General features: G+C 45.1%; 4 protein-coding genes, 1 long non-coding RNA gene, 1 other non-coding gene and 1 pseudogene across 11 annotated transcripts; 3 read left to right on the top strand and 4 right to left on the bottom strand.

Moving 5' to 3' along the window:
• Positions 1–9,597: 9,597 nt before the first annotated feature.
• Positions 9,598–25,247, bottom strand: MYH16 (myosin heavy chain 16). Its single transcript, XM_089895686.1, has 14 exons — positions 24,747–25,247; positions 23,752–23,869; positions 22,353–22,480; positions 21,781–21,977; positions 20,110–20,242; positions 18,850–19,066; positions 17,562–17,698; positions 17,366–17,469; positions 15,165–15,357; positions 13,803–14,006; positions 12,722–12,847; positions 11,645–11,815; positions 10,910–11,110; positions 9,598–9,868 (listed from the first exon to the last, which is right to left on the bottom strand). The coding sequence occupies exons 1-14, from the start codon at positions 25,137–25,139 to the stop codon at positions 9,668–9,670; spliced, it is 2,523 nt and encodes an 840-aa protein (XP_089751812.1). The 5' UTR covers positions 25,140–25,247; the 3' UTR covers positions 9,598–9,667.
• An 8,369-nt stretch (positions 25,248–33,616) lies between these two features.
• LOC111181914 (myosin-16) lies at positions 33,617–62,161 on the bottom strand. Its single transcript, XM_089895467.1, has 22 exons — positions 61,952–62,161; positions 59,427–59,570; positions 56,704–56,860; positions 56,075–56,102; positions 55,641–55,737; positions 54,686–54,778; positions 53,679–53,742; positions 53,210–53,308; positions 52,002–52,105; positions 51,056–51,194; positions 49,914–50,182; positions 48,151–48,321; positions 46,396–46,635; positions 44,618–44,744; positions 43,773–43,831; positions 42,769–42,856; positions 42,268–42,385; positions 40,963–41,083; positions 37,555–37,691; positions 36,130–36,211; positions 33,823–34,000; positions 33,617–33,627 (listed from the first exon to the last, which is right to left on the bottom strand). The coding sequence occupies exons 1-22, from the start codon at positions 62,159–62,161 to the stop codon at positions 33,617–33,619; spliced, it is 2,736 nt and encodes a 911-aa protein (XP_089751593.1).
• A 23,944-nt stretch (positions 62,162–86,105) lies between these two features.
• Positions 86,106–119,231, top strand: KPNA7 (karyopherin subunit alpha 7). Its single transcript, XM_022588638.2, has 10 exons — positions 86,106–86,237; positions 88,346–88,471; positions 101,886–101,968; positions 102,398–102,666; positions 104,107–104,189; positions 106,458–106,721; positions 108,518–108,751; positions 110,270–110,452; positions 114,200–114,346; positions 118,969–119,231. Exons 1-10 carry the CDS (start codon positions 86,172–86,174, stop codon positions 119,095–119,097), a joined length of 1,584 nt encoding a protein of 527 aa, XP_022444346.2. The 5' UTR covers positions 86,106–86,171; the 3' UTR covers positions 119,098–119,231.
• LOC115803800 (U2 spliceosomal RNA) lies at positions 100,127–100,318 on the bottom strand. The gene has a single exon (XR_004024592.2). It is a non-coding gene; the product is annotated as a U2 spliceosomal RNA (small nuclear RNA).
• Positions 119,232–136,411: 17,180 nt separating the features above from the next.
• SMURF1 (SMAD specific E3 ubiquitin protein ligase 1) lies at positions 136,412–238,513 on the top strand. 5 transcript variants are annotated; one of them, XR_016387747.1, is made up of 19 exons: positions 136,412–136,520; positions 210,216–210,254; positions 211,412–211,520; positions 213,175–213,308; positions 213,468–213,533; positions 214,780–214,855; positions 216,344–216,585; positions 217,297–217,381; positions 219,011–219,157; positions 220,187–220,385; positions 221,811–221,914; positions 227,675–227,789; positions 228,919–229,097; positions 230,049–230,186; positions 230,913–231,033; positions 231,984–232,185; positions 233,633–233,717; positions 234,736–234,908; positions 235,226–235,315. XR_016387747.1 is itself a non-coding variant. In XM_022587771.3 (18 exons), the coding sequence occupies exons 1-18, from the start codon at positions 136,466–136,468 to the stop codon at positions 235,323–235,325; spliced, it is 2,187 nt and encodes a 728-aa protein (XP_022443479.1). In that variant the 5' UTR covers positions 136,412–136,465; the 3' UTR covers positions 235,326–238,513. The 5 variants fall into 5 exon arrangements, 4 of the variants coding, with proteins under 4 accessions (XP_022443479.1, XP_022443477.1, XP_022443481.1 ...); XM_022587771.3 differs by lacking the exon at positions 234,736–234,908 and having other exon boundaries at positions 233,642–233,717; positions 235,226–238,513; XM_022587769.3 differs by lacking the exon at positions 234,736–234,908 and having other exon boundaries at positions 235,226–238,513.
• Positions 136,418–208,290, top strand: LOC149747374 (KANTR integral membrane protein pseudogene; annotated as a pseudogene). The gene is made up of 2 exons (XR_016387748.1): positions 136,418–136,520; positions 156,722–208,290. The product of XR_016387748.1 is annotated as a KANTR integral membrane protein pseudogene (transcript).
• Positions 205,588–218,755, bottom strand: LOC111181912 (uncharacterized). Its single transcript, XR_002646633.3, has 3 exons — positions 218,356–218,755; positions 216,286–217,955; positions 205,588–215,429 (listed from the first exon to the last, which is right to left on the bottom strand). It is a non-coding gene; the product is annotated as an uncharacterized LOC111181912 (long non-coding RNA).
• Positions 238,514–244,396: the final 5,883 nt, after the last annotated feature.

The raw sequence follows: 244,396 nt of genomic DNA, 5'->3' as shown, positions 1-244,396 counted from the left end.
GGCTCACGGGCCCAGCTGCTCCGCGGCATGTGGGATCCTCCCGGACCGGGGCACAAACCCGTGTCCCCTGTATCGGCAGGCGGACTCTCAACCACTGCGCCACCAGGGAAGCCCAGAAGCTTGGAGTCTTAACCACTGGACTGCCAGGGAAGTCCTGTGGATTGATTTTTTTTTTTTTTTTTTTTTTTTTGTGGTACGCGGGCCTCTCACTGTTGTGGCCTCTCCTGCTGCGGAGCACAGGCTCCGGACGCACAGGCTCAGCGGCCATGGCTCACGGGCCCAGCCGCTCCACAGCATGTGAAATCTTCCTGGACCGGGGCACAAACCCGTGTCCCCTGCATCGGCAGGCGGACTCTCAACCACTGTGCCACCAGGGAAGCCCGGATTGATTATTTTTTATATTCCATTTTCAAGGACTAATTCAGAGCTGTGCTGGAGCCAGCTCAGACTGGCTCAGGAGAGCCAAGAATGCCCGTCTCCTCCCAACTCCATGTTCAGTAACCTCTTGGTGGCTTGACATCGGCCGTGGTAGAGCATTTATACCATAGAAAGTAACAAAGGCTTCAGATCATGGCTTTTATCCTACAGAGAGCTGGTTGCTAAATGTTTACCAGCAACCAATGATTAGTACTTTCTCTTCCTGGATAATGCAAGGATCTTAGAATACCTTAGCTCCTTTGTTATCCTTCTCCATAGTTATATGCTATTCTTGTCATGCATTTTAATTCTGTAGTAAATATCATGTGTTTGCCATTTTCTGAAGTTCCTGTGGGATTGTTGCTATTACTAACATGTTGTTTTGACTGGTTCTTGTCCTCTCATACGCTTGGTTACCAATGTTGTGTCTAACATTTTATTTTTAAAATTGTGTAGGAATAATTTGAGACCTAAAATGATTTTATCTTTGCCCAGATAAGGTTTTCATTTTCATCTTGCCATGTACCCAAAGATGTCAACAGTCTGGAATCACCTTTATCTAATTTTAGGATTTGAGATTTTCTGGACCACCCAGATGACTCAAAGCTGGGCTCCAGTCCTTGGGAAGAACGTTCATCTTCTAATTCACCGTTATTCCTCGAATCCCAACCCAAAACACAGGTGTGGTGGTTAATTTTATTTGTCAACTTGACTGAGCCCTAAGATGCCCAGATATTTGGTCAAACATTATTCTGGATGTTTCTGTGAGGGAGTTTTTTGGATGAGGTTGACATTTAAATTGGTAGACTGAAAACAGATTGCCCTCCATAATGTGGATGTTGCTCACCCAATCAGTTGAAGACCTGAATAGAACAAAAGGCTGACCTCCCCCAAGTAAAAGATAATTCCTCCTGCGTGACAGGAGGAATTGAACTGGAACATTGGATCTTTCTGGTTCTACAGCAGCTTCTGGCCTTCCGCCTTGAACCAGGACATTGGCTCTGCAGATTTTTTACTTGCTGGCCTTCATAATCATGTGAGTCAGTTCCTTATGATAAATCTCTTTACATCTATCTACCTATATATCTTTCTGACTCTGTATCTGTCTTTCTCTCTGTCTGTCTGTCTGTCTGTCTCTCTCTCTCCTGTTGGTTCCATTTCTCTGGAGAACTCTAAGTAATACAACTTAGAGTTGTATTACTCTCCTCATCCTTGGAGGGCCCTGGACTCTGACTTTTGTCTTTGTGGTCATGATAGGCTGTCAAAAGTACTGCTTAGACTCTCAACCACTTGTACTGGAATTAGCAGATAGCCCTCTGGGTAAAGCAGTCCTAAAATGCTGAACTCACTCTCTGGTGTTTCTCTTGGATATTGACCTGGTAATTACTACCTTATTAGTTCTCTTTTAATTTTGAGTAGATGTTTTGTGTATTTTGTCCACTTGTTTAATTATCGTTAGTGAGAGAGTTGTCTGTCACCCTAGTCCTCCATTACCAGAATCATTTGGTAAGTAACCATTTAAAAAAATATATCCTGTTATTTTTATTTTGCTAAACCCTATTGCATTAATGATATGTCTTTTACACATTATTACATTGTTTGCTTTGTGGTACATGTCTGTTGTAGGTTAAAGGGAATATTTAATTCTCATCAAATATAGTATAGTGCATGTCATCATGTACTGCTCACAAGTGTAATCACTATGGAGTTCATTAAGTGTTAAATAAATAGGTAATTAGTGTTTAAAATGTTTATATTATGCAGAAATGTTTGGAGAATTGTTTTATAGGTGTTCAGGAGGGTTTTAGTGATATTTAGAGAAATCGGTTGGAATTTTTGGACAGATGGTGAATGCATTCTTATTTTCTCACTTAAAATAGTGTGATATAGACTCCTTTGATCTTAGAATTGTTTTGGGGAATGGATTAACCTGGGATGGCTATATTTCTGTTGTAGCATATAGTGTGCCTCTGATTTTGTGTGCTTATCACATATATATTTGTGGCTGCTTCTCATATCATACTCCCAAATGAAGATGTTGGCAAAAGTTGAGCAATTTCATAGATGGAGGGAAGTTAACCAGTTGTGGCAACTGTCTTGACAGACGGAAGGGTAGAGCAGTGTGGAAAGGTAGAGACCGGGATCCTTCACATTGCACTAATTCTGGAACCTGTGACTGCAGGGCTTGGTGTGAAAGATCATTAGATGTCACTATTGCTTGCACCACTGTTGGCTCATGTGCCACTACCTGCCACCAAGCACACTCTCAGCGGGTTCTCCCCACTCCTACCTTCCACTCCCACAGGCTCTCCCTCCCCTTTATGCCTACTACGCATCCTTAGGCACCAGCAAAGACACGATTTCCTCTACCTTCCAGGACTCTCCTGTTGCATCCTGTACCTACCCCCACAGTAACCTTTCTAATTGCCAAACCTAATTTTCATAATACAGGTTCCCCCTTGGTCAAAATATCTGGTTACTGTTTTGCTGTCTTTATTTAAAAGTTGGTTTTTTAAATGTCTGTAGAAAAAAGTGTTACGGAATCACTGCTGCAAAGTCTCAGGATACATTTTTCATTAGCCTAAGCCAGGGTTCAGGGTTCAGAGGAGAGAACAGTCCCTTATAATAGCCAGCAAGCTCCCTTCCAGTCTTGTGGTTTTACCATAACTCAGGGTTGGCCTTTTCACAACAGATCTCCAGCCTCAGTTCCTGGTGGCTTGTGGGTAGGAGGGCCCGGGGTCTTTGTGATTTCTGGAAATACCCAAAGTTGTGCTCCTTGGGGATGACCCAGAACCTGCTGGGTTCCCTACAAGGACCCAGTAGTGGTTCACATGTGAAAGGAGGAGGAAGATAATTGGTGTATGTACCTTAAAATGTACCTGGGGTTTGCTTTAATCAGGTGTGGGAAGATACACAGACATAGAAATGATTGTCATGAAGGAAGAAGTTTATACACTCATAGACCCAGAAGTAGGAAGCATGGCATGACGTGCCACTCAGGGCCACGTGGGGAAGCATCAGGGTTGGTCAGGAGTAGAAGGAGCAAGGGGGAAAGCATGGGCACGAGCTTTCATTGTGGTTTCCATGGGAAGGAATGGGCGATGCAGGGTGAGCAGGGTTAGGATTGGCTAATTTCAGCAGGCTGTGGGACAGAGGGGCAGTCCCTCGTCTGCTACCTGGTCCTGGGATAATTAGGGCAGGGGAATATTGCCTCCCAGAGTATAAGAACTGGATAGAGGAGGTGGTTCAGAGTTTGGGCTCCAGATTGGTTAGTCTGTGTATGAGAGCTGTTTGCTATCCCTAAGAATTGGCAGCCCTGGGAGAGGCAGTGTCTCCTCAGATGCCAGACCTTCAAGAATATAGAAAATAAGAAAATATACTTAATACAATCAGTGATACAAAATTTAGCAGCCTTGAAAGCTATCCCAAAACATTTAGCAAAACCATCTAAATAGTCTTTGCTCCATTTACTCTACAGAACATGGTGCCAGTGCCCTGATTTCAATCATCGTGGATGCCAATTATATATTATTATTTTGTAAGGCCATATAGATTATACCCTTTTAGGCCTTTAAGCCATTCTGAAATTTCATGTCCTTAGGCAAAAAACAGCATATGTGGCGAGGTGAAGTCCGTTTTCTTATAAACACTGAGTCAGAAACCTCACCTCATCTCCTGCCACAAAGAATTATTTCTGTCTCTGCATTAACTGAATGGTCTTGGGCAAGCCACTGAGCCTGTCTACTTCTGGGCCCCCACCCTCCCTGGCAAAGCCAGGAGCTGCTCTGAAATTCTCTGAGTGTGGGGGGACCAAAAGTGGACTGTCCTCCAGGAAACAATGATGAGGTCTTTCAACCTCATGGAATGCTCCTGGCATCTCTCCAGGAAGAGGCTCGCTGCCATCAGCTACTAGACTGACAGCCCAGCAGAGCCTCCCCCAGGAGGTCAAGTGTCGGAGTCCTACAGAATGCTAGAAGAAACTTGGCGAGTGTCTCAGTGCCATGCATAATGGGCTCCATGCCAAGTTATCTTGTTTAAACTTCACATTCCTACGAGGCAGATGCTCTTATTATTCCTCATTTAATAGTTGAGGAAACAGGAGATAAGATAGGTTAAGTTGCCCAAGGTCACACTGCTGGGAAAGTGGAACCCATATCTGACTTCAGAGCATAAGAATTAGACTTATTTTATGTAATTACTGAGGTGAAGACTAGATTGAAGTAAGGGCAAAATAGAGGAGACATATTTCGACTCAATACTGGGTGGGACTTTTGAACCATGATTGTCAGCCAGAACTGCAATGGGCTGCCTTTTTTTCACTGGAAGAGTTCAAGTTGGATTACCATTTTTTTCAGGGATGCTGTGGAAGGGAATCCCAAACTGGCTGAAAGTTGGACTAGACACCCTCCAAATGTCCCTTTGAGCCCTAAAAATTCTAATATAATTCTAAGATTGTGTGATTTGGTGTCTCCCAGGAAATTCACATACAGCAGTTGGAGACCCCACCACCGGAGGGCAGCGTCTTCACATTTGGTGCATTTGCACAGAAGGACGCAAACCCCGTTCCCTCCGAGGTGCCTAGAGAGTGTGAAGATTAGAACCATCATGGGGGTGATGTGGGCCCGTGTGAAGACGGAGAGGGATCCACCACCAGCATATTAATATCCCTTCTTCTACCAGCCTGAACAATGATTTCTGTCTGCTAGTGCATTGGAGAGGTCAGGGTGCTGAAATTCAAAGGGAAGACCCCATTTCCATGAAGCTGGGGAGGAGGGGCGTTCTGAGGGCTGCTCCCTCTGCCCCTGCACCCCAAAGACTAGGACAGTGAGGAGAGAAACAGGGTCGAGGAGTGTCAGAAGGTGACAAAGAAATCCTGTCACACTTGGGAAGATGGAAGGACCCAGGAAGGGAAGAGCAACTTGGAGGGACCGTGAGACCTGCCTTCCATTCAGTTGGTTCTGTAGGGTCCTGGGTGTCAAAACCAGGGTTGACAAGTGGATTCCACCAGGGGGCAGGGCTCAGCCTGATTTAAGGAAGCTCTCTGTGCAATGTCAGGAAGCACTGACATTCACTCCAAACGTATTTACCGTATTTACTGTGTTCTCCCTTCAGGCTGGGTGCTATCTTATTGCTGAGAAACAGCAGTGAATAAAACACACAAGATACACTTTGCCTGCCCTCACAGAGCTGACCTACCTGTGTCTGAGCATCCAGGGAGATGCTGAGGCGTGGCGTGGGGGGCCTTTGGGTCGTTAGCCTGGATGGATCTTAACATCCTTTTAGGGGGTCCTGTAACTATCTCAGCTTTACGAAACCTAGTTTGTCTTCATATCTCTGATACACCCTTTCACAATTTGCAAAGAACCTCACCATGACTACATAGGTTTCATGGTTTCCAATAGACACAAGCCTGTGAATGAGGTCACGGACACAACAGACCTCTGATATACTATAAAATTGCCTTTGGATTAGGAAGTCTCAGAAAAAATTCTTCACTTAAAAACAATCTCGGTCTATTTTTCAAGTTTCTTTTATTTAAGATGCATGGGGACAAGGTATTAAAATTGTCCACACGAGGAATTACTTCTAGAGAACAGCCAAGTCCCACAGATATTACATATTCCGTCCTTGACATGAACATGTAGAATCTCAACTAAATCAGACCCACTCTTACTGTTATCCAAGTGCTTGACAGGTTGATGCCATCTCGGAGAAGCCATGCTAATTTAAATTCCTGTAATGGCTGGGTATTTACATCCCCAAGCCCATCTCCCCCACAGCTATCTTTATTCTTTTGCACCTATCTCTTTCTGGCTTGTACTTTCCTTTGCATAGTAAACATTCTCAGGATAGACCCAGTTTTCCATTTTCATATATTTTTCCTCTCAGTGGTCTGCTGTTGTGATCTGTGTCACCCTGGAAGAAAAAAGAGAGAGAGGGTGAGAAGACCCTTATGGACCAGAGCTGGAAATTCTGACATCTTTGACCCCTTCTTGCTAGAAAGACAGTGCCCTCAGGTTCCTGGGCTGCTTCTGCACAGGTTTCCTTCCTTGTAATGGACACCACTGGGCCATACCTGGCTCATTCTCTGCTAGGTTGTGAGGGTTTAGGGACACCTTCTTTGGGCCTGGCATGCCCAGGTAGGCCTGAACTCTAGTCGGGCCATTGAGAGGGCCAGAGTGCGATGCCCTGGGATGCAATGCTCACCGTGCACTTGTCTGCAATGTCTCATGAGGGGCCAAGAGGCTTCTTTTGCCAACTTGATGTGTCTTCCCAAGAAAGAAAAGCTACTACTCATCACATCCCACAAATGGATTTTAAAAATTAGCAAGATTTCCTTATGGAGATTATGGAACACTTGCTCCCAGCAGGGCCCTTTACACCCACCCCCCACGCCTGTCCCACCAGCTTTGTCTCCCACCCTGTCCAGCACTCTGACCTCATCCTGAGCCCCTCTTCTCCAGTCATGCTGTACCCTTGTGCGCATCCCACCTCTGCACTTTTGCATGTGTTGGGCCTTCTATCTGGAATTCCCTTCTTTCCCTCTCTACCTGGTGAGGGATCCATTTTATTTATTCTTTTTAATTTCGATTCTATTATTTTTACTTTTCATTTTTGTTTATTTTAATTACTATCTGAGATGAATACTTTTATGAAATACACTGACCATGCACTTGGATGTCATGGCAGCATCCAATTGCTCTTGAAATTTCTAAACGCTTCCTCTCAGTTTCTGCAATGGGGACCACCCACTGAGTGGCGCTGCTCTAGACTCTCATACGGGTCATGTCCTCCATGGAGCTGCTCCCTAGCCACCTCAGGTTGAACCAGTCGTTCCTCCCCTGGAATCCCCTCCTGTGAGAAGCAAACACTGCAGAACAGTCGCTCACAGCCTTGTGGTGATTGCTGTGTGCGTCTGCCTCTCCACTGGATTCTGAGCTCCACGAGGGAGGATGTTGTTTCTTATTCATCGCTGTATCCCAGAGTACAGGCCTATTCCATATTCAGAGCTTGGTCAGTATTTGTGATTGAAGATAATGCCACTTTGGAAAACTAAATTCCTGTGGGATTTTGGCTTAGTGCTAACCCATGTACTAGTTTGCTTGCAATATCTCATGGCCACAATGGCATATCTGTGACTGATAAGGGGAAAATGGGGTAAAAGAGTGAGGACGGACCAGGACACAGAGAGCAGACCCCAGGGCCTCTGCCTCTGGGCACTGTTGGCAGGACTGTAACCCAATGACATGAAGACAGAGCAGTTGGACCAGGGCCAGCAGACCCCAGGAATAAACAGTCACCAAGCTGGAGCAGGGGATCTGCTTTACAAGGTGCCTAATCCTGGAGGCTAAGACTTAGCAGGCAGAAGGAGCTGAAATGCCTCCCGAGTCTGGGTGGTGCAGGAGGCCTCAGGAGTAACCCCCACCAAGAGGGGAGCTCAAAAGAAGGGACCCCTTTGAGGGTTTTGCCCTGCAGGGAGGGGGTTACATGTTAATTGTAGGACTCATCCAGAGGCAAGCCTCTGGTTTCCTTAACTTCCTGAGCTAACCATTATTTAAGAATTAGAGAATTAAAAAGAAGATTCTGTGTCCTATTTTTTGCTCCCTCCCTAAGCAAATGGTGAGAAAAGGCTCAGCTTGAATTCAGAGGTCAATGGGGTTATCCCTTCTGGCTAAAACCCAAACTGACCCGGTCCTGAGAGATAGAGAGCTGTGAGTGGGGGACCTTACCCACACCAAGGGCTGACTCAACTGGATGCTTGAACATGAGGCCAGAAAAAAATTCCCAGAATCCGTGGAGGTTGGACACCAGCACGTGGCACTGAGACTCCAAACCCCTGCCCCTCCCAACCTAAACCAAGTCCTTGATCATGAGTTGTCCCGGTTCATCCTAATCAGACAGTAACCGTGTCACTCTCCACAGCAATTAAGATCAAGGACAGCCTGCCTTTCCGCAGCACAGCGCTTGCGTGACCGTGGGCGTCGCTGAGCTTCCCGAGCTCATTTTCCTTACTGGCAAACGCAGATACTTATGCCTGCCTCACGGTATAAGTTAGAGTGAAAAACATTTACCACATGTGTGGCTCTTGTGGAAGCAGAAGAAACCTGCATTCCCTGGCTCCTGTTTCTGTAAGGGGAGATTTCTGCTGCAGCACTGGTTCTCAAACTTGCCCATATGTCTGAATCACCTGGAGGGCTGGTTAAACCTCAAATGCAGGGCCCACCCCCAGAGCTTCTGCTTCAGTAGGTCTGGCGTGGAGCCCAAGAATTCGCATTTCTAACAACTTCCCAGGTGATGCTGAGGTGGCTGCTGGTCCAAAGGACCACATTTTGGGAACCACTGCTCTAGAATAATGTTCTTTGCTTCTCACCTTTCCCTTGCTCCTCTCATGGGAAGAGGAGTGGTTTATCCTGTGCTTGGAAGAAGGAACCAGGAAGGCGGGGATGAACCCCATCTGGTCTCCTTTTGGATCTACCTGCAGGGTCGATGAGCTCTGGTCATTCCTGCCCTTGGAGTAGGGGCTGCTCCCCAGGCAGCAGGGCTGTGGTTGTTCAGTTCTGCAGGTACTTTTAATTCTGGGGTGAAGTACAAGGATGCTCATGGTGGACACCCATGAATTCTCAATCTAGAATTGTATCATAATAAAACTAGCATTGTGACTCTTATGTAATTGTCTCCTGTATTTCTTCTCAATTGGTTCTGGATTAAGGAAAATAATAAAAGACTATTAAAAAAATTTCCCCTAAAATCCCACCGGTGCTCAGTGCTCAAGAAATGGTAGTTGTGATGATGATTTCCTTGATATTAGAAACCTGAATTCAGCCAGCATTGATGAAATCCTCAGGGATGATACTGTGGGGGATATGAAAGATGAATACACACCACCTATAAACTTGCAAATGTCCCTACAGTTCTCCAGTGAAAACAAGCATGTACTGAGCACCTATCTGCCAGGCCTAGTGTGAAGGGGCAGCAGACGTGGAACCTGCCTCCCAAGAGCTTCCACTCAGATGGGGGGAGCATCACGACCACCAGCACCTGTGACACAAGTGGACGGCATCACACCTGAGAGTGCTGAGGGGGTGTTGCAGCTGAAGGGACAGGGGAGGCTTTGGGATCCCCATTGCATAAGGTCGGGGCATGGCAGACAGGAAGCAGAGAAGTTGGAAAGAGCAAAGCAAGAGCAGGGGAGGTGAACTTGGAGCATAGAGTCCACACCTACTGGCTGTGAGCTGGGACACGTGGCACCTCACTCCTCAGCAAGGGTTTTGGAGGTGCCTGTCTTGGACACCTGGATGATCTCCACAGAGGTGATGCCTTTGCCAGCCACGCGGTGTCTGGTGCGCAGCTTGTTCAGGGCGGTCTCTGCCATGCCGGCCCGCTCCTCGGCGTCATCCAGCTCATGTACCGTCTTCCTATAGCGAGCCAAGGTCTGGTTGGCCTGCTCCTCCTGTGACAAAGGTACAGTGGAAAATGGGGCATAAACCTGGCTTGTTCTGGCTAAACGTGCATTGTTTTCAGTTCTACATGGACATCTTAAAGAGTCCAGTCGTTCTGTAAGGCTTATTAGGAAACACAGCAGTCCTGGGTCGGGGCATCCCCCAGGTCACCACGGACACCCACCTTCAACACTTTTAGCTGATTGTTTTTGGCTTTGACGTCCATATTTCTAAATAAAATGTGCTCTGTTGCGGCTTCTATAATGTGTGGTTTTAGGCATTAGCTATTGGTACCCCACCACGGGAGATGTGGATTTGGTGCTTTCTTGAGCCCCTGTCACACATTTCCCACCCCCTCATCTTCCCAAGAGAGTAATAGTGTCATTTTGGTTAGAACCGTATTTCCTGTAAGCCTGGCCTTTATTGAGCGTTTTGGGAACAGTGTTAGGTGCGTGGGTGGATGATGGAGTCAACGTGGTGGTCCCAGAACTGGCGGCAAATGACAGCAGAGTCAAATATCTACATCCTGGGTGGGGGATGATGGTGGCGGCAGGTGGGCGTGCGGTCTAGGGTTGAGACTTGAAGCTGCCATTTGCTAACCATGTGACTTTGACTGAAATAACATAAGTACCCTACTCTGGGCTGTTTCCTCACCTGTGAAATAGATTAAGAGTATCAGCCTTCCTGCCTTGTGTCAAGGGGATCAAAAAAGGGAAGGTCCTGGTGTTTAACCTTCTGACCAGGAGGGAGAGGCCACAAGGGGCAGTGGAAGCAGGACGGAGGCACCCAAGACCTTCCCTGGCTTTAGATCCCTCCGAAGTAGGTGTTTCAGTTAGCACGGGTGTTCTCGGGATATTTTCATTTTTTACACGTTCTTATCTCCAGTGTGTCATGTCTAGTCCACTCCCTGTGTGATAGCGAGGATGAAGTGCTGTGGACAAGAAGCCATCTTTTGGCCAAGACTTGAGTCCTCTCCTGTGGTTCATTCTAACCAAGGCTGGAAACCTGGGCTGGGAAGGGGGGAGAATTGGGGCCACGTGGCGGGTACTCACCGCCTCCTCGATCTGCCGCTTGTAGACCTTCAGCTTGTTCTGCAGCTTCTCCACCAGCTCCTGCATGCGCTGGTTGGTCTTGTGGTCCTCCTCCGTCTGGAAGACCAGGTCTTTGAGGCGCCGCTCATTCTTCCGCAGCGTCTTGACCGTTTCCACATGCTGTTTCTGCTCCCCGTCCAGCTCCGTCTCCAGTTCTTTGATCTGGGGGAGGAGGAGAGGAATGCGGCTGGGGGAACGCAGGTTTTTGAACTTCAGAGCTCAGTGGCCTTGGGCAGGGGTGTTGAGGTGTCCACTTCCTGCCCAGAGGTGAGCCCTGCCCAGGAGGGTTGGGTGGGCTCAGCCTTTCACCAGCAGGTGGTCAGATGCCTTGAGCCTCAAGTTTCCTCCTCTGGAAAATGGGGGAGGCAGGGGTGGGACAAGGTGACCGACCCCCTGGGCCCTTCCAGCTCTGACATTCCATGAGGTGAAGATGGAGGCTCGTTTTAAGTAAGTAATAAGAGAGGAGTAATGTTGGAAACAGAGACTGGGAACAGAGACAGAGGAAGAATGTGGGGAACCACTCTGCTTGGGGGCTAAGGACACTCTGTGGGGAAGGTGACAGGGAGAGGAGGAGGAGAGGAGACCGTTGTAGAAATAGATTAGAGGCCCAGCTCCTCATCAGATGCTTGGCACTTTTGGGGGGGAAAAGACCCCCTTCCCATCTCCTTTTTCCCTCTGGTTCAGTGCCGCCCTCACCCTGGCTTCCAGCTTCATGATTGTGCGTTTCCCTCCCTTGAGAGCCAGCTGCTCAGCCTCCTCCATCTTGGCCTGCAAGTCCTTGATGGTGACCTCGTAGTTCTTCTTGATTTTCTCCAGGTGCATGCAGTGGTCCTGCTCTTGCCGGAGTTCCTCGGCCATGCGGGCAGCCTGGGGTGGGGGGGCGGGTGGAAGCACTGGAGCTGGAGCTGGGCTCCCATCCAGGCTCCTAGTGCCTTTGAGAGACGAGGGACCTTGTCTCCCAGCCTCTGGGACACCAAGCGGTGGACAAGAGGACCCTGGCTGACATGCTGCTGGGGTGTGGTAGAGGGGGTGCCCCACGCTCCCACATCCCTCCGAGTGACGGGAGGAGGCAGGCGCCTGTGCTCAGACCCAGGCCACCCAATCCCATGGACCCGCCAGCCGGCGCTCTCCAGCCAGACTCTGCTGTCTCCTCCATGAGGGGCACAGCACAGACAGCGGGAAAAACACAGGTCTGAGTAGAAAGTCCAAGGTCTGCACCCAGCCCCAGTCATTTAACCCACTTGTTCTTGTGTAAAATATTCATGGCGGGCTTACAGCGTGCCGGGTACCAGTCTATGATCTCAGAACACAGCACCAAATAAGACCAACAATGTTCCTGAGCTCCTGGCATTTCAGTCAAGCCTAAGGAGCTTGACGATAAAATCTGTATTTCCTCATCTTTAAAGTGGGGCACGTAGCATCCACCACTGAGCACCCAAAGGGATACTAGGGTGAAAACACTTGAAGGCCTCCCTTGCTGACCTCCAGCCCTGAACCCCTGGGCACGGCACCCATCTTCCTTTCACTAACCCTCCCCTTAAGGCTGGTTCAAGGCTCCTCTCCTTGCCAAAATACCTGCCCAGATGAGCCCACTTCAACGGCTCCTTTGGTCTGTGTCCCCAGGCCTCATGCTCTAATCTCTTGGCTTTTCAGAAACCAAAGGAGGCGGCCTTCCCTGCCTAGGGTGGCCTGGTCGCCGGCAGGGGGCCTGGCTGGGGTGGGGGTAGGGTGCCCAGGCCCCGCCCGGCTGCAGCAGGCCGTGCACGCACTTACGTCTGTCATGGCTTTCTTGGCCCTCTCGTCGACCGAGCGGAACTCACTGATGAGCTCCTCATGCTCGTTGGAGATGCGCTGGACATCAGACTCCAGCTTACGCTTGACCACGAGGAGGCTTTGGTTCTGGAGGAGGAAACGAAGACATTGCCATGAGCCCAGAGTCTGCACAGCCCTTCCTGTGTCCAGGAAAAGCCACCCTCTCCCAGACCCCCAACAAGAAATGGCCCTGGGCCCCCTGCTTGGGGTGAAGGTCTCTATCCTGCATTCTTCTCTGTTTTAGATTAGAATTTGCATCACACGGAGCCTGGGAAGAACATCATTTAGGCCTGGGGTGGGTGGTATCTCTAGTACAATCCTGAACTTGGAGCTGGGAAGACCAGGTTCAAGCCCTAGTGCTTCTGCCTGTGTGTCTCCTTTTTACCCCTGGGATTGGTCTTTTTATCTCTAAAGTGGGGTTGTAATCCCTATATGTCCCATGTACATTTTTTTCTTTCGGTGAATTCGCATGAGATGGTGAGTAAGGATGAAGCCGTGCTGGTAAAGGACTGCATTGTGAGCGGCAGGAAGCACCTGCATCACCGCTGGGGTCCCTGGTGTTGACCATGGGTGAGCCACTCAACTCTCGGCCACAGTTTTTCATTTGTACCACGAATGTCGGACTTTGGAATATTCTAGATCCCTTCCAGTTCTGAAGTTCTATCTTCAGTACACTGGGCGGGGTGGGGGGATGGGGGGTGGTAACGTTGTCCTTAAAATTGGCTAAATCATCAGAATTTCATGAGGAGTTTCTAAAAGTTAAATTCCCGTGGGTCCCACTACAGACTCACTGGATCAGAATCTCCAGGGGGGAGTCGTGGGAGTCTGTCTTGAAAAGCTCTGCACTGAAAAATGGTTAAGATGGTACGTTTTATGTTATGGGTTTTTTTGTTTTCTAACCACAACAGAAAGAAAGCTCCGCAGGTGCATTCTGAGGATCTGACGAGTGGGCCTTTGAGGGGAGCCCATGAGGTTTGGGCGCCGCCCTGGCCTCACCCCAGCGCCCCGAGTGGGAGTCCACATGGCCGGTAGCTGCCCCCACCTGGACGTTGAGCTCGTTGTGCCGCTCGGTGACCTCCACCACCTCCTGCTCCAGCAGCTTGCGGGAGCGCTCGCTGCCCTCCAGGGCCGAGCGCACCTCATCCATCTCCGTCTGCAGCAGGCTCAGGCGCCGTTCCTGCAGGTTGTACTGTTCCCGCAGCTCCTCGTGCTGCCGGGCGTCTTCGTCCATCTGGATCTGCAGGTCCTGGCGGATGAGAGACCCTGGCCTGAGCCCTTCTCCCACGGCCAGGGGTTGCCCAGGCCTGAGGGTGCTATGACCTTCCTGGACCAGGCTCAGCGGGGAGCTGGGGTGAAGGTGGGGAGGTGCAGGCCACAGGGGAAGAGAGTGCAAAGTGCAGCCCTGCCCTGGGGAGTTCAGGGTCTGGTTGATGCAGGGCCCAGGTGTCTGGAGGATCTGTCCAGCCTGATCAGCATGAGGTCAAGGATTTCCTGATGACGAGGACCTGGTGTTTCCAGCAGGGTCTTCTCAAGGAGGCCTTCCTCAGTGACCTTTGACAATTACACCCTGCCCTGGCTAATTCCCGTCTCCCTTCTCCTGTCTTTCTTGTTCTTTCTCCATAGCACTTCTCACAATTTTTTTTTTTTTTTGCTGTACGCGGGCCTCTCACTGTTGTGGCCTCTCCCATTGCGGAGCACAGGCTCTGGACGCGCAGGCTTAGCGGCCATGGCTCACGGGCCTAGCTGCTCCGCGGCATGTGGGATCTTCCCGGACCGGGGCACGAACCCGTGTCCCCTGCATCGGCAGGCGGACTCTCAACCACTGCGCCACCAGGGAAGCCCTCTCACCAGTTTTAATACTACAGTTTTATTTATTTGTTGCTTATTATTTGTCTGCAGGGAAGTTTGTTTGTTTTATCCATTCTTGTACCCCTAGCACCTAATACAGTGCCTGGCCAGGGCAGGGCTCCAGTAAACACATGTTGAATGCGTGGGTCCAGCTATGCATGTGCTACAGACCAGGCTGATGACAGCAAGTGATAAAGCAGGCCTTCAACTCTATTTAAGATGAGTGGTCGGTATATGGGTGTTTGTTATGTTCTTTATTTTTCTGTGTCTGTAATCATTTCTAATAAGTCAAAAATGATTTTAAAAAGCAAGACAGGCCCAAATTCCTGATTCCCTCCTTCCCCCTTTCCAGTGGTCCAGGATACGGATCTTGGTAGTTGGGGTCTCTCATTTATACAGTCCCCAAGTCTCCTGCTCCCTAGACTGCCAGCCACCCCACGTTCTCGCTCTCGTGCCTTTATCCTGGCTGGACAGGCATGTCATTAGCTCCCAGTGAGCCTGCAGGCTCGGGGATGGCTGGCTTTGTGATTAGTTCTTCCTGCTTCCAGATTGCTACCTTGATTTGCTGTTGCAGCCTTTTCAGCGTCTTCACAAGTTCGCTGTTGTTCTTGTTGGCGTGGTCCAGCTGGATTTCCATCTCATTCAGGTCTGTCTCCATCTTCTTCTTGAGCCGAAGTGCCTCTGCCCGGCCCTTGGCCTCCGCCTCCAGGCTGGCCTGCAAGGATTCGATGGCCCTCTGGTGGTTCTTCCTGCAAGTCCAAGCAGAGAAGGCCTTGGCGTACTGGGTCCACTGTTCAGGATGTGCTAAACCTCTCTAGATAAGAAATCTCAGCAATAATGTGGATACGGCTACCATGCTGTGAGATTAAACTGTATCTCCTCTTAAAGTCTTTAAGTGGGGGAGCATCATCCTTTGGGAAAAGGAATGGAAGGTCGATGTTTACCATGTGTCTTTGTGATCTCAATTCATTTAATATGCAAAACAGCCTGGCAAGGAAACTGAGGCTCCAACATGATGAAAAACACGCCAAAGATCACCCTTTAGTCCACAATGGAGTCAATTCAAGGCCAGATGCTAAGGTCTCCGCTGTTTGTTTTCATTATAAAATGTGAGCTTTGGCTATACAGGTCAGAATCTCTCTTTTCAAAGCAACAGTTAAGTGACCAAAGAAAAAACAGATAAATTGGACTTCATCAAAATTTAAGACTTTTGTGCTTCAAAGGATATTATCAATAAAGTGAAAAGACAACCCACAGAATGGGAGAAAATATTTGCAAATCATATATCTGATAAGAGTCTAGTATCCAGAATAAATAAAGAACTCTTAAAATCAACAATAAAAAGATAAATAACCCAGTTTTTGGGAAAGAACTTGAATGGGCATTTCTCCAAATCAGACATATAGCTGGTCAATAAGCACATAAAAGATGCTCAGCATCATTAGCCATCATGGAAATGCAATTCACGTCCACCAGGATGGCTATAATCAAATGGCTACTCTAAGTACTTCATATAAATGGAATCATACAGTATTTGTCTTCTTGTGACTGGCTTATTTCACTTAGCATAATGTCCTCAAGTTTCATTCATGTTATAGCATGTGTCAGAATCTCCTTCCTTTTTAAGGCTGAATAATATTCCACTGTATGGATGGACCACATTTTGTGTATCCATTCATCACTGGGCATTTTGGTTGCTTCCCCATTTTTGCTATTATGAATAATGCTGCAGTGAACTTGGGTGCACAGATATCTCTTTGAGACCCTGATTTTAATTCTTCTGGGTATATACTCAGAAGTGGAATTGCTGGATCATATGGTAATTCTATTTAAAAAAATTTGAGGAATCTCCATACTGTTTTCCACAGCAGCTGTACCATTATATTACATTCCCACCAACAGTGTACAAGGGTTCCAGTTTCTCCACATCCTTGCCAACACTTGTTATTTTCTGTTTTTTGGATAGTAGCTATCCTAATGGAAGAGAGGTGGTATCTTGTAGTTTTGATTTGTATTTCCCTAATGACTAACGATACTGAGCATCTTTCCATGTACTTGTTGGCCATTTGTATATCTTCTTTGGAGAAATGTCTATTTGAGTCCTTTACCCATTTTTTTAAAAAAAAAATTTTATTGAAGTACCGTTGATTTACAGTGTGTTAATTCTGCTGTACAGGAAAGTGATTCAGTAATACATATATATACATTCTTTTTCATGTTCTTTTCCATTATGGTTTATTACAGGATATTGACTATAGTTCCCTGTGCTATACAGTAGGACCTTGTTTATCCATTCTGTATGTTTGCATCTGCTAATATCAAACTCTCAATCCATCTCTCCCCCACCTCCCCTCCCCCTTGGCAACCACAAGTCTGTTATCTACGTCTCTGAGTCTATTTCTGTTTTGTAAATAAGTTCATTTGTATATTTCAGATTCCACATGTAAGTGATATCATGTGGTATTTGTCTTTCTCCTTCTGATTTACTTCACTACCCATTTTTGAATTGGGTTATTATCTCATGGGGTTTTGTGATGAATCACTAAAGTACTATATTTCTAAGTGCACACCAGAGAGTGCCATATTAGTATGAGGTACCATCATTATTACCATTTCACAGATGAGGAAACAGGTTCAGAGAGGCTCACCTAAATTGCCCAAGCTCACACATGACTGGTATGTGGCAGAGACCCAGGTTTCTGGACTCTGCTCCATCATGCTACCTAGACTCAGTCTCCTGTCCCATCAGCCTCATACCTCGTAGCTTCAAATTCCTCTTCTTTCTCGTGGATTCTCCGGTCAATATCAGCTTTCACCTGAGCCAGTTCCAGCTGAATTCGAATCACCTTGCTCTCTTCAACCTGCCAGGAATATAAACATCAGTCTTCCTGGCCCAGCAGGTGTGTGGTCCCTGGCCAAGGTCCAGCCCCCAATGTGATGACCACATGGTTACCTCCAGGGAAGACTCAGCTTCCTCCAGGGCCACCTGGAGTTCTTCCTTCTCAATCTCCAACTTTTTCTTCATTTTCTGCAGCTCATGTATACTCCGTCCTCCCTCACCCAGCTGATCAATCAGTTCCTTTATCTCCTCTGAGAAAGGAATATTCTTGTTAACAAGAAGCAATATTCTTGTTAACAAGAAGAATATTTTGTTAACAAGAAGCATGAGGACTATCGGCTTCCCGGGGTAATGGCATGTGACACAATTATTCCTCTATCTTTTCTCACCTGCACCAGGAGCTGATAGGGGGTGGTAGGCAGGGACCCTCAGCAGCACCTGATCATAACCCCCCCTCCTCTTTTCCTTTCTCTCCTAGTCCAGTCAACCTATATCTGGTTCAGCTCTTCCTCCCCAATCTTTAACTTGTATTTACTTTATGCCCAAGTCCTTCAGTACTTACACTTCTGAAATTAAGAAAGCAGAGGCCTCAAACAGTTGACTCTCAAGATTATCTCCTGTAAGCAGAGAGCTCCTCTGGGAGTGACTCATAGGACCTTGGGCAGCTTTGGGGACAATCAAGGACCATCTTTTTCTACCCTCCATTGCAGTGATGCTACATCAACTCCCCCGCCCCCACCAGGACTCAAATACAACCCTGGGGAGGAAGCAGGGTGGGGCAGCCCAGATTGAGGAAACCCTGCATTGGCTGAGTTTTCATTTCTGCTGCTCAGCAGAACAGGGACCCCAAAACAGTTCTTCAAAAATGGAAAAAAGTGACATCTCTTGAACACTGAGTTTGTGTTTAGGAAAACCACAGAAACAAATAATACAAATTTCATGTGGCAAGATTAGATAACCAACACTTTTCAAGCAATATCCAACAGAATGAAATTTCAGCCTGAGACTCCTATATGTAAGAAACACATATGCATACACATATTATTTACATACGGTAGATGGAAGGGCTCAATATCTAAAATCTCCTGAGCCCTTATTTGACTAGCTACTCTACCGAGCGAAGACTTAAGACATTTTTATCTTATTTCATTATCGCAACAGCCTTACACGGAAGGCAGTATTATTTCCCCATTTTACAGATGAGGCACAGAAGAACTAGGTAACTCACCTGCCTGAAGTTATACTGCTGAATGCCCACATGCTTTGACCAAGTGCTTGCCAGCCAGTCAGCAAACACTGATTGTGCTCCTACTATGCGCTGGGTGCTCAGACCCATGACGGGAGGGGGGGGTCCGGCTGTGTCCTTGTCCCTGCAGGCCTGTCCACCTGCCCCCAGACTCACCCTGCAGGGTCTTGTTCTCCTTCTTCACCGACTCCAGGTGCTCCAGGCACTCCTCGTAGACGGTCTTGATCTTGAAGCTCTCGGTCATGTACATGCGGCACTCCTTCTGGGAGGTGTCCACCTCCACCTGCAGCTCCTCGCACTTCTGCTGCCACTCAGCCAGCATCTTGTCAAAGACCCGCTGCTTCTTGTCCAGGGCTGCGGCCGCGGCGTTGGCCTGGGGCGAGCAGGGGATGGTGTCAGGGGTCTGCCTTTCCTGTGCCTTTCCCCTCCTTCTGCCCCCTCCCTTCCTTCCCTCTACCTCTCCAGTAACTCTGGTGACCCCAGACTTCTTCGAATGGGGATAGAATTCAACATTTGTGGCACAAGCACAGAATAGGGAGTCCAGAAATAATTATGTTTGGGTTCCAAAACATCTACTACTAGACATGTGACCTTGGGCCGCCCACCTTATCTTCCCAGGTGAGGGTTTTCTCAGGCGTAAAAGGAGGGATCTGGGCCACAACAGCCTTCCCAGATTTATGACGTTCGCCTAACTCCCCATAACGTATTTCTCTATGACATACTAATATATATCATTGCCCAACTCAGAGATGGGTGGGTATTATTTTTCTTGTGCATCAAAGCTCATTATTCTTAGATATTATTCTCATAGTCCTTCCATCTTTTTCATAACTCCCCGCAACTGTGTATTTGCTGCTGCACGATATTAGACGTTGTAAATTTCTGCTTAATTTCTTCTTTTTTTTTTCTGCTTAACTTCTTAATTTGGAGGGAGCAAAAACCTTGCGGTTTTAGGACTTTTTCCCCCCAAAGCCTCTCACATGGCTATGACCTTATCTGGACCAAGACTGGGTTGGTGTGTGCCAGTGGAAATCTTATTTAATTTTGCTAAAGACTGGCGAATCAGTCTGAACTAGGGATGCAAACGGGAATATTTAGCCACACAAAGTGTGTGGAACATGGTTTGCAGAAGAGGAAGGGGAACAGGGGCAATAGCTTCCTGGACTTCCTGGGACTGAGTTTTATCCTTGTCACGGACCTATTTAAATAGTGGCTGGTTGAGTTAAGATCTCAGAATCATGAGCATGCTGACACACGTTCAAGCAGTGGACAGTGGGCCTGACTGCAAACCCTGTCCTCCACCCTCTTGGGCCACCTGTTCCTTCTTGCTAACCCAACATGTGACAGTCTCATCCAGCTTCCCGTGGGCTGTTGGACCCAGCAAATGGTCAGCCTTGGAGCATTTGGCCCTCTGACCTTCTCCAAGTCGATGGTGAGGTCCTCAACTTCTGCCTGGAGTCTCTGTTTGTTTTTCTCGAGGGAGGCGGCTCGGGCCTGGGCGGCTTCAGCCGTCTCTTCTGCCTCCTGGAGCCTGGCGGCCAGTTTTCTCCTGTGGATGAGAGCAAGAGAGGCCATCAAGGAAACATAGGCACCCACGGGCAGGGGAGCCCAGCATGGCGCTGAGCTCTGGTGTCACAATGGAAAAGATGCAGATAAAAACGGGTGTTTGGCACAGAGCAACCAGTGTCCAGTCATCCATGCCACAAATATTCATTGTTTCTACTCAGTGCCAAGTCCTATTCTAGGCATTAGGGAAACAGCAGTGAATAAAACAGACTAAGATCCCTGCCCTCAAAACTTCTGTTCTAGGGGCTTCCCTGGTGGCGCAGTGGTTAAGAATCCGCCTGCCAACTCAGGGGACACGGGTTCGAGCCCTGGTCTAGGAAGATCCCACATGCCGTGGAGCAACTAAGTCCATGTGCTGCTACTACTGAGCCTGTGCTCCTCAACAAGAGAAGCCACCGCAATGAAGACTGAACCCAGCCTAAAATAAATAAACCCAGCCTAAAATAAATAAATAATTAATTATATATAAAAAAAAAACTTCTGTTCTAGAGGGGGGACAGAATACACAACAAAGTGACATAAGCACTATGGGAAAATAAAGCAGGGAGGGGACACATGTGCAAAGGCCAGGACCCTGTGGGTGTCTGGGGAAGAGGTTCCAGGCAGAGAGAGGGGAGGGTTTGAAATTGAGGTTTGGCTCGGAGTGAGAGCCTGGGGTGGGACCAGGCAGCCCCTGTAGCTCTCAATAGAAAATATTAGAAAAGGGCTGGAGGGCAGGAGGTGGAGCTGCAGGAAGGCAGGTGTAGGCTCAGCGAATAAAGAGTGCCAGATAAAGATTGATGTCAGCTGGAAGGCACTGCGCTTATGCTGTCACCACAAATTCCAGTGGATGGAAGGCACCAGTGGCAGGCTGAGGTTCCCTCCCCGCCTGGCACCAGGGGCTCACACGCAGGCCTTCCCTGGGTGCCCTGGCCCACGGGCACCCACGCCAGCCTCTTGTGCAAGAGGGCAGCTCTGAGCCACGTTCATGTGTCCACTCTTGTTTCCTCAGGCCCGTCAAGCAGAGCGTTTGTGTCTCTAGTTTGTGAAGGAAGAAAGCTCAAAGGACTTGAGGGCATTCGCCACAGAGCTGGGGAACTGGCCGAGGGGGGACCTCTGCCACGGAGCGTGGCCCGTGTCCTCTCAGCATCACCGAGGGGCCTCACCCCAGTCCCACCAGGCCCATGGAAGCTCCCTGAGCACTTCAGAGGCAGAGAAGCCCTGCCTGGAGGCAGATCCCGCCCCCCCACCATCCTGACTTCCCTGCAGGGAGCCTGAGCATTTCTGGGCAGAAGATGTAGGTAAGAGAGCCCTTGAAGAGGGAAGCTGAAAGCAGTGGAGCATGCAGTGCGTGACCTGGTGAGGGCACGAAGTGGGCTCCCTGTCCTGACACTCGTCCCCCCTTTAAGAGGAGCCCCTGAACTGCCCTCTCCTGGGTGTGGCCCTGGCGTCAGCTGTGGCTGTGGTGCTCAGACCTCCACCTTGCACCCACCCGCCAACCCGCTGGCCTCCCTGGCCCTTCTGGCGCAGGGTGACGCTCACTTGGTCTCCTCCAGCTCCTCGGTCCCCTGGATGGCGTCCGTCTCATACTTGGTCCTCCAGGTGGTCACCTCGGTGTTGAGTTTGGACACAAGGCGCTGCAGCTCCGACTTGCCTCCCTGCTCCTCCTCCAGCTGCTCCTTCAGCAGGTCCAGGTCGTGCTTGGTGTTGGCAAGACTCACCACGGCCGTGCTGCGGGACTGCGGTGACCAGACCAGCCTGTCAGGGCCCCCCAGCCTCTGTGGCACCCAGGGCCATCACTTAGAGATACACGACGTTGGATCAACAGTACAGCGGGGTAAAGGCAGGGCGGGGGGCGGCGGGGGGAGACACAGGAGTCTACAACCCAAACCACCAGGGTTTAACTTTCCTTGATTTCTTCCAATTACTATCCACAAGGATACGTAATTCCGTTAATTTCATTTAGTCGCACATATAGCGTACTCTGGTTTTGTTGTTAACTCTTTTACTTGCAGTGGAATCAAATATTTTTCATGTTCCTTCTACATCTTCATAACATATGACTTTCTTCAAGGAGGCAGCTCTGTCACCCCCTACCTCACCCCAAAACCAACCTTGGACTCTTCATCCAGCTGCCTCTTGTAATCGTCCACCTGTGATGTCAGGGACGTCTTTATCCTCAGGATCTGATTAAGCCGGCTCTGGGATTCTTCATATTCCCGGCTCAGTTCACTGTTTTCAGCTGGGCGAGAAGGGAACGGGAGAAGCGTTGGGTGGAGAACTAGCTCCCCTGCCAGATCCTAAGCCTTGCTCCCAAAGTGCCCATCAGTATAGTGTCTTGGCCAGCTGAGCTGGAATGGGGAGCAGGGCGACCACCATATCAGCTGCCCAAATCTAGTGGGCCCAGGAGGGGAGCAAGTGCCCAAGGGTAGTCACCATCCAGGTGATTTGCATGGGATAAGCGGCTTCAGATAGCGAAGCCCCTGGCAGGAGATACAGCAAAGAAGTTTGGAGAAAACAGTCGGGCGGAGAGTGTTTACTTTGGAAAAAAAATGCATTTGTCACGGTCCCAGAACCTACACTCCTGTCATTTGTAGACTGCTCTCCGGAGCCAGAGGCCAGGAGAAGGTGCATGAGCCAGAGAACCAGCAAGGGTTCCCAGTTCTGCCCTGTATCTTTGGTTTTGTGACCATGGGCAAGTCACTTCACCTCACTGAGTTTCACTCTTCTTATCCATCAAATGGGGATATTGATTTTAAAAAGTATTCAGAATGTGGAAAGTAAGGCCAAAGGAGGTTCTCTGGTGTCAAACGAGAGTGTTGTCTAACTGGTGCGCCTCAGGAGCGTTAACTTCTCGAAGGACATGCACCTTTGCTTGACTTAACTGTTGACCCTTTTTAGAGCCCAGACTCTGCGAAGTCAGACGTTAACTTGCATATTGATGAGTTGCAAATTATTTTTGACCTAGAGATGCAGAGAATTTCTTCTGGTAGAAAAAACCCCAAGTCAAACCTAGAGGTTGCAGTATTATTGCCGCATAGGACATGAACCAGTTTTGCATCTAACTCAGCAGAGTTACTGAAACATTCCTTTCCCGACTGGCTGTGTAAATCTCGGCCCCCTCAGGTGCTTTTCAAAGGCAGTTTTCCCATTTTTCTGGTTCCCTCATTAGCGACACGTGTTCGCTTTACGTTAGTAGGCAGGTCATGTTTGAAAACGTTTGAAAATTGTGTTTTGTCGGTATTACTGCTCCTCCTGCTGATCTCACGGGGTGGCTGAGAGAACTGATAGGAAAACGTTTTGGACAGTGTTCCCTGTTTTACACTGTAAAGATGTTACTTGGAGCACTCAGTGGGAGGAAGAAAATCTTCTCGTCTAGTCACAGGGGATGTGGATTTTCCAAGGTCAAGGAAGCTCTGGGAGGGCACCCAGGTACTCTTTCAGTTTCCTTGAGGATCCCCACTCCTTTCCATGCACTGTTCCTTAGGAAGCTGTGGGGAGGGGAGAGCTCACCTTGGAGGCGGGTCCTGATGGCGTTGATTTCCGCCTGGTTCCGCTCCAGCTCAGCCACCTTGGCATTGGCCTCTGATAAGTTATCTTCCAGCTTTCGAACGTGGGCCTCGGCATTCATCTGCTCAGGGAGAACGAACCCAGTGGGGAAATGGGGAGGACCAGGCCAGGCCCTCCCTGCTTCCCAGCTGCGCTGCCCTAGTGCAGCCTCCCAGGCCACCTACCTCATCCTTCTAGAACATCCCTGTCTCAGAAACCTCCAGTGGCTCACCATTTTCTATCAACGTAAGCCCAGAGCCTTTGGGTTGGCACACAGCCCCTCACTTCTGGGCCCCTGCTGACCTCACTCGATAGGAAAATGCCGGGAGCCAGTTAATTTAAGGAAAAATACCAGCATTAGAGCAGGCCTCTGCAGATAAAACAGGAACTACGAAGATGCCTCGTGAGTGTCTGAAGTTTGGAGACACTAGTTGGCTGGGACCTGGACCCCCAAAGCATCATCCCTGCTCACCTTTGGAGCACCACCCGCCACTTCCCTTGTGTCACAAGAAGACTCTTCCTGTGGCAGGGGCTGGATAAATGCATGTTGAGTGGCTTACTTTAATTGTACTTAATTTTCTTTCTTGCCACATATCACTTTTTCATCGTGGCGATGATTGTTTCTCCTACTAAGTCTCCAACTCCTGGAGGATATAGTCATACTAATGTCATGATGATCCTAATAGCTCACATTTATTGAGCTTTTCTTACGTGCCAGGAACTGTCGTAGCCCTAACAACAGCACTATGAGGTGGGGATTATCATTATTCCCCATTTTACAGATGGGGAAACCGAGGCACGGTTAGGTTGTGCACCTTGGCCGAGGTTATACACACAGCCAGTGGGGTCTGTGACAGGTCCATCTTGGTTCCCTTCACAGCATCTAGAATGGACCTCGGGCCTGTCGGGGGACTCAGGGGATATTATTCGTGAAGGCTCTGCGGGGTGTCCCCCCTCACCTTGGACTTCTGTATGGTCTCCACGCTGGCGTTGAGGTCGTCGATCTCGGCCTTCATGACCTGCTTGTCCTTCTCCAGCTTGGACTTGACCCTCTGCAGGTTCTCCACGTGCTCGGTCAGCTCGGCCATGGAGTCTGTGTGCTTCTTGCGCAGTGTGGAGGCCGCTGCCTCGCTCTGCAGGGCCGCCTCCTCCAGCTCCCGCCGCAGCTTCAGCAGCTCGGCCTCCCGCTTGCGGTTCTGCTCGATCTGGGGCGGAGCAGAAGAAGGGCTTGCGGGCTGGCCGGTGCTGGCCTCCCTGGGGCATTCAGTCCAAATCCCACCTGCATCCACTGAACCGAGGAGCCCCAGAAGAAAGTGGACTGAACCAGCCCCCTCTTGCCTATTCTTTATCATTGATTGGTTTCTCCTCAAGGGAGCCCTGGGAATTCAGCAGGAACTAACTGGTCCTTATCCCCCTGCTCATCGTCCAGCATTTGTTTCTCCATGCAGGCAGGCAGGCAGGAATCGGGGTTCCTGGACACCCCGAGGATGGTACCTGAGCAGATGTGGCTCCCCCAGCCTCTTCCAGCCTGTCACTGAGGTCTTCGAGGTCTCGGGACAGGTCACTGCGTTGTTTCTCCACCTGGGGGGAGATGGGATGACACTGACCTTGGCCGTCCAAGAACCCCTGTTTCTCTGATAAGGATTGTGATCACCACGTGGCGTCTGTGAGGCCAGGGGCCTGCGCTTGGGGAGCTCTGCACTCTGCCCGTCACTCCCCCACACTCAGCAGAGGATGCTGTCTGTCCTCTTCCCTGCACTGGGGGGGCCTTAGTGCCCATCCTGCCACCCAGCCCAGCTGGGCTGAAGCTGGGGTTAGGTGTGTTACGATCCATCTCCCTACAGGATCCCTCCACTCCTGGCTCTTCCTTTCACACCTTTGTACCTGTGCACATAAGTGCTATTTGATTCCCTTTGCCTAGAAACTCCTCCCGCCTCAGCCTGTTGAATGCAGTCTTCCAGTCCCCAGGCTAACATTGCCCACTCTCCTTGGACCGCACAACAAAGAGCATCTGTGCCTCTTACGTTGTCATTAATGGGCACATGTAGCACAGTGCCTGGCACACAGTAGGTGCTCAAGAAACAACAAGTCCTTTCCAACCGGAACCCCATCCTCCTCCCTACTGGTTTCTCAACAGGAGTTTCTGCTCGTTGTTGGATTGTGGCTTCACTGGGTCCTTTGCCTCAGGAAAGGAGGGAGGAAGCGTAGACGCATCTCACTTACCTTGGCTCTCATTGCCCTCTCAGCCTCCAGCTCTTCCTCCAGTTCCTCGATTCGGGCCTAGCAGGCAAAAGGGCAGACAGAGCGGGGCATTTATCTCTCCTGGGTGAAGTTAGAGACCCACCTACTGGCCTTTTAGAATGAAAATGATGGAAGGCAGCTAAGTGTATGCGGGACGCTGTCAAAAGCAGAGGGAAGCGGGCCACAGAGAGTGTGTGCAATGGTCCTGAGGCAGGAGGGAGGCTGGGGTGTGTGAGACCCCGCAAGGGGCCAGAGGGGCTGAACGGAATGGTGGGGGAACGGTGGGTGACAAGCCAGGGAGGGAGCAGGGGCTATTGTGGAGGGCCCTGTGGCCACTGTGGGGACTTGGAATTTATCCCAGCATGAGGTGGACATCAGTCAGTCTCTGAGGACTCTGCGGCAGCAGCAGATCAGCTGATGTGAGCAAAGGTGCAGGCCAGTGCATTTCAAAAGAGGATCTGGCTCTCCTCCATCCCGCACAGACAGACCTGGTGTTCCTTTAGTTTCCGCTGCAGCGTGGAATTCAGAGACTGCTCATCCTCATATTTAGAGTTGACAGAATTGATTTCCATATCTCTCCTGCAAGAGAAGGTTTGACCTCCTGAGGAAAAGCTCTGAGGCTAGACCAGCAAGCTGGCACGGGAATGGAGCTGGGGCTGCCGGGGGAGACCTTGACCCTGCTGAGACACACTCAGCCCTGACCCCTGGCCTTCTCACCCTACAGATGAGTCGCCCTACAGAGCCCCAGGATTTGCTCCACTGGTTTTTCACTCACTCATTCATTCACTTGTGCATTTATTAATTTGCCTTCAATTTGTTGAGTCCCTCCTGGTGCCAGACATTGTCTGGGGCTCCAGGGACACATCAGTGAACAAAACGGACAGAAGTCACTGCTCTGGTGCAGCTTACAGTCTGGGGGCTCCAGAATCACACAGATGCTTGGCCTTTTTAGGGAAAACGTTCCTCCAAAATCTTTCTGCAAAAGGCTGTCTCCTGATGTGAGTTCCACGTGTCAAGAGCCACGTGTGAGAGGTAAGATGCCAGAGACCAAGCAGGTGGGGAGGATGGGCAGGGTCACCCGCACCTTCTGGGTGTGCCTCCCAAGAAATGTGCTGAGATGCAGATTTAGCTGCACACGCCCTCTTGGCAGCCTGTGGTACTTTAGAATTGCCCTAGCAAAATGTACTTCAAAGATGCGTTGTCCAGGGGACTTCCCTGGTGGCACAGTGGATGAGACTCTGTGCTTCCAATGCAGGCGGCCTGGGTTTGATCCCTGCTGGGGGAACTAGGTCCCACATGCATGCTGCAACTAAGAGTTTGCATACCACAACTAAGGAGACCATGTGCCACAACTAAGGAGCCCACCTGTCACAACTAAGACCCGGCACAACCATATAATTAAATAAATAAATAAATAAATATTTTTTAAAAAGATGCATTGTCCAAATTCTGCCCCCTAAAAGCTTTCCTTACCTGCCTCCTTATCTCCATCCCTTCAGCCTCTTACTCAGTTCCGGTTTATGCTTGGACTATTGCAGTAGTTGTCTTCCTGCTTTCTCCACCCCACATGTGCTCCATGTTATTACCAGGGTGATATTGCTAACATATCCCCTCAACTCTTTGTGATCTTTGAGAGCCCAATTTTCAGGTTTCTGCAAAGACTCCCTGACCTCTGGGGTGGGTGCATTGCTTAGTACCTGTGTCCTTCCCAGCGCCCAGCAGGCCCTGTGTGAGGCTGGGAACTCCCTGAGAACAGGGAAGCACCTGCTCCTCCCTCCCTAATCCTCCGAGCTGAGCACAGTGCCTGGTACAAAGCAGGTTCAGGGGACATGCACTGATACACATGAAGCCCTCAGCAGAGTGCCTGGCGCCGGGTGCCATCCAGGAAGTGCTAGATATTGCTAACACTGCTACGGGCAAAATGAAAGACTGCGTACTTTTTCACCACCTCCTCGAGATCTAGCTTGGACCGCTCCATCTCATTGAGATTGTCAATGGTCATCTTCAAGTCACTCTCAGCTTTCCGGCGAGCTTTTTCCACTTCCGCCCGGATTTTCTTTTCCTGTTCCCAGTTATCCTCCAGCTGCGGAGACAAAAAATACAAAAGAAAGTAGGGTGTGTGTGTGTGGGGAGGGTTGTCTGAGGCCAGAATGCAATAAAGAACCAGACTGGGCCTGGTTTCTTAGCTGTGGCATCAGAAAGGGCCTCACTTCCCAGTTTCCCAAAATGTATCTGAGGTCCCTGTGACCTGGGACAGACCTGACCGTCGAGCTATAGAATCAGACCCAACGACGGGGCATTACCTCATGGATCTGGGTGCTAAGCTTGCTGTTGTTCTTGGTCAGATGGTTCACCTTGTCCTCCTCGGCTTGCAGGTCATCAAGGGTTTTCTGGAAGGAAAGATACACGTGTGTGTCCTGTGAGGCAGGCGGGAGCAGCTGAACAGATCTGGTTCTCTGCCATCACTTCCGAGCTGAGTTGATGATGTCAGGGATCAGTTACAGAGCGCCTGCTCCTGGGTGGTGGGTGAGGCCACGGTACACTGATCACCCGTCAGCCACAGGTGGGCCCCTAGGGGTCTTTTGGGGGCTCTGGTTCTCCACGGGGCATATAGGAAATTTGGGGTGTGTGGTGCTTTTGGTTGTCACAATGATTGGGGGCCTCACTGGTACTTTGTGGGTGCTTCCAGGGACGCTGGACATCTGGCCTTGCTCTGGATAATGGGTGCCATGAAGAATAATTCTGCATTTCACACACTTGCTATCCCATTCACGTAAGTAAACAACTATTTATACTTTTCTGAACCTAGAACCTAGTACCTCTTCGCACATAACTCAACATTTTTTTCATTTAGTATACACTACAATTTTAAAGAATGATCTACCATGGAAACTAAGAGAAGATTTACTTCTTGTTGTTAAAATCGCCCTGAGAATTATTCACTGTTTTGTAAAATTGCATCACTGGTAGCAACCGCACTTGGCTACCTGAGTCACCAACACGCCCTCGGGTGCCCGTCTACAGCCGTCAAAGACGGGCTTGGGCAGGCAGCCCTCCTAGATCTGCCTGAGCTTTTACACTTTGACAGCCCCATTATTTATTATAAATTACTTTCATTCATTTCTCCTTTTATATGGAAGGGCACTCTCGATTTTTCTGAAGTTATATATTAGTTACATTATTATAGTTTTCAATTCAGGATAGTAAGAGGGCGTTCCAAAATACAGTTGATCTTCATTATCCGTGAATTATCTATTTGCCGGTTTACCTACTCGCTAAAATTTATTTGTAATCCCCAAATCAATACTCATGGTGCTTTCGTGGTCATTCGTGGACATGCGAAGCGGGGCATGTTCCCAGCTGAGGTCGGATAAATGATGCTCCGTCTCCTTGGTTCATCTCAGACTGCAAACACGTGTGCTTTTCCCAGTCTATGTAATGCCACGTTTTCTACATGTCAGTGCTCTTTGTTGGTGATTTCACTGCTTACATTGGCACGAAGCACAGTTCTGCAGTGCTGTCTGGCGTTCCTGACGCAAGAAGGCTGTGATGTGCCTTGCAGAGAAAATCTATGTGTTGGATGAGCTTCATTCAGGCCTGAGATACAGGGGCTGTTGACTGTGAGTTCAATGTCAAGGTATCAACAATATGTACTGGGGCTTCCCTGGTGGCGCAGTGGTTGAGAGTCCGCCTGCCGATACAGGGGACACAGGTTCGTGCCCCAGTCCGGGAAGATCCCACATGCCGCGGAGTGGCTGGGCCCGTGAGCCATGGCCCCTGAGCCTGCGCGTCCAAAGCCTATGCTCCGCAATGGGAGAGGCCACAGCAGTGAGAGGCCCGTGTACCGCAAAAAAAACAAAACAAAAAAACCCAAAGAAACAATATGTACTAAATAAGGTGTTTTTCAACAGAAATACACATAAAACAAGATAATGTATTGATCACCATCATATGTATGATGTATTGATGAGTTGATGAAAATGCTGTGACTAGAGGCTCGCAGGAAGATAACCCTGTATTTCCCCGAGAGCAAAGGTTCAGTATTTGCTAATTCAATGACTCTATAGAACATCACTACCCCGAATAATGAGAACTGAGCATATTTGCTATAACAGGGGGTTCTGGGTTTGATACGATGGTGAGTCACAGTCTAAGAGGAGGTGTTTCCAGAGACGACAGAGAAATGTGCTCGGGGGACATATTGTAGATTCATGATGTCAGCAAACACAGGGATGAGGGTCCATTGTCTAGTTCTGGGCTTCAATTTGCTCCTGGCACCTGTGTCTAGGCTAGGAGGTGTTCCACGCCATGGTCAGCACTGGTGGGTGGTCAGAGTTGGCTCCACACTCAGGAGCAACTGGAACAGTTGGGTGGGCTCCCCATGACCTCAGGAACTCACGCCTGTTGTTGCCACAACGAATCAGGGTTCCCTGGTGCTTTAGAGCTCACAGGGCACTTCCATACGCCCACTTCATCCTTATGACTCTGGGAGCATCCCTCCCAGTGTGCCTGGACCATTCTGAGGCATGCCTGCTGTCCCCTTTCACTCTGAAACCTGTCCTAGTTTGGGTGATAAATGATATGTTCACCCCACTTAACAAACCTGGAAGGAAGGTAGCAAGTGACTGTGTCCACTTCACTGATGAGGGCATTGTGATGTAGGGAGACACTGTGACTTCCCCAAGGGCCCCAGCTGATGGGCGGCAAAGCCGGGATTCGAATGAGGGTCTCCTGTCTCCGAGCTCCATTTGCTTCGCCAAGAGGAGAAGTGGCTGGTGCCTACCTGGTGCAGCTCCTCCAGGGCCCTCTTCTCCTTCTGGAGCTTGGCGATAGAGTCTTCTCGAAGCGAGAGGTCCCCAGTCAGGGTGCGGACCTTGTGATCCAGGGCCTGGAGATGGGGCGGCAGGGGAGAAGCTGGACTTTAAGGCTGGGAACACGCTCAGGGGGAGAAGGGGAGGAGAGTACTTGCCCCGAGAGAGGGTTCTCAGCTTGGCTGTTCCCCAGAGCCACCTGGGAGCCTAAGAGATACCGATGCCCAGGGTACAGCCCAGCCAACCAAGTCAGAATCTTGGGGGTGAGGGGGCAGAGAGAACACTGTCAGGCCTTGGCTACTCAGAGCCTGGTCCTTGGACGGCAGCCGTGCCTTCGCTGGCGACTGTGTTGGAAATATAGCCCCTGGGCCCCGCAGGACCTGCTGGCCCAGAGCCTGCGTCTTATTGAGGTCCCTGTGGTTCGAGTGCACATCAAAGCTGCAGATGCCCCGGCTTAGGCAGCATCCACCTCCCCCTGCTCGGGGACCCCACCCACTGTGAGATAGGAAGGGGGCCTGGGACCAAGGGCGAGCCAGACGGTACCAGGAGTCAGGGAGCCACTTGGAAGGCAGCAGCTGCTTCTTTGGGCAGAAATCCAACAGCTAAAGGTGACCCCACCTTACAATATGGTTGCTTCCTCTGGGAAGGGGGAGGGGTGGACATGGTGCTGCAGAAGGATGTTCTGTGAGGGGCTCCAGGGATGCTGAGGCTGAGTGGGCAGAAGGCCAGGCAGACGCCCAGGAATCCCAGGCACGAGGAGAACCAGCCAGGCCTGGGCGTCCCCACGAGGGGAACAGCTCTCAGCCCCCTGAGTCAGCTGCTCTGTCCAAACAATGGACATGTGCTCCGTCTGCTCTATCCGACATTGTAGCACTTGCTGCGAGCGGCTACTGAGCCCTCCATGTGCGGCCAGGTTGACCGAGGAACGACATTTGAAATTGTACTGAATTAAGTTAAAATAGCTGCATGTGGCTGGTGGCTCGGGTCCCGGGCAGCATAGCTGTATGGGCTCTGGGTGTGGCCCCTGCAGGGCAGCGGGCTGGGGGTTCCCTGGCCCTGGGAGGAGCAGGGTCTGGCCCAGGGGCCTCCCCACCTGCTTCTCCTTCTCCATCTTGGCCAGCGTGGTCTCCAGGCCCTCCAGGTCCCGCTTGAGGTCACTGAGCTCTCCCTCCAGCTTGCGCTTGGTGGCGCTCAGCGAGGCCGATGTGCCCTCCTCCTCCTCCAGCCTCTCCCGCATGTCAGAGATCTGGCTCTCCAGCTCCATCTTAGTCTTCATCATCTGGGTCAGGCGCTCCTCCACATCTATCAGGTTCTCTTGTTCCTGGTGGAAGAAAGAGAGTATTGGTCAAGGGCAGGGGCCGGGCACCTGCAGGGGAACGTGCTGATGGATAGGCCTCGGGCTGATGGGCCCCCAACAAACGTGTCCTGGGGGCTGGACAGGGGCTGGCTATCTCTGAGCTTCTTGGTGACGAAGGCTCGTCCAGGAGTGTGGTCCCCAGACCAGCAGCAGCAGCATCACCTGTGAGCCGGTTAGAATGCAAAATCTCAGGCCCCACCTGTGACCTGTTCATCTGAATCTGCTTTTTAACGAGATCCCAGGTGATCAGATTCACCTTAAGGCGTTAGCAGTAGCCTAGGAGAAGCCCGGGCCACTCAGGCAGGACACCTCTGTCCGTTCAGGCTCTGCCATCTCATCCACTGATCCCATGTGGGCCTGTGCTTGCATCTGCCAACGTGGAGGGGCATGTCTACCCAAATAACTCCCAGCATTGATTTAGCACTTCTGTGTTAACAAACCATTTCCTGTCCCTGGTTTCTCCTTATAACAACACTGAGAAGCAAGCCAGACAGGTGTCATCTATAAGCTAGGGTTCAGAGATGAGGGAACCAATATGCAGAGGGGGTGGAGTTGTCAAAAGTCACACAGGCAGTAAGTGGCAGAGGAGGGACAAGCGGGGTGTCCACTGGGGTCTCCCTGAGATGGGGTCAGTGGTGAAAGGCAACAACTGGCCATGGAGTCAGAAGACCAGACCAGCTAGATGACTTTCGGTTCGTGGCATAAATTTACTGAAATTCAATTCTCTGCAAAATAAGGGAAATGATCATCGTGAGGCATAAAGGGATGGAGCACATGTGGCACTTCTATAAACGGAAGATTCTTTTATCCTTGCATTCACACTCGGCCTCAGCCTCCCCAAACATAAAATGAGGGTCCTAGCCTGAGCAACTTCTCAGGGGGGGTGGAGGGGATGGGAGAAAAGATGTCAGAGACAGCTTGGGGAAAATGGATAGCTAATGCAAGTGGCTGACACTCTCTCGGCTGAGGAGACATGGCTGTGACAGAGCAGGAATGACCAAGATGGGACTGGACCCCTCCCAGTTGTGGGTCTTCTACTGACCGGCTTGCAACCTTGATCAAATCTCTAAAGGTCGGTCAAGTGGAGTTTCCTACCCTGAAGATACACATGAAAACCGGGCGTCTTATGAGGTGGTTGTGAAGCTCGAATCAGAGAAGGAAGGACCCTTGTAAACCAGAAGGGTCACGGCAGTGAACCTGCTCATCGTATTGGGAGTCAGGCTCCCCACAGAAACTAGGTCATATGTTCTCCCCTCTGTGTTTGCACTTGATGGGCGAGGAAAAGGAAGCAGAGAAAAGAGGGCAAGTTCCCTAGGTCCCCAGGGAGCCAGGCTCACCCCAGAGGTGCTCCTCCCACCATCTCGTGGCCCCCATGTCTGGACGATCCCCCAGGCCCAGCATGTACTGTATGTGTGTGTCCTCAGCCTGCTGCTGTGGGCGAACAGGAATTTGATGGAGACTTTTTGGTAGTTGGGTCCAGGATGACATGGCAATGAAAGAAAGAGAAGGCTGGGAATTCCCCAGCGTCTGGAAGAACACAGCTTCTTAGAAGGCCACTCTCCCTCCTTCTGTGGGTCTGACTCTTGCCAAGGCCCCCAGCTCCTGCCGCTGCCCCCAGGGCCCCACATACTGCCTGCAGCTGGATGGTGAGGTCATTCTTCTCCTGGCTGAGCGTGGCCATCTTCTCCTCCAGATCCTTGATCTTGTCTAGCAGCTCCTGCGTCTTGGCCATGGCGTTCCTCAGCTCCTCCTCCTTGGCCTTCATCTCTTCCTCTTGCCGAGCCACATTCAGGAGTGGCTTGACCTGGGTGGCGAGCAACACTGCAGAGTGTTAGGGAGATGGGCTTTGCCAGGGGGCTAGGTGGTGGGCTGCTTTGCCTTCAGCCAGGAATAGTCGCTCCTCTTCTGCACCCACAGCACGTGTCTGGACCTCTCTGTGCATTTGGCACTTCTCATCCTGCAAGAGTGCCTGGGTCCATTGGGTCCTCTGCCCTGCTAGACCACGAGCCCTGCCCTCTGCCCCTCCCCATCTCCCTCCTGCCCTCCGTGTCTCTACAGCACCAAGCAGAGCGGGCAGGACAGGCCCTCGGGATATTTCCTGATCTATGGATACATTATTCGGGAGCGCAAACACCATGGATTGGGGAGAAGGAATCGCCTCTCTTTGAAGATGACAGATGAACCTGTCATCGCCAGCCTGGTCTGTGGGGATCTGGGATACTGCAGTGCAAAATTTGCATAAAAAGGTGATAGTGGGCTTCCCTGGTGGCGCAGTGGTTGAGAGTCCGCCTGCCGATGCAGGGGACACGGATTCGTGCCCCGGTCCGGGAGGATCCCACATGCTGTGGAGCGGCTGGGCCTGTGAGCCATGGCCACTGAGCCTGCGCGTCTGGAGCCTGTGCTCCGCAACGGGAGAGGCCACAACAGTGAGAGGCCCGCGAACCGCCAAAAAAAAAGGTGATAGTAAGTATCACTTGCAACTGTGTTACACTTTTTATCCAGTGAAAGCCTCCCCCAAGGTGTTTTTTTCCATTGATTCAGCTTATCTGACTTAGTTAAATAAGATTAGAGCTCACTTAACACGCTAAGAGTAAAGGATTTTAACTTAATTTTATGTTTTTACTTATTGGAACAGGATCTTGCTCCGCTATGTTTAATTGGTGAAGTTTTACTTTCTGGTAAAGAGCAGAGAAGTTTCTAGGCTCTGTCTCCTTGTCATCTGTGGTCACTTATGTCTGGCTTGGAAGGAATCTTAAAGGCCGTTGGTCTGAGGCTTCCCAAAGGGTAATACATACACTGAGGGGGCAGGTGAGATGGATTCAACCTTTGCACGGAAACCTTTTGATTTTCATTGTTACATGGTTACTTTAAAAATAATTTTGAAAAGTAATAGTTTAATACATGATTTTGAAAAATAATAATTTTTAAAAATGAAAAGAACTCGTGAAATCCACAGTTTTATGCATAACGTTTGCTTAGGATGAGACAGGTAAGGATGTGAAGTTTCCTTTTAAAATAAAAATTTCGAAATAAAAAAGTGAGTTGATGTAAAGAAAGAAGGTCAGTCATAGAACAGGTGGGGAAAGTGCCATACTGACTAAATTTGAGAAATTTTTGTTTAGATCCCTCTGCCGTCTCAGGCCCTCCAGTGGGCCGGCCTGTGCATGGGTACCGCTGGGGATGCAGAACTTACTATCCCTCCCTTTCAATTTGTGGTCAGCATGGATTGTTAGAAAGTTCTTCCCTATGGGGAGGGGAGAGAAGCTTCTGCTTGAGTTGTCGGGGGCTCAGGGCCCCCTAAGATGACCTGGAGCCTGTGCCAACCCTCCACGTAGCTGCCCTGAACACCCCGTCCCTCAAGACAACACTGCCCTCCGACCCCCTGAATGCGGCAGCCCTGCCCCCGGGTCCAGTGCCGTGCTTCCTTGTAACAGGGACCCCAGGTGGGACGCCATACCCCAGCGCCACTGGAGCCTCATGCAGTAGGTTGGTTCGTGGCCTCCTGCATTTGCTGAGGGTGGACTGGTTACTTGGGCGCCTGCAGCCTCCCCTCCTGGCTGACTCACTCATCCCCACTGCTGCCTCAGAACAGCCTGGGAAAGGAGAGGTCGGATCCCATGATTTCCTAAAGTCCAGGACTTCACTGAAGGAGTTGAGATGCTTTGACATGCCCAAGGGTGAGGCACTGCGCACCAAGCCCACTTTTGTGGGGAGGGGGCTCTCTGCATCCTAAGTGGGTTTTATTTTGAGAGATGAGTTGAAAGGTGGGAAGACACACTATTGTTTTTCTCAGGGAGGATTCAGCTCCCTCCTGGAAGGAGGCTACAGTCTTCCTCCAAGGTGCCCTCATTTTCAGACTGTCCCTGCAGCATCCCGCGGCCTCCCATCCCCAGGAGGCCCCTCCGCCCAGGACTGCGGCCCCTCAGTCCTCACCTTGTTGTAGAGCTTCCACCAGCCCCAGAAACGCAGCTCCAGAAACTTGCGTGTGTTCCGCTGGATGACCTTCAGGCCAATTCTGCAAAGAAAAAAAAAAAAAGAAGGGAAGAATCCAGCGTTGCATGGGTTAAAATGAAGGCATGGGGGTTGGGGGGGGGACGGGAGACTGGCCTCCCCGATGGAACCAGCTCCTCCCGGACAGCTCAGGGTTGAGCTCATTTCTTCCTGCATTTCCCTCCTTCTACTCCCTCACCGGAAATCATCCGTTAGTCTCCAAATCCCATCAGTCTGCGGTCTCTGGAATCAGCCCTCCTTGTCCCTGACAGCTTCCTTCAACTGTCATTTACTGAGGATCTTCTGTGCACTGAGTCCCACCACTCAGCCCCTAACTGGTGTCCCTGCCTTTGGCCGGGGTTAAAAGGGCCCTGCTGGTGGATATCAGGACTTCATTACTGTTATTATTTATTCATTACTGCTACTATTACTAATACTATGACCACAAGAGCCAGAGTCAACCACAGGGCAGCCAGGGCAGCCAGAGCTATTTTCTAATGACCATTTTAGGGAGATGGCTGAGAAGCACAATTCTGAGGGCAGCGATTTGGGACAAGGATTTCTGGCTTCTAATCCTGACTCTTTCTGCATGGACCTGGCCCAGTATCTTAACCCCTCTGATCTCAGTTTCCACATATGTAAAATGGGGGTGCTGATCCTACCACATCCCTCTCACAGCATCTTCGTATGGATCACGTAAGGGGAAGGCTGTGAAAGTGACTGTAAAGAGAAGGGTTTATATTAGGTGGTCCCTGTTAGGAGTTGAATTGTGTCCCCTCTGAAAAGATACGCTGAAGTCCTAACCCCCAGAACCTGTGAATGTGATCTTATTTGGAAATAAGAGTCTTTGCAGATGGAATTAACTTAGTTTAAGATGAGGTCATATTGGAGTAGTGGGGGGCCCCTAACCCAAGATGACTGGTGTCCTTATAAAAAAAAGGAAGACCATGTGAAGACAGACACAGAAGAAGACCTTGTGAGGACAGAGGCAGAGATTGGAGAGATGCAGCCACAAGCCAAGGAGTGCCTGGGGCTACCAGGACTGGAAGAGGCAAGACAGGCTTCTCCTCTCGAGGCTTTGGAGGGAGCTTGCCTGCCAACACCTTAATTTCAGACTCCTGGCCTCCAGAATCATGGGAAAATAAATTTCTATTTTAAGGCACCTGGTTTGTAGTACTTTGCTAATGGCAGCCCCAGGAAACCAACACAGGCCCCAAAGAGGGTTCTTTGGGACAACAAAGACATTGGCACCCTCCCTATCTCACTGCCCAGTGTCACTGGTGGAGCTGAGCACTGTGTGTGTGGAGGGGTCCCTGGTCATTCCATGTGGATGGTGTGGCTTCAGTGGGCCTGCCCCACTGGTGCTACCTTCGTTCCAGCATCTTCTTGAACTCAACCCTCATGAGGAAACCCCGGAGCCGACACTGAAGCATTGTCATGATCTTGGCCAGACGCTCGTCCCGCATGTCCTCGAGCTTGGCCAGGACGCCTGCTCGGAAGAACACCTGGGGAAAGACACATGGATGTGAGAATAGCCCCTCTGTCACCAAAGCAGCTGCTTAGCAGGGAGTTCGCAATGAAAGAACAAGAAGTGCCGATGGGTCCTTCGGAGTTCAGAGACCCTGGGAAACAGCTGACCCTGGCCTGGACATCTGCACGGCAGGGCATGCCAGCCTCAGCATCTATTTCCTCTTGCTCTTGGACACTCCTGTGGGCTCTAGTCCTGGCCTTGCAGTTACTAGCTGGGTCACCTTGGACATGCCTCCTCACATCTTAGGGCCTCAGTGCCTCATCTGTGAAATGGGGTTGTTGATCCCTCCCTTAGAGGGTTGCTATAAAAATTAAATGAGATAACAGAGAAAGTACTTCTGCAAACTGTGAAGCTCTGAGTAAAATGTGATAGATCGTTTGGATCTTCACTGCTACCTATGGTGACTGCCTGGCAGCAGGGTGCCAACGGGCCTTCCTTTTTACCACTATGCAAAGCAGCCTTGGGACAGTCATGGTCCCACGGGATATGGGAGTGGGAAGAGGGGATAGTGATTCAGCAGGGGGAGTTGACCTTCTAGAAGGGGGACAGAGTTTTCCCAGTGGTGCACAATTTCAGGCATCCGGCTCTGTTCTATGAGTGGGACTCGTCCCCAGGAAAAGAAGAACAGCTTTGCAATGCATGTTAGAAAGGGCCAGAAACACCCAACCTCAGGGCAATGCGAATTAAGGTCACAAGATACCACTCCCCCTCCCCCGCAACCTGCAACACTGAAGACTTCTGATAAAACAAGTGTTGGCAAGTATGTGAATCAATGAGGGGGTGGGTGGTGAGTAAGTACAGTTTTGGAAATTGGTTGTCACTCCCTCAGTGTGTATCTCAACCCTGGCTGCACATCACCCCCACCTGGAGGGCTTTGGAAAGATGCCGTTGCCTGGGCACAGGTGACTTCAGTTTCTGGGGTGGGGAGCTCAGGCATCGGTGTTCCAACCTCTCTGCCCCCACCCGCAGTCTAGGTGATTCTCATGTACAGCCAAAGTTGAAAACTTCGTTCTAGAGAAATTCTTGCATAGGGCCATGTGTGAGGATGTTGATAGCAGCATTGTTGGTAACAGAAAAAAAGGAGCAATCCAATTTCCAAGGACAGGAGACGGGACAGGTGTGGCATGGCCATCAGAAGTCCTATGATATGGCTGTGACCATGAACAAACGTCACATACCAGCCAACAAGGATGAATCTTAGAAACATGATTAAGTGACAAAAGCATGTCAGATAAGAGTATATCAAGTGTGATACTTTCATGAAGCTCAAAACCAGGCAAACCTTGGGCCATGTGCATATGTGATAAAACTGTTTTTGAAAAGGCAAGGGTACAGTTAACATTCAGGACAAAGATTATTCCTTGGGGTGGGGAGGAAGGAGAGGAAAGAGATGTAAAGATGAAGTTCTGGGTTTTTAAGTGGGCTTATGGGTGATCGCTTTATCAGTGTGTTTTATAATGCACCATATTTTTATAGGCTTCTAATAGGACATGATAGAAACTTCTGGAAGTATAGAAGGAATCAGGAGACCCACACCTGGCCTCAACCTGCTTTGGATGTGCTAGGGCACCTTGGTTAAGTCACTCTCCTTTGGGGGAACGTGGTCTCGTCTCCTGTCCAGTGGGAGTGCAGGACCCCAAGTCCTTTCAGCGCTGGGAATCTCTGATTCTACACGTGGGGGCAGGGATTAGAGTTCCCAGATGAATATAAAGATGTGGATGCTTGGATACTGACAGGGAAAGGATGGAAAGGGATGCTTCTTCCCTCTGCCCTCTCCCCACCAATCGTAGGGTAGAGACATTGGGCTTGATATTTCCAGATTAATTGTGGTTGAGGTTTGGTCTTTGAGGAGCAGTGAGGCAAGCATGTGGCTGGTGGGGAAGGCCCACGTGAGCCAAAGCCAGGGATGGGGACACAGTGTACAGGCGGAGTCATTCTGTTCTCTGTTCTGCTCCTGCCGCCAGAGCCTGCCTGGCACCGGGGAGCAGAGCAGTCCCCAGCAGCCCCAGGCCTTTACCTGGACCTGAGGTGCCCCATGCAACCCTTGAACAACAGCAAGATCAGTCTGTCTGCCCAGGGGTAGCTGTGTCAGATACAAGTCACATGACTTCCCTGATCCCATGACAAGGAGCCTGAGGCCTGCCCTGTCCTGCCTAGTTCTGTGAAATTGGGCATGTCACATCTATGTCTTCTCCAGGCTTTCTTAAGTTTCCCACCCATCAAAGGTGGGGTGGGGGAAGGAGCTGGTCTCTGAGGTTCTCTCCAGCTCAGGTATTCAGTGATTCTGTGACAAAGCCTGAGAGTTCCCATAAGTCAATTTATCTCCACACAGCATGTCTCAGTGGTGCAGGAGGCCAAAGCTAATGGTTCTGGCAGGTTTGAAGGCAGTATTATAATCCTGCTAACACCAATGGCTACAAAGCAAGCTGTAGGGAGCTAGGGACTCTTTCTGTTCTGTCCACCTGCATATCCCTAAGCCTAGAACTGTGCCTGGCACGCAGGAGGCACTCCGTACGTGTTGGATGTACATGCAGCTGGGAGCTTCCCTGGGCGTTGTGCCACACCAGGCCCACGGAGAAGCTGGGCCTGCCTATGCCCCCCACGAGACCAGGACGGTCAAGTGACCCACTCCATGCTGCACGGCAGCAGGCTCCGAGCCTGAGGCAAAGCCAGGGCCCCTCTTGCATCACCCTGACTGTCACGTTGGGGTGCAGTCTGGTTGGGCAGGTGTCGATGGGCACCTCCCACCATCAGCCTGGCCCTTACAATCCTGACAGGACTCTGCGGGGCCAGGAAGTGGGACAGACATGGGCCCCATGAGTCAGGATCAGGCGGCCGCTCGGTCTGAGTCAACCCTGACTCGCCTGCCAACTCAGGGCTGGGACTCGTGGTGTGGGTGGGCTGGGATTAGGGCGCTTCACCCCCAGACCTCGCCCACACACGTACCGTGGTGCCCCGGTCCAGTCCAGGACCTTGATTCCGATCGGCTGCTTTTATTCTGAGAAATCTGTGGCCCATGCAGTCCTAATATTCTCCTGTTTATTGAGTACCTCTCTGTCTGAGCTGGGTTCTCACGCATGCTACTCCCAATCCTGTGAGATTGGCTTTACCAGCCCTGATTTTTTCAGAAGAGGGCACAGAGGCTCTCAGCAGCTGAGGGGCTTGACCACCTGGTCTACGGCTGAGCTGGAATTCACACCCTGACACCCACCTTCTTGGGACAAGCCTGAGTGGGAAGACCCTACCTTGGTGTGTCCGATTTTGTATTCATTCACATCCAAGGCGATGCTCCCGAGCAGCAGCTCTGAGGCCTTCTTGTTGTCCACGAACCCCTGAGAAATCACGCTGGGGTTCAGCACTTGGTACCTGTCGGGAGAGGCGATGGCAGTCCCCATCATCCCCAAGTTGGCAGCCCAGGAAGTCCACCCTCAGTTATCATCGACCTGTGAGGTGGCCTTCAAATCAGGGATTAGACTTGTTTCGCAGAGGCCCATGGCAGGCAGAGGGAGGGGACTGACAGGAGACGCTGGGGAGTAGATGTCGGTGTGGGTTGGAAGTTCAGCGGGGAGATGGGCTTAGAAATGAAGGCACCAAAATCTTTCCTTCTTCATCTTTTCCTCCAGACATGGGAGAACTGCTTCTTTTCCTGACCTGCCAGTAGCTCCCCTAGTCCTTCCCCAGCTAGGAACTTCAGAGGGCTTGGACAAGATGACCTCTAGTGACCCTTCTTGCTCCATCAATCTGTGGTCCTATGTTCTAGCAATTAGGGAAGGGGTCGAAGCAAATTAACCTCTCAGGTGGAGGTCTCAGTTTGGGTTCCTCCAGAATCAGACCTTGAGACCAGGATTCAAGTGCAAGTAGTTTATCTGAGAGGTGGCAGAGTTGGGGAGTGGGTCAGGGAGGCCAGCAAAAGGCATGTTATCAAGCCAGTTATCAGAACAGGTAACTGGGGCTTCAGGCTGCTGGGGGACCCTTGTGTGCTGGGAACAGCTCCCCCTGGCTCACAAGCGCCTGTGTGCATCTCTCCCCAACCCTGCATTCAGTGATGTCATATTGGTAGCTTGAAGTCAGCCGTGGTGGGAGTATTTATACCATGGAAATCGGAAGATATTACAAATTAGGGCTTCTTTTTTTTTTAAAAAAAATTTAACTTGGAGGACCCATTGTTAAACATTTACCAACACACAGCTGTCTGAGAGCCAGTATAGAACATGCCTCAGAGTTAGCCCATCATCAGGGTGAGGGAGCTGAAGCATTTATATGCCAAGTGTCCTTAGTCATTGGTCGAGGGCTGCTCCTGGGGAGGCATTAATTCCTGATACTTTCAGCCTGCCAAGTAGCAAAGCAGGCTCTAGCAGCCAGAGAGAGCCCTCGGGCAAAGAAATGCAGGTGCTGGCTATTCAGAGTTGGGCCATTGTGTACTGAAGTAGACAGTGAGATAGTGTCCATCACTGTACCCATAGTGTCTGCTCCAATGGGACTACACTTATCAAGAGTCAACCCCTGGAGACCGAGAACTGTACTCAAGGTATCGGGAAGACATCACTCACCTCTGTTTGAACTCTGGGTACTGCAGCCTGTTTGGGAAGCCCTTCCTGCAAATACGGATGCCTTCCAGGACTCCATTGCAAGCCAGCTGGTGCATGATCAGGTGGGCGTCCACCACACCTGCCAAGAGGGAGGGCGCAGGGTGGGGAGTCACTACCCTAGGGTACCCTAGGCCACTCCTTGCCACTCAAGGAGGCTGAACTGAATATCCAGCTCTTCAACCCTAATCTCCTCCAGTCACTGCCCAGGGTGTCCCAGGTCCCCCACAATTCAGCCAAGGCCCAAAGGCTCTCCTGAGTGTGACTTCTGCCTAGGTGGGCACCACTCTGCTTTACAAAGTAGCTAGAACATGCTGTTTGGATGATTCACTGTTGGAGGTTCTTTCAATGCCCCGTTTTACCCCAGTCATTCCTGGTGATTAAAAAGTGGACTTAATTTGGAGTGACCCCCAACTTCACACATCCCAAGGACTTCCAGCTGGGAGACATGTCCCCATGATGTACCTGATTGCTTGAACTCATTGGGGACAATACAGCGGACAAAATGGGGGGAGGTGCTGTGGAGGGTGGCCATCAGCTTGTTCAACTGCTCCTGGGGGTAGAGGGAAAGAAAGAGTGAAGCTCGGTGTTGGTGTTGCAGGACACCCATGCTCAGGAGAGGTATTTGTTTAGAGTTTAATTAATTTAATTACAATTACAATTCAGTGCTTTGGTCACACCAGCCACTTTTCAGGTACTCACTAACCACATGTGGCTAGTGGCTGTCGTACTGGACAGCATATTGGACAGTGGCTGCCATATTGAACAGAAGAGAACATTTCCATCATCGCAGAAAGTTCTGTCAGATAGTGATGCTCTCAAAGGTCCAGTAACTTGCCCAAAGTGACATGTTTTACAGAAAGAGGGACCCTCTGAGTTCAGTGCTGGCTCATCGTAGAATCTTGCTACTAGAAGGAACCGTAGTGCCTGTGTGGACAAATCCCTCACCATTTTTAACTTCCCTACTAGATGATCCCTCCTCTTGCACTTGGATACGTCCAATGAGGTGGCCCACTCTGCCTCAGGACAGCTGGATCCTTGGGAAGTATTGAAATCATTCTTTGTGCAACATCTCACCATTGGCTACATTTCTGCCCTTGGAATATGTTGCCAGTAGTGCCCAAACTTTGTGGAAGTTGTGCCCAGCCCAGAAGACCTGCCAGCACAAGATCTTAGGCACTGATATTTCCACTTGTTATGTTGGGCACGTCCCATCATCCTCTGGGTTTCAACCTGAAACAACGCAGTTAGACTGGACCATCTTTAAGGGTTTTTTCTGCCCTATGGTCCTGTGGTTCTGCGCTCTCTTCAGAAGGAAACGGACCCCTGAAATGAAAGAGGCAACCATAGGCATAGAAATGAAATCATTTTGTCCTGAGCCATGAGGTGGCAGCCAGACCACTACACCATTGCAAGGGATGGTTGGGGGCAGTGGTCACAAGGTGGCCTGTGGGGCAGCCCCTACTTACCCTGTAGAAGTTGGAGACGGTCATGAAGGAGGACCCTCGTTTCTGCTTCTTGCTTCCAGCTGAGGAAGAGAGATAAGCATGTTTCACATCAGTACCCAGCACGGGGGCAGGCAGCCCCATTCAGTGCTCTGTGTCAAGGACGTGCATTCTCTGGTTTTGAAAGGACTTGTCTGGGGACTAGATGAGGTGGGACCCCCACACCAGGAAAACGAGATCTACCAGGGAGAGGGTGAACGGGCTGACTGTGGCATAACAGTCACAAGGCGTGCTGTGCTTCCTGGAGGGTCTGTAGCCCTTTGCGATTTAGGGCTGGCCCAAAGCAACACACTGCTGTCATTGCCTGGGGAGGAGGAAGAACCCACACCATCTGGAGGAATTGCATGCTGGTGGTGCACACATCTCTGAGCCCAAGGAAATTTGCCGTTCTTGTCCCTCTAAGTGGCGGCCCTGTTGGGTGTTCTCCTATGGGTCACAGGACCTCTACTGGGTAGGAGGCAGAACTGAGCTTGACATTTAGCTCAGACAGGAGAGCAGGGAGCAGAAAATAAGCACAGAGCTTTTGGGCATCAACTTTTCCAAAGCAATATCGCTCCACCTAGACATGGTATGGGCCCAGTGATCAATTTGGTTGATGGAAGAAGCTCCCAGGATGCATCTGTACCTCTTTATTGCAGTAGCATCCATAGCTGATCTCAAGCAACTTGTCATTCATTCATTCATTCATTCGTTCATTCATTCATTCAACAAGAGTCAAATATGAGAGTTTTTGTTTTCTTTTTTTTCTACTTCGGGCCGCTAAAGGGTATCGGCACAGAGAGACTGGACACACGAGGGGTCAGCCATACTTGGAGCCTCCTCTTCTTTGAAGAGAAGGGCTAGGAGCCCCAGGCTTGATTTCTGGAACAAGCCCACCACTGTTTCATTCAGGGGGTCTTTGTTCTTCTCCAGCCAGCCCGTGATGTTGTAACCCACCTGGAAGGGGGCAAATGCCAGTGGTTACATTTCAGGCCCAGATTCCACCTTTCAGGTCCCACAGCCAGAACCTCGACCTACATCTCTGTCTACTCTGGGTTCCCAGGACCAACCTTCAGCCCCATATCCTGAGACTTCAGTTCCTGTCCTGATGACTTGCCTGGAGTCCCGGGATGTCCATGAACCCCCATCTCTTGGGCATTTGCAGTTCGCCTGTCTAGGGCACCCTGTCTCTGAGCTTACCCACACACCAGGACTCCCCAGCTACTCTTTGCCAGGTGTGACCTTCTTTTACATGTCTTGCTTTGCTGGCCACACTGAGCCTCCCTGACCCCTGGGTCGTCTTCTACCCAGGTTGGCTGATCTTATTCCTGGCTCAGTGATTGACCTTGACCAGTGGCATCCCAAGCAACATGAAGAACTCCCTACAAGGGCATCTGTTCTCTCCTTGCTGAGAAGCACACATCCCCCCGCCATTGCCTGGTGGGAGTTGGGCTCCATCCATCCAAACTGGGGGCTTCCTGTGTCCAAGTAATTGGACATCCACTAATTTCTGGTTCCCATTTTGCCATGTAGCCCCAGCTGGAGAGGCAAAGAGGAAGGTGCCTTTCAGATCCTTCCGTTGAGCACGGAGAGCCTAGGGACACAGATGAGAAGACAAAACCTTTGGGCTTTCCTTCTCCTATGTGGTGTATGACATTCATAACCTCTGGGCCTCATCTTAGAGCCTTCTTGGAAGTGCATAGGCCCCATTTGACTTTGGATGTCCCATTGCTACAAACACCGAGCCCTTCTCATTTCATCGTGGAGGGTGGGGTGGAACACTGCAATTCGGTCCCAAGCCCGTTTGCTCTGGGTAGCGGCACAGTCCATTTGGCCAGTAGTTGGCATTATCATGGTTGTTGAGATCATAAAAGCCCCGATGCCCAGTCCAACAGCAGCTTTCCTGACAGCTCTGTCCTAAGCCTGCCATTTCCCTGCAGCGAAACCCAGAGAGGCTCAACAAACTCCTTGGTAACAGGAGGCATTGGCATTGATGGCAACACTGATTGTTTCCCCCATCAATTATTCAAATAAACCTGAGTCCTGGCTGTACTTAATTTCCCTCTTCCCCAAGGACTAGGTTTGTCATGAGTGAAAAAGCCACTCCGTAAATGTCACCTTGTTAGTTTGGTGGCCACGTGCTGTCAGAGGGATGAATGAGTCAACTGGGGAATAATTGATGGACTCATGGACTTTTTTTCCTTCTTTTTGCAAGTTTTGTCTGGTTTTTTTTTTTTTTTGGCCTTGCTGCGTGGCATGTGGGATCTTAGGTCCCCCAACCAGGGATTGAACCCATGCACCCTGCAGTAGAAGCATGGAGTCCTAACCACTGGACCGCCAGGGAATTCCCTGCAGACATCGCCATTTCTGACCAAGATCGAAGTTCAGCCGTCAAATGAAGGGCCATAGACAATGGCATGGCCCTGGCGGGTCTGAGGGCATGAACTGCTGGGCATCCTTGGCTAGATTGCTTTGGAACTCCTCGAGGGAGAAGTGAGGAGGAAGTACAAGCCAGAGGTCTTTTCGATCAACTGATCACCCTGTTCGATGGTGGCTGCGTTAGGGGGAGGGAGGAGGCCTCAGCGAGGGTGTGGCAGGACAGACCTACATTTGTGGGAGCTGGAGGCACCAGGCAGGTGGACACAGAGGGTGCCGAGGAGGTACTCACGGTGCCTGCATAGTGGACAAGCTCGAAGTGGGCCTCGGGCCCCTTGCCCTTGCTCCCCTTCGGCTTGAGGAAGTTGCTGGACTTGCCCAGGTGGTTGTCGTACAGGGCTGCCTTGAATGTGGCGTCGGTGGCCTTGGGGAAGACACACTGTTCCTCCAAGATGGAGAAGATGCCCATGGGCTAGAAGGGAAGAGGAGTGGATGGCATTGGAGGGGGCCGATGGGGTGACTCTGGTGCTGGCCTGGGGCTGGTGGGAGGGGTGCCCCAGACCCCACATGGCCGGCCAGGAGGCAGAACTCTGGGCAGTGACCTCTGGGAATGGTCTAGTCTTCCATGGCCTTTGAATGCCACGACCTTTTAGACTTGAAAGAGGCTAGAATTCATCAGGTCCAAGAGAAGGGAAGACTGACGTCTCTGAGGGGGCTACATAGCTCCCCAAATGCTAATCCCACCCAGATAGTGGTGCCAGGCAGGCTTGGCTCTCAGAAAAATGGTGACATCATCAATGACACCTGTTTTCTCTTCTAAAGCAGACTCCTGGAAGAAAGCAACGCTTGATCCCAAAGCTCCAGCATGAGGGCATTTCAGGCTATGTGACAGCTGGACAGGCAGGTATTTGTAGGTATTGCGGGACAGGCAGTCCACTGCCTGTTTTGGAGACTTTTCCAAGGAGGTAAGCCTGGCCCCTATTGAAGACCCCTGACTGCCTGGATGATAGCTTCTCTATGACGGGCCTGAGGGTGAACCTCGGAGACAAGGTATGTTCTTTCTTTATTTTTTAACTTTTTACTTTGAAATAATTTCAGGCTTGCAAAAATGGTGCAAAGCATTCCTGTATATCCTTCATCCAACTTCTCCAAATGTTACCATAACCTCTGTACATAATGATGAAAACTACGAAATCAAACTAAGAAATCAAAGTCTGTTCGGACTTTGTTCAAATTTTGTCATCTGTCTTGTTAATGTCCTTTTTCTATCCCTTTTCTGCATTTAATCAAACAGTATACATTATTTTTTCTTTTCTTTTAAATTTTTTTAAAAGATTTATTTCATTGAAGTGTAGTTGATTTACAATTTTGTGTTGATTTCTGCTGTCCAGCAAAGTGATTCAGTTATACATATATATATATACACATTCTTTTTCCTATTCTTTTCCATTATGGTTTATCACAAGATATTGAAGATAGTTCTCTGTGTTATACAGTAGGACCTTGTTGTTTATCCATTATATATATAATAATTTGCATTTGCTAATCCTATATATTCCTGAATGAGGCCATTTGTTAAAACATTCCCTATGGTGTGATTACAGGGGAGGCTATTAGATGGCCTTGGTTAAAACCCAACTCTGCCACTCATAGGATGGATGACCTTGGATAGGTGACTTCCTTTTTCTGTGCCTCAATGTGAAATGTTTATAATAAATTCTGTGAAATGGTTATAATAAATTCCTCCCCACCATTGGTAGCTTGTGATGATCCAATGAGTGAAGGCATAAAACAGCCGAACTAACAGTGGCCATTGCAGTGACTGTTGTACCCATTTTGCAGAGAGGAAGCTTGAGGTCAGATAAACTGAGGTCATCTGCCATGTTGCTGACTCCCCCGAAACCACAGGCCCCAGTGAAATCCCTTCCTGAGATGTGCCCCAGAGTCCCGACCTCGCTCCAAGCCCCTCCTTTGAGAAGCGTGGTACCTTTTCCAGGAGGTCGATGCAGGCCTGCAGGTCAAGGCCAAAGTCGATGAAGACCCAGTCGATGCCCTCCTTCTTATACTCCTCCTGCTCCAGCACGAACATGTGGTGGTTGAAGAACTGCTGCAACTTCTCATTGGTGAAATTAATGCACAGCTGTTCGAAGCTGTTGAACTGTGGCAGGAAGACAGAAAGAGGCGCATTAGCCCGGATGCAGACAGTCTCTCCCCGGATTGAGAGCTGGTCCACAAGCAGAGCTAAAGCTTGCTGAGGGCCGACCAGTGTCTGGCATTTCCCCGGATGCACCCACCACTCGGTCAGTGCTCCCATCGGCCCTGCAAGAAGCCCTTCTCAGCTACCCTCCCCTGCAAAGGCACAGAGCCCGGGCCACCCAATGCTGTTGCCAGTACCCAAAACTCAGACTCTGGCCCCATGTGGTTAATGAACATCATTTTATTTCTAGAGATGGATCATTTGAGATGCTTTATGGGTTTGACCTCCTGTGTGCCTTTAGACAGTTCTCTCTCTCTCTGGTTTTTCTCATCCTCATCTGGAGGATGAAGCTGTTTGAGGGGTTTATAATCCTTTTTATTTTTTTTAAACCAGAGACTGCTTTCTCTGAATGAAACCCCCTGCTGAAGCCCCATATGAAAAACAGGTCAAAGGAGAGGTGCCATTGTCATCACAGAGCAACCTGCATGGAGCAAGTACGTGTGTCAGACCCTGGCTAAGCTGCATCTGCTCAAAACCCTTACAAGGCAAGAATGATGAGTGTCCTCATCAGAGATGGGGACACAGAGGCACACAGCTTGGAAGTGGAGGAGCTGGGATTCCAGCCCCATTTGTCTATTGCACCTGCCCTGCTGTTGACACAGGTGTCATCCTTACTCCCTGGCCTCACCCTGCTGGCCATCAGCGGCTGCCCAGGAGTCCAGGCGGCGTGGTTTGGAAACTCTCTCTAAGGTTCTTTCCACCTACGGAATTAAATGATTCTACTATAGACAGCAGCCACATTAGCCTTTTAGAGCCTGAGAGAAATTGGGCTAAACTATTTTTTTTTTAACCCATCTGTGGCTAGTAGAAATCTTAGAATAATAGGACAGTGGAGCTGAAATGGACCTTAGAGGTCATCTCTTCCAGACTGCTCATTTTAGAGTTGAGACAACTGAGGCTCAGAGAGGGATCACCACTGTCCGAAGGCCACACAGCTAGTTGGTGGCCAGCCCGAGTCCAGAACTAGGTCTCCCGACTCCTAATCATGCTGCCTCCAATTACAAAGGTAAAATCTTCCTGACCCACGGCACTCGTCTTATGATGAGACCTGAGCCTCATTTTTGTGGGCAAGAGGTGGGAGCCACCAGTAGTGTGCTGATAAATCAGCTCTCCCTCTCAAAAAAAAAAGCCTGATTTGTAGTGTTGGCTGATCTCCATGGTGTAAGTACACCTCGGACATGTGTCAACAGGATGGCAACTGGTCACAGAGTTCTTGAAAATTCACCAGTCAGTTCTGGTGAGCCAGTACAGGCTGGATCCAGCCAGCACGGCGCTCATTCTATCTGTTATGTTCTCCCCGTTCTTTGTGACTTGGCACCGTACAAATGAAGATGGAACTTTCCGGAGGCCAGAAGCCAGAAGCCAGAGAGCCAGGAGCAGACTGAGATCGGCCGGCCCCAGGTCCAAGGAAACAAGAGAACCTTGGTGAAAAGTCACTTATCAAAGGAGGGTGGCCACCCCAAAGCAGAGACGGAATGCGAGGCCAGACACACCTCAAAGATCTCGAAGCCGGCAATGTCCAGCACCCCGATGAAGAACTGCCTTTGCATCTTGGTGTCCAAGGTCTTGTTGATCCTGACCACCAGCCACTTGAACATCTTGTCATAGATGGCCTTGCCCAGGGCCCCGATGGAGTTCTGGCACTGTTCCATGTTCTGGCCCTTCTGCACAAACTCGTTGCCTACTTTGACCCGGGGCCTGGTGATGCCCTTCTGGAGCTCCCCAGAATTGAGACCCATGAGATGGGCGACTTTGTCGGCCACTGAGTAGGGACGGAAGAAGCAGGTGAGTGAAAGAAAGATGGTGCCCTGCCCCAGAGAACCCCAGCACTGTCTATCGTGTTTAGAGAAGGGGTTGGGGGGAGGGGGAGGAGACCCCCATGTTGCCAACAAGAAAACAGAGATCTGAAGCTGTGCCATAGATATACCGTGGAATACTATGCAGCCATAAAAAGAACAAAATTTTGGCATCTGCAGCAACATGGCTGGACTTGGTGATCATTATGGTAGGTACAATAAGTCAGACAGATAAGGACACATACTGTATGATATCACTTATATGTGGAATCTAAAAAATACAACAAACTAGTGAATATCACCAAAAAGAAGCAGACTCACAGATATAGAGAACAAACTGGTGGCTACCAGTGGGGAGAGGGAAGCGGGGGAGGGGAAATATAGGGGTAGGGGAGTAAGAGGTACAAACTATTAGGTATAAAATAAGCTACAAGGGTATATTGTACAACACAGGGAGTATAGCCAATATTTTATAATAACTATAAATGGAGTATAACCTGTCAAAATTGTGAAGCACTATATTGTACACCTGTCACTTATATACTATTATACATCAACTATACATCAATTAAAACAATTTAAGAATGAGGGAAAAAAAAAGAAAACAGAGGTCTGATACGGTTTCCACGCTTGCTCAAGGTGAAGGGGCAAAGCAATATAGAAGCCAAAATTATGTCTCCGACTCTGTCATGCCTTCCCAAGGATCTTGATGTCTGGATATCAAAGGAACATTCTCGGTTTACAGCGTGTCTCTGAAATGTGCAGGAAGCCCTAGAGAGCCCCGAGCCCCTACCCCCGCCGGCTGCTTCCTCCCTGCATGGCCTCCGCCCCACACCTACCCTCCGTGGTGTCCACTTCAGCCTGCTCCTCTCTGGGCTTCTGCTTGAACTTCATGTTGCCAAAGTGCATGATGCCCCCAGTCAGCTTATACACGCCGATCTTCTCCTCGGAGCTGAAGCCCAGCACATCAAAGGCTACCTGCAAGGCCACAGGGAGAAGAAAGCCAAGAAACTCCTGGCTCCCTGTTCCACAGAGTGGAGGCCACCATGGGGTGGCACCTATGGGCTGCTGCGGCACGCTGTGGACTCTGGAGGTCAGACACACCCTGACCAGAGAGAGAGAGGACTGTTTTCCTCCAAGGAGTCCAGACCAGATGCTCCATGAGATAGTCGTTGTATTTATTTAACCTCTCTGGCCTCAGTTTAGTCTTCTGCAAAATGGGTGGTGGTAGGTGATCATTAGGATAAACCAAAGTGATGTGTAAATGTTTAGTCCTGTGCTTGACACATAATAATAACCAGGAAGTAGTGTTATTCTTCCCATCATTATTACTGTTTAGGCTCCTAGCTAGGTACCAGGAGAAGGGGAAGGCAAAGGTGCATCAGGAATCAATTCGGCTGTCAGGGAGGAGGGAGTACACAATATTCCTAACAGAATTCTCAGGTGCTCCATGTCACAAAGAAGGAGAGAGAGGGTGCCGTGGGAACTGGTGGGACTAGAGGGTCACATCTAGCTGGGCTGGGGAGGAGGAAAAGTCACTTGGAGTAGTTGGCCCCCTTAAGTCCCTATCGCATTCCAGTTCAACTCTGCAAAGAGAAGCTGCTTGCTACGACAGCCTTGGGAAAAATGCCAGCTGCAAACCCCAGAAATCTCCATGGGAGAATCCAGGCTGCTGCCTGGTGGCTCTGAGTGTCCCCCCCGATCCCCGACCCACCCAGTACTGGTGGCAGTGCCTGCAGGGCCCCAAAGTTTCCCTGTCTTTCCCCAGCCACGCTGAGTACTCACGTCTGTGACCTGCAGCTCCTCCCCGTCGTCCATGTTATCCACCATGGTGACACCCTGGCTCACCCAGAAGTACTCCTTAGGGTTGGGGACCAGCAGCAGACTCTCTGCCAAGAGCAGGAAAGCAGGTTAGCAGCTTGGTGACACGTGGTTTTCTTCTTCATTTTTAACCCATATCTCTACATGCCTCCCATGTGCCAGGCATGGTGGTGTCATCATGGGGGTTACAGGGCTGAATACGACGTGGTCCCTGCCCTCTGGGATCACCCAGAGTCAGGAGGGACTTGAACAGGGCATATGAAGAACTTTAGAGTGGCAAGAGGGTCTCTGGAACTTGGTTGTGCCCTTTGTCGCTTGGCCCAGTACCTGGCACCTAGTAGGCAACCAGTAGATATTTTTGGAATAAATGAGTGCGTATCTTTCTCCTTTCTCTGTCCTGTAAAGAGCAGGTCGCACTCAAAGGCAGAAGGTAACAGGACAATTGCAGCAGGCAATAATAATCACTTGCATATAATATGCATGGGATGTTGTCACCTTTACAAAGAAATATGCTCACTTCTATTTTTCTTCAAATACGTGCCCCTCTTGGTCTATGTTTGTTTTTTCACTCTTGGAAGAGACATGGATGCAAGAAATGGGTGGGGGATGATACTCAATGCCTTAGTTTCTGGCTAGGTTAGGAGGTGTGTATGTGGAAGATTGAGTCTTCATCCCTCTCTGGACCTTAGATTCTGAGCAGGTCTGCCATGGACAGTTGAGCAGGTTGTTGCTTGCACAAGGGCATCAAGCTGAGGGGGTGAGTGCAGTGTGCTTGCCAAGCTGTGCACTCAGTGGGCTACGTCCACTCAGAGGGGAGCCTGTTACATGCAGTCGTCCTGGGCTGACATTCCTGCTGCTGTCCGAGCAAGACGTGGGGGGTCTAAAGCCCTATATCCCAGGTCCATGTCTCAGCCATGAGTTGCAGGCATCTCAAGGCCCCATCTGTGAAATGGGCCAACAATAGTGTGAAGCCTGATAGTCTGTTGTGAAGATGGATGTGAGTAGAACTTTGAGACACTTCCCTGTAACCTCTTCACATAACTCTAAACTAAAGGGATTCATGTAGAACTGCAGGTATGACACCAAACCTTCCATACATGGGAATTCTTTCGTTATTGAAAACAGAGGAAAAGCGAGTTAAGGGACAGTCAGACAGACATAAAGATCTTTACCGACAAGCTCAGGCTTCTTGTTAGAGAGAATCTGGTAGAAAATGTGGTAGCCCCTCTCAGCTGCTTGCTGTGAGATGACACGAGATTTCTCTAAGAGATCTGGAAAAGAATAAGACATGCCCATGAGTTCAGCCCATTCTCCTGGAGTTCAGGGCTCCATGAAAAGCAGGGCTCCCCTCCCCATAAAGCCCAGTGCCATGGCCAGTCATGGGTCCACTCTTCTTCTGCCCCAGGCCCACGGCCTGGGCTGGGGCTGGCTCCTGATGGGGGGGAATCCGGGGGCAGGGCCGGCCTCCTGGGTGTGGCAGGCTGTGTTCAGAAGGACCCCACATTTGAGTCCCTCTGCTGCTGTTTTGAAATTCTTAACACTTTTTGAACAAGGAGCCCCGCGTTTTCATTGTGTGCTGTACCCCACGCATTGTGTAGCTGGTCCCAGCCCCAAGAACCCTCCAAAAGCAGCCTGACTCACAGCTCTCGATGTCAGCTCCGGCCAGCTTGCCTGTAGTTCCGAAGTGGATCCGGATGAACTTTCCCTGAGCAGGGAGGAGAGGGGAGGGTTGTGAGGGAGCTCTAGACCAACCTGCGACCCGGGTTTGGCCGCCCCGCCCCCCGAATTCTAAGGGCACTGCAGGAAGGTAACTGAGCCAGAGGCGGCTGTATGTGGAGTTGTGGGTTTCCCACTCGGATGGGCAGAGAAGGAGGGTGTTGGAGCTAAATCTAGGGTCTGGGGATAGCCTGCGGCTTTGGGACCTTGTGGGGCAGACGAGTGCCCCACAGGAGGGGCTGGGGCCCTTTGGAATTCGGCTTTGAGGCAGGAGTGGTGGGAATTTGACCAGCCACATATGGGGGTGCTGTACCACGTCTCCTTATGGAGAGACACCACATCCCTCTCCCTGACCTTTGGCAGAACCAAGGACAAACTCTCCTGGAAATAGGACTCTCTGTATCTCCATCACCTTTTGCCCTCACCTCTACTCACCTGCCCCCACCTCCTCCCTGCCCAGCCCTGTTTCCCCAGGCAGTGAGAGGCCCCAGCTGGAGATGGGGGTTCAGCAGGGAAAGGCGGGGCACTACAGAGCTCCTTCTATGACCCCAGCTCCCACCAGACCAGCTTCAGAATCCACCAGTGCCCTGGGGACAGCGCCTCTCCTACATCCTGCCAGCCATGGTCCCCCTGGTCAGGGGCGGGACGTTGTCAGCTTCCAGCCACTGCAAATCTCTGGCTCTCCTGTTTTAATTTCTCAGCCCCTCCATCACTGTGTACCCACATCTCTGCATTCAAGCACCTGGATTTCAATACTGAACTGGACTCTAGTTGATATAGACCCTGACGGATAAAAATCTCTGGGAAGGAGATGCCATGACTTGACTCATCCCATTGGTGAGTTTCAATCAGCCCTGATTTCCTTCTTTGGAATGGGGTGATAATGCCTGTCCTGCCACCCCCAGGGCCACCACTGCCGCTGTCACACTTACGAAACGGGAGGAGTTGTTGTTTCTGGTGGTCTTGGCGTTCCCGAATGCCTCCAGCACAGGGTTTGCCTGGATGATTTGATCCTCCAGGGACCCCTGACCCAGAGAGAAACACAAGGTGGGGTGGCCTGTCGGCTGCTGCGTGGGGACCCAGGGCTTTCACATGACAGTGGTGTATGTGCCAGGAACCCAGGAGGGGCACAGCCTTGGGGAGGCAGGGAGAGCGGGACTAGAGGGGACCTGGGAGGAGGGCCACCGCCTAAGTAAGGACTATCACCCTGCAGACCCTGACATTGGAGGGCCACTGCCAGATGAGAGGTTTTGACTCTTAGCTGCTATTTCTTCCTTTTGCTCTTGGTGGAGAGATTCCTATGTGAACCTGAAAACCCTTCCCTGGGCATCCCTGGTCTTCCACCGAAGTCTTCCTTTCCTCTTTGTCAGCTTTTTTTTTTTTTTTTTTTTTTGCGGTACGCAGGCCTCTCCCGTTGCGGAGCACAGGCTCCGGACGCGCAGGCTCAGCGGCCGTGGCTCACGGGCCCAGCCTCTCCGCGGCATGTGGGATCTTCCCGGACCGGGGCACGAACCCGTGTCCCCTGCATTGGCAGGCAGACTCGTAACCACTGCGCCACCAGGAAAGTCCCTTTTGTCAGCTTTTTACAGCTGCTGCTGGCCCAGCTAGTGCTCCCTGCGCTCTGGGGCTGCCAGGGCCTGCAGAAGCAGCTTAACCAGGAGCTGGCATTCCCCTTTCTACCCCCGCTAAGCACAAGGGGCTCTAGCATTGGCACTTCTGGGGGCAAACGTGGCCTGGGGTATCAGAGTCCATCCAGTGGGTCAGATCTGGGACTGCAGCCACCTTCTCCCTATGGGTCCCCACCCAAGTCGCTTCCCTCTAAGCCTTCGTCTCCTCATCTGTAAAGCGGCCCTAACCCAGAGAGCAGCTGTGCCCAGTCGGCCCTACCTTCCCATCCGAGGACTGTTTGCCAGTTCCTCCGATGTTGGCAAAGTACTGGATGACCTTCTTCGTGTTCTCAGTCTTGCCTGCACCAGATTCTCCGCTGCAGGTGGAAAACGAGAGCAGACGAGTGAAGGACAAAGAGGAGATTGCCCGCGGAGAAGTAACACGATGAAAGGTACGGGCTGGGCATCATCACATCTCACCCATCAGGGACAGACAGGGTAGGGCAGAAGGGGACTTGGGGACATGGAGGCCCCCACCCCCCCACACTCGGTTTAGCGGATGTAGCCTTAGTCGTCCCCGCTAAGCCCACTCGCTCTCTGCCTGCAGATTTCCATACAAAGTCCCGCCAATTAATTCTAAGAAGGCTTACTGACATGTGTAAGACACAAACCTAATTATTTATCTATAGACTGAGAGGCAGGAGGGACACTTACGTGATTAGCATAGACTGATTTTCACGCTCTGTAGGGAGGGAACCGTCAACAGGACAATGTCATTAGAAAACACTTAGAAACTCGACATTTGGCATCACCCTAACCACACCGTCTGCATCTCCCTGCATCCCACCCGGCTTGGAGAATGGCTGCAGTGGCCCACAGACACCGAAGACCTAGGATCCCATGGGGTCTGAGGCTACATGCCTGCCTCTGCAGCCCACATCCTTGCAGAACGGGCCAAAAATTTACCAGCCACTCTGTTTCTATAAGCACCGTACCATGAAGCTGCCTAGTCGTAAGCAACATAAAGAGAAATAGTAATAAAAATCACGTTGTACTGTATGGTGAAGATTGCACAGGGAATGGTTAAGGGTTGACTTGAGTTCTGGACATTATTTAGCTTGGCATCCCATGTTTTTGTGATGCTTAAATGAGATGGGGTGTGAGGTAGGGCAGATACTTAGCAAGTGCATTCACCGAGCAATATTTAAAAAAATCTTCAACGGGTGATGAGGGGTCAGGGTTGGGATTGGGTAGCACATGGGTCTAATACACCTGGAGCCCCAATGGCAAAGGGACTTTTCTTGCCCTGCCATGACAGCCCCAGCGGACCCCATTGCACGCACCCATGAGCATGTCGTGGTAGGCGACGTCTGAAATGGAGAAGAGGTGGGGCGGCATCTCCGTACGCTTCTTGCCTCTGTACATGTTGGCCACGCGGGCCCCATAGATGGGCAGCCACCGGTAGGGGTTGACTGTCACGCAGAACAAGCCTGAGTAGGTCTGGCGGGAGAGAAGGAAGATGGTTAGCTGGCCCTCCCTCCTGATGCCCTCTTCCCTCCGTATCCTGGCGCATCACAGAGCATCCTGGCTGGATCATCCTGTCAACCTAGAGAAGTACAGTGATGTTCTCTCTGGGGGCAAAACCTATGTCTGAGTCTTTATTCAGTAAACAAAACCAGCCTTCTCTTTAATATATACCTCTTTCATTTTCTTTTGGCTTAATTATCTGAATCCATAACATAGTCATTTGTATGGATAAATACGCAGCAAAAAGTCCCCCAGCTGCTCAGTGACCGCCCCCTCCTCCCACAGGGAAGCTCTGTGTTGGTTTCTAATACCGCTTTCCACGGTTTTTGATGCATGTATACAAACAAATCCAGAGACACGTTCGTATCCCCTCACCTTGTTTTTAAAACAAGCAATAGTATTCTATGATACTGATTTATTTTTATTTTTTTAATTAAAAAGTTTTTTGAAGTATAGTTAATTTACAATGTTGTGTTAATTTATGCTGTACAGCAAAGTGATTCAGTTATACATATATATATATTCTTTTTCATATTCTTTTCCATTATGGTTTACCACAGGATATTGAATATAGTTCCCTGTGCTATACAGTAGGACCTTGTTGTTTATCCATCCTATGTATATTAATTTGCATCTGCTCATCCCAAACTCCCAATCCTTCCCTCCCCTCCCCCTCTCCCCCTTGGCAACCACAAGTCTGTTCTGTTTGTGAATCTGTTTCTGTTCCATAGGTATGTTCATTTGTGTCGTATTTTAGGTTCCACATATAAGTGATATATGATACTGTTTTATATCTTGCTTTTTCCACTTACTATATGGGGGAGATTTTCCATGAGAGTTCATGGAGTCCTTACTATGTGGACACAATCCAACTGGTGGACAACTGGGTTTGATCTACTCTTAAGAAGAGACACCACCTTCTCTTTTCACCCCATGGCAATTTTTAAAGGAAATCATCCCAGTTTTTAAAAATCAGAGAAACCAATGAGGTAGTGAAAGAAATTATTTGAGGGCAGGAAATGGCCAAATCCATGGGTCCCAAACTTCTCCTGCTGGACACTCACATTGACCTCTGGTGCCCCCTCTTTTCACGTAAACTTTAAAACTTTCCATTTTGGTCCAAGTGGGGATACCCGCCCCCAGTTTCTCCTCAGCAGAGCTGCAATATATTGCATTTTTAAAGGGAACCTTATTAAATAGAAAGTGATCCAAAGAAAGGGGAGCAAAGAGAAGAAGAAGAGAACCCACGTAAAGACTTGAGAGGCTGATGCACTGTGTCTCATCCCGGGACCCAGCCACTGAGTCACTCTTTCCCTCCAGCCCTGTCTGCAGGGTGGGGTGGGGCAGATAGTGGACCAGAAGCTAGTTCTGTCCCTGTTTGGGTCAGAACGTAAAGGAGAGGTCCCCCGCCACCCTTGCAGGAGGGACACGAGAAGGCAGCAGTCGGGACCTTGGAGCTGTCCTGCCTGTCCCAGTTTTTCAATCAGTGGTTCAACTGAGGTGTTTGGATTTAAGAGGAGACTCCTGCCCTGGTTCCTCAGGCCACACTCCACAGAGCCTGCAGCCCCTTAGCCCAAAGACATGATGTGGCCACCCACAGGAGCAAGGGGTCAGCTGCACGGGGGCCCTGAGTAAGCACCAGCCCTGAGCTTGGCCATTGAGCCCACACGGACATTCTCAGCCAAAGCTCCAGGCTCAGCCAGGGGCAGATGTGGCTCTTACCAGGCTGAGGTTCAGTGACGCCCCACTAGCCTCCAGGGCTCCAGTGCAGTCCTCCAGCACTGCATGGGGCTATGGTGCTGCTGAGGGTCTGAATCTGGAACTAAAGTAGTATTGAGGAGGACAAGGCGGGGAAGCATGTGGCAGTCCTCTTGGCTGTCACCAAAACGCAGAAGAGGAAATCCCCAGCAGCCTCTAACCTTGAAGTCAGGCTCCAGCTCACCTAGTCCTACCGGATAGCCTCTTTCCTTTTTAGTAAAGACATCTAGAGAGGCAAACACCAAAACTTCCTTATATCCCATTTTAAGTTTAGCCACCAGCACCTTCGGGAAGTCTTAGAATTTCCAGGATTGTCAGGGAGACTGATGGTAACCCGCTTTGCTTATCCTAGCACAGGGCTCAGTGTTCGTTGAATGAATGAATGGTTGGATGGAATTGGCTAGAAGGAAAGGAGAAAGGAGGGATGGAGGAAGGAAGGAAAGGAGAGATGATTGGATGGACGGAGGGTGGATGGACAGACAGGGAAGGACCTCTACTGAGGCCACATGAAGTCACTAGGGGGAAAATGATGTTTTGATTGGAGAGTTTGCAGGGGTGGGGTCAGGAGGAAGACTTCTGGATGACAGCCTCAGCAAAGGGTGTGTCAGCTGCCCATGGGGATCGTACCATCACTGAGATGCCAAAGCCTTGGGGTGGAAATTCTAACACGTCAAAAGCGTGGTCCCTCTGCCCTTGTCCCGGACATATGTGTATGGGTTGCTGGGGAGGGCAGAAGATCTGCAGCCTCCCCTTCCTCCCCACGCCCAGCCCTGGCACTCACATAGATCCTCATGCTGATGTAGCGTTGACGTAGGTTGTCCAGGACGCTGGCCTCGTTCAGGAAGGTCATGTTGGCCATGTCACTGACTTGGTAGAATTTGGGTGGGTTCATCTGCTGGATATCATCCTTCTTCATGGTGAGCGTCTGGGGGGTCAAGACACAGCAGCACATGCATTAAGACATAGTACTGTCACAGCCACAGTGGCATCGGGCACAGGGTACTACCCACTCTCTGGTGTCCTGCAAAAAGCTGGAATCAGTGAGTCCACCTCCTGGTCCAGCTATGTCTCATTGACTTGGGATGGGGAAGAACTTCCAAGGCCATATGAGCCCTAACTGCCTCCCCTCTGAAGTAGGGATGACAGTGGCTTCCTTGGCTGGTTGCTGGGAGGACTATATGAACTTAAGTGGCATCAAGTAAAAAGACCTTGAAGTTCCTCCCCTACATTCAGAGCACCTCCAACCTGTGTTTCTCTTCCAGCCAAGTCCATTCTGGTAGCTGATCAGAACTTGCTCACTGATCCCAGGGACCCTTTGCAGAGATATGACTCTTGGCTCTCTGCCTTGAGAATTAGTAGTGGTTTCTAAATAGCAATGAACTTTCCCATTAAAAATAAAAAGACATTCCCCTGCTCCCACCAAACCACCTTGAAGTATAAAATTGAAAGCAAGCAAGCAAGCAAACAAGACCAAAAAAAAAGACAACAATGATGGGCAGTAGATGTTTTAAGGTGAAAATAATATAGCATTAAGAGTCTGGAGCTCCTGTGCACAAGCAGGCAAATCCCATCCCCGCTCTGCACCCCAATTTTTCCTCTGTAAATGAAAACTCATGCCAGCTCTTAAATGGCAGTGTCTGGGTCCGAAGCTCAAGACATGTGATCCAGAAAACAAATATCTTTCAGCTGCCTGAAGCCTGAGATGTGAGACTTAAACACCTACTGGGATTTCTGGGACTTTTAATAATTTATGAGTCCAACAGGCAGATAATTTGAAATCTTGACAGTTCTGGAAAATCCACCCAGTAATGGTCACCACACCCCTAGTAAGTCAGGCTAGGTTTCATTCAGAGTCCATTTCTGGTAGTTGCTGATCTCTGGTCCTCGCCACAGGCAAACTCTTCTCTTACAGCCCCAGCAGAGAAATGGAAGCCTGTGCCTTTATTGCAGGAGCCACACGAGCTGGTCTTTTCTGTCCCAAACCCGGCTGGATGGCCTGTCTACCGCAGATGCTCACAGAAGTTGTGTTGTCCTTAAATTGCACCCAAACTGGGGCCTCTGGGGCTCCACTCTCATCATCCATCATTCCTGGCAACACTGCAGTGCCCTGCCTTTCTGAAAAGGATGTTTCTCCTGAGAGTTAAGCTTGACTTTCATGTTCAAACCCACTTTACCACAGCTATAGCCTCATCTTTCTGTGGCCACTCCCCTCAAAGGGAGGGGAGGCACACAGTAAAGCTTAGACGTTGCAAGTTCTGATCATGGAATGTCTCTGTTCTTTTATTTGTGAAATTAACCAAGGATTGACTTCACACTCCCCGGATGCAGCCCAACCATGGAAGATAAGGTGGGGCAGTAGAGGGGTCATGGGCACTGACATGGGCAAGCTTTGAATCTGAGTTCATCACTTTCTGTCTTTGTGACTGTAGGCAAATTACCTAAAATCTCTTTGATCCTCTGCAAAATAGGGTCCATACATCCTACTATATCAAGTTATTGAAAGCGTTAAGCAAAAGGTCTAGCGCCTCCCCAGGAGTCTGCCCTAGGGGAGGGGTTTCATGAACCAAAATTTCTATCCACTCTCTCAAGTCACGCCTTGTAGCTGAACACTGTGGACCAGCAGAGAGTGGTGTGCTAGTAAACCAGCTGCATGGGAAAAAAAAGAAAAAACCCCTGATTTGTACCATTTGTCAGTTCCACCATGGCTGACATCAGGCCGCCAAAGGTTTAACAACCAGTTGCAAAGCCCCCGAATGTTTATGTTAGATCCTTACAAGCCAGGGCAAGCCAGCCCCAGCACACCACCTCAATACAGCAAAGGGCTTGGTGCCACCATCTGTAGCTCATGACGCTGGAGAGCTCACTCAGGTTGGCCAGGGTGTCCCGGGGCCCTGTCTCGCATTCCTCATGCCATCACGGGCACATAGCGCCACTCCTGATGGGTGGGATGTTCCTTCTCATTCTTAGAAAATAGATTCCCCATGAAAGGGGAATTAAAGATAAGATAATTTGGGGCTTTAAAGATAAGTAACTCTCCTGATAATCTGTCTCACACATGCACTGTTTTAGAGCATACAAAGTACTTTCCTGTCCTATCATGTTGGACTCTCTGTTGTAAGAGAGCCAAAGCTCAGAGAGGGAAAGTGTCCTGCTTAGGGCCCCACAGCTTGAGTGTCATTGAGTCTGAACTTGAACCCAGCACAGGGGACTCGGAGGCATCTGCTCTTTTTGCCACCTTGCCTCTTGAGCCCGGGTGTCCACCACTCGTAAAGCTCAATTTCATCCTGGGGATTATTCCCCTCCCACCTGGTTGGTGATCGTCTTCACGGTGACCTGGTCGCCCTGTTCGGACTGGATCTCCCCAGAAATGAAGCCCTCCTTCTCATCCTTGACCCAGCAAGACCTCTTAATGTCATAGGGCTTGTTCATGGCTTCTATTCTCTCCTTTTCGGAAGGTGTCAGGAAGGGCATTGGGTCCACGTCATCCCCACATTCGCCTCTGGATGCACTGGGCATTGTGGCTTGGCTGAGGGAGGAGCAAGAAGGAACCACGGGCGGGAACCAGGACTTCCCTGGGTGCTGGAGGAGAAAGAGAGGATAGTTTGCCAAGACTGTTGTATGGCCTGGGGCAAATGCCTGGGAGAGACATGGGGCTGCTTCTCTCATGTCACTTTGAATGTCTTGCTGCTATTAGATCTTAGTAACCAAGAATAAGAAAGAAGCTGATAACTCCTCAGAGTTGTGTACCCCTAGCCACCACAAAACACTTCTGCATCTGTGGTCCCATATGCCCGTCACACTAAGGCTGTGAGGCAGGGATCAGGGAGTCCATTTTATGGAGGAGAAGACGAAGGCCAAGAGAGGTTAAAGCATGCACTTTTAACCATGAGCTGGAACGAGAAAAGAATTACCACTTGGTTTTCATTTTCCCTTAAGGTCTGAGCAGAGGCCACAAGCCACCGTAGTACCAGCACTGCTGTGGCTTGTCCCCAACAGAAATCACAGCTATTCTCCTTTCATTGTAGCAGGCATCTCCAAATATGACTTACCCTCGTCTCAACTTTGACGTGATGGTCTTATGAGACCCTCGGTTAGAAGTTGTTATTTAAATCTACTAACAAAAAAGTACACTTTTAATTGCTATATCACAAACTGATTTTGTAATATTTTGATAACTGGATTTTAATACCATTGGTTTCCTTTGTGACCCTACGTAGTTTATTTTATGCATTTAAAAACTCTAATCTGAGCAGAGGTCCACAGGCTTTACCAGATGCTAAGCGAGTCCCTGGTACAGAATAATTGCCCCCGGTTCAATGGTTACCTCTCTTAAGATGAGGCCAGCCTGGGGTCAAGGCTGGACCTCTTGGTTTCCAAATGCAGACAAACTAGGAAGGAGGAGGACTGGGGACTTTCAGTAGCAAAGAGAGAAGTCAGGGGCGTCGCAGTTTGTCTTGGGGGTGAAGAAACTTCTTGGAGGTTTGGGGAGGATGTGGTTCTGAGCCCCATTGTCAGCAGTGCTGTTCTCAAGCCAAGGGTACAGCCTCCACCTTTAAGTAACCCAGCTGGGGATGGAGCGTCTCACGACCTATACCTATACCTATACCTATACCAAGGTATCCTCTGGGGAGCTCCAGTGTTTCCTGCCAGGGGTCCTGGTGTTTCCAAAAGAGGCTGAGCCAGGACAGGCAAGCGATGGAGGCAAAACCAGACACTTTCTCCTCTTCTCATCTCGCTGTGGGGTCCAGCTTAGAGTTCTGATTGGAGCCTGGGTTCCCCAACCCCAAAGCTGGTCCATTTTGCAGAAAATAAGAATGAGAGAAGGGGTATGGGTGGGGTGGGGGGGGTAGGGGTCCTGTGCCTTCATGGGCCACTGACCTTTTTGTCCATCTGGTGATGTCTGTGGTCTCACTGGACAAAATTATAAATTCAGGTAATAAACTGTATAAGATCACCAAGGAAACAAATGACATTGAAATGTAATTAACACAATATTAAACATGCATGATACAGCACTAGGTGTGCTTCCTAACGGCAGGTCTAATAACCACTTTAGTTTTGAAGCAACCGTGAGAATTAACAATCTTTTGACCTCTCTGCAACAATTGTAATATGATATGAAAATATCAGTGACTTCCGTTGCTGACAGTCACAGGTATTGCTAATACGACTGTGTTAAAAAGGGGAGGAAATGATACATTTCAGTTAAGGGTAGTGAACATCACGATGCAATTGTTTTACCACTGGAGACCCCCCAGCCCAGGGTAGGAACCCTACCTGATCCCTCCTGAGTCCCGTCTCTGGGGAGCACGGGGCTGGGAGTCCTTCATTTCTGCTGGTAGCTTTGGACAGTATTTGTCCAGCATCCAGGGGACCAGGCTCTCACTCAGCTCTGCCACAAGTCACCGTGGGCAGCTCAGTGGTCTCGTTGTCCCCCACCCCCTTTCTGGAAGATATGACTGTGCGACATAAACTTCCTCTTGCCATTTGTTGTCCCTGATGACACCAAAACATTGCCTTTTTGTGGTCTCATTTTTGCGGTTCTGTTTGACATAGATGGAAGTCACCAGGGACATGAGACCAAAATCCACATGAAAAGAAAATGTGAGTATCAGCAAGGTCAGATTTTTTAAAATGCATTAGGCTTGTCATTAAAACAGAACAACTGCTCCTGTCTCAACGCTGGTTCCTTTTTAATTGTCCTAGTGGGGGAGGAAGGGCCAGAAATTCTCCTTTGTTTATTCCAATTAGGCTGCTTGCTTTTTTTTTTTTTTAATGGTGGTTTTGCTGTGAACCACAGGCTAAGGTGTGATGGCTGTTGCCCTGGCCTGGTGGCCTGGGGCACAGACCCCTGGGACCAGGCACTGCCTGAGGGCTGTGCAGGCCACTGACACTAGGTCCCACCCCTCTCAGTGGCCACCAGCCTCCTGCTCAATTGTGACCCCACCTTCCAGGGCCCCCTGTATCCAAACCACTCCTGCCCCCTACCCCCGCCCCCAGACAACTGCTTTTCCAGGCATCTTTGATAACCAAGACCCATTTTTCAAAATCTTGAGCCAGAAAACATAGAAAAAATTCAGCTTGTGGAATGCAAAAGCTAAAAGGGTCCTCGGGGGGAGAGATGCATTACAGAGTGTGGGAAGGGGGTGGTAGGGATTGAACCCAGCGTGACTCTAGCATCCCTTCAATCCCCTGGGGGGAGGCGGGTGATGCAGTGAAGTGGGGTTGATCTGGGTTCAAATCCTGTCTCTCCGTGGAACGAGGCAGCTCTCTCCTGCCCCGTAGATCCAGATCCCTTGGAGCATTGAATGATGTGCCCACTCTGCAGCCCCTCAAGAAATGCCCGCCCCCTAGTCCGCTTTGCAAATCTCTCATCATTACATCTCTTTTCCTCTGGAGGCTTCTCCACGGCACCCCCTCCCCGTTTCCCATCTCCCCCAGCACCCTCTATGGTACCTACCTGAGACCACACTGGAAGAGACTGGGTGCCCAGCAGAGGCTGGCCATTCCCTTTTATACCTGCCCAACAGGTCTGAGCCAGCAAAACTTAAAAAAGAAAAGAACCTCCCAGGTCTCCAGTGGCTCAGCTGGCCTCACCTTCCAGGGCTTGACTGAACACTCCCGGGTCCCTTAGGGGGGATCAGTGAATGCCTTGATTCTAGGACATTTGCTTTCCTCCCATTGCCCTCGTGGGGAAACTGATGACCTCAGCCCAGGGATGCAGGCTGTGGGCAGAAATAGAACAGCTGGCTAAGGAGTTTTCCTCTTAAAGCTGTAACTGCGCCATGGAGGAGGCTGGTGATCAAGGAGCGAGGCCCTGGGTGGGCTCATCCGAAGCCTTGGGCATGGATAAGCCTGGATAACAATTGGTTGATGACTTTGTCCCTTTCACAAACTCAGGACAGAAATACGAACTTGGACTTCCCTCCCTTGACGATGGCTGTGGGCCCCCTCCAGCCCACCGTGGCACCTTGGTGTGGTGCCAGAGCCCATGGGGCACCTTGGTGTGGTGGCAGCTTTGAGTTCTAAAGCCTTACCTCTAATTCTTGCGTGGTTTTCCATGCATTTCATGACCTTGAGCAAGTCCCTGTCCTCTCTGGGCTTGTCTTTCCCATCTATAAAATGGGATGGATGGATTCTAAGAGTCCTTTGTGCCCTTCTCAAGCTTGGAGATGGCCTCTGGGGAACTTTCTTCCTGGCATCTGCCATCACCCCATCTCCACCCCCAGGTCCCTAATTCACTATTTTTTTAATTGATAAAAAAGTAACATAAAATTAACCATTTTAAGTGAATAACTCAGTGGCATTTAGTCTATTCACAATGTCATGTGACTGCCTACCACCTCTATCTAGTTCCAAAACATTTTCATCAGCTCAAAAGGAAACCTACAACCCATGAAACAGTTTCTCCCCCAGCCCTTGGCAATCACCAATCTGCTCTTTGTCTTTATAGTTTTACCTCTTCTAGGGATTTCATATGAATAGAATCATAACAATATATGACCTTTTGTGCCTGACTTCTTTCATTTAGCATGGTTTCAAAGTTCATCCACATTGTAACATGTATCAGCACTTCATTCCTTTTGATGGCCAAATGATCGTCCTTTGAATGGATGGACCATAGTTTCTTTATCCATTCATCCATTGATGGACATTTGGGTTGTTCCCACCTTTTGACTATTGTGAATTGTGCTTCTGTGAACATATATGTGCATATATTTGTTTTCAATTCTTTTGGGTATTTACCTAGGAATGGAATTGCTGGGCCATTTGGTAATTCTCTGTTTAGTTCTTTGAGGAATCACCAAACTGTTTCCACAGCGGCTGAATCATTTCACATTCTCACCAGCAATTCACAAGTGTTCAAATTTCTCCATATCCTCACCAACACTTGTTATTTTCCTTTTTTAAAAAAACTATGGGTGGGGCTTCGCTGGTGGCGCAGTGGTTGAGAGTCCGCCTGCCGATGCGGGGGACGCGGGTTCGTGCCCTGGTCCGGGAAGATCCCACTTGCCGCGGAGTGGCTGGGCCCGTGAGCCATGGCTGCTGAGCCTGTGCGTCCGGAGCCTGTGCTCCGCAATGGGAGAGGCCACAACAGTGAGAGGCCCGCGTACCGCAAAAAAAAACAACAAAAACCTATGGGTGTCCTAGTGGGTGGGAAGTGGTATCTCATTATGGTTTTTATTTAGATTCCCCTGATGACTGATGATGTTGACCATCTTTTCATGTGCTTGTTGGTGATTTGCATATCTTTGGAAAAATGTCAAGTCCTTTGCCCATTTTTAAATTGGGTTGTTTGTCTTTCTGTTCTTGAGCTGTAAGAGTTCTTTATATATTTTACATACTGGGCCCTTATCAAATATGTGATTTGCAAATATTTTCTCCCATTCTGTGGGCTTTTTCAATTTCTTGCTAAGTCCTTTAATGCACAAAAGTTAATCATTTTTTTTAGTTTTATTTTAAAAATTTTATTGAAGTATATTTGATTTACAATGTTGTGTTAATTTCTGCTGTCCAGCAAAGTGACTCAGTTATACATATATATATATATTCTTTTTCATATTCTTTTCCATTATGGTTTATCACAGGTTATTGAATATAGTTCACTGTGCTATAGAATAGGACCTTGTTGTTTATCCATCCTGTACATACAAGTTTGCATCTGTTAATCCCAAACTCCCAATCCTTCCCTCCCCACATCCCCAAAAGTTAATTTTAATGAAGTCCAATTTATTTTTTATTTTGCCACCTGTGCTTTTGGTGTCATATGTAAGAAACCACTGCCAAATTCAAAGTCATGAAGGTTTGCCCCTGTGTTTTCTTCTAAGAGTTGTATGGTTTTAGCTTTTATATTTAGGTTTGATGCCTCAATTCACTCTTAAAGGAAAAAGGAACCCATCTGAGTACAGAGCTGATTTCCCTTTTTGTCTCTCTGGGTTGGGGCCCGGGAAGCAGCTACTTTAAACCCAAAGAATCTTTTATTTAGCATATAGTAATGTTCTGCAGATGTTTTCTATTATCATCTGATCCCTACAGCATGTTACGGTATTCTGAAAACCGGAATCTGGCAATGAAGAATCATATTGATAAGCAGTGATGACATTGACCTTTAGCAGCACCTGCTTCACGCCTGAGGATGAACCTCACTTCTCCCATGTGGGACCTCAGTTTCCCCAAAGGTAAAATCAGATTTTGACTGAGATGCCTTCATTCAAGCATGGCTGTCCGCGATGCTGCCGAGGCACCATTCCCGCCCACTTGCTGCTCTCCAGAGTCTGATCACCTGACAGGGTTGTTTTTCATCTCTTCAGCAGCAGGACTTTTTTTTTTTTTAACATCTTTATTGGAGTATAATTGCTTTACAATGGTGTGTTAGTTTCTGCTTTATAACAAAGTGAATCAGTTATACATATACATATGTTCCCTTATCTCTTCCCTCTTGCGTCTCCCTCCCTCCCACCCTCCCTATCCTACCCCTCTAGGTGGTCACAAAGCACCGATCTGATCTCCCTGTGTTATGCGGCTGCTTCCCACTAGCTATCTATTTTACGTTTGGTAGTGTATATATGTCCATGCCATTCTCTCGTTTTGTCCCAGCTTACCCTTCCCCCTCTCCATATCCTCAAGTCCATGCTGTAGTAGGTCTGTGTCTTTATTCCCGTCTTACCCCTAGGTTCTTCATGACCTTTCTTTTTTTTTCTTAGATTCCATATATATGTGTTAGCATGCGATATTTGTTTTTCTCTTTCTGACTTACTTCACTCTGTATGACAGACTCTAGGCCCATCCACCTCACTACAAATAACTCAATTTCGTTTCTTTTTATGGCTGAGTAATATTCCATTGTATATACGTGCCACATCTTCTTTATCCATTCATCTGTTGACGGACACTTAGGTTGCTTCCATGTCCTGGCTATTGTAAATAGAGCTGCATATGACCCAGCAATCCCACCACTGGGCATATACCCTGAGAAAACCATAATTCAAAAAGAGTCATGTACCAAAATGTTCATTGCAGCAGCAGGACTCTTAAAGGGCAGACCTTTGTGCAGAAGTCTGGTTTGTGCAGGATAAAAGTGGAGCTTTTCTGGGTAGAGCAGGGGAGGAGGCCTCCCCACCTCCACCCTCCCTGGGGCCTTTGAGGACGGCACCCAGCCAGCCAGGAGAGGCAATGGGGGGAGCCCTCCCCTGGCAGTGGTGGCCTAGAGTCCATCCTTGGAATGCAGTGCCCCACCCAAAGCCCAGGGTCCTTCTAGCTTCTTCCCGTGATGATCTTGATGACCATCATCGTCTGGCTAACGAGCAGTGAGAGTAGCAGTGAGAGCCGGGGCCCGGCCCTGCCGTGATTCTGGGAAGGCATGTTCCCTAACAGGAGGTTTTCAGCCCGGGCCCCAGTGGGAAAGAGCCCATTCCAGTGGGGTAACTGTGTAGAGTGTGATGAAGAGACTCTTGACTAATTGGGGCAACCTTAGGGGAAACCAATGGAGGGTGGTGAGGTACCCTCCCTACCCCTAGAGAGGTGACCGCAAAGCCACCACACCCCAGATATGGCTGTAGGAAAGGCATGGCCCTTAGGAGCTGGCACAGCTACTGCCCAACCAGACCCAGCAGCAGAGTGGGGACCTGGGGAGGCAGCGGGGAGCAGAGGGGAAGGCCAGCCTCCTGGGACACGGAACAGGGTGGTGAAGGATTGCAAATAGATCTGGAGCAAATGTAGGACATCCAGCACCTGTCTCTTGGTTTGAGCTTCTCACGGGGGAGTTTTTAATGGTCAGCATTCCAGAAAGTTCCATCTCAGTAGTGTGCTTGGGGAAGGCCCTTGAAGTAACTGTCAGGTGACTGCTACCTCCCAAGAGTAGGTGAGCGCATGCATTGTTCTCTGCCTTTAAAAATACACTAAGAGGGACTTCCCTGGTGGTGCAGTGGTTACAACTCCGTGCTCCCAATGCAGGGGGCCCGGGTTCGATCCCTGGTGAACTAGATCCCACACGCATGCCACAACTAAGGGAGCCCATGTGCCACAACTAAGGAGCCCACGTGCCACAACTAAGGAGCCCACCTGCTTCAACTAAGACGCAGTGCAACCAAATAAATATTTTTTTTTTTTTGCGGTACGTGGGCCTCTTACTGTTGTGGGCTCTCCTGTTGCGGAGCACAGGCTCCGGACGTGCAGGCTCAGCGGCCATGGCTCATGGGCCCAGCCGCTCCGCGGCATGTGGGATCTTCCCAGACCAGGACACGAACCTGTGTCCCCTGCATCGGCAGGTGGACTCTCAACCGCTGTGCCACCAGGGAAGCCCTGAATAAATATTTTTTAAAAGATACACTGAGAATCGCATTGGACTTGGAGTCATCTAGCCCCTAAAGATACCAGCGGGAAGTCTAGTGATGTCTTTCTATAGAAGGCAAGCTGACCTGAATCCCCTCGGGCGAAAAATTCCCTGGAGTCATGGGTTGGTGTTGGTTCAACCACGAAAACAAAGGCCTCCCTTGTCCGTGAGCTCATTTTGATCCTTCCAACAACCCAGGCAGGTGCATAGGGCAGATGAGTAATGACTGACCTACTTTTAGCAGATGAGAAAACAGAGGCTCAGAGTGGTGAAGCAATTTGCCAGAAGACACACAGCAAGTCAGTGTCTGAGAAATGACTTTGTTTTTCTTCCTAGCACTTAACTCACTCTCCAAACAATGCATTATAGATCTACTGGATGATTTTGGGGGTCTTGCCTCATAGAACCTAAGCAAGGTGAGGGCAGGGGCTTGGTCTCTTTACCGGGAGGCACTAGAGTGTGGTGGTCAAGAACTTGGACTCAGAAACCAGATTCTCTGGGTTTGCCCCTTATGAGCTCTCTGTGCCTCAATTTTCTCATCTTGAAAATGGGGATAACAGTGGTACCTACCAAATAGGCTTGTTATGAGAATTAAATGAGCTCATACAAGTGCCTGACATCTATTAGACGGTCGATAAATATTCGCTGAATGAATGAAAGCCCGAACCATGTATGGGAAACAATGACACCAAGTGCAGTACTCTGTTCGGGGGGTTGTCTAGATGGAAGTTGTTCTTGTCATCTACATCCAGAAACCCCTGGACTTAGCATACACAGAGGGCTGGGCCCTTCCCCCAGGCAGCCGGCTTAGGAAATAGGCCTGATAGTCCTTATGTGTCAATCTCTCCCCCCATCCCCCTTCTTTCCTTTCCCCAGTCCTTTGAGGTCTATGCCAGGTTCTTTGCTACCCCAGCAAAGACATACAGTTAACTAGACTCTTTCTCTGCCTCCGAGCAGTTTGCTCTGTTGACTTTGTGCCTCTGGTGGGGAAACACTGTGCTGAGTGCTATAGCGGGAGAAGGACTGGGGAGGGTAGACGAGATTGGGAGATAAAGGCGGGGGAGTAGCGCCATGTTCAATCCTTCTGTTCTTTTACAGCCTGAGGACCACACCCCCAACCCTGGCAGTGCCCCTGGAGGGCCCCCCAGTGCCAGGACCAGGGCCCAGCACCTCGGATGGAACAGAGTTCTCACTCAAGGTAAGTCAAAGTAGATGGGACCCCCGTTCAGATCCGCAGTCAGGAAGCCAAAGCTGTAGATTCCCTGCCGTGTGCTAGGCCCTGGGCAGGAGCCAGCTGCTCCTGGGACAACGCCCCGCCTTCCTGTGAAGCAAAGCGCCAGCTCTGGAAGGCCCACAGGGTGGGCTTTCCCAGCCTACGCGTGCCACTGCTGTTGGACATTCAGTGGTCACCCCCTCCACACGTTTACTGTACACTCCGAGGGGCCTCCTGCTTATGAAGCTGGTCTGTCCATCCATGATGGTGGGAGTTTGTGGGTGGGTGTGGTCTTCTCTCCTTGTTTAAAAAGAGAAGTGTGCCCTTGTCCAATTGGATACAAAGTGTTGGCTTCTAGAACATTCTTAGAATGCAGAGACCTCCCAAGTGGAAAGAGTTCCATGACTTTGAGTCTCAGTTTTGACCTTGAGTAAGTCTTTTAACCTCCATGAGCCTCCCAGTTCTTCACTATTAAATGGGAAAAATAATAATAACAACAGGACTTCCCTGGTGGCGCAGTGGTTAAGAATCCGCCTGCCAATGCAGGCGACACGGGTTCGAGCCCTGGATCTGGAAGATCCCACATGCCACGGAGCAACTAAGCCCGTATGTCACAACTACTGAGCCTGCGCTCTAGAGCCCGCGAGCCACAACTACTGAAGCCCACGTGCCTAGAGCCTGTGCTCTGCAACAAGAGAAGCCACCACAATGAGAAGCCCATGCACTGCAACGAAGAGTAGCCCCCGCTCGCAGCAACTAGAGAAAGCCAGTATGCAGCTACAAAGACCCAATGCAGCCAAAAAATAAATAAAAATTTTTAAAATTAATAAAAATAATAATAATTACTATTATTAAAATAATATAATAGTAATAACAACAACTACTAACTTCACAGAACTGATGAAATGATCAAATGGATTGTGGACTCGAAAATGCTTTTTTAAAATTTGTAACTAATCATCGTTAATGAAGTATATTGAGCATCTTTTCACATACTTATCTTCCACCTACGTATCTTCTTTGGTGAGGTGTCTGTTCAGATCTTTTGCTCATTTTTTTAAAAAATCAGGTAGTTTGTTTTCTTATTATTGAATTTTGAGAGCTCTTTATATATTCTAGACACAAGGCCATTGTTGGATATGTGCTATGAAATTATTTTCTCCTGTGGCTCGTCTTTAAATTGTGTTTAAGTGGTGATACGCTGCCTACATGTTAAGGATCTCCCCACGTGACTCAGAATGGAGACCCCAAGAAATTCCCCCTTCATCCACCTCTGCTTATCTGTGGGCAGCTTCCCTGCAGCACGTTGGGCTCCTCTGAGCAAGGTCAGGTGTTGGAGCCATGAGCTCTGAGAACTTGGCTCAGGGCTGGAGCTGGGGGGGGTGGCGTGAGGACAGAGTTGGAATATATTTGTCATGCCTGGTAATCCCCAGCCGGCTTCTGCAGGTGTCGGCAGAGTCGTCGGTAGCCCGATCCCCACTCCCTCATGGGAGCATCTCATTGCCGCCTCTCTCATCGTCCCAGCTCCACATTCCACACAGTTTGGATGTATAGGCTGGACACATGCCTCTAGGGTATCCAGGTTCTGGAACCCTCCGATCTGAGGAAGGGCAGCTGAGTCAAGCCTGAGGCTTCTGGCCCCAACTTCCCACCTTGGGCCTGGAGCAGCCCCTCACCAGGCACTGCCCACCCAGGCTCCCGTCTCAGCTCCTCAGGGGAACCTCTTTAGAAGCCCAAATGCCGTTATTCTGTCCTCTCCTCCTCCTTTTTTCTCTTCTCTTTCTCCTTCCCTCCTTCAGGCATCTCTGAGTTAGCTTTGCATAGAAGGGAGCAGAAGGGGAAATTCTGCAGGAGATTGCTATTGGGATGGTCAAACTATGAGGATGAAAAGTTGGAAACAACCTAAATGTCCATCTATAGGGGATTAGTTCATAATCTAACTAATTATGAACTATAAATAAAGTGAAATAAAGGCACAATGGATATTTTTTAAACTGATGATGTAAATTCATATTTATTGGCATGGAACAAGGCTCACAGCAGACTGTTGGGTTTTTTTGTTTCGTTTTGTTTTTTAAGAAAGGTTATAGAACAGCTTGAGCCCTTTTTTGCAAAATGGCAGCTGTGTAAACAGAGGCACCAAGAGCTTACCTGAAAGGATCCTCAGCCAGGTGGTCAGACCCATTAACTCTGGGCGGCAGAATTTCAGGTGATTTTTGTTAAATCTTCTTTAAATTTATCAGTGTTGCCTAAAGTTTCTCTCAATGAGAAGGACTGTTTTTAGGATCTGAAATGATTTTTTAGCATCAAAAAGGTAACAAATGCCTGTCAGAGATATCTCAAGATCTTCCCTTCGGTTTTTTGCCCCAGGGTGGTGGTTGGAGGGTACTTCCTGGCAGCTCCTGGAGCTGCATTCCCAGCTGCTGTTTGATTCCTTGGAGGAAGGGGGCGGAAATCAGTGCCCTCCCAGGAGGGTTGCGGGTTGAAACCTTGGCAGGTGCAGGAAAGTTCACAGTGTGCCCCTTGAAGGCCAAACATGGACACGGAGCCTGGGCCCAGAAATAGCCCATCGCCCCAGAGACCCTTGGAATTCTGCAGGGTCATCTCAGGGAGGGGAGAGCCCGAGCAAGCCACTGCTGGAAACTTCCTTGCAGACTCTGAAATGGAAGATGAGGCCTAAGACAGGCTCCTCTAACACAAGCTGGACCTGGGCAAGGAGTTCTCCAAAGTCAGCCCAGCTTGACAAGTCTCTGATTCCAAGTCAACTGGAGATCTCCTAATTAATCGTGAATTCTGTGGAATCCCAGAAACATGGTGGTCAAGCTTGCTGCAGATAGATTTCTCCAGCTGTGTTTCTTTCTTTTTCATACTGCATTTAGACCTATATCTCAATTTGATTTTATGTGCCATTTTCATTTCATTATCTCAAAATAGCTAAAAATTGTTTTCAGTTTTTATCCCCCCCGGCATCTTTCTTCTTTGTCAAGAAGTATTTATTCTTATTTTTCTGAAGGAGAGAATCTCTGCTTTCTGTGGATCCCCCAAGGTCAAATAACTGGTGAATTCAAACCTCAGCTCAGCTGAATAATCTCTCATCCATCCATCCATCAATCCACTCATTCATCTATCCAGCATCCATCCAACCATCCAGTCATGCATCCATCCATCATCCATCCATCCATTTGTTCATTTATCATTAGCATCCATCCATCCATCCATTCATCCATCCATCCGTTCAACATGTATTTATGTCACAACTCCCTTTAGGGCCCCAGACTGGGGTGGCGTGAACCTTGGCCTTATTCTCCTGTACTCTGTGAGGACAGCATGTCCCCCACAGAGCCATCACAGGGAGTGGGAGTACCGTGCTGGACACACAGTGCTGTCTTTGAATACCTCCCTCCCTCCTTTATCTGGGATGATGATAATATCCATCTCACCCAGTTGTCACATGGTGAGGTGATGATGGTGGACCAAAGACCCTATGTGATTGTGAGAGCCTCGGTGCTCGAGCGATGACAACTGTGATTCTTAGTTTCTCGGCAGCAGGGACCCTGTCAGGTTCACTCCTGCACCTCGCAGAGGCCAGCACAGAGTAGGCACCCAGGAGCTGCTCCCAAAGGAGCCGTGTCCACAGCCCAGTTCCTGAGGTCACGTGGTGTCGGGGAAAGCCACACACAACCCTGGACCCTGGGTGCGACTTGTGCCTCTGCTATTCAGCGGCCCCAACGAGGAGAAAATTCACCCCCAGAAAACCAAATGCTTAGGACAATCAGGTGGATGAGAAACTTGGGAGGGATGGTGCCGAACAGCCCAGAAAATACAAATGCTTTGAGGAAATAACTGCTGTGTGGAAGGATTCAGACCTGATTTTACTGGGGAGCCTCAGACTTGATAAATAATCAATGTGGGTTCCTTTTTCTGTCTTCCTTAATATCCCCTTTCCTCCTCTTCTCCTGGTTCTGGGCCAAATAGCATTTCCCAAGAATCTGAAATGAACTCCTTAAGCGTCAGCATCCTGGGAAGTTAGAGTTCCCCCAGGATCTGGGGACATTCTGACACATGTGTGCACACACACAGACACACAGGGACACACACAGACAGACACATGGACACAGAGACACACTCACATACACACAGATACACAGACGCAACACAGACACACTCACATACACAGATGCACACATACACACAAACACAGAGACACACACCGGCATACCCACACAGAAACACACACAGACATATACACACATACACACAAGCTCGCATGTGCAGAGGCCAAGGACGGTGACAGCTGCCTTTGTCAGGAGCCATGGATTCCCACGGAGCTGTGGATTCTCAAAGACTGACCTCAAGGACAAAACCTTCCCTGGATCCCCTGAGGAATTGTGACATCAACTCTCCAATTCTGGGGTTCTTTTTTTAATCCCTTTTACATTATTAATATAAATGAACGGGCATTTATAAATAACCAGTGATGCACGGAGTTGGGGGATGATGGAGCAGGTGGCGAGGGACATGGGTAACAAGGAGGGGTCCTGACTGCAGAGGATTTAAAGACAATGAAAACCGAGTAGAAATCAGTCTGTGTTTACTAGAGCCTTGTGCTGGCCGGTGTAAACTGTGTCAACGGTAAATACTCCTCCCCCTCCCCCACCACTTGGGAGTCCACTGTAAATAACAGTATTAATGATGCTACGTGAACATGAAAAACATGTTCTTGTTTTAAAGAAAGAAATCAGAAGGAAGGAAATTCTGACCACTGCTACAACATGATGGACCTTGAGGACGTCACGCTGAATGAAGTAAGACAGTCCCAGAAGGACAAATACTGTGTGATTCCACTTATATGAGGTCCCTAGAGTCATGACATTCACACAGAGAGAAAGTAGAAGGGTGGGTGCCAGGGGCTGGGGAGTCAGTGTTTAATGGGGACAGAGTCTCAGTTTGGAAAGATGAAAAGAGTTCCAGAGATGGACGCTGGTGATGGCTGCACAGCAGCGTGAGTGTACTCAAAAATGGTTAAAACAGTCAATTTTATGTTATGGTTTTTTTTTTTTTTTTTCGGTACGCAGACCTCTCACTGTTGTGGCCTCTCCCGTTGCGGAGCACAGGCCCTGGACGCGCAGGCCCAGCAGCCATGGCTCACGGGCCCAGCCGCTCCATGGCATGTGGGATCTTCCCGGGGCACAAACCTGTGTCCCCTGCATCGGCAGGCGGACTCTCAACCACTGCGCCACCAGGGAAGCCCTATGTTAAGGTATTTTACTACCATAAAAAAAGAAAGAGAGAGAGAGACAGAGAAAGAGAGAGAGAAGGGAGGGGGGAAAGGAGGGAGGGAGGGAAGGAGGGAGGGAGGAAGGAAGGGAAACAGTTGCGACCCCAGCACAGGCAGTAGCACACACTGAGGCAAAGATGGGGCCACACAGACCTGGTCTTCCCATCATGTAACCTCAGGCAATTCACATCGAGGTCGGCAGCCTCAGTTTCCCACTCTGTGAAATGCGATTGGTAATTCCTACTGCATCAGAGGAGTCAAGGCAGGTTAAACAAACCAGGTAAACAAACCCATCCAGGTAATTCAATCTCGAGAATTTAACGTAAGAGTTTGTTGGAAAGGTGTAGGAACCTGCCGTCAGGCCAGTGGGCAAGTGGTCCCCAGGGGTCAGCCCCGAGCAGAGGTCGGGAGGGTCGAGGAAAGGGGCTCAGTGGAGGGTGGGGCTGATGGAGGAAGGAGATGGAAGCGGGGAGCTGAGGTCATGCTCCCAGCCTGGGTGGACGGTGTGGCCCTTGCCAGTGATCGGGGCTTAGGAGTCGGAGAGGATGAAGTGACCTCCACTTGAGGACTTGGATTCCATCTGAAGTGATCTTCCTGCTGCTTTTCTGAGTCCTCTGGGTGGCGACTGTGGGCTCTGTGTGGTGAGCTGATTCGATTTACTCAAAGGACGCCAGTTCAATGCTTGGCTTGGGAAGGGTATTGAGCACGCCCACCGTACACCCTGGGTACTTCCTGGGTGATGGAGGGGGGAACGCCTGGAACACAGTGGGGGCGGGGGGAGAGCCTGGCTCTGGGGCCAGCACGCCCACTTATGCATTCCACAAATATAATGAGCAATGACTCTTCCTGGCCGTGGGGATAAAGCATCGAGTCAAACAGACAATGTCCCTACCCTCGTAGAGCTTATGCTCTATTTCAGGGGTGGGGATGGGAAATAAACAAGTGAATGCATTGCATTTCAGTTGTTAGCAAGTGCTGCCCGGGAGAACATCAGAATGAAGTGAGTCAGGTGGGGATGCAAGGATGGGGTGAGGTTTGATTTTAGACAGGGTGACCAGGAATGGTCTCTCAAAACTGACACCTGAAGGAAGTGAGGGAGGCACAGGGAACAGCAGGTGCAAAGGCCCTGAGGCCAGCGTGGTCCTGATGTGTTTGCAGGACCGAGAGGAGGCCAGGGTGGCTGGAGCCAGAGTGGAGGGAGTAAGGTCAGAGGACGAGGATGGGCGGCAAGGCAGAGCATGAAGGGCCTCACAGGCGATTGTAGGGATGTTGGGAGCACTGGAGCGTTTGAGCAGCAAAGTGGTGTAACTTGACTTAAATGTTTAAAGGATCTGTGCATGTGTGTGTGTGTGTGTGTGTGTGTGTGTGTGTTTGAAGGCCCGAAGGGGCACAGGCCAAAGCAGTGACGGCTGTGATGAGGTGGGAGGGTCGCCGGTCCCAAGTGGAGGTGGAGAGAGGTGGGTTGTCTCAAATGCCTTGGGCAGAACAGGGAGGCCTAGGGCAATCTCTCTGCTGGCCTTGGATCCTGTGGGAATCAGGCCTCCCGTAAGTCATCCTGAATTCCCCTTTTCTGAAACCATCCCTTACCAGCCACCTCAGCTTGAAACCACAGCTTTAACTTATATCTCTGTGTCATTATCACCCACCACTGCCTCAAGCAGCTCACCGGGTCCCACCCCAGTTCTGAGCCGACTGGCCTTTGCTGTATCCCCACCTCGATGTTCTCCAGGCACCTGGATGTGCGGGTCCAACACTGAACCCCATGCTTCACCAACTCAGAACCCCGACTTCTCCTCCCCCATCTCCTGCTGTAACCAGGGTGTCCTGGGGTCAGACACCTCCTCTTTCTAGCCCCACCTGGGAAAGAATCCTCCTCTTACCCCTTCCCTCCAGGTTAGCCTAAATATTCTAAAATGACCCACTAAGAATGTTGCTTTTGGTAGGTGTGATCATGGTATTTTGGTTTAGTTTTTAAGTCTATCTGTTAGAGATTCATTCTGAAACTTTATGGATGAAATGATATGCCTGCGATTTCCTTTATAACACACCAACCAAAATCAATAAACACATAATAAAAAAGATGGGGGGAGAAGAAAGAAAGGTGGAGTTGGTAACTGTTGGACCTCGGTGTCCTCAAGGATTCGTTTGTACTCTTCTCTCCCCTTTTACAAATTTTGAACTTTCCATAATAAAAAAAAAGAAAGTAAAAATAAGGCAAATAGGGACACAACCCTGCTGGGACCTTCGGGGGCTGCCTGCTGCTCTCCGCACAAAGTCCAAACACCTTCAAAGAGTGAGTAACAGGTGGATGCAGCCCCCTGACACTCTTTGGAATTCCTGGCTCCAAGAGCAAACAGACGTAATTGGTTTTATCATTGATTAAAAATCCCCTACAGGGCTTCCCTGGTGGGTCAGTGGTTAAGAATCCACCTGCCAATGCAGGGGACATGGGTTGGAGCCCTGGTCCAGGAAGATCCCATGTGCTGCAAAGCAGCTGAGCCCGTGTGCCACAGCTACTGAGCCTGTGGTCTAGAGCCCACGAGCCATAACTACTGAGCCCACGAGCCACAACTACTGAGTCCGCAATCCACAACTACTGAAACCCGTGCACCTAGAGCCCGTGCTTCGCAGCAAGAGAAGCCACCACAATGAGAAGCCTGCGCCCTGCAACAAAGAGTAGCCCCCGCTTGCTACAACTAGGGAAAGCCCGTGCACAGCAACAAAGACCCAACAGCCAAAAATAAATAAATGAAATAAATTTATTTTAAAAAAATTAATAAAAAAAAAATCTCCTACAGACAGTGCAACTCCCTACTGCCTGGACCAGAGTGGATGGCTTCCTCTGCCCCTCCCCTGTACACCAGGCCATCTTTGACCAGGCACCTGACCCCATCGTCCCTCTAACAATCCTGAACAGCCTCTGTTCCCAAGTGAACCATGGCTGGGTTTTCTTGCCTCAGTGCCTTTTGCTATGCTGTTCCCTCTGCCTGGAGCATTTTTCTCACAATTTTTCATCTGCTGACTCCTTTTCCTACAGACGTGGCTCTAGCATCACCTCTTCCAGGAAGCCCTCCCTGACCTCCCCTGCCCTGTGTTGTTGCAATTACTCTCCTGTTCCCACTCTAGGCCCATCTCTGCTCCTGATGGGAGGGCGGGAACCAGGTCATCTTGTTCACTGTTGCACACCAGGGCCTGAAACACAGTGGGGACAATAAATATTTGTTGAAGAAATACATGAAATTTTGTTCCTATTTCCATTTCGATACGAGGCAGACCCATTCTCGCCACCACCCAATCTTTTGCCTGCCTTGGGAAGAAACATTTGTTAACTGTTCGACAGCAGCTTTAAGCCTAATCCTTCAATTTTAGGAAGAGGCCACTCAATCCGGCTGAATCCTGGAAGCCTTAAAACACCCAGAATACAAACCCTTCCCTGGAGGTAGATGCCGCCGCCCCTCGCCTCTTGATCATCCATCTGAGGGTCTCCAAGGCTGCAGCTGCAGAACCTGAAGGTCCGTGGTGCCTCTGAGGCTCCCATCTGTACCTTGTCGGTGCATGAGAGTCACCTGGAGACCTAGGCCTCCCTCCGCACCCCACAGGCCAGCTCAATCAGTCTCTGGGGTGGGGCCCTGGCGGCAGGGTGGGCGGAGCTCCCCACGTGATTCCAAGAACAGTTGACATTGGTCAGAAACCAGCCCCGTGGGGATGGGCCAAATGCCCCTAAAGACATGCCACCTGCTGAGAGCATTTAAGGCCAACCAGGGGGCTGGAGACTGCGGCTCCCTGTCAGGTGAGTGATGGGTGGGTGGAGGGTGCCGGGGACCTTGGAAGCTGTTTGGGGGCCCCAGAGAGGTTGCTGCGGTCATTCCCTCCCCCAAAGCTGGTGGCCTGCTTGGAGCAGTGGCTCCCAGGAGGCCCAGGCTGGGCCTTGCCCTGTTGAACCTCAGTCTTGGTCGAGAGAAGCTGTGCTAAGGGGTGCTTGGCTTGTTTTCAGGATGGGTGAGGAGGGGGTGGTAGTTGGTGGGGACCCTTCACCCTCCAGAGCCCAGGCGGGGTTGGGGGGATGGCAGGGGGCCTGGGGCTGCGTCACCCGCATGGCAGCCGGCAGCCTGTAGATCCGTGTGCCCTGCGTCTTTGCTGGTGTCCTACTCCCTGAAATATCCCTCGGGACGGTCTCACCTGGGGAACAAAGCCTTTCCAAGCCTTGGAGGTGGATCACGGGAAGGAGGCCTGGTTGCTTGCTTCCTTCTTGCTTTGACACGTGCCTCTCATCTTGGCCAGCATGGGCCGGGGAGGGAGGCATGGCTGTGTGTCTCCCAGCCTCCAAGGTGGTGTCAGGACACCTCTATTTGGTAAAACCGTGCAGGGAGCGGAAGAATGCCAGTGGAGGGGGCGGGGGCGGGGGCGGGGGCCCTGGAAGTGGAGACCACCCCCCTTCCCCGGGAGCCCACTCCAGCCCCAGCGGTGTCTGCTTGCTGACCTTGGAGCTGAGGTCGGCTCAGTCCTTCCGAATAAGCCTCACTCACTCCAACCCAATGCGTGGTTTTAGCTTAAAACAAATCCCACTTTGTTTGAACAACGGGCTGTTAGTGATGTAGATCTGAACACACATCGAAAGATGTCCCCGGTACAGGCGAAGTGAAGAAGCATGCTGCCAAACCCTGTCTGTGATCGGCTCCCCTCCTGCAATCAGCACCTCGGAGCACATGCAGAGCGGCTGGGGCGTGTAGAGGGTGGTGTGCGTTTTCAGAGGTTAACTTGGAGGAGGAGAGGGGTTATGGGGAGTTAATGCTCAGTACGCTTCTGAAGTATTTCATTTTCTTATGCCGTGAGCATGTATTAAAATCAGAAAAATCCTTTATAGAAGCCAGCTCTGGGGTGATGAGACATATCTTAATTTAAAGCCGGTTTGGGTTCATGAAAGATGCTCACAGTGAAAGTTTGGCTAGACCTAGGGAAGGACAGAAAAAACCAAATGGCCTGTAATGCTCCCACCAGAGAAAGTGATCCCGTGCCATTACTAAGGCATGGCCAGGGAGGGTCCCTTGGGTGGGCTTCTGCCACCTGACACCCAGGGCAGGGGGGTCTCATAGTGTGGGGAGGAGCAGAGCTGTCCTGAGGCTGCGGGAGTGGTGTCAGCCCCTATGTTGATGGTGCTTGCCTACGTAACTAGTCTGGCTTTCTCTGGATCTCAAATTTAGAGAATCAATGAAGAAAGGTACTGACTTTGAGTTTGTTGCATAACTCAAAGCCTCCAAATTAGCGTTCTCATTATACTACTGTTAAAGGATGACGGGGTAGCCAGCTCTCCTGGTGCTAGAAATAGCCATGTGAGGGGAAGGAATCATGTTTGAGCTGTGAGTAGAGAAGCCTGTGAAAGCCAGAAGGATCTGCTTTGCAGCTGGCTTTGCAGGATGTCCCCAAATGAAGTGGTGTGGCCAAATCTGTGACTTTCAAACTGCTTTCAGGGACAAGGGAGGACTCTGATCTGAAGTCAGGCTTTCCTGATTATGCCACCTGATAAAGGCCTTCCACTTGATTTTTGGTTTTTGGTTTTTGGCTGCACCGCGCAGCTTGTGGGATCCTCGTTCCCCGACCGGTGATTGAACCCCAGGCCCATGGCGGTGAAAGCACCGAGTTCTAACCACTGGACCTCCAGGGAATTCCCATTCATATTTGATTTGAAGGAAAGTGGCGGCCCTCTGAACCCCTGGATCCACTTCCCAGGTTCCTTATGGCCATACCATCTGAGATGTGGCAGAAGCATGCATGGTTCCCATGGCAACAGTCCTAGAACTAGGCCCTGTCTTGGGTCTCTCAAGGAGCAAAAGCATTTCATCCCCGTGTACCAAACCGGCCTCTGTGCACATTCAGACAGTCTCATGAGCTGAGTTGGTCAGACCCCGAACAGTGAGTGAGACGCAGCAATGAGGTGGCAACAGAGTGTTTCCAAAGTGGCCTCTGTTGTTTCCATTGCCTAAAACGGTGCGCTTTCCTGTTTTCCAACATCTCACCCATGTGTTAAGTGCCACCCACGGTGGAGACTTGGTGTTTCCTAATCTGACTTTGTTACAGATTACGGCTGCAAAGTTTAGTGATCCAAAGCATGACGCAGGAGTCAGACATAGGCTGATTCCTGGCTCTGAGGCTTAACAGCTGTGGGAACTTTGGCAAATGGCATCTGCAAAGGTTTCCTCACTTGCAAAATGGGGCTCTCTCTCCCTTACTGTTAATGTTGCTTCATGCTTTTTGAGTTTTTTATTAATTTATTTTAAAAAATTTTATCGGAGTGCAATTGATTTACAGTGTTGTGTTAGTTTCAGGTGTACAGCAAAGTGATTCAGTTATACATATACATATATTCATTCTTTTTCAGATTCTTTTCTCATATCGTTTATCACAGAATATTGAGTAGAGTTCCCTGTGCTATACAGTAGGTCCCTGTTGATTATCTATCTTATATATAGTAATGTATGTATGTTAATCCCAAGCTCCTGATTTATCCCTCCCCTCCACAGTTCTCCTTTGGTAACCATAAGTTTGTCTTTGATATCTGTAAGTCTGTTTCTGTTTTGTGAATAAGTTCATTTATATCTTTTTTTTTTTTTTTTTTTTTTTGGCGGTACGCGGGCCTCTCTCTGTTGTGACCTCTCCCGTTGCGGAGCACAGGCTCCGGACGTGCAGGCTCAGCGGCCATGGCTCACGGGCCCAGCCACTCCGCGGCATGTGGGATCTTCCCGCACTGGGGCACGAACCCGTGTCCCCTGCATCAGCAGGTGGACTCTCAACCACTGCACCACCAGGGAAGCCCTGTATCATTTTTTTTAAATTAGATTCCACATATGAGTGATATCATATGATATGTCTTTCTCTGCCTGACTTCACTTAGTATGAATTGAATTTCTAGGTCCATCCATGTTGCTGCAAATGGTATTATTTCGTGTTTTTTTTTAATGACTGAGTAGTATCCCATTGTACATATATACCACATCTTCTTTATCCATTCCTCTGTTGATGGACATTTAGGTTGCTTCCATGTCTTGGCTATCATAAATAGTGTTGCAATGAACTTTGGGGTGCCTGTAGCTTTTTGAATTAGTCTTGTCCAGATATATGCCCAGGAGTGGGATTACTGGTTCATATGGTAGTTCTATTTTTAGTTCTTGAAGGAGCCTCCATGCTGCTCTCCACAGTGGCTATATCAATTTACATTCCCACCAACAGCATAGTAGGGTTCCCTTTTCTCCACACCCTCTCTAGCATTTATTGTTTGTAGACTTTTGTTGATGGCCATTCTGACTGGTGTGGGGTGATACCTCATCATGTTGCTTCATTTAATCCTAAGTGTCCAATATTCCTGGTATGTAATAAACACATTTTGGCCATTGCTGTCTGAAATAGGCCCATAATACTATCCTGCTCCTAATTTATATTGCCATATGTCTTACCTCTCGGAGATGTAGCATATAGCTCCTTATTTAAACCCAAATCTCGGGTTGCAACTGATCATCCTTTTGACCTTGGCTATTACAGCAACTGGAAAACTCTTTTGCGATGGTGTTTTCAAGGGTGTCATGATGAATAGCAATGATTTACCTGTGGGTCACTGGGTAAAAAGCAACTCTTTCTTTCCTGATGGGGCAGGATTGGAGATGACTTTAAAGTAGATGAAGGGATGGGACATGGTTACTCTCTGGCCTGAGCCTCCAGGGCTGAGATTGTCCTGCAGCATCATTCTTTCTTCTTCCTGATGTGCTGGCTTCTGGTGTATTGTTGGAGGTCAGTCTACCTCCAGCTTGAACTTTTAACCGAATTAATCTAAAGCCTGAGATTGTCTCAAGCCAACTTATACGTGGTGCTTCTCCTGGTAAATACACAGCAATGGAAGGGCTATGGAAGTCACCGAGGCTCCTTGACTCTCTGGGGGTTGGGGTGGTGGAGGTGACCAGTGTGACTTTGTTAACGGAATGTTTAGAGCTTCGCAAATGTTCCTGTGACCCATTGTGTGACCCACTGTGTCACTCTCCACCACTCCAGATGAGATGTGCTGTGGGGAGGGAGCAACTGGTCAATTCTGGGAAGTAATTTGCATTTCCCACTCTCAGATTTGCACACATTGTCAGCTATTCTTGCCCAAGCTCCTAAAGAGACTAATGCCTTAGAACAAGCAAAGTCACAGCAGTGAAGCCTCAGCTCTGAGGCTCAGCTGACTTGCTCTCCTATCTGTCTGGGGCTGGTGGTGCTTCTTTTTATGGATTTGTCCCTGGCATGGTAGCCGCTGTTAACCGGTAGTGCCTCTGAGGCTGTGCTTCTGTTGTTCTGTCTCAAATTCCCTCCTTTCCCCGGTCCCTTGCTGGCTCTTTGTTTTCTTGGACCCTAATACACAGGTCACCAAGACTCAATTCTTGTTCTGTTCTCAGATAGAGTTCCTCTTCTCTCTCCTTGGCTCTCTCCTCACAGAATTCTCCAAGTTGTCTACACCGTCCCATCCAAATTGATATGTCTAAATTAGTCTTTCCTACCAAAATTATTCCCAGCTGCTCTGCTCTCAAGAAGAGAGTCTGTTGGTCATCTTTATCCAGTTTTCTCTTTGGTAGAATGTAGTCTGGCCCATCCTGTATACTTAGAAACAGACGAATATTCATTACATGCTTGTAAGAAAGGTTATTCCCTGCTGCCCTGTAGGAGGTCCAAACTTGCCCTGATCTGAATAACCTCCTCTAATGGAGGGCTAACTCCCTTTGTGAGCTTATCGCTCACCACCCTCTTCTAACAAATATTTGAGTACCTACTTACTACATGCCATGCATTGTGAAGGGACTGAGGAATCATAACTAAGACACGCATGGTCCCATTGTCCTCGGGAGTATGGAGGGGAAGATGCACTAACAAGAAAATATTGAGTTGTCGTAAAAGCTATGGAGAAAATGAAACAGACAGATTGGGAAGATACTTTGCTTCTTAGATAGGAAAGAATCGTTGGGTAAAAGTGGGCTGAGGCCAGCTCACGTAGGGTGGGCATCATGGTGAACTTGAGTTTTCTTCTGAGATCAACCAGCCAGTAGAGGATGGGAAAAAAGTGGGGGACATTACATGGTCAGTTTCTTTTTAAAAGATCACATGGCTTTGTGTAGAGAACAGATTGGGATAAGGCAATGGTAGAAGCAAGGAGTAGAGTTTGGAGGCAGTTGCCATAGTGTGGGTGAAAGATGATGGTGGGCTGGACCAGGGTGGAGGAAGTCCTCTAAAAAATTAGGAGTGGGACATGCTTGAGATAGTCCTGTACTAATGTGCTGGTGGATCGGATGTAGGAGAAGAGGACCATCTTCCTGTCATAGCCTGGTTGGGCTCCTCAGCATCCTGTACATATGCTCTGTACAGAACTCCTTGGACCCAGCCACATGGAAGGGTTCTGTGCTTTCCTTCCAGCCTACCCTAGCCTTCAAAAGCCCAGCTCGAGCCAAACTGCCCCTAAAAAGATATCCCTTACTCCTGTAGCCCAGGGCTGGTCCCCTCTGAGTTCCCATGATGCTCATTGCCTGTTGAACTGGCATGTGATGCCTGTGGATGCTGCTCTCTGTTCCACCGTGGGTCCTTTAAGGGCTTACAGCCCGGATGGCTTTTACATAGTAACCACATACTGGGCACTGAAAATCTCTTTGGAACTGTCCTACCTACAGGTGCTTTACTTCTTCTAGTCAATATGCCGACTTTAGAAGCTCCGGAAGAGAGGCTGAGAAAATTTAAGTATCGTGGCAAAGATGCATCTGTGAGTATGAAGCAATACCTTACTCTATCAAGGATGGGCGCAGTAAAAAGCACATGGTTGAAATGCATTAAAAATAGTGGAGGGCTTCCCTGGTGGCGCAGTGGTTGAGAGTCCGCCTGCCGATGCAGGGGACGCGGGTTCGTGCCCCGGTCTGGGAAGATCCCACATGCCGCGGAGCAGCTGGGCCCGTGAGCCATGGCCGCTGAGCCTGCACATCCGGAGCCTGTGCTCAGCAATGGGAGAGGCCACAACAGTGAGAGGCCCGCGTACCGCAAAAAAAAAAAAAAAAAAAAAAAAAATTGTGGAGAGTGGGCTAGATGGGGTGAACAAGCAAGTATAGCAGAATGTTCATTGTGGGTAAGTGCATGGATGTTCATTGTGGGTAAGTGCATGGATGTTCATTGAATAATCCTTTTAACTTTTCTGTATATCTGAAAATCTCATAGTAAAATATTGAAGGTGGGGAGGATCAAACCTCATGGAGTTGGTCGGACAACTGTAGACTCAGATCAAGGTCTCCATGTGATCTTGAAACTATTGAACTTCAGAGCCTCAGTTTCTTCATCTATAAAACAGGGCTGATACCTACCTCTTAGGACCTGAGTAGCATCATCAAGTACCTGGTATATAGATGCTTACCTGCAGCTCTGCATGTCAAGGGGGCTTACCAAGGAGCTAAGATGTTGGGAATACAGGTACCAGCCAGCATGCCTTGAAGAGAAATAAGACTCAGAAGTGAAAAGTCCAGACTGCTCTCTCTACTGGGATGAGCACGAGGGCTGGGCCAGGGAGGCTGTGCTGTGTGTGAATCTCTCATTCAGCTTCTCTGGTCGCCAAGTTTTCTGTCTAGCTCTGTGTCCTATATCTATGTATCTTGACTGACATATCAAGTTGGCTACGCCTTGGGAATCTGAAAGGCAGCTGAGGATAAGGAGAGTACAAGGGCATAGCCACGCAGTTGAACACCGTCCAAAGCCAAATCCCTCTTACTTACACCCTTTCCAACAAGCTTGGCTGTCTGGCTTCCAAGACCACCGCAGATTAAAGGAAACCAATTAGAACAAAGAAATCAAACCCTCTGTGGGGACAGCAGCAGGAAGGGCCAGGAAATGAGAAGGTAGAAGCCAAAGGTACCAAATTCTCTTTGGGGAAGGGCCGCTTAGTGATGGGAGCAACACGACAACTGGCTCCATAGGCCCCCAGTGTGTCCCCCCCTTTCCGGATAACACCACAATGACCCTATTTTCTTTTCTTTTTTTTTTTTTTTTTTGGCTGCGCCGCATGGCTTGCGGGATCTTAGTTCCCCGACCAGGGATTGAACCCCGGTCCCCAGCAGTGAAAGCACCAAGTCCTAACCATTGGACCACCAGGGAATTCCCATTGACCCTAGTTTCAAGCAAGGCTCAAATAGCTCCTTTAAGGAAGCAGAAGTATCTAATACACACTGACTTCCTTATAATTAATATTTTAAAGTCTTCAACCCAAAACTCATCTATCCATAAAGATTAGGTCATTTCCCCAGGATTCTCAATACTGTAAGGTCTGAGTTTTGCCTGATAAAAGAAGAAAAGGGGGGTTTGTTTTTAGAATTTCCATCTTTCTCAGTCTGGTGTCCAAGTAAAACTCTTGGGATTGGATCAAGGTTTGAATGACCTATAGGCTGATTCCCAACAGTGGAAATGGTCAAGGACACCTGGAGCCGGGGTGCTCCCTTCAGTTCCCTGCCCCACCTGGGTGCCCACAGCTAGAAGGCACAGGCCTGCTTCTCTGGAAGTAATCAGCACCAATGAAGATGTGCTCAGATTCAGGGCAATGGGATGCTTTGCTCAGAGGTCTCTACACCTGAGAATCCTGGCTGGCCAATGGGTGTAAATGGTCTTCCTTCACTTTGGGAGGAAGATTGGTGATCTGTCTAGAGGTGGTAGAGGAGGAGAAAGAAGCAGAGGAGGCTAACTGAGCTGACTGTTGACTAGCTGTGTGATCTGAACTCTTCCAGCCTGTTGCATCTGTAAAAGTGAAATTGGATGCTTTGAAGTGTGCTCTAAAGGCTAAACAGGGTGACAAGCTGACTTCCCAGCTCTAAGGGCTCCCTTTCTTTTCCTCATTAGATGAGGCGGCAGCAGAGGATAGCAGTCAGCCTGGAGCTCCGCAAAGCCAAGAAGGATGAGCAGTCCTTGAAGAGGAGAAACATCACGGATGTCTCCCCTGACGCTTCTGAGCAACAGACCAAAGGGGTATGTCGGGAACATGGCATTTAGGGCAGTTGGGTATAAAACACATCCTTAGTAAGTTTCTCTGCGTTGAAAATGTTTGAGTCAGAACTTGCAAGCTCTAATGGAGTTCCTTTAAGGAAAGGGGTAGAGAGATGGTGATTAGAACTAAACTGGTGTTTCGAGAAATCTAAGTGTCATTAGCTTTGTGGCTGTGAGTCTGGGATCTATGTTCTAACGGGGTGGAGAAGATGCTGCCTCTCATTGAAAATTCACTTGCTGCCATTCAGCTGGAAACAGAAAATGAGGGGTCATGGAGGTTCTCCCTCACTGGAGGCACATAGTCACTTGACGTGTCACGTCTTACCTAGGACTTGAATGCTGTCATCTAGCTTCCATTCTCCATCCGCCCCAACCTCACTCAAGGCAAATCCTGGGGTACTTCCAGGCCAATATTGTTGTGGTGAATCTTTTGCTGAATGCCCTGACTTAGGAGGGTTAGAACTCTGATGGTGTTGTGTCTTCATGTCTTTTATGATCTGTTATGTTAACTATCCATGTGCATCCTTGCATCCTGCTAGGATTAAGCCTCTTAGAGGGCAGAGATTGGTTCAATCTGGGCAAGTGGATCTCATGATGTTCTACTGTCCACCAAATGGGATGGCTGTGATCATTCTTTGAATTGCCGTAGGACTCTGAACCCTACTCTACCCAGCTTCATTCGTCTAGAGGAGTCCCTAGGATTCCTGCCACCCAAGGAAGATGAAACTATGAAACACAACTATGAAAGAGTTTTCTTTTTTATCCTATATTAGCATGTTCCTTTTAAAATTCTAATTCACATACCACAGAATTCACCCTTTTAAAGAATATAATCAGTGGTTTCTAGTACGCTCGCAAGGTGGTGAGACCATCACCACTTACTAATTTCAGAACATACTCATCACTTCAGTAGAAACCCCACACCCACGAAGCAGTCACTCCTCACTCCTCCTTCCCCCAGCCTCTGGTGACCATGAATCTACTTTGTCTCTGTGGATTTACCTATTCTGGATATTTCATATAAAGGGAATCATATAATACATAGCTTTTTGTGCCTGGCTTCTTTCCATCAGCAAAATGTTTGCAAGGTTCATTGATGTTGTAGCATGTGTCAGTACTTTCCTTTTTGTGGGTGAATAATATTTCATTGTATACCACATTTTGTTCATTCATTAGTTGATGGACATTTGGATTGTTTCCATTTTGGGGGTGTTATAAGTAATGCCACTATGAACTTTTTTTTTCTCAAAAAAATTTATTTTTATTTTTTAGTTTTTTAAATTTTCGGCTGCATCGGGTCTTAGTTGTGGCATGCAGGACCTTCCTTGAGGCATGCGGGATCTTTTGTTGTGACACGCTGGCTCTTTGTTGCGGTGCACAAGCTTCTCTCTAGTTGTGGCGTGTGGGTTTTCTCTCTCTAGTTGTGGCGTGTGGGTTTTCTCTCTCTAGTTGTGACGTGCAGGCTCCAGGGCGCGTGGGCTCTGTAGTTTGCGGCACGCAGGCTCTCTTGTTGAGGTGCTTAGTAGTTGTGGCGCATAGACTTAGTTGCCCCGTGGCATGTTGGATCTTAGTTCTCTGACCAGGGATCGAAGCCTCGCCCGCTGCCTTGGAATGTGGTTTCTTTACCACTGGCCCACCAGGTCCCCGCTATGAACGTTTTATGCACAGGTTTTTGTCTGGACATATTTTCAGTTCTGTCAGGTATATGTAGCCGTTGAATTGCTGGGTCGTATGATAATTCTAAGTTTAACTCTTTGAGACAGTGCTTGTGGTGAGCTGAATAATGTCCCCCCACCCCCAATATCTCCCTATCCTAATCCCCAGAACCTGTGAATGTTACCTTATATGACAAAAGGGATTTTGTAGATGTGGTTAGATTAAGGATTTTTCTTTCTTTTTTTTTTTTTTTGGCTGCGTTGGGTCTTTGTTGCTGTGCACAGGCTTTCTCTAGTTGTGGTGAGCGGGGGCTACTCTTTGTTGTGGTGCGCGGTCTTCTTATGGTGGTGGCTTCTCTTGTTGTGGAGCATGAGCTCTAGGTGCACGGGCTTCAGTAGTTGTGGCGCACGGGCTTAGTTGCTCCACGGCATGTGGGATCTTCCCAGACTAGGGCTCGAACCCATGTCCCCTGTATTGGCAGGCGGATTCTTAACCACTGCGCCACCAGGGAAGTCCCCAGATTAAGGATCTTGAGATGTGGAAATTATCCTGGATTATCTGGATGGACCCAATGTAATCCCATCTGTCCTTATAATAATAAGAAGGATGAAGGACAAGGCAGAGCAAAAGCAGGCATGAGCGTGTAGTGCCTTGAAGATGGGAGGGGTCAAAGGCCAAGCAACACAAGAAGCCCCACTAGAGGCTGAAAAAGGCAAGAAAATAGACTCTCCTCTCAGAGCCTCCAGGAGGAAACAGCTCTGCCAACATCTTGACTTTAGTCCAATGAAACTGATCATGAACTCCTGACCCCTAGAACCGTAGGCTGTAACTTCGTTTTAAGCCACTAAATTTCTGGTAATTTTTTACAGTACAAATAGGAAACAGACAGGCTGCCAAACCTGTTTCCAAAGCAGCTGCATCCCTGTACATTCTTACATCCTTACCGACACTTGTTATTGTTCATTTTTGGATTAGAGCCATTTTATGGGTGTGAAAGGTTGTGTTGTTGTAATTTTGATGTTTTCCTAATGACTAATGATGATGAGCAGTTTTTCATGTGCTTACTGGCTATTTGTATATCTCCTTTCGAGAAATGTCTATTCAAACCCTTTGACAATTTTTAAAATCAAGTAATTTGTCTTTTTTTAAAAAATTTTTTGCGGTATGCGGGCCTCTCACTGTTGTGGCCTCTCCCGTTGCGGAGCACAGGCTCCGGACGCGCAGCCTCAGCGGCCATGGCTCACGGGCCCAGCCGCTCCGCATGTGGGATCCTCCCCAGAGGGAACCTGTGTCCCCTGCAGCGGCAGGTGGACTCTCAACCACTGCGCCACCAGGGAAGCCCAACTTATTGAGTTGAAAGGGCTCTTTATATATTCTGAACATTAGACCCTTAGCAGTTATGTGATTTGCAAATCTTTTCTCCCATTCTGTGGGCTCTCGTTTTACTTTCTTGATAGACTCTTTGAAACACAAATGTTTTAAATTTTGAAACAGTCCAATTTATCTATATTTTGTCTTTGGTTTGCTTGTGCTTTAGGTATCATATCTAAAAATCCATTGCCTAATCCAAAGTCACCAAGATTTATGCCTATGTTTCCTTCTAAGAGTTTTATAGTTTTAGCTCTTATGTTTAGGTCTTTCATCCATTTTGAGTTAATCTTTGTAAGTGGTATGAGTAGGGTCCAACTTCATTGTTTTACATATAGATGTCCTGTTGTCCCAGCACCATAAAGGCTATTCTTTCTCCATTGAATGGTCTTAACACTCTTTTCAAACATCAGTTGACCATAAATGTGAGAGTTTATTTGTTGACTATGAAATTTCTACCATTGATCTGTATGTTTATCCTTATGCCAGCACAACAGACTTGATTACTGTAGCTTTGTAGTAGGTTTTGAAATTGGAAAGTGTGGGTCCTCCAATTTTGTTCTTTTTTTCCCCCAAGATTATTTTGGCTCTTTGGGATCCCTTGCATTTCTATATGAATTTTAGAATTGGCTTGTCAATTTTTTCACTAAAGGAAGCTCAGATTTTGATGGAGATTGCATTGATCAGTTTGTGGAGTATTGCTATCTTAACAATGTTAAGTCTTCCAGTTTATGAACATAGGATATTTTTCAATGTACTTAAGTCTTCTCTAATTTTTAAAAATAGTTTTCAGCATATAAGCGTTGTGCTTCTTTTGTTCAATTTACTCCTAAGTATTTTATTCTTTTTGATGCTACTGTAAATAAACTTATTTTCTTAATTTCAATTTTGTATTGTTCATTGCTAGTGTACAGAAATACAACTGATCTTTGTATGTTATCCTGAAACCTAGCTGAACCTTGTCTATTAGCTCTAAATTTTGGTGTGTGGATTCCTTAAGATTTTCTATATTCAAGATCATGTCATCTGCACACAGAGAGAGTTTTACTACTTTCTTTCCAATCTAGATGCCTTTAATTTCTTTTTCTTGCTTAATTAACCTGTCTTGAACTTCAATACTGTGTTGAATAAAAGTGGCAAGAGTGGATATCCTATGCTGTTCCTGATCTTAAGGGGGAAGTTTTCATTCATTTACCATTGAGTATGATGCTAGCTGTGAGTTTTTTGTAGATGCCTTTGTTAGATTGAGGAAGTTCCCTTTTATTTCTAGTTTGTGTTGAATGCTTTTCTTTTTTTTTAATCATGAAAGGGTGCTGGATCTTGTCAAATGCTTTTCCTGCAGTTGTGGAGATGATCGTGTTTTTTTTCCCCGTCTATTCCATTGATATGGTGTGCTACATTGATTTTCATAGGTTGAACCACCCTTGCATTCCTGGGTTAAATCCCAGTTGATTATGATGTATAATCCTGTTCATGTGTTGATGCATTTTGTTTTCTAGAATTTGTTGAGGATTTTAAGATATATTCATGAGGGATACTGATCTGTACTTCTTGTAATATCTTTGTCCAGTTTGATAGTGGGGTAATACTGGACTCATAGAATGAGCTAGAAAGTTCCCTCTTCTATTTTTTGGAAGCATTTGTGAGGGAGTGCTGTTATTTCTTCTTTAAATGTTTGTAAAAATTTACCAGTGGAGCCTTTTGTATCTGGGCTTCTCTTTGTGGAATTTAAAAAAAATTAATAATTCAATCTCTTGTTATAGGTTTATTCAGATTTTCTATTTTTTAACCACTTTTGGTTTGTGTTTCTAGGAATTTGTCCCTTGAGTCTCATCTATTTTTCTCTTGGTCAGTCTAGCTAAAGATTTGTCATTTATGTTGCTCTTTTGAGCCAACTTTTGGTTTCATTGATTATTTTTTTCCTCTCTATTTTTTTCATTCTGTTTCATTTATTTCCACTCTAGTATTTAATATTTCCTTTCTTCTGATATTTTTTGGGTTTGATTTTCTTTCATTTCTAATATTTTAAAGTAGGAAGTTAGGTTATGGATTTGAGAGCTTTCTACTTTTTCAATACTTGCATTTATGGCTACATATTTCCCTCTGTGCTCTGCTTTATTTACATCTCATTGGTTTTGGTATATTGTATTTTTTTTTTCCATTCATCTCAAAGTATTTTCTAAGTTCCCTGGAATTTTCTCCTTTTTATCCATTGGTTATTTAGTTTGGAGTAATACCATTTTAATTTCAATAGTATATAAAACAATACTCCTATATAACTTTATTCCCTCCCTGCTTTTGCTCTCATTATCATCCAAGTTACCTCTTTACACATTATGTGCCCATTAATATAGGTTTATAATTATTGCTTTATGCAGTTGTCTTTTAAGTCAGAAGAAAGACTTACAATAAAAAATACATTTATACTGTCTTATTTATTTATTTTTATTTTATTTTATTTTTTTTGGCTCCAAGCTGTGTGTTGGATCAGGTCTGTTCTATGCATTTCCTCATTTTTCTTTTTTTTTGAATTTTATTTTATTTATTTTTTTATACAGCAGGCTCTTATTAGTCATCCATTTTATCCAATCAGTGTATGCATGTCAATCCCCCAATTCATCACACCACCACCCACCACCCCCTGCCGCTTTCCCCTCTTGGTGTCCATACATTTGTTCTCTACATCTGTGTCTCAATTTCTGCCCTGCAAACCGGTTCATCTGTACCATTTTTCTAGGTTCCACATATATGCGTTAGTATACGATATTTGTTTTTCTCTTTCTGACTTAATTCACGCTGTATGACACTCTCAAGATCCATCCACGTCTCAACAAATGACCCAATTTCGTTCCTTTTTATGGCTGAGTAATATTCCATTGTATATATGTACCACATCATCTTTATCCATTCGTCTGTTGATGGGCATTTAGGTTGCTTCCATGACCTGGCTATTGTAAATAGTGCTGCAATGAACATTGGGGTGCATGTGTCTTTTTGAATTATGGTTTTCTCTGGGTATATGGCCAGTAGTGGGATTGCTGGGTCATATGGTAAATCTATGTTTAGTTTTTTAAGGAACCTCCATACTGTTCTCCATAGTGGCTGTATCAATTTACATTCCCACCAACAGTGCAAGAGGGTTCCCTTTTCTCCGCACCCTCTCCAGCATTTGTTGTTTGTAGATTTTCTGGTGATGGCCATTCTGACTGGTGGGAGGTGATACCTCATTGAAGTTTTGATTTGCATTTCTCTAATGATTAGTGATGTTGAGCATTCTTTCATGTGTTTGTTGGCAATCTGTATATCTTCTTTGGAGAAATGTCTATTAGGTCTTCTGCCCATTTTTGGATTGGGTTGTTTGTTTTTCTGATATTGAGCTACACGAGCTGCTGGTAAATTTTGGAGATTAATCCTTTGTCAGTTGCTTCACTTGCAAATATTTTCTCCAATTCTGAGAGTTGTCTTTTTGTCTTGTTTATGGTTTCCTTTGCTGTGCAAAAGCTTTTAAGTTTCATTAGGTCCCATTTGTTTATTTTTGGTTTTACTTCCATTTCTCTAGGAGGTGGGTCAAAAAGGATCTTGCTCTGATTTATGTCATAGAGTGTTCTGCCTATGTTTTCCTCTAATAGTTTTATAGTGTCTGGCCTTACATTTAGGTCTTTAATCCATTTTGAGTTTATTTTTGTATATGGTGTTAGGGATTGTTCTAATTTCGTTCTTTTACATGTAGCTGTCCAATTTTCCCAGCACCACTTATTGAAGAGACTGTCTTTTTTCCATTGTATATCATTTCCTCCTTTGTCATAGATTAGTTGACCATAGGTGCATGGGTTTATCTCTGGGCCCTCTATCTTGTTCCATTAATCTATATTTCTTTTTCTGTGCCAGTACCGTATTGTCTTGATTACTGTAGCTTTGTAGTATAGTCTGAAGTCAGGGAGTCTGATTCCTCCAGCTCCGCTTTTTTCCCTCAAGACTGCTTTGGCTATTCAGGGTCTTTTGTGTCTCCATACAAATTTTAAGATTTTTTGTTCTAGTTCTGTAAAAAATGCCATTGGTAATTTGATAGGGAGTGCATTGAATCTGTAGATTGCTTTTGGTAGTATAGTCATTTTCACAGTATTGATTCTTCCAATCCAAGAACATGGTATATCTCTCCATCTGTTGGTATCATCTTTAATTTTAAGATTTTTTGTTCTAGCTCTGTAAAAAATGCCATTGGTAATTTGATAGGGAGTGCATTGAATCTGTAGATTGCTTTCGGTAGTATAGTCATTTTCACAGTATTGATTCTTCCAATCCAAGAACATGGTATATCTCTCCATCTGTTGGTATCATCTTTAATTTCTTTCATCAGTGTCTTATAGTTTTCTGCATACAGGTCTTTTGTCTCCCTAGGTAGGTTTATTCCTGGGTATTTTATTCTTTTTGTTGCAATGGTAAATGGGAGTGTTTCCTTAATTTCTTTTTCAGATTTTTCATCATTAGTGTATAGGGATGCAAGAGATTTCTGTGCATTAATTTTGTATCCTGCAGCTTTACCAAATTCATTGATTAGCTCTGGTAGTTTTCTGGTGGCATCTTTAGGATTCTCTATGTATAGTATCATGTCACCTGCAAACAGTGACAGTTTTACTTCTTTTCCAATTTGTATTCCTTTTATTTCTTTTTCTTCTATGATTGCTGTGGCTAGGACCTCCAAAACTATGTTGAATAATAGTGGTGAGAGTGAACATACTTGTCTTGTTCCTGATCTTAGCAGAAATGCTTTCAGTTTTTCACCATTGAGGATGATGTTTGCTGTGGGTTTGTCATATATGGCCTTTATTATGTTGAGGTAGGTTCCCTCTATGCCAACTTTCTGGAGAGTTTTTATCATAAATGGGTGTTGAATTTTGTCAAAAGCTTTTTCTGCATCTTTTGAGATGATCATATGGTTTTTTTTTTTTGATCATATGGTTTTTAGTCTTCAATTTGTTAGTATGGTGTATCACATTGATTGATTTGCATATATTGAAGAATCCTTGAATCCCTGGATAAATCCCACTTGATCATGGTGTATGATCCTTTTAATGTGTTGTTGGATTCTGTTTGCTAGTATTTTGTTGAGGATTTTTGCATCTATATTTGCATCTATATTCATCAGTGATATTGGTCTGTAATTTTCTTTTTTTGTAGTATCTTTGTCTGGTTTTGGTATCAGGGGGATGGTGGCCTCGTAGACTGAGTTTGGGAGTGTTCCTTCCTCTGCAATTTTTTGGAAGAGTTTGAGAAGGATGGGTGTTAGCTCTTCTCTAAATGTTTGATAGAATTCACCTGTGAAACCATCTGGTCCTGGACTTTTGTTTGTTGGAAGATTTTTAATCACAGTTTCAATTTCATTACTTGTGATTGGTCTGTTCCTATTTTCTGTTTCTTCCTGGTTCAGTCTTGGAAGGTTATACCTTTCTAAGAATTTGTCCATTTCTTCCAGGTTGTCCATTTTATTGGCATAGAGTTGCTTGTAGTAGTCTCTTAGGATGCTTTGTATTTCTGCGGTGTCTGCTGTAACTTCTCCTTTTCATTTCCAATTTTATTGATTTGAGTCCTCTCCCTCTTTTTCTTGATGAGTCTGGCTAATGGTTTATCAATTTTGTTTATCTTCTCAAAGAACCAGCTTTTAGTTTTATTGATCTTTGCTATTGTTTTCTTTGTTTCTATTTCATTTATTTCTGCTCGGCTCTTTATGATTTCTTTTCTTCTGCTAACTTTGAGTTTTGTTTGTTCTTCTTTCTCTAATTCTTCAGGTGTAAGGTTAGATCATTTATTTGCGATTTTTCTTGTTTCTTGAGGTAGACTTGTATAGCTATAAACTTCCCTCTTAGAGCTGCTTTTGCTGCATCCCATAGGTTTTGGATCGTTGTGTTTCATTGTCATTTGTCTCTAGGTATTTTTTGATTTATTCTTTGATTTCTTCAGTGATCTCTTGGTTATTTAGTAATGTATTGTTTAACTTCCATGTGTTTGATACATTTTTTTCCTTGTAATTCATTTCTAATCTCATAGTGTTGTGGTCAGAAAAGATGCTTGATATGATTTCAATTTTCTTAAATTTACTGAGGCTTGATTTGTGACCCAAGATGTGATCTATCCTGGAGAATGTTCCATGTGCACTTGAGAAGAAAGTGTAATCTGCTTTTTTTGGATGGAATGTCCTATAAATATCAGTTAAATCTATGTGGTCTATTGTGTCATTTAAAGCTTGTGTTTCCTTATTAATTTTCTGTTTGGATGATCTGTCCATTGGTGTAAGTGAGGTGTTAAAGTCCGCCACTATTATTGTGTTACTGTCGATTTCCTCTTTCATAGCTGTTAGCAGTTGCCTTATGTATTGAGGTGCTCCTATGTTGGGTGCATATATATTTATAATTGTTATATCTTCTTGGATTGATCCCTTGATCATTATGTAGTGTCCTTCCTTGTCTCTTGCAACATTCTTTACTTTAAAGTCTATTTTATCTGATATGCGTATTGCTACTCCAGCTTTCTTTTGATTTCCATTTGCATGGAATATCTTTTTCCATCCCCTCACTTTCAGTCTGTATGTGTCCCTAGGTCTGAAGTGGGTCTCTTGTAGTCAGCATATATATGGGTCTTGTTTTTGTATCCATTCAGCAAGCCTGTGTCTTTTGGTTGGAGCATTTAATCCATTTACGTTTAAGGTAATTATTGATATGTTTGTTCCTATTACCATTTTCTTAATTGTTTTGTGGGGTTTTTTGTAGGTCCTTTTCTTCTCTTGTTTTTCCCACTTAGAGAAGTTCCTTTAGCATTTGTTGTAGAGCTGGTTTGGTGGTGCTGAATTTTCTTAGCTTTTGCTTGTCTGTAAAGCTTTTGATGTCTCCATCGAATCTGAATGAGATCCTTGCTGGGTAGAGTAATCTTGGCCATAGGTTCTTCCCTTTCATCACTTAAAGTATATCATTCCACTCCCTTCTGGCTTGTAGACTTTCTGCTGAGAAATCAGCTGTTAACCTTATGGGAGTTCCCTTGTATGTTATTTGTCATTTTTCCCTTGCTGCTTTCAATAATTTTTCTTTGTCTTTAATTTTTGCCAATTTGATTACTATGTGTCTCGGTGTGTTTCTCCTTGGGTTTATCCTGTATGGGTCTCTCTGCGCTTTCCTGGACCTGGGTGGCTATTTCCTTTCCTATGTTAGGGAAGTTTTCAACTATAATCTCTTCAGATATTTTCTTGGGTCCTTTCTTTCTCTCTTCTCCTTCTGGGAACCCTATACTGCGAATGTTGTTGCATTTAGTGTTGTTCCAGAGGTCTCTGAGGCTGTCTTCCTTTCTTTTCATTCTTTTTTCTTTATTCTGTTCCACAGCAGTGAATTCCACCATTCTGTCTTCCAGGTCACTTATCCGTTCTTCTGCCTCAGTTATTCTGCTATTGATTCCTTCTAGTGTAGTTTTCATTTCAGTTATTGTATTGTTCATCTCTGTTTGTTCTTTAATTCTTCTAGGTCTTTGTTAAACATGTCTTGCATCTTCTCGATCTTTACCTCCATTTTTTTCCCGAGGTCCTGGATCATCTTCACTATCATTATTCTGAATTCTTTTTCTGGAAGGTTGCCTATCTCCACTTCACTTAGTTGTTTTTCTCGGGTTTTATCTTGTTCCTTCATCTGGTACATAGCCCTCTGCCTTTTCATCTTGTCTGTCTTTCTGTGAATGTGGTTTTTGTTCCACAGGCTGCAGGATTGTCGTTCTTCTTGCTTCTGCTGTCTGCCTGCTGGTGGATGAGGCTATCTACTATACTGTCTTTTTTTTTTTTGCGGTACACGGGCCTCTCACTGTTGTGGCCTCTCCCATTGCGGAGCACAGGCTCTGGATGTGCAGGCTCAGCAGCCATGGCTCACGGGCCCAGCCGCTCCACGGCATGTGGGCTCTTCCCGGACCAGGGCACAAACCTGTGTTCCCTGCATCGGCAGGCGGACTCTCAACCACTGTGCCACCAGGGAAGCCCTATACTGTCTTTTATATTTACCATTATATTTGCCTTTCTGGTGTTGCTGGTTTCTTCATGTCTTTGGTTATTATCTAGTTTCTAGTACCCGAAGAACTCTCTTCTTGTAGAGTGAGTTTGCTGACAATGAATTCTCTCAGGTTTTGTTTATCTGAGAATGTCTTAATTTCTCCATTTTATTATAATTTGCCATGTATAGAATTCTAGCTTGACAAACTTGCTATCAGCATTTTAAATATGTCATTTATGCTTTCTGGGGATAAATCAGCTCTTGATCTTGTTGAGGACTTGTGTATGGTGAGTTGCTTCTCTTTTCCTGATTTCAAGATTCTCGTTTTGTTTTTGGCTTCCAACATTTTATGATGTGTCTAAGTGTGGATCTCTTGGAGTTTTTCCTGTTTGAAGTTCATTAAGCTTCTCAGAGGTGTAGATTAATTTCTTCATCAAATTTGCGATGTTTTTGGAAATCATTTCTTCAAATATACTTTCTGCCCCTTTCTCTCTCTTTTCCATTCTATTATGCATATGCTGTTGATCTGTAAGGCTGTGTTAAGTTTAATCTTCATTTGTTTTTTAATAAAAAACACAGTCTTTATTTCCCTCAAAGGGGGTGCACTATTCCTGGAAGTACAGTAATACCTGGGTCAGTGCATGGAGTGGATGGAGCAAAGTTCTATTCCATCTCCTAGTTCCAAAAATCCATTTAATATATTGTCCTTAGATAGAGGATGTGTCAGAAATTAAACTGATAGGAATAGCTACTATTCTTGCTTCTTGGCCTTTTGGCTAAGATCTATTCATTCTTTTTTTCCCTCATGCTGCTTAATCTCAATGGACCCATCTTTAAGTTCACTGATGATTTGTTCTGTGTCTAAGACATCATTCTTATGTCTCTAAGACATCATTCTTAGACTTCCCTTTAGTTCTTTAGACATGCTTTCGTTTAGTTCTTTGAACATATTTAAAGTCTTTGTCTAGTAAGTCCAATGTCTGGGCTCCTCAGGGACAGTTTCTATTAATTGCCTTGTTTTTTGCTTGTATACGTGTATACTTTGAATGTCTTGTAATTTCTTTAACAACTAGTCATTTAAAATAATGTGGCAACTTTGGATATAAAATCTGCCCCCCCACCCCTTGCCCAGGGTTTGTTGTTTTTGCTCATTGTTTGATCGTCCAGTGACTTTTGAGTTGATTTTGTAAAGTTTGTATTCTTTGTCATGTGTAGGCACTGAATTCTCTGCTCAGTTAGCTTAGTGGTCAGCTAATGATTGGACAGAGATTTCCTTACACACTTGGAAGCAAAAATTCACCCAGTCTTTGCCAAGGCATTCTGTGTGCATGTTGGGGCATGCCTTCGCGAGGAAGTTGACAATGCTGCCTTAAACCTTCACTTCCTGCTTGCACAGAGCCTCAAAGTCAGCCAGAGGTGAGACCTCAGGGTCTTCTCCATTTTCTATGAGCATGTGCAACGGTTCTATAGAGGCATGTGACGTTCTAGATTTTCAGGAACATGTTGGAGTTCTCAAAGCCCCAATGAACATCTCATTCCCAGCTTTGCCTTTTAAGTTTTTTGGTTAGTCTATTGTTTGCCCCCAACTGTTATCTGACCCCCCACCCCCCACCCCAAGCAGCTGTGAAGTTGAACCACTTCCTCTAACTGTTTTTAACAAATACCTCCAGGGAAAAGACTTTTTGCATTGTGTGAGCTCTGAGTCAAATAAAATAGAATCTTACAAATGGGATCTCCCAGGAAACCACGAGAAGCATCGAATAATAATAATTCTCTGGGAATGAGGCTTTAAGGGAGCACCAACCTGTTCTGCCTCCTCCAGTGGCTGCTGGGCTGTTGGTTTTCAAAGCTACCACAGAGCTGGGGGAGGAGTGGGAATAAGGCAAGGCAAAATGCCATAAGCCTTGCTGTTCTTACTGAGATTTAGACATTTTTCTTGAATAAACCCTTTTCAGCTTGAATAAAACAAATTGCTGCAAACCTTTGGTCAGTTTCCAGAGTTCTAAAAAAGTTGATTCTATTTTTCAGGTTTCTTGTTGCTTTTCTGGAGGAGAGAATTTTGAGGTCCTTGTTCTCCCATTTTTGCTGCCACCCACTAGCATGTTCTTACTGCATGGGATAAAAAGGTGCTGGGGATCCAAGTGATGATAGGAATTACCTATCCCCCAGAGCATGGGGAGTGTCCCACAAATCAGTGAGACCACCAAATGTTCTTCCTTCCCCTGATACAGACCAGCATACACATTGAGACTTAGTGTTCAAGCCAGCTTCTTCTAATCAGATAGATGGCTAGACTAGATGACCTGTGGTTCCTTTTGGCAGAGACTCTGACTTGAATGTATGTCTCCTTGCAGGTCAGCCTCACCCTGCAAGAAATAATCAATGGTGTCAATGCCTCAGATCCAGAACTATGTTTCCAGGCCACCCAGGCAGCCAGGTATCACCAAACAGACTTGTATTATTGACAGATGCATAGCTAGAAATGGGTTCCAGCAGCCTATTTGGTTTCTTGGCAGTGGCAAAATGCCCACACAATATAAGAAAAGGCCGGTCCATCCCAAAGTGAGATGAAATTGCTCCTCTGCACTGTCCTTGAGAACAACTTAAGATATGCAAGTGTGGTCAGAGATGAATGGCTTAATTTAAATTGGCCTCAACAGGAATGGCGGCTCATAGATAATAACTAAAGGGAAAAATATTGCTTCATCACTGCAGAGTGCTACAGGCTGAACTCTAGGATATGAAGGAGCTCTGGCCCAGGGGTTTGTTTCATTTGATAGTTAGGAATGCCAAGAACATCCATAAAGGAGGTTCTTCTTACCTGCCTCACAGGACATGTTCTTGTCTTTTCTCTTACACTGCGAAGGAAAATGCTGTCCCGGGAAAAGAACCCTCCTCTGAAGCTGATTGTTGATGCAGGGCTCATTCCCAGGCTGGTGGAGTTCCTGAAGTCATCCCTTCATCCCCGCTTGCAGCTCGAGGCAGCCTGGGCTCTGACCAATATTGCCTCCGGTACTTCGGAGCTGACTCGTGCTGTCGTGGACGGAGGGGCCATCCAGCCCTTGGTTGAGCTCCTGTCTTCCCCTCATATGACTGTGTGTGAACAGGCAGTGTGGGCCCTTGGTAATATAGCAGGTGAGCCTCTCCCCTTGGTGGGGGGCAGGGGGCAAAGAAAATGGTGGGCCTTGTGAGTGGCATGCGATGGGAATTCTTTGGGTAGTATTGTAGATCAGACATTTTAAGTATAAATACCTAGCAATACTGGGAAGAGTAGAACGGGCCTTTCCGAAATTCAGAGTCAAGTTCAGAGACCAAAAATTGAAGCTGAAGCTAGAAGGCATGGTATGTTCTGAAGCTCCAGGCTGCCTAGGGACACCTGCCAAGACTGGGGTCCTACAGCCTCAGGGCTTAGTGGCTTCAGGAACAAAAGACAAGTCTTTGGCTCATGCAATGTGGGGATTTTATGACAGACCCTTACATCACCCAGTACCCTAAAAGAATTCTACCTTCAGTGAAAGTTGCCGAGGGAATACACACGAAAATGTCTGCTTAGTTTAGGATAAAAGTCTCCCCTGAAAACGCAATCCTAAGACTGGCCTCATGGATTTGGGACTGGATACTGTATTCCCTGCATGGTCTGGGAAAACACAAGCTGGGGAGTGAGTGCTGTCAGGTTAGGAACTCCAGGATCCCTGGCTGAATATAAATGTGATGCTCTCTGGGGGAAACAAACTCAGTCGGGCCCCTCAGGATTTTGACAAATTAAGATCAGCCAAATATTAGCAATTTCAAGTTCAGAAAGTCAACAATCCACTATGACTGAGTCAGCAGAAGCAAACAATGTGATTAGACCTCCAAGGACTTCAGAGGATGGAATTAGCAAACACAGAATATAAAATAAGTCTACTTTTTTTTTTTATTTTTTTTAATTTTTTAATTTTTTTTTAATAAGTCTACTTTTTAAAAGCTTGCAGAAATAAAGCAACTATTACAGAGATTTCGTCTCTCATTTTGCTTAGTGCAGTAAGGAACAGGCAAAATCGGGTGGTGTAGTATAACTTATACCTTGCCTGATGATTGAAGAATTACAGGCTGAGACGTCTAGGGTCTAAAATTGGTATTCTAGCCAAAGTAGCAGAAAACTGATGGCTAGAATCTGTCCATCTCCCAGACTTTGTTCTGAGTTGCATTTGGAAGTTACTGCCCCATGTCAAAGCCTTCTGGGAAGACAATTTGGTCCATAGTGGCCTTTGTCTCCTGAGAACCATGCTGTGAGATACCACCAGCATTTAGAGTGTGCTGCCTGGGCCCAGTTGGCTGGCTCCTTGATGGGTCCAGAGACTCTGCTTATAGCAATCCCTGCTGTGTGGTGCCTGATTTCCACATCAGGCCATCTATCTATTCAACCAACATGTCAGAGACCCAGGGTCTAGTTCATGGCTATACTATCTACTTGCCCAACCCAGGAATGAGTTTTGGCCTCTCCCCCTTTGCAGAGACTTGTGAAGAATTACTCACCCACCCCAGGACTCTCTCTGTTCCCTCTTTGAGTGTCATGTTCTTGTCTATTTGTAGGTGATGGACCAAAATTCAGAGACGACGTTATCTTGAGTGATGCCATTCCACATCTGCTGACCCTGGTTTCATCAAGCATACCAGTGAATGTCTTTTTTTAATTAATTTTATTTATTCATTTATTTATTTGGCTGCGTTGGGTCTTAGTTGCGGCATGTGGGCTCTTCGTTGTGGTGCGCAGGCTTCTCTCTAGTTGTGGTGCATGGGGTGAGTAGGTGCAGCGTGAGGCTTAGTTGCCCTGTGGCATGTGGGATCTTAGTTCCCTGACCAGGGATTGAACCCACGTCCCCTGCATTGGAAGGCAGATTCTTAACCACTGGACCACCAGGGAGGTCCCCAGTGAGTGTCTTCTTAATGAGGTAACCTAGTTTGGTAACAGGTTCCCAAAGTTGGGAAATGGGGTATGTAATTCCAAATCAATGCTAGGCCATGTGGTTGCTGCCCAGCCCCCTAACGATAGCAATGATGAACAAGGCCTAGGACTGAATATTACTTTGGGTAGAAGTTGATCCAAATTTGTCCTCAAGGGCAGTAGTGCTGATCTTTCTTTGCGGGGGGCGTTGGGGATTAGAAGAGATCCATTCAAGTTTTTCTAAGCTTACAATCCTGTAAAAGTAGATGACTGAGCTCTCTGTTCCAGGGGCACAGACAGAATTAGTGGCTCACCAGTTCTGTTCCTGGGTAATACATAGGGTCTAGGTTGGAAGCTTAGGGTCCAAGTTGATTGCTGTGGCAACACTAGAGGACTTCCTGGGTTAGGAATGGAATTTGGGCTCTAGTTTTGCCTCAAACAAAAATGAAGAGAAGGCAGCTTCCAAAAGTCAAGGGAATACATGCCCTGCCTTCAAGGTGAGAGAGAACCTGATATGGTTGAACCGGAAAAAGGCTGGCATGACCAAGGGAGCTTGCAAGGAGAGAGCAATATAAGATGACAAGTAGGGCGAGGGACTTAGACATCATCTTGGTGGCAAAAGGAAGTCTTTGGAGGGTTTCAAGGCAGGAAGTAAAGTGGTCTGATTTTCCAGAAAGACCATTCTGGCTGCTTGCTGTAGGATTATAGCAGAGGGAGATGGAGAAGCAGATGGACCTGGGTTGCTGCTGTGATGGGCATAGAAGGGGGAGACAGAAAGAAGCGAGGATGCCCTCGGGTTTCAGGTTAGTTTGTTTAGAGCACTGTCCTCCTAGAGATGTGGGGAGGATTGAAGGAAGAAGGAATCGGAGCCTTAGTTGTACCTATTAAGTTGAAGCCAGTGAGAGTCACCATTGCAGCAACAACAGATAGATATGCAGGTCTATCTAGATGATTGTGCATGTATGTGTCATCCAGCTGGGCAAGGTCAGCCAGAGCAGGGATCAGCCAATCTAACCTGGCCAACTGCTTGTTTTTTTAAATAAAGTTTTATTTATTTGAAATAAACAGCCACGCCCATTCATTTACATACATATTGTCTGTGGCTTTTGCAGTGTTAGAGGGCAGGATGGATAAGTTGCAACAGAGACCACGTGGCCTGCAAAGTTGAAAAACTTTATTATCTGGCCTTGTACAGAAGAAGTTGGCTGACCTCTGCTCTAGAGTGTGAGGAAAACCAAGACCAAGTCCTGAGGGCTCTGAAATTCAGAACTCAGTAGGACCTGCTAAGAAGAATGAGAAGAAACAGCCCATTTGGCAATACAACACCAGGCTTGGTGTCACAGATGGCAAAAAGAGCTTTTTCAAAAAGCTTGGATTTTTGGTGACTTGGAAGGAGCTGATTTCATCACTAACTCCAAAGAAGTAGGGGAAGAAACCAGACTAGAAGGGGTAGAAGAAGAAGATAGACAGTGAATACAGATGCCTCCTTGAGGATGGATTCTGAAAAATAGAAGTGGGGTGATGGCTGGAGAGGCGCCAAGGGTAGGGGTTGAATGTCGCAGAGTGTGTTTCTATACTGGTGGGACTGATCCAGAGGAGAGAGGTGATCCTGGGGACGGATGGGAAGACTGATCTTCAAATAGAAGGTCAAAAACGTGGTTAGGACATGTTGGTAGAGTTCATAGGCTGGTGGGAAGACCAAGTAACTCCTGCTTGATCTTTGTTTCATCAATGAGAAATGAAATTAGGTCATCAATCGAGTCAAGTGGGGAAGGACATTTTGAAGAATATAAGGAAACCTCCATCTGACGTTTGCATATAAAACAAAGCTCATTCTCTGCGTTCCTCCTATACTTATTACCTAGAATAAATTCCTGTTTGAAGCTCAAAGGCTTGGGTTCGTGCGGGTCGATCCTGCTGATCAAAGAGGGTCAGGACACATTGCCATTCGTGTTTTCTTTCTTTGCACCCCTTGCTGGAGACAGTCTCCTCGTTACAGGTCACATTCCTGCGGAACATCACGTGGACCTTGTCCAACCTGTGCCGGAACAAGAACCCATACCCTTCTGATCACGCAGTGAAGCAGATGTTGCCCGCCCTCTTCCACCTCCTGTGGCACCCAGACGAAGAGGTTCTCTCGGACACCTGCTGGGCTCTGTCCTACCTCACCGATGGCTGTGATACACGCATCGGCCAAGTGGTGGACACGGGGGTCCTGCCCAGGCTGGTTGAGCTCATGAGCAGCTCAGAACTCAATGTCTTGGTAAGTGTCCCGGGTCGTGTCGGTCTCTGTAGAGGCCTTCAGATTAGAGTCTGTGGGTCATCGTCACTCGAGCAGGTTCTGTTCTCTCTTACCCCCAAGCCTTCCCCAGCTGACATTCATCCTTTACCTGGAACAAAGCTGTTCGCCTGCATTTCCCTGGTCTCTGCTACTCTGTAGCCAAAGACTTGAATCGGCTTTGATCCAAAATCCTAGTGGGTATTCAGTGTCTTACTTTTTCTTGGTCTGATAACTAGAAAAGATAGAAGAGCACCAATTAAAATTGCTTATAATCCCTCCACCCAGTGAACTATTCTCTTGTGGCCTTTCATTCTGCTGGTCTATGCATGTAGACGTTAACAAGTTGGTGTGCATGTTTGTGTGTCTGTGTGTGTGTTTTAACGTGAAGCTCGTAACATTTGAATTTCTTACTCAAGTATAAAAGATAATTCCCCCTTATCCTCTCCCCAGCTGGTTCTCTTAGACTACTTCAGATATAGGTGAAAAGTAAGTAAAACCAAGGTCAAATACTTGACTCTGAGACAGATGTCACTTACATAATATACTTCTTGAAAATGTAGTTTGAAGCATGGGTACCCCTTTTGATTTCTATGCCTAATATTGTATATTATGCAGTCTTAGCCATCATCTGTTCTGAGATGAGGGTAGCATTCCTCAGAAGTCAAGGTTAGTTTGGGGATAGTGCCGGGATCATGGAAGGTGTGAAGACAACATCTTCAAGAAGTTGTTTATCGTGGGCGCTTGGGGCCCAACTGCGGCAGTCCTGGCAAGGCTGTGATTGGCCTATGGCACTTCTAGCATGATAGGCTAGGAAAACTCTAGAACTGTTGATGGGCTGTGCTGGGGCTGCCACTACCATGCAGAGAAACCAAAATAAATCCACAGTCAGCCCTCCTAGGACAGTTGTCTTAAGCCCAATCATAGACCCGTCCTGGGGACCTTCAAAGTTATTGAGAGAAGCTTTATGAATACACCAAAACAAAAAGGCCACTGAGATTTCACTAGCTCTAACAACATATACAACAGAAACTTTTTTTTTAAATGAGGTTAATTATAGGGACCAGCCTCATTCCCAAAGTGGTTTGTGGTGGTTGACTAGTTATTTATTTTAATTAATTAATTTATATTTTATTTTTGGCTGCATTAGGTCTTTGTTGCTTCGCGCAAGCTTTCTCTAGTTGCGGCGAGCGGGGGCTACTCTTGGTTGCGGTGCGCGGGCTTCTCATTGCGGTGGCTTCTCTTGTTGTGGAGCACAGGCTCTAGGCGCGCGGGCTTCAGTAGTTGTGGCGCACTGGCTTAGTTGCTCCTCAGCATATGGGATCTTCCCACCCTAGGGCTGGAACCCGTGTCCCCTGCATTGGCAGGTGGATTCTTAACCACTGTGCCACCAGGGAAGTCCCTACAACAGAAACTTGATACTCGTGCTAAATACAAATTCAGTAGAAATTATTACATTGTAAAGGCAACCATCAATTTACCAATTTTCCCAATGTAAGGATATGAAAAGGACAGCATCATTTGATAATATATCTCTTGACCTCTATACCACTTGAGCTGGAACTACTGGGAGGCTAGCGAGTACCTTTAAACTATGTAAACAGCCATGGATGCACAGAATTAATAAGGATCGTGGATATAATCATTGTTCACAGGCTTCCAGAAAACCATCAGCACAGCACAATGGATGTTTGGGAGGGCACGGAGCTTGATGCAATGGTCACCTTCCACGGTGATGAATTCATGGTACTTGGTGACACTTTCTCACCTTGTTCTTCCAGACCCCCTCTCTGCGCACCGTGGGGAACATTGTCACAGGGACGGACCACCAGACCCAGCTCGCCCTGGATGCGGGCATCCTAGCTGTGCTGCCCCAGCTCCTAACACACCCCCGCTCCTCCATCCAGAAGGAGGCAGCCTGGGCCCTAAGCAACGTGGCTGCGGGGCCCCGCCAGCACATCCAGCAGCTGATCGCTTGCGGTGTGCTGCCTCCCTTGGTGGCTGTTCTAGAAAACGTAAGTGGCCCACGTGACAAAAGGTTACTCTCCAGCGGGCCCTGTGTTGAACTTCTTTAGATCTTCAGAGGCAGGCTGAGAAGCAAAACTAATTGAGATCATGACGAACCTATGAAACATTAAGTTTCCTAACTCTCCCTGAAAAAAAGAAAGGGGCATCCCATTTTGAACAATCCATTAAAAATTTAGAAGGCTCAGCAAGAATCGGCCAGTGAAAAGGTGATCCCACAGCTCAAATACCCAGAGGAATCTTGATCTGGTAAATACTGGCTCATCTCTAGCGTTAAAAGAATGTGCCATCTACTCTCCTTGGCAAAAAGGGATGAGGTTTGGCTTGGTTTTGTTTTAGGAGGAAAAACGTATCGGGTTACAGTGATATTATACACTGAAGACAGGTGGCCTTTGCAGTGTAAAAATCACATTGATGAAAGGGGTAATATATATAGAAAATCCAGATATAACAGTAGAAATACAATAAAGCTTCCTTCTTCCTCCTGATTCCCACTTCCTTTCCCCAGGACAATTACGAGGGTCAGCATTTCTTTTTGTCACCTTTTAGTGGATGAGCTATGTTTAAACCATCGACTTGTGAAACAAGTCAGGAGTGGTGACCTGGGGTTGCGGACAGAGGTTACTGAGTAGGATGGGGAAAAGGAGGCACTGGCCGTGTCCTGCTCTCAGGTTGGCTGGTGGGTTCCCAGGTGTGCATTAGGTACAAAAAGGTAGCCCAGGTTTGCTACCCAAATCATGGCATCTTCCAGTCTATCGGACACTTCCTATCCTGCTGTGAGTCTGTACATATTCTAATCAGAAACATCTAGTCAGAATCAAGGAGTAATCTTTTTTCAAACTGTACCTTTTGAACTATAGCTTGCTTGGAGCCATACGTTTTTTGTTTTGGTTTGGTTTTTTTGGTGTTTTTTTTTTTTTTTTTAACTTTGTTTTAAACTGAGTCAGTTTTCCCCAGCCATAAAATGGGAATAACTCCTCCTTCAAAGGGATAGAAGGATCTGTGATAAATGACTCCCTTCTCTCTGGGCCAAGTGCTTTTTATAAATGTAAATGATGCATTGAGTGATATTTCAGTGGCTTTCCTCTGTCCCCTCCAGACTGTGTGCTCAACTTTGTAGCTCTGGAGCTTCTTGTCCAAAGTTTTACTGGAGCAGAAAGACTAGAAATGTAGCCATGGGTCACTATAACCTAAAATCCCTAATTTGTATTGATTGGGTGATGTTGGTTCTCTTTTTCCGATAACCTGACTTAAGAAAGTGAGTGTGTTTGAATTTAGAACCTCCCTCTAAGACCCCACATGAGTCTGCCTTTCCTCTTCCTTGGCTTCTCAAAGATGCTGTCTTCTGCTCAAAAACTAAAGGCAGGTTGCCAAGGGATTCTGTGTAAATTGCACATATAGTCCTGGGAATTAGGTAGTCCAGCCTACCTAGAAATTGAACCATGTTTGCATCGCTATATTTAAATTCTTCAGGATCTGTCAAGAATGGAAATGTTCTCTCTCTGCAGGGAGAATTTAAAGTCCAGAAAGAGGCTGTCTGGACAGTGGCTAACTTCACAACTGGGGGCACCGTGGACCAGTTGATCCAGCTTGTCCAGGCTGGAGTCCTGGAGCCACTAATAAATCTTCTCACCATCCCAGACACCAAAATTGTTCTCATCATTCTCGACATCCTCTTTTTTATCCTCCAGGTGAGCTGTTCTGAACAGGTGGGTTTCTGAATAGCAGTCTCTTAATTAAGATGTTTAATGTGGTCCTTAAAACCTAACTAGGGGCTTCCCTGGTGGCGCAGTGGTTGAGAGTCCGCCTGCCGATGCAGGGGACACAGGTTCGTGCCCCGGTCCGGGAAGATCCCACATGCCACGGAGCAGCTGGGCCCGTGAGCCATGGCCGCTGAGCCTGCACGTCTGGAGCCTGTGCTCTGCAATGGGAGAGGCCGCAGCGGTGAGAGGCCCGCATACCACACACAAAAAAACAAACAAAAACAAAAACAAAAAACCTAACTAGGATTCTCTTTTCCTCTCTACTTCCTCACCCCCTCCCTTTGTCCACACATCCTGTGGATGACAAGACAAGAGGCCTTTCAAAGAAGGTCCATCATCTTCATTTTCTCAGATAAGTGTTTGTGTGCCCAGCGCTGTTTTAGATGTTCAGGAAATGACAAAGCAAAGTCCTTGTTCTATAGAGCTTTTGTGTTAGCGGGGAGGGGAACAGACACATCAGATAGAGAGTTATGGGTAAAATATATCTGATAGAGGGGTAGTTACTGATGGCCCAGAGTGGAGAGGGGATGGTGATCTCTTATATGTAGCAGTTAGGAGAAACTTCACTGAGGAAGGACATTTGAGCAAAGACCTGGAAAAAGTAAGTGAGTCCTGTGGATACCTGGGAAAGAGCACTCTAGGTGAAGGAAACCTTAAAAAGCAAGGAGCGGGGTGTGGCCAGAGCAGAACAAAGGGATGAAAGGTGGGGGAAAACAGGCGCAAGGGACCCAGGGGCCAGATCACGGAAGGTCTGTGAGAATGTGGACTTGCTCTGAGTGAGAAGGAGAAACCAATCAAAGGTCTGAAGCAAGGAAAAAAATAGTCAATGAGCCACGTGGCTGGCTCTTTTGGAAGACTGAAACATAGAATATACTTGAAGGAAGCAGCAGGACGTTAGCGATGATAGATCTCGAGGGACCATACTAGAGTTCCTTTTCCATTCAGCTATGTGGCTGGGAAAATGGACTACAAAGCCTTGAATTAGAATTCTAGAAAAGTCTTATTTCTGAAATGTAAGTTAAGCCAATATTTACATACTGTTTGTGTCGGTTGTATAGTGAACAACAAATTACTCCTTGGTGACTTAAAACAAACATTTATTATCTCACATGGTTTCTGGGGTTAGGAATCTGGAGGCAGCATAGTTGGATGGTTCTGGCTCAGGGTCTTTCATGAAGTTCAAGATGGAAACTGGGGCTGCAGTTTCATCTGAAGGCTTGGTGGAGGCTGGAGGATCAGCTTCCAAGATGACTCACTCACATGCCTAGAAAGTTATTCTTACCACATGGATTCCCTGGGACTGCTTGAGTGCCCTCACATCATGGCAACTGGCTTCCCCTGAAGCAAGTGACCTTAGAAAGCAAAGTGGAAGCCCCGATGTCTTTTATGACCTGTGAAGGAGGTTATTTCAACAGCATCCTATTGGTTACACAGATCAGTCCATTTCAACATGGGAGGGGGCTACACAGGGGCATAAATACCCAGAGGCTGGGATCATCTCAGGCCATCATGGGGGCTGGCAATATTCATTTGATTAAGGTCTTTTTATATGTGACTAAGCCATTTGAAAAGTTTTAAAGTAACACCGGAGGACTCCTTTTATTTATTTATATTCATTTATTTTTGGCTGTGCTGGGTCTTCATTGCTGCATGCAGGCTTTCTCTAGTTGCGGCTACTCTTCGTTGTGGTGCATGGGCTTCTCATTGCGGTGGCTTCTCTTGTTGCAGAGCACAGGCTCTAGGCACGAGAGCTTCAGTAGTTGTATCACATGGGCTCAGTAGTTGCGGCACACGGGCCCCAGAGCATGTGGGCTTCAGTAGTTGCGGCTTGGGGGCTCAGTAGTTGTGACTTGGGGGCTCTAGAGCACTGGCTTAATAGTTGTGGTACATGGGCTTAGTTGCTCCGTGGCATGTGGGACCTTCCCGGACCAGAGCTCGAACCTGTGTCTCCTGCATTGGCAGGCGGATGCTTAGCCACTGGACCACCAGGGAAGCCCCCAGAGGGCTCCTTTTAAAAGCTCACTTAAAGCATCCTTTTCATGTAACAGTCCTGGAAAGAACTGACCTGAGTCAAGAACAGATTGGAAACAGCCCAATTAGACGCTTAGACTTTGAGCAAATCACAGACACAGAGTACCCACTTGGCAGCCAGAGGCGAAGCTGGACATAAAAAACGTGTGAAAGCACACTTGGGGGGCTATAGAAATTTAAGTTCATCTCATTCATTTGAATTAAACACTTGGGATATTTTTTCTTGGGAGAATCTGGGCAAATGCCATCTGATGGACCAGTGAAGCCCCTGTATCAGATAGTGGCACGTGGGACACTGAGGAAAATCAAGATGAGATAGAAAACAGTTTCAAGTGGGCAGCAGAGTGCAGCTGTGGTTCTCTGAAGTAACTTGGGGGCCATCTGCTGTTCTGTCAAAGTCCAGAATCCTTCTCCAGGGCTCCTACTGCCCTGGGGCATCCCCCACTTCCCAGTTTTCTTGGAGGCTCACCTAGCACATTGGTTCTTACCTCCATTTTTTCACTGAAAGCCAAGAGCTCATTTTGGATGTACAGATAGGACTAGAAGGTATCAAGGCTTAGATAAAAGTGAAAACTCTCATCAGATAAATTATGGCCTAAACAATATTTAATTTGATCCATAGGAAGGTTTGGGATTTTTGTTCGTTTGTTTGTTTGTTTTTATTACTGTTCACAAAATAGTCAGCAGAACATACAGGATGCCAAAGTTGTTTCTTTCTCTCTCTCCACTTCCCCCAAACATTCTGTTTATCTGGACCACTCCCTTTTCTATAAATATGCAGCACTTATTCCCTCACAACTTTGTCCTTGCCATTCCTTCTCTTGGGGATGCTGTTACCCTGTGATGGACCCTGGCACCGTACTATCCATTAAGAACTTGATACTTTCCAAGCCTCTTGTACACATCTTCTTTCTATAAATTAAAACTCTGATCGTTTATTATACTTTCTTTTTTTAATTAACTTTTTTATTGAAGTATAGATGATTTACACTGTGTTAACTTCTGCTGAACAGCAAAGTGATTCAGTTATACGAATATATACGTTCTTTTTTATATTCTTTTCCAATATGGCTTATCCCAGGATATTATACTTTCTATACTACAGCAAGTATTGTCTCTCCTGATAGTGTGAGTTATGAAAAGGCTTTCTCTAAATCCTACCTTTATTTCTAGTTTTGTGTTCCTTGCTCGTAGTATATGTACAAATGTTGAGTGAGTGAATACCCATGGATGAGAAATCCAATGATCAGCATTGGATGAAATCAGATCACATCATTTGTTTCCAGGGACCTCATTAGTTGCCATGGTGTGGCTTCTGTCACCCAGGGTCTCCTGCCCGACCCCTCAAGGCTTTCCAGGGAGTGCAAGGCCAGAACATCTGCATTTACATAGCATCACTTGAACATTCTTTTCTCTGTTTTTAAAACAATCTCTATTAATTAGAAGGGAGATACCTACCAAATAGTGTTTAGTGATGGGTATATAGATGATGGCATATTCAGCAAAAAAAAAAAAAAAAAAATACTGTATTTTGTGCAATGAAGATAAACCTCAATAGACAGATGACAAATATCCAAAATGTTGAGGTGAAGCCCCACGTCCTAAGCACTTTGGTGCAGAGTCTCACTCTTCTACGGCCCACAGGCAGCAGAGAAGATTTCTCAGAAGGAAAACATGTGTCTGCTGATAGAAGGACTCGGTGGGATTGATAGAATTGAGGCTTTGCAACTTCACGAGAACCGTCAGATTGCCCTGACTGCTCTGAACATTACTGAGAGACACTTCTCTGAGGTAAGTGCCCAGACCTCCTTGGCAGGTGATTACCTGGCAGGTACCTGAGCTGTTCCTGGGATGTGGGTGATGAACAGGTGGGCTTCTCTCATGACTTGGCCCTGAGTTTCTCCCCATCCATGTTATCCAGGCCACCTTTGAGTGGCAGCTTCCTGGCTCCTGGAAGCTGTTCTAGACCCATTAATCTCTTAGAAGTTTGTCCTGCTGCCTCTGGTGTAGAATTTCACTCGTTTTTGTTTTTGTTTTCCCCTACTCGCCTCTCTTAGGGGAGGGAGAGGGGGAAGAAAGGAGTATGATGCTAAAGTGACTTTGTACTGAGAAATACAAACAATGAAGGCAGGCCCAGCTTTTGAACAAACTTTTTTGCTACTTACTGCATTTTGTCTCTTTCCAGAATATGTTGATTGGGAATGAACTCAACAAAAGGCTCCCAGAATTCCTGCAGGAGCAGGGAATAATGATCAGAGAGCATTAGATACTTTTTAAAAGCTTTTTATTATAGTAAAACATATGTAACATAAGATTTACCTTGTAAATCTTTTTTTTTTTTTTTAATTTTTGGCCACACCCCACAGCATGTGGGATCTTAGTTCCCTGACCAGGGATCACACCGCAGCCCCCGCACTGGAAGGCAGAGTCTTAATCACTAGACCGCTGGGGAAGTCCCTACCATGTAAATCATTTGTAAGTGTACAGTTCACTGGCATTAGGTACATTTCACACTGTTGTGCAACCATCACCACGTTCCATCTCCAGAACTTTTCCAAATGAAAACTCTGTCCCCATTAAACAATAAATGCCCCGTTTCCCACCCCCCCACTCCCCGCCAGGCCCTGGTAACCACCATCACCATCTTACTTTCTGTCTCTGTGAATTTGACTACTTAGTGCTTCACAAGAGGAATTGTATGGTATTTGTCCTTTTGTGACTGGCTTTTTTCACTTAGCATAATGTCTTCAAGTTTCATCTGTGCTGTAGCATTTGTCAAAATTTCCCCCCTTAAGCCTAAGTAATACTCTATTGTATGGATATACTACATTTTGTTCATCTATTCACTGATGGACACTTGGGTTGTCCTTTTGGCTATTATGAATAATGCTGCTATGAATATGGGAGTACAGATATGTCCGAATTCCTCCTTTTATCTCTTTGGGGTAGATACCCAGAAGTGGAATTGTTGGATCATATGGTAATTTTGTTTTTCATTTTTGAGGAACCACCATATTGTTACCCATAGTGTATATACCATTTTACATCAACACACAAAGGTTCCCATTTTTCAACATCTTCACCAATGCTTGTTTTCTGTTTCTTTTTGTTGTTGTTGTTTTGTTTGTTTGTTTTCTTGTGTTTTGTTTTTTGATCATAGCCATTTTAATGGGTATGAAGTGGTATCCCATTGTGGTTTTTCTCTTCCAGTTTTATTGAGATATAATTGACATAAAGCACTGTACAAGTTTAAGGTGTACAGCATAATGATTTGATGTACATACATCATGAAATGATTAGCACAATTAGTTTAGTGAACATCCATCATATCATAGGTATAAAATAAAAGGAAAACATTTTTTTCCTTGTGATGAGAACTCTTAAGATTTACTCTAACAACTTTCGTATATAACATACAGCAGTGTCTTTTTAATTAATTAATTAATGTATTTTTGGCTGCGTTGGGTCTTGTTGCTGCGCACAGGCTTTCTCTAGTTGTGGCGAGTGGGGGCTACTCTTTGTTGTGGTGCATGGTCTTCTCATTGTGGTGGCTTCTCTTGCTGCGGACCACGGGCTGTAGGTGCGTGGGCTTCAGTAGTTGTGGCTTGTGAGCTCTAGAGCGCAGGCTCAGTAGTTGTGCACACAGGCTTAGTTGCTCTGCGGCATGTGGGATCTTCCTGGACCAGGGATCAAACCCGTGTCCCTTGCATTGGCAGGCAGATTCCCTTGCATTGGCAGGCAGATTCTTAACCACTGCACCACCAGGGAAGTCCCAGCAGTGTTAATTATATTACTTATGTTGCACATTACATCCCTAATAACTATTTCTCTTATAACTAGAAGTTTTTACCCTTTGACTGCCTTCATCCAATTTGCCTTCCCCCCCCCACCTCTGGTTACCACAAATCTGATCTCTTTTTCTATGAGTCTGCTTGTTTTTGAAGTATAATTAACCTATAATACTACGTTAGTTCCTGATACACAGTATAGTGATCTGATATTTCTATACCTTTTTAAATGTATAGGAAATGATCAAGGTAAGTCTAGTTACCATATGTTGCCATACAAAGATATTACATATTACTATATTCCCCATACCGTATATTTCATACCCATAACTCATTTATAACTAGAAGTTTGTACTTCTTAATCTCCCTCACCTATTTCTTTCACCCCCCTTCCCTCTGGCAACCACCTGTTTGTTCTCTCTACCTATGACTCTGTTTCTGTTGTGTTTGTTTTGCTTTTTAGATTCCATATATAAGTGAAATCATACAGTATTTGTGTTTGTCTGACTTACTTCACTTACCACAGTGCCCTGTAGGTCCATCCATGTTGTTGCAAATGGCAAGATTTCATTCTTTTTATGGCTGAGTAATGTTCCATTGTGTGTGTGTGTGTATATATATATATATCATATCATTTATCCATTCATCTATCAGTGGGCACTTAGGTTGCTTCCATATTTTGGCTATTGTAAATAATGCTGCTATAAACATTGGGATGCATGTATCTTTTCATATTAATGTCTTCATTTTCTTTGGGTATATACCCAGGAGTGGAATTACCGTATCATATGGTAGCTCTGTTTTTAATTTTTTTGAGGAACCTCCATACTCTTTTCCACAGTGGCTGCACCATGTTACATTCCCACCAGCAGTGCACGAGGGTTCCCTTTTCTCCACACCCTCGCCAGCACTTTTTTTTTTTTTTTTTTTTTGCGGTACGAGGGCCTCTCACTGTTGTGGCCTCTCCCGTTGTGGAGCACAGGCTCCGGACGCGCAGGCTTAGCGGCCATGGCTCACGGGCCCAGCCTCTCCGCGGCATGTGGGATCTTCCCGGACCAGGGCACGAACCCGTGTCCCCTGCATCGGCAGGCGGACTCTCAACCACTGCGCCACCAGGGAAGCCCCCTCTGCCCATTTTTAATCAGGTTTTTTTTTTTTTTTGATGCTGAGTTATATGAATTGTATATTTTGGATATTAACCCCATATCAGATATATCATTTGCAAATATCTTTGTCCATCCAGTAGGCAGCCCTTTTCATTTTGTTGGTAGTTTTCTTTGCTATGCAGAAAGCTTTTTCATTTTCTATAGTACCATTTGTTTATTTTTGCTTTTGTTTCCCTTACCTGAGGAGACCTATCCAAAAAAAATATTACTAAGACTGCTGTCTGTGTTTTCTTTCAGAAGTTTTATGGTTTCAGGTTTTATATTTAAGTCTTTAATCCATTTTGAGTTTATTTTTGTATATGGTTTGAGAAAGTAGTACAGTTTGATTCTTTTGTATGTAAACTGTCCAGTTTTCCCAACACCCTTTTTTGAAGAGGCTGTCTTTTCCCCATTGTATAGTCTCGCCTCCTTTGTCGTAGATTCATTGACTCTTTGTAGTTTTCCATTAGATATTTTTCATATGAGGAAGGTGAGATCAAAGTTCCTAAGTGGCCAGGTAAACATGGGACTAGGGGTTTACACTCTGTTAAGTGTCAAACTTGAATCATTAGCAAAATCCAGAGCCATACAGTAAATATGACCAGATTGGTAGCTCTTCCTAATGAGTGGCAGCTAATCTTAGTTTGGGACCAAGAGGATGCTCTCAAAGCAGAGAAGACCCGGAACAGTGATTAGCATCTTCTGGGTTAAAGCCTCCTAAGAAAACCTTGTAATTAGGAAACTCATCCCTTAAAGGGGAGACGGCTCCTGAGGACTCCTCCAAGGGCTCCAAGTTAAAGACTTCTGACCTAGAAGCAATTGCTACACCTATCATACCCTTAACTCAATGTAAGGTTAATGTTCTTTATAGCAAAACTGCTTTTAAAAATAAGCCAGACACAGGGGACTTCCCTGGAGGTCCAGTGGTTAAGACTCTGCCTTTCCAATGCAGGGGGTGCAGGTCCCATCCCTGGTTGGGGGAACTGGATCCCACATGCCACGTGGTGCGGCCAAAAAAAAAAAAAAGCCAGACACAAAAGGACAAATACTGTATGATTCCACATACATGAGGGACCTGGAGTGGTCAAATTCATAGAGATAGGAAGTAAAATTGTGGCTGCCAGAGGCTGGGAGGGAGATGGGAATGGGGAGTTGTTTAATGGGTACAGAATTTTGGTTTGAAATGATGATAAAGCTCTGGAGACAGATGGTGGTGGTGGCAAAGTAATGCCACTCAATTGTCTACTTCGTAGTGAAAAAGGGTAAATTTTACGGGATGTATGTTTCACCACATGCACAAACTGCATTTAAGGTCCATCCTGAGCAATAGTTCAATGCTTCTCTCCTTTGATCTCTCCTCTGAGGGAGCCTCAAGTCTGACAGGGCAAATTCTAATCCACAGAAGATGTGAAGGAGTCAATTGTGCAGGAATAATGTGCTGAGAGCCTGGAGGTATAACAGTGTCTCTTCTCCCCTGAAGGAAGAAGAAACTGGCACAACCTTACCAGCCCGGGACCAAGGTCACGAATTCTTAAAGCACTTAACAAACACATACCAAAGCTCCACAACTCCTAAATCAGGGACCAGACCCAAAGAGTCACCTCTTTAAGAACCCCTTCCCCTTGGTGTACCACAGGTATAAAGCTTTTAAAATTTGAATAATAAAAATTTCCACACTTTAACCTCCATCTGTCAAAAATGCAGTTAAACCACTTGTACCTTAAAGCCATGTGGAATCCATCTCCTAAGAACATGTGGTTTAGTGGTTACCTTTCAGGATCTTCAAGGAAGAGCTTCAGAGTGGGATGGTCTATAGCTACCTAGACAAACTCTGAGTCGCAGTTTAACCAGTATTTCTTATATTTATTTGACTGTGGGCCCCCTTCCCTTTTCCTTGTCATGTAATGCCTGTTAATATAGAACATTCTTCAAGGAGAGCTGGGTGGGCAGTGCTCAAAGGGAGAGAGTGACTGGGATGGGAAAGACCTAGAAACACAGTACTAGGTGGTGTGGGAATGGATGTGAGGTATGCTTAAAGGAGGATTGGACTCGATTTGTATGATGTGAGTGTAGAGATTAAATCAAGTTATATTTTGCTCTAAAGCGTCACACGGAAATATCATGCCCAAAGCACGGTCTTTGCTGGTCCTTGACAGGTAAGGAGGAAAGATGTGTGGATGTCCATCCAAAATATGGCTGGAAGGCAGTTCGTGGTCTCACAAGCTTCTCATCCGGTTGTGAGAACAAATCTATGATTCAGTGGACACTGGGCTTTCCAGTCAGTATCTCCTCTCCTTTTAGGGTGACTCCGCCAGCTGCTGAGGGCTGTGTTGCGGGGATGGGATCCTCTAAGGGTTCTGCTCTCCCACATGGAAATGGAGGGGACCTGGGAGATACCTCTCAACTCCCTCTTTTGTTCATCAGTTCAGAACCTCCTAGTTGGGCACATCTTTGGCTAAGCAGAATCTCATTCTCTGAGGACCTTGAATCTGAGACCCAGGCATTGAGCCCAGAAGAAACAGAGAACTGGGAAGTGTTTGCTTCAGCGGCAAGGCTTTACACTCAGTGGAATGGATGTCCTCAGTGGTTGTCTGCTTCCTGCTTCTCCAAGGCTGCCCTTTGGTCCTATACATTCTCCCATATTGCTCCCATAGACTGTCTTATATATAGAGAGATATATATCTTGGCTGCGCCACGCAGCTTTCAGGATCTTAGTTCCCTGACCAGGGATTGAACCCCAGCCACAGCAGTGAAAACGCTGAGTCCTAACCACTGGATCACCAGAGAATTCCCTAGATTGTCTTTTTTAAAGTAGCTATAGTTAGTTTCTGTTGCTTGCAGCTGGAAGAATCTTAACTGACACACATGAAGAGTGAAAAACTAAAGCATAACTAGTTATTATTTAAATCCAAAAGCTCTATTATGTCTCATTCTGTCAAGTTTGTGTATAAAATTTGAATTTTTAAGTTAAAAATATATAAATTATATATCAAATATATTACTAGTGTATATATAATATCTTATCTATTATATATAAATATACTTTAAAAAATGAAAGACAAAACAAATAATGGGAAAAAAGGTAATCCTTCCACTCCAGCACAACTTTTTTTTTTTTGCCACACCACGCGCCATGTGGGTTCTTAGTTCCCCGACCAGGGTCCCCAGCACAACTAGTTTTATGTTTGCAGTTTCCCTTCCAGTTTGAGTCAACATACCCCTCCCTTTTTTTTTTTAACCTGATTTGGATCAGATTTTTTCAACATTTTAAAACATCACTTTTTCCCCCATCAGAGGGGAAGGCAGAAGGTGAGGTGGCTTACAAAAATACTTCTTTGAGAGAAAAACATTTTAATTAAAAAAAGTTTGGGGCTTCCCTGGTGGCGCAGTGGTTGAGAGTCCGCCTGCCGATGCAGGGGACACGGGTTCGTGCCCCGGTCCAGGAAGTTCCCACGTGCCGCGGAGGGGCTGGGCCCGTGAGCCATGGCCGCTGAGCCTGCGCGTCCGGTGCCTGTGCTCCGCAACGGGAGAGGCCACAACAGTGAGAGGCCCGCGTACCGCAAAAAAAAAAAAAAAAAAAGTTTGAAGCCCTGTCAAGGTTAGGCACTGTTGCCCAAATGGTCTGGCCTTGCTGGCTCTTAACTGTTAGCCTCTTTTCTCTCAGCTATTCTTTACTAAAATTGCACAGCAAAGGAGTATTTATAGTTTAAAGATACTGATACCAACTTGTCTAGCAGGGTTTTAAATACAGGAGTTATTTGCCTATTGTACATGGTTTGGGTGCAAAGAGATGGTGTTAGTCACCTTCTGGCTGGATGCCCGCGTGCTTGGACTAGGGATGTTGCAGTGACTGGCAGAGAAACAGACAGGAAGGAAGGAATAACTGGCTCTGTCAATTTCACGATGTAAAAGCTAAACGGAAAAACTCTGACCCTCATGCATTTACCCCCAATTTGTTATATACCGTAGAAGAAATGTCAGTCTCTTGGTTAACCACGTACGGTCCATAATTCATCTGCTGTTTTTCTGAAACGTGGAGTGACTGTTTAACCATAATAGCACGTGACCCTTTAGGCATAGCAGAGAAGATAACTGGACTTGAAGTCGCAAGCTCTGGACTCCAGACCTGGCTCCTTTTCTAAATCCTCTGCTCTCTTTGTGCCTCACCTGTCAATTCTTCTCGTTCCTTTGGTCTTCAGGTTTTCATCTGTGAAATAAGGATTAGATAAGTTAATAGTCATATAATGTTTGCATGTATTTTATTTTACATGAGACTCATGACCTGAGAAGTAGGTGAGGCAAAAATGATCAATTTCCAAGTAAAGAAGCTGGAGCTCACAAGGTTATCTAATTTGTCTTGCATCTTTTAGTAAGGGACAGAGCAGGGCCTCAGGTACCACCTGACCGCAGGGCAGCTTGCTTCTTCCGGAACAAGTGATCTGAGGGTGTGTGCATGGGAGAGAAAAAGAGAGAGGGCCCAAGACAGAAGTCACAGACCTTTATAACCTAATCTCAGAAGGGATATAGCATCCCTCCTGCCATCTGCTGTTGGTTGTACAAACGAACCCTCATAGAAAGTGGGAGGGGCTGCACAGGTGTGTGCGACCAGGAGACAGGGATCACTGGATGCCACCTTGGAGGCTGGCTACCACGTCCTGCCATGCTACCATGTGTTCGCATTTTAAAAGACCTCATTTAGGTGATAGCCTAGAGCCCGTGAAGTCTCAGCAAAGAAATAGAAGAGATGAAGAAGAACTAAATGGAAATTTTAGAACTGAAAAATACGATAACTGAAACAAAACTTTACTGGATGGGCTCAACAGCAGAATGGAGGAGACAGAGGAAAGAACCGGGTGACTTGAAGAGAGAACATTAGAAAGAAGCACCTAGATCCAACTACCAGTTTACAGGAAATCCAGAGGACAGAGGAAAATGTGAAGCTGCACTTCAGATATGCCCTTGGCAAAATGCAGACGGGAAGAAACTCTGCAGGACAGACAGCTCAGTTTCCTCATTTAATAAATTTCAAATAAAAAATTGCACATTGAGGGAACCTATAAAAGACATATTGACCAGCTGGAATGTGTATTTGTATTATTTGTATTCTGATTACAACAAATGTAAAAATAAAACACATTGGACATTTGAGACATTGGAAACTTGAACATTGAATTGAGGTTTGATATTAAATTGTTAATTTTTTAGGTTTAATATTAGGGTTATGTTAATTTAAAATGTCATTTTAAAGAGATTTGTACTGAATGATTACAAATGCAATGATGTTTGGAATTTGCTTCAAAGTAATATGGGATAAGGGAAATAGAAAAGAAATATATTTTGTGCATCTGACAATGTGGTGATAGCTGGTGATGGATCCGTGGTAGGGGTAGTTATTATACTATTCTGGGGTTTTTTTGCCCTGTGTGGATATTTGAAGTTCTCCATAATTAAAAGTTAAAAAGAAACCCTTATGTCCTCTTACTCCAGGGGGCTGATCATCTGACCCTTCCCCTGGCAGTAAATTGGAAGTTTTCTCAATTGGGTAAAAAAGGTCTTTGTACTAGAATACATTGGGCAATGTTGAAAGCAGATTTATCATGCTGAATGCAGGGGAATTAAATAAATTACATAGGGAACAGTGAGCACTCCCTCATCCCCACACCCCACTGGTAAATGGAATGCTCTCAGCTAGGTGTAGATCCTCCAAGTAGGAGACTAGAAGATCCTTCTCTGGGAAATCTGACCGCCCCAAGAGAAAAGACCTAAAGACACTGGTGCTGTGGGCTCCACAAGGAAACAACCAGTCAAATTATCCCAGGGTCTCAGAGCTTCCGATCAGCTTTTTAGCACCTCACTCTTAAATGAACAGGCCAAGGGCCACCAGGAATCATCAAACATTTGAGGAAGGTCTTTGACATAATAGAGGCAAAACAAATAGCACTGGTGGGAGATTTGGAAGAAAAGTCATACAAAGAAAAAAAATTAAACAATCCTGGTATCATTAGTATACTCAAGAGATTAGCTATTGCTTCCAAGAAGCAAAAATAGGATGCTATTTTAAAAAAACCCAAGAACAAAAAGTACTCTTAGAAATTAAAAATACGTAGTAGAAATGAAAAACTCAACAGTAGGGTTGGAAGATGAAGTTGAGGAAATCTCTCATAAAGTAGGGCAAAATGATGAAGATAAAATAAAAAAGGTTATATAAATCTTGGAATCCAGGAGGTCCAAAATCTGAATAGAGCTATTCCAGAAGTAGAGAATGAAAAAATATTGAAAAGAAAATTATCACAGAAATAATTCGAGTATTTCCCAAAGCAGAAGGAAACATTTCCAAACTGAAAGGATCCAGCAAAATGCATGAAAATTAACCTATGCCTAAAACACATCACTGTGAAATTTCAAAACTCTGGTAAAAGAAAAGATCCTACAAATTTCCAGAGAGTAAAAATAAATCATGTATAAAAGATCAAGAATCAGAATGACTTTCTTCTTACTCAGCTGCTGGTCATGAAACCTTTTATCAGACCCAGTCAGCTAATCTATTCATGGGAGAATCCTAATGGGAACGCATAGATGTATATATATAAGAAATCTGAACCAACTGTTCAGAAAAATTAACCCAGGCTCCTGTTGTTAAATTTGCATGATCAAGCACAAGAAGAAAATCAGCATGATGAAACAGAAAGGCCAAGGTGAATGAAACAACAGCTTTCGCTCGAAGACATATAATTCAGAGAAGGTAAGGGGAATTAAATCTCTAATTTATATACTCAACAGATTTGAGAAGCTAGATATTGCAGCCATAAAACAAGAAGATTGTATGAACCAGGAACAATCTGAGAAATTGAATGATTGCCAGGAAAAAAAATCCAAGAGAGTGGTTTGAAGATAAAGATAAGGAAATCTTTCAGACTACTGACCAGAAAGTTACAGAGAGATGAAAAAGTTGGGAGAAAAATAAGAGACAGGATCGATTCAGGAGGCCCATCATCTGAGTACATGGAGTTCCAAAAAAAAAAAAGACAAAGGAGAAAACACAGGGAAAGACATTACCAGAGATATCATGAAAGAAAACTTATCAGAATTGAAGGAATCTCTAGGTTGAAGGGCTCACTGGATGCCAAGCAGAATAAATAAGAAAAAGACCAATACCTACATTCAATGCTGTGAAATTTCAGAATGCCAAGAATAAACAGAAGATCCTAAAAATTTCCGGAAAGAAAAAATGTTACCTTCAAAAGAATGAGAATCAGACTAACATCAGATTTGTCTCTGGGAACACAGAATGCTAGAAGATTATGGAAAAATGCCTTCAAAGTTCTGAGGGAAAATTACCTAGAATCGAGAATTCTGTATTATGATAAAGCATAATCATATTTTCAGATATAAACTCAGAGGGATTACCTTTCAAATACTAACAGAGCTGTTTGAGAATGTACTCTTTCAGAAAAGGATGAAAACAATCTATCTCCAACCCCCACCAGAAAAAGAGCAAGACATAAGATACAAAAAATGGTGGAACCAACCCAGAATTCCAATTAAAAGGAATCCCAGGATGAGAGTTATGGAGTGAAGCTGGAAAGCTCTTTGTGCCATATTAGAACAGAAAGGCAGAGACCTTCAGGTAGAACCACTTCAACAAGAGGAATGAAATAGATCCACGTAATAGGATGACTAAGAAGCCAGATGATGTTAATGACATGATGAAGAAAATATGTCTGTTTCTCATCAATAAGAAAGTAGGGCAATTAGAAACAACAGGGGAAAAATTGTGTAAGAAACTCATGACCAAATGTGAAGCAAACAAGATGTGGTGTGATTTTGATCTTGATTCTGAAACAACTCATGAAACCAACAGACAAAACAGGCAAGTAACTCTGCATGCAGAAGAGATGGTGAATGTTGTCCTTGACACTGTCAAAGTTCAGCAGACAAAAGATGCAGTTGGGGGACTTCCCTGATGGTCCAGTGGTTAAAGCTTTCTGCTTCCAGTGCAGGGGACAGGGGTTCGATCCCTTGTTGTGGGAAGTTCCGCATGCTGTGGGGTGTGGCCAAAAATAAATAAATAAATAAAAATTTTAAAAAGATGTAGGTGGAGATGTAGAGGAGTGGAGCAGAAGGTAGAGTACCAATATCTTCCTTCATCTAACTTGGAGGGGTCACGTGTTTCAGGCTGACTGATTGAAAAGCAAAGACAGGTTCAAAAAATAATATTTAAAAGGACAAATAGAAGAACTGAAAACAGTAACTACAAAAGTGGGGGCAGGAGGAGGGAAGTGCTAGCTACCTAACTCCTCATCTTTCATGATCGGGAGTCAACAGATGAAGTCTTTTTTTTAATTTTTAAATTTTTTATACAATTTTTAAAGGTTATACTCCATTTACAGTTATTACAAAATATTGGCTCTATTCCCCATGTTGTACAACACATCCTTGTAGCCTATCTTACACCCAGTAGTTTACACCTCTGACTCCCCCACCCCTATTTTCCCCCTACCCCCCCACCCAGTTTGTTCTCTGTATCTGTGAGTCTGCTTCTTTTTTGTTATATTCACTAGTTTGCTGTATTTTTTAGATTCTACATATAAGTGATGTCGTACAGTATTTTTCTTTCTCTGGCTGACTTATTTCACTTAGCATAATGCCCTCCAAGTCCATCTGTGTTTCTGCAAATGGCAAATTTTCATTTTTTATGGCTGAGTAGTATTCCATTGCGAGCACACGCACACACGCGTGTGTGTACTACATTTTCTTTATCCACTCATCTGTTGATGGACAAGATGAAGTCTTAAACTGGTGGTGAATCAAATACCAGTGTATATATATATGTTATTATTTGTAAGAATATTATATATCTGGTAGCATATGTATAGAAAAAAATTCTGGGAGACTAGTCACCAAACTGCTAACCTCTGGTGGGAGATAGACAGGAGTCCCAATTTTGTCATGGGTGGTTTTTTTTAGTAATAATTAAAAATTTAAAAACCTCAGAGACATTAGAATTGTGTGATCTCCTGGTGTGTCGCATGAATATGGATTTGAGTCCTAGATTCCTGAGGCACAACTACATACAATGAAAGTCTGATGAACAAGTTGGGAGTTACCAGTAATAAAAAGGCACTTTAGAGTGTAAGCGTCTCTCCTCCAAAGTAAACACCGTTTCACTCAGTTTGGGTGAATCATAATTGGGAAAATATTCCAAATTTGTGATTTGCTTGTCTTTGAAAAATGTGATTGTTTAGAAAACCTTTAAAGTGGTTTTCTTTGTGTGTGGTGGGGGGAGGGGGCAGAGAATCATAACATTTAACAATTATTAAAAATTAGGGGAATTTTTATTGTTTATAAAGTCCTGGTCATTACCTGCACATTCAATTAAATAAATACACTTAGGAAACCAAAATCCCTCTCTGGAAGCTTGCAGGTTTAGACACAAATGCCCCTAGATTAAGAACAATCACAGGACACCTTAACAGCGTATTTTTATAGACATGTTCCATACCGGAAATGCTGATAATAACAGTATGTTATTGGTATTATATCTATTTTATAGATGAAGAAGTTGAAGTTCAGAGATTTAAGGGAATCAGCCAGGATCCCACAGCCAGCAAACAGGGGAATATTTAAACCCACTCTGCTGATACCAAGTCTAATCCAGCTCGTCTGCCTAACGTGGTGATTGCCAGGGACTTAATTGCTCTGGGGTTTATCCTGATTCTTACATGCCTTGGGTTTTTAGTTCTCCACGCATTTTGAGGGAAGGAAACTCTGATGATTGTTAAACAATTCATGGCAAGTCTCTAGTTTTTTTTTTTATTTTATAAATTTATTTATTTATTTTTGGCTGTGTTGGGTCTTTGTTGCTGCGCGCGGGCTTTCTCTAGTTGCGGTGAGCGGGAGCTACTCTTCGTGGTGGTGCGCGGGCTTCTCATTGCGGTGGCTTCTCTCATTGTGGACCACGGGCTCTAGGCGCTCAGGCTTCAGTAGTTGTGGCTCGCGGGCTCTAGAGCGTAGCCTCAGTAGTTGTGGTGTACGGGCTTAGTTGCTCCGTGGCATGTGGGATCTTCCCAGACCAGGGCTCGAACCCATGTCCCCTGCACTGGCAGGCGGATTCTTAACCACTGCACCACCAGGGAAGCCCAAGTCTCTAGTTTTGAGGAAAGGTGGGGAAAGACATGTTGGGGTGATCAAGAAATTAGAATCCAAAGGAGGCTAGAAAGTGATTTTCATGGGACTTCTCTAGAAGGATTTCTGAGGAGCATAGCCACCCTAATAACCCTGGTAGACTGTAGACATGGGCTTTCTCTTTGACCATGGCCATAAATCTGGCTTCTGAACTAAAAATACTCTTCTATCTAAATCCGAGGAGTGGGAATTCCCTGGCGATCCAGTGGTTAAAACTTGGCTCTTTCACTGCTGAGGGCCCGGGTTCAATACCTGGTCAGGGAACTAAGATCCCGCAAGCTGTGTGCGGCAAAACGAACAAACAAAAAACCAAAACAGCAACAACAACAACAAAAAACGCAGGAGTTTTCTCATCTGAGTGATCAGGGGCCAAAGCAGCAACTCTCTCTTTGAACTTCCAGACCAGGTCTTCCCAGTAGAAGAGAAATAGCTCTTTGGCAAAACAATCTAGTGCTACCCAAATACCATATTCCAGGCCAATGGCAGGTTCATAGCTTTCCTAAGTCATTCACTGTTGGCGCCGATCCCCTCTCACCCTCTTATCCCACCCACTTAGATACGAAGTATTCTGCAAAGGATTGCATTCAGGGGATGGAAACTCCTTCAGGGAAAGGATGTGTCAGCCAGATGAGTTCCATGAAACATCTCTAATGATACTTAGCCTCACCCTTTTTCCAACACAAGCTTCTCCTAAGACCAGCCCATTAGTATCAAAACATTCCATCCGGATGCAATGTGGTTTATTTAGGATAACATTCAAGTCTCTTAATTTTCATCCATGAGTTGAGAATCTAACCGGAATCCATAAATTCAACTGCAGTAAGGGCAGTCTGTTTTCTTTGCAGCGAGTACTTTCCAGAGCGAACATCTAACTGTTTTCCCACTTGATTCCAAGGACTCTCACTTTTAAAAGAGAAGTATGACAAGCCTTGTCCTGTGCTCAGTTAAGACATCACAGACTTTGCTCTCTGAGCAAATTGCAACGTCTACATTGATTATACCTCTAAGTGACAACCTGAGATGAGAATTCACGGCAGAAATAGACGTGGCTTGTTGAGAAAGCTGCTCAAGCCTTTTAAAAAGAAGCAAATGTTGGGGGGCTGCCTTATGAGAAATGAAGTTACCAACCATACGTCCAAGTATATTTATTTATTTATTTTTTTAGCGGTACACGGGCCTCTCACTTGTGGCCTCTCCCGTTGCGGAGCACAGGCTCCAGATGTGCAGGCTCAGCAGCCATGGCTCACGGGCCCAGCCGCTCCGCGGCATGTGGGATCTTCCCGGACCGGGGCACAAACCCGTGTCCCCTGCATCGGCAGGTGGACTCTCAACCACTGCGCCACCAGGGAAGCCCTCCAGTTTGTTTTAAATCACGGACTTCCTTTCTTCTTGTTAGGCTGTCTCCATCTTCCCATGAGTCAGTGTGTGCTTGGGGAATCAAAAAGCGAGCTCTAAATTATTGGTATCCGTTTAATCAAATAAGAGGGAATGTTAACCTGTGGCTCTCCTTCCCCCTTGTGTTCCTGAAGCAGACATTAGGCTTTTGGGGGCTGTTCAGTTCTCTTCCTATTAGGGAGAAAGAACCTACTGTGTATAGTTTGGGCAGGAGGCAGCACTCCAGTTCCCACTATGCAGGTAAAAGGGGCTTCGTTTTTCCTTCTCACTGTCCCCAGACAGCCAGGCTTTAAACTCAACCAGCTGGGAACTCCTTCTAGAGCATATAATCTTTAAAAAAATTTTTTATTGGAGTATGGTTGATTTACAATGTTATGTTAGTTTCAGGTGTGCAGCAAAGTGAATCAATTATACACATACATATATCTACTCTTTTTAAGATTCTTTTCCCATATAGGCCATTATGGAGTATTGAGTAGAGCTCCCTGTGCTCTACAGTAGGTCCTTATTAGTTATCTATTTTACATATAGTAGTGTGTCTATTTCAATCCTAATCTCCCAATTTATCCCTCCCCCCTGGTAACCATACGTTTGTTTTCTGCATCTGTTACTCTCTTAGAGCTTATATTCTTGAAAGATAAGGACAGATGGCGTTAATTCCTAGGGGATCAGGGGTGGCATCCTGGCCACACTGTTTCTGATAAAAGAATCTGCTTCTTGGCTGTTCAGATGTGTTGATCATGGCCCATTGTTTAATCACATTGTTTATAGAGCTACTCTATAAACAAAATTACCTTTTTAAATGAATAATAGCAGTTCAATTATTTTCTCATTTTCACTCATGACCTTACCTGTTTCTGAACATGGACTGTGGGGTTCAGCTATGATCTTTAAAGAAAGACTTTGGAATTATTTTTCTGCAGTTGCCCCTAATTACTTGGCTGCATCTATTTGAAGAAATAATCTATATCTCAAATAATTCCACAGCCATAAAACAACTACACACCTATCAGGATGGCTAAAAGGAAAAATAACACCACCAAATGCTGGCAAGAATGCTGAGGAGCATTGCTGGTAGGTAAGTGAAATGCTACAGCCACTCTGGAAAAGAGTTTGGTAGTTTCTTGTAAAACTGAACATGTAATTTCTTTATCACTCAGCAATTATATCCTAGGGTAGCTATCCCAGAGAAATGAAAACTTCTGTTCACATAAATACCTGTACACAAATGTTCATAGTAGTTTATTTGTATTAGCCAAAAATTGGAGTTAGCTCAGGTGTCCTTCAAAGGATGATTGGTTAAACAAACGGTGATACATCCATACTGTAGAACACTACATAGTAATAAAAAGGAGGGAATAATTGATACATGTAACTACCTGGATGACCCTCCAGGGAATTATGCTGCATGAGAAAAAACTATCCCTGAACATTACATTCTATATGATTCCATTTATGTAACGTTCTAAAATTGACAACATTTAAAAATGGAGGACAGATTACTGGTTACCAGGTGTTGAGAGTGGGACAAAAGGTGTGGGTACAAAAGGGCAACATGAGGGATCCATGTGGCATTGGAACTGTTCAGTATTTTGACCATGGTGGTGGATACTTAAACCTACACATGTTAAAACTGTATAAAATTTAATACACACACACACCACACACACACACACACACACACACATCAGTATAAGTAAAACTGGGAAAATCTAAATATCACTGGATTTTATCAATGTCAGTACCCTGGTTGTGATATTATATTGAATACTACGAGTTTGCAAAATGTTACCATCAGGGGAAACTGGCAAAGTGTCCAAAGGATCTCTCTGTATTATTTCTTACAACTGCATGTGAATCTACAATTATCTCAATAAAAATTTCAATTAGAAAAAACAAGTAAAACACCTTACCAATGATAATAATGTACTAAGACTTGCATCAAGTTTAAGTTTTAATTTAGAGAAAGATCCTAAAGGCTTCTGGGCATAAAAGAATAAATAAATGTGCTAATTAAACATGATTTTATACACCCTGTTGTTTTAAAAATCTGATGTTTAGGTGAAAAGTAAAAGAATACTAGATGCCAGATCTACGAAAGACCTTAAAGTCCAGTCTGATCTAGCCACTGGCCTCAGAGGCGACAGCTCAGGTCCAGACGTGTCCTCAAGAGGCATTTTTTTTTTTTTTTTGCGGTACGCGGGCCTCTCACTGTTGTGGCCTCTCCCGTTGCGGAGCACAGGCTCCGGACGCGCAGGGTCAGCGGCCATGGCTCACGGGCCCAGCCGCTCCGCGGCATGTGGGATCTTTCCGGACCGGGGCATGAACCCGTGTTCCTTGCATCGGCAGGCGGACTCTCAACCACTGCGCCACCAGGGAAGCCCCAAGAGGCATTTTTTGTAGCTGTCTCTACTCCCACAAGGGATCCTCTGCACAGTATTCCAAACAGATTTCCCTAGGGTAATAGAACTTGCAGGTTTTGGAGCAAAGACTAGCACATGCATTTTACATGTACTAATAAGAACTGCCATTTACCGAGTGCCTGCTGTGTTAGACTGCTAAATCTACACCCAAGATTTAATTTAAGCCTCATGATAACTTTGAGTGAGAGGTATTTTTATCTCCATTTTACAGATGAGCAAAGTGAGACTTGGAGATTTAATTAACTTGCTCTGGCACCAGCTGGTAATAGGATGAAGCTAGGGTAAATTGTAGGTCTGTGTGGATTATAGCTGCCCTCTTTTCGGCATACCCACTGCCTTCAAAAGGAGCTACTGCTGTGCGGAACACATACATATTGGATATTCCCAATGCTATTTGCTTGGTCGTTGCCTTTGGGTTAGGAGTTCTTAATCTAGGGGCGATGGGAACTTACAGGATATACAAATTGGCTTCAGGAGATCATGAACCCACTGAAATGGTATGCAAAATTTGGTGTGAATTTGCCCATATGAAATTTTCTGGAGAAATGTTCCATTGCTGCCATCAGATTCCCAAGAGGTTTGGGACTCAAAAAGAGGTTAAGAACTGCTGCAGCTAGATCCAAAGAGACTTTTTCCCCGGCTGGAAAACCTTTCAAATGCCCAATAACACTGACTCAGGGAAGTGATACATCTGGGGCAATAAAATCAGCTACTAAATCCTACACAGAAAGCAGGGTCAGAACTACATTTTGTAAAGTCATTGCAAAGAGGATACTTGCAGAGACACTGAATTCCATCTCTGCCTCAGCAGAATTGTTTGACATTTCCCATCTATTTGTTCCAAATATCTTTAGTATAGTCATCCCTCCCTATCTGTGGATGATTGGTTCCAGGACCTCCTGCAGATACCAAAATTTTCAGATGCTCAAGGCCCTTATACAAAATGACGTAGTGTTTGCATATAACCTACACATATCCTCCCGTATACTTATTTGTTTATTTATTTATTTATTTATTTTGCGGTACGCTGGCCTCTCGCTGTTGTGGCCTCTCCCGTTACGGAGCACAGGCTCCGGACGCGCAGGCTCAGCAGCCATGGCTCACAGGCCCAGCCGCTCCGCGGCATGTGGGATCCTCCTGGACCGGGGCACGAACCCGCGTCCCCTGCATCGGCACCACCAGGGAAGCCCTTTATTTATTTTTTAACATCTTTATTGGAGTATAATTGCTTTACAATGGTGTGTTAGTTTCTGCTTTATAACAAAGTGAATCAGCTATACATATACATATATCCCCATATCTCCTCCCTCTTGCGTCTCCCTCCCACCCTCCCTATCCCACCCCTCTGAGTGGTCACAAAGCAACGAGCTGATCTCCCTGGGCTATGTGGCTGCTTCCCACTAGCTATCTGTTTTACATTTGGTAGTGTATATACGTCCATGCCACTCTCTCACTTCGTCCCAGCTTCCCCTTCCCCTTCCCCATGTCCTCAAGTCCATTCTCTATGTCTGCGTCTTTATTCCTGTCCTGCCCCTTGGTTCTTCAGAACTAATTTTTTTTTTTTTTTTTAGATTCCATATATATGTGTTAGCTTACGGTATTTGTTTTTCCCTTTCTGACTTACTTCACTCTGTATGACAGACTCTAGGTCCATCCACCTCACTACAAATAACTCAATTTCGTTTCTTTTTATGGCTGAGTAATATTCCGTTGTATATATGTACCACATCTTCTTTATCCATTCATCTGTCGATGGACACTTAGGTTGCTTCCATGTCCTGGCTATTGTAAACAGTGCTGCAGTGAACATTGTGGTACATGACTCTTTTTGAATTATGGTTTTCTCAGGGTATAGGCCCAGTAGTGGGATTGCTGGGTTGTATGGTAGTTCTATTTTTAGTTTTTTAAGGAACCTCCATACTGTTCTCCGTAGTGGCTGTATCAATTTACATTCCCACCAACAGTGCAAGAGGGTTCCCTTCTCTCCACACCCTCTCCAGCATTTATTGTTTGTAGATTTTTTGATGATAGCCATTCTGACTGGTGTGAGGTGATACCTCATTGTACTCCTGTATATTTTAAATCATCTCTAGATTACTTATAACACCAAATACAATGTAAATGCTATGTAAATAGTTGCTGGTGCAGAGGAGTTTTGCTTTGGGGAACTTTCTGGAATTTTTCTTTCCAAGTATTTTCGATCAGAGATTGGTTGAATCCACAGATGCAGAACCCGTGGATACAGAGGGCTGACAGAATTTTTGACACATCTGATACAGAATGAAAGGGTATCAAGGTACATCTTAAATTCAATATAAGGGCTTGCCTACAGCCTTAACACAAAATTGTGGGTGATAATTTTTTTTTTTGTGGTATGCGGGCCTCTCACTCTTGTGGCCTCTCCCGCTGCGGAGCACAGGCTGTGGACGCGCAGCCTCCATGACTCACGGGCCCAGCCGCTCCGCGGCATGTGGGATCTTCCTGGACCAGGGCATGAACCCGTGTCCCCTGCATTGCCAGGCGGACTCTCAACCACTGTGCCACCAGGGAAGCCCGGGTGATGATTTTTAAGTGGGCAAATATCTTTTATCATCTCTATCAACTTTTAATGGAGTAGGGTGTAAGGAGAGAAGATCCAGCAGCTACGTGACTGCACTTACACTGAAAACTGCGCTGGGAAATGCATTCACTTTCCTGCCTTTGCGCAGGCTGTTCCCTCTGTCTATAATGCCCTTCCCCACCTCTTTGCCCAACAAACTTGAACTTAAACTTGCCTCTAAAGCCCTAGATCAAGATCTTCTGTGACTCTTCTAAGCTCTTCCCATCTCTCTCCTGCCAGGTAGAATGGTCCTATTCCTAGCCTCTGTGCACATCTCTATCACTGTATCATTATCAGTTCTTGTCTGCTTCATCCAACCAACAGAGCCTCGGAAGTGCTGGAGCTCTGACTTATTTATGTTCCTTGTCCCTAGCCATGTATTACTTGTTAATGATAAATGAAATGCAATCCAGTAACCTCCAGAAGTGGTCTGACTCAGCTGTTGAGGAAACAAGAAAAGGCCCAGACATCTAGGAAGGTAAGAAAACAATGAGGTTAAGAAATGAAAGGTTTTCAGGTAAGAAACAGCTGAGGTAAGAACAGGGGCCCACACTCAGGTAAGCAGAGAAAGAAAGACGTTTAGTCTGGTTTACGGAGAAGAGAGTTCTTGAATATGCGAACAAAGCAGAGGGAGAAATACTGACTGGACTGAAAGAAGAATGGGGATTACTCCAGGCATTGCAGGCTCTAAATGGATTGATTCAGATTCAGGAACTCAGTGACAATCGCCTCAAAGAGAAACAGAGCTGGATTCTGGATCTACTGCTCTGTTGACTCAACATAGTTTGTATTCTTGGATATTTCACTAGAATCAAAGTCTGAGCTGCAAGGGGCCATAGAAACGATCTAGGCCTGTCCTTTTATGTCACTGACTGAGGCTGGGAGAGGCAGCCTTGAATCCAGGCCAGGAGAGAGTCTTGAGCTCAGCCTGAGCAGGTGGACATGTCAAGGGGCTCCAGGAAGAGGGATCTGTTCTGAAGACTGTGACCCCAAGACAGGTCTCTGGCTGCAAGGGATGGCTGCAAGGGCTCAGAGCCTGGTTTCCTTAGGACATAAACCAAAAAAGGCATTCAAAGAATCAGGTAGTTGGTCAAAAACAAGTCTGATAAACAAACCCAGCTTTTCCTCTCTATCAACACAGTATTTCCTCTCTGTAACGGGTTAACAAACAGAGGAGTTTGTTTGCTGGAGAAAGCATAATGGGCTTTTAGTTCTACCCTGCGACTGTGGGAGAAGTGTTAACAGAAGGCAGGGAAACACAGGCCGTAAAGCTGCCTTTTTGCTTGGCTAAACTGTATGCAGATTGGATAATGACAAACATCTTATCTACCTCTTTATCCATCTCTCGCATCTTGTTTACCTTGTCCATATATGGCACTTTCTGCGATTCTGGCAACTTTGTTATGGGTCAATAGAGCGCACTAGTTGCCCAGAACACACCTAGGGGACTTTGTCTCTAGAAGTCCCTCCCTTGAAATTGCGTTGTCTAGACGCTCTTTACTAAAAGTAAATAAACTGGGATTGCATGCCTATTCGTGCAAAGTGCTTGGCGTAGTAACAGGCCACGGTTTCCTGTAAGCCCCCCTTCAACAGCTCTCAGGAGCTCGGAGCCTTGAGTGAGACCTGGAAAATCGATTCCATTCTCTGAACCTCAACGTCCGCATCGGCAAACCGGTTCCCTTCGAGAATGTGGCGAAGACCAAAGGCGACCACGCGCTGGCCCAGCCGTCCCGCCCGCCTAGGTGTGTGCCCAGCGCTCGCTCCCGGCCCCGCGGCTCTGCACACCGCGCCGGGTTCCGCGGGCCTCCGAAGCGCTCGGCCCCAGCACCCGATCTCCTCCTCCCGCCTCCCGGTCCGACGGGTGCCGGGAACCCGGCCACCGGCTCCGGACCCCTAGCGCCCTGGGCTGAGCGGGCGACGCAGCCGCGCGGCGCGCCCCGCCCAGACATCCCCGCGGGCGCGCGCACGCACGCAGGCGTGGGGGGCTGCACGACCCGGGCGCGCGCAGGGCCGGGCCGGCACGACGGCGGGAGCGCGCGCGGCTCCGGGAGGCGGTGGCGGCGGCGGAAGCGGCGAGGGCGGCTGGCGTCCGGCTCTGAGGTGGTGGTGGTGGTGGCGGCGGCGGCGGCGGCGGCGGCTCCGGACTGGGCTCGGCTGGGAGCGAGCGAGGGTCGGGGGCGCCGGGTCGAGAGCCGATCCCCCGGCTCGACCATCCGCCAGCCGCCCGGACGCCTGGGCCGCGGAGTTCGTGTCCCGGCTCGGACCCCGGCGCCCAGCCCGGAGCCGTAACCTTGAGGCGGCGGCGGCGGGGCCGGGCCGGGCCGGGCCGGGGGGCGGCAGCGCTGGATCCGCGGCTGCCCGATCGTTGGCGGGAGATGTCGAACCCCGGGACGCGCAGGAACGGCTCCAGCATCAAGATCCGTCTGACAGGTACGGCCGGCGGGAGGCCCCCGCCGACACCCGGCGCCCACTCGCACCCCGCACGGCCCCTCATCAGCCCCGGAATTTCCCGCAGGGCGCCCTGGGGAAGTGGCCCTCCCCCACGCCGGCCGTTGTCCCAGGACCTGGTCGCCCCCCTCGGCGAGTGCCCCTCGCTGCTCCCTCCGGCCCCGCCCCCTCGCTTCTCCCCGGCCCCGCCCCCTCGCTTCTCACCCCCCCCCCCACCCGCCCTCTCGCTTCCCTTCTTTCCCCCTCACCTGCCCCCTCCTCTCGCTTCCCCCCTCCTGGCCCCGCCCCCTCACTTCTCCCCTCCTGGACCCCCTCCGTCTCCCTCCCCTCCATTCCTCTTGCTCCCTTCTCCTTCTAGCCCCTCGCTTCTCCTCTCCTGGCCCCGCCCCCCGCTTCTCAACCCCTTCCTCCCTCAGGATTTCTTCCCTCTCCCCTCACCTGCCCCCTCTCTTTTCCCTCTCAGTCTCTCCCCTCGCTTCTCGCCACCTTCCCATTCTCTGGCTCTTCCCTATCTCTCCCCCCACCTGCCCCCTCGCTTCTCCCCTCCCGGCCTTGCCTCTCGCTTCTCCCTCCAGGTCTCTCCCCCAACCACCCACTGACTTCTCACCCCATCCCTCATCCGTTCTCTTGCTTTCCCCACCCCCCACTTGCCCCCTAGCTTCTCCCCTCCGGGCCCCGCCCCTTTCTTCTCTTCAGCCCCGCCCCCTCACTTTCCCCTAAACTCCTCCCCTCATTTTCTACCTAGTCCCGCCCCCGCTTATCTCCCAGCCCCGCCCCCTTGCTTCTGTCTGGCGGCCTCCACCCTTTCCTTCAGCCTCGAATTCCTGAATCCTATCTCGTAGCTTCTCCCAGTCCTGTTCTCATTTCCCCTCTGGTCCAGACCTCTTCAGTCTAGTCCACTTCCTTTCTCTCTCAGGCCAGGCCACTACCTACTCTTGACTGTGCTTCTTCAGTTCTTTCCTTTACCGTCACCCCTCTCCCACCCGCCAGCATCCTTGAAAAACCTCCCCCCCCCGCCGCCGCCCGCACCCCACGCACACTCTGGAGGCTTTGGCAGCTGCACTAACGCAGACTCCTTGATTCACTCTCATTGAGTCTTCAATGAAATGCCCGTGTCTCCTAGGTGGCTCATAGTGCAACCTTCAAGGGTGAGCGCGAAGCTCTGCTCTGGGCATGCGGCGTGGTGGTTCGGGTGTGTGTAGCTGCCAGCGGTGTCTGTCGGCTTGCCCCTCGCTAGCGGGCTCCAGAGATCCTGGACCAGTCTGCACCCTCATCTGCTCTTTCTCGCTCTCCCCATTCCTGCGGGTCTGCTGCCCCGTCTTCCGGTTTAAATTCACACCTGAGGCCAGATTGTAGTGTTACAAATACGGTTCTGCTGGGGGACTTTCCAAACGTGAATATTTCCCGCTCTGGAAAGGAAATAAAAAGTTCAGGCTAATCCCTGTTGGGGATTTTCCCCTGGATTTTTCTGTTCAGTGACTGGTCTGATGATGACTTAAAAGTCAGTCTGGTCAGATTCTTTGAAAAAGAGAATGATCATTTTGGACACTTTATGGCAAATGCATGGCCCTCAATTATTGGTGAAATCCCTGAAAACAGCAATGGGTGATTTTTTTTTTTCAAACGAAAATTTCCTCTGAGAGTTCTTAGTTGTTGCATGATCCATTTTTTGTTTCAAGGAAGGGGAAATAGTTTTTTTTGTATAAAGATGTCAGATCGGGTTATGACCAGATAATACAATCAGATCAGATAATGATTTGGACCCAAACCCAGACTCTGGTTTTGTAAGTGACAAGTATATCCCAGGGATCTTTGTTTCTGGAGAAACATAATTCTTTATTCCAGGGCTGGTAGGAAACACTCACTATAGATACAGTATATACATTCTTATTTTTATGGTTACATAAAAGCCACGTTTTTGACTTTGTAATGCTTGTAAAACTTTAATTACTGACAACTTTCATTTGGTTCTCATTTACAGTGTAATCTATAATTGACATCAGATTAGTTTCAGTTTTCTTGTTAAAAGCAGAAGTAACTGATTTTGTGAGTTGGGGTAGAAATGTGATTAATGTTTTAGAAGGACTAGGTTTTAATTACAACGTTTGTGTCAGGTGTATTTATATATTAATCAAGCCTAGTTGGCAGGTCTGGATGTGAGCCTTTTCCTCCTGTAGTGGAGGTTTTGTCCTTCCTCCCAAATTATTTTTGGACTCAGAAATTTAGATGTCATAGGTGCAGAAATGCTTTAAAGAGTTTTTGGATGGTGTTTGCTATCGCAGGATCAGGTGACGAGTGTTCTTTCCAAAACTCCTTTTCCCTTTCCCCCAGCTGTCGTTACTCATGATCTAACGGGCTTTGTGAGTGTGGTCCTCCCTGCAGCAAGGTTGAGAATTTAGCGTTGATTGCAGACACACTTGATGCCAGTTGTCTGATGAACGTTAATTTACGTGGAAACGTCAGAACTAGATATTTTGTTGGCGGTAGAATAGGTTTTGGCCTCATCTTTGAGCTTGTCGGGGGGAGTTTGAAATCTCTGCACTTTTGGCATCTTGGGAAGCCATCTTTCAAGAGGTGTGTACTTTTGTTACAGGTTTCAGAGTTTATTTCTCTGTGTGATATTTGAAAAAATGATTTTTTAAAACGAGGGCTGTTCTAACCAGTCAGCGAATACCACACAGGGCACAGTTCAGTGGAAAGTATGAAGACGTTGGATTATGAAAGAATATTTAGAACTTTGGTGTCCACAGTTGTATTAGGTGGTTGGTGGGCTTAGAATTAGGAGACTTGATTCTGGTAAGATCAGCCATTAACTGCATGATATAGAACAAATTATTTAACCTTTCTGGGTTCTCAGTTTCCTAATATATAAAATGAGATTTCAACTCCATTATAACGTTCTTTCCTTCTCAAGGATATGTCAGTTTGTCTGCCTATTTATTCCAAATTACCGTTTGCTTATGCTTGCTTTTGTTAAGTGTCAGTCCTGATATTCAGAATTTGTGTTAAAACACAGCCCTCCTGTTTGATTTATGTCAAGCATTACTTTTGTGTATTGGTTACATTTATGATTTCTTCTTTTCCCCTTCCTCTGGAGCCCTTTTTGTTTTTGAAAACTATTGGGTCGTATGTTGCACTGCTTTGGAAAGCTGGCCTAAACTAGTAGAAGAATGTGTGAGTCTTTATATTGAAATGACTATGATTTTAATGAGTGTCTTTGTGGTATTTTAACAGGAAAATCATTTTTAAATGGTTTCAGTAGGTTTGGAGCATAATATGTACAAAATCAAGTGATCTTGGTTGAAGAGCATTATCTTGCAGACATTGTAGAGTCCCCTGGCAAATCAAACACTTTGGAAACATTTTTATTTTAAATTCAAGCAGGATTTGCAAAAACTTTGATCTTACATGGTGCACATATGAATCCCAGATACATTATTTAGGTCATTTTGGTAAAAATGGAATTTTGAGCTCAGGGTTCCACAGTGCTCTTCAAACAAATTAAATTTTATTCTAATGTTAACCAGTTAGTTGAAATACCAAATGCCTAAACTTTTTCTTTGGTGCTTTTATGCCTTGAAATACTCTCATATTTCCTTCTGTTTTTATATTTTTTGGAGTGTTGACTGTATATTGGGAAGGGAGAAAAATTCTAATTCCAAGTAGAGAAGGGGAAACCTTCTTGATAGCCTATGGAAATAGAATAGAAAATAGAAACTATTTTTAGAGTTATAGCACATGTAATGTAAGGCTGACTTGTTTTTGGCATCCAGATGATCCAGCTTGGAGAGAAGTAGTTTGTAGTCATAACTGTTTATAACATTAATTGATCAATCACAGGTGACCTAATTGATTTGAAATAGGTTTTTCTTAAGAAAGATTAAGAAATCTGTGAAGATGTTGCCTGTGTCAATTTGTACCTGACTTATGTAAGGCGGGCAGAACTCTTGTTTTAACAACTGGAACTGTGATAAGAAGGAATAAGTCATCACTAGTTACCCAACATTCACCCTCCACCTGAGTTTGCCTAACATTTTCCTTAGAGTCGGCCTCAAGTTCATGCAGGTGCAGCCAAGGTACTTCTTTGAGCCGAATCATCTAAGGATGTGGGATGGGCTAGATCAAATGCTACTGCAAAACTTATACTGCAGTTATACTTTAAAAGCAATAACCCTCTGCCAAGTACACGTTCTGGTATTGATTTTTTGGGGAAAATGTTTATTTGGCTGCTTGGGGTCTTAGTGGCAGCACACGCGGAATCAAGCACGGAGTCTTAACCACTGGACCACCAGGGAAGTCCCTCTCGTGTTGATTTTGTGATTTGGTCACATCTGTGCTGTCTTAAGAAAAACCTTTTTTTCCCCCCTCAAATCCATTAAAAAAGAATCTTCTTGACCCACCTAACTGGCTTGAGAAATGAACTATTTCATATGCTGTATCTCTCTGTATTTTTATAGTAGTTGTGATTTATCAAACTAGCATTTTTTATTTCAATCCTATTTCTTTGTCAGTTCAAAAACTCCTATTTTTGCAAACATGAAAGTTGTGTCTGAACTTCAGGTTTTTTCTTCTCTTCTGCAGATTTTCCTTTTCTGTTTGGTCACATTGGCCGGTTCTAATGTGGAACATTGGGTGACGGGGAGGGTCCTGGGGCCTGAGTCACTTGTGAAGAAGTATTTCCTCCTGAATTAAAAAAAAAAGAAAGACTGACCCATAATATTTCAACATCAGCTCACTGATCCAGTTCACTAGCCTGGCTGTTCTGTAACATGTTTGTGGGCACTGGTTAAAAGTTAAAATAGCTGAATCGTGCATTTTATTGAGTACTCAGAGCAAAAAGGAAGTTCAAAAAACCTTCTGAAATGGATGAAATAATTTGGTGCCTGTGCCATGCTCTGATTTTCTGGGTGAGAAACCCTAACCTTTAGGATTCTCACTTAAATCAATTTTTTGTTATTTCAAAACCATTTCAGTGACTAAATGTTTTTAAACAAAGAGTTAGTAAAAAATACGTGGGTTTGTTATGTTTGTTTTTTTGTCACCGAACAACTCAAATGACTAGTTTGCTTGTTTTGTAAGTGAATTTTATTGAGAGAAAGCCCCTCACTTAAATTGGCTTGTTGTCGCCGCATCTAGCTGCCCAAAGTCCCTAAGGCCATTCTAGTTGAGAGCTGTCGAGCTCTCTCGAAAAAAACCAAAAGCTCATAACCCTGTGAATCAGACATATCTTCTTTTTAAAATGTTAGAATTCCTGTTGTGTCTACAGATGAAATCGAATCCATTTAGATACTTAAACTAAGTGAAATGGTGTTTCCATATTTCTAGATTAAAGGGAAAAAATCCTCTTATTGTCTTAAAACAAGGCTTAAATAATGTACAATCAGTGCGTCTGGTGATGGCCCTACTCTGTAATTCCAGCTGTGTTCACCTCCATTGCAGCTGAAAGGAATTCTAATTGGCTGAGGAATGTCGGCAGCATCATGTATCACGGAGAACGGACCTATTATGCTGGCTGCTGGGTGATGCATTTCAGATGTTTTAGGCTCCTGAGTCCAACTTGGAGGTTGCTTACAGGGAGTCTGGAAGAGAATGTTGTGAAGCTGTAGCGGGGGTGAGGGGGTTGTAGAAGGCAGCCTGCTTTCTTCTTTGTACATTGGGCATCTGCTCAATTCTCTAAAGGCCTTGGTGCTTTCTTGTGGCTTAACCACCGGATTGGGATTCAGAAGGTCTGATTTTATTTCTAACTCCCAAAAGTGCCACAGTGAAGAAAGGGGGTGGGTGGAGTTATAATCTATTTGTGACTCAGTCTTCCTATCTGTAATGGGAAGTACCTGCCTTTTTATATCAGGCGAGGACTTGATACGGATTAAATATTTTGATGAGTAGTTTTGAATTATTTCTAGAGTAGACAGTGTAAATCCAAAGTCATAGATTCCTGTTATTTCTTATTCCTAAATAATCACGTAAGTGCTAAAGCTAGTGATGTATTTGACACTGAAGAAAATCAATGGAATCTACTGATAAACATGGAAAAATAGTACTCAAGAATGAACTGTTAAATTCTCTATGCATTCATAAAGTTCCTTAGAGAAGTCACGAGCCAAAGCCAGCATCATTTTTTTTTTTTTTTTTTTTTTTTGCGGTACGCGGGCCTCTCACTGTTGTGGCCTCTCCCGTTGCGGAGCACTGGCTCTGGACGCGCAGGCTCAGCGGTCATGGCTCACGGGCCCAGCCGCTCCGCGGCATGTGGGATCTTCCCGGACCGGGGCACGAACCCGTGTTCCCTGCATCGGCAGGCGGACTCTCAACCACTGCGCCGCCAGGGAAGCCCGAGCATCATTTTTAATTGTGAAACCTTGGAAGCATTCCCATTAAAATCAGGAGCAACACGGATGTACACTGTTACAATTGTTATGAACCAGAGAAAGACATCAGAAAGCAAAATTCCTATTATTTGCAGGCAGTATGATTTTATATCTTTTAAAATCCAAAAGAAGCAGCTGAAAAACAGTTATAAACTATACAAAAACTTTAGTAGTTGGATAGAAAATTTCTCCATGGAAAAATAAAATGGATAAAAATCGATAGCCAAAGACAAACTAGGAAAAACAATTTGTAATCTATATATTATGAAAGTCAAGCTTGTTTAATATATAAAGAGCTTTCACAATCAATTAGAAAAAGGCCAATAACCTATTTGGCAAAGGATGCGGACAATTCACAGAAAAGAATGAAAATGGATTTCAAGCATGTGAAGACACTCAGCCCTATTCATTCCAAACAAAATACCAATTAAAACTAAGGGTGAGGGACTTCCCTGGTGGCTCAGTGGTTAAGAATCCACCTGCCAGTGCAGGGGACACAGGTTCGAGCCCTGGTCCGGGAATATCCCACATGCTCCGGAGCAACTAAGCCCGTGCACCACGACTACTGAGTCTATGCTCTAGAGCCCGCGAGCCGCAACTACTGAGCCCGTGCACCACAACTACCAAAGCCCGCGCACCTAGAGTCCGTGCTCCAAAACAAGAGAAGCTACCGCAATGAGAAGCCCGTGCACTGCAACTAGAGAAAAACCCGTGCGCAGCAGCGAAGACCGAACACAGCCAAAACAAACAAACAAAAAACAAAAAAACTAAGGGTGAAACAGTTTGTCATCTAGCAGATTGGCAGAGACTAGAGTTTGAAAATATGTCATGATGACAAAGGTGTGGAAAAGCAGAAACTTTTACACTGTTGGTTGAGAATATAAATTGGTACAATGTAGTAAGAAGGGCAGTCTGATATCAGATAATAAATGTATACATCCTTTGATCTGACAATTCTACCCTTAGGAATTTTTCTTACAGATATATTCACACACTTATGTAAAGGCTTATGTGCAAAGTCATTGTAGCACTGTTTGAAATTGTAAAAGACTGAAAACAAATATGCATTAATAGAAAACTAGTTAAATCAATTATGGTATATCCCCAGGGAGGTGTAGCTGTTTAAAAGAATAAGATAGTGCTTTGTGTTCTGATATGGAATATTCTCCAAGGTATGTTATTGAGTGGGGGAAAAGCATGATTCAGAAGAGTGGAAATTGTACATACTATTTGAGTAATAAAACAAGATAAAGATAAAAGGGAAACTTATAGATCTATCTGCATAGATATCACTGGAAGGATTCTGTCGAAATATTGATTGTGATTTCCTCTGGGGAGGAAAACTGGGGTTGAGGGTCCAGATGAGAGAGAGAGACTTGGTTTTATTGTATTCCTTTTACTATTTCATCTCCCCTCCTGCCCCCTTTCTCCCCCCCACCCCTTGAGCATGTATTGCTTTTCAACAATTAAAAATGTTAAAAACAAACAAAAAAAGAATCTACAACTCTTAAGAAGAAAAGAGTTTCTTAGAGCAACTAGTATATTAATTGCTAATTGTAATTGTTTTCAAATGTAGGTGTTCTGAAAATGCAAATTGTGCCAAATGTATTGTAAAGGGCTAAAATAGCATCTAAGGGTATATATCCATGTTTATATACATTGCATTGCAGGTCTGAACAGACATTCTTCCAGAGAATATGTTCATTCTGATACTGAGAATACTCCCCCAAAACAAATGCCCTTGTTCTAGCATATTAAAAACTTATTCCAGCCTGAATGATTCTTTCCAGATTCAGGAATCTAATCCTACTTAGACCTACTTTTTATAGAGAGCCTTTTGAAAGACTGGGGTCTTGATTCTGAATAATAGTGCTGGTTTATATCATTTATTTGGAATGTCACTTGGGGTTATCTCTGACCTGTTTTTGTAAAATAACCTCCTCCCTAAAGTGGGATAAAAATGTTGACTTGCATAAGCCAGCAATAATAATTTGGTATATTTCCCAAGTATTTATAATCAATACGTTTATTTTGAACTTTTAAAAAGGCCTGTTTGTTAATTTTAGTGGTGCCTAAAAAAGAAATATTGATATCTGACTCTGTAGAAGTAGACAAAGTTATAGCCACATGTAATTTGTTGCCTTTTTATTCTCTTAGATCTTTGGGATCAAAATCTTAGTTTTACTGTATTGTATTTCTACATATATTACCTACAAATCATAGGTCTGATGATTGCTTGATGGGTGTTCGTACGTATGAGTATTAGTAATGCCTTATATTGTACGGTGTTTCATAGTTTCCAGAGAGTTCTCATAAACATTTCCTCACCTGAGGCAAGATACAAGCCAGCCTCAAAAAGTTTTTTTGGTTTGTTGTTTTTTTAAATGTGTTTTTCTTTCTAGGTTAAAAAAATAGCATGCAATTTGTTTTAGTCTTTAAAAACACATTTTACAGGAGACAGAGGATAGTTTCTCTCATCCTAAATGGATAATCATTTCACGGGCCGATACAAAAATTCTCAGAAGCACGCTTAATCCAACTATAATAAATTCGTATGCTTTACAATAATCAATACTCATGTGCAGAAGGCCTGCACGTACTCATGGGATGTTGATTTAACTCTTCTCAGTCTTTATTGAGGATAATCCACACTCACAAAATTAGGCAAGTTTTCTTTGGGGGTGCGGTAAGGTAGCATTTTTTTTCTCCACAGTTATTTGAGGTTGGAAACATGACATTCTTCTTCTCCCCCAAACATGCCTAGTAGACTAAGCTTAACGTGTCCAAAACAGTCTTCTTGATCCCCTCTCCCCAGAAACCTTTCTCTCTAACAGACATCCCCACTTCATTAAATCTACCCAGTTGCCCAAACAAAAAATGAGCGTCATTGTCATTCTTCATATCTAATTTATCCTCAAGTCCTCTCATTTCTGTTACCACAGTTTATCTGGAATGTGTCTCCTCTGGAATGTGTCTCCCCTTCATGTCCATTGCCCTCATCCTAGTTCCAGCTGCCACCATCATCAACTCTTGCTTGGACAGCTGCTGCTTGCCCTTTTTTATTCTAGTGTTACTTGTAACCAAAACCATCCGGCTGCAGTATTAGTTATTTCTCTATTTCAACGATGTTAAATAATTTATGATAAAAGTCCTTGCTTGGGGAAATCCTCAAGTGGAGACGGAAAGAGACTGGCTGACATTGCCCTTCCTCCCGGCCAGTGTGGCTCCTTCACTCCTGCTTCTATGTTCACTGCCTCCGGCTTCAGCTCTAGGCGCCTTGGTGAGGATGTCCAGTTGTCTTTGTCAGGGTTACATGGAGCTTCTCTTGGTCTGATGATTGAGGGATGGCCAGTGACAAGTTGAATTGTGTACTACGGTGGAGCTGGATCAGGAAACCCAGTTGAAGACTACGATTTGAAAGAGTGAAGAATGGGAAACATATAGTCTCTATGGTCCAGAGCACATGTTACGTTCTCCTGTACAAGAAAAGCACACTGGCTGCCTCTGGATAACTCACAATTTGATCACCCCCCGCAGTCATTCCCAAGATGCTCTGACCCTAGTCTGGCCCATCTTTGTGATGTCTTCAACCATTCGGCTGTTCAGACCAAAAACTTGGGTGTCTTCCTTGGTTTTCTTCTCTCTCGTCCTCTAGAAGTTGTCGGCTCTGCCTCATGTACCATCTCCTGCATCTTTCTACTACTCTCCATCTTCACTTTTACCGCCCTAGTCCCAGTCATCGTCACCTCTCGTTGGATGCTTGCAATAGTCTTCCAAGTGATCTCCCTGCTTCTGTATATTGAAATATCATATACATACAGAAAAAGGCAGTGTACGGTTTGTTGATATCTTCTAAGCTGAACACACTTGTGTAACTATCTTAGATCAGCGGTTCTCAACTGGGGAGTAATTTGGCCCACCAAGGGACTTTTGGCAATGTCTAGAGACATTTTTGCTCATTACTACTTTGTGGGTGTTACTAGCACGTAGTGGATAAAGGCCAGGAATACTGCCAAACATCCTACGATGTACCGAACAGACCCCCACAGCACAGAATTATCCAGTCCAAAATATCAGTAGTGCTGGAGAAACTCTGATCGAGATCAAGAAGTAGAATATTACCAGTATCTGGAATACCCACAAGCTACCTTCCCAGTTTCTACCCCCCACCCCCAAAGATAATCACTGCCCTGTTGTGACAGCCTGCTTTTGAACTTCATGTTAATGGCACCATACAGTAGGCATTCTTTTGTGACTGACCTCTTCAACATTACATTTGTGAAATTCACCCATATTGTTGTGTGGTTGTACATTATTCATCCTTTTTGCGGTAGAGTATTATGTCAAACTAAATATAATTGATCCCTTTACCAGTCGACGGGCAATTGGGTAATTTCTAGTTTTGGCTGTTATGAATAGTGCTGCTATAAACATCTGAGTGTGCGTCTTCTGGCGAGAATATATATGCATTTCTGTTAGGTGTATACTTAGGAACGGATTTGCTGGGTCATATGGAGTAGGCATATGTTCAACTTTAACAAAACTGCCAGACAGTTTTCCAAAGTGGTTGTACCAGTTTACATTCCCACGGGCAGTGTGAGAGTTCCAGTTGCTCCGTATTGTTGCCAATCTTGGTCTTTTCTTTTTTTTCTTTTAACCCTTTTGGTGAGTGCAGCATAGTATCACATTTTGACTCTGCTTCCGCTTTCACTTTTCTCCAGTCCATATCTTAAATGGAAGCCTAAGGCATCTTTCCTTTTTAACTTTCTTTTTAATTTCTTTTTTTTTAGGTAAGGTAGGGCTTTGGTGTAAGCATCGTAAGCTAAGGTTTTCTCCCCTCCCAAGAAACAATTCTCACACCCTTCTAGGCAGTACTATCCTGTTGAGAGTGAATGACCTACCCTAGTGTGTCAGAATCACCTGGGGGTTGTTAAATTTCAGATTGCTAGGGCCACCCTCAGCCACTAGCAAATATATGTTTATATTAAAAAATCTGGGTCTGTATTTGGATGTAATGTGAAAAAGGTAAATTTTTTAGTCAGAAACCTTAAAATCTTGTTCCTATGAATAATTTCTAATTTATACGTAGGTAATATTTGGTCTACATACCAGGTTTCCTTCCTGAGATCTCCTGTGTAGGTTCAGACTTGTTTTCTTTGCAAATAACTAGTACTGTATTAAAATAATATCAACAGAGAATTGTATAGACTAATATATTACAAACCTAAATTCAATATTTTTGTTCCAAAAAGAAATAGATGCACACTCTTCACACAATTGCCACGTGAGTTCTATTTAATCTTTCATTATCATAAACACATTTGTTCTCCCTAAAGCCCCAAATAAAATGACTTGCATTTTGTGAGTCAAATATTATGAGTTTTATCTTAGGATTTGTTTAAATGTGATTTAGTCAGGCTTTTAGCTTTCTTATTTATTTACTTACCTAAATTGAGGTATAATTGGCATATAACACTGTGTCAATTTCCGGCGTACAATATAATGATTTGATATTTGTAGACACTGTGAAATGATCACCATGCTAAGTCTAGTGAACATCCATCACCTTACACAGTTACAAAAAATTTTTTTTGATGAGAACTTTTAAGATCTCCTCTCTTAGCAACTTTCAAATTTGCAAAATATTTTAAACTTTTAATTGAAGTAACTGTAGATTCATAGGAAGTTGCAAAGAAATGTACAGGGAGGTCTGTGTACCCTTTACTATGCCTCCCCCATTTTTAACATCATGCATACCTATGGTATGATATCAAAACAAACTGACAGTCAGCATTAGTACAATCCCCAGGTCAGATTTCACCAACTGTATGTGCAGATTTGTATAACCAGCACCACAGTCGAGATGCAGACATGTGCTGTGTTGTCCTTGGTGCTCTCCCTTTAAAGGCACATCCACCCCTCCCTCATCCCTGGGACCCCTGGCAATCACTACTCTGTTCGCCATCTCAAACTCTTTTCAAAGCAGAAATTAGATCATGTCATTCCCTTCTTTAAAGTCCTCCAGTGGCTTCCTACTCAGAATAAAATCAAACTCCCTGTGTGATTCTGCCCCGGCTGCCTCTCTGGCCTCGTCTGTGTCATTTTCTCCCTTTGTTCTCGAGGCTGCAGACACCCAGCCGTAAAACACGGCAAGCTTGTTCCTGCTTTAGGGATTTTGCATGAATTATTCCTTTATTTTTCTCTTTTCTTCCTCTTCTTCTGCGTCTTCGTTGTTGTCTTCTTTCTTAATGAAATGCTCGAATGCTCTTCCCTTGATTGTTTTTTTTCCATGGTTGGTCCTTCTTGTCATTCAATTCCCAGTCCAAGTGTCACCTCCTCAGGAAGACCTTTCCTGACCACCCCATTGAAGTAGCTCCCTCACTGTCACACAGCAGCCTTACTTCCTAACCAGCAATCATCACTTCATGATATTTTTGTTGGGTGTTGGTGTAACAGCTAGCTGTCTAGTCGACCGGATTTTCTCTCTGCTCCTAGTATGTAAGTTCCATGAAGCCCGCGGCCTTGCTTACAGACGTCTTGTTTATGTCTGTGTTCCCACTGCATGTTGCTTGGTACACAGCAGTGTTCACAAACACTCGCTGGTTTGAATTAATGACCTTCTTGTAGATTGGGTTCCATGGCCACATCTGAGTTGGACACTGGAGGAGACCCCTCTTGGGGGCAGAGTTTGTGGGCTGCTTCTTTTTGGCCACAGAGTGAGATAGCGGCGGGGAACTGGGCAATCAGAGCCTGCTGTAAACTCAGCTTGGGAGGTCTGTGACCATATGACACCCCCAAACCTAGTCTGCTCCTGGACTTTGGGCAATTCCGGGGGTTTGAACCAAGGCCTGAAATGTTCCCAAGTCTAGAATCTGGCCCATCTTCATAACGTTTGGTCTCCTCGTTTTCTCCTTTGCTTTTCCCTCAGGGCTGTTGGAAATAAGTGGTTGGATGGAGGGACATCACGAATTTGTCTCTTGCCCATGGGATGTTTTGCAGTAACATCTCGAATGATGTTTCCCATTTTCAGGCTGAGAATACCTCACAAGGGTGTTTGGGGGATGCCTGGGGGTCAGGATTCTCTTGCCCACCCTACCCCACAGTCTTATCTCTTGCCAAGGCTACCACTTCCCTCCCTCTTTATCCTGTTTTCTCTCTTCAAATCTCTCGGTCCCCTTGGATTGCGATTTGAAGCAGAAAGGCCCTCTTTTGGCAAAGGCATATTTTCCTCCCTTTTCGTTTTGTCTCCTCAAAGATCCTTACTAAATGCTGTGAGTAGTCGGAACCTTGCATCTTTCCTATTGAGTGCCTTAATGTTCCTTGTAGTCTTGGTGGGCACAACAGGCCACAGGCCACAGCCTGATTGTTTCTTTTCTCAAAAATAGTTAAATGCTCAGGCTGGGTTCATGAGGTGTTCATTGAATTTTACCCTGTCTCCTTTCTTCAGCCAATTTCACATTTTTACTTCTGTCTTGTATTTACAATACCACACTTCCTGATACTGACTTTTTATTAGTTTTAAAAAACAGAATGCTTTCAGATGTAAGTAGCAGACAACCTAGCTTAAATTGTCTCAATAGAAAGAATTTCCTTCAGTAAATTAACAGCAAAGTGCAAAAGTAGTTCCAGTGGCATGGCAAGGACCTGGTTTTCCCATTTCTCAGTGCTGTGACCTCAGACCATTCTTGGCTGCCCCTTCCCCTTGTGTTCCAAAGGTAGGACGTGGCTACCAGCAGCTCCCATGGCTGTTTGCTTCTGGCTTTAACTAGCAGAGATGTTAAGAGAACACTTCTCCAGTAGCTCATACCTAGAGTAGAAGTTCTGGAGTTGAATCTTCTTGTCTGATTGGCCTAATTTGGGTCACGTGTCCATCTCTGAGCCAACCACTGGCTAGGATGATGGGAATTAGGGTCCATCTTGGAATCCAGTAATGGTGTTAGTCTCACCCAACATATAGGACTAGGACATTTGAGGGAACAGGAAAAGAAATGCTAGGAAGGCAGCCAACAAATAAGTAGACAATACCATTTAATGAACTTCTGAAAAAAAGCATGCCCTCTTTGTAGTAGTGTGAATTAAAAGATGTATTTTTGTAGAAGTGCCAAACGTTTTTGCCAGGTGTTAGGAATGGTAGCTTTATATGTGAACTTACCCCAACAAATTTCATTGTCGATTTGTATTATAGAATGTTTTCTGGTTTGTTGTATAGTGTTGTTTTATTTGGGACTATTTCAATACTGATTTAAATAAAATTTAGGTACAGAACATAGGAATACATTCTTATATCATTTCTCTAGAGATAATAGAATATTTTTAAGGAAGAAAAATACATGTTAATTATAAGTTGAATTCAGGATGTATAAAAAGAGAAAAATTGGTTTTTATGCAAGAGTATAATTTTTCTCAGAAAGGTGATTACCAACCCTTCCTTATAATAAAGGCTTTGAATTAATAATTAATATCTGTTCTTGATATCTGGAGCTCTGTATTTTTACTCCTATATTCCTTCGAACCCATGCTCCAAGGAATGGTTGGGTCTCTCAGACCCTCAAGCTCTTCCCTCTGTGGAGTCAGTGAGGCCGGGTGGTTAAGAGCTGGACTGGAGCCAACCTCATCTCTTAGTTTCCCCAGCTATAAAAATGGGGAAAATAATTGAAGCCACATCAGAGTATTGTGAGTATTAAATAAAATAATCCACATGCAGTGTCTGGTACACAGTCAGTGTTCAATACATGTTAGCTAATATTAACATTGTCGTATTTTGGTGACTCTAAGATGACTTTGATTGAAAGTCACACCATTGTTTTATATACCACTAAAAAAGAAACACCAGTATTTACACTACAATATGATTCATTTGAAGATTTCAGAGATGTTAAAATACGAAGAAATGTGTCTTAGAATCAATGATATATGGTATTATGGCTGCCTCTGACTTGAAAGTCCTGGAAATTGTTTGTATACCCACAAATTAATGCCATCTGTCTTCAGTTTAAACATAACACAGTGGGATCTAAAGTTTCCTTTCCTTTTTATTTTTGTCCTAAACATATATTGTATTTGGTCTCACATGTTGCAATATTGGCAATTTCATAATTACTAATTCATTACGTAGGTTGAATAGCGGATGCTACGAGACCCACCATAGGCTTTGCAAACTTGGGTTATTTGCTTTTCTTCAGTGATTTAGAAAGAAATTTGAGATACATTTTTGGAATTATTAATATTGGTAGAATAAACCTATTTGGAAGCTCAAGGCAGGTTAAATGATAGTGCACATTACCTTCTAGAAAAGCACAAGTTGTAGGCAGAAAGCCAACTTAGGAAAGCGCCTCTGGTACACCCAAACACATTCAGTTTAGAAAGAGTAATATTGCTGTTTGAAAGAAATGTGTGGTAGTTGATTTTCCATTAAAATATAAATGCGGACAGTATATTGTAGAACTTGAGAGACAGTCACAGACTATTTAAGCACCAACTTGGTGTAGTAAAAAGTAGCTATGTACTATGCTTAGCATAAATTTAGAAGTAAAACCCGTAAGGATATCACATAACTCGATAGAGTGCTATTTCTCTTGGAAATTCTCTGGTATTTAGAGTGTTGTGAATGGGGTAGTATAAGCCTATTTTTTTGTTTTTTTTTTTAAGGCCTGTTTTTGATATTAAAATTGAAATGAATGATAAAAGTCTTTTCGGAGACTCGACCTGTTTACTTATTGCATTATTTATGGCTTACTTCATCAGCTGAATGTCAGCAGGATTCTACTCTTGTTGATGACAACTGAGTGAGTGGAGCAGATTGCTGTTGGGTTACCTTGTCACAGCCCTAGAGGCAGTCCCCTGGCACATCTGGCACATGAAGTATTTAAATGTTATTTGAGGGTGTTGATCATGACTGGCAAAGACTGTATCTCAGTGCAGTCCATATTTTAATGCGTTCTGAAACAGCAGTGTTGTTCTCTTTCAGGGAACCCAGGAGACTTTGTTTGCTGTATTTTGTATAGAATTCAGCATAACAGTACCAAAAATAACACTTTTATTTTAGAAAAGGAGGTTTACTTTAGAAAATAAAGGGTACCTAAATTGAAATAACAGGAAAATTATTTCCAAAAGCAGACATTTGATCGGCTTCAGTACTTTTCTCATCACCTACATAGTAGTGATGTTTATATTTAGAATAGAGAGAAGCCAGTGCAAGATCTCTCAGCAAGGCTTTCCTAAAGGATGTGATTATGTCAGTGTTACTCCAGGTGTTTAATTTCAGGCAGTGTGAGTCAAGGATCTGGTGTTTCTTATGTTAGAATAGATTGGACTTGATTCAGAAAGAAAAAAATCCCCAAACAACCCATTAATTTGAAGTGTATAAATCACAGCCTAAAAATGATTTTAGAGTTTTAAAATAGATGACCCATGCATGTAATAGAAGAGGGTACCCATTAAAAATGCCTTTTCCTCCTCCCTGCCCCTTGCCAACCATCTTGCCTCCAGAGACGCAGCAATTATTACCATGGTATTATTAATGTCTCTAGTAGCATTCTTCCAGAGGTTTTCTGTTCCCTTTTCTCTATCTCTTCCTCTCTCTTTCTTGTTAACACAGGTGACAGCGTACTATATGCACTGTTGTGCACCTTGCTTCTTTCACGTCATCAGGGACTGCTCTACCTTTGGAGCTCCAGAGCTGCCTCTGTGGCAGAAACAGCGCTGCTCAATGACTGTCCTTGTGCCCTTCAACTTTTCCCAGTTGCCTGGAGGTTATGTGGCACCACGTGATTGATTCTGGCTAGTGAACCGTGAGAAGCAGTGATCTGTCTCACTCGGGGGCCGAGGCCATAAGCACCTCCAGCTCTACCATGGAGTACCCTGAACCGTGTGTGTATCATATGGGGGGGATGCTCCATCAGCCTGGGTCCCTGAATGATTATGTGGAGCAGAGGGTCCTCTTCTGCCCGGGCCTGAGCCCTAGAGCCAGGCTACGCTGGATAAAATAGTGATAGCAGGGGCTTCCCTGGTGCCGCAGTGGTTGAGAGACCGCCTGCCGATGCAGGGGACACGGGTTCGTGCCCCGGTCCGGGAAGATGGCACGTGCCGCGGAGCGGCTGGGCCCGTGAGCCATGGCCGCTGAGCCTGCGCGTCCGGAGCCTGTGCTCCGCAACGGGAGAGGCCGCAGCAGTGAGAGGCCCGCGTACCGCAAAAAAAAAAAAAAAATAATAATAAAAAAATAGTGATAGCAAGGAATAAACCTCTGTTTCTACATCATATCAGCCTCTCCTGATGGATGTAGCCTGGTTCTTAACAGCTCTGAAATGCATAACACTTGAAGGAACCCAGTTCAGGGTATCTGATAGTTTGTTAAAGAATAAAAGGGCTTCTAATTAAAGAATCATCTTTTTAAATAACCAAATACCAGAGAAAAACATTTTACCCCAGTGTATTACTACAAAATGCAGCATATCTATCTATCTCTGTAGTAGTTTTTTGAGGAATATATAACTATTGAAATATATGCAGAAGAAATATGCATTTGATTATTTTAATGAGGCTTGATTATTTAACATTGAAGCCCTTAATTTTCGCATTCGAGTTTGATGTTGATTTTCTAGTGAGATTACTTCTAAAGGAAGATAAGCCTCAAGCCATCTATACTAGCTTTACTCATTGTTAAGCATGATGCTTAAGGTTGAGAGAGGCATTGCAGAAATATAGTCATCTCTGCCAGGAACCTAACAGTACCTAGGGAAGTGAGACGTTCTCTAGAAACAGTTAAGCTCTGTAGGAAAAGTGCCAGATTGAACAGGAAGCTCCTTGTGGGCCAGAGAAGTGCAGCTGCTGGGGAGGCCCAATTTGAAGTGGCTCTGGAAAGATCTGGATGGGGAGAGGGACCATGCGGTAATAGCACATGCAGAAACAGGTGGAATGGAGCAAGAGAATGGCCTTTTTGAAGGTCAGACTGAAGTAAGAGATGCCGGACGGGTGGGCCTGGAGGGCTCAGGCTGCAGTGGCAGCCTGGATGCGGGTGGGGTCTGGGTAGCAGTGGTCAGATGTCAGAGAGGTTTGATCAGGAAGTGAGTTGATAAATTCTAATTTCTGAGGCCTGCTGTGTACAAGGGACTCTTGTGCACAGAGGGCAGCACGGGGTCCAGTGAATGGACTAGGTGGTGGCTGAGAGCCTAGGTGAGGGAGGCCTGGGTTCCAGTCCTAGCTTTGCCACTTTCTTGCTGTGGAAAGTGCTGGGAAGGGTGCGCAGGGTAAGTGCTTAGAGAAGATTAGTTGTGATGCCAACTGCCGCTGCAGCTTAGGAAGGAACTTGGTAACAGTGAGAGCTGTCTAGTGAGGGAATGGTTAGAGGGGCCTCATTCTTTGGAGGCCCCTTCACAAAGTAGTTAGTGCTGAGTTACAGTGTTTATGCAAATACTGGATGATAGTCTTTCTAGGGTGCTTGATGAAGGATCCTTCGCTGGGGCCAGGTTTAGACTACATGGTCTTCAGAGTTTCTTTTAACCAATGTTTATTGAATAACTACTATGTGCTAGGTTGTCTGGCAAGTAGCATAGTGGACGTTCCAAAGGGTTAGAGGCCAGAGGAAGGAAATACATACTGTTTATGCAGTCTCTGCATTGTTCCGAAGCTGACATCAGATTCCCTACTTAGCCCTAGAAAAACCTTCCCAGCCAGAGGAGATACGAAGGGGCTGTGAAGGGAGTGGAGCGTTGTAAGTTCTAAATGATGTTGGATTCCCTGGCGGTCCAGTGGTTAGGACTCGGCAGTGGGCGCTTTCACTGCCGGGGCTGGGGTTCAAACCCCGGTTCCCCCAAGCCTCACGGCGCGGCCAAACAAACAAAAATACACTAAATGAGGTTGGGCATCCTGATAAAAGGCTGTGGGCATTCAGGTGTTTGTGTGGTGGGTTTTTAAAAAAATTTGTTTGTTTTTTGGACACTGGGCCTCCTTCCATTTACAGTCAGGTACTGTTTAAAATCTTTTTGCAGGCAAAGGAGGTCAAACGTAAAGCACACAGGAGGGAATTGCACCTTGGTAGGGGGCAGACCCCGTGGAAGGTCCTGTCCTGTTTCCCTTCCCATAGCTCTGCCCTGGATCACATAGGCTGGGGCTGGGCAACCTTCACTGCCAGAGTTTGGAATCTGTCCCCAAATATTCTAGAATGCGTGTCTGCCAAGGGCTGGCTTTAAAGCGTCAGTGTTGGGATGTCATTCTTTGGAATGCCCCTTCTGTCCTGTGGCCTTTCTTATAGAAATGAGGTCAGGTATGCAAACTGCGTGCCGTGGAACTAGGGAGATCCCCGTGCGCAGAGTATGGCTTTTGGAGCACAGCTGACGTGGGTTTCAGTTCCACCTTTGCTGCTCAGGAGCTGGGTGACCCTAGGGAATAATAATCAAGCTATCTGTCCATTAGTGGCTTTTTACTACTTGCCAGGCGGACACTATGCTAAGCAGTTTTCATGAGGTCTGTTTCCTCCTCTCAGTAAACTTACCAGGGAGGTACGAGTCTTGTCCCCATTTTGGAGATGGTGGAGTGCAGAGAAGTCAGCCAAGCCAGTTCTACTACATACCAGTGGCCTTGGGCAAATCACACCTTTCATCTTCTAGCTGCAGACAGTACCCACCTCCTAAGGTTGTTGCCAAGAGGAAATGAAGTAACCAGGTGCCCAGTGTGTGGTAGGGGCTACCTCCCTAAGGCTTCACTGAGGATCTAGTAACCGCACTAAAGTCTAATTGCTCTGTTACTTTGCATCCTACTTTACAAGTTGGTGTCAACGTTGTTTCTGAATCTGGTTCTTTTCCTTTTTGTCTCCAAATTAAGGCCTTCGTTAAACATCACTCCGTGAGGAACTCCCACCTTCCACTGACCTTCCCGGAAAGCGATCACTTCAGGGGTTGTTATATGGAGGGGGAGATGGCCCTGGCGTTATTGTGACACAGATGAGTAACAATGTAAAAAGCAAAGAGTGTATTTGTTCTCCCCAAATTTCCACCACCTCTTACCAACCTAAGATTTCTTTTTTATTAGCCGTGTCCTCCTTGGCCTATACCCCTATTGATTGTTTGCGAAACATCAGCATCACCTGTGCCTTATTATTATTTATCACATATATATTACTGAAATGTTACTCTGTTATTACGATTCCACGGAAAAAATAAATTTCTGGTGACTTCCAGAAGCTTGCACATTCTTGGTTTAGGCTAACCCGGTGCTGTTTTTCTAATTGGTTTGGCCCCCAGGTCTCCCCACCACCCTCTCTCTGTGAAAGAACTTGGCATTCTGTTCAGTGTCATGAAGCTGGTGTCGCTCTGAGGTCGAGCGTTCTGTGGTTTCACGTAATCTGTCTATGAACTCACGAACCAAGTGTAGGAGAGAATTTGCCAGTACGGATAATTGTTGGGTCTTGGAGACATTTTGAACAGCACCCAAACACAACACCAGAGGTGGTCCAAAAGACACAAGAGAAATGATGTGAAATGCTGATTCTGTAAAAAAGATGTATGGTGAATGTCAGTGTGACCGAGTCAGCCTTTTGAGTAGTGCAGGGACCAGGACATTAACATTTCAAAAACACTGAAAAAAAGGGTCATTCTAGTTGTTTTCATTGTGTCCTAACAGTATCAAGCCTCTACTGAGGTGACACCATAAAAGAAACATGCCCAGTGGCACAGAGAGTGGGGATTTCTTCCCCTCCCCTCCCTCCTTCCCGCAGGGAGTAGGTACTGTTGGGAGCTCTTTTGAACAGTAATTTCCCCCTGAAGTTCGAGGAGCTTTCCTTGGGTGTGGTGCTTCCCTCCACCATTTGTATAGTTTCCAGCCTGCTATGATTTTATCTCTCAGCAATGTTCCAGGAGGTTTTAGTGAAAATATAAAATTGCCAAACCGCCTATCAAAGGGAGTTTGAAAAGAGACCTCTTGGGAAAGGACAGACTGAGTATTCTAAGTGGTCTACGATCCAAAGCATTTCCTGGGTTGAGTGTTTATCAAGGCTGAGCTTTACTTCCAAACTAAGCTTGAGAAGAATCTGGGACTGCTTCCCAGCTGATTGGGGGCGGGGAGAAGAGGAGGATGCAAATATGAAGGAACGAAGGAAATCTCACTCTCTGTTTGTCTCTTACACAGTTATCTGCCGAAATCTGTCTAGAGATATGGCTTGCAGAATAGAACCAGTTTTGGAGCATGAAGTAGGATGAGGCTGTTAAATGTTAATTTTAAAATTACATATAATATTTTAATTTTATTTTGGGAATGGAACATTGGAGAAGATTAGCTTTTAAATGGCTCAGCCTTACTCTTCAAGGTTAAAAAAATGCATAGAAAAGAGCATTATCTCCCTGTTAATTGTCGTTAATCTCAAATCATACCAGTTTTGTTTTCTTTCTTTTTTTTTTTTTGTTTTTTTTTGTTTTTTGCTGTGTCTCTTCTCATCTTAGAGTTCAAGGTCTAAATTGACACATTTGGAAAGAGTAAGGTGTTGGGAAAGTAGTACTGGTAAGTAAGTAGATGGTTTTTCCTTCCTGTCTGACTCAGTGTTAGAGAACTTGTTTTCAGACAATATGTTAATTTCAATACCTCGATGCCAGATTATATCATGACAGACATCCTGATATATAGAGTAGTTCCTTGCTCTCTTAGTAGAAATCTTATAAAGAAAACCTGTCTCCCTTGTTTCACTGTTTCTTTCCCTACAGAAGTTTTTGTAGTCACTACTCCTTTATCGAGAATTAAGATGTTGGTGGTACCAGAAGAAAACTTCTTTGGGCTGATTAGTTCCAGCTTCACTTCCCTCAATGGTGACACATTTTTATGTATTTTAAAGTTGTTTAACGCCCCACCCCCACCCCCCGCTATGCTGCTGGGCATGTGGGTTCCCTAGCTGAAGAGGCTGGCATTCTTGGTGAAAGACTTCAATCTAAATTTAGCTTCTTTTCAGAGGTTTCATAGAATACTTCCTTAAATGAAGTCACAGACTACAAAAGCTGCTGCTACGTGGGGCTTCCAGGTTTGTTATTTTTTTCTGCTCTAGAAATAAAGAAGCAGGGCAGGAAGGACCAGCTCTCACTCCCAGCTGCTCCAGGAGGTTCTGCCGTTGTAGCCAGAATCACTAGCAGCCTCTGTAATGAACTTAAAGATGAGAAGATTTGGTGGTAATCTGACAGAAATGGGAAACAGTCATGAGTCTCAGGGAGTCTGGGTGAAACAAGCCCTTTGTTTGGGTTGTATTGTAGGTTGTAGGTGGTAGTGGACACCGATAGGACTTCTTTTTGTCTGACACCTGTCAATGTACCTGGAGACCCTTTAGCCATGAATTAAAGCAGTATATTTACTTCGGGGGGCTAGGTGATACAACTGGAAGATCTTCAGAAACAAGAGAAAGAGTTGAAAATAGGCCTTTGGACTGTAATTGTAATCATGGGTGTTTTATACAATCTGTCTTTCTTCTGGAGTTACAGAAAAGGTCTTTTCAGGAAGGTTCCTTTCGGTATGGAGAGCTCCCTTACCTGTCAGTGCCTGAGGAGCCCAGGTTGAGATCTTAAGTGGGAGGAAAAAGGAGCCCAGGTTTCCTGCCCCGAGGGAGTCAGGGGTCCTAAGGACGGCTTGCTGTCACAGACTCAAACAGCCTTTCAACTTCTTATGTAAGCATCACGCTGTTTATATAATCTTCCATTTGGGAAATGTGTAATTATACTCTAAAAAAGTATTCCGATATCTGTCATTGTTAGATAACCACTTGTAGAATCTCATTCCCAGTTGTTTTCCACCCCCAGCATGGATCAACAACTTTTCCATAAGCATATTTTCATTATATAAGCACCCCTTTATTTAAATTTGTATTCTTTTAAAAAGGTTAATTTGTTTTCTTGGGGGAAAGGTAATATATAATGTGCACTTTTAAATTGCACAAGAGGGCTTACTTTGAAAAGGAAGGTCCTCCACACCTACCCCTGCCCTCAAATTCTCTTCCCCAGGGACAGTTCACCAGTAACAAGTTCATGTGAATGTTTGCAAAGACATGTTAGGTAAAAATGCTTATATGTATATTCTTCCTCTACCCTGCCCCTACCCACCTTTTCCAAAGGGAGACCATATTGTTCACAGTCTTGCTTTTTCCACTAAATACCACATCTTGGAGAGCTTCCCATATCAGTATAGAGAGAGTTGCCTCATTCTTTTTTTTTTAATTGAAGTAAAATTCACCGTGTGTGATTCAGTGGCTTTTAGTACATTACCAGTGTTGTCCAACCATCACCCCAAAAAGAAACCCAGTACCCATTAAGCAGTCATTCTCCATTCCCCCAACCCTAGCCCTGACAACAACTAATCTGCTTTTTGGCTAAGACTTTGCCTATTCTGGGCATTTTATGGAATCATACAATATGTGGCCTTTTGTGTCTGGCTTCTCTCACTTGGCGTAATGTTTTTCGGGTTTATTCATGTTGTAGTGTATGTCAACACTTCATTCATTTTTATGGCAGAATAATATTTCATTGTATGGATGTAGTACATTTTGTTTATCTGTTCATTGGTTGATGAACATTTGGATTGTTTCTGTTTTTTGGCTATTATGAATAATGCTTCTGTGAACATTCGTGTCCAAGTTTCTGTGTGACCACGTGTTTCAGTGCTTTTCGGTATATACTTAGGAGTAGAAATGCTGGGTCATATGCAATTCTATGTTTAAATTTTAAGGAACTGGTAAACTGTTTTCCACAGTGATTGCATAATTTTACCATCCCACCAGCAGCGTGTGAGCGTTCCAATTTCTCCATATCCTAGCCAACATATGAAGTTTAGGATGAGCTTGTCCATTTCTGTAAAAAAGGCAGTTGAGGTTTTGATAGGAATGCCTTTGAATCTGTAGATCCATTTTGGGGATTGTTGCCATCTTAACATTATTAAATATTACAGTCCATAAACATGGGATTTTTTCTATTTATTTAGTTCTCTGAAAAATTTTTATAACAACGTATTGTAGTTTTCAGTGTATGGGTCTTGCACTTCTTTGGTTACATTTATTGCTAACTATTCTTTCTAATGCTAATGTGAATGGAACTGTCTTCTTAATTATTTTTGGATGTCCATTGTTGGTGTATAGAAGTACAACTGATATTAGAACGCTGATCTTATATTCTGCAATTTTGCAGAGCTCATTTATTAGCTCTAATAGTTTTTATGTGGATTCTTTAGAGTTTTCTGTATATAAGGTTATGCCCTTTCTAAAGAGAGTTTTACTTCTTCCTTTCCAATCCGATGCCCCTTATCTGGCAAGAGCAGCCATTCTAGTCTTATTCCTGTTATTAGGGGGAAACCATTCAGTCTTTGACCACTAAGTATGATGTTAGCTGTGGGTTTTTCATAGATGCCCTTTATCTAGTTGAGCAAGTTCCCTTCTGTTCCTAGTTTATTGAGTATTTTTGTTTGTTTGTTTTATCATGAAAGGGTATTGGAATTTGTCGAATGCTTTTCTTCTGCATCAATTCAGATGATGTTGCTTTTTTCATTTTATTCTTTTAATATATTACATGGACTGATTTTTTAAAAAAATTATTTTATTTATTTATTGGCTGTGTCAGGTCTTCGTTGCTGCGCGCGGGCTTCGTCGGTGTGGGGGCTTCTCATTGCGGTGGCTTCTCTTGTTGCGGAGCGTGGGCTCTAGGCGCGCGGGCTTCAGTAGTTGTGGCTCTTGGGCTCTAGAGCGCAGGCTCAGGAGCTGTGGTGCACGGGCTTAGCTGCTCCGAGGCACGTGGGATCCTCCCGGTCCAGGGCTCGAACCCATGACCCCTGCATTGGCAGGCGGATTCTTAACCACTGCACCACCAGGGAAGCCCTGGATTGATTTTTGATTGTTGAACCATCTTTGCATTTCTGTGATAAAACTCACTTGGATATGGTTATAATCCCTTTAATACACTGCTGTATTTAATTTGCTCGAATTTCATTGAGGATTATTTGCAGCTATATTCACAAGGGATATTAGTCTGTGATGTCTTTGTCTGACTTTGGTATCAGGGTGATACTGGCCTCACGGAATGAATAAATACCATAAATTCTTCTATTTTTGGAAGAATTTATAAAGGTTGCTGTTAATTTTTCTTTAAATGTTTGGTAGAGTTTACCAGTGAAGCCATCAGGTCCTGGGGCTTTCCTTTTTTGGAAGTTTTTTGATTACTGAATCAATCTCTTGACTACTTTTAGGTCTATTCAGACTTAACTGTTTCTCCTTGCGGAGCACAGGCTCCGGACGCGCAGGCTCAGCGGCCATGGCTCACGGGCCCAGCCCCTCCGCGGCACGTGGGAACTTCCCGGACCGGGGCACGAACGCGCGTCCCCTGCATCGGCAGGCGGACTCTCAACCACTGCGCCACCAGGGAAGCCCCTTGGGCAGTTTTGATGGTTTATGTGTTTTTAAGGATTTGTTCATTTCCTTAGGTTGTCTAATTTGTTGGCATACAACTGTTCATACTATTCTCTTATAATCCTTTTTATTTCTGTAAGATTGGTAGGAATGACCCCAGTTTCATTCCTCATTTTAGTGATTTGAGCCATCTCTCTTTTTTCCATGGTCAGTCTAGATAAAGGTTTGTTGCTCTTGTTGATCTTTTCAAAGAACAAACGTTTGGTCTTGTTGATTCTCTCTACTGTTTTATACTCTATTTTGCTTATCTCTGCTCTAATCTTTATTATTTCCTTCTGCCTGCTTTGGGTTTAATTTGCTCTTTTTCTACTTCCTTTAGATGGAAGATTAGGTTATTAATTTGAGATCCTCCTTTTTCAATGTAGGCATTCAAACTGTAAGTTTCCCTCTTTGCAGTGCTTTTGCTGCATCTCATACATTTTGATGTGTTGTATTCTCATTCATCTCAAAGTATTTTCTAATTTACCTGGTGATTTTTTTCTTGACACACTTTTTTTTTAAGTGTGTTGTTTAATTTCAATGTATTTGTGAATTCCAGATTTCCTTCCTTTATTGATTTCCAGTTTCATTCCACTGTGGTTGTAGAAGATACTTGGAATTGTTTCAGTCTTTTAAAATTTATTGAGATTTGTTTTGTGGCCTAATATACGGACTGTCCAGGAGAATGCTCCACATGCACTTGAGAAGAATGCGTTTTCTGCCATTCTTGGATGGAATATTCTATATATGTCTGTTAGGTCTACTTGGTTTACAGTGTTAAGTCTTCTGTTTTCTTGTTGACCTTCTGTCTAGTTGTTCTGTCCATTACTGAAAGTGGGGTATTGATGCCTCCAACTATTGTTGTAGAACTTTCTATTTCTCCCTTCAGCTCTGTCAGTTTTTCCTTCATATATGTGGGGCTCCATTGTTAGGTGCATATATATTTATAATTGTTACATCTTGATGAATTGACTCTTTTATCACTATATAAGGTCTTTCTTTGTCCCTTGTAACAATTTTTTCTCTTAATGTCTGTATTGTCTGATACTAACATAGCTGATACTACAGCTGTCTTTGGTTACTGTTAGCATGGAATGTCTTTTTCTGTCCTTTCACTTTCAACTTATTCATGTATTTGGATCTAAAATGATTCTCTTGTATGGGAATTCCCTGGTGGTCCAGTGGTTGGGACTCCGTGCTTTCACTGCCCTGGCCTGGGTTCAATCACTGGTTGGGGAACTAAGATCCCAAAAGCCATGTGGGGCAGCAAAAAAGAAAAAAGAGAAGGAAAAAAAAGAGTCTCTTGTAGACGACATATAGTTGGATCATGTTTTGGTGACCACTCTGTTCTTCTTTGCCTTTTAATTGAAGAATTTTTTTTAATTAATTAATTTATTTTTGGCTGTTTTGGTTCTTTGTTGCTGTGTGTGGCTTTCTCTAGTTGCGGTGAGCGGGGGCTACTCTTCGTTGCGGTACGTGGGCTTCTCATTGCGGTGGCTTCTCTTGTTGCAGAGCACGGGCTCTAGGCATGTGGGCTTCAGTAGTTGTGGCACATGGGCTCAGTAGTTGTGGCACATGGGCTTAGTTGCTCCACGGCATGTGGGATCTTCCTGGACCAGGGTTCGAACCCGTGTCCCCTGCATGGGGATTCTTAACAACTGAGCCACCAGGGAAGCCCCTGAAGAGTTTAACACATTTACATTTATCTACTTGCTGATAAAGAAAGCTTTCTACCGTTTTGATATTTGTTTTCTGTATGTCTTATGTCGTTTTTTGGTTTGTGTTAAATCAGTTGGATCTCTCTGATGGACATGTAGGATGTCTCTAGTCTTATGCTTTTACACATGATTCTGCACTGAATGTCCTTGAATATGTGTCATCTTACACATCTGCAGGCATATCTGTGGGTAAATGTCTGCAACTGGAAATCCAGTTGCTGTTGGAGTGATGCTGACAGAAATAGGAAAACAGGAAGGGAGCACTTTTTTCTTCCTTTCATCTTTTAGCCTCTCTCTAGGATTTCCCTTTGGCAGAAATGAACAGGGAGCCAGCCAGCATGGGGTCCTGGAAATGTAGATTACAGAGCTCCAGCCCCAGCTTCACAGAGTAGAGTATAGCAGAACGGGCTTAGAGAGGATAGAAGATGGGTAAACAGTTGCACATAAGAAATCATCCTGTTCCCTTAACATCTTATTTCCAAATGTACAGACTGATTTCTAACTTCTTAAAATTCAATTAATTTTTTAATATCATGTTAGGATAAATCAATCTCATAAATTACAGATCACATCACAGATTTGTTAATCTTGTTATTCTGAATCCTATCCCTTGTTCTTACTAACCTTCTCTCTTGATTCAAGGTGTGAATATTACTTTAGACTTGGAGTTTTGTCTTTTGTGACTGAATTGAAAAAATGACTCTGGAAAGTGTTATGCATCTAATTGCTACGCACTGTGCCCCTTTTCAAATCAGGGATGAGGAAGAATGCTGTCAGTCCTGCATTAGTTTATTGGCCGAGCAATATATTTCAAGTCTCAGCCATATTTTACTTTCCTTTTCCCCCTGTTCCTATTATTCTGCCATTATCAAATACAGGCATACCTCGGAGACATTGTGGGTTTGGTTCTAGACCACTGCAATAAAAGTGGATATTGAATAAAGTGAGTCACGTGAACTTTTTGGTTTCCCAGTGCATATAGAAGTTATGTTTATACTATACTGTAGTCTATTAACTGCAGTAGCATTACGTCTAAATAAACAATGTCATACCTTAATTAAAAATACTTTATTGCTAAAAAAATGTTAACCATCATCTGAGCCTTCAGTGAGTCATAGTAACATCAAAGATCACTGATTACAGATCACCATAACATATATGGTAATAATGAAGTTTGAAATATTGTGAGAATTACCAAAATGTGACACAGAGACACAAAGTGAGCAAATGCTGTAGGAAAAATGGCGCCGATAGACTTGCTTGACACAGGGCTGCCGTAAACCTTCAGTCTGTAAAAAACAGGCAGAATCTGTGAAGTGCCATAAGGCAAAGCACAATAAAACAAGGTATGTCTGTAGCTTGCCTGAGGAGGTGACTTACTGCATGTTTTGGCATCTAGAGCACAGCAGAAATAATCTCTTAGACCTGGAAAAAAGTTTTATCTGGTGGGAGTATTCTAGAGCAACCATGCTTTCTGCTTATGCCTGGAACAATTCTGCTTAACCTTTTGTTTAAACCTATTGTCCTAGCATAGTTAGGTACATAATAGTACCTTTTCTTTTTCTAAAAAGGGCTCCCATTTGGTTGATATGGTCACTTGATATAAAACTTACCTAACTGGTGATCAAGCCAATTTCTCTGGTATTCTATTCTTAGAAATTCTGAAACTTAACTCCTCAGATGTTTAGCTTCGTCATAGATCACCATGCGAAGAAGTCATACAGAGGGGAGGCTCAAGTCTGGGGTCGGGATTAACATAGGGCCTGAGGCTAAAGGTGTATGTAGATACATAGGCATAACATATACAAGATCTTCAACATATGTGCTTTGGCAGGATGTACACCCGTACATCCAAATACATGCACATATCTATAAAGAGATTTTCCTGTCTTCAGTGTATTAATCCTTTAAAAATTGAAAGCCTTGGGCTTCCCTGGTGGCTCAGTGGTTGAGAGTCCGCCTGCCGATGCAGGGGTCGCGGGTTTGTGCCCCGGTCTGGGAAGATCCCACATGCCGCGGAGCGGCTGGGCCCGTGATCCATGGCCCCTCAGCCTGCGCGTCCGGAGCCTGTGCTCCACAATGGGAGAGGCCACAGCAGTGAGAGGCCCGTGTACCGCCAAAAAAAAAAAAAAAAGAAGAAAAAAAAAAGAAAGTCTTGAGTGCAGGGGCATATCAGGGAATACCTGGTATGGGCCACTTGTGAAGACTCCACGCAGCAACAGTGGCCAGTGTTGTTTAGGTTGTGAGCAGGGTGTGAGCTCCATTATGGTTTGACTAGGTCTGCTCTCCTGGTGCCTTTCACATATTTTCAAGGGATTTTCTTAAACTTTTCAGTGAGTTTGGAGATGTCTGTTATGAATGATTTTTTAAAAATTAATTTATTAATTCATTTTTGGCTGCGTTGGGTCTTCGTTGCTGCGCGCGGGCTTCCTCTAGTTGCGGCAAGCGGGGGCTCCTCTTCGTTGCGGTGCGTGGGCTTCTCAGTGCGGTGGCTTCTCTTGTTGTGGAGCGTGCGCTCTAGGTGCGTGGGCTTCAGTAATTGTGGCACTTGGGCTTCCGTAGTTGTGGTTCGCAGGCTGTAGAGCTCAGGCTCAGTAGCTGTGGCACACGGGCTTAGTTGCTCTGCGGCATGTGGGATCCTCCTGGACCAGGGCTCGAACCCGTGTCCCCTGCATGGGCAGGCAGATTCTTAACCACTGTGCCACAAGGGAAGTTCCCTGAATCAGTTTTTTAAAAGAGAGGAATGACTTTCATTTTTTTAATTGAAGCATGGTTAATTTACAATGTTGTGTTAGTTTCAAGTGTACAGCAAAGTGATTCATATATATATATGTGTGTGTGTGTGTGTGTGTATATATTCTTTTTCAGATTCTTTTCCATTATAGGTTATTATAAGATATAGAGTATAATTCCCTGTGCTATATGGTAGGTCCTTGTTTCCTTGTTATTTACTATTTTATATGTAGTAGTGTGTATATGTTAATCCCCAACTCCTAATTTACCTCCCCCCCAAAGAAAAATGACTTTTGAAAGTGTTCTCATATAGGCAAATTAGGTTAACAACCTTATTCTTCATCCTTTTCACAGTTTGGGGATATTTGTCACGTATTTTCTGGGTCAGCTATGGATAAATGCAAATGAGCTTGCTGTTGAGGTGTAATAAAATGTCTCACTCCCCTGATGTGGTTCCTCATACTCAAGAGAGCAAGTGAGATTTTGTTAAGGGTACCCTTTTCTCTGGGAAGACCATTTGATGCCACTTTGGAATTGGCTTTGGGAAGGCTGGGACCAGCTTAACATTGCTTCCTTCCTATAACTGCCCTGTATTGCACAGGGCAGCCCTGCAGCCAGGACAGAATGATCCTTTCCAACCGGGACTGTTGGAGGCCATTATCCACCTTCCTCTGTGTCTGAGAACAGTTGTCTTCCTGTTGTTGTGTTCGGTGCGAGGGATTTGCAGGAACTCCTTATGAGTCTGGATCATGAGGAATCAACCAAGCCCAATCAGGAAGATCACAATGTAGGTTTCATATTTTTTAAAGTAAGGCTTTCGTTTCCAGGAAAGAATGCATGCTTTGAGATGCTCCCACCGAGGGTTCCTCGTGGCAGGGGAGCTAATGGGTCACCCAGTGAGGGTGGGGAGAGCCCTTTCTGTGTTTGATGTGCAGGTGGTGTGGGCAGTGGGTTGTCTTTGTTAAATCCTGTTCCTTTTGGTGACACAGGACTGCACCTTTACCATAAACCGATCACAGAATCTAAGTAGATTATTTCCATGTGGTTAATAACTATAACTACATTTGGATTTCTCCCTACCATTTCCCACAATTACTTATCCAATCTGGGAAAAATACAAAGGGAATAATATGTCACCTTCACTGCAGTGATGAGCAGGTAACAAAAAACATGCCAAGAGCTTCTTAGCTTTGATTTAATCCACAAATCACTTGGGGAAAACCATCTGAAGGAAGAAAAGAGATCTCAGAAGGCAATGAATTCATCACTTGGGGGCTGGCCACCAGCCTGCTTTGCCTAAAATGAAGACCCTCTGCTGGCTGGCTCTGGCGGCAGCCAGAGTGTAGGCTTTTTCCTTGTGGTTCGTGTGACCTTGTGTTCCCAATATTTACCAAATATTTGGAATAGTTTTCCAAAAAGTTTCCTCCTTGATTTCCCACGGTGTGCACGTTCAGACCATAGAAGCACCTACTGAGATAAAATTTCACAAATGAGAGCGTCTCCTGATGATAGGTTTTTAGATTTAGATTTACAGGGGCTTAGAGTAGTTTAACGATAGGCTAAGTTTTTCTAAGTCTTTGATAGTTTCCATTTGCTTCCTTAGATAATCCGTCTTGACGAAGAAGTCTTCACAATCTTGATTTATTTCCTTAACTTCAGTAGTCATGAATCGAGCATCTACTTCTTGCAATAACTTTTTTCTGTACGGTGGAGGATACCAAACAATAGAAGGGAGTTGATCAGATGTAGTCCCTGCTTTCTAGACTCTTACTTGGGGAGGGGAGGGAAGGGGAGGAAAACTAGCAGATTGTAATACATGTTCCACTGGAGGTAAACAGAATCACAAGTATATAGGGGGCCAGCAAATTCATTCCATCTGGATGGGCTTGAGGAAGCTTTGTGAAGGATGTGGCATTCAAACTTGGCATTGCGTTACTGGATGGAAATAGGTAGAAGGGTGAGGGGGTGGGAGGGCATTTAAAGTAATGGAAATAGCTTGAGTGAAGGCTTAGAAGCGGAACAGCACTTGGCATTTGTTTGTGGGGAGGGGGACGATGAGTTCTGTGTGTGGGATCCTAGTCTTGGCCAGAGAAGCTACAGTAGAAGACGAGCTATTTATTGGAGTCCATATGTGTGGTAAGTATCCTCTTGCTGTTTAAGTACCAACGATGACACATAATAATAAAAATGTAGGGGCTTCCCTGGTGGTGCAGTGGTTGAGATTTCGCCTGCCGATGCAGGGGACGCGGGTTCGTGCCCCGGTCCGGGAAGATCCCACATGCCGCGGAGCGGCTGGCCCCGTGAGCCATGGCCGCTGAGCCTGCGCGTCCGGAGCCTGTGCTCCGCAACGGGAGAGGCCACAACAGTGAGAAGCCTGCGTACCGCAAAAAAAAAAAATAATAAAATAAATAATAATAATAAAATGTAATATTTGAGCAGAACTCAAACATCTGTCATTATAAGACAGAAATCAAGATGCAGTAAATATGGTAGTTAAGGACACAAGATTTTATTTATTTATTTATTTATTTATGGCTGCGTTGGGTCTTCGTTGCTGCACACGGGCTTTCTCTAGTTGGGGCTACGGTCCGTTGTGGTGCGAGGGCTTCTCATTGTGGTGGCTTCTCTCGTTGCGGTGCGTGGGCTTTAGGCGCGCGGGCTCAGTAGTTGTGGCTCGCGGGCTCTAGAGCGCGGGCTCTAGAGCACATGCTCAGTAGTGGTGGCGCACAGGCTTACTTGTTCCGCGGCATGTGGGATCTTCCCAGACGAGGGCTTGAACTTGTGTCCCCTGCATTGGCAGGCGGATTGTTAACCACTGCGCCACCAGAGAAGTCCCAAGGACACAAGATTTTGAAGCTGGATTGCCTGAGTTTGAATCCTGAATAGCTGTGTGACCTTGGGCAAGTTACTCAGTCTTTCTGATGCCTCAGTTTCCTCACACATAACATGGGGATAATAGCACCTACTTACAGATTTATTGCAAGGATTAAATGGCTAATATGTAAAGTATTTACGACAGTGCCTGGCATACAGTAGAGTGGTATATAAGTATTAGCGACGAGTAGTAGTAATAGTAGTAGTAGTGTGATGATAACATTAGTATCTTTTTTAAATTCATTAATTTATTTTTGGCTGCATTGGGTCTTCATTACTGCACGCAGGCGAGCGGGGGCTCCTCTTTGTTGTGGTGCATGGGCTTCTCATTGCAGTGGCTTCTCGTTGCAGAGCACGGGGTCTAGGCGCGTGGGCTTCAGCAGTTGTGGCTTGCGGGCTCAGTAGCTGTGGCACACGGGCTTAGTTGCTCCACGGCATGTGGGGTCTTCCCGGACCAGGGATCGAACCTGCGTCCCATGAATTGGCAGGCAGATTCTTAACCACTGCGCCACCAGGGAGGTCCCTGATAGCATTAGTATTTGGGTATAATGTGCAATTTGAGTTTTTTCCTCTGAGAAAGATTAGATTAGCCTTTCTGTAGGTGACATATTCTGTGTAATTTTGCATTAGTGAAGTTGTAGCATCCTAGGCCTGTAAGTGCACGAAGACTCTTGTGAAGTCTTTATTTACTGGAATAAAAATGTCTGTCTGAGAACCTGGGTGCTTCGCATTGCAGCTGTCTAGTTACCGACTGCTTCCTGGGACGTAGCCTCTTGTGAAGGTTGGTTGGTTGTGTAGCTTATTGTTTGTGTGTGTGCAATGGAATAATAAGGAAGAGAATGATGTTGTGTGTATATGTAAAGTGTTTGGTTACAAGCAACAGAAACTGAGTTGGGCTAATTTAAGCATCAGATAATTTATTAGAAGGCTGCTGAGAACTCCTAGAATGGCTAGAAGGCTAAGCACCCAACTTGAGAAAAGGCAAGAACTGAGTAGCCTGGGTGTTCAGGAAGCACGACAGCCATTTCATAGGCAAATAGCCTGGTCTGTGTGCAGCCCTCGTCAATGTCACTGAGATTTAAGACATCCACCTTCCCACTCCTTCCATCTCGTCATGTAAGTGCCCCCTTATAATAGCAAAAAATTGGAAACAGTTTAAATATCTGGAGATAGGGATCAGAATACATTATAGAACAGCCATGTAATGGAATGCATTGTGACCCTTAAACATTTTATAGAAGAATATTTACTTATATGGAAACTGTCATACATTCTATTAAGTGAAAATGGCAGGTAGCAAAACTGTATGGGTAGGATAATTATATTTAAAAATTCAGTGAAGTAGCTGCTATTATTATTCCTATTTGTCAGACGGGCACAGGGATAGTAAGTGGAAGAGGCAGGATTTAAACCTGGGCGCTCAGAACTAAGTGGCACTTGGCCACTTCATTGCATGCGCTCTGACAAGGACACACTCCAATTGAAAACAGTCATAAGGGTTGTGGCTAGGTGGTGAGGTTATAGGTGCTTTTATTATTTACTCTGACTTCTGTGATGAGCATATGTTACTTCTGTAGTGACCAAACTGACTCTTAACTTATTGTAAAAATTCTAAAGTTTTAGAAGACTTTTATTCCAGTTATGTGTCGAGAGGTGTCCACTGTAAATATGTTACAGATATGTTACAAGAAATCTCAAAAGTTATCTCCAGCAATTTGTGAATTCCCTCTTTGAACTTGTGTGTGTTATACAGTGTGTGTTTACCATTAATAGAACAAGTGATTACCATCATCAAAACCAGAAAATGTTATTGGGATTTTAAACTCAGCATTGCTGCATTTTCAGGATTATATCAAAGCATCGATAACATAGTTTGTGTTTTAAATGGAAGATTTAAATCTGTGAAGCTTTTTAAGATTTGTGTTTGTCACGTCTTGGCACAAGTTTCTTGTTTGTAGTCTGGTTATGAAAAGACTCCAGTTTCCATATGTATATTTAAAATACTCTGAGTCATGGATTCAGATGAGTAATAGACATTATATCCGTATCAGATTTCTGCTTTGTCATACCTTAACATGAAGGCCATGCATTTATTTTAGTACTTGGAATACCAAACATTGAATTGGCAAACTGGGATTAGTTTTAAATACTCTTCCCCATGTTTTTTTTAATTACTTTCCAAAAATTACTTTGTTGGAATGAAAATTGATATTCAATTTCACAGGAAGTCAGGGAAAGGGCCCATGTGTACATGCACACAGGCATATATATATGGTGCTGGGTGGTGTGGGCATAGTTGTTAGAAAATTAAAAGCAAATGTCTCCCATTTCCTCATCCTTTTTAATAAGTCTCAACTCAAATCTCAAACCAGATTGATTGTGAGATGTCATTATATGCACCACTAAAAGAGAAAAAATGCTGTGAATTAAATGACAGTGCTTTTTTATTATCTATAATTTTTATTTATACTATTGAAGGAGAGACTTGTTTAAGTATAGATTTTTTATCATGCTGTATTCTGCATTATAATTAAAAAGTATAAGTAAAGTAGATTAAAGAATTCCTAAAATATCATCACATTCAGTGTTTACCTCTTCTGAGTGAACTGTTTGACCCAGAGTCAACAGTATTTGTGTATTTCTACATGCTAGCCATAAGGAGTGTTGGCAATGCAACTTTTTTGGAAGAGTAGTCCATTCTTTTTTGTTTTCCTCCCTCCCTCCCTCCCTCCCTCCCTCCCTCATTTATTTATTTATTTATTTATTTGAGGTATAGTTGATTTACAGGGTTGTGCCAGTATCTGCTATACAGCAAAGTGACTCAGTTTTACACATAGATACATTCTTTTTTTTTTTTTTTTTTTTAATTTTATTTATTTATTTTTGGCTGTGTTGGGTCTTCGTTTCTGTGCGAGGGCTTTGTCTAGCTGCGGAGAGCCGGGGCCACTCTCCATCGCGGTGTGCGGGCCTCTCACCGTCGTGGCCTCTCTTGTTGCGGAGCACAGGCTCCAGACGCGCAGGCTCAGTAGTGTGGCTCACGGGCCTAGTTGCTCCGCGGCATGTGGGACCTTCCCAGACCAGGGCTCGAACCCGTGTCCTCTGCATTGGCAGGCAGATTCTCAACCACTGTGCCACCAGGGAAGCCCTATACGTTCTTTTTAAAATATTCTTTTCCATTACTCCTCCTGGTTTATTCCAGGAGGTTGGATATAGTTCCCTGTGCTGTACAGTAGGACCTTGTTTATCCATTCTAAATGTAATAGTTTGCATCTACCAACTGCAAATTCCCAGTGCATATCTCTCCTTCTCCCCTCCCCCTTGGCAACCACAAGAAGAGTGGTCCATTCTTATGTCTAAGTTTTTAAAAACCACATTATTGAGATAAAATTCACATACCATACAATTCTCCCATTTAAGTGTGAAATTCAGTGCATTTTAGTATATTACATTATTAATTAAAAACTGTGGTAAAATGTATATAACAAAAGTTAAGTATACAGTTCAGTGGCAGTCATCACCGCTGTCACCACTATCTCTTTCCAAAACTTCTTTTAATCACCTCAAACCATTAAGTAATACCATTTCATTTCCCCCTCTCCCAACCCCCCCAGGAACCTCTAATTTACTTTCTGTCTCTATGAATTTGCCCAGTCTAGATATTTCTTAAAAGTGGAACCATATATTATTTGTCATCTTGTATGTGGCTTCTTTCACTTAGCATAATATTTTCAAGGTTCGTTCATGTTGTAGCATGTGTCAGAATTCCCTTTCATTTTATGACTGAATAATATTTCATTGTATGAATATACTGTAATTTGTTTATCCATTAGTCAGTTGATGGAAACTTGGGCTATTTCCACATTTTAGCTGTTGTGACTAGTACTACCATGAACATGGGAGTACAAGTATGATTTGAGTCCCCGCTTTCCATTCCTTTGGGTATATATACCTAGGAGTAGAATTGCTGGGTCATATGGTAATTCTATGTTTAGCTTTCTGTTATCTCTCTAAGTTTTAATGCTGTTACTTTTGATCTACACACACACACGGATAATGACAACTACATCCTAGTTGTCACTGGCTGATTGTAAGTGCATCTCAACTTCAGAGACATTAAAATGCAGGTCTTAGAATTGATATAAATATTGTATTTTGATATTCTGTAAAGCTGAGTGCCTTTAAGGATATGGTGGGTCAACACGCCTGTATTAGAAGATTTTCATCTGAATATATTCTTTAAAATCATTAAAAATAATACGAGTTTCCCATTATAAAGGAATATATCCTCTTTGTACAATATTTGGGAAAAAACAGAAAAATATGAAGAAAAAAGTAACCTGCCCATTCTTCTCTCTCTCACCCAGAAATACTATTATTAACCTTTTACTGATTTTGTTTCAATTTTTTTTTCCGAGCATATATGTTTTAGTTAATATTCTTTATCGTTAGAATCCCTGACAAAAGTAATATACACTCAATTTTTAAATTATAGAATTATTTGCTATAGAAAGTGAAAGCTGCCTGCCTATCCTACCCCTGCCCCACACCGTCCCGCTATTAACCCATGACTATTGATTGTTACAGAGTGAGGAATGTGAGCTTACAGATTTTGTTCTAGGCCTAGATCAACATTTATTGCTGTCATTTTGTCGTCACCATATTCTACTGTCATGGGATCATACTAATGTTTTCTAATTTGTTTTTCATATTAGAAACAGACCTATATGTAGGGAAATCTAGCAACTTCATTTTATTCTCAAAATTTCTATTTAAAAAAAGTTAATACCTTGCATGTGGTAATAAATAAAATAATAAAGAAGCACAAAAGAGATTAGGCTGAAAAATGGACGATATCGTGCTTCCCTGGTGGCGTAGTGGCTGAGAGTCCGCCTGCCGATGCAGGGGACGCGGGTTCGTGCCCTGGTCCGGGAAGATCCCACATGCCGCGGAGCGGCTGGGCTCGTGAGCCATGGCCGCTGAGCCTGCGCGTCCGGAGCCTGTGCTCCGCAACGGGAGAGGCCGCAGCAGTGAGAGGCCCGCGTACCGAAAAAAAAAAAAAAAAAATTGACAATATCTTTCCCTTCCTTTCTCCTCTTTGAGTTTTCTGTTTTTAGTTCCTTTGGTTTCTCCACATAATACAGTATACTTCTCAATGTCTACTTATTTTTGCAGAACAGTGTAGCTACGCTGTGAGAACTTCCAGGTTTGCATAGACTCGGTTTAAAGGTAGCAGGTGTCTGTAGTTTTAGCTTTTGTATGATTGTCCTCCACCCACTTTTGTTTATAAGTATCACATCTGCACATTAGACCAGGGTATAGTCCCTGCTCCATTATTGAATTTCTACCAGATCTTTCCCTCCCTAGTCCTAGGTTTCTTTAACCAGTGACTCCAGGAAGATAACACCCTTCCCGTCATATGGCATGCCTTTGTTGTAATATTCACATGACTCTTGAGTAGACATTTTCTCTTTCAAAACTCTTTAGAGACAGATGTATAGGATGTTAGTAATATATACAAAGAACAGAAAAATATTGAGATGATTCCGTTAAAACATCAGCGAGATTTTAGAATTAGATATAGACATTTCAAGTTACTGTTTATAGAAGATCATATTTTGCCTAAATTTTGTGTAGATTATAGATTTAAATGGGATCAGAATCCTAGTATGTGCCTGTAAAAGGCAACTTGTGATGCCGTATTACAAATTTTCAAATGCACACCGTAATACCATATTTTATTTACCCCCCATAATAGCATATTAAAAGTCTTTGAACTTGCCTAGATATGGAAATGCAAAATGAGATAAACTAAATTATTCTGTGTTTTTGTATATATCATTTTTCTCCCCCTTTGGTGTGAGATTAAAATCTCTGGACTTTCAGATGTGGAATTGCTACCCCCATTTACAGAAATTGATTGTACCTCATACAATAGATTAAATATATGTATTGTGTTTCAGTTTGAAATTTAATTGTGCCTGTCTCCTGTAGTGTATTTATTTGTATGTCTGAACTTCCGATCCAAATGTGAGCCAGGAACATGGTACCTTAGTTTTTAAATTAGTGGAAACTGCATGTCACGTTGATGCGACATTCTCATCACTATCCCCCACCCTGGACCCCAGATTTCTTCAGGACATAGCATTGCTCCTCAACAAGAATCAAGTTCACTGGTAACTTTTCAGAAGATCGAACTGAATTCTAAAATGGAAATAAATGGCTGAAAATTTTATTGAGTGAGATTGAAAACTTCTTCCTCTAATTACTAAAAAAAAAAAGTCTCAAAATCACTTTACTAAGTAAAGAGTTCTTTTTCCTACCAGGTTTATCTCTGGCCATTGTTTCTTGGATCTGGATTTAAAATTTGATGCGGATTGTTTTATATCTCTCTCTGACTTTGAAAATTCTTGTTGCTTCACAGGGTGTGGCTGAATTTCATCTCTTCCGCATCCCATATCAGGAAATCTTCTGTTTAAGCCTCAGTTTGATCATTGATAGAATGTTTCTAGTATTAACTTCTAAACTATGGCTATGAGTTAATGATTGTTGTTCTAACAAAGATATAAAACATATTCAAATAAATGTGCTCCTTTATACACATCACCTGGGAAGGCTGGATATATATTTCTATAATGTTGGGCTCAGAACCTGCAATTCGCATTTTTATATTGAGGCTCTTGTTGCTCTCTTCCGTTTTTACTAAAGTGCAACATCTTTCCAGGACTAAATTCATAGATTTCCTGCCATCTGGCCTGTTGCTAACCTCAGTATATTTAAGTGACTATTTGATATTTATAAGCCTCAGTTATTAATAATGATCCTGGACCAATTGTTTAAAATAAAAGGCAAATAAAACTCTTTGAGATTTAAGCATAATTTGCTTCAAACCCTCTGAACAGAGGAAATAAACGGCTGTACTTCCATTCTGTCCCAACTGATTAAGTTGTTACAGCCCATGTCTTTACCACATACTTTTCTCCCCCTTTGTTGTTATTTAGCCCACATGCCTGAATAGCTCTGGACTTTGTAAAAACAGGGACTGTTGATCAAACTGAAGAGCTTAGCTTGGCAGTTTTAAAATAGATTTTATCCTATATATTTAGAAAGAGTATAACATGTTGGCATTATTTAAGGTTAAAAATCTTTCCTAGAGTCATATCTCTGTGCTGTTCACCTCACCTTTGTGGTGATATTTTGGTTCTGTATTCTTCCAAATAAATCTTAAATTGACTGTTTATAGAAGGGAAAATAACCCATCAACACAGATGCCAATTTAGTTCATAAACAATAGGTGGGTACCATCAGATATATATAAAACAGCTTTACTGAGATATAATTCAGTACCATAAAATCCACCTTTTAAAAGTAAAAAGCATGCAATTCAGTGGCCTTTGGTATATTCATGGCGTTGTACAACCATCACCACTATCTTATTTTTGAACATTTTCATCACTCTAAAAAGAAACCCTGTACCCGTTAGCAATCACTCTCTATATCCCTTCCCCCAACCCCTGAAATCTATTTTTACCTTTTCTGGGCATTTCATATCAAGGGAATCATACAACGTGTGGTCTTTTTTTTTTTCATTTAGCATAATGTTTTCAAGGTTCATCCATGTCACAGTATGTATCAGCAGTCCATTCCTTTTTTTTTTGCCAAATGATAGAATAATATTTCATTGTACGGATATGCCATATTTTGTTAGTTCCTTCATCATTTGAATTGTTTTTACTTTGGGGCTATTATAAATAATGCTGCTAATGAAAATTCATGCACAAGTTTTTATGTTGACATACATTTTCAATTCTCTTGGGTATACACCTAAGTGTGGAATTGCTGGGTCATATGCAACTCAATGTTCAACATTCTGATGAACTGCCAAACCCTTTTCCAAAGTGGCCGGACCATTCTACAATCCCACCAGTGATGTTAAAGGGTTCCGATTTCTCCACATTCTCACCAGTACTTGTTAATGTCATATTTATTGTAGCCATCCTAATGGTTATGAAGCAGTATCTAAATGTGGTTTTGATCTGCATTTCTCTGATGAACATCTTTTCCTGTACTTATTGACCATTTGTATATTTTCTTTTGAGAAATGGCTCTTCAGATCCTTTGCCCGTTTTTAAATTGGTTGTCTTTTTATTGTTGATTTGTAAGAGTTCTTTATATATTCTGTATACAGGTCTCTTATATATTTTCAGATAGTTTTGAAGTATTCTGTGGATTATCTTTTTACTTATAGTGTCCTCATACACAGAAGTTTTAAATTTTGATCAAGTACAATTTATATATTATTTCTTTTGTCACTTTTGGCATCTAAATATTTATATCTAAATAACCACTGGCAAAACCTAAGGTCATAAATATTCACTCCTATTTTTCTTCTAAGAGCTTTATAGTTTAACTCTTGCATTGAAGTCCATGATCCAACCATTTTGAGTTAATTTTTGTGTATGGTATGAGGGAAGGCTCCAACTTCATTGTTTTGTGTGTGGATATTCAGGTATCCCAGCACAATTTGTTGAAAGGACTATGGTCTCCCCATTGAATTATGTTGGCACTCTTGTCCTAAATCAATTGACATAAATGTAAAGATTTATTTGTGGGCTCCCAATTCTAGTCCATTGATCTATATATATATCTACCTTATGCCAGTACCACACCATCCTGATTACCATGGCTTAGTCATAAGTTTTGAAATTGATGTGAGTCTCCAGTTTTGTTCTGTTTTTCAAGATTGTTTTGGCTTCTAGGTCCATTGAATTCCCATATAAATTTTAGGCTCAGCTTGTCAATTTATGCAAAAAAAAAAGCTGGAATTTTGATAGCAATTACAATCAATAGTAGATTGCATTCAACTTCTGGAACAGGTCTTAGTTATTGGGAATATGCATAGGAGATTTGTATCTTGGTGCAAGTCCAAGTCTTTTGAAGAAACACTGAACTGGCATTATCTATGTATTAAACCCTTTCCTTGGTTTCATTATTAAAAATATAGATGTGGCATCCTCTGGTCAGGATATTTGCTTTGCAGGTTTTTTAACTCCTCCCACCAATATTTTGAGACAGTGAAAATGTGATAAAACAAAGGCGGAAAATTTGTGAGAAGCAGCGTTCTTCAAGGTCTTAGCTATGTATTAGAATGGTGTGAAAGGCATTGTCAGAGTGTACACCATGTGGCTTCTTCTTTTTTTTTTCCTTATCTTGAGAAAGGATTTTATGCCTTAGAAAGCAGGAAAGCACTTCGTAAGAAATTTAGGTCTTTTTCTCTTAGAGTCAGTTTAGTTCAACATTATCTTCTCTTACTATACCCAAGGCACTGTGCTAGCTGCCGCAGGGGGAGGGAAAAGTAGAATAAGACCTCCTTAGACTTTTCAAACAAACTCCATATAGGTCAGTCTTCCTGCCTCCTGCCTCTCCCCTTTCCTTCTCATTTTCTACTCCAGTACCAGAGTTTATAGCTTCCTAACAAAGTCTGGCTCCTGGTTGCCCAGGTTCTAAAGTCTAAATTCCTGAGCCTTGCAGATAAGACCTTTTTCAGTCTGGCTGTAGCCTTTCCTCTTGCTCCTGAACCAAGCATCCCATAGAAGCACACACTTTGCCCTGAATGCACCGTGCCTCCCAAACATGTCTTCACGTATGTTCCTTCTCTGTAGAGTCCCCTCCCCCTGCCCCTCCTGCTCTGCAGAGGCCAGTCCCCCTTCTCATCTTCCTACAGCAGTGTCTTCAGAACCTTATTTGTATTACCCATTTTCTTGTCTTTGCTGCTGCTAAAGAGGCAGAGACTCAATCATCTCTACTTCTCCAATGGCACAGGGTTTGGCCATTGACATCTTATTTAAGGTAATTGCTGATTCATTAACATTTAACTCATGGCCAACCCCTGTGTAAGTCATCCTGGATGAAGCTCATCTAACACACGTGATTTTTCTGTAAGGCACATCACCTTCTTGAGTTTAGGAACACTAGATAGCACTTCGACACTATACCTCGGGGCTATTTTAAATAGCAAAATCACCAACAAAAGCACAAAAGTATGAAAATGTGGCACTAAATAGACCACAGAAAGGACCCTCGTATATATTGATAGTATGACACTTGAAACAAGAAGGCAAAATATCACCTGTTCAACCTCAGCTGGGAATGTCACACTGGGTGACAAGTTACTGCTCATGTCACTCTGCGTGTGTCTATGAATGACAAGAAAAGTGCCACAAGTATTGATTTTGGGGTCACAAGCATATTTTAACAAGTAGGCGCATTCGCAAATACCGAATTCACGAATAATGAGGATTAGCTGTACTTGAAAGATTAGGATTGGAGTCTTGACCCCACCACTTAATAGATGTATTATCTTTTTTAAAAAATTTCTTTTATTGAAGTATAGTTGATTTACAATGTTGTGTGAATTTCTACTGTACAGCAAAGTAATTCAGTTATACATATATATATTCTTTTCTGTTATGGTTTATCACAGGATATTGAAAATAGTTCCCTGTGCTGTACAGTAAGGACCTTGTTTATCCATCCTATAGATAATAGTTTGCATCTGCTAATCCCAAACTCCCACTCCATCCCTCCTCCCCCTTGGCAACCACAGGTCTGTTCTCTGTGAGTCTGTTTCCATTTCATAGATAAGTTCATTTGTGTCTTTTAGATTCCACATATAAGTGATATCATATGGTATGTGTCTTTCTCTTTCTGACTTACTTCACTCAGTATGATAATCTCTAGGTCCATCCATGTTGCTGCAAATGGCATTATTTCATTCTTTTTTATGGCTGAGTAATATTCCATTGTATGTATGTACCACACCTTCTTTATCCATCCCTCTGTCAGTGGACATTTAGGTTGTTTCCATGTCTTGGCTATTGTGAATAGTTCTGCTATGAATATAGGGGTACATGTATCTTTTTAAATTATAGTTTTGTCTGGTTATGTGCCCAGAAGTGGGATTGCTGGATCATATGGTAGCCCTATTTTTAGTTTTTTGAGGAACCTCCATACTGTTCTCCATAATGGCTGTATCAGTTTACATTCCCACTGACAGTGTAGGAGGGTTCTCTTTTCTCCGCACCTTCTCCAGCATTTGTTATTTGAAGACTTTTTAATGATGGCCATTCTGACTGGTGGGAGGTGGTACGTACCGCATTGTAGTTTTGATTTGCATTTCTCTAATAATTAGTGATGCTGAACATCTTTTCATGTGCCCGCTGGCCATCTGTATTAGACGTGTTATCTTAAGCAAGTTACTTAACCTCCCTATTTCTCTTTCCATGTTTGTAAAATGGAGATAAATATAACCTACATCAGAAGTGTGTGAACTTCAGTGAGTAAGGTCACTGTCACATTGGGAGACATAGAGTAAGTCCTTGATAAGTGCTAGTGGTGTTAGTAATAGTTATTAAGATAGGTTAATAATAATAGCAGCTGTCTTTATTGAGTACATCCAGGTGAGGCTGGAGGGTGGTTAGGCAAAGAAGAATGCACTCGAGGGAGGAAGGTTATGCCTGTTGTCCAGAGGTGGAGAAATTAAGGGCAGAGGTAGAGCCCAGAGTGATCCAAGTGATCATACCTTAGATTGGGGTAGAAGTCAAGGGCGGCTAGAAAGAGTAGGCCTTAGCTAGGGTTCAGCTGGAATGGGGATCTGGGCAAGGAACATTTTGGTTTTGAGGAAGGTGGTGAATTTGAGACTCTTTGCTGTCAGGTGCTTGTGTCGGTCATCTTCCTGGCTGTCCAAAACTGGACTTGTAAAGAACGGCACTTAAATTTGCCTTCCTGTATGTATTTCTGACCTTCTTAGGTCCTAACGTCTATAGGAAAGTTAGCATTTTGTGAGTGCTCTCTGTTTCTGAAGTTCTCCAAATGACTGGCTTGAGAGTGTTCTTTGCCTCAAAGTCTTACTTATTCCAGACAGGGGTCCTTTTTTCCGGTGATTTTAGGGAAGGGCTTCTCATAAACACCTACAGTGTTTTGTAGGTGAAATGAACTGGGAGCCATCTCGGCTCTTGGAGAGCCCTAACTGGCCCTTTGGTAAGTGGAGGTCTCCCAGCGGCACTTTCTGCTCCCCGCTCCCAACAGCGGCAGAGGGGTTTTTCTGAGCCAAAACTCAGCAGAGTGCTTTGAATGCCCAGAAGCTCAGAGACACACATGGAAGTTTTCTATCATTTTCTACTTGTAATCTGCAAACATTTTTCAGTAGACTACAACACAGATTGCTATGAAGATCGAAAGGAAGGCTTCTTGGTGTTCTTGGGGGACGATTATTTCTTACATCTGGTTCAGGTTTGGTGGGTATGTGCTGCATGAGTTTCACTGAATTTTGTTTGTATTTAACATCCATAGAAATAAATGAATAAGTAGTCAGAAGCCAGGGTAGTGTTTTGGGGCTATGTTTTTCTGACTCCATGAATCCCCAAGAAGTTTGTCCACTGAGGTTATTATGTATGTACAGTCAGTACTACTGTGCATTTGGAGCAGGTGCTGGCAACCTTCTGAAAGGCCCAGACAGTAAATATTTTATGCTTTGCTGGCCAAGAGTTGGTCTGTGTTGCAACTCTTCAGTTCTACCATTGTAGCCACAGACACTGAGTAAACATACGGGCGTGGCTGTGTTCCAATAAAACTTTATTTACAAAAACAGGCAGTGGGCCTGTTCACAAAATTTGGCCTCCAGACCATAGTTTGCCAGTTTCTGATCTAGAGCATAGCTGTTATTTAAGACCTTCATAACATCTTTATAGGATTAAAGCCTAGTAGATTTTTGTGAATGTGGCATTTTAAAGTTGGCATTATAACCTTGGGCAGTGAAAATAATGTCATATAGAAAACCTATCATCTCTTATGAATTCCACTTTAAGAAAAAGATTCTAATACCAGGGTATTAAGTTCATTGAACCGTTTCTGGTTAGTGGTGAAATTAAATACCAGGAACTCTGACAACTTGCACACATCATATTAGTTTTTCTTCTAGTACAAGTTGTGCATTTAATGAAAAATTTGGGGGGTATTTAATATATTAGGACAGAAGGTGGAGAATGCTAATTTATTTCCCCCCTAAAATGTAGTGCAGTCTCTCTCCCCCTCTTCCCCTTCCCTTTTTTTCCTCTCCCCATCACCCCTATGTGCTGGGTTAGAGGGGTTGCCTGTAAGGGGGTGTGGATTTATGTGGGAGGAAGAGACAAGGGGTCCTGACAGCAAGATGTCCCCACCTCCAACCCTGAGAGAGCTTTAGGCTGTAGGGGAAGCAAGGGGCAGGTTTCCAGCTCTCAACCTGTGATAAGTTGTTTCACCTCCACGGTGGTTTAATCATGATCACTTAGTAGAAGATCCATTTCTGAAGAGCTGTGTTTTCATGCCCCCTGCTCAAAACACGTGAGATTACACCCAGAGCTCAGGCCGCCTGGTCTAGACCACAGAGAAGGCAGGGTGTGTGTTCAGCTGCTGCTGGGAAAAATGGCGCAGGGTCAAGGAGCATCAGCAGTTATCCCCCGGTTTCCCACCACCGCTTTCCAAACTGACTTTTACTAATTCATGTCCGTGTGTGTGTGTGTGTGTGTGTGTGTGTGTGTGTGTGTGTTTTAGTTGCCAGGCTTCATAAATTCATGGTTTGGTTTTTTGTTTTTAATTGAAGTATAGTTGACTTACAACGTTGTGTTAATTTCTGCTGTACGGCAAAGTGATTGAGTTCTACATATATACATTCTTTTTCATATTCTTTTCTATTACGGTTTATCACAGGATATTGAATATAGTTCTCAGTGCTTTGTTTTATTGTTTTTTTTCTTCAGGGTGTAAGTCCTTTTATATGCTATCATGTGAAGGCCACACATCCTTTAAGCATTTGGGATAATATTATAATAGGAAGAATGAGCCTCTTTCTACTGCACACACACTCTCCTGTTGGAGATTTAAGTTGAGTGAGCAGAGAATAGTAGTGTGATAAAAAGATCCATGCAGGTAGGTTTGCAGAAAAGTTAACCCCAAATCCTATCACAGGTGAGTAACAGACTGAAAACAGACTTTTGATGGTGTCTGTGCAAACCTCGAGTTAAGTGGATCAATGCTAGTTTACTTTCCAACATTCTTTTTTATTTTTATTTTTAAAATAAATTTATTTAGTTTTGGCTGCGTTGGGTCTTCGTTGCTGCGCGCGGGCTTTCTCTAGTTGCGGTGAGCGGGGGCTACCCTTTATTGCCGTGCGCGGGCTTCTCATTGCGGTGGTTTCTCTTGTTGCGGAGCACGGGCACTAGGTGTGCGGGCTTCAATAGTTGTGGTTCGTGGGCTCTAGAGCGCAGCCTCAGTAGTTGTGGCTCACGGGCTTAGTTGTTCCAGCGGCATGTGGGATCCTCCCGGACCAGGGCTCGAACCCGTGTCCCCTGCATTGGCAGGCGGATTCTTAACCATTGAGCCACCACGGAAGCCCTTTCCAACATTATTTTGAAGAATAGTGTAAAAATCTGCAAGTCTTCTGAAGACAAAAAAACGAATCAATTGCATTTTAAAGATTCAATCTGTATCTGTGTCTAGGTCCTCCCAGCGAAATGCAAGCAATTGACACATGGATCCCGGGTATGCCTCCTCGCGCCTGCCAGCCCGCTCTGATCTGACAATATTTCCTCTCCATAAATCCAAAACCTACCCATCCTTTGAAACCCACTTGTCTCACTTACACAAAAACAAACAAAAACCACCTTTCTTAGCATTCCCACAATAATATTGTGTTTCTCTGAATTCTTGTGATCTGTCTGTACAGCTCATTTTGAAATCTGATTCCATGTGGTGGAGTTTATTGAGCGAGATGTTAATCTTAGATTCATTTCTGTCGTGGATCCTGCTTTCAGTTTAAAAGCTGTTTGGAGAGGTATATAAGTAACTAATAAATGTAAGTAACTCAACAGGGCAGTAAACGATAGGGGACAGATGATAGGAGATGGGAGACTTGAACTGGAAGCAGAGATGTGGATGGATGAAGAGGAGGAGGAGGGCAGTGGGAGGGTCTCAAGCAAAGCAGAGCGTTAAAAAAATCACGAGGGGGAGGGGCAGTGGGGGAGGGGGGCAGTTTGGGATTAACAGATGCGAACTATTATATAGAGAACGGATAAACAAGTTCCTACTGTATTACACAGGAAACTATTTTCAATATCCTGTGACAAACCATAATGGAAAAGAATATGGAAAAGAATATATATATATGTATAAGTGAATCACTTTGCTGGACAGCAGAAATTAACACAGCATTGTAAATCAATTATACTTCAATAAAATAATTTTTTTAAAAAGCTTGAGAGAGGGCTTCCCTGGTGGCGCAGTGGTTGAGAGTCCGCCTGCTGATGCAGGGGACACGGGTTCGTGCCCCTGTCCGGGAGGATCCCACGTGCCGCGGAGCGGCTGGGCCCGTGAGCCATGGCCGCCAAAAAAAAAAAAAAAAAAAAAGCTTCAGAGAGATCTGGAAGACAGTACAGTAGTCTGACCGAAGGGGAAGAGCTTTATGGGCCGGACGGGAGATAAGACCAGAAAGTGGGTAGGACAGGATTATGGAAAGCTTTACATGCTAGATGCTAGGAGTTTATACTTTCTTTCTCTCTCTCTCACTCTCTCTTTCTTTTTGCGGGGGCAGGGTGAACGGGGAGGACTTTATATTTTATTTTGTAAGCAGTGCTGAGCTCAGAGGTTTATGTGTGTGTGGGGTAATAGTGTTTCATTCATTTAGCCAACAAATAATTATTTCATGATTAAAATGAATTCTAGAAAAGAGATGCCAGAGCCTATTGTCATAACCCAGACAGGAGACAAGAGTGGCTTGGAATTAGCAACAGCAGCGGGACTGGAAAGAACAGATTTCAAAGATATGACAAAGGATGAATTGATATGACTTGATGAGTAATGAACAAAAGGGATCTGCTTTGCACTATTGTTTGTTTTTCTTGTTGATTTATTGTGTCTGTTGAGCTAGTTTAAAGAATTTATTGACACTTGTTATTCCACACAATGTGGCATTTAAAACAGTGTCCTATAACTCCCTAATAAGATAAAACTAAGACTGCAGGGTATGTCTTTTTTTTTTTTTTTGCGGTACGCGGGCCTCTCACTGTTGTGGCCTCTCCCGTCGCGAAGCACAGGCTCCGGACGCGCAGGCTCAGCGGCCATGGCTCACGGGCCCGGCCGCTCCGCGGCATGTGGGATCTTCCCTGACCGCGGCACGAACCCGCGTCCCCTGCATCGGCAGGCGGACTCTCAACCACCGCGCCACCAGGGAGGCCCCCAGGGTATGTCTTATGAGGAACAAATACTACTTCCATTAGTCCTCAAATCACTATTGCATTTAATTTTTTAATTGATATATAGTTATCATACCATCAACTTTACCCTTTCAAGTGTATGGTTCAGTGTTTTCAGTATGTCATGGAGTTGTATAACCAATTACCATCTAATTTTAGGATATTTTCATCACCCCCAAAAGGAACCCCCACATACTTTAGCAGTCACCCCTATTCCTCTCTTTATCCCCAGCCTCTGGAAACCACTAATCTACTTTCTGTCTCTATAGGTGTCCGTTCAGGCTGCTATAACAAAATGCCATAAAATTGGATGGCTTATAAACAACAGAAATCTATTTCTAATAATTCTGGAGTCTCGGAAGTGGCATCAGCAGACTTGGTGTCTGGTGAAGGCCCAATTCCTGGTTCATAGATGGCCATCTTCTCACTGTGTCCTTCTGTGGCTGAAGGGGCAAAGGAGCTCTCTTTTATTAGGGCACTAATCCCATTCATGAGGGCTCCACCCATGACCTAATCACCTCCCAAAGGCCTCACCTCCAAATACCATCACACTGGGTGTTAAGATTTAACATGTGAATTTTGAGGGGACACAAACATTCAGTCTGTAGCAATAGATTTGCTTATTCTGGACACTTCATATAAATGGGATCATGCAATATGCGGTACTTTATGTCTGGCTTCTTTCACTTATAAAATGTACAGGGTGTATCTGTGCTGTAGCATAGATTATATATCAGTGCTTCTTTTTATGGCTGAATAATATTCCATTGTATGGCTGTACCACATTTTATTTATCTATTCATCAGATTATGGACATTTGGATTGTTTCTACTTGTTGGCTATTAAGAATAGTGCTGCCATGAACATTCGTGTACAAGATTCTGTGTGGCCATATGTTTTCAAGTTTCTTGAGCATACCTAGTAGTGGAATTGCTTGTTCATATGGCAACTCTATGCTTAACATTTTGAGGAACTTCCAAACTGTATTCCACAGTGACTGTACCATTTTACATTCCCACCATCAACGTATGAGTGTTTTAGTTTCTCTACATCCTTGCCAACCCTTGCATTTGTCTTATCTTTTTTATTTTAGCCATCTTAGTGGGTGTGAAGTGGCATCTCATTGTAGTTTTTATGTGTATCACCCTGATGGTTACTGGTGTTGAGCATCTTTTATGGGCTTATTGGCCATTTGTATATTTTCTTTGGAGAAATGTCAGTTCAGATCCTTTGCCTATATTTTAATTGGGCTGTCTTTTTATTGTTGGTTTGTAGGAGTTCTTTATATATTCTGAATACAGGTCCCTTACCAGATTTTATAAATACTTGATTTATATATATCTTCTCCCATTCTGTAGTTTGTCTTTTCACTTTCTTTTTTTTATTTTTTAATTTTTTTTGTGGTACGCGGGCCTCTCCCTGTTGTGGCCTCTCCCGTTGCGGAGCACAGGCGCCGGACGCGCAGGCTCGGCGGCCATGGCTCACGGGCCCAGCCACTCCACGGCATGTGGGACCTTCCCGGACTGGGGCACGAACCCGTGTCCCCTGCATCAGCAGGCGGACTCTCAACCACCGTGCCACCAGGGAAGCCCTCACTTTCTTGATAGTATCTTTTGAAGCAGAAAAGTTTTTAATTTCAGTGAAGTCCAACTTACCTATTTTTTCTTTTGTTGCTTGTGGGTTTGATGCTACATGTAAGCAACCACTGCTTTGTCCCAGATGTGAAGAGTTATTTAATCAGGGCTATGATTTCTTCTAACTTTTATATATAATGTGAGGTAGGGGTCAAACTTCATTCTCTTGCATGTGGCTACTCAGTTGTCCCAGCACCATTTGTTGAAAAGACTGCTGTCTTCCCATTGTAGTGGCTTGGCACCACTGTTAAATCTGAATTTTCATAAGTTTGACAAAACATTCATGAAATAAGGTGCAGACATCAATTGTTTTACCATATTGACTTTAAGTAAAAATTATTATTTATTGGGTTTGAATTTTACAGAGCTTGCTTCAGTTAGTGGTTATGGCGGATTTGGAGAGTATTGGGACTTTTTCAAGCAACAGCACGAGAACTGCTGTTAGTGTCATGAAACTTGTGTTCCTTTCCAAAGCCACAGGATCGTAGTCAGGAGGTGTTATGGCACGAATCTCCCTGTGTTTATGGGTTGGCTTGGCGTTACCCCTGATTTCTTCTGATCTTTCTGATAATTTTATGGATTGCTTCAATGAGGATAACTTCAAAGAATTTAGTTTTGGAATTTTCACCAGTGTAGTAAGAGTTCAGGACTCGTAGGGTGCTAGTGGTGTCCAGTTCTGGCTCCATGTAAACTGCAGGTGGGTGGCACCATGATGGCTAGGTTTGCTGTGGGTTGCACACTTAGGAACTGGGCACTTGCATCCACTACAGTAGACACAAATCCAATAAATGACATAACCTGGATTAGCCTCGAACCCAGGTTGCATGCTTTATGGGACAAGGTTGGGGTTAGAGAGCTTGGGATACATGAGCCTCTTTCTCCTCCATAGCTCCCAGTACACTGCGAATCACCCATCTGGCTTAACTGATGGCTGCCACTAAACAGAAAGGCCACCCATTGTCTTCTAAATGGATGATAAGAATTTTCATTAAAGTTACTTTAAACATTAGGTAGTATTACTTCCCAAGGAAAGCAGTATGGCTGCTCAAAATAACTTTGAGTATATTTAAGCCCAATTTGTAAGACATAAAAATGTGAAAAAATAAAAAAACAATGCAAGGGCCACAGACAGGGAGAAAATGTTTGCAAGGAATATGTCTGATTGATAAAAGGACTGATAATCCAAAATAGTAAAACTCTTTTATTTTTTCTTTTTCTTTTTTTAAAATTGAGTTATAGTTGATTTATAATATTAGTTTCAGGTGTACATAGAACGCTTAAAACTCAACAGTAAGAAAACAACCCACTCACCCACCCAATTAAGAAATAGGCAGAAGACCTGAACAGACATCTCACCAAAGAAGATATACAGGTGGCAAATAGGTGTATGAAAAGATGCACCACATCATATGCATCAGGACAATGCAAATTAAAACAACGATGAGATACCACTACACACCTATTAGAATGGCCAAAATCCAAAAACACTGACAACATCAAATGCTGGCGAGGATGTGGAAGGATAGGAACTCTCATTCATTGCTAGTGGGAATGCAAAATGGTACAGTCACTTTAGACTATAGTTTGACAGTTTTTTTGCAACACTAAACATACTCTTGCCACATAATTCAGGAGTTGTGCTCCTTGGTATTTAACCAAAGGAGTTGAAAACTTATGTCCACAACAAAAACCTGCACGTGGATGTGATGAAATAAAATTATTTTTAAGGCAGGACAAGAAAAATTTTAAACATAAAATTCTCCCGCTGCCCTTTTGAGCCACTGCCTCTCCCCTTTAGTGAGTGCTGTGCACCTGCATTACACATTAACTAGATCCCCTTAGAAGACACAGGGATGCCTACTCGCCAAAACAAAAAGCAATTTCCCCTGGCTCCAGCAAGGTAACTCCTTAGGAGATAACAGTCCGTTCTCAATCCTGTAAGGCAGGGGTCCCCAACCTCTGTGCTGCACAGCAGGAGGTGAGTGGAGGGCGAGCGTGTGAAGCTTCATCTGCCGCTCCCCATCGCTCGCATCACCGCCTGAACCATCTCCCCACCCCCGTCCATGGAAAAATGGTCTTCCATGAAACCGGACCCTGGTGCCAAAAAGGTTGGGGACCGCTGCTGTAAGGGGTCACAGTAACCCACTACTGGCCTTGTTGGACTATGAAACTGTCAATATGTTATTCTGATGTATAACCCTTCATCTCAAAAACTTATATAACTGTGCCTTGACCTCTAAAAGGTGGAACAGTCCTCATAGCTTTCTGAAAGACTGTCTCTTGGGTTATAATTCTTAGGTTGGCTCAGACAAAATTGTCTATTTCTTTCTTAGATTGACTGTTGATTAATTCTTTTGTTGACAGATGTTTATTACAGTTTTATTCATAATTGCCAGAACTTGAAAGCAACCGTGGTCCATCCAGACAATGGAATATTATTCAGTACTAAAAGGAAATGAATCATCAAGTCATGAAAAGACAAGGAGGAACCTTAAATGCATATTACTAAGTGAAAGAAACCAATCTGAATAGGCTACGTACTGTATGATTCCAACCATATGATATTCTGAAAGAGAGCACTATAGAGGTAGTTAAAAAGATCAGTGATTGCCAGGAATTAGTGGGGAGGAAAAGATGAATAAGCGAAACAGAATTTTTCGGGCAGTGAAACTGTTCTGTGTGGTACTATGATGGCGGGTATGTCCAACTCCGCAGGATGTACAGCACTGACTGAACTCTAAGGTAAACTGTGGACTTGGGGTGATAATGGTGTGTCTGTGTGGGTTCATCACTTGTAATAAAGATGGCACTCTGGTGAGGGATGTTGATGGTGGGGAAGGCTGAGTCAGGGAGAATATGGGAAATCTCTCTACCTCCCACTCAATTTGGCTGTGAACCCAAAACTGCTCAAAAAACTAAAGTTTACTTTAAAAATACAGTTCAGGGTGGTACAGGTAGATATGTGTCAAAGGCAGGAAGTCCTTTAGAAGTTCAGAGAAAGGAGAAATCACTGATGGCCTAACAGGGAAAAAATAAGATTTGAGCTGTAACCCAAAGAATGAGTAGAATTTCAGTGACCAGACAGTGGTTCATTGTGTGCAGTCTTGGGTAGGTTACTTCTTAGACCCTTAGTTTCTTCCTGGGGCTTGTGGAAGGATTACAGGAGGTTGCATAGGTGACGTGCTTAGGACAGAGTCTAGCATGAAATAAGAAGTAGAGCTCTCAGCGGGTATTGACTGGACACCTACTCTGGGCCATGCACTATTTGTTTTATTTGTTTTTGAATTTTTATTTTTTTATTGAAGTATAGTTGATTTACAATGTTTCAGTTGTACAGCAAAATGATTATATATATGTAATATATATATTCTCTTTCAGATTCTTTTCCATATATATTTTAAGATACTGAATATCATTCCCAACGTTTGTCTATTTTATATATAGTAGTGTGTATCTGTTAATCCCAAATTCCAGATTTATCCTTCCCCCCACCTTCCCCTTTGGTAACCGTAAGTTTGTTTTCTATGTCTGGTGAGTCTGTTTCTATTTTGTAAATAAGTTCATTTGTGTCATTTTTTAAAAAAGATTCCACATATAAGTGATATCATGATATTTGTCTTTCTCTGTCTGACTTCTCTTAGTATGATAATCTCTAGGTCCATCTGTGTTGTTGCAGATGGCATTATTTCATTCTTTTTTATGGCTGAGTAGTACTCTGTGTGTGTGTGTGTGTGTGTGTGTGTGTATGTCATATCTTCTTTATCCATTCATCTGTCGATGGACATTTAGGTTGCTTCCATGTCTTGACTATTGTAAATCATGCACTATTGTTGAACCCACATTCTGGCTCCGAAAAATACTGCTTAGATGTCACAGAAAGAGGACAGCGTGCAACAGGAAGAAAGGCCCAGAGGCAAAAATTGCTACGTAGTGGTCTGGGTCAGGTTCAGTAAAACCATACTTGGGTGATAAATTTGGTAAAGTAGCTCAAGAGAAATTTTATTTTGTGTTTTGAACTCCAAAGAAAGCAGTCTGTGCAGTGGAGACCCTTGAGATATTATCAAAAAGGATTTTGATAATGTTTTAAGAATAATTTGAGTTTGAGTCAACATAGGAAGCAGGGATTTCAGTTGAGACTATTCCGATAATTTTGAAATCATTGTAGCAGTCTTTAGTTGGTTTGTTTAATGGGCAGGTTTTTTGTCGATCTAAAATGTACTTGATCAACATTATAAAAGTAAACAGAGGTGTTTTTTGTTGTTGCTGTTGTTTTTTTCTTTCCCTAGTTTAATATTATGGCAATCAGACTTTGTTTCAGACTAATTTAATGGGAGTTAATATTTCCAAGTGAATCATCAGTGTTAAGCACTGTCTTTTTGACTTTGGCCTGGGGAAATGGACCTCTTTCCTACTGGGATAAATGAAAAAGTACAAAATGCAAAGAGTTTATCTACTCAATAGGGTTCTCTCTGTCTGTCTCTCTGAGTAACGTCTTTAGTGAGACAGAATTCACATATCATAAAATCTATCCATTTTAGTGTATCATTCAGTGGTTTTTAGTATATTCACAGACTTGTGTAACCACCACCACAGTCAATTGTAGAACTTTTTATGACCCCAAAAAGAAACCCTGTACCCCTTAGCTGTCACCCCCAAATCCCCTCATTTCAACCCCCTTTGCAACCACTAATCTACTGAAAAAGAAATTTAAAAACAATTCCTTTTAAAGTAGCATCAGAAACAGTAAAATATTTAGGAATAAATTCAACAATAGAGGGGCAAGACTTACACCCTGAAAACTATAAAACATTGTTGAAAGAAAATGGAGACCTAAGACATGGAAAGACATCCATGTTTATGAATTGGAAGACTTAACGTTGTTAAGTGCCCAGGCTCATCTGCAGATGCAGCATAGAACCCATCGAAATCTCAGGAGGCTTTATTTGGGGAATTTACAGAATTTGACCTTAAAATTCATATGGAAATGCAAAGGATCTAGAGTAACCAAAACAGTCTTGAAAAAACAAGAACAAAATTGGAGACTCACATTTCCCGATTTCAAAACTTACTACTAAGCTATGGTAATTACTACAGAGCGTTACTGACAGTAAGGATAGAAGTATAAAGATCAATGGAATAGAACTGAGAGTCCAGAATAAATCCTCACATTTACATTCAACTGGTTTTCAACAGTGATGTCAAGACAACTAGATGGGGGAAAGAAAGATCCTTGCAACGAATGGTGCTGGGACAGATAAAAATAATTGGTGGCAGGGATGCAGAGAAATTGGAACCTTTATACGTTGCTGGTGGGGATGTAAAATTGGGCAGCCACTTTGGAGGACAATTGGGCAGTTCCTCAAAATGTTAAACGTGGAGTTACCATATGACCCAGTAATTCTACTCCTAGGTGGATACCCAAGAGAATTGAAAACATACGTCTACGTAAATCCTTGTTATGTGAATGTTTATGCATCATTCACAGTAGCCCAAATGTGGTAACAACTGAAATGTCTATTATCTGATGAATGGATAAATGAAATGGGATATATCCATATAACTGAGTATTATTTGGCAACAGAAAGGAATGAAGTACTGATACTTGCTGCTACATGAATGAACCTTGAAATCACCATGCTAAATGAAAGAAACCAGTCATAAAAAGCCACATATTGTATGACTGTTACCGAGTGCAAGCTCGCTCTGCTCGCCGCACGACAGGCCAGTGAATCTGAGACGAGGTGCTGAGGTAAGGAACACGACTTTATTCGGAAAGCCGGCAAACCGAGAAGAAGGCAGACTAGTGCCTCTGAAAAACCATCTTAACGGGGTTTGGATGCCAGTTTCTTTTATAGCACAGAGAGGGGGAGGAGATGAGGAAGTAAAGTTAAAAGGCGGTAAGTTTTGCAGATATCTCCTGGAATAACCAGCCTCCCTGAGGGGATGTGTTAGTTTCTTTTTTCTTGCAGCCATTCACAGGTGGGCAGGGTTCCCTGAGGCAGGACATTATGTATGATTATAATAACAAAAGCAACAAAAAGCAAAGGTTAAAGTCAAAGAAACGGATCCAAAGTGGAGTCGATTTAGCTTCCCTGTTACATGACCCTGTATATGAAATGTCCAGGGTGGGCAAACACATGGAGACAGAAAGTAGATTAGTGGTTGCTAGGGGTTGGGGAAGGGGGTAATGAGGGGAGTGACCACTAATGGGTACAAGGCTTCTTTGGGGGATTATGAAAATGTCGTGAAATTAAATGGTGGTGATGGTTGTGCAACTCTGAATATACTAAAAATCATTGAATTCATACTTTAAAAGCATGAGCTTTATAGTTGTAAATTATAACTTAGCAAGTTGTTGTATTTTAAAATGTATCCTTAACGAGATACCACTGCTTTGTAATTATTTTTTTCATTCTCTAGTTAGAAGTAGGATCTAGCAGAGTTAGTTCCCTTTTTACTTTTTTAAGTCATATTTGTTTGCTTTTTAAACAAAAATATGTTTCTCTAGAGTATTCTGGCTTCCTTATGTTGTATGTCAACTTGTCACCATAATTATACCTTTTTGAAACATACTGTATCACAGTACATGCAGTAGAGAATCTGGGCTCTGGAGTCAGACTCAAGGAGGAAATTTACAGGCTCTCTGGTCTTGGGCAAGTAATTTAATCTCGCCTAATCTTGGTTTCTTATCTGTTGTGAGTACTAAATAAGACATAATCTGTAAAGTTCTATTAATAATGTTTGGCACAGAATAAGCTCAATAAATATTAGCTATTGTTACTGTTAGTTTTACAGTTAATCATTATTAAATCTCTCTCTAGATGTATCTGTTCATATTAGGAACATGGCTTCCTACAGAATAAAACCTAGAAACTTTTTTGAAAAACAGATCTTATTGCATTTATTTTTCCCCTGGTTTAAAAAGAAGATAAACAGGAAAAAAAAAAAAAGAAAAGCACCAGTAAATAGTTTAGATAGCCTCATATCTGTTTAAAAGGGTGGTCTCAAGAGCTCTTCCAATCCAAGATTCTACGAATACTGAGATTCTTCTCCTGATGTTAAATTTTAAATTTCCTCCCTTTTCCCCTCAACTTTTCTTTCCCCTTTCAAGTTTTCCTTCTTCCACTCCTCTGTCCATTTCTTTCTTTGTCTTTTTTTCTTGGACCTATGAGATTTATTTTTAATTAAGAAACAATATATAAATGCACTCTCCGTAAGGAAGAACAAAAACCATAGGCTACAGACCCCTTGCCCACCAGTTCCAGCCCTGGTGTTCTCCTGCACCCTCCCTTATACCCACCCCCATTCCCCAGGTAACCGTTATTGAATTCCTGCACGTGTTCATGGTGCACCAGTGGAGGCTGTTTTCCACACGGTTGTTAGGATATCAGAGCTGAGAGAGGCTCTACCGTTCCACCATACGGTGGCTTCAGGCTTCACCGAGGCACGAGATCTCTTACTAGTTATTCTAGACTTTGACCCGGAAGTGAGGATGCACACCGCTTCTGCTAGAAGTACTGCAGTCACGTGGTCCAAGCCAACTCGAACCTATACTTCTTTTTTTTTTTTTTCCTTTTCCTGTAGTTTCTGGTTTTAATGTGAGCCTCATAAACTCAGTTGGAGTGGCTTCTCCCCCCATTTTTTTTTTAATAAGATGGGAATAGTTTTTATGAGGTGGGAATTATCTGTACCTTGAAATCTTGATAGAATTCTCCAGTAAAACTATCTGGGCTTGATGCCTTGTTTTTGTGGGTAGATTTTGAATTACAATTTCAATTTCTATGGTTATTGGTCAGGGTTTTACTATTTGGGGGGGGGATCAATTTTGACAATTTACATGTTTCTGAAAAAAATGTTCGTTTTAGCCATTGTTTTAAAGTTGTGCCTTTGGTGCAAAGAGTTATCAGACTTTTTGACTTCAGCTATTCTAGCGGGCATGTGGTGGTACCTCGTTTGTGGTTTTCATTTGCATTTCACTGATGATTAGTGATGTTGAGCATGTTTTCATGTGTTTATTGACCATTGATTCTTTGATGAAGTGCCTATGTTTTTTGCCCATTTTTAACTTGGGTTGTTTTTCTTATGATTATTGAGTTGTGAAGAGTTCTTTATAAATTCTGCATACAAGTCTTTTGCCAGATACACGCACTGTGAAGATATTCTCCTGACTGGGAGAATTTTCTCTTGCCTTTGCATTCTCTTTTTCTTTTTAAAATTTATTTGTTTATTGGCTGCGTTGGGTCTTCGTTGCTGCGCGCAGGCTTTCTCTAGTTACCGGGAGTGGGGGCTACTCTTTGTTGCGGTGCGCGGGCTTCTCATTGTGGTGGCTTCTCTTTGTTGCAGAGCATGGGCTCTAGGCATGTGGGCTGTGGTAGTTGCGGCACGAGGGCTCAGTAGTTGTGGCTTGCGGGCCCTAGCGTGCAAGCTCAGTAGTTGTGGCACATGGGCTTAGTTACTCCATGGCATGTGGGATCTTCCCGGTCCAGGGCTCAAACCTGTGTCCCCTGCATTGGCAGGCGGATTCTTAACCACTGCGCCACCAGGGAAGTCCCACCTTTGCATTTTCTTAATGGTACCTCGTGTTTATGTTTAAGTCTATGCTCCATTTCAAGTCAATTTTTGTGTATGATGTATGGTAAGGGTTGTTTATTTGTACACCCCCCCCCCCCCCGCAAGGGTATCCCATTTATTTCGACTGGATGACCCATTTTCCAGTCTGGAAAAGACTGTTTTTTGCTTTTTCCTCATTGGATTATCTTGGCACCTTTGATGAATATCAATTGATCTCATACCTATGGGTTTATATTTGGGCTTTGTATTCTGTTCTATTGATTTTTATGATTGATTTAGAAATATTTAAGTGTAAAGCTCACTGAATTCTCACAAACTGAACACACATGTGTAGTCAGTGCCCAGATCAAGAAGCAGAGCCTGGCTAGTTCCCCACAGACATTACTCATGATCGCTTCTAGTTATTACTTTTCCTGCTAAAGGATAATCACACCTGACTTCAACAGTGTACATTAGTCTGACTGTTTTTGTGTTTTGTATAAATGACATCATACAATATATTTTATGTTTTTCATTGAATATTGTGTTTGTGAGACTGATTCATAATTCTGTGTGTAGTTTGATTTTCTCATTGCTGTATAATATTCTATTTTATGAATGCCACAACTTCTTTATTCATTGTACTATTGACGATCATCTCAACGGTACATGATGAACATATGTCTAAGTGTTTTTCTGTTAATTACATACATAAGTAGGCATTGCTGGGTCAAGATCTTTTTTTTTTTTAATTTAAATGATCTTATGAATCCAATACTGACCATGTAGACTTAAAATTTTTAATGTTGTAACAAATTGTTTCAGTCTTAACACTCAGTCATCTTAAGGAGCATAATTCAGTGAGGTACGTGCATTTCATTCATGGATGGATCAAGTTCTTGTCTCCATCACTAACTTTTCAAGGTCACCTTGAGCAAGTTGTTCAATCTCCTGCTCTTCTATTTTTCTTGACTAAACTGAGCATACTAACTTTACCCTGACTTATGTTGTGATGTGAATAATGATTCGCTTTATAATTATAGAAGATTTTATGATAAAACCATGCCAAATGATACCTTTAAATACTTCAGTGCTTTAGAAACTAGCACTATAAAATGATAATAAGAAAGCAATGATAAGGGACTTTGAGGCGATTGCATATTGTGGGGTTTTCATAGCCATGTGTGGGGATATTTGCATGTGTTGCTTTGCTAAACTCTGTCCTCCCCTTTCGGTTTTCTGTTGACCTTTCTATGCATCAAATTAATAAAGCCTCATTTGTCAGCTCAGTAACTGAAGGGAAATGTGGACAGAACTTTCTCTGGCTATGATTTATTAATTAATTATTACTTTTTCCTTGCCTATTTGTTTTAGGTCGGGACTGATTATTAGGTTGTAGATGAGTTTGCTTAATTCTAGCTTTCTTCCCAGGAAATCCCTCCATTTCCCCTTTACCCTCAGCAGTTGTCACCTTGTTTAAAATGATTTAGAAGAGCACAGCTTCATTGTATATTAACAGGTCTTTAGAAGTCAGGTGGGTGAGGATGTTTGGGGTTATGCGAGGTTCTCCTCCCTGTTAACCCTGGATTATCTCCTGTTAATGGAAATCGTTCAGTTTCCTTCTAGGGTGACAATCAAATATAATTCACTTAATGACAAGCTTTTTGGGGTTAAAATTCATCTCCTTCCTGACAAAGTTGAGTTTTATTTTACAGTGTATAGCCTTAGGGAGATAGTTCAAGTTTGAGAAGTCAATTTTAAGCAGTTGTTTAAAAGGGAAAAAAAAAGAAAAGAAAAGATGATCTTAGTTTACTTTCCTTAAAAGTCAAACCTTCAGGCATGAGAAGTATCCCAGGACAAGCACCTTTTTGTTTTGTTTTGTTCTTCATGGAATTCTCAGAGCTTGAAACAGGGCTTGGCCAATGGTGGGTCATCAGCGGGTGTTTGTTAAATGGATAAACGGATGCACTACACAGAAGCAGCAGCTTTTATTTTACTAACTGACTTTTGTTGGTCAAGTTATGTGATCTTGTAAAGCCCCAGTTTTCTCATCAGGAAAATGAATATAATAGTAACTATCTCATGGAATTGTGGTGTTGAAAAACGGGATCATGCTTGTCGGACACTTAGGGTTGTGCCTAATTACCTTGTAAGCATCTGATACATTTTAGCTGCTGTTATTAGGTCTAGGAAGGGGAATTAGATTGTATTTTGAAAGTTTGGCAAAACAATGACAAAGTTTCCAAACCTTCCAAACCTCCCACTGCGATTCCATTGATAGATTTCATCCAGTGTTTTTGGCAGATGAATTGGTCAGATGGTTGCCTGGGAGACAGTCTGCTTTCCAGGGTGGCTTTGGAAGCTCAAGTTGCAAATTGCTCCTTAGTTCCTGGTTGTAAAATCACCATGAGCTTTTCAGGAAATGAGATACTAGACATCCGGGCTGAAGTCTTGGAGTTTTATTTTTTAAGTTTGGAGTTAATAAACGTTGTCATCACATATGGCTTTTGAATAAGGACACTTGAAAGAAAAGTGTCCTTATTCAAAAGAAAAACAAATTTAGGGAGACAACATTGATAATTAACTGATCAAAGGAACTGATTAATTTTGGAATATAACTTTAATTATTTAGATAAAACTTTCTCTAATGAAAACCTGAATTTTCCTATATTCTTAGCAGGGGAATATGCTTCTACCTAGAAAATCCCCCTAATTCTTCTTGAAGTCTTTGTTCCACTCTGATGTGGTTGAAAAACATCCCATTTGGTTTATTTAAGACAGAAACAGGATCTGGAGATAGAAATTAAATGAGCTATTTTTCTTATCTTCCAAGGCAAAGGTGCTTAGCCTGTAATAGTTGGGAAAAGAAAAATCAAACAAAAGCCAACAGTAGCTTTGGAAATTGCTTCCTCTGAGGCCTGTCGTCTTCCTTCACCCAGGAAGAAGTCATCCTCCTGTAGATTTTGTGGGGCAAATCCAGGATGTCAAGAAAAGCAACATTTTAGGATTAAAGTTTAAATTTTTTTAAAATTTAAGCTTAAAAAAATTTAAAAAATGTCCCTCAGTTATAGATTTTCTTGGAATGTAATATCCTCATCAGTCCTTGAAAATCATCCCTTAAGTTGTAAAAATGACTTCGTTCATTAATGAGGGCTTTGTGCAAATAAAAAGTTCCAAACGCCCTCCGGACTTCATTACTTGTTTTTAACATGTACTGCATTTCTCCCTCACTGTCATATAACCTTTGGCTTGGAACTGCAGGGGGACATTTTTATCCTTAGTGCCAACCAAATGTCACTAATGATACCTTATGAAATAGCATAAACTCATTCTGAAGAACACGATCTATCAGGTGGCCGAGTGTGTGAGCAATCTGCCAGGCCCTGGACCCCTGGTGGAGTGTGGGGTGGCAGTCAGACACCACAGTGGAGGCTCCAGCAAAACTATCTCATTCATTCATTCATTCACTCACTCATTCACTCACTCGTTTATTTCAGCAAACGTTTATTGAGCATTTAATTTATGCCAGGTCCCGTGCTCCATGCTAGGAATGTAATGGTTCAAAAAAATAGTTTCTTCCTTCTTAGTGCTTATGTCCTAGTCAGTAGTTAGACAGTAAAGGAAAAGGGGGGGGGGAAGGTTATTACCTAATAAACCTAATGTTTACTCAGCAAATATTGTAAAAGTTAACCTTTCTGTGCCAGGCACCATACCAAGCTCTGGACACAGTAGTGCCTACGAAAGACACAGTCTTTGTTTCTGTGGACATTTTTGTGGGGGAGAGGCAGACATGAAGCGGCATAAAAATAATAGAGGATTTAGTTTCAAGCTCTGATAACAGCGACGATGCTGCTGTGTTAGTGTAATATGGAATGGGGTAGAAGTGGGGCTGGCTACTTAATCTTTCTGAGTCTTAATAATTTAGCCAATGAAAGTGGAGAAAGTGACAGCTTCCCTCCACATCCACTTGCCTCATCCTGTAAAGGTTAGGTGGAAAACAAAGTAGGTAAAAGCCCCAGGGCACAGGCATAGGAGCGGGCACAGCCCCTGGTCTTTGGAGCTGAGCACTGCCCCATGAGAAGAGGCAGAGTCTCTGCCACAGCAGCCCTGCCTCACCCGCGCCCCCCCCCCCCCCGCCCCCAGCAGGGTTTGGGAGTATGGGCTGAACTCTGCCACACTTCTGAGCTCAAATAATTCACGGTATTTTGTCACTTATCTTTTACTTGAATACACGTATAGAAGATGAAGCTACAACACGTTTGGAAGCCCATCTAAGGACTGTCAGTTTCCCAGAGTAACCCTCACCTCCAAAGCTGACAGGGACAGCTTATGGTTGCTAAAGTGTGTTTTGTTAACTTAAGACCATTTTCCCTGCAGAGAAGAAATCATTTTATTTATTTTAAAAAAATTATTTTATTGAAGTATAGTTGATTTACAATGTTGTGTTAATTTCTACTGTACAGTAGAGTGATTCAGTTATACATATATACGTACATTCTTTTTCATTTTCTTTTCCATTCTGGTTTATCACAGGGTATTGGGTATAGTTCCCTGTGCTCTACAGTAGGACCTTGTTTTTTAAGAAATCATTTTATCATCGAATGGTATCTGAAGAGTGGAAACGTGTATGTGTCTTGTGTGTGTGTCTAAACTTACTGAGAAGGATTTATTGGTAAGAAAGAGTTGTTTATTTCATTAAGCAAATAAGGGAACAGAGTTCAGCTCTGTATGGATTGAAGACTTTGGCATTTTGAGTCTGTTGATATAACTGAAATGTGATTTTTTTCCCCCCACTTAATGTAAATTTGAGGATTTCCTAAAGTATGAGAATTGATAGATGAGTGACTCTGGCCTAGAAAATGGCATGTTAGTGAAAACACACTGATCAGGAAACCTTCCTCTTTGTCTTTAGCCAGGATTCTGTTTTTACCCCTTTTTGCAGTTTAAAGGATTTTTCCCCCAAGTTGATTAAAAAAAAGAAATGAGTTTTAGACTTAAAAGTTAGATGAGGGGGGCTTCCCTGGTGGCACAGTGGTTAAGAATCCGCCTGCCAATGCACGGGGCACTGGTTCGAGCCCTGGTCCGGGAGGATCCCCCATGCCGCGGAGCAACTAAAAAAAAAGAAGTTAGCTGAGGTAGACAGGTAATAACATACATTAAGTGCACATTATATGCTGGCACCTATCCTAGGTGGGAAATTATATTTAATGAATGAAAATTTCACTTAGATGTTTAAAGTTATCGAGATACGTTAGTTTTCTATATTTTTATCACTGTTTCTCTCTTTGGCTTTTTGTTTCTGGTTCATCATAGTCTGTGTTATGTGCCTGTTGGGTGGCCAGCACCACGTGAAGCCCATGTCTAAAGGGGTGGAAGACAGAGTCGGGGCAGGGGTTCCTTCTTCAGAAGAACTTAGCTGGGGGCACAAAGCCACCTGAATGCAGAGACCTTGAGTGCTCAGCTCTGTGGCCCTTCAAGTAAATGGGAGCAAAAAGAAGGAAGAGATTGCTGGTGGTTGGAGAAGGGATTCCCGGATCAGTCAAAACATTTATGTAGGGCTTCCCTGGTGGCGCAGTGGTTGAGAGTCCGCCTGCCGATGCAGGGGATGCGGGTTCGTGCCCCGGGCCGGGAAGATCCCACATGCCGCGGAGCGGCTGGCCCCGTGAGCCATGGCTGCTGAGCCTGCGAGTCCGGAGCCTGTGCTCCGCAACGGAAGAGGCCACAACAGTGAGAGGCCCGCGTACAGAAAAAAAAAAAAAAAAAAAAATTATGTAATTGTGGCTATCAACCTAAAATTGCCAACTTTTTGTCATACCAAGTCATTGTTGAAATTATCACCATTTTTTGTTACCTCATTTCATTAAGGGGAAGCTATTTTAACATGAAAAAAAGAGAAAAGACATTACACTAGAACAAAGGGCAGGCATTTAAAATAAATTAGTTCAGTTTTATGAAAACCTCCACGATAGCATCCTTATCTTTTTAATTTTGGCACTAGTGAAAATGTTATCACAGTTGGGAAACACTGGCCTGAATGAGACGTCACTGAGAAAGTGGGCTTTGCCCGCACCAAGCACAGCGAAGAGAGAGGGATTGTCAAGTGCATCAAGGAGTGAGAATAATCACCTGGAGGTGGTAATGGCTGGGGCCCATAGGAGGGGCAATGAAGGATAGTGGAAATGTACGTGATACTAGGGAATGGGGCACTTTAAAACCTAGGGAGAAATTCAGATTTGCCGTAAAATACAATGCAGAGCCATTGGAGCTTTTTGAGCCTCAGAACATGAAATGGCATTTCAAAAGATCGATCTGGTGGCTTAATGTCGTGTGAACTTGGGAGGCTTGAGTGGGCCTGGGGGCCCTGTTGCTCTTAGATTAAGTTGCGAGTGGGTGGAGCCCAGAATAGGAGAGTGGGGACACAGGTAGGGGAAAGGTCAAGTTCAAGAAACTTCAGGAGAAAGAAAAGATAGGACTTGGTGACACACATAAACATAAGAGGAGGGAGGACTGAAAATTACAGCCAAAGTTTCTAGCCTTGGAGAATTGAAAAATAGTGGAAATAGTGACACAAATTAGAAAATATGTGTAATTTTATTTATTTATTTATTGAAGTATAGGTAATTTACAATGTCATGTTAGTCTCAGGTGTACAGCACAGTGATTCATTTATATATATATAGTTATGTATATGTACATATATATGTTTTTTTTCAGATTCTTTTCTCTTACAGGTTATTACAAAATATTGAGTAGAGTTCCCTGTGCTCTACAGTAGATCCTTGTTGGTTATCTATTTTATATATAGTAGTGTGTATTTGTTAATCCCAACCTCCTGATTTATCTCTCTCCCCGACAATTTCTTAGTTGATGTAATAAAGTACTAAATTTGCGTTGTTGTAGCTTATCCTGAGAGTGGGTGAAACCACAAATAGTATTTTGGGGACCCTATGCTTCTGTCAGGGACCTGGTAAAGAAGCTTGATTTACTAATTGAATGTTAGCAAAACATTTCCTTCCCATGTGTTTTCAGAAGCTAAGTGAACATTATGTACTTTGTTCTTTCTTTATCCCCCCAAATTAGGAAACTATGGTATGTGATTAGGAAATTACGGGATTTAGACATGATTTGTCCAAAGTAGAGGGGCACTTCAGAGTTGGAGCTGAAGAAACCATGCGGTAGTATACTCTGAAAAAAATAAGCTTCATTTTCTCTAAGAGTAAATGTCTCTTTTGCTCACTGTTGTATCCTCAGAATCTCACTCATAATTGGTGCATAACATATTTCTTTAAAAATGAGTGGTAGATCTAGATAGAGTGGGATTTTATGCTGTGTAATAAATTATCTTTTATCGTATCTGGTAGAGAGGACAAAGAGAATTCTATCTCAAGATCACAAAATTTTTCTACTAGGAGAAATCATATGCCATGAACTAAACTCAGTGTGACCCTAAATGATCTTTGCACAAAATCGAGGCAAAGTTCTCTTTGTGCTGACTCTATTGAAACCCTCTCCACTTTTTGATATAACCAAATTCTACTGGAATGACCCTTAAATCAAGACATTGCTAATTTTGTACATATGAACAAGACATTGCTAGTCTTATACATATGAGCATATGTACATAATCTTTTTGAGATGTTACCAGAATTCTTCCAGTCAGAAGCAATCCAGCATTAGCACCTTGGAAAAACAAGAGGCCCGAGCTGGTTGGATAATGTTTGAGGCTGGAGGTGAGGGAAGTTGGGCTCAGAGCCTGACAGGTCTGGAGTTTTGCAATGGGAAACCACTGGGGAATTTCTAAAAAGGAAAGAGACATGAGATTTAAATTTTGAAGAGATGACTTTGTGATAGCTGATGTTGGGAGCTCGAACAAGGGTGGAGATGGTGAGAAGTCAGCACCCCTGAGAGAGGCTGGGAAGCCAAATCGTGGCGCACAGATTCTGGCCTGTGCAGCTGATGGTGTTGCTGATGGTCTGAATTCGTGAACCCTGGGCGAGGACCAGGATTCTAGGCAGATTGCGAAGATTTCAACTTAAGTTTTGGAAGCAGCTGTGTAAAAGCAAAGGGAAGTGGAAGGAAACAGGACATCACAGGCCTATTTGAGGAGAGTTGAAAAAGGTGGCAGATTTAGAATTATCGTAAGAAAATTAATCGCTTTCCTGTAACCAAATAACAATTGAAAAGTGCAATGAAAAAAAAAAAAGAACAGGTATCTTGACGATTTAAAAAAGGAAAAAGAAAGTGCAATGAAAGGAACTCTCCCATTTACAATAGTAACAAAACCCAAAACACTTAAGAGTAAACCCAATTAGAAATGTGGAAAACGTTTATGAAATATACGTTATGAAAATGTCACTTAAAGGCATTAAAGAAGAATTTAATAAATAGATAAATATGCTACATTCAAGAATGGGAATACTTAATATTGTAAAGAGGTAAATTCCCCTCAAATTTATTTATGAAGTCATTTCTTTTAAACTTGCTGAAAATAATTCTAAAGTTAAATGGGAAAAGATAAGCATGTGAGACTAGCCAGGAAAATGCTAAACAAAGAGTAATGATGGGGTTGTAGAGGCATGCAGTTTCTATTTACACATTTGTGAGTTTTCATATTTTCATAAGTACATATTACCTTTGTAATTAGAGAAACAAGAAATAAAACACTAACAGGAGCTGTAATAAATTATGATCTAGCCACAAAAAAGATGGAAGAGTTTGTGTGTGTGTGTGTGTGTGTGTGTGTGTGTGTGTGTTTCCACTGGAAAGCAATGGTATAAGGATTACACTGAGGAGGAAATATTAATACTGACTATACAGAAATAAAAAGGATTATCAGAAGATACTGTAAACAACTGTGTGCCAACAAATTGATAGGTGAAATCGACAAGTTTCTAGAAAGCCATAATCCTACCAAAACTGATTTGAGAAGAAATGGAAAAATCTGAATAGACCTATAAAGAGTAAATAAATTATAGATTAGTAATTGAAAAACACTTTCTACAAAGAAAAGCCCAGGCACGGTAAAAGGATCAGTTATGCACCATAATAAGGTGGACTTTATTGGGTTGGCCAAAAAGTTCGTTTGGGTTTTTCCATAAGACGTTACAGAAAAACCCGAACGAACTTTTTGGCCAACCCAATATCTCAGACTGTTAGGTTGGTTTAACATTGAAAATCAGTTAATGTACTACATATATCAATAGGTAAAGGAGAGACACCAGATGATCATCTCAAGAGATGTAGAAAAAGCATCTGACAAACGCTAACACCTCTTCATGATAAAAGCACTCAATACGCTAGGAACAGAAGGAAATTTCCCCAACCTAATAAAGGGCGTCTATGAAAAACCCACAGCTCCCGCCATACTCAATGGTTGAAAAATTGAATGCTCTCCTCCGAAGATCAGGAACAAGACAAGGATGTCCACCCCTTCTATTCAATATTGTATTGAAGGTACTGGGCAGTTAGACAAGGAAAAGAAAGAAAAGGCGTCCAGATCTTGAAGGAAGAAGTAAAATTGTCTTTATTTGCAGAAGATGTGATCTTATATATGAAAATTCAAAAGTATTAGAGATAATAAAGGAGTTCAGCAAAGTCGAAAGATACAAGTTGAATACACAAAAGTCAGTTGTATTTCTGTACACTAGAAATGAACAATCTGAAAATGAAATTAAGAAAACAGTTCCAGTCGCTGGCTCGCAACTTCGGGGAGTTTCAAGCAGCTGCAGCGATGGCAGCAACCCTGGACGCAGGAAACGTCTGGTCCAGCTCTGGTAATGAGGGGCCCTGAGATCCCAGAGGTACCATATGAGAAGTCTGGAATGTGTTGGGGACTTGGCTTCCTGCAAACATGGGTTAAGAGTCCGCCTGCCAATGCAGGGGACACGGGTTCTATCCTTGGTCTGGGAAGATCCCACATGCCGCAGAACAACTAAGCCCATATGTCACAACTACTGAGCCTGAGCTCTAGAGCCCGTGAGCCACCACTACTGAGCTCACATGCTGCAACTACTGAAGCACACATGCCTAGAGCCCTGCTCCGCAACGAGAGGCTACCGCAATGAGAAGCCCGTGCACCACAACAAAGAGTAGCCCCCACTTGCCGCAACTAGAGAAAGCCCGCGCACAGCAACGAAGACCCAACGCAACCAAAAATAAATAAAATTGATTCTTTAAAAAAAAAAACAAACTGTAACTTTGTTTGAATTACTCCAAAGTTGATATCTTCTTCAAAAATAAGAAAGAAGAAATATTGCAAAATTTAAAAAAAGGAAAACAATTCCATTTATAATAGCATAAAAATAATAAAATATTTAGGAATAGATTGAATAAAAGAAGTATAAAATGTATACTCTGAAAATTACAAAACAGTTAAAATTAAAGAAGACAAAATAAGTGGAAGAACATCTCTTGTTCATGGATTTGAAAATTTAATCTCGCTAAGATGACAATACTCCCTCAATTCACCTACAGCTTCAGTGAAATCCCTATCAAAATCCAGGCTGGGCTTCCCTGGTGGCGCAGTGGTTGAGAGTCCGCCTGCCGATGCAGGGGACACGGGTTCGTGCCCCGGTCCGGGAAGATCCCACATGCCGCGGAGCGGCTGGGCCTGTGAGCCATGGCCACTGGGCCTGCGTGTCCGGAGCCTGTGCTCTGCAACGGGAGAGGCCACAACAGTGAGAGGCCCGCGTACCGCAAAAAAAAAAAAAATCCAGGCTGGCTTTTTTGTAGAAATTGACAAGCTGATCCTAAAATTCATATGACAGTTGAACAGATCCAGAATAGCCAAAACAGTCTTGAAAAAGAACAAAGTTTGAGCACTCATACCTCCCAGTTTCCAAACTTACCACAAAGCTATGGTAATTACTGTGGTCTGAATGTTTGTGTCCCCCTCAAATTCATAGGTTGAAACCCTAACCCCCTAAAGTGATAGTATTAGTAGGTGGGGCCTTTGGGGCAGGTACTTAAGTCATGAGGGTAGAATCCTAATGAGTAGGATTAGTGCCTTATAACAGAGATGCCAGAGAGATTCCTAGCCCCTTCTGCTCTGTATAAATAAAACGAGAAGTCTGCAAACTGGAGGAAAACCTTCACTCAACCATGCAGGTACTCTGATCTTGGACTTCCAGCCTCCAGAACAGTAAGAAATAAATGTTTGTTGTTTATAAGCTACCCAGTCCCGTAGTATTTTGTTATAGCAGACCGAATGGACTAAGACAGTAATCAAGACAGAGTGGTCATGGCATGAGGAGAGACCTGTAGATCGATGGAATAGAATTGAGTGACCACAGATAAGCTCTCACATTTACAGTGAATTGATTTCCAACAAGGGTGTCAAGGTAATTCAATGGGGAAAGAATAGGCTCTTTTTTAAGAATAGGCTTTTTAACAAATGTTGCTGATACAGCTGGATATCCACCTGCAAAGGAATGAAGTCGGACCCCTTCTTCACATCAAATACAAGAACGAACTCAAAATAGATGATAGACCTAAATGTCTATTTAAGAGGTAAAATTATAAAAGAAAGCTAAAAGTATAAAACCCTTAGAAGAAAATATAGGAGTAAATCTTTGAGACTTTTGGTTAGGCAAAGTCTTACTAGACATGACACCAAAATCACAAGCAACCAAAGAAAATAGATGCATTGGACTCGATCAAAATTAAAAACTTTGGTGTTTCAAACAAAGTATAAAGCCAGCCCGCAGAGTAGGAGAATATTTGCAAATCACATATCTGATAAGGATATTTTATCTATAGATACGTAGATATTTATACAGAGTTGTCTCTTGGTATCTGCTGGGGATTGGTTCCAGGACCACCACCCCCACCCCGATGGATACTGAAATCCATGGATGCTCAAGTGCCTTATATAAAATGGCATAGTATTTGCATATAATCTATGCATATCCTCCCATATACTTTAAATCATCTCTAGATTACTTATAATACCTAATACAATGTAAATACTATATAACTAGTTGCCCGGGGTACAGCAAATTCATTTTGCTTTTTTGGGACTTTCTGGAATTAAAAAAATATATTTTTTCATTTCATGGTTGGTTGAATCCATGGATGTGGAACCTGTGATATAGAGTGGTGGCGGGGTGCAACTGAATATAGATATCTATAGATAAGGGTATTTAGAATATACAAAGAATTCTCACAACTCAATAATAAAAAGGCAAATAGCCCAATCTAAAAATGGGCAAAAAAAAAAAATCTAAATAGAAATTTCTCCAAAGAAGATATATCAATAGCTAATACAGCACACAAAAGGATGCTCAAAGTCATTAGTCATCAGAGAGATGAAAATTAGAACCACAGAGATATAAAACCACGGAGACCGACAACAACAAGTATTAGTGAAGATGGGGAGGAACCGGAACCCTCACACACCGCTGGTGGGGGTTTAAAATGGTGCAGATGCTGTGGGAAACATTCTGCCAGTTCCTAAAAATGTTAAACGTATAACTCAGCAACTTCATTCGTAGGTTTACAAGAGAAATAAAAATATAAGTCTACACAACAACCTGGACAACGTCATTCACAATAGCCAGAAAGTAGGAACAAGCCAAATGCCCATCACCTGATAAGTCGATAAAGAAAATACGGTATATCTATACAATAGAATATCACTCAGTCATGAGAAGGATTGAAGCACTGATTCATGCTACAACATGGATGAACTTTAAAAACATGTTAAGTGAAAGAAGCCAGTCACAAAATACCACATATTCTATGATTCCATTTATGTGAAATGTCCAGATGGGCGAATCCAGAGACATAAAGTAGATTAGTGGTTGCTAGGACGGGTGGGGTTTGAGGTTAAATAAAGAGTGGTTGCTGACGGGTACAGGATTTCTTTCTTGGGGATGATGAAAATGTTCTAAGTTGATTGTGCTGATGGTTATACAACCCAGCGAGTATGTTACAACCAATGAATTATACACTTCAAATGGATGAATTGTATAGTGTATGAATTACATCTTGATAAAAATTGTTATATAAAAAAATACTAAGTGAAAAGTTTGCAGAACAACATATAATATGAATATATTTTTGTGAAATAGTGTAAGTTCATAGTAAAACACTATATTCTTAAAAATTAGCAAAATTTGTGAAGTTTGCGTAAGTGTAAGAGACATTAGTGATATAGTAGCTTTAATCATGTAACAAATCTGGTGACAAAATTTCTTACCAGTAATCGATCCCCCCTCATTAATAAAATACTAACAACACTTAGTATTTATTGCATTCTTTCTGTATGCCAACATTGTGCGAAATTCTTATCATGCATTTTGTCTTTGTTTTTCACAACACTTGATGATGGCCCCGTATTTTCTGTAACTCTCCCCTTTCTTTCTCCAACATACCAAAGTTTACATTTCCAAAATTGTATTATTTATCAGAATATCAAAAATGGACAGTTCCTTTTATTGTTAGCAGTAGCTATGAAGGTAAATACTGTAGGTCTTAATTGGAATTGGTATTAATGTGATCCTGTGAGTTTTAAGAGCACATTGATAAATCCATCTGCATGTGTTTAAAGATTTTAAGTTTAAACTAAAGCATTTTGCATTTGTTATAGTTGATGCCCAATGGAAGGAGAAAAGACTTTTTGTTACTTGTCAGCTTTTTGTTTAATGTAATGCTAAATTTGGAAGACAATCTATGGTAAAGATAATTTTGAGGGGTTTTTTCCCCATTGCAAATATAGGCTAGTGCCTCAGTCAGTTTGGGCCGCTATAACAAAATTCCATGGACTGGTGGCTTAAACAACAAACATTTATTCCTTGTAGTTCTGGAGGCTGGAAAAGCCGCAGATGAAGGCGCTGACAGATTAGGTTCTTGGGGAGGGCCCTCTTCCTGCCTTCTTTCTTGCTGTGAGAACAAGCTCTGTGGTCTCTTTTTTATAGGGGCACTAATCCCATCATGAAAGCCCCATCCCCATGACCTCATCTAAACCTAAGCACTTCTCAAAGACCTCACCTTTAAAAACATCACATTGCAGGCTAGAGCTTCATCATATGAATTTTGGGTGGGGATACGATTCCGTCCATAGCAACTAACTATGATGGAAATCTTGTCCATAAGTGCTAACCCTAGCATTTTTTTGTTTGTGTTTAGTATTATGTGCCAAGAACCTTGCAAAGAAAGACTTCTTCAGTAAGTAAAACACCCATTTTTGCTCTCTTACAATATTAATGTTCTTCACATATTTCTGAAATTTAAAACTTAAAAAAAAAGCAACCCTGGGAGTATTCTCCTAAAAGTCCTGCCCTTTGCTGACTAGAAATCCACAGTTTGACAAGCTTCCTTTCCCAGTTGACTACCACATAGAGACTCTGTAGCTCCAAGGCACAGAATTTATAACTCATATGAGAACAACTCTCTCTCATTCCCTATTCCGGCCACCACCCTGTTTTCTCTGTCTTTCCATCCATTAATGTATTGCTTTCTGCTGGGTGAAGTCTCCTCAGCTCCAATACAGACAAGACAGTTTTCTATAAAACGTCTGGGTTTGAGTAAAATTGTTGGTCAAATTTGATCAATTAAATCACACTTTAAAAGCCTTGTAATTAAAGGAATTGTAATAAAAATATAAATGGAGGATCCTTTTCTAAAGGAAGGAATCACCTCATAAGAAGTTCACCTACTATAAAGTAGGCGCCTGCAGCATGATATTTTTCACACTCTTTCTGATCCTCACAAGAATGCTGCTCCGTTCCTAAGTGGTTCATCTCATGCTTTAAAGGTAAAGAGACTTAGGCTCGCAGACTCTATTCAAGTAGCTAAGAAGCTCCAGAGTGATGGCTCACGTCCAGGTCTATCTCTAAAACCCTTACCTGGCCACCTCTCTGATCTTATAAACCTGTCTGATTCATACTCCAGCATTTAGCAACTTACCTAATTAAAACCCGGTGAATACTTGCTTCCAGAGATAAAATAGACGAAGACCAGTAAACAAGATTTCTAGGTATTATTATTTTTTAGAAAGTATAAATATAAATAATTGTAGACACCTTTCCCTCCATTTAGCTAGCCCCACTGAGTGATCATCAGAAATGGAAATTTGAATTTAAGCCTATTTTTAGAGTTTTCATTTCTAGCCTCTAAAAATCTGAGGAGGATGTCATTCTGGGTTGTCTTTCTTAGAAAGCTTAATGGAAAGAATTTATTTTGCTGATTGAAACTAACCTTAAACTTGAGAAAAAAATATACCAGGGTAGTCTTCTTAATCAAATAGATGACCTTGAAGCTCGCTTTACTTGCAGGACTGGGTTCTGTCTTCTCATCCAGTGTGGCTGTCCCCTCTCCTCTAGGACTCCCTGACCCTTTTGCAAAGATCGTTGTGGATGGATCTGGGCAGTGCCACTCAACGGACACTGTGAAGAACACGTTGGACCCGAAGTGGAACCAGCACTATGATCTGTGAGTTGATTATCCTATAAGCCACTTGGGGAGCGGCAGGAAAGTTGGTATCTAACTTGTAAGAGAAGCATTTAATTTTTTTTTTAAAGGGATTATTAAACTTCTTACTGATAACAAACGTGGATGGCCAAACAAATACATACTGCCTACTTTTAGAATTCATATACTTGGAAGTTCTTGTGTTTGACATTTTCATATATTTTAATGGTTTGCTTCTGTAACTGTGGTCTTCAAACTTTCAATCTCCTGGCCATACTAACAGGAAAAAAGGGCCATAGTTCAGGTCCCCTATATGCTACTGTTTTTTTCAGCAAAACCCAGAACATGGTTGTAAAATGCATTATTTGAAATACATTATTTTTATTATTTTATTTTTTTAGATGTTGGGGGTAGGAGTTTATTAATTAATTTATTTTTGCTGTGTTGGGTCTTCGTTTCTGTGCGAGGGCTTTCTCTAGTTGTGGCAAGCGGGGGCCACTCTTCATCGCAGTGCGGGGGCCTCTCACTATCGTGGCCTCTCTTGTTGCGGAGCACAGGCTCCAGATGCTCAGGCTCAGTAGTTGTGGCTCACGGGCCTAGTTGCTCCGTGGCATGTGGGATCCTCCCAGACCAGGGCTCGAACCCGTGTCCCCTGCATTAGCAGGCAGATTCTCAACCACTGCGCCACCAGGGAAGCCCCCATTATTATTATTTTACATATTTATGATACAAATATATAATATATATATATTTCTGTTGATTTTTTAAAAATTTTGCTTTTTAGTACAAATATATTTTCTGCAAGAGAAAATAAAGTTTGGTATGACTGGAGGTATATAAGCCCACACACCATCAGACAATTTCTTATATTCATTTGTTAAGTGGATCGCACTTTGAAAATCTATTTTGTAGGCACCTATGTTTTCATGTCCCTGCTAAGAAATTTTTGTCCAAGTAATGCTGAGTGATTATTATTGGCTTTTTACTAACACAAATTGAACTGGGTTTGAGTGGGATTTTTAGTAGTTGGATCCTGAGGCTCATTTGCAGTTACACTGTGGCACTGGAAGTAGCCTGGAAAGTGGTTGTCAGTCCATGTCCCGAAAGCTCCCTTCTGTGGTTGACCTACACTGAGAGAAAGTGGCAGGTTTCCTGTCTGAGTTAGTGCCCTTTTGTGTACTTTGGATGGATGTAAGTAGTCCTTTGTTGCAAATTAGTATTCTCTATTAAGCCTAATTGCTGGGGTTTTGTTTTTGTTTTTTTTTGGCCACACCATGCGGTATGCAGGATCTTAGTTCTCCGACCAGGGATTGAACCGGTGCCCCTGCAGTGGAAGTGCAGAGTCTTAACCACTGGACCGCCAGGGAAGTCCTGGTGGGAACTTTTGAATCCTGCCATTATCCTTTGGAACTATAAAAATATAGTAAATCTCTGTTATAAGATTATTATCATTATGTGGTTGTCTGCATGTGTTTCTTACATAACCGGTTGTAGTCCTTTCCCAGCCCACTGAAGTTAGTAGATATATACTTATTAAGCGCCTGTTAGCTGTGGATATAGAGCCAACATTATTTTAAAAGGATTCTTCTGGACTAACAAGTCAATCAGATAAAATCTCAATGGGCTATCGCAATTGAGAAATACAATTAAAAATGAGTTTGCATGTTGGTTTCAGATATGTTGGGAAAACGGATTCTATAACCATCAGCGTGTGGAACCACAAGAAAATTCACAAGAAGCAGGGAGCTGGCTTCCTGGGGTGCGTGCGGCTGCTCTCCAATGCCATCAGCAGATTAAAAGATACTGGATGTAAGAACCCAATGTTTTTCTGCCTCTTAATGCAACTGAAGAAGGCTTATGGGGCATCATTTTTTATTTTATTTTTTTGAATACTGAATACAGAATTCCTCCTGCCTTCCTCTCTAGCTAACATTTCCCTGGGTTAAGTTTTGAATTGTTTGTTTGCAGACCAGCGTTTGGATCTATGCAAACTAAACCCCTCAGATACTGATGCAGTTCGTGGCCAAATAGTGGGTAAGAACTTTCTCATCTGTATAAAGAGATAATTTTTACAGACTTAACCTTCAGCTCTTCATCACTGAGAAAACACATAAAGGCACTGACCGATGGTGACATACTTCGAAGGACAGGCCCCATACAGGGGCCATCTCTCCAGGACTAAACGATTTCATCTTATGTGGTTTTTATTATTTTATCTAATTCCCTTCATTCTGTCATTCAAGGTGGAGTTAAAATGACTAAGGTACGAAAAGATGCAGGGTTATAATTTGTGATGTAACTTTGATCGTCGCATGAGTTGACAATTTGTCATATTATCCAAGGGCAGATGATAGAAATGTGGCCACATACGCAAGAGTTAAGAAATAGTTCCTTCAGGAGGACCCATCATATATGTAAAAGGCAAAGAGAATTTCTGAAGACTTCCATGTAATATGATTTTACAGAGGACTGACTTATTTAGAATGAAGAAATAAAATGTGCTCATGTCATAAAGCGTTGACTGGAGGTATCCCACTGGAAGTAATTTATCTGTTAAGTAGCTCATCCTGTTATCCATCCCATTTTTATTAGCATTTCAGGGTTACCCAAATATTGACTGTATGCATTGCAAGCAATCAAAGAAAACAGTATTTCAGCAGCACACCAGAGTGACTTATGGCCCCAAATCTTTTAGGTATTGTCTTATGTAGACCTGACACAAGATAAAGGGACAGTGGATATCCATCTGAAAACTCCTGTCACGACAGAGTTCCCACTTACTGCCTTTCTATTTGTGATTTCTTCTTTTCTTTGTGGAGGGATGTGCTGGGGAAAAATGAATAACTGGAAGCAGCTTCATAAGTGTCTTTGTTGTTCATAGTAGGGACAGAGAATCGACACGTAGGTGCATCCAGACCTTGCACATACTGACAGTGCTCTCTGTGTCCTTATTAAACATAAGTCAAAATCTTCTTAAAATATAAGGTACCTTGGAGGGAGTGAAATTGTGTTCTGTTATTTTGATGAAGAGCACAGACAACACAGCATCTCTTTCTGCTCCACGTTTACAAGGAGTGTTCCAAGTGGTATGCGTTCTGTGCAGCCAATGAGTGAGATGCTTCATACTTGAAAGCATAGGAATGTATATGTGTATGTATAGACATATGCCTCACTTTTTAAAATAATATCATACATAAATTACACATTTGCAATGGCTCACTGTGTTACAGTTGTATAAAATACCACTGGATTTTAATGCAGGATGTTCTTTTCTTTTTAGTCAGTTTACAGACACGAGACAGAATAGGCACTGGAGGGTCCGTGGTAGACTGCAGAGGGCTGTTAGAAAATGAAGGGTACGTATCACTGCAGCGATGCCCACTGAGTTCTCTGCTGCCCAGGCTCTCGCACTGTATGAAAGTTTCCTTCACACCTTTTCAATGCGTTGAATACTTGAGGTGCAGTCTTGGGATAACACTGGGATCCAGTTTCCTCGTTTGTAAAGGAAGCTGTCAGAACTAGTGGGGTAGTGCCCCAAAGGCTCAGGATCCAATTTACAGAGGTTCCCGCTGGCCAAAGAGCATCAGTAAAGAATTATAACTGCAGTGGATTAAAGCAATCCATTGAGTTCATAATGATACAGGGAGAAATAAATTCTAAAAAACCCAAAAACCAAAAAACACCCTCAAAAATTCTCATTGGTCACTATCACAATTTTTCAGTTCCCCAATGAGTTAACTATTAATGTCATTAATAGTTGCTGACAACATCATGAAAGAGGGATAATCTGACATGAACTTACATCTTGGAGGTCCAGGGGACGGGAATGGGTTGCACAGCCCCGGGGATAAGCTCCATCCAGAGGGGGGCACCCTGTAGACTGTAGCAGACAACCTGGTGTCTTCAACAAATACACTGCAAGAAAAATAACTAAAAAGGAAGGAAGACAACCTATAAGTTAATAAAAGAGATTTAAGGGACATACCTATTAAATGCGGTGTGTGGACCTTGTTTGGATCCTGATTAATGAGACAGTTGACCGGAGAAATTTGAACACTGACTGGTATTTGATGATATTAAAAAAATTATCGTACATTTTTGGGGTCATGATAATGGTAAAAGGCCTATCTCCCAGAGGTCTGTGCTGAAATATTTAAGGATGAAATGGTAAAATGTTGGGATTGGTTTCAGAATAATCCAGCTCAGGGGGGGAGGAGTTGGGCGCGTGGCCACGAGACAATCACTGGAGCTGGGTGATGAGTCCAGGGCGTTCACTGAACTAGTCTCTCAATTTGTGTGTCTCTTTGTACTTTTTCAATGTAGAACGTTTTTCAGAAGTACTTGCTTATAAGGGAAGATAGCCTATTAAGGTAAATTGTCTCCACAATTGTTCAGGGGATCAAGATTTATGTTAAAAGTCACTTTTAAAGTCATTGTGGTATTTTATGTAACCAGGAGTTCTATTATAGAATAAAATGACAAGGAAAATGGAATGTTTGGATATGATTCTGACTCAAGAAAAGTGAAATCTCACTTTCTGAGCTCCTTATAGAACAAGGTTGGTGTTTTCCAACCGTTTGCCTCTGCCTGAGGATGAAATCCTACGAGTGGCCTCAGTGGCACTTTACACATGGCTCCCTTTGGTCACTGGCTCCTCATGAAAAAGTCTGGCTTTCCAATTAAACAGGACAGGACGAATTATATGAAACTAAGCACTGGGGACATTCTATCATATTGCTCAAGAAAAGCAAAACAAATGGAAGTGAGAGCGTGGCATGGAACTTACGGGTGCTTCTTGGTCTTCAGCCGGTATTGTGATGTGGGCTGTGGTCTTCCCCTTCTAGAACTGCGTATGAAGACTCAGGGCCTGGAAGGCCGCTCAGCTGCTTCATGGAGGAACCAGCCCCTTACACGGATGGCACTGGGGCTGCTGCTGGCGGGGGTGGCTGCAGGTCTGTGGAATCCCCGAGTCAGGATCAAAGACTTCAGGCCCAGCGACTGCGAAGTCCTGAGGTCCGAGGGTCACTCCAGACGCCGCAGAACCGACCTCACGGCCACCAGTCCCCGGAACTGCCTGAAGGCTACGGTGAGGGCATCCACCCCGCTGTCCCGAGAGCGATCGGTGACGTTTCAGACAGCTTTAATGTTTTCAGCTTTTTTTAGTGACTCGTACCTGCCAGAAGTGCTGATGTTTGCAGAGGTGTGCCCCACGATGGTTGTGTCAGTGTAAAGAAGAGTAACCCGAGATGGTTGACAAATCTTTCTTGTCATGAACTTGTCCGCAATTGCTCCCATCTCCCAGTGTAGCAGTTGTATGAAGATTTTAGGCAAATGAATATCAAAGAAAACCGAGAGGAGTGGGGCAGGGACCTGGATGGGGGTATTTGTAGTGCCCTGGGATTTGAATGTGGGGAGGACGGCCTTGGGTACGAGTGAAAGGATGGGATCTTTTGACAACCACAGAGGGAGCACCTAAATGCAGGAGGAATCCAAGTAGATGTGGCAGATCAGACCGGAAGTAAGAGCTAATGCAGGGGCAGAGGTCAAGGTAGGGTCAGTCCCGAGGTGGCAGGTCCAGGGGTGTGGCCGCCCCTCCAAGTGGGAACAGGAGAAGTAAGGCCCATCAGGGCTTGTGACTCGCAGATGCCAGGCAGAAGTTAACTGCTGCGCTTCAAACCCTTCTCTCGGTGCTTTTAAAGACTGTTGGAAGGAAGCTGGGACGCTGTGCTTACAGGATTGGTTGAAAACTCTCTTTGGAATTGAATGTAACTACCGTACCCCCCACTTTCTCATGCAGAACAGAGAACAACGGTGCAGGGGCAGGTTTACTTCCTGCACACGCAGACTGGAGTTAGCACGTGGCACGACCCCAGGATACCCAGGTAAGTTTCCTAAAATTCTCACCATCAAGGCCTTTTTCCAGCAGTTGCCTGGGCCCCCCACCCCGGACTGTGGGTGATAGAGCCCCTTTGGTGTGAAGATGTGAACTTGGAAGAGCAGCAGCACAAACAGAGGGACCTGTAACAGGGGTGCTGGACTCAGACTCTCCGGGCGGCGGTCCCAGCTCTGATGCCCCGCCCCCCGCCCCCGCCCCCGCCTCTCCAGCTGGTAGATCCGCAGCTGCCGTAATGCAAGGGGCCCTTTAGAAAAAAGCGATCCTGGATCTTGAAGTTAGATCGTGTAACTGCAAAAGACCCTCACCCCTAGATTGAATCAAAGGCACTTACTTAAAAAACCGATAAACCCTTAAAGATGTGTTGCCCTCACTCTAAACTAAAAATAGTGCTGAGCGAGATGACATGATGTCTGATGTGACGCTTTAAGTAATCGGGGTGGGGAAGCCGATGGGGAGCATTGGAAGCAGGTTGGCGATAAGCTGGCAGTCGTTAGAGTTGGCTATTCACTATGGTCTCTCTCTCTTTTTTTTATATGCTTAACATTTTCCACAATGAAAACCTAAAAAGGAAATATAAAGACTCTATTACCCTCTCTTCTACTTTACTCTTCCTATTGCCTCAGTCCCTTGGGGACTATTCCTGGGGGAGATGAAGCTTTTCTATACGAATTCCTTCTACAAGGCCATACATCTGAGCCCGGGTCAAAGAGACCCCTGCCCCACCCCCACCCTGTAATGGAGTTAAGTTTCTTTTTTTCTCTTTGCTTTGCTTTCCTTTTTTCTTTAAAAAAATTTTTCTTTTGTTTCAGAACAGCGTTACTTCCTAATAACATTTTTAGTAATGCTCATTTCCTTTTTATTCATAATTTGTTTCATCTGAGAACAAGCTCCCTGTCTTTGATTTTCCAAATCTATGTTGAATTTACAATTCAGTATCTGTAATTAGAATGGAAATATTACCTGCAAATGAATGAGGTGTCTCTTTAGTACTCACTGGAAGGAATGTCAGGCTTTGGTCCTGATTGGAAAAGCATCTTGGTCAGTAATGCTGTGCTCCCAGATGACTGTGGAGTATACTGAAATAATGAATCAAGAGGTTAGAATTAGAAAGACTTGCTTATTAACAAAGCCAACTCAAAAAGGAGATGGCCTCTTCCCGGTGCAGATGTCTAGAATTGGAAGATTTCGAATGCATGTTCATACGTCCCCATCAGCTTGAAAAAACGTGTACCGTTTGGGAGCTTTTCCATGCAGAAACCTTTCTGACCTTGAGCACTTAATTCTGAATCCAGAGTTTTCCAGCAGCCTTCAGATACTTCCTACTATTTTGGCCCTCTTTCATGGAAGGAATGGTACTCCCCGGGCAGACCACATTCCCTATCATGGTCACAGGCTCTGAGGGTTGCGGTTTATCTGCGGGACTGTGCTGCTACTTGCGGCACAGAGGCCTGGGCTCAGTGCAAGTCTGGCGTAAGTAGCGCCGCGACTGTCCCTCTTAGCAGGACCGGGACACGGCCCCTGGACAAGGGGATGCCCCGGGTTCTCTCACGGAAGTTTTGGTCTTAGGCCTCCACACACAGATGGACAAACCTCTCTGTATCTTCCACTTTGGTAGAGACCTTAACAGCGTGAACTGTGATGAACTTGGACCACTGCCACCCGGTTGGGAAGTCCGAAGTACAGTTTCCGGGAGAATATATTTTGTAGATCATAATAACCGAACAACCCAGTTTACAGACCCAAGGTTACACCACATCATGAAGTAAGACTTTTACCAAATCTTTGTTGACCTCGTTAAAATTTCATGTTTTCTACTAACTTTTTTCTTCATTTCTTGATTGCATTGTTGGTTAGCAGAGAATAAGCGTAAGCAAAATATGATAAATACTTGGTGGACAATTGCGTTTTAAACTCCCAAGCCGCTGTGAGCAGTCCTGAAGTCCTATGTTGTTGTCACCCTGTTCTAGCTTGCAGCCTAAATAAAATCCCCTGAGCTGGCAGTATGGGGCAGCTTCACTCACGAAGCTTCCGTGGGCAGCACTCTGATGGGATACATGGCCTTAGAGAAGCAGTGAAGTGAGGCTTTCCTTGGTGCCTGCTCACCGCTGTCCGGGAGGGCTGGTCCAGAGCACTGCTTGCTGGAACCTCTTCCCGGGCCATCATTCCCAGGGGCTGTGGACCTGGGTATGACCTTGGCTCCCACACTCCACGTTCCAGGTTTGCTGTGTCCTCAGAATATGAGCGCCCACAGGGCACTTGTCATTGACAGCTGATACAACCGGCAAAACTTGAACAGGACAGATGCTACTGTGTCCAGAAGGTCTCTGGACTTCTGCCTTTGATGAGTGGGCTTGGAAATCTCTTGGTTATGAGTAGGAGTAGTTACCACTGCATTTCACTTGTTTGCTCCTGTGCATTTTGCCCCCCTCCACGGTCATCTGCTTTGAAAGTTCTCTCGTCAACTCCATTTAACTCTCACCCCCAAGGCACACCTAATAGCGCATTGGTCGGGCTCACAGATATGCACTAGATGCACGATGAATGCTAGCAGTTTCTGTTTTTACTTATGGCAATGATAATGTATGAGATACGGAGATGGAGGGTCTCCTTGACTGAATCCTAGACATCTGTTTAGCCTGAGGGTGGCCACCAGCAGTTTTTCCATAAGAAATTTTGACTAGCAGTTTGGTGAAATGACTTCCCCTCTCAGTCCCTTTTGTGTGGGTGCACTGCTGGCAGCAACCTTGGCCGCCGCTCTTGGGGCGACCTCGATGCTTCTGTTCTTCTCCAGTCACCAGTGCCAACTAAAGGAGCCCAGCCAGCCGCTGCCACTGCCCAGTGAGGGCTCCGTGGAAGACGAGGAGCTTCCCGCCCAGAGATATGAGAGAGATTTAGTCCAGAAACTGAAGGTCCTCAGACACGAGCTCTCGCTTCAGCAACCCCAAGCTGGTCATTGCCGCATCGAAGTATCCAGAGAGGAAATATTTGAGGTACGGGGTTCGGGCACAGAATCTTCCTCCCTGTCAGTAGACAGTGAGTTCTGCTTTCTGTCTGGTGTTTCGGAGATTGATTTTATCGCTCAGTGAAATGCAGTTCCCTCTCTCTGAAACGAAATGCAGAGAGAGGGAACTGTATTTCCTCCTGTGGTAAAGGTTTAAAAATCAATGACTTCTGAGTGAAAAGGTAGAGATCTGTACAGAAACTAGTACTAAATAATATTGTAAATCCCTTTGCGCGCGTTGTACAGATTCTACTTCCTGCCATCCGCACGGTTTCCTAGAATCAAGCATTCCTTCTGCTGCAGCCTTGCATGCAATTTCCCCTCGTGGCATTGCCTCCTCAGAGAAGCTAAGTGGCCTCCCTGTTGTCCCTTCTGGAAGGAGGAAGAACTGATGGTTCCGGGCAGGGTTCTGGCCTTTGTCCAGCTCCCCTGCGGGATCAGGGTCCCTAAACAGGCAGGGCTTTTGGTAGGCAGGGCCCGCTTCTCGGGCCCACGATCATGAGTAGAATCTCAGCTGTGTTTGGGCCTTTGTGGAATCCTTGGCAGAAATGATCAAACGAGACACAGATTCTCACTGGGCCACAGCAGCTGAGGGGGCCGCGGAGGGACGGAGGCTTGGGCACAGCCCGATGAGTGGATCAGCTGAAGTGCCTGATTTTGCCCACTGAGCATCGTAAATGTTTGTCGGGGATAGAGAAGAGCTGAATTCTTGAGGTGCCGCTGCCAGATCGTTTCCACTCAGCATCCTCTTGCCTCTTGGGATCCAGCTTTTGAATTACATTAAATTTGAAGCAAGAAAAGATCCTTAAGTGCCTTTTCACTGAAAATACCTACAGACATTTAGCTGGTTCCACTCCAGATGCTGAATCTGAGGGACTATTAGGCTGACCGCATGTTTTCTGTGTCTGGTAAGCTGCTTTATGTCTTACTTAAACTCTCCTTGTTTTTTTTTGACTCCGTGGGAAAGTGTGATTTTTGACTTCAGTTGTAAAATCAGGCTCAGAATACTTTTAGTATTCAGACTCTCTTGTGATGTCTTCATTTTGGTTAAAATATATCAATTATTTATAGGACACATTGGAATTAATTTGTGCAGAGAAAATCAACCCTAGCGAGGATGTTCAACTCTTAAGTCATGATTGTGCTGAGAATAAATGTGTGTTTCCTTTAGGTACAGCATCACCCGCCATGTGCTTTGCTGTTTCCGAGGGAGAAAAAGTGAAGGAAGCAGCAATGTCCTAGATGCCAACTAAACATTCTCAATAGGAACCAGACAAAAATCAGATTCAAAGGCTTAAAAATAAGCTCAGATGCTTATTTGTAATTGAGCTCCATTATAAATAACCTTTCATCATTTTATAACTTTAAAAATGAGATTAGCTCTTCTCCCTGAAACTGTAATTTTGATGTGCAGGAGTCTTATCGCCAGATAATGAAGATGCGACCAAAAGACTTGAAAAAGCGACTGATGGTGAAATTCCGAGGAGAAGAAGGTTTGGACTATGGCGGGGTGGCGAGGTGAGAGGCTCGTGTACCCCCCCCCCCTGCTGCGTGGATTTGAGCGCACCTGTGAGCAAATATTTGCAGAGAAGTCGTTTGCCCCTTTCTGGTGCTGGTCTTGGAGCAGTCAGGACTTCAGGCGTTGCCATCAGAGAGCGTTCTTAGAAAAAGAATTCCTAAGAGCGTGTGCCACGCTAGCATCTTGCCATGACCCATCAGAACGCGCGTGCGCCTCACCATCACTTTCCTTCTTAGAGAGTATGAATTATTAAACTTCTACCCTTACTCCCTTCTCCATATGGCCCGACTGAACCCGAAGTTAATACGGAGGCAGCCTTGCTTCTCTCACTAGAGGACTTTCGGGGTGGGAGGAAGGCATATACGTTGCCTTTGTGTCAAACAAGTTTTGTAAAATGAGATTTTGGTCAAAATAGTTCATGCAAATGATTTTAAAGATAGTAGCTTTTCATGATTATATTCTGTTTCCTGTCTTACCTCTTTTCACCTTTGAGACAACTGTTCTTCTGCTCTTTTAACTGTTTCTTCTAATATAACCAACCATCTAGATCACCAACTCGATCAAGTTCTGATGTTATCTACTGATTTCATGATGTATGGTCATAGGCACAGATAGACCAGGTAATGGTTGTGGTGAGGATCTAATTTAATACTCCTCAGTTTTGTAATATCAGTATTTTTAGTTCTTCTATCATTGTCTTTGTAACTTTACATAATGTTTTTTCACCATTATTTTTTCACGGTCAGCTAGAGGCATTATCTCTTGACCTCTCTTTTTCTTACGAAAAGGATATTAATACTCCTGACTTTCCCTTCAGCATTCCAGCATTCCTTCCACCTCTTACCTCTTACATTCTGTCATCTGTAGTATCACTTGTATATTGTCAAGGTTGAAGATTTACATTTTGTTCTGTCACCAAAATTAAGTCAGTCTCTTGTGCTTGTCTACCTATTATTTATAGGAGTTGAAAAATCAGTACATTGTTTTATATTATTATGACAATGTAAATATTGTTCATTGAGGGATTAAGTGGTATTCTATCATTTAGTTTATCCTTTCGAACAAATTTTAATTTTCCCAAGAATTTCTTCTTCTTTCTTCTTTCCTTAGAACCAGGTCTTGTCTCTGTTGCCCCATTAAACTTCACCTTTGGCCATCCTCACCCACCCCCTTTGCTCCATGTATCTCTCTTGTGGAGACTCTGTCCAGACTGACTGTTGATTCTCTGGACCTGCTGCAGTTGTCTTCATGGGACTTCACTGCTTTCTTGGCTTAGAGCCATTGTTGTACGGGTCCTATGGCTTCCTCTTTCTTGGCTTACTCCATTATGTTACTGGAATATATCCTCAAGTAGCTTTCTTAGAAGGGGTGTGTGTGTGTGTGTGAGGGGGATTTTCCAAGATCGTGAGTCTGAAAATGTCTTATAATCTACAGTGTGACTGGTAGTTTAGCTCTTTATAGGCTTCTAGAAGGAAAACAGTTCTCATTCAGAACTCTGAAGACACTGCTCTGCTGCTTCTCAGCACCCAGAGTCACTGTCAGAGAACAGTGTGGCTCTGGGCACGTCTAATTTATTTGACCCCATCCATGGCCACGCATCATCCATAGGTTCCACCACCTTTTTTCTGTTTTTCACGCCCCTCCTGTCTTCACTTCCTCCTTACCCGTAATCCACCATCATAATCGCTCCCTTATGCCCCCTCATAACTTCCTTCCCTCTCTTTCCGTTTGCTGTGCTTACCTGGCAAAACCCCAGCTCTGAAGATCCCCTCCTCAGGCTGCTCTGAGCATTGCCTGAGCGGCTGAATGTGGCTGGAGGCGAACACACTTCCATGCTGCTGGCCTTTCTCTGCATCGATGGCCACCGGCCGCAAGGAGGGTTCAGCACCTACTTCAGTTCCCCCGTAGTTCTCTTTCTCAGATCTCTGGCGTCACTTCCGCCCATCGTCACTCTTAGCTGCTGACTTTGCTTCCTATTTAACTGAGGAAACGGAAGCAATCTGAAGGGTCTTTCCTCAGTGTCACCACCAGATATCGAGTCTGCCGTTGTCTGTACTCGTACGGTCAGACTTCCCCGCCGTGGCCCTGCGTGGCGCATGCATGTCCCCGTATAAGAGCAATCCTGCCCCTGGCACAGTGCATCCCAGGCCCTTGTGCTTTTCCTGTTATTTCACATCTATTTCTTTTCATCAAAATGTCCCTTTCTCTTGGGTCATACAAATGTGCTACGGCAACTCCCCTTCTTAAAAGAAACAAACATGCCCCCCCCCCAAACCTTTCCTAGATACTATATCCCCTTCCTGTTGAAGCTACAATAAAGGAGGCAATAAAGGCAAAGAAAGCACAGGAAAAAGAAAAACAATTAGAAACTCCAGGAAAGACAGAGATGCGTTCAAGAATGCATAGCTCAGTCATCGCCCTGTTCCTCTGTTCTCTTTGTAGCAAAACCCCTCAGAAGAGTTGTGTGATCCCAATTCCCGCCTCCACATCCTCGCTTTCTCTTGAACACATTCTGAGCAGATCTCTCTGCCCTCTGAAGCCCTTTGTGTCGAGGCCCCCGCCTGACCTGCGTCTCACCAAACCCAGTGATGACGACTCAGTCTTGGTCTGTCAGCAGGACTCGTTGTAGTTGGTGGCCCCCTGCTTCTTGAAACACCTTTGCCACTTGGTTTCCAGGGCACCTGGTTTCCCTCTAATCTCCCTCTCAGGCTCCTCTGCTGTGCGTCCCCCTCCTCCTTCCCACTGGACATTGCGGGCATCCGAGCGTAGCCCTGGAGCCTCCTGGCCGCCCCTCCTCGCCCCTCCTTCAGCTCCAGACTTGTTTACCAGTTGCCTCTCATCTGTGCTTGGGTATTTAGCCTCTTAAACCTAACAGTTCAACATTTCGGGTTGCCCCTCCCCGCAACTGCTCCCTGTTCTTTCCTGCCTCACTGAACTGCCCACCCAGTCCCTGTGGCTCAGATGCGGGTGGTCCTCACAGCCTCCCTCTGTGCTGCATGCGCCCCCTCCCCGCCGGAGCCAGTGCACCCTCGGGCCCTCAGAGGGGGTATTTTCTGTATTTATTCATTAACCAGTAAGCATTGAGACTCCACCGCAGACTGGGTACTTGGGATACCATGTGAGCAAAGCAACGTGTCCCCTGCCCCCTTCACCCCCCCTCCCCCCGTGCAAAGGAGTCCTCAACCTGATGAGGTCCAGACGTAAATCATAACATTGCACAAGTGACCACACCGCTGGTAGATGCTGCCAAGGGGCCTCGTTCCTGTGCGGACGTGTGATAGTGGCCCGGCCTTGGGGGCCAGGGGACAGGAGAGCCTCGTACCCTCACAATTTAGAAAACACAAGTGGATTCTCAGCACTGCAGCAGTCAGCACCAGCAAAATTAGGTTCTGAGAAGCATTATAGGGGGTCTCATCAGGTTTCTGGGTGGAACTGGGATTTTTTTCAGCAGCCAAAAGTAAATAATTACAAAAGCCACGATGCGCCCTTGGGCCCCAGAACAGAATCATTCCTCCAGCCTCTTCCCATCGCTGTGCTCCTCAGGTGATCTTGACTCCGTCTGGGATGAGGGATGCAGAAAATCCCGGCCTTCCTGATAGCGCGCTTGCACTGGTACTGCCTCTCCATGGGAAATGCTTTTCCTTCTCCAGGTTGTTCCAAGTTTCTTCCTTGATCTTCTCAATATTGATTCTAGGAACCATCTTTCTTCTGGCGAATGTAACTTCTGTTTGCCCTTGAAAACACGAATTCCGTTTCCTGACTAGGGGTTTAGGTTTTCCGTCCCCCTTTTCAGGGAGACTCTTCCTACTTCCTCATTCATATTTGTCCTAAATTCAAGTCAAACTACTTCCATTTTCTCTTCTCTACCTTTTCCTTTATAGTCTCGAGATATCTCAAGAGTCAGTATCCTGAACTGTTTTACTTTATGGTCGCTCCCGTGTACAGCTGGGGTTATAGGTTCCTAGGCGCGCACGTGAATAGTTGGGTTAGGTTTGGTCTGGTTAGGAGTTCGCTGTCCTCTGCATTTTCCGTGGTTATCAAGTCTTTGTGTAGCTCCTTTGATTAACATGATGCTACAGAGGGAAGAGCTGAGAAGCCCTGCTTTTCTGCCTCCAGTCTGATCTCACGTTGTTTCAGCTGAGTCTTCCTCGTGTCTGAGTGGCTCACACCTGTCGTGTAGGGCTGAGGAGAGATGTCAGTGACATGTATGTTACACATACGTGTGTGTCTGTGTCCCTTATGTTGGTCGATGGGAATCAGTCTATGCTTATCTCCTCAGTGTTTGGCTCTGAACCTTTTCCTTTCTCTCCCTCTTCTGCCTGTGTAGTTAGCTCTTCCCTGACCACTTCCAGAACATACCTCGTGCTCTGTACCTTGTCCACAGCTCGGTCAGGATGTTTGCTTGTATTTTAATCACTTCCTGTCTAGACAGGGGCAGGTCCTTGGCATTTATGAAAACAATTCTTCGTAAATCCAAACTCCAAAACTTGGGGATAAATCAAAGCACCAGAGTTGGGAAATTCTGCCTTCCTAGTAAAGAGGCTTCATAAGATTTGGTGTCTGTCTCACCTCTTCTGGTAGTTCCGTCCTGCTCTTTTGAGCTGGACACACAGCTTTGTGCTGGTGTAAATCATTTTGTGTGTATTTTCACAATTTTCTCAGACAGATGATTTGCTTTTGTGCTTATTATCCTTTTCGTATTTTCTCAATTCTGTCTTTTCTGTTTGAAGGAGTAAGAAATTCCAGAGTAAAACTTGGGGCAGCTATCTTAATAAGATTCGTCCATTTAAAGGAGTTTTGAGTAGAAAGAATAAAAGGCTACACAGTGTTGTATAGACCCCCATACCCGGGCTTACCACAATCTGGCCACAGCAGCGGAGTCATACGGGTTCTGTTTAGAGTGCTTTTTTTGTTTGATTGGTTTTGATTTGGGGCTTTTTTATAATGAAATAATTCAAACACAAAGGAATTCAGAAAACAATCCATTTTATGTACCCTATCCAGATTTTTTAACTCTTAGAATTAACATTTTAAGAAACTAGTCCTTTAAATTATAAAAGTGATAACGCTTATGGCAAAAAATAAGAATTCAACAGGACAGAAAATTATGAGGACAAAAGTCGTTCTTAAATAATCCCTGTCTCCCTAGACTGGGAAATGTTTTCTCCTTATTTAAACATTAATAACATGATACCATCAGAAATCTAAAAACTAGAAAGAAGTGAAAGTAAATTAGACGCCCAGAATGCAAATTCTCCAGTTACCTACTGTCAACATGTTAGTATAAATCCTTCCCGTCTTTCTTTATGCTCTGCATATATATTTCTTCTGTTTCGTGTATGTGCACACGCATTTTTGACAGCTTTCTGTTGCACTTTTGTTGGTTTTTACCACATTGTTAACATCGTCACCTGAGATCTTGATCTCTGCAAAGTAGCAGAGAAAACCTTAGTTGGGGTGCAAGAAAGCTGACAGACTGTGGAGCACACTGTGCCTCTGAGCTGGTACTGATTCCAGGCAACCACGGTTCTTTCTCAGCTTCAGAGTTACTGGACTTTTGGCCAGAAAATCCATTTCTGACACCACCAGAAGCAATTTTTTTTTACTTCATTAAGCTTATTTGCCCAATCGGCACAAATCACATCCTCTCAGAGCCAGGCAGCCTTACCAATTTGGCTTTCTAGGACATGGTGAATCAGTCCTTTTGTTAAGATCTGAAACTAGGAAGTTTTAAAATGTCTTGTTGTTGTTGTTTTTAGGGAGTGGCTTTACTTATTGTGCCATGAGATGTTGAATCCGTATTATGGACTCTTCCAGTATTCCACGGACAACATTTACATGTTGCAAATCAATCCCGATTCTTCCATCAACCCTGTAAGTATTAATGAATAAAGAGGTCGGAGACTTAGTTGGAGAATTTCTTAAATGGATTTCCAGTTTCAATCTCAATTCTTGGTTGATCATTGTAGACTTACTCAAAGTCTATGGTAAATAAAACATTGCAAGGTAGAGTGAGAACTGGATTAAGATGGATGGTTTCAATCCCGTATCTTCAGTGACTGGTATCAGTGAGTATGTCGTTTCAGGGGAACTCTGGCTTGACGGCTGTATTTGTTGATGGTGTCATTCTGATTAGTGGGTTACGAGGTACATCCTCCTCCCAGTCGAAATGGGAATATTCCCATAATTGGCCTTTTTGGCCACCGGTGCTGATGCTCTTAGCTGCTTGTCAGAGAGATGAGGAAATAGGCGGTGTGTGTGTGTAACTGGTCCGAGGGTGGCCAGCGGGTAAGAGGAGGCCTCTGACGTGGGGCCGCATCCTGCACGTGGCCCCTGACGAGCAGTCGATGTGACAGGACCTTTTACCAACATGGGAGCTAACTCTCTGAGTATAATTCCAACCTAAAAGTAGAAACAGGAGGTTCCCTGGTTACAAACCAGAACAGTGCTGGTTTTAAAGTGGTTCTCTTACTTGGGTTGTTCACAGTTATTTTCCTGTGTCCCTGCCTCAACTCCCTTGGGATTTTTTCTCTTCTCCTTTTTTGTGGGATGGGGGAGGGATGGCAGAGGAAGAAGGGGGATTACCTTTTGCCCTTTATTTCCTCGCGGTGCAGTGGGAGGGAGGGGCCGGCGGCAACCTGTGCTAGCACCGGGCCCTGTGTTGAGAAGGGACCAGGGTTGGTTGATTCTCTGCCGTCACCATGTTGATATTCTCAACTTTTGAATAAGGGGGTTCTGCATTTTCAGTTCGCACTGGGTCCCACAAATTAGGTAGCAATTCTGAGAAGGTGTTTGAATCAAGGGCATAATATAAGGTATCCTTCGGATGACCTCTCCAAAAGTCATGCGCTAAATTTGACCTCCTATGCAGCCGTCTTTCATCCGGTCATGAGTGCAGCCTGTAAGTAACTGATTCAAGAAACCTGGAGAAAAGTACAAGATACCCATCTGCCTTGGCCGGTCATTTTTCTCACGAATTCGTGTTCTATGGTGCCCCCTACAGGACCACTTGTCTTATTTCCATTTTGTGGGTCGGATCATGGGTCTGGCTGTGTTCCATGGACACTACATCAACGGGGGTTTCACAGTTCCCTTCTACAAGCAACTGCTGGGGAAACCCATCCAGCTTCCTGACTTGGAGTCGGTGGACCCGGAACTTCATAAGAGCCTAGTGTGGATTCTGTAAGTACTGACTCAGTTAACTGAAAATGCATCCATCGTCACCCGTCTTAGCGTGCCCCGAATCCATCTGTGTTGTGTAGCGTGCCCGTGGGTGTGTATTTGGGGGATGGGTGTGAAATCAGAGAATAGAAAAACTATCAGAAACATAAAAGTAGATTCAACAACAATACTTAACTGACATTTTCCACGTAACGTCTGCCCAGTTTCTCATCATATGGACTCGTTTCTTTTGCTGTTTCCTTGACTTAAGTTATGATTGTGAATGTTAATCCCCAGGCCTGGTGGTTGGTTGGTTTGTGACACTCTGGGGTGTCTCCAGCCAAGGAGGTATCCAAAATCACCCTAATATTTAGGTGCCTTTGTTTTAGGATTACCCTAAAACTCTCTTAAAAGCAACAGGCACAGTTACATGGTCACCGTAGGTGTCGGGGGTCCTCGTGAGGACCGATTTCATGGGAATGAGAGGTCCAGGCTCTGGGACCGGGGGACAAGCCGAGGACTCGATCATGTCCTGTGTTCTGTCCACCTCCTTCCACGTGTCCCAGCTTGAAAGGCAGGTCTGCGGGGCGGCCAGGGCCTTCATGCTATAGAGAACCTCCCAGTCTGTGTTTCCAGAAACATGGCAGATGAAGGAGCCCGTTCTGACTTTCAAGTGCTTCCTTGGACTGATGCCCTTGGAAAGGCTGCCTGGAGAAGGGGGCGCCGTGTTTTCTTGGCGAGGCTTCCCTTTGACTCAGCCGCCCCTTCACGCTTCCCTCCTGTCCGCTCAGGGTACAAAGCAGTCGGCTGGCTCTGTCCCGGGAAGTCACAGGGTGGTGTCGCTACTGTCACCCCTCTTCTGCAAAGGAGGAGCCGGTCCCTCTTCCTGCCGGTTGTTGATGCAGCGCTCCACGTGCTCCCGCGCGGTGGCCGAGGCCTAAGTGACGTTCATCTTCTGTCCTAACTTCCCAGAGAGAACGACATCACCCCCGTGCTGGACCACACGTTCTGTGTGGAGCACAACGCGTTCGGGAGGATTCTTCAGCATGAACTGAAACCCAACGGCAGGAATGTCCCTGTCACAGAGGAGAACAAGAAAGAATACGTCCGGTAGGTAATGCTCTAGGGCACCTGGGGGTTGCCGCTGGGACTGGCGGGGCCTGGGACTGTCCTGGGCACGGGGGGGGGGGGGCATGTTTAGGTCGTTGGAGCGCTTGGACCAGAGTCATGGTAGCGGCAGAGACTTCCAGAAACCGGCGGGGTCAGCGGTGGGCTCCAGGGTTGACCCGTTAAAGGGGGATTCATGACCCCAGAGCCCAAGGGGTAGCTTTCCAGTGACCGCCTGATTGTGGGTGTGAAGGTGGTATAGCCACAGGAGGGAGGAGTAGGCCTCCCTCAAGTTTGGGGCAAGCTTCCTTGAGCTTGGTGTGATGGAAGTCCACCTCTTTATAGTCTGTTTTCCCACCTCTTGAGGCAAATAAGTGACTAGTGACTTCCATGGGAAATTTAGACACATGGGCATGTCTGTGCTCAGGCTGTCAGACTGGTGTGTAGTTCTCACTGTGCCCTGTATTTTCTTTTCAAACATATTTTTAAATTACGGCACCTGTAACAGGTCAGGTTACATCCTACTGCCATTTCAAGCAAAGAATCAGAACATCTGATTTAGTTTTAACCTGACTCTTAGGCTGGGTACTGCCCGCCAGTGGGGTTTTCCTCCCCATTAGGGGAGGATGGTGGGCAGGGTTCAGCGGATATCAGAACCAACTAATGGAGAAAAAAACGACGTTCACAAACCATTTGATACTGCTTCCGACGTGTGAATTTTTCTTTCAGGTTATATGTAAATTGGAGGTTTATGAGGGGGATCGAGGCCCAGTTCCTGGCTCTTCAGAAGGGGTTTAATGAACTCATCCCTCAACACTTACTGAAGCCTTTTGACCAGAAGGAGCTGGAGGTGCGTGAGCGCCTGCGGAGCCGGGGCGCGTGACGGGCGCTCTTCGGCTGCTCGATCCCCGCAGGCCCAGGGGCCGCCGGGGCTGCAGGAGAGCAGAGGCAGGGCTGGGGGCGGAGTGGGGGGTCGGGGAGGCCTGAGCAGCTGATGCCAAGGCCTGGTGCCCGCCTGGCGGCAGGGAATCCGGATAACTCTTGCGACATCCTGCCGGGCGTTCTGTGGCTTGTCCTGTTGGGTTGGGCAACCTCCCCAGCAGCACAGCTTCCTAAGCCCCTCCTGTGGGGTCACCTCAGATGGAGGAAGTTATCATGACCAGCTGCTTTGTTTGATTCTGGCTGTTATTAGGCCCAGAACCAAGTATTACTGTCGTTTCTGGTCCCTCTTCATGGGTGTGAACAAAGCCGAATTCCCGCGCACCCCATCCGCTTCTGGTGCCAAGTAGCCCTTGCCTTTCAGGCTCTTCCCGGCCTTTCTGGCCCCAGGGCGGTGCCAGAGCTCTGGGCCCCGAGGTGCCTCCCCGGGGGGAGCGATGGCTCCGGAGCGGGTCGCAGCAACAAGCACGTCCCTGACCTGTTCCCTCCTCCTCAGATTTCAAGCCCCACGCATCCCTGGGAGGCGGCCCCACTTAACATGTGGCCCCGTGCAGCCGTTGTGGCTGGTCCTTCGGTCCTCCGTCCTCCCCAGTGCAGTGTACACACATGCACACGCACACACGCACGCGCTGCTAAGGAAACGTCACATGGGTAGCCACACCAGCGTCCTCGGGGTGGCAGCCGGCCCGGAGGTGCAGACACAGAGTGTGGGCCTCAGGCCCGCTGTGTACGTGTCTGTCGACTTGTCTGAACGCGTGTCCGGTTTGTCGGGACGTGGTTTGTAACGCTCTCCGTGTCCTGGGAGCTGGGGCCCCGTCGGTTTGTACGTCGGGGAGGTGACCTGCCTTCACGCCCTCATAGCTGATCATCGGCGGCCTGGACAAGATCGACCTGGACGACTGGAAGTCCAACACGCGGCTGAAGCACTGCGGGGCCGACAGCAACGTGGTCCGGTGGTTTTGGCAGGCGGTGGAGACCTTCGACGAGGAGAGGAGGGCCCGGCTGCTGCAGTTCGTGACGGGCTCCACGCGGGTCCCCCTCCAGGGCTTCAAGGCGCTGCAAGGTGACTGACGTGGTGGTGGGGCTGGCGCTGGGCCGGGGCACGGGCTGCGGCAGGCGGTCGTCCTGGGGCGTCGCCAGGAGACGACATGGCCTCGGGTCCTTCCTGACAGACACTCGGCGCTGCAGGGGTGTTGCCTGGCCAAGGGGCTGGAGAGACCCTCTTCCTTCCACATGAGCCATGGCCTTCCGGTTGCCCTTCTCTCTGCTGCCCCCAGGGCTCGAGGCTCTACTATCCTTTGCCCAAGGTGAAAGAAAACATCTGGAAAGATGTAGGAGGGCATGTGCATCACACAGAGCCCCGCCCACCTCAGACCACCTTTCCCAGGGCCTCTGAGCCACATGACACAGCAGTGGTGGGTGCCGGCCGGCTGGTGCCCACACAGGGCTGGGTCTGGAAAGACCTGAGCCAGGAAGGCCCAGGAGAGCCGGGGCCTCTGCTTCCCTCCCTCAACAGAATTGGTGACAGAGAGGGGGTACAAAGAGCAAGGCTTTGGGGAAAGAAAGCCATTTAAAAATGCACCATGGGTTAATTTTTGAACTTTCTGACAGCAGCTCTCTAACTGCAGTCCTGAGTCTCTGAGAGCACACTGCTGCCGTGTGGGTCACAGCTCCAGAGGTCCTCCCGGGCCCTTGGTTTCCTCATCTGTACAAGGGGCCTGCCTGAGAGGCTCCCCTGTCCAGTTAGGTCCCCGTCCTCTCATGCATCCCTTCCGGCTCTGGCTGGGTCTCTGGCTCACCTGGGTCTGGAGCTGGGGGCTGGAGGAGGAGGGAGTGGGAGGCTGTCCACAACGAGGCTTCTGAGCCTCTGGAGGGGCTCGTGGTCAGCACAGCCAACTGGGAAAGTCCTTGAAGGCCTCTTTAGGGCTCTGTGATTTGTAAAATTTGGGGGTTTTGTCACTTGATAACCCTGACAACCGGAAGAAGGTGAAGAATCTTAATATATTAAAACTTAGTGGGAGCAGATAGATTTCACGTGTACCTTCCCTGTAGACGACTCCTCCCTCTTGGAGTGAGAGAAATTACTTTTCGTCCTAGGGCTTTGGTCCCAGCCTTTGTGTCTTTCTTTTGCCACTGGGCCTCTGCCTGGGGAGGTTTCCTGACTCCATATCCTGCTTGCTAGACATTTCTGTTAAAAAAAAAAAAAAAAAATCACTGGCGATTGAAAGATTTTGCTTTCAGATAAGCGCCCTGGAGCAGGCTCGTGGTCGGGTGAGAGGAGAGCGGTCCCCGCCTTTGCTCTGCCTTGCTCCTGTGATTTTCTAAAATGTCTGGTGTTAGTCACTTAATGGTCGTGGTAGGTGCATCCTGAAAGCGGGCAGAGGCTCGTGTGGCCGTGTGAGCCCCGTGACCTTCTGGCAGGACGGCCGCCTAGCACCAGGGCCTCGGGGTGGCGACAAGGGCCCAGCCTCGGCCTCTGAAGCGTGTTAACTAGAATGCTGTCTTGTAAGGCTCTACAGGCGCCGCAGGGCCGCGGCTGTTCACCATCCACCTGATCGACGCGAACACAGACAACCTGCCCAAGGCCCACACCTGGTAAGGACCAGCGCCCTGGGAGCCTGTCTCCGTGCGTGACTTTTCTGAGCTGTTTTCTTACTTGGACTCTGCAGTGGACAGCACGCACGTGAGGGTCAGCACAAGGCTCTTTCGTGAACCCAGTTTTGTCTGGAGACGTGACTGACGTTGGAGCCGCTCCCCGGCCCCAGTCGTCACCTCGCTGGGTCCTGCCGCACATGTGCATGCGTGCGTGCGTGTGTGTGCGCGCGCGCACATGTGCAGTGTCAGGAGGGAACACTGCAGTTTTAAGTTTGGAGTTATTGGTCTCCTCTTAGAACTCTGCGTATGACAGATGCACCTTGTGTATTGAAAAATGTTTCCTCCCTTGATTTTCACTTAAACAGTATCCGTAGTGGGTTATTTCCTTTGTGGTTTAAAATCAAATCACTTACATGCACTTTGGGAGCCATTTCTGGAGACGAGAGCCACCCCTGGTTCACGAGAGTCAGTTCCAAATGTTGCCGGGATGCATGATGTGATGGGAGGTTCTTGGTTGGGAACCAAGGCTGTGGGTTCCCACGCCGTCCATGACATCAAACTGGGTTTCCATGTCCTTGAGATAGAGGACGCGCCCTCCCCGGGCCCAGGGTCTGCGCCCAGCATGGCCGTCCCGGGGTGGCGCATGCTAACGCACAGGGCTGCTCCCGCCCCAGCAGGCTGTGTCCTCTAATGGTTTAGTGCTTTGAGTAAAACGGACGTGAAGAACGTCCAGTGCTAAGCCCCCTGAAAAGCCTCCACACAGTTTAGCCCGATTCCTTCTTGACAAAAGCCATCCTCAATCACTTAACCTCTGGTAATTCAAGAGGCGCTCTATGTCCTCTCAGTCAGAATCTCGCATTGTTTGATTTGTTATGAGGTAAATATCGTCTACAAAGGTGTCTTCTGGGGCATAGCTTTGGGAATGAACTTCCCTGAGGAAATGCTAACCCGGTCGTTTAATCCTCTCTCAGGGATCTGACGTTTTATTATTTTTGAGATACAGTTTCTGTTTTTGCAGGAAATACTCCAGACTGCCCCGTTTTGCGCTCAGATCTAAGTCACGGGATTAGATACACAGGCAATGAATTGTTAGTGGTGATTTGACTGCAGCCAGCCTGGACTGCAGTGCTCTGCAAACGTGGTGTTCCTGGTCTGAGAAATAACTTCTCCCCAAAACAACAGTGAAAACAAGTTGAGAGCTTTGTCCTAATCTAACCAGTACATACTCACTTGGAAGATCTTACAAGATTTGTTTTGCTTTGTGTTGACTGACTGAAAATCTTTGCCTAAGAAGCAGAAAAGCACCAGAGGAGAGGGGAAAACTCTCATCCATCTCCCAGAACTAGGTGGATGAGATGCTTTCCCATCCTCTCTGCCCTGTCCCCACCATGTGTGTGCTTGTGGCCGCAAAGGCTCTGCTGTGGCCTGGCCCTGACCCTGTCCTGGGAGCAGGTCCTCAGGCCAGGCGGCACCAGCAGTGAGTCTCTCACCTTTCTGTCCCGTTCCAGCTTTAACCGGATCGACATTCCACCCTACGAGTCATATGAGAAGCTCTATGAGAAGCTGCTGACAGCAGTGGAGGAGACCTGTGGGTTTGCTGTGGAGTGAAGTGCGGCCCAAGGCAGCAGATGCTAGCTCACGGCCACCAGACCCCAAGCGACGCTCTCTGTGCGCCTCCGCGAGGCCGGCTGAGGCTCTGGAATCCTAGAACACCCGAGGGAAAGGCTTGTCTCCCCTGCTTCTCGTTGGGGGAGCAAAGGGGGCGGGGGGACTTCAGTTGGTGGCTCTCACCCATATTTTCCTCCTGACAGAACCCGCCCCCCCCACCCCTTCCATCACCCACCCAATAAACGCAGCCAGGTTTAGCACCGCTTCGGCCACACAGGATATTCTGCTGCGGTTGTAACGCTGCTGGGGACAGGCTCACTGCCCTGTGGGCTTTAGAGGAGTCTTGACCCACAGTTATGGAGCTGAGCGGGGCTGCCTGAGGGTTCGGCCCTGGTAGCTGGACTAGCTCTTCTGTCTCCAAGCAGACCTGAGGTTTTCAAGTTCAGCAGCTCAAATTCCAAATTTCACATCCTAGCAGCCTGCTCTGGGTAGCAGATTAATTTCTACCTGAACAATAACCGTATAATGTATGCTTATTGGAATTCTGCCACTGCAGGAAGCTGGCATCAAAACTGTGCTTCCCTTTTGGAAAGGTAAGGGAATCGGGGCAGCTTGTGCTGGAGGCCTGGGTATTTATTTCTTTTCAGGGTTTCCTGGCTGAAAAATCTGTTTTGCATAAAGAAAAATGATCTTTCCTTTTAAGAGTCCCTTTAGCCACGTTATCTATCCAGTTTGAAATATTTTCCCAGCGAAAACACCACATAACAGAGCTTATAAACAAGCAGCCCAAACCCAGCTTCAGATGCTCGCAGCCAGGCGCAGGCTGTGGCTACTGCCCCCACCTGTACTTGGAAGGGCGTCGACTGGGCCACGTGGATGCTAACAACAAACCATTTTGTGGAAAGCACTAAACTAATAGAACAAGATTCCATCATTGTAGCTGCTGGCTTGGTGCAAACTAGCTTGAAAGGGAGAGAGAGAACGGATAACCTCCATGACCTAAATCCACCCCAGGTTACTCGTTTACAAGAAGTAGGTCGTGGATGGAAACCTGAAGGCAGAGAGGGGCCGCTCCACCGTGACACGTTCAGCCCACTTCCCCAACGTCTGATGGTGACACTAACAACTGCTGCTCCATTCACTTGTCCAGATATGAGCAAGGCCAAAGCAAGCCTTGGCCCTAGGTTTCTACCACCATTTCCCAATTTGCACAGAAGATCAAAAAGCATTTTAACAAAGTGGTTTGATTTCAGATAAAGTTCAGCAGAAAAACAGCAGTGGCAGCAAGTTCTCCCGTATGGTGGTGGTTTTTGTTTGGGGGGCGAGTGCAGGGTAATTCATTAGCAAGACCTTTCACTGTTGAAGTTTTGTTGTAAGGTTCCGAGTTCAGTGCTGGGATCCAGCTGTGGGTCTGAGGTGGGTTTGGAAGGAGCTTTCTGGCCGACTGTCCCGTCTGTTCTTTTTGTTACTAACGCCTGTGGACGGTGCTAGGTTTGGAGGCGCACTTAACTTACCCTCTGCACCTTGCTGTGGTTCTTCGGCTTGACCGGGAAGCAGCCAGTGGTCTGACGTTTGGCGGGCCGGAGTTCGCTGGCTGGAGGTTCCAGGAGCGAGAGAAAGCCGTGCTTCTGGGTGACTTGCTGAGGTTCTAGAATAGGAAGGATGCCTTGGCTGCAGAAGGAGAATGTAATCCGTTCAGAACATCCAGGATGGACTGCGGGCTGAGTCTTTCCGAAGTCCCGCCTTGCCCGTTGGGCTTCTCCTGTGTCTCGTTTACCATGACACCTTCTGGCGTCCTGGAAGCTGGCTGCCGTGGGTCCTCCTCTGGAGGAATGAGGAAATGAATGATACAGACAGACCCCCACCACTCTCACCCGCCAGACAGGTCTCCTCTGTAACATGGACCTAAACCGCAAGGAGGAGACTGCCATCCGGGAACTGAGGCCCTCAAGACTGAGGGGGGAAGGCCCACCCAGTTATCATGTGGTGTCGGCCAAAATCCGCCGTAAGTTAGGAAGGAAACAAGGGTCTAGTGGTTGGAAAGACTTGGAAGCAGGAATGTGCCATTTGCCTCCTTTAAAGCTGCCTTCCTGCTGATGGCGGGGGCTGGGGGGTGGGGTGGGCAGTGCCCCTGCCGGCCCCAGGCCACCCTCACGTGTCAGGTGTCACCTCGGCAAGCTCCAGAGGCTCACGTCCTGGCTCCTCCACGGGCTGCTGGGGAAAGTCGACTTACCTGCCCGCAAGGCCTTGGGTCTCCGCTTTCGTACGGGGACGCGGGCACCTCACCAGCTGCGTGGGTTGTTGTGGAGCCTGGCACAGCAGAACCTTCCGGAGCTCCAGGTCACTCCTGCCAAACAGGGCTGTCGGTGGCACTGCTCCTAGAACCGTAACTGTCCACAGTGGGTTGGGCCTTTGGAACACTCCCCACCCCCCGACCACCCCCACCAAAGAATAGTGTGGCAAGCCGTGGGTTTTGGGGTCTGCGGGAGCCTCGCCATCTGTCGCCCTTCTCGGGAACCCCAGCGACCCACCTGGTCCCCTCAGCTCTCCGCCCAGATGCTTCAGGGCCCGACTTCCAGGCTTGCCTCACCAGCGGTCATCAGCCGACCCTCAGGGATGTAGCAAACCACCGCTCTGCCAGTGCTGTGGGGAGAACGGAAGGGCCCCGGGGTGACGGTGGGCGGAGCTCTCCTGACTCCCGCAGGGAGAAGCGCCTGGAACTGCGGCCCCAGAGCTTGCCGGGCCGCGTGGTCCAAATGCAGGTCAGGTGGTCCTCCGATCGGAGCTGTCCGAGAAAAACGCCCCTCCGCCCCCGTCCGCAGCCAGGTGTGTGCCGCACGGCAGCCTTCCCAAAACATAGTATGAATTTTAAAAATTTGTTTATTTTTGTTTCTCAACCACTTTATAATGTATTTTTTAATTTATTTTGTAATGTCTTGTTTTTAAGTATTGCTGCTATCCTTGTTATCCTTCTTCCCACTGTTTTGATTGCTGATTTATTTTGTGAAAGTTGTACACTAAATGTTCTGTTTTATGTCAAAATCAAAAGTATTTAAAGAAATACTAGTTCTATTTAATGTGGTTATAGAACCAGCTGGAAACACAAAACAAACAGTGACTGTACAGCAGGCTGGGCCCCGGCGGTCAGGTTCATTTTGTTACACATGCAATAAACTCACAACTTTACATTTTTGACGTCTGATATTTGGTGTGGAACAGCTTTTTTTTTTTTTTTTTTTAACATCCCATAAGACAGGAAGTCAGTGGTCTGGCAAGGGTCTTCTAAAGAAAAGGGGCAAACTTCTTACAGTCAGAATTGTAGGAGAGATTGATAACACTTTGGAAAACAGTGGAGGGTCCTCAAAAAACTAAAAATAGAGCAATCCCACTCCTGGGCATATACCTGAAGAAAAGCAAAATTACCAATTTGAAAAGATACATGCACCCCCATGTTCATAGCAGCATTATTTACAATAGCCAAGATATGGAAGCAACCTAAGTGTCCACCAACAGACGAATGGATAAAGAAGACGTGGTACATATAGATATAAAATATACATAATATAATGGAATACTGCTCAGCCATAAAAAACCAAACTTTTGTGCCACAACTGCCGAGCCTGTGCCCCACAACCACTGAGCCCGCGTGCCACAGCTACTGAAGCCCTCGTGCCTAGAGCCCATGCTCCGCAACAAGAGAAGCCACCGCAATGAGACGCCCGCGCACTGCAACGAAGACGAGACCCCACTCGCCACAACTAGAGAAAGCCTGCACGCAGCAACGAAGACCCAATGCAGCCAAAAATAAAATTAAAAAATAAAATAAAAAAGAATGCATAGTCTAGTGCAAAAGTAATAATGATGTATTGTGGGGTTAATATCATATATAGAAATAAAACATGTAAACAATAGCACCAAGGATGGGGGGTAGAAATAGAAGTCTACAGTTGTAAGATTCTTACATTATAGGTGAAGTATAATATTTGAAGGTAGACAGGTAGGTTCAAGATGAATATAGTAACTAGATAATTCACTAAAAAGAATACATGTTATGCAAAAATATAAAAAAGAATAACATAACTAGGTTGTGTTGCACACAACTGTTTTATCATATTACGATTATGAGGCATAGGGGTAAAAATAGTCCTGAATTTTATTTGGTGGTGTTTTATTTAAGCTTTTTTATCTATACATATACATGATATAGGCCCACACTTTTTTGGGGGGGACTCTTCATTAGATTTTGGAATTAAATATAAGCTACAGGTGAAAAACATCCTACACTATTTTAGTGATAAGGAATCTCATATAGCCATGAGATGTTTAGACTAGTATTTCCCAAACTTTTCTGTTTTATAGACCAGCAAAATATACTTACCAGATAAAAATCATCTGTATCACCAACATTTCATTTAAAAAGGACATTTAACGTCAAAACTTTTCACAATAAAAGACTATTGTTTTGGTTGTCTTTTATGAAGACCTCACTTTGGTGCACTGGTTTTTCTAATGATGGGTGAAAACTTCAGCACCAGCTCACAGTGGCTCATAATCCAGTGTTCGTTACCCGTGGTTCTGACCTTCTCCTCTCCCCGTTAGCTGGTTCATTAGCCAGAGGTGGCCCAGGTGCCCATCGAAATACTCCTTGGTCCCTCCTGAAGTATCCACCACCTGTGCAGACTGCCTCCTGGTTCGCTCCTGTCTTTTTCCATGTTTCTCAAGTCCCACCTTTTCCTCAAGACCCAACTTACATCTTTTATTCTATCCCCCCCGCCATGATCCTCTTTTTAAGTGAAGCATTTCAGAGAGCTCTTACTTGGTTCTTATCATTCCTTCAAGAAACTAGACCAGGGCTTCCCTGGTGGCGCAGTGGTTGAGAGTCTGCCTGCCGATGCAGGGGTTCGTGCCCCGGTCCGGGAAGATCCCACATGCCGCGGAGCGGCTAGACCCGTGAGCCATGGCCGCTGGGCCTGCGCGTCCAGAGCCTGTGCTCCGCAACGGGCGAGGCCACAACAGTGAGAGGCCCGTGTACCGCAAAAAAAAAAGAAACTAGACTGAAGCTTATCTTTTCATACTTTTTACCACGTTCGTCCAACAACTAAAATGGTTTTTTTCCAAAGAAAATTTTTGCCAACACTATTTTAAAATAAATGGTTTTCTTCCTGATTAAAAACAAACCAAAAAACTGCTAACACTAAAAAATGAATTTAGCAAAGTTGCAAGATAGAAAATCAACAAACAAAAACCAACTGTGTTTCTATAATGCTAACAATGAACAATCTGAAAAAGAAATTAAGAAAACAATTCCATTTATAGTAGCATCAAAAAGAATAAAATAGGAATAAACTTAACCAAGGAAATAAAAGACTTGTACACTGAAACTATAAAACTATAGGGGCTTCCGTGGTGGCGCAGTGGTTGAGAATCTCTGCCTGCTAATGCAGGGGACACGGGTTCGAGCCCTGGTGTGGGAGAATCCCACATGCTGCGAAGCAACTAGGCCCGTGAGCCACAACTACTGAGCCTGTGCGTCTGCAGCCTGTGCTCTGCAATAGGAGAGGCCGTGATAGTGAGAGGCCCGCGCACCATGATGAAGAGAACCCCGCTTGCCACAACTGGAGAAAGCCCTCTCACAGAAACGAAGACCCAACACAGCAAAAATAAAATAAATAATAATAAAAAAAATTAAAAAAAAACCTATAAAGCGAAAGAAAGGAGACACAAATAAATGGAAAGACACTCTGGGATCATGAGTAAGAAGACTTACTAATGTTAAGACATCATTACCACCCAAAATGATCTACAGATTCAAACACAAACCTACATAAAAATCCCAACAACGCTTTTGCAGAAAGAGAAAAATCCACCCTAAAACTCACACGGAATGACAGCGGTCCCCAACTGGCCAAGACAATCTTAAAAAGAACAATTTGGTGGGTGGTCTCACACTTCCTGATTTCAAAATTTACTGCAAAGCTACAGTAATAAACATGGTAGGATGCTGCCAAAAAGGCAGACATACAGACCAATGGAATAGAATAGATAACCCAGAAATAAACCCTCGTATGTGGCCAAATGACTTTTGACAAGGGTGCCGAGATTACTCAATAGGAAAGGACAGTCTTTCAACAAATGTTGCTTGGAAAACCAGATATCCACATGCGAAAGATGAAGCTTACCTCACACCATGTATAAAAATTAACTCAAAATGTATCAAAGACATAAATGTAAGAACTAAAACTATAAAACTCTTAGCAGAAACACTTTGAAAAGCTTCATGACATTGGATTTGGCAATGATTCCTTGGATATGAAACGAAAAAGCACAGGCAACAAAAGAAAAACTAGATAAATTGAACTTAAGAAACATTTAAAACTTGGGCAAGAAAGGACACTACCAACAGAATGAAAGGGCAACCCAAAGAGTGGGAGAAAATATCTGTTAAGTCATGTATCTGATAAGAGCTTAATATCCAGAATATATAAAGAACTCCTACAACTTAAAAAAAACAATGAACAATGGATTTAAATTTCTCCAAATAAGATATAAATGGTCAACAAGCTCATGAAAATATGCTCAACATCACTAAAAATGAGGGAAATGCAAACCAGTCCCACAATGAGACAGATACTGCTTTACACCCATTAGGATGATTCTTATAAAAAAAAAAAAAAGGGGGCTTTTTTTTTTTTTTTAAATCAGAAAACAAGTGTTGGCAAGGATGTGGAGAAATTGGAACGCTTGTGCACTGCTGGTGGGGATGTAAAATGGTGCAGTCACTCTGGAAATCTATATGGAGGTTCTTCAAAAAATTAAAAATACAACTACCTTATGTAATCCAGAAATTCCACTTCTGTATACATTCCCCAAAGAATTGAAAGTTGGAAGCTGAACAGGTATTTCGACTCCTCCCAAAACAGCCACGTTCATTCCAGCATTATTCACAATAGCCGAACGATGAAAGCAATCCAAGTGCCCATCAATGGATGAATGGGTAAAGAAAATGTGATATATATACACAATGCAACATTATTCAGCCTTAAAAAGGAAGGAAATTCTGTCACATGCTACAACATTATGCCAAGTGAAATAAGCCTGTCACCAAAGAACAAATATCCTGCGATACTTACGTAAGATTACCAGAGTAGTCAAATTCATAGAGACAGAAAGTAGAGGGGTGTTTGCCTGTGGCTGCGGGGAGGAGGGGGAGACAGAGTTTAGTGGGAACAGAGTTTTTGTTTGGGATGATAAAAAAAGGTCTGGAGAGAGATGCAAGGTGGTGATGGTTGCACGATGATGTGAATGTACTCAATGCCACTGCACCGTACACATAAAACTGGTTAAAATGGTAAATTCTGTTATGTAATATTTTACAGTTAAAAAGAAGTCTAATAATCGTACTAACTTTGAAACAGTGATTGGAGAATCAGAGGCATCCATGTGTGGTTCCCCACACCACCTCTTTCTCTGACCTTCCTTGGTTCCTGAGGACCCAGGTCCCAGCAGTGCCACATTTGGGGAAGAATGCAGAGGCTCCTGGTCACTGAAGCACTGGCTCAGGACTCCCAACTCCGACTTACAGGCAGCACTCAGGAGATGCTGGGTCTCCAGTGGGGAACTCTCTCCTGCTCTGGCTCTTCAGAGGCTGGTTTTCCTAGGAACCAGGGTCAGTGCCTGGGACACAGTGTGGGCGAGCCTGGCGTGGGACCCAGGCCCTTCTCACCAGGATACCGACTCCAGACTCCCAACTATCGAGGCTAAGAAACAAATGTTCCCTTCACCCAACTGCCATCCACACATCTACACAACCACCAGGTTCCACGCCAACTCTCCAAGCGCACAAGGGCAACTCAGTGGCTTGTTTCAAATGAGTCCTGACCCCGGCTTGCGAGACCCTGTTACACAGTGAGGACTGTCAGACAGATGGGCGTCTTCCCCGTCCAGCCTGACGGCACGATGACACCTGTCGTTTTAGATACAGGCTCCTGTCATCCTGCAATCCAAGATGCTTTCTCACAAAAACAGCCAAGTATTTGTAAAATAACTCATAATTAGCTCCAAAGAAAGAATGGGAGAGGGACTTCCCTGGTGGCGCAGTGCTTAAGAATCCGCCTGCCAATGCAGGGGACACGGGTTCGAGCCCTGGTCTGGGAGGATCCCACATGCTGCGGAGCAACTAAGCCCGTGCGCCACAACTACTGAGCCTGCGCTCTAGAACCTGCGAGCCACAACTACTGAGCCCACATGCCACAACTAATGAGCCTGCGCTCTAGAGCCCGCGAGCCACAACTACTGAGCCTGTGTGCCGCAACTACCGAAGCCCGTGCACCTAGAGCCCGTGCTCCACAAGAGAAGCCACTGCAGTGAGAAGCCCGCGCACCGCAACAAAGAGTAGCCCCCACTCGCTGCAACTAGAGAAAGCCCGCGCGCGGCAACAAAGACCCAACACAGACAAAAAATAAATAAATTTATGAAGGAAAAAAAAAAAAGAAAGAATGGGAGAGTCCAGTCAATTGGGCAAAACCCGGCCCCTCAGCCTCCATCTGTGCTCTAGGGTGTAGCCTCGGGGGCCAGAGTCAAGCTGGATGAGGTTTAGGCTGTTCCTCCACGACTGGCTCTGGGACTCTGGACCGTGGAGGAGCTGCTCACCCTGAGCTGCACCTCTCTGTGCAGTGGAGGGGCTGTGGGCCCACCTGTTTCCCAGGACTGGAGACCAGCACGGTGACCTCAAGTTGTAGCCGTCGGTCCCACCCACCCCAAATGCGCTGGCACCCCAGTCCTAACCCAGCGCCACCACAGTCTCAAGCTTTCGCTGCTTCTAGCACGTTTGTTTACGCCCCCTGGACTGGACTTGTAGTGAGGTTTGGGTGAACTCAGCTGCAGGCTTCACCCTGTGCTAGCCTGGGACACTGGGGTACAGGGCAGGCCTCGGGGTCGAGGGCCCCGACCCCGAGGGGGCCTTGCTGTCTGGGCCCTGAGCTGTTCAGAGGCTGTCCTCCTCACTGCACATGTGGTACACTTCCCAAAGGGGCGAGTCCTTCTAAATTCAGAATCGTAATTTTAAAGTCACA

The sequence above is a fragment of the Delphinapterus leucas genome, chromosome 15 (genome assembly GCF_059928025.1).
Source record: "Delphinapterus leucas isolate spDelLeu-1000000601 "Yukka" chromosome 15, BTC_Dleu_Yukka2, whole genome shotgun sequence".
Lineage (NCBI taxonomy): Eukaryota > Metazoa > Chordata > Mammalia > Artiodactyla > Monodontidae > Delphinapterus > Delphinapterus leucas.
The sequence above is the reverse complement of the archived record's forward strand: the minus strand, read 5'-3'. Positions and strand labels throughout refer to the sequence as shown.

Coding starts and splice junctions, on each gene's coding strand:
- MYH16 (XM_089895686.1), bottom strand. CDS start 25,139: ATGATAAAGAATAGGCAAGAGGGGGCTGGTTCAGTCCACTTTCTTCTG. Junction 19,067..20,109: donor TCACCATCGACTTGGAGAAG/GTCAGAGGGCCA, acceptor TGCTCGCCCCAG/GCCAACGCCGCGGCCGCAGC. Junction 14,007..15,164: donor GGCTGCAACAGCAAATCAAG/GTAGCAATCTGG, acceptor CTCATCCGCCAG/GACCTGCAGATCCAGATGGA.
- LOC111181914 (XM_089895467.1), bottom strand. CDS start 62,161: ATGCCCAGTGCATCCAGAGGCGAATGTGGGGATGACGTGGACCCAATG. Junction 52,106..53,209: donor CAAGAAGCCTGAGCTTGTCG/GTAAAGATCTTT, acceptor TGCTCTTGGCAG/AGAGTCTGCTGCTGGTCCCC. Junction 41,084..42,267: donor TACCCAGAGTTCAAACAGAG/GTGAGTGATGTC, acceptor CTCTCCCGACAG/GTACCAAGTGCTGAACCCCA.
- KPNA7 (XM_022588638.2), top strand. CDS start 86,172: ATGCCGACTTTAGAAGCTCCGGAAGAGAGGCTGAGAAAATTTAAGTAT. Junction 106,722..108,517: donor GCTCAGAACTCAATGTCTTG/GTAAGTGTCCCG, acceptor TTGTTCTTCCAG/ACCCCCTCTCTGCGCACCGT. Junction 110,453..114,199: donor TCCTCTTTTTTATCCTCCAG/GTGAGCTGTTCT, acceptor TACGGCCCACAG/GCAGCAGAGAAGATTTCTCA.
- SMURF1 (XM_022587769.3), top strand. CDS start 136,466: ATGTCGAACCCCGGGACGCGCAGGAACGGCTCCAGCATCAAGATCCGT. Junction 229,098..230,048: donor AAGAGCCTAGTGTGGATTCT/GTAAGTACTGAC, acceptor CTAACTTCCCAG/AGAGAACGACATCACCCCCG. Junction 231,034..231,983: donor TTGACCAGAAGGAGCTGGAG/GTGCGTGAGCGC, acceptor ACGCCCTCATAG/CTGATCATCGGCGGCCTGGA.